At 33.1% G+C, this 286,997-nt stretch overlaps 8 protein-coding genes, 3 long non-coding RNA genes and 1 pseudogene across 29 annotated transcripts; 6 read left to right on the top strand and 6 right to left on the bottom strand.

Moving 5' to 3' along the window:
- The first annotated feature begins 4,963 nt into the window (after positions 1-4,963).
- On the top strand, positions 4,964-30,092 carry LOC148626243 (uncharacterized). Of its 2 annotated transcripts, none has more exons than XM_088570087.1 (2): positions 4,964-5,177; positions 24,105-30,092. In XM_088570087.1, exon 2 carries the CDS (start codon positions 24,403-24,405, stop codon positions 25,450-25,452), a length of 1,050 nt encoding a protein of 349 aa, XP_088426213.1. In that variant the 5' UTR covers positions 4,964-5,177; positions 24,105-24,402; the 3' UTR covers positions 25,453-30,092. The 2 variants fall into 2 exon arrangements, with proteins under 2 accessions (XP_088426213.1, XP_088426214.1); XM_088570088.1 differs by lacking the exon at positions 4,964-5,177 and adding an exon at positions 15,469-15,630.
- LOC148626244 (uncharacterized) lies at positions 13,647-15,385 on the bottom strand. 3 transcript variants are annotated; one of them, XR_015920012.1, is made up of 4 exons: positions 15,252-15,385; positions 14,939-14,982; positions 14,425-14,485; positions 13,647-13,887 (listed from the first exon to the last, which is right to left on the bottom strand). It is a non-coding gene; the product is annotated as an uncharacterized LOC148626244 (long non-coding RNA). The 3 variants fall into 3 exon arrangements; XR_015920011.1 differs by having other exon boundaries at positions 15,203-15,364; XR_015920013.1 differs by having other exon boundaries at positions 15,216-15,364.
- A 20,676-nt stretch (positions 30,093-50,768) lies between the features above and the next one.
- LOC148626242 (uncharacterized) lies at positions 50,769-55,767 on the bottom strand (annotated as a pseudogene).
- An 8,768-nt stretch (positions 55,768-64,535) lies between these two features.
- Positions 64,536-75,099, top strand: LOC148626241 (uncharacterized). Its single transcript, XM_088571216.1, has 4 exons — positions 64,536-64,651; positions 66,710-66,951; positions 71,248-71,309; positions 74,036-75,099. Exon 4 carries the CDS (start codon positions 74,061-74,063, stop codon positions 75,051-75,053), a length of 993 nt encoding a protein of 330 aa, XP_088427342.1. The 5' UTR covers positions 64,536-64,651; positions 66,710-66,951; positions 71,248-71,309; positions 74,036-74,060; the 3' UTR covers positions 75,054-75,099.
- A 7,934-nt stretch (positions 75,100-83,033) lies between these two features.
- LOC148626239 (uncharacterized) lies at positions 83,034-126,393 on the top strand. 7 transcript variants are annotated; one of them, XR_015920008.1, is made up of 5 exons: positions 83,034-83,874; positions 85,239-85,509; positions 99,424-104,673; positions 113,578-113,701; positions 114,302-115,242. XR_015920008.1 is itself a non-coding variant. In XM_088570081.1 (4 exons), exon 4 carries the CDS (start codon positions 124,216-124,218, stop codon positions 125,188-125,190), a length of 975 nt encoding a protein of 324 aa, XP_088426207.1. In that variant the 5' UTR covers positions 83,640-83,874; positions 85,239-85,509; positions 99,424-104,673; positions 124,185-124,215; the 3' UTR covers positions 125,191-126,393. The 7 variants fall into 7 exon arrangements, 5 of the variants coding, with proteins under 5 accessions (XP_088426212.1, XP_088426210.1, XP_088426211.1 ...); XM_088570081.1 differs by lacking the exons at positions 113,578-113,701; positions 114,302-115,242 and adding an exon at positions 124,185-126,393 and having other exon boundaries at positions 83,640-83,874; XM_088570086.1 differs by lacking the exons at positions 99,424-104,673; positions 113,578-113,701; positions 114,302-115,242 and adding an exon at positions 124,185-126,393 and having other exon boundaries at positions 83,639-83,874; positions 85,451-85,509.
- Positions 110,163-112,357, bottom strand: LOC148626240 (uncharacterized). The gene is made up of 3 exons (XR_015920010.1): positions 112,280-112,357; positions 111,575-111,682; positions 110,163-111,010 (listed from the first exon to the last, which is right to left on the bottom strand). It is a non-coding gene; the product is annotated as an uncharacterized LOC148626240 (long non-coding RNA).
- A 5,508-nt stretch (positions 126,394-131,901) lies between the features above and the next one.
- LOC148626238 (flavin-containing monooxygenase 5-like) lies at positions 131,902-152,668 on the bottom strand. The gene is made up of 10 exons (XM_088570075.1): positions 152,407-152,668; positions 149,973-150,142; positions 144,995-145,153; positions 142,549-142,675; positions 139,147-139,317; positions 137,074-137,182; positions 135,673-135,822; positions 134,996-135,181; positions 133,994-134,127; positions 131,902-132,650 (listed from the first exon to the last, which is right to left on the bottom strand). Exons 1-10 carry the CDS (start codon positions 152,592-152,594, stop codon positions 132,464-132,466), a joined length of 1,581 nt encoding a protein of 526 aa, XP_088426201.1. The 5' UTR covers positions 152,595-152,668; the 3' UTR covers positions 131,902-132,463.
- Positions 152,669-152,707: 39 nt separating this feature from the next.
- LOC148626236 (protein Mo25-like) lies at positions 152,708-178,079 on the top strand. The gene is made up of 8 exons (XM_088570077.1): positions 152,708-152,776; positions 158,806-158,949; positions 162,883-163,047; positions 164,520-164,638; positions 165,464-165,632; positions 166,863-166,988; positions 170,327-170,470; positions 172,388-178,079. Exons 2-8 carry the CDS (start codon positions 158,839-158,841, stop codon positions 172,568-172,570), a joined length of 1,017 nt encoding a protein of 338 aa, XP_088426203.1. The 5' UTR covers positions 152,708-152,776; positions 158,806-158,838; the 3' UTR covers positions 172,571-178,079.
- Positions 155,616-157,940, top strand: LOC148626237 (zinc finger protein 862-like). Its single transcript, XM_088570076.1, has one exon. The coding sequence runs from the start codon at positions 156,258-156,260 to the stop codon at positions 157,647-157,649; it is 1,392 nt and encodes a 463-aa protein (XP_088426202.1). The 5' UTR covers positions 155,616-156,257; the 3' UTR covers positions 157,650-157,940.
- A 4,839-nt stretch (positions 178,080-182,918) lies between the features above and the next one.
- Positions 182,919-200,464, bottom strand: LOC148626234 (uncharacterized). Of its 3 annotated transcripts, none has more exons than XM_088570078.1 (7): positions 200,325-200,464; positions 198,434-198,591; positions 195,629-195,765; positions 192,817-192,971; positions 191,641-191,723; positions 184,590-184,634; positions 182,919-183,441 (listed from the first exon to the last, which is right to left on the bottom strand). In XM_088570078.1, exons 2-7 carry the CDS (start codon positions 198,537-198,539, stop codon positions 183,080-183,082), a joined length of 888 nt encoding a protein of 295 aa, XP_088426204.1. In that variant the 5' UTR covers positions 198,540-198,591; positions 200,325-200,464; the 3' UTR covers positions 182,919-183,079. The 3 variants fall into 3 exon arrangements, with proteins under 3 accessions (XP_088426204.1, XP_088426205.1, XP_088426206.1); XM_088570079.1 differs by having other exon boundaries at positions 198,434-198,586; positions 200,325-200,386; XM_088570080.1 differs by lacking the exon at positions 184,590-184,634.
- On the top strand, positions 185,873-188,088 carry LOC148626235 (uncharacterized). The gene is made up of 3 exons (XR_015920007.1): positions 185,873-186,268; positions 186,967-187,097; positions 187,390-188,088. It is a non-coding gene; the product is annotated as an uncharacterized LOC148626235 (long non-coding RNA).
- A 4,884-nt stretch (positions 200,465-205,348) lies between the features above and the next one.
- LOC148626233 (tyrosine-protein kinase Fyn-like) lies at positions 205,349-259,357 on the bottom strand. Of its 8 annotated transcripts, none has more exons than XM_088570067.1 (10): positions 259,119-259,357; positions 242,407-242,492; positions 225,898-226,318; positions 221,442-221,545; positions 220,584-220,754; positions 216,779-216,943; positions 214,592-214,851; positions 213,828-213,981; positions 212,392-212,523; positions 205,349-210,978 (listed from the first exon to the last, which is right to left on the bottom strand). In XM_088570067.1, exons 1-10 carry the CDS (start codon positions 259,190-259,192, stop codon positions 210,800-210,802), a joined length of 1,746 nt encoding a protein of 581 aa, XP_088426193.1. In that variant the 5' UTR covers positions 259,193-259,357; the 3' UTR covers positions 205,349-210,799. The 8 variants fall into 8 exon arrangements, with proteins under 8 accessions (XP_088426193.1, XP_088426194.1, XP_088426197.1 ...); XM_088570068.1 differs by lacking the exon at positions 259,119-259,357 and adding an exon at positions 249,368-249,663; XM_088570071.1 differs by lacking the exons at positions 242,407-242,492; positions 259,119-259,357 and adding an exon at positions 239,397-239,530.
- Between the last annotated feature and the right edge of the window lie 27,640 nt (positions 259,358-286,997).

The following is a 286,997-nucleotide window of genomic DNA, read 5'->3' as shown; positions in this document are numbered from 1 at the left end:
GTTAAGGTTGATTTTGGAGGTTACGACTATAACAATTTAATTATTAAGGGCCAATCAAGCTTGAATTGCCCCAACATGTACAGGGTTCCATCTCTGCGGTCCTATCAAGCTGTGCCCGGCTACGTATTTTATTATGTAATATGATACTGCATGTAGTCCTATATTAATGTTGAAGTAAGTATCCTCAGACTCCAAAATCAACGATGTTGCTTCAGAGACGAAATACAAAATAAAAGAACATATTGCTTATGATGATTAGGAAACACAGTTGAAAAGTTTTAATGTCACTGCCTCGGAGAAACTGACTTTTTGTCGACAATACCAATAAACAAAGATTATTGAGATCTGGAAATAGTTTCACGAAACATATTACTAAACTTTCTCTCATTTACATGTTAGAAGGGAGATAACTCTGATCGTTCTTTTTTGTATTTGAGATTTTGACTGTTGTTGGATATTAATAATAGGTCATTGTCTACAACAATATACATTTTGCAAAGAATATTTAACCCTACTTAACCTTTTGCTGTTGTATTTTGGTTGTATTGCGCAAAACCAGACTACATTATAAGTGAATAAAGACGTCTTGAAAATCTTGTTGAGTCTGGTTCGTCCTGGCGATACATCCAAGGTATAACTTATTTTCATAAACATATACATTGAAACCAGTTTAAACCAAAGCCGGAATATACTGAACATCAGTTTAATTCTGACCTTTCCTAAAATCCTTTTTTGAAGATGCCAATATTTTCTGAACCTCAGTAAATCGAACACGTGTCTATAAATCAGAGACGTAAACGTAACAAAACTTCAGCCCGAAAGGAGTTCTTTTTAGCTTTCATGGTATACAGTACTGTAGGTTACGATCGGTTCCATCACGTGAATGTTTTTGAATTTAAGTTCGCAGGAATACTGATCTGTAAATGGCTATACAGTAAAACCCCGATTTATAGCCACTCGAATTAATGTAAAACTCGCATATCGCCAAAAATTTGCCCGATTTCTGTTCATGTAAATTGCCAAACTCGTATATCGTCATCCGCCAACGGACTTGTTGATCATACGACCTTTTTCAAAAGCCAATCAATAGTTATAAATCACTGATTACAGAAGTATATGATCGTAATTAGGTAAATAAACATCATGTCAAGATGATTACAATAAGCTGTTTAAGTAATTGATATATTGTCGTGAAAACACGCCTTTAATTTCGTTGCAATTAAATTTTACAACCCAGACAGTTCAGATTTTATTCTGAATTAGGTTGAAAAAAAAATTGGTGTTATTTATTTGTTGAACATGTCTACTCTTAAAAGGAAACGAAATATTCAAATTCGTCAAAAGAGAAATTGTAGACTTTGCTGCTAAACATCGTTAATGCATACAACAGCAAATTGTATATTATTTCACATTATCATGGGATTTACCAGTTCAAGTGATATTTCGTCTGACAATGACAATGACTCTTACGACAACGACGATGAGCAGGGTGCATCGGCGAGTTTTTTTATTTGCAATGATTCAACATCGTTAATATATGACAAATAAGGCAATGTTAATAATGAACAAAATAATATTTAAAAAAAATACACACACACACACCACTTAAATTTATCTCCATAACAAATAAATGTATGTCAAATAAAACATGTTCACACAAGGACATCAGTTGGTCAGCCATTCCGATTGTCATCAAGAACACTTCCGGTTTTCAACAAACTCAATTGTCGCCAAATGCGTTATAACGCCAAAATCTGCCTGGACAGACAGTGGCGTTATAACGAGATTTTACTGTAGTTTGAATCGCTATTAGATTTTTTTGATTGAATTTTTAAAAAATTTAAGAGCAAATTTAGGAGAAAAGTGCACGATTAAGACTCAAAAGTTCTCAAATACACCCCCCAAACCACACACGCTGAAACTTTATTTAACCATCCTTGTGACCTTATATATCTAATTTTTCCTATATGTGAAACGAAGGTGGCGCTTGTTGCCAAGTCATTTAATAATCAGTTTTCATGTATAGACGTTATTACCGATTTCTGTTATTACAAAACGAATTATCAATTTATATGAAAATACAACCAATATCTTTCTAATAATAATGCAAAGTCGCCGATCTCATACATTCATTTAATATAAACCCGAAATAATGCAACATTAATGAATTTTTTCAATGTAATTTTGTCAGACTAAATCCCAATACCGGTATTTATATGATTTAAAAAAATCTCTTTCGTGCAGCTTTGCCATCGTGACTCCATACTCATAATAAGAAATCAAGAACAGACGGAATGTACATTCAAAATGTTGGGCGTACACAATCGCACTCCTGTAGTGGATAAAGGATTGTATAGAGGGGCACTGGCTGGCCAAAGAAGGAGATTCAAGTGATTAGCAGTTTCTCCATGTAATAAATTGAATATTCTAGCATAAGGGGGTGAAGCTGCCCCACCCCCTCGGATGCTTGACACGAATATTGATGACTTGGTTTCCGATTAAGAACTCTCTAGAGAATGTTCTCTTACAATCCTGCATACCATCCAGTTCACGTCAACGCGATATCATTAACACGGTACATATCGCTTACACGGTTGAACAAAAACAAAACAAACCGGAACATGTTGTCAGAAAATGGTAAGTTTCTGCTATTTAATCATCACTTTCCAGGATAATTAATGCGCCTACGTATTTGACCGTACATGTAGCAACGGGATCGATTCAGTAACTTTCGAAAAACGGCGTGTCAAACTAGGTACGCCCCAAAAAGACGTACTTTTTTCCATCGAGTGTGGAAGGGGAGAGGAAGGTTATGACAAATCAACGCCTTTAATATTTTTAACAACCATTTTGCAACATTCCCTTAAAATGTCATCGTCTAGATTTCACGGATAAGGACAGTAATGGTACTCTTTACAAACGTGGTGTTATGAAAACATGCGGTTTTTAACACAGTTATGAAAAAGCCGATGTTATCGCACACAACGGTTTTTGTTATCGTTAACATTGACATTTAACAACATGATATGGCTGAATTAAAAACAAAGTATGACTGTTATGCGAAAACTATATGGTTTATTATTCGAAAGTTCTTAATGTTTGAAAAAGGCTTGTTTCCTCCTTTGCCCTCTCTTCTTTTATAGGCATCACTTTACCATCAAAATAAAAAGACTCATATAAAATGAAAACCCTGTTTTTATGTCTGTATCTGATTTTATAATATGAACAGTCACTGTAAATATAAACGACAAAAATATGGTTTACAAATTCATACAGCCTTTGACGCTTGTTTCCCTTTATTCCAATCGTATTTATGTGTAGCATTTTATATGTTAAACGACATGACCAGTAGCAGTCTACAGATATATTGTTAAGAAATAATATTGTCATAACGTGTCTTAACGGTAACATTTTTGTAACGACAACCGGATTGAGCGATAACATCTACCGTGTTAAATGCCACATGTTTTCATTACACTACGTTTAAAAAGAGTACCATTACTGTCCTTATCCGTGAAATCTAGACGCTGACATTTTAAGAGAATGTTGTAAAATGGTTGTTAAAGATATTAAAGGTGTTGATTTGTCATAACCTTCCTCTCCCCTTCCACACTCGATGGAAATATACGAAAAGATACGTCTTTTTTGGGGCGTACCTAGTTTGACACGTCGTTTTTCGCAAGTTACTGAATCGACCCCGTTGCTACATAAATAAATAAGCATAAATAAAATAAGCATTCCTATGCGAGTTCAAAGGCGTATTAATTATCCTGAGAAAAGTGATGAATAAATAGCAGAAACTTACCATTTTCTGACAACATGTTCGGGTTTGTTTTGTCTTTGTTCAACCCTGTTAGCGATATGTATCGTGTTAACGATATCGCTTTAACCCGGGTGTTCTATATTTACTATTTATGGTGCTACTAATTGTATGTTTCGTTAAAATGAAAATATTCGTTTAAAAATGCACGAATAATTAATGCACTTCATACTTGTTATCAGTCATTCAACCGGAATATAAGTGTGTTTATAAGCATAACCAAGATTCCTGGAAATAAAAGGCAAGAAGTCTGATGGTCGCTTTCAATTACTTTTTACAAAAGCAATAGATTACTTACGACAAACCCAGATTCAAGATGTTGAGAAAAATCCTCGGACAAAACACAGTAGGGAACACACGGACAAAACAAAGCAGGTAACACGCAGCACGCAGACATAAAAAAAGCATGGAATATTCCGACAAAAAAAACGTGGCCATTGTGAACACATGCACGAACCCCCCTCCAAAAAAAAGCAGAACAAAAAAAAAACAAAAACAAAAAAAAACAAAAAAAAACAAAAAACAAAAAAAACCAAAACAAAAAAAAAAAAAAAAAAAAAAAAAAAAACAACAAGCAAACAAAAAAAAACCCCAAAAAACTAAAACAAAACAGGAAACACATTGACAAAATACAGTAGAGAACACACGGACGGAAAACCAAAAGAAATTCAACCGAAGAAGAACTATGCACATGCGAGGACAAACGATGCCAGTGCGAGACATGTATTCCGCTTAAAACCGGTATAAAGTTGTGTGTCTTTCATTACATGTATATGGAATAGATGCTCCAAGAGCCTACGTTGGTCTTTGATCGAGCGATTTCCATCTTCAATACTTCAGGGGATGTACGATGAAAATTGAACTCCCGATATAACTAAAGTAACACTCTTTTTCTGAGGTCAACATTCGGCGATTTAAATAATGCAGCTGTTTATTATTGGCGAAAATGTGAAAGGTAAAATATTTAATATCAAACACGACGACGGAATAAAGTAATCTATAATATATTAATTCAATAAATATGTAAATGAGTCCAGTAATCTAACCAATATAAGTAATACATCCTGGTTAGTTCAATCACAAGCTACCACGCCCCAATTTGTAATATTCTTTGCTCAAACTGTTTATCTCTTATCGAAAATGACGTGGATATTCGACCTATTGATAGCTTATCAGGACCATTCATTGTGTAAATAAAACAGGTACACGTATTTAGCAATACCCGTACATGATGTGCTTTCAACAACTAGTGGAATGAACCTCGTGTCCTGGAACACTCTTGTTTTCCTTAATAGACTAGGCAAATGTGAACTCTGGTGAAATTGTGACTTTCGGGTCAGGTAGCCTCACGATTTTAGTAAGTAATATTTAATTGATTAGATTTTTACGCAAAATGAAATAAACAAAGATAACACATTTATCTTAAATCAGATTCCAGCAAGATTAGAGTATTTGATGATTGACTTAGAACGAGCATAAGGGAGTATGGAGGAACGAAATTCCAACTTCATAAAATGTAGGAGTAATTAAGGTCCCAGAATTTTAAAGAGATATTCGACCCCAGACTGCACACCTACACAAAAACTAATTCCTCTGTTTGGTATTACTCTACATCAGTTCTTGCTTGAACCCAGTCCGCTGGAATATTTCCAATGCTTGTAGTTTTGATGGTTTGTGTTCTGATCACGAGTTAGCTTTTAGCTACTACGAGAATTCTTGAAGTAAATGTCTATATCTATATGGTGCGTGTTGAGGTATTCTACGGAGAGAATTGAATGTTTTATTATTGAATTATTTTAATTGTATGTTGGCATGTTTGTTGATTGTTTCAGTTAATTTTTTAGCTTAAATTAAAGGGGAATGTTTAATGCGTTACAAGGTTTCATGTTCTTGTTCACTGTCAACAGATTTTGGTCATTGGTGTTTCTGTGTGTCCTTATATTACTGGCCTCGCTAACATTTTGTTGTGATTTTTTTTACTTTTGTTGTCGGCGTCTTTCCGAGCTTGGTTAAAGGTGTGCATTTTACACTTGTTAAAACCTTATGGTGACCTCGGAAAGTTTTGATTTAAATTGATACACGCTGGAACTTTATTTGTTTGCATTTCACCGGCATATTCGGTCGTTTTATCCATCGTACGTTGTACCTAAGCAGGATTCCAGAACTACCACCTTTTACGTCGTAGGAGTATCGTCAGATACTATACAATTATATGGCAGTTCAGCGCATGCGACATCATGTTTTATGGAACACTTAAAACAAATGGACTGAGGTCGATATCTCTTTTAAGTGGTCAATAAAACATGATATTGCATGCACCGAGCTGACATAATTGTTTTATTACATTTCTTCGTAGAAATGTAAAGAATTTTCCACTGAGTGAGTTTCTCTTCGTCACGATTTAAAAGAAGTATATTTTGGTATAGTGCATTCAATTTGGTCGAGTCAACTATAAATACTTTTTTATGTATTTGTATTTTGATGTTCTTTTTGAGCAAATTTAGGGAAATACCGAGATATATTTGGCCAATTGATTTTCACTCTGATAATGAATGTACACAGCTGACGTCTGTCGTGTAGTAACACTTGTAATCAAAATGCCATGCGTGCAATATCACAAAATATGGATATACATTGTTTAAATGGAAAATAAAAAATACGATATGTAATAATATCTAACATGAACTGTCATAGAATATTTGATTACAATGACTAACGATGCCTTCATAATCAAGACATGAATAGCGCGACCATGATTGTTGATTGTTGGTTGATCATGCAGTATCGGGTTTTAACATTGCTCGAGGCATCTAAACTTCGATAAGCCAATAAGAACCTACAAAATATGAGTAAGGCACTATTGCCTTGGTCAACGATAAAAAACTGTTGACGGGTAAACAGAACCTTTGATGCCTTTTGGAGTAACAAGTTAAAAAGTTCAATTTTTTTACTTTACAAAGCACCATGCCAAAAGCGAGTTGCATTTTTAAATTTTCACATAGAATCTATACAATTAAAAAAAGAAGAAAAAGAAAAAAAACACATACACAAACAACAACATAAACAAACAAAAACACTATAGTAAAGCCATTTTAAAGAATTTTTCATCTCATGAAAAATAAACAATTATTAGAGTTTTTATTGTCAAGTTCCTAAATACTGTTTAAATAAAAAGAACATCTTTGAAGTCACATCTTATCTATAAAATCATTTTTTGACATTGTTTTAATGAGTTATTGTTTTCAAAGTTATCTTATTAAATCTTCAACTCAAATAGGCTAATAAACTTTTTTTTATACCTCTCTGTTGATTAGACTTTCATCAAGATTGATACTTTTTCTTTTATTACTCTCTATTGATGAGTCTTTCATCAAGATTGATACTTTTTTATACCTCTCTGTTGATGAGACTTTCATCAAGATTGATACTTTTTTTTATTACTCTCTATTGATTAGTCTTTCATCCAGATTGATACTTTTTTTTTATACCTCTCTGTTGATGAGTCTTTCATCAAGATTGATACTTTTTTATACCTCTCTGTTAATGAGACTTTCATCAAGATTGATACTTTTTATACCTCTCTGTTGATGAGTCTTTCATCAAGATTGAGACTTTTTTTATTACTCTCTATTGATGAGTCTTTCATCAAGATTGATACTTTTTTTATACCTCTCTGTTGATGAGACTTTCATCAAGATTGATACTTTTTTATACCTCTCTGTTGATTAGTCTTTCATCAAGATTGATACTTTTTTATACCTCTCTGTTGATGAGACTTTCATCAAGATTGATACTTTTTTTATATTACTCTCTATTGATGAGTCTTTCATCAAGATTGATACTTTTTTATACTTCTATGTTGATTAGTCTTTCATCAATATTGATACTTTTTATACCTCTCTGTTGATGAGACTTTCATTGAAATTGATACTAGGACAGTTTTACAATATTTGTTTGGAAACATGCAATGTTATATAGATTATGTCAGGAATATCAAAAATAGGACTCGCGGCTTTTGACTATAGGTACGATGCATACTGTAGAAAATATATACTGCAGTATATCAACGTTTGGTTCACCCATGTTGGGCCTAGAGAAATAAACATTATTTTAAATTTGGCATTTATAGTCGGTCGACAAAAAAAAGTATAAAATAGCTGCACTAATGTATTAGAAATAAGGTGCTTGAATTATGGAATTCTTTTGGCATGAGGTAAAATATTTGCTTATGATTGAATATTATACAAGGCTTTAGAACTCTACATTATCTTATTTGACATGATAGGTCTTTGATATTAACTGCGGGGTATAGTCGACGAACTGTAACTATTAAAGTCAATATTTTGTATGAACTATGAATCGAGACCCGTTTGGAAAATCCTTTGAACGGACCTGACACTCGAAAGAATCTCTAACGAGACCATAAAGGACTTGTTAGCTAGGATTTCATCCCGGTCGAATGTAAATGCGTTTGTATGTAGGAGTATTCGATTTTCTGTTGATCCCTAATAATTAAATACACATTCCTAGTAATTTAAAACATTCAAAATCAATATTGTTAGAGGCTTTGTCCACAGGGAGGACCACATACTTTTCGCGAATGTAGGAGAGGCATTCAGGAGCTACTTCGCCTTTGAATGCTAATTTTTGGTCGATATCTCATGTATAATTTACGTCATGATTGAAATGAGAAATTTCGTTAAGAAATGAACATCATTTTCAATGACACCCTGGGTGCAGAACATGCAATGCAAAGACTTTTTAAAATATGCGCATCTTTTTGCATCCAAAAATCAGTTTATATTGATTCCTGTTTATGGCATATTTTTCCAAAATATTATAAAAATTGACACTTTCTGGCCTAAACGATCGATGTACTTTTAACAATTACTCAATTAAAAGGTGGGGCTAATATAACTGTTGGATATTATGTTTTTATAGTAAAATCAGTCAAAAAGCCATATAATTTTATGTCTTTATTTGTGATTACATTATGTTGGTTTAATCGGTTTAATCCTGGTTTGCCCACATTTAATTATACCAATTACCAATAAGTTAAATAAACAAAAAAAGACAAAGGGTTTACTGACCACAAAATTTTATAGTCTGTTCTAAATAGAAAGGTGTTATATATGTATATTTCTTTGTACATGTATATAGAGGATTTTTTGTTTAACTGTATAGTTTATTTTTAATGTATAAATAAAAAAAAAGATGAATAACATATCTTTATTTACTTTAATATTTAATTCATTTGAAGTCAATTACAATTAATTTTAACAATTTATTTTGACTGCAACAACATTGAAAGTAATCTTTACTAATATATTGCATAGCAGACATATAATAGCACATATAATGCATATTTATATTATGGAAACAAAATTAAAGATACATATGTTAAAAACAAAATATATGAAGCACTACAATATATATAGATCATAATAAAACAAGAATTTACAAACTATGCACATTATATTTCAGAATATATTAAAAGCACTGTTAATATATACAAATTACAAGACACACAATCTATGCCCTAGAGTTGTTTATATGGGGGCAACACGTTTGCACACAATTTCACGATTTATGCTTCCGCACATATGATGTTTGCGCAAAAAAAAAAATTGAATACGTTTTAAGATTTTCAAGCACTCTGTAACAGCGGCTGGTTCTAAGTAGCTCAAGCCGAAAAATAGTTTAAGCCAGTTACCAACATCCGAATCTCGGTCTTGATATTAGTAACGAACTTCTCCATTGTCGCTGTTCGACAGATATATCAAGATTGACATTCGTGTTCACTTTATTAAAAAGACTAACTAAAACTCCCCACTAAGATTTTACACTTGTTTTATTCTTAACTATACAATGAATAAAACTCAGTGTCATACAAACGCATTATGAGAGCAAAATCTAAGTCAGTAAGCACAACTGTAGAACAATTTCTCAGGTAAATTCGTGTTTTTTGACAAATATGCGCAAACGTAATTCACGCGTTTATATAGGAACAAGAAGGCGTATGGGAGAAAAAGACCATTACCATACCAAATTCAACATAATAATATCATATTCCTGTTCATTGCATATTTTTTTTTCTCTGCAAAATTGGGTATGCGATATAGACGAATCCAATGTAATAAATATTGCCACTGGAGACTACTAGGGTGTTGTACAAAACTTGTGGGATGTTTAATCATGAATACTTTTCTAATTTATGAAACAATGGCGAGCATAGCGAGCCAAAATCTGTTTAAAGGTTTTGCACAGGTCAGAATATAAATTTATTTTCAGTTTACAAGCCAAGATCAGAATATTTATTTACAATTCACTAGCCAAGGTCAGAATATTTATTTTCTAGCAATTTGCAGTCAGACTATATATTTTCTGGTATGCTGAGGCCAGATTATTTATTCCTACATAATAAGAGACATATTATTTATTTTCACCCCCTAAGAATCTAATGACCGCCCCCTAATGTCAAAACGGGTGCAGACCCGGCAATGCAAAGACTACTTGTCTATCCATTTGCAAACTCCGGAGCATTGGTCTCTTCCATGCCTGCACTACTTTTGCCATTCCAGAATACCACTGCCACCGGCTTGAAGAAATTTGTGTTCAAATCGAACACGTTTTCCTGCGCAGAACAAATCGGATGAACTTGTGTACCATCTTGTATTAAAATATTTTTGGTACTTTGTTGATTTGAAATGCTTTGTCTTGATATGTATTTTTATGTTTTAGTGTAACATTGTCGTAGCGAATAAAGAACTACATTTTGTGTGACTTGTTTCACATTCACGACTTAGTACGTCGGTCTCAAGGTTAAAATGGATGAAATTGTTTTCCGCCACTTCGGTGTGCATCTGAAAGAATTACAGAGGGATGCACTTCAGTATCTTCTCAAAGAAGAGGGGGATTTGATTTTAAATTTACCTGTTGGGTATGGGAAAAGTCTGATTTATCAGGCTTTTCCATTTGTTGTTAGTGATTCCAATGCTGCTTCTTTGGTTGTGTATCCGTTCGTTCATGTTTTCCGCACTTTTTTTTGTTATGCGTTTACCAAATAAGTTTGTTTTTGGTGTGTGGCCTTATTATGAAGAGTTACAGATTAAGTTCAACTTTGGTTACCTTTGAATGATTTTTACAGAAGTTACGGCCCTTGGACTTAGAAAATTTCAGTGAATTTACAGTTTTCTATACTTTTTTTGTAGTGCTTTTATCAGTTGATTGTATATTTTGTATGTAGTCTTGCTATGAGAAGTTAAAGATTAAGTTTCACTTTGGTCACTGTTGAATGTTTTTTCCGAAGTCACATCCCTTAGACTTAGAAAATGTCAGTGAATTTAAAGTTTTTAGCACTTCTTTTTGCGAGATTGCTCGCTGTTCTTTTATTGTTTTTATAATGGACTGTAAGTTCCTATACTTACCTTTACTAAAAATCAATACTGTTTATTCACTTGTCCCAAATGAACTGAGTTCAAGATGCTGTGTTTTTATCATGCATTGATTGAAAAACTATTAACAAAAGGTTTTTCTTAAAAATGTGGTGTACATGGGTTAACTTGTTTACTTATACTGTTTATTCAAATAAAATTGTTATTGGTATTGATTTTTAGGGGTTTATTGCTTCAACTGTTGTGGATTTTAAAGAAAAATAGCTTTTTGTAGAATTTAACTATTTAACTCTAGCAAAAGTTAATTTTACCTTTGTTTTTTGGTCCGAATTTTCAAATTTGTTCTATATTGTGTCTAAACACGCATATGTTGAGGTCTGTTCTGGTTTGTTTATTTTTTTATTTTTTTTTTTTTTTTGTATGTAATAATTCCCATTGAACTTCAAAAAATTGTACTGCAAGTGGAAGCATTTGTGTCGTGCAGACCTCTAGTTCAATGTCAACAAAATAAACACATGAGTTTCTCCTGATGTGGTCAACTCATTCTCACAGCTTAAAGCAACTACCGTGAAAGTATTATTGTTCATGGGGTACCAATTTTCATGGTTTTGGTTCCCAACAAAAAGGGCATTTTCCATTGACAATTCTCAAATCCATGAAATCAATGATTTATGAACTAATCATTTTCCCCATAACCATGAAAATTGGAAACCACAAATACAAGTACTTTAACAGTATTGTGTATGATTGAATATTTTTCTTCTATTGATCAGCACAGTTATTTGAATAGAGGATTAATGTGTGATGAAATCTCAAATCACTACCCCAACTTTGTTCAGTTAGCTATTTTTTTATACAATAAATGCTGTTGTAGATACTTAATATGATTTGTAACACACAGTTTTCTTTAACTTGCATAGTGTTTATATATTGTATTAACGTGCAGAAAAATATATGACTATGATCCGGGTTAAGACCTGTTTTCGGTTTTATAATTATAAATGTAGGGCCATTTTTTTTTCTTGCAGATGACCTTGACCATCGGGTTAAATGTTAAGAAGCTGTCTTTGCAAGAGTCATGCAAAATCTGAAAAATGTGATACACCCCAAAAAAGGCTACATATTTTTATTTTTGTAATGAAGTTGTTTTATGGGTCTATATTATGAAATGTGTAATTATTCATTAAAATCTGCTTGCTCTTAGGAGTTAATCGACATTGGAAATCCAGTAGGTTCTATCGATTTCAGCGTCATTTACAGAGTTATCTCCCTTAATTTTGAAATATACAGTGCATTCTATATAATTTTTATCTCCTAAGAGCACAGCATATATGAAAAACCACATGCTAATTTCTGTTTACTATGACATTTCAAACAAAATATCAAAAATAAAAATGTAAGCTTTTTACCTATGAATCACATTTTGCATGATCCTTAGCTGGAGTGCTACTTAAGTTTTTTGTAATGCTATAAAATCAAGAATATAAATTTTTAACATTCATATGGATTTATTAATTTATTTTGTGAGACTGTTAGACCATATTTTCTGTAGAATTTAATTACAGAAACCGAAAATGATGGATTACATATAGTGATGACATTAGTGTACAGGGTCTATGCTCCCAGTTTTCAGTAGAGCAAGATTGCTCATATACTTTTTATATGATGGGGAGAAAAATTGCATTTCTGATGGTATAGCACTTTCGTCATCTGTGGATACTTTGTCTTCATGCAATTACTTGAATATTTGTTCAAACAAGAAAGGTTGGTATTGATTTTGTGGACCTGAAACATGTACTGGTAAGCATTCTATAGAATTATTTATATAACAGTCTTGGAAGGAAATATTGTGATGGGCCAGAAACTGTGCAGACAATAACTTGACTTAAATTGGATCTATATTTTATGGAGGTAGACCTAGGGTAAGGGACACAACTCTTAAAAATCATAGGAACGATTCTATTCACCGTTTCATAACAATCTCATGTAAGCATCAAAGTAACTTGGACTGATTTCATTCTGTTTCAAATGAAAGCTTGAAAGATTTTAGTGAAATTGAATGTGATACAAACATATTACTGATTTCATGAGTTATGTCCCTTAACCTAGGTCTACCTCCGTAAGCTGGTCAATTAGTCTGGTCTAGGAAACTTGACTCAGTGCAGGCGATTTGAGTAAAAATGTAGAAAGGGCATTACAATGCATTCCCAAATTCAAATGTGTTATTGGAGAATTATGTTTTAAGACTAATGAGTTTGTTTTTGAGTTTATTTCAGGGTTTTTTTCTTGTCTAAACCTTGATGTGTACAGCCCAACGTTAGTGATTTTAGAGATTGTTACTGGAACCATTTATTTAGGAATTAGGCCCCACTTTGATTCTAGTAAAATTCATATTCTGTGGTCTAATGGCAATCAGAATTTAAAGATTCAAGTAAATATTAAGTTCTGATTTAATTACACTTTGACTTTCTTCATTTTACAATTAATATGTAAAGTATGGCAATTGCCTTCACAAAGAAAACTAAATTTACATCCATTACATTCATTAACATAACATAAGCATTGCATTCACACAAAAAAACATTGAAATGTCAATTGGTTTCAAAACGAAATAACTGAACAGCTAATTCAATCATCATTCCATTCTTTGTGTTACCTTTAGATCCTTGAAACCTACAAAAAAATGTACACTTACATTACTAAATTAATTTCAATATTGTAGACATTCTGCTCTTAAAGCTTTCAAAGTGTAATATTATAAGACTGTTCTACAAATATTTCGAAATACAAGACCTGTTCAACCCTCTTTACTTTGCATGTCGAATGCAAGCTGATGTAAAAAGAAAATATTCGCTGTTGTATTCTTTTGAGTTGATGCAATCGAAAATTTTTTTTAACTTGGTTCAAATCAAGATAAACGATAAAACAGTTGAGAAATTTGAATCATTCCTCCTTCAATTGTAAAGAATTCTATTTCAGATGCGAAGAATTCACTTGTAATCAAAATCTTATTTTCATTTAGGAGTATGTTAATAGTGGACTGCAGATCAACAGACAATATACGTGTATATATGTCTTTATTTCCTTCATTTAAGAAGAGTAACATCTAAGAAACATAACACATTGTACAAACAAATCAAACTAATTCTGTATATTCAGCTTTGAACATTAATTTCATAATTTTGATATGAACATGTAAATTTAGCTTACAAATTAATGTCTATTATGAAGTCATTCAAGAAATATTCATCACTCCTGTCTCCTATAGTATCTAAAACAGAGAAACATTACAAAAATTGGTCACATGCTGCTATTCAAGGTTGTGACTAACTACATACTCTTACATGACTTTCTAGTCAAAATTAGGACAATCTGTCAAGACACAATTTACTTTTAAGTTCATTATCAATAGTACATAAACAAGGGTGGATCCAGGACTTCTAATAGATGGATGTAAATTTAATTCAATGCAGAGTGAAGCTTGATTTCATGCTTGCTAAAATAATAGGGGACCAGTTGCTATCCTTTAGATCTGCCACTGATTTACATTTTGTAGAAATCAATACAAGTATGTTCATATCAAAGGTTTTGCAATAATTTTTAGCCATATTATAAACTTGGCAGAACAAAGTAAAAAAAAAATTAAAGACTTTCAACAGGTTCTCACTATATAGACCATATTTTCTTATAAAAATCAGTCTACCATACAAGCTTATATACTTACAATCAAGTAAATAATAGCTTCCCGGCTGCTGCATAATATCTGTCCTACGAAGAAAAAATGTAATAAAATTAAATGACAAAAACCTGAATTATAAATTGGCATTGAATTTAACACTGGCGGGACTACCATTTATTGCATTAGAGTCGAGCAGACGATGCATCATGTGCTGTATTCAATCAAGAACGCTAATCTGTATAATTGATTTTTTTTAAAGATTTTTATAAAACGAATATTCGTCACCGTCAAACATTCGTAACACTTTACATTTCTTGCATACAATCAAAATCGTAATAATAAAGCTAGGATGTATTGCCTGTAACGTCGTCAGCCATGTTGGCTTCACTGGCAACCCGAGTTCAACTTGGAGGTCACTTCGGCGAAGTTCGACAAACGAAAAAAGCCGAATGCAGTGATTAGTGGAGAAAGTCAACGGTACGGAACTGGAGCTGCCTTGGAGTTTGATCCATTTGCACTCTTAAATAAATTCATCATTATCAGTGACGTTAATTTCACGCCGGACATGCCTCTTCATCCACAAAAATGCCGTTGGGTATTAAAACACTAAGTGTTGTGAATAAGGTTGCAAAAGGGGAATAATTCCAAGTAGCGGTTCAACTTCTAGAACAAAGATGTCACCCTTTAGGTACTTTGCTATCCACACGAGGGATGTATGCTAATGACATTTTTTCTAGGTGAGAAAGTGGATATACTTTAACTAAGTCAAAAATTCACGAAGTGATACCTTCTGTAATATACATATATTTCCTTTAATGAAACATTCAGATTGAAATATATTTTTTTCGGCAGTCATTAGAGCTTTAGAGTACCTAACTGGCAAAGTGCAAAGTGTTCCCGGCACGTGCCAGCAATCATGTGAGTAACAGACCATGACTGACTGGTTTTACTTTATTTTGATTGCACAGCATTTTTTGAGGTATTATTATATATGTTTAAAAATGCTCAGCATGTTTAAAACACAAGCTTTGGTGTGTAAAAATGTGTCACCTTAAGTGAACAAATAGTTGGTAGTTTCTGTTTCAAAACAATTATCGTTCCGGGTCTACAAAACGGATTGTTACGTTGTCGTATGGTCATCGTACAAATGATGTCACCCGAAGCATTTTTTTTTTTTTACTTTTTCAACCATACTGTATACACCAAGCGTCGAGCATCGAATATATGCTATTGTTTAGTTTCAAATTTTTGTTTGAGGGGACAAACAACACGGGCGACTTCTTCTCTGGTACTTACTCCTGTCCGTAAAAAAAACCCAAAAAATCACACACACACATACGACAGACACAAATTGATGTCAATGTATTTATTATATTGATGACGTTGAATAATACAGAATGTTCTTTGTGAAATAAATTTTACATGTGAAATGAAGCTTTTATTATATTTCACTCTCGAATTTTCCTCCGCAAAAATAGCAATGAATTTGAAATTTATTTGAAAATTGCTATAATTTGTTTAGAAAATCTATATGATAAATATGGAATGAATTGGTGCATAACGTAACAGTTTGAGATTTAAGTCTCAAAAAGTGTTAATAAGTGGCGGATCCAGAGTTTGGGTAAAGGAGGGCTGGGGGGGGGGGGGCAAAAATAATTCTCGACAGGATCACCGGTGAGGATCACTGAGTGTTTTCATGATTTAGCACACACATAATTTTTCAACATTTTGTTTCCAACGTCCACATCCAAAATAATTTTTATCATGATAAATCATAACTTGAAAAGATTCAAATATTTTAAATCAAAGGCTTAAAAAGTAAAAAAAAAAATGGTAAAAATCTATTTCATAATTATCCTGCCATACACCTCATTAGTTTTCAGTTTTGTTTTACATAATAATGATTATATTGTATACTAAGGAAGATAACTCATGTTGAAATACTCACTGATCTATCAGAAATATGAATTTTTCAGTATCAGTTTTCGTAACAAAAGAATTATCAATATGAATAGCATGGTTAAATAAATCATATCTTATACCACTATAAGTATCATAGTTCACTAGATGATGTACCTCATCTTCGACCACATTTGTAGAAAAAGGACAAGTTCTTTCGATTAATGGTGTCGGTGGTTTCATACATATATATCTCCCGATTTCTACAAGTAAAGTCCCACATCTTAGTCTAATAAATGACTTCGTAGGTAACGCGGCATAGAACGTTAAACCTACTTTTCAGGTGATAAATCTTTTTATATTGTCTATAAAGTTTCAGCTTATTTCCATTGGTATTTGTCCCATTATTCGAAAGTTTAGTAAACCACAATTGTTCATCAAGTATATGGAATTTCTGTTTTACTTCACGCATTAATATGTCTTTGTTAATTCCAGAACACACACTACTCCGTATCCTTTTAATTAGTCAGTTAAAGTTAGGAATAAAATAATTCCTGAGTAGCAAAAAATAGTTGTAGAAATGATCGCTCAGTAAGGCATTGGGAATATTCTCGAAAATGTAAAAAAAAAAAGTGAGATGTGTAAAGCAATGCTCGATCACAGAAGGGTTATGAGAAAAAAATGAGCTCCCTACAAAAAGGGAATAGCAAAGAATTCTGGAATTGCATCAAAACAAAATATCAGAGATTTCATCAAAGATTTAAATTGATGAATTCTATAGTTTCTTTAAAGACTTACACAATGCGGAGGGATATGAAAATAATGGCAGTGAAGAGTTGATTTTGTATGAACTGGTTAAATTTTGAGATTACTGAGACTGAAATTTTGAAATGCATAAATGGATTGAAAAACGGAAAGGCTTGTGGCGAAGATTTTTGTTATTAATGATTATATAAAAAGTACGTCTAAAATACCTATGCCCATATATGTTAAAATGTTCAATATAGTTTTAAATTTTGGTAATGTAACTGAATCATGGTTAGTAAGTAATATTTTGCCGATATATAAAAATAAAGGCGATTTGTGTGATCCTAAAAATTACATACCCATTGGCATTACAATTTTGAGTTGTATGGGTAAACTTTTTACAGCTGTGCTAAATAGCAGGTTGAGTAGTTTTGTAGAACACTTTTGTTTACTTAAAGAAAATCAACGTGGTTTCCGAAAAGGATATTTGACTATAGATAGCATTCTAACTTTGCATTTATTGTGTGATTTACTGAAACATAAAAAAAGTTATTTTGTGCCTTTTTAGACTTTTCGAAAGCTTTTGATACTGTTTGGCGACCTGGACTATGGTCAAAACTTCTGAAGTGTTCTATCAATGGAAAAATATGCATTTGTACATGCACAAAAATAGAAAATCTTGTATTTTCAATGGTATAGAAAACTCCGATTATTTCCTTGTAATGTATGTCATTAAAAAACCTTTTTTTCCTTGCTGTTTTCATTGTGTAAATGATATATAAGAGTTTATGGCAGATAATAATATCATTGGCCTTTCTGACTTATCACATGATATAGATATAAAACTAGGTCAATATTTTAAACTTTTTATTTTATTATATGCTGATGATAGTGTATTGTGTTGAATCTGGGAAAGATTTACAGAAACAGTTAGATATTTTGAATGATTTTTGTAATATGTGGAAATTACAAGTAAATGCTGACAAAAGTCAGATATTTTTCTTTTCTTGGGATAGAATTTGTTACAACTTAATATTTATATAGGATGATAAAAGTATAGAAATTGATGATGATTTTATGTACTTAGGAGTAATATTATTTAAGACAGGTAGCTTCGTTAAAGCAAAATGGCACAATGCAGAAAAAGCTACCAGAGCTATGTAGAATGTTTTGTAGAAAGGAAGATTACATAACCTATCTATTCAAACATAGTTGGACTTATTTGATAAAATTATCCAGCCGATTCTTCGAAGATTGGTGTACACAGACAGCGATACTGTTATTGAACGTGTCCACTAAAAAACTCAGTGAATGCAAAGAAATCTGAACCAGATTTTATGATTCATGGTGAATATGCGTATAAAGTTGTGACTAAATATTGGGCAAATTAAATCACCGGCAAGCAAGACAAAATACCTGCAATTCTGTACAACTTGGCTTTAATGAAATGCACTGGTAACACTATATGGTTAAACTTTGTCAAAACATTCTTACTGAATGTTGTTATTCATATGTATTTCCTACTCAGAATATTATTAGAGTTGAATGGACAAACAATTCAGTCAATCAGAAACTCATTGACCAATCCCAACAGAATTGGCATTCTAATTTGTAAGCTTCTCCAAAATCTCAAAATTACAGAATCTATAAAGAAAAATATGTGAACAAGAACATTATTTGAATGAGTTAGAGGATAGTATTATATATAAAAAAAAATTATTTAGTTTTAGGACCATGAATCACAAACTACCCATAGAGACTGGAATATGGCCATCCTCCCAAGTCAGGGTTTTGAGAGAGCGAGAGTGGACTCAAAACCCTGATTTAGGAGGATGGAAGATGGCAGAACATTCCCAGGGAAGGCAGGCAGTGTATTTTATGTGCAGATAACGATGTAGGGGATGAATATCACTATTTTGTTTACATGTCCGACTTTTGTAGATGAAAGAAATTTATTCCTTAATATCAAGTTTAAAAATAGACCATATATCATGAAATTTTGTAATTTAATGAATGGTAAACATCTCCCTGATCTAATAATTTGCGCAAATTTATTCGTAACATTGACCAAAAAAAAAAAGACTCTCCGGGGTAAAAAGTTAAATGAAATTTTCTAGTGTTCCTTCTAATAATTTTACTTGTTTAACCTGTTTTTTATGCTCCGCGACAATCTGTTGGGCATATTAATTTACGTCCGCCCGTCCATCCATCTGGATTAAACATGATCAATGGCTTATTCGGCTATCTCCTCGTACACTTTTTGAACTACATCTAAAATATTTTACAGGATATTTCTACACATGTCGAAGGTGTGCAGGGCCAAAAGATTTTGATTTTCGTGAAATATTACGGAAATTGGTGATAGTTACACTTAGTCATTTTACTCAGAAATATATGGATCATGGCTTGTCCGGCTATCTTTTCGTACAGTTTTTGAACTACATCTAAAATATTTTACAGGATATTTCTACACATGATGAAGGTGTGCAGAGCCAAAGGATTTGATTTTCGTGAACTGTTACGGAAATTGGTGATAGTTATATTACACTAAGTCATTTTAATCAGAAATATATAGATCATGGCTTGTCCGGCTATCTCCTCGAACAGTTTTTGAACTACATCTAAAATGTTTCACAGGATATTTCTACATATGATGAAGGTGTGCAGGGTCAGAGGATTTTGATTTTGGTGAAATATTACGGAAATTGGTGAAAGTTAGACTTAGTTATTTTCGTCATAAATAGGGCTATATAGCTTGTATGTTGTTGAACTACATCTAAAATATTTTTTGCAGGATGTTTCCACACATAATGATGGTGGGCAAGGTCATAGGATCTTAATTTTTCGTGAAATATTACGGAAATAGGTGAAAGTTAGACTTAGTTATTTTCATCAGAAATAGAGCTATATGGCTTGTACGGCTATTTCTTCATCTAAAATATTTTTTTGCTAGATGTTGCTACACATAATGATGGTGTGCAAGGTCATAGGATCTTGATTTTTAGGAAATATTACTGAACTGGGTGATAGACTTTTTTTTTTAATTTTTGTCAGAAATATATCCCAAACAACAAAGAGATTTGTTATGGGGGTATTAACATTTCTATATGTGTCCATTAATACGTCTATCGATCCCCTTTTTTCTCATCGCAACTAGTCTGACACTACCAAGCAGAATTTCATGACACTATGTGGTCAGGATACAATAGGTAGATATGCATATATTTAGGAATTTCTGATCCCCACATTGATCCCCAGACCATGAGTAACACAAGTCTTGGAAGGATTTCTGAATCTGCAAACCATGCCTCCATAATAATAAAAATATAAACATATTCCTAATTATCAAATCTAGCGAGCGGTGGCATCATTAGTGTCTTACAGACACATTTGATTCACTAAAAAATCACAACTAACCAATGAGGCGGGGGCTCCTGTGATAAACAGGGCTTCTAGTTTGTTACCATTCTCAGTATTCTTATATATTTGTTGTTTATTTGCTCATTGTATATCTGTACCGAAGACAGTGGTGTTTAGAGGATAAAGGATATATGATGAAATTTCAAACATTCTAATACATCTGTGTGCAACAAACGACAGAAATGAATGTCTATTTGCTTTGTATTTTTTGCTACTAAAAATACTATGATTAATCATGATATATGAAGTAGGATCCTCGAGGCGAAGCGGAGAGGATTTATTTTTCATATCCATAATGAACCATAGTATAACAAATTGAGCATATACAATATACTTCTTTTTCGAGTGATCTCTGATGATCAATGATTGGCGATTGAAAGGGATTGACAATGACATGTTAAATAGTTCACTGCGGAAAACGTTCATTTGAATGGGAAATATTGTTGTTTTCTTGTATTGATCTTGTAGTATTAGAGAGGATGGTTCGATTTAGGTTAATTATTTAAATTTTCTATTGGTAAGTGACTTTCAATCCGTTTTCAAAATGCGTTGAAGATTTTCATCGATTCACTAGTTCACTGCATTCTATTTTGGTAGCATATCATAACGGCTTGAAATAGGGGGCGTGAATAAAAAAAAGGCCGAACTAATCTTTCTAATAGAACTCGTGAAAAATCACGATTTTTCTCTTAATTGGAGGAGGAAATACAATAATTTATGAGAAGTTATGTGGTTTGAAGAAAATTATTTAAAAGTATCCAAATACTTACCGCAGGTACTATAAGTCAAATATTTAAATTTGATGTCTACTGCTGTCCATTTCTGAAATCGGACAGTAAAACTTTGCTCAAAGTTTAAGAAGAGTAAAAGTCGGGAATATGATTTTTTTATGTCAAGGGAATTACATGCATTTTTTCTGGCTAGACTCTGAATTCTTGGCTGTCCCCGGATTAACCTTTTCAAATTAAAGAAATATAAACTATCAATGACTTTTGATCCTTTCATTCATTCATATATTTATTTCCTCATAAATGAGATTATACAATGAAACATTTTATTAAAGCAACATTAAACTAAATGAGAAAAGAACAAAGTACAACTTATGACGAAGTATACATATATATCACACACATACTATATAAAATGCGATCTCAAAAAGAAGTTATAAAATATACTTAAATAAATGATTTGCTAATGACACGTCGTGCATTACTTATATAATAGTTGTCGATAAACTGGTCAATATCGTGATATTTAGACTGCCCACAGGACAGCGGTATTGACTAAGACCGTGATAATGACATAGCTGTAGGCGACGTCATTATCGCTGTCGCGTCCTACGGGCAGACTAAATATCACGATATTGACCAGTTTATCAACAACTATTATGTTTATTTCATTGATTAGAAGAACCATATCCTCGATTTTTTTTCAGAAAGCCATGCAATTCGTGTTTCTGTACATTTACATTGACAACTGTTTGGACACAAAAGCGTTTTAATAAGGGGATGTAACTCTGAATTCGTAACCGGGCATTATCACAATTTGATATTGACTGGTAAAACTTTATACTGCAAGTTAATTAATACCATGTGTTAAGGTATTATCCAATTGAAATGACAGATTTTTTACTGATATGGAATGATAAAGAATCAGTTTTGTCAATCGACCGAACTGGGCGACACATTGTGCAACATGCAACTTTTTTTTTCTTATTTAAGAAATTCATTTTACCTCTTCAGCCGAATTGCTGATTAAATTAGACGGTTCATAAACCGCACTTTTTGGTGCCTAAAGGTATAAAAACTGTGGTGTATGAAAATAATTCAACGGCATGAGACAAAAGAAGTTTTGGCTTACAGAAAAATAAATATATAAACTTCAGCGGTTTGAAAATAACTTCCTCATCTAATCGCCACCACAGGTCGTAGATAAATAATATTGTGATTCACTATTATATTTTATTTATTTATCTAATTAATAGTCTGGCCAACTACATGTATCTATAACCAGTTGTCACGGATAGTTTTAAAATTGTTTGGTTTGAGGCATGATAAATATATATGACCACATTAAATTTGATGGGTCATTAAATTTAGTTTTATCTTAAAATTGAATCGGTATTGTTTTACATATTCCAAGAGGTCAGTTTTCTTTTTGTCGTGAATTATGAGCACAAGAAAATATTATAATTGGTGCATAAATGATTACTAGCAGTTGAGGAATCGATAAGAGACTAACTATTGAACAGTAAGCCTCTCCATTTCCGTTTTGAAAATTTTAGGAGGAAATACGTGCACTTTTCATACTCCCTTTTAAAAGATTCGGGCAAGGATTCGACCCATCTCTTTCTTCTAGGTTGTTATACAGTGATAAAGATATCCGTCCTCAACTTCGTCCGTACTTACCGAAATTCATTTACGCAGATGGCAGCACGTTTTTTTTTATCTGCAACTTCTATTACATCTCTGATTGAATTTTAGTGACACTTTCACAGAAAACACGTAAAGGAAATAAATATTGAAGATGGGCACTTCCTCTTTCAGGTTTTGATCTTGAGGGTTTTTAGGGGGGTAGCCGGAGGGGGAATTCCAAAGCAAAATATTGGGTTCTCCTTCGTATTTTCCATAGTCTCAATACGCAGAGGGATACCCTTTTCTACTCTGAATTTTCATATTTACCACTCAATTGAATTTAATGAAACTTTCAGTAACATTTATTATATATGCTTCTTCTATTAGCAGGATTTCTAGTTTTTTTTGATCTGAATGGTTTTTTTTGCGGTTTCTTATAGCCTTCATTAATTTAGTGGGGATTGAATATTTTTTACTTTTTTTACTTGTTTGTGGAAACTCTAGAATCCACATCCTCTACTGGCCTTGGATCAAATTTGGTACACGTGTTGACCTTATCATGATATTGGGCGCTATTAACTTTGGATGTCATTGGTCACAAGTTACATGTTATCAAAGGGAGGTGTGGGTATCAATTTGAGTATCAACTGGATGAGCACCTACACTGTTTTTCTACACTACGATGTTTGATATTTTTTCTTTGAACACGAATACAAGGTGCATATATTGTATCTGGAAATATGATCTTCTGCCATCCACTTTGATTTTTTGATTTTATTTGTTTTTTTAAGGAAGAGGAATCAAGTGAAAGAGTGTATAGAGAAAGGAAAGAAGTATTTTAAAACATATATTGAAAGACCTATATTGAAAGAAATGTTTCCAACGACTGCGGAGATATAGATTTAGTGCTGCATTTTCTTCACAGAGGAACTGTAGATTTAGTACTGTCATGATCGTAATCACTTATCACAGAGGAACTTTAGTTTTATTGCAGTCCCGAATGTAATCACTCGTCACATTAGTGCAGAACTTCAAATTTAGTGCTGTAACAATTTTAATACATTGTCACAGTTATTGGACAATGTTAAAATGAATGTCTTTAGCAGACCGAGCAGCATAAAAGTTGTAATCTCTGTCACAATTATATTTTTACTGATAATAGCGATTGATATTAATTTCCACGAATCAATTTTAACCCAATCTTGGATCGAACCATTATTTACAAAATCAACGGTCACAGAGGTAGGTTTTGCAGACAGATGGAGGGGCACTAATCGGAGTCTTACAGTCATCACAGCATTCTTTGACCTCGGAAAATTTCCAAAAGGATCGTTTTCTAATATGCGCAGTCCGGATACTTACCGGTCTTGGATGCAGATCTATAAATACTTGAAAAATCCATTGGTAGTCTATACAGATTCTCGTAAGTTTGCCGATTTCTTCAAACAACTCAGGAGTAATTCTTCGTCCATTACAAAGGTTGTGACAATTGAAAGAGAATCATTGTGGTCTTTTCAAATCAAGACAAAAATTGCCAAACTTTATACCAAACCTGGCTACCCAAAACATTACCCAAATACGTACATTCCGGAATATACTAGTATGACTCATTCTAAACTAAGTGTTGTCGCCAAAGCAATAAATTCCAAATTATTTCCAACTGATTATTACTGCTGGATTGATTTGGGTTATTTCCGGGATTTAGCAGGTCGCCAAAAGGACTTTTATTTAGAAATTCCTAGTAATTTTGATAAATCTAGAGTTGGGGTAACACAGGTGTATAAGGTTGATTTAATAAATGTGACAGCAAGATCTATAATTCTAGGAAACATGAACTGGATTGGTGGAGGTCTGTTTCTTGGAAAACCGGAAGTTCTTTTGAAATTTGAATCTCAATATAAAAACAGAGTGATGTATTATTTGTCTCAGGATCTGATGAACGTGGAACAACATATTTTATATTCTATGTATACACAATCTGAGAGAAAAAAGAACGCAATTTCTGTTGAAGTTCAAACTTATATTCCTGGTACTAAACCTGTAGCTTGTGGTGATCCTTGGTTTTATCTAGGATGTTTGATGTATCACGAAATCACAAATAGCACTCGAACAGAACTGCAAGGAGTCGTTGTCATTTAATCAATGGTCGAGTTATTAAGGTTCAGTAATTTTATCGCAAATTTGTAATTTCATGAAACTAAAACTAAATTAGATCAGTTTTTTATTTGGTCATTTGTATAAACAATAAATTTAGAAAAAAGGTTAAAATTCTGAAGAATATTTTGTTCACGTACTCAGTTGAATTACAGGGAAACCTGTCTTAATTAAACCTGTAAAATCCCAAAACCTGTCTAAAACAGACACATATAAGACTTGATATTAGTTGAAATGTATTTTGCACCATGACATATGGAACACCTGTCAAAAGAATAGGTCCACAGCAGCGCTAAGCTTGTAAAAGGCGACTAAATAGTGCTCAGAACCATGACCGGGGGCTAGGGCGCTCTGCCCACAGATCATCTGGGTTGTGTGTCCCATTTGGTGGAAGGGGGTACCCCTGGCGTGTTACATATTAGGGTTGTCAGGCTGTAATACGGAAAACCTGACCGCAAACCATAGTGGTGCACCATGTTGGGAAAGGTTCCACGTTCCTTGCACGTTAAAGAACCCTGCTGTGGTATTCGATAGGAGTAGGAACCTTTGCGCTTCGCCACAGGAGGCTAAATTGCCCGACCGTACCCTTCCCTACCTATTTCTAGTGGTAATCAAAATTTGTCGACCCTATTATCGATGTGTCCCATCCCATTTTTCATTTCATCAGCATCATTTTATGTTCATTTTGTCATCCATTTCATGTTCATTACCTGAATATAGCTGAAATAGTGCTGCTTGGGCGTTTAACTCCAACAATCAATCAATCAATCAATCAATCAATCAGAATCTAATCAATTTTGTGTCCGAAACTGGTTCGCTTTAAACAGGGTTCCACACAATGTTCACAGCTTCCTCTCTCAATTTTGGAACATAAAGGTTCCGAATGGCTTTTTCACTGAAAATTTGGTTTTGACATGTTCTTTTAAAAAGTGCGAAGAGAAATATTGATTACTAACGACAAATTTTGCATTTCAAAATCTTTAAAGGTTTACAGCAAACCAATCATTGTAAAAATAAAGCTTACATCTCTTATAATTTTTCCTTGTGAATTAAAAAAAATCTAAATCTATGTGTATTCTTCACGATATTATCGCTATGCTTCTTTATGTTTGTATAAATACAAGGTGGTACATAGGCTTGTTTTGTAGTTATAAATCGTATATACACTGTGGTTAAGCTTAACATTGGCGGTATGGTGTCTAAAAATGTTTTGATAGGTATAACTGCATCGAGTCTATACCACCACAGGGACATGAGTTTGGTCCATAAAATTGTCAAAAATTTGACTAAAATGCCATTTTACGTTGTTTTTTTTTTTGCATTTTACTATCATTGGCCATACACTAAAAACAGTGTTTTTTTTAGTGAAAGGCCATGGATAGTAAAATGCAAAAAATCGTAAAAAGGCATTTTAATCGAAATATTATGAATAAAGCTCTTGAACTCAAGCCCCTGTATATACCATCGTTCAGAATATTGAATGTTTCTTTTAGTTATATGGTGAATAGTGCTGTTGATGTTTTTTACTGTTCAATAAACGTTTAATTCAGAATACTGAATTTACTATTATATGGTTGTCTCTGTGCTTCATGGATGCTTCATACTCTCATGATTCCGGCCACAATATTGTAATCAAATAGATCAAATAGCAAACAAAAAGTCCCAGTCATGATTCAAATCCTTTAAATACCACTAAATGTATATGAGAAATGTGATATAATTTTGTTAATGTAGCCAGATATATATTAATGTACCATCCAAGATAAGAAATTAAAGCTTCCGGCTTTTCTCACGTACATGTTTCACAAGTGATCTCTAACTTGATAGGTAACCGTGAAGAGTTGCCCACAGAGTTTCGAGTTACCTAGCTGTCAAAAAGATGTACCCTTCCTAGTGATTTAGAAAGTTCTTGTGTGCGATCAGTTGCGATTAATCCATATCTATGGAACGCCATGAGTGTCCACTGATGCAAATTGTTTAATTTGTTTGGTAACTTATGCATTGTGTTCAATAGTTTTTATATTATCTTCAGTAGTTTTTATATTGTATTTCGATCGGTGCTTTGATTATGTTCAGTTATTATATGCAGTAGTGTTTAAAGTATGTTCGGTTTTGTGACGTTATTATCAATGTATTTTTCCCGATATTTTTAAAAACACATCACATTCACTTCTTTTAATAAGTAAAGAAAATAGAAAAAAACTCAAAAACTATCAGAAAAGATGATGTTATTTTTACTGAAACGTAATAATCTTAACCTATGTATTTTTATTGGTTTTATTTAAGAATATGTATAGACATGTAGCTCTGAGTTTCACTCTTTTTATATTTGTATTCCTCATGGGGATCTGTGGTACCAAAAAGAAAATCCAAATACAAAAACAAAAACAGTGATCATCAGAACTAAATATTTACAGTTAATTAAACAGGACTTTAGATTCACAATAAAGTTTCTAATAGTTCAATTATTTACATTGTATTTGAAAAAACAGACATACAAACAATGCAAGACTTATGATTTAAATAAAAAATGTACATGATGTACAAGTATATAATGCCTGTTTTCCGCATAATTCAGACATCTATTCTATTGTAGGAAGTGCATGAAGGGGAATCTTAAACTTAGCAATTTTCTATTCATTCAGAACGACTGTTTTGTGAAATACATGTACGTTTATGTAAATATTTTGTGGTGCAGTTAACCAGTCAGAGAACATTATAACATTCAGTGGTTACAGAAGCAGTTCTATAATATACTCCTACAGCATAAAAAGCCGCTTAATTTTGCAATTTTGTGTGATATTAAGAATTATTCTGTACTCAAACATTTGTAAGGTGTATTCATGTTTTTTTTCAGCTGTATTAATTTTTTTGTAATTCATTTATTTTTGTGTAGTACACATGTATATTACATGTAACATCTAAGATTTACTGTCACCTGTTAAAAGACCTGCCGACTGTCATCAGAGAAGAACTGTCACCATTGTCCTGTCAAAACTTCTCATGTTTGACGCTTTCTTTTTATATATCAAAACCAAACAAAAACAGATAGAATCTATTACCAAGTAATTTGTGACAGAACGTGCTACAATAAAGAGACTTTCAGGAAAATCTTTTCATATTGGTTCATATAAACATGCATTATATTTGTTTGAGATACGGGTGAGAAAAGCCTGTTAACTTTTCTTTAAATAATGTTTTGGTAGTCATATGAGAATATCACACTTTTCTTTTGTCACCCCACAAAGAAAAACTGTACAAGTAAGATCTATATTTCAATGGTATAAGATATTGCTGCTTTATACAATTACTTTTTATAACTATGAATAGTTCATTTCAGGTAAATCATAGCTGTCATATTTATGCATAGATTGAATGAACACACTATAAACATGATACAATTTTGATGTTAAGGAGAAAGATAACGGAATTTTACTTCGAAATATTTGAGCATTAATGTATGACATTTTTTACATTTTATATTTTTTCTGTGGGTATTGTTCACTGTTTGGCAAACCAATAAATCAACTGGTACATGTATATTGACTTTCTTAAACATTTGTATAAAGAACACTGACATTTTTTTTTCAAAATAAATGTTTATAATTTTATCATACGTAGATATATGTACAAAATGTCTTTATATGATGTAAAGATATTTTTTTTGCACCATTTCAAAGTCGTATTCGACAAAGGTTAACAAACACGTTTTCTGTTCCCCTACTATTCTGAATTCCTTAACAATGTATTTAGTGTAATAGATACGCCGATATACATTTTCGTTAAGGATTTATTGTACATTGAAGTGCAACACCATATCCTAATTACAATTTTTAGTTTGTTCATGTCAGTTAATTTTTGTTCTTTAAAATTAATGTAATGCTTAGTTCAAATTAGTTTTAAAAAAAAAGATCATTTTTTAATAGCTAAATTTTAATAAAAAGAAATGATTATGATTTTCAAAATTGCAATCGCCGTGTCAGTGTAGACCTGCCAAATCTTCACGACTATGATGTAATAAACACAAATACTTTAATATTTGGCATGAGGGTAGGTCAGCTCAAGACTACATATGGCCAGTACCATGGTCTGTGATCTTTACCATGAACTTTGACCTCGATGTATCGCATGCAATGGTTGGTGACCTTCAAACTTAAACTTTGACCTCAAGGTCGGATTTCATCTCAATGAAATATGGTTTTGGGGGTTTTGAACGTGAATGTTAGAAAATAATGGGCAACAATGGTCTTAAACAGACAGTTTACTAGTTCTTGGTCATTCACTTAAATAAATGTTAAAGGATCTTTATGATATAGTACTACAAAGTTCCATGTCCGAAAAGAAAGGTTGTAAGAAATCATTTATTACTGAATGTATTTTTTAAAACATACATTTTAGTCAAATACCTTACATTTAATATCTTTCTGGGTTTAGAGGCATATTAACCTTGGATGTTGTGTCTATACAATGTAAATGTCTAATTTACTAAACTAAATAAATTGACCTATTGGGTAGTGTCGAGCTGGGCCTCGTGAAATATTTTTAAATTATTTTTGATTATGTTAATATAATGAGTAAAATTAATGTATGCTGCATGTTTTAATGTCAATAAATTCATTTCTTTATTTACCTCTCATTTTTTATCATAACTAATACATTTACCATACTTGGCAAACACAATCATACAGAAAAAAGAACGTATACCATGATTTACTACATCATTTACCCAATAGAAAATGGAATAATTTATCTTTTTTGTCCCTACTAGAGGTTGTCTAAAAACGACAACCAAAAAAAGATTCCAAAATCCAGACAAGATTGGGATTCCGGCATCCCCACAGAAATGGATCGTAGCATCAACACAGAAAAGGATGCCAGCATCCAGTTGAATGTGATGCCAACATCCAAACAGAATGGAAGCCAAAGACAAAATGAGATGCATCGTAGGCAAGCTCAGAGACAGTCTGATACCATGCAGAGTCGAATTGGTAGTGCTTCGAGCAGACGTTTTCGAACAGGTCGTACAGCAGAATCATAAATTATCCGTCTTCAGATACAGGTCGTGATGCTTTCTAACGCTGATGACAGTCATCTCCCTACACACTCGCTGTACGTGTTCATAGTCTACCAGACTTACCTGGGTCAAACAATAGGCCATTCGATGGACACTCCCACAAAGGCATGCGTAAAATTTGTAGTTTGTATAAGTAAATAAGTACATATGGCTTCATGACCGGTAACACCGTTGAAGATTGGTTCATATGAATTAGCATATTTAAATCATAAAACAATTTACTATAAAGAGGAACCGAATCCGCAACCTAATTAATCCCACTGGCAATGGACGTATTAAAAACAAAACAGTTGGCTGTATGACGCTAGTAAACGGTTTCGGACACAAATGATTTCGGCCAAGCATTGAAGGACACGATCACACTAGCAAATTGAAATGTCATTTACAGAGAATGAAATTTGTTTGAGAGGACCGTGATTTGTTAATATTTTGTAAGACTAACATTAGCGACATAGCGCGGAATTTCCAACATGAACGAATAACCTATTCTTTGTCACATGATGTGACGTCATGTCACGCTTTCAATGTTTTGTAAGAATTGCGTTCAATTTCCGTTTTCTAATTATAAATGTTACATGCCATTTTTCTTATATACATAAATTTAAAATAATCATTGTTTTAATAGTTGTATTAATTGTACTTAAAAAAATACATAGAGGTAATTGAAAGAGCTAAATATTTCGTTTTTCAAAGGTGTGCCTTACTGGCAAAAATGATTTCTTTGTCATGTAAAAAAGAAATAATTCCTGGATGCTGGGAATTATACTTATTTTAACATGAATCGGCACTAGATTTTACAAATTACTCGGTGGAAAATAATGACAAATATATTGCATACCCATGTTGAAATAAGCATATAAAATAAAAAAAAAAGAAAAGGTCCAAGACCAGAGCTTTGTGGTACAGCTGTATTGATTGACTTTTGTGAGGAGGAAAATCGATCGTGTAAATATTAATTGACACCTGTCATCTATGTAATCCTTAATCCAAGCAACAAAATCATTATAAACACCTAGTGTCTTAAGTTTTATGCCAAATCCTATCGAATGCCTTAGATATACCACAAAAAAATGAAATTGACATCTCTACCTTGGTAAAAGTAAGTTATTCGAAATTCCTCCATCATACATTTGTATATCAAAGCCTTCATCTCTGTCTTTTTATGTGAAGGTAATGTCAAATCCCATGACCTCCTTGATTCTCTGTGAACACACGGCGAACACCCTTGGAAGTCATTCTGGCGGCACATGTGTAAATCATGAAGTCGTCGAACAAGAGTGATCCAACTATAATACCTTGTTCTGTCGGGTAATCACACGTTCTTTGTTTACCAAGCTACAAACACATAATTCACTGCGGTCCCGTCGATGTTGCATTTGCTGCCCCTACGATCTTTTGACTTCTTTACCCGCTCATAGAAGTCAGGCCGCAGCTTGACAATGAGGTTCAAGATATATTTAATCTTGTTGTAAAATTCCTGATACATTTTCGGGTACTTGGGCGAGAGATTAATCCGTTTCCCATTGAATATGTCCAGGTAGGCAGTTTGATTACACCCCGTGTAGTCCCGTGCTCTCTTCCCGGTTCGCAATGTAGACATCGAGCTCAATGCATTTGATGCCATTGTCGTTGCATTATATGGATAGCAGAGTCGAGTTGGCATTCTTTAAGTCAATGTCCTACTTGAAGTCTCGACACAAGGTATGTCTGATCCTCCCGCTCATGTTCAGGATACCGAGAGTAGTCGCGGTCCAGTAACGCCCGAGCCCATTCCGCTGGTAATATCGCATCGTGTTCTCTCCTCGCCAGTTCACGCTTTCCAGACAGACCTTCATGAGTGCCATCGGTGCGTTTTTGTTCTGTTTCTTTCGTTTGATAAGCCGGCTTCCTAACTCGAAATTATCAGGATGTGTCATGTTGTATTCTAGCTTGTGCCTGCCTATGGTCTCGACAGGTGTCACTCGGTATAAATCCCAAGCCCGCTACCGAACACTTTCGGAGTGTTCCTGAAGGTAGTTGGAGGGGTCATGTCCAGTGAGCTCTGCAGGCTCGCACCCATGAACTTAAATGTGTAAAAAAAACTGCAAACTGGTTGAGGAGTTTTATCTCTCCATTCTTATTCTTGTACTCGCTTACATCCATCTTCTTAACGAGACGTACTTCTTCTCGGTGTTTGGGATACAGGTGAGCTGCCCGGACGTCGATTCATGTTTCTTGCTGAAAAGGTGATTGTTATCGTAGTGCAGTAGCATGGCCCATTTAAAACACACGTTGTCGGTGTTCTTCACATTGAACACGGCTTTCTTTATTTTGATCCATGTTGGTACGTCTGAGTACTGCAATTCACCAAACGGCCGATATTTGTCGATGTTGAAGTGAAGTTTCACTATTTGCTGAAAGGTCTAGCCCTCTTCTCGGAGGTATTTTGGGCAATTATTTTCTTGATCTTGTTCCATTTCGGGGAGAACTTAAACCAAGTTTGTACTCTCATTGATGATATGGTTTCGAGAGTGGTAATGACCGTTGTTTTTATCGCTATTCTTACCCATCGGATTGATTTTTGCAAAAGTGCAGTGCAACCCCCTGGCTTATCTTAGCCCCCTTCAATCCTCAATATTCAATGATTTCTATCAGGGGTTGTTTCGATACCCCAAGGAATGTCTGATCATCCTTGTTGGCTAAAGGCGTAATATCACAGGTGGTCAATGCCACTTTCAATGCTTTTTGCGGCGGGTGTGCTTCAATCATGCCCCCGGTGGCCTCCCTATCCCTCCCGATTTTCCCTCCAACTTTTCCAGCAGTCAATTCTTTGGCAGCCTGTTGATCTCCATTTAATCAGCATTGCTTCATTTGAATCATAATTGTCTTCCTCGTTTGAGATTTGGTAACGCAATCAAATTTGCGGTACTTTTTCGTTTTGATCAACATACTAGCTGAGAATTCTTTATCCTAGAGTACCATCGGTGTACACGTCAAAATATGACTCTTTCCCCGCTTTTCTTCAATCTTCCTGATGTCTATGATCTTGAATAGTTTTTCTTGGAGGTTTCTGCATTTCACAATCGATTGGGACCTGGCAGCCCTTTTAGCCTTGACCCTTTTTTTTACTACATTGTCGGTCTCAGCTTCAAGTATCCAGACTTGTCTGTCCTGAGCCTCCTCCCGTCGTTTGCCAGAGGAATTTCTTTCAAATCGATTTATCCATTGAGTTGCGAAAGTCATGATTTAGTACATGTTGGTGACTTCGTATTTTTATTGTACTCAGGTGTCCCTTTCAACCTTCCCACTAATGCTTCATTGTAAAGTTCACAACTACAAGGAACATTTCATCAAATGGAGAGCCCGGGAGACCCTCAACGAACGTATTCTTTTTTTCGTTATTGTGCCTAATTTTAGCATTAGGAGAAGAATTGGAATTCTATATTACTCAAAGGTCATTTCTCCAGGATTGTGCATAAAAGTAGGAGCAATTCCATTATCATTCAAACTGAACTTTTTAAGGAAAAAACCCTCATTGTTACTGAATTTGCAAAAGTCAGACAAGATGTACAAAAAATAATCACAAAAACTGTTGAAAATGCTTTTTCGACTGTTTTCTTCAAATTTGATACTTAAGTCTGGAATTTCAACAAACGAAAAAAAGGAGGGGGCGCCTTCCAATCGATCGCCTTTCGTGAATGTTTAAGAAATCGGCCAAACCTTCTTGTAAGTTTTCATCAAAATCCCTTGTGTGGTTTTGCAGGAGTTTGGCTTATGATGTTTTAACATGTTTAACCATGAAGTTGGATAATTCATTTTGGAGTTCATTCACAGTAACCATATTCCTTTATGCACATCTACATATGATCCCCGACATTCGTATAAAATGTCATTAAAATTCCTTGTGTGGTTTTGGAGAATTTGCGCTTATGAGGTTTTAACATGTAAAACCCTTTATTTGGATTATTTCCAACTGGAGTTCCCCGACAGTAACTGAATTCTTTCATGCATCTCTTCATATAATGCCAAACCTTTCTGTAAGTTTTCATCAAAATCCCTTGTGTGGTTTTGGGGGTGTTGCGCATATGATGTTTTAACATGTAAAACCATGAAGTTGGATAATTTATTTTGGAGATCTCTGACAGTGACTATACTATGTACATCTAGATATGATGCCTAACATTCATATAAAGTGTCATTAAATCCCTTGAGCGGATAGACAAATGGGGTGATTTTTATATACCCCAAAACATTGTTGGGGGTATTAATACTGTGTGCACAAAATCATTACTTTGTGCGCGCAGAAAAGACAACGGACCCCCAAAGACATACACAAACCAAATCGAAACAAACAAAAACAAAACAAATACAAAACAAAACAAAAAAAATGGACATAAGAAACTGCTTGGATTAACGTAAAATTCGTTCTTTTTAGGGATACCCTAAAAGACATTCTTACTAACTTTCATTAAAATCTGCCAAGTAGTTTCAGAGAAAAGTTTTGAAGAAAAGATTGCAGATGCTACCGATGACAGACGCAAAGTGATGGTAATAGCTTACCTAACCCTGAGCTAAAAAAGATATTGCTAACAGAATAATATGTTTTTGTTCTATATACATCCCTATCAGGGCTCTATACTGTCTAATCTTTCCTTGCCTTGACCTTTCTTTAACATGTAATCTATGAATATTGCTGTACATGTGATTAATTTGATTTCTAATAGGGTTAATGTTTAAAATTCCTTAATAATTCATCAGGTCTTTATCAAACAAAATGGAAATTTTGCTCATTTACTTTTGTTACTTTGTATGTATGATTTTAGTTACAGTATGTTCTTTGTTGTTTATGTCTGTTTTCCATGTCTGGTCTTTGTCCCTGGATTACATTCTTTTGATTACCGCTATAACCTTGGTTCCCTTGATTACTCTTTCAGAACCATTTCATGTATCATAGCAAAGAAACTGAACAAGAAACTTATTACGACATTTTATTCACTTTCATGTCTACAAAAAACAACGCATGATTCAGGAGAAAAGTGATTAAGTGTTTCAAAATATTTTGACAAAACTTTCAATGGTGAACAAATTAGTATCTATAAACGAAACACAAATATACAAGTTTAAATAAAATGTTCATGTTAGACAAATTTAGAAAATTAAGAAAAATCTTTGTTGTTTATGTTACATACAATAATAATAATGAAATTCGTAATAAAAACAAACCAAAAAATGATTATGTTTTATATAGAAGACATAAATAATCAGACAAAAAACTAAGACATATACTTTATATATTCTATACAATGTTGATATTAAAAAAACTATTCACTTCAAAACTATTGGCTATAAACCAACACAATACATTTGTATTAGATTGCATTGCGTCCATAATGTGACAATACGATATATATATATATATATATATATATATATATATATATATATATATATATATATATATATATATATATATATATATATATATATAAGAAAGCCGTGTTCCAGATTTATCCAGCATCAGTATTAATTATTTTAACATGTGATCACTTGTTTTAACAGTAAATTAGTATCAATTAAAAAAATAAAATCGGTTCATGTGGAAGAATGTAATTACATAAAATTAGCACAAATGTCATACGCCCAAACAAACGTTGTCTACCTGTTACTTGTTTTAATTTACTAAAATTTGATTACCTATGGCTTAATTTTACAATATGTTAACTACAAAACATACAAGTTTCAGTCTAAGATAAAGGTGAAGATACATCAATGAAATAAAGTTTAAATAGAATATTCATACCTTAAAATTCTTAATGAAAACCATAAATATATTTAACCAATTACACCATTTGTTCACTCCATACGAAATGATAAAATGACAAACATAATAGTTTATAATCAACAATAATATATACAAAATATTTTCAACAGTATAGCATGGATACCATAACATGGTAAAAAAAAGAAGACAAATCACTACTGATAAAATAAAAAAAAAATACGTGTATTAACATATTTGTTATATTCTGAAGTTTTTCAATTAAGTTGAATTCAGATTTCAGCATAACGAAGTGAAAATACAAAATGCACATACAAATATATCAAACAGATCTCCATATCATCATGTTTCATAAACATTTAGAGAAAAATAGAAGAATCAATTAAAATCAACCTTTAAGTTAGTAATCAATAGCATTCTTAACATATTTCCTCTTTTATCGTCATTACAATATCTGGTTCTGTGTCTCAAATAAATTTGAAAAGAAAATATTAACATGTACAAGGAGCTATTCGTTTTCGTCTATTGCGAGCAATGATGTCTTACGTGCTCATTTATAAAAGTGGCAAAAACAAAAATAGAGTAGCAATTAAGTAGAGCCCAAACTCTTACTAACATGGTCAAAAATATAAATACTCCATAATCATAGGTTAACACTGTCTAAAAAAAACTAAACACTACATTGCACTGTTTCGATTGTCGACTTAGCTCATCTCACACTATCTCACGAAAATATTAAAAGAAAGACTTGATAACAAATGGGTACGGGTAGAATATTTTATATTCCTGTATTTATTTCTGAACATCTTGTACTCCATACCACGGAACACAATTTCAATTATTTATGTACCATTCGTACATTCTGCAATAGGTCCGGACGACTTTATTACTCAAGTGAGGTAAAATTAATGCCCCTTACATGTATAATAATGAATATATCATTCAAGTTGACATCAAAGTCATATAAAACCGTAATAACATCAAAATTAAAAGAACATAGACAGTTTAACCCCCCACACAAAAATAGAAAACTCATACATGTACATGCACTCATTATAACAAAATTAAAAAATAGTATCATAAGACTTAAAACATCTGTAAATTGTCAATATTTATCAATAAGACAGATGTCACTCAAAAAAGAAGTTTCTTTCAACGTGGTGAAATATGGATTCGTCAGGTTAATGGAAACTCGGGTGAATGAGAAATGAAAAAGATCTCACAGTCTGATTTTGTGAAAGTATTGTTTCACGGCGAGATTTTAATTACTAAACGGAAGAGTCTTATGAGAAAGATCTCATAATTATAATGTCTTTATTGTTGCCGTGAGAAAGATCTCACCGTACATAACTACAAAATATGTGGCGGTGGTCTCGATTCAATTATTTTCTTAATTCTGGGGTCCAGATTAAAGTCTGATATCCATTTTGAGTTTTGGGCTGGCTCGCCTACAAAATTTGTTAAATAATGCCATTGTCCGTTTACTATTTTTTCGCCAAAACACGTTTAACCTTAAATTGTACTGAATTGTCAATCTCAGAAGTGTTGTCTGTAAATGAACTATCTCTGTACCTAGCTGGCTTGCGTATTTTTCTCTTTGAACGGCGTACATGTGAATCGTGTGCAGTTTCGTTCAGTCCAGTAGAATGTTTGGCGTCACTATTGCTTTCATGGACTGAAACTGATTCTTGTATAGACGTTTCTTCGTTTAGCAAATCTGATTCTGAGATAGAAACATTTTGATAGCTTACTTTGGATTGAATAGTGTCCATGAAATATTTGGAAGGATTTGGTTTGCGTACAAAAGCTGTTTTCAATCTATCAATATGGACCGGACATGGAAGATGTGGTTGAGTCAACGAGTCTTTCAATGTAAACACATGCGGACTGTTGACTTTATGAATAAGGTACATGTAGGGTCCCGAATATTTGAATTTGAATTTCTGTCCTTTTTCGGTTGGCTCTTTGTGCAAATGCGCATAATCTCCTGCAGAGTACATCAGCGTACTTCTCTCTTTATCAACCTAGCTAGCATTTGGTTCTTTGAAGCACAGCTAGTTTTTCTATGCTTGTTGCACTTTTTTTGCTTCGGATATATAGTTTTGGGTGAGAGCTGGAGGTAGCAGCGAAGTGTCATAGACGGTAGAAGTATTTGTGCTAACGGACAGCTGTTCAAGGTCAGAAGGGACTATTGAACTTGAACTTAATTCATCAACATCAAATTCGTTTTCTATCAAAATCAAAAATCTGTCTAAATTTACTAAATAAATGAGAATGATATCACCCAAACACTTTTCATGCACAAATTAGGAAGACCTCACATTACTTTTATTACATATTTAGTCTTGTAGTATGGAAGACCCTACGCACATGAATGCATGTAGTCGTTAAGATAAGAAAGATCTCACTCAGGCTTTGATCTATATGCTGCCACAGTCTCTTACATTGTAGAAGCCGAATTTCTATTTTCTGAATTTCAAGTAGGATCTGTGGCGTTCTCTAAATTACAGCATCTGCTGTCTATTAATAATACTTGAATTTTTTTTTTCAAATTGCATGATCAAGTCATTTGGAAAGGCACCGAATCCTTTTGTTAACTGTTGATAAGGTCATTCAGAAAGTTCGAGAACTGGCACAAAATATTGCAAACATATTTCAAATTTACTTAGCTGATATTCCCATTTTTGAACTCTCCACCATTTTACCATCTGTTGTTTGGGGAACGAGAGGTATGAAGTATATGTTTAGATCTATATTCTTTAATTGTCAAATCCCAGAAAATGAAAAGCATATGTACTTGCAACAGACGACACGAAAAACAACTTAAAAAACTAATCAACAAAACGGAAGACATAAAAATGCCGTTTCTGAAAAATAATAAATTGAAGAGAAATCGAATTCAACTCATGTATATAATAGAAGAATCGATAATATTTCTTTTACACGTAGTATATTTGATTCGAAGAACTTCATAATGTCTTTGTGTCCTTTATCACTAGCATAACCAGCAGGGAGTGTACCGTTATTGCATCTTATATTGTAGTTGGTTTCGTTGCTAAGCAACATTTGTACAATTGATTTGTTTCCATAATGACCAAGCTCCTTGTAGAAGTATGACCATTTTAACAGGCTTCATACAAAGGTCATACTCCAATACTATATATATATATATTGTATAGTATAGTAATACCGTGATTTATGTTATCCTTTTTATCATGCAACATCTTCACTATCTCTGTATGACCTTTCAGGTCAGCTACATACAGAGGTGATGCTCCACTATTATTTGTACATTCATTTATGTCAGCCTTTTTTTTCTTCTAGTAATATCTTCACTATCTTTGTATGACCTTTATGACAAGATATATACAGATGTGATTCTTCAATATTAGTTTTACATTTATTTATGTCAGCCTTTTTGTCTAGTAATATATTCACTATCTCTGTTTTGTCATTTTGACAAGCTACATACAGAGGTGATGCTCAAATATCAGTTGTATGTTTATTTATGTCGGCCTTTTTCTAGTAATATCTTCACTATCTCTGTATGACCATTTTGACAAGCTCTATACAGAGGTGATGCTCAAATATCAGATGTACATTTATTTATATCAGCCTTTTGTCTAGTAATATCTTCACTATCTCTGTATGACCTTGTAGACAAGCTACCCACAGAGGTGATGCTCCACTATTAGTTAAATATTTATTTATGTCAGCCTTTTTGTCAAGTTACATCTTCACTATCTCTGTATGACCGTTTTGACAAGCTACATACAGAGGTGAAAATCCATGTTTTCCCTATTTGTTGATATCTACCCCATAATACAAACACCACTTTATCTATTTCATATCATTATAATGACAAATAAAAACGAAAACAGTGTACTGTAATTGTCTATCAATAGTGTGTGCTAATAATCTTTTGGAGCACTTATCTAAGTTATTATTAACAAAAGAAAGAAACTGACCCTAAATTGGGAATATTTCATATTAATATTAAGAAAAACATCAACTACATCACCTTTCAACCAATCATCTATTATTCTTTTAAAGTATTTATCCTGGAGGGGAGGTTGTATTTATCCTGGAGGGGAGGTTGTATTTATCCTGAAGGGAGGTTGTATTTATCCTGGAGGGGAGGTTGTATTTATCCTGAAGGGAGGTTGTATTTATCCTGGAGGGGAGGAAGTATTTATCCTGGAGGGGAGGTTGTATTAACAAATACAAACCTTTCCCTAATGAGCTTACTATTCCCATTTTGTATAAAAAATTTCAACATTTTTTTTTACTGAAGTAATATGAAAGGAAATCAAACATTTTATCATGCACTGCCTTACGGACATTATCTTCTTTTCTAAGAAATGAGTTCAATATTTTCTATTTCACTCAGTATTTCAGTTCTGGGTGTTCCTCGGTTTATTTTACATGCCTCAAATACATTCTTGAAAATTACACGTGTTCTTTCTTAAAGAAAGAATCATTGTTATATGTATATGACTTATCTTATGGTTATGGCAAGCCATTGTGGAATTTGTTCCCCATTTATTGATGTCAGTAGATATTTGGTACTATACGTTAATGAATATTTAACAACACACGCATAATTCCATTATTGATATAAATAAATGGAGGAGTTTTCTAGACAAGGCAAACACATTCAAGACAAAACGTATGTATGTTCAATTTTGCTCTTCAGGCAATACCAGTCTGTGTCCACCCTTGTTTCCAATTAATAAAACTTTGACTTATATTAAATCTTATCTATAGCTCTATTGGATTCGGATTTACCATGTAGTATTAGAACAACAAGATGATCCCTATAAATAGAAAAAATAAAGAAAGTAAAAAGAAGATTGAACTGAATTACATTAAAACACATCTTTAGCTCCTGTTTTTACTGTTTTTAGCATTAATTTGTCTCAAGAAAAAATTATTTAAACATCTCCATGTATACTTAACCTGTAAAAAAGAAAGTCTGACTTATGTGCCACGAATTTTGAACTACCTAAGAATGTCACTTAAAACATTTCCAATTTATGAATTAGTAATTGATTGAAATTAGTAATTTGTAATATCAAGTTAAAGGGAAAGACCACCTTTGCATTAAGTTAGGCTCTTTTGATAAATCATACCCACGTAAACAAAAATAAATAACCTTTAATACAAAATGCGCTTTTATAAAATGCTCAAGGCTATGCAAAGTTCGAAATCCTCGAAATATAAGTGGATAGCCATCTTGCAGAACTCTCCTGTCTGAAGATATATCATAGCCAGATTTTATTGATTTTTACCGATAGCTTCCGATAGGCTCGTGACGTCACTAAGTCGGTTTGGTACTGATACAAGTACTGCAAATAATATGTAAACAAAGAATATTTCGTAAATATTTCTGCGGTCATGTTTATCTAATTACCAAAACACGATGACTTGTCAAGCTTGCGATTCCACGAATGATAAAAGAGAAATGTTCTAAATTTTTATTTACCCGCAACACGAACATTCTTCGGAAGTAGCAATAAGATTTGCCTTACAAATACTAGTCATCTGGCTGCAAATCCCGTTGTTCGTCAATGATGTCTGACATTTGCTTACATGTTGTGCCTCAATCTCTTCTATTTATTTTGGGTTGAAATTATAGGGGAAAAGTTCCAAATTTGCGATATTTTCGGACATCGTAATCAATTACCCATTTACTTTCACTTTACAAACCGACTTCTTGACGTCACAGTTCAACCGATCATGGTGGCGCCCAAAGGCGCGGGAAATTCAAATTTCCTAATTATAAATCTCGATTAATTAATTAAGAAAAGGAAATTATTTTGTTTCAATTTAATTTCACTTAAATATTTAAGAGATTAGTTTCGAAATTTATGACTTGCATAATAACATGGTCTTTTCCTTTAAGTAATCTGTGCTAGCAAATTACCTATCTGTTACAACCAACTCTCAAAAGTAAATAACCTTCCAGGTGTTAGAGCCCCTTGATAAATTCTGAAAATACCAAAATATAGGAAATGAATTTATCTTCTTTCATTCTAGCTGACTCATTTAGTAAAATAGATACAAGGAATTGACAATAAAATTATCAGCATCAACTGAAAACAGTTTCAATATACGTAATTAATAGGGACTATTGGTAATCATATTTTTTAATGGTTATTTTGAATATCCGATGTCGCAAAAAAATAGTATGATGTTTCAAAACTTAAATCGGCTTCATATTTTGTCAAAATGAGGATAACCAAATTTGTTTACGATATGTGCATGGTATTTTTACAGTTGCCGTAGACGGTTAATAATCAATCGTTTAGCCCCAGTCACACTGTCATGTTTCAAGAGCTAAGTTTTACCACGTTTTCAAATCGTAGCAAAATGGGAGTAAACGCAACGAAGTGTGTCGAAGCGAAATAAAAACGTAAATAAACGTAGTGATGCGTAGTTCAAACCGACACCTGTCCCGGATGTCTTGAAAATTCCCAAAACAAACGTTTCGAAAACTGAAACATGGTAGAGACCTAGTAAAATACGTATAAAAGCGTAGCGGAACGTAACAACGTAATAAACGTAGTGTAGTTTACGTATCACCTCGTTTCTACTACGATTCTCTACACTTTAGTTTAGACGTGTTCAGGTTTCGATACGTTTCTGAACCTTTCATTAAGTTTAGCTATGTTCTTCTACGAGTCTGTACGGTGTACTTAATTTACCTCAACCAAAAGGGGTAAACAAATTTGGACGAATCTATTTTGTTTTGAGGTTATTTTCTTAGGCACACTGGGGTTTCTTTCTGTTGGACAGTCATTTCTTCTCTCTGGTCAGACGTCTAACTCGCAATTGGGACCTCATGGTTTCGATCCTTGTCCTCAAATCTTTCCAGTCTTTTATCCCGTTACCCTTTCGGCTAAATTCGAGGTTCTCAGTTCCGTTTCTTTATATTGGCTATGGCCTATATAAATTTAAACCACGAAAAAAAAAATGTTCATTCAAGTTGATTTTGCAATTCGTATTTGTCAAGTGCATTTGTTTCACGCAAATCAATATGATTCTTCATTAAATTAAATCGGCAGATAATATAGGTACCAGAACTGGATTTAAGAAAAAAAACTTCGCTGTAGGAGGTACAGTGTATAGCAGCTGCAATAGAAATCAATTGATATTACCTGTAGTAAAGTCATTTCCTTTAAAACAACCGAGTGCAAGTACTGGTAGATTATTCTTTGTCGATGATACACAGTCACTGTGCATTTTTGTCATGTTATTACTGTTTTTACTTTGATAAGAAAATAAAGGGATATTAATTGAATATATATGTGTGTGTGAAAAACAAACAAAAGACATCATATCACAAACCTATAATATGTATTATTTTCTGTTGCATAGAATTTAAACACCTATTAAACGCTTCAGCAAAAAAAGCCACGGGAAGTAACTACATAGTATACATCATACAAAATTTTAAATAAAGATTATATGCAATTTTGTTGTAAAAAATACTTATGCTCCCTGTACCAATCTGCAATTTCGTTTTACTGACATTTTTCTCGTTCACTTTTCGGCTCAACATCAGGCTCCCTTTCTTGCGGAATCTCTGGGTAGAAAATATGCTCTGGTTGTTGCTCAGGGTTTGAAGTAGTTTGTATACTCTCCCTCTCCCACAATATGTTCCTGCTGCAGGAGGGGTGTTAGAATTCTACAAATTGGAATTGAAACATTGATCTAGAAGTAAGGACTAATTCAAGTAAAATTACTTTCATGCTAGCCATACCACGAGGTCTAACGTCTAGTTTAGGGTTGGTTGAGAAACAAGCAAATAGTTAAGTTTAATTACAAAATACTCGATTTACAGGACAATGCATATTATATGAATATCATATTTATACTTCACCATACAGTCCGCGTCTTTCTTAATTGTATCTATACGATAGTAACAATTCCAAATTAGTAGTGTACCGAGAGGTTCATTTACATTAAAAACTTACTATATTTTGAAAATTGATATGTCAACAAGCAAGCATAAATGAGTTACATATATATTGAGCTACAAAATATTGTCATAACCGTTCAACTAGTCGTGGACCCCCTCCCTTTTTACAATTACGCAAGCTAATCAAAAGAACGGAAACCAGAAACGAAACATTACTCTTCCGAATAAACCTATTGCTTACAATAACTGAACAAAAAACACAAATAAGACTTACATTTTATGGTCAGATTACCATTGTTCACATACTTATGACCGTCTTTACCAAATAATTCATCATAAGTTTGTCACTCGATATGTGTGTTGGGCCACGTGCATGCGCAATAACGAAAACTCACACAGCAGCAGGAAATGTCCATTCATCAAAACAGTATAACAATTACAAGAACATGAGAAAGAATTATGATATACATATTTTACTATCATTTTCTACATAACTCAACTACAACCTTTATGGTATCATTTATTAATACAATGGGAAATGATAAACCTTATTACAAATACTTTTCGATAGATTAAATAGTTTTAAGTAGCAGTAAGAATCATGCAAATTCTGTAGTATGTGATACACCCCAAAAAGGCTACACAAATTATTTTTGTTACTTTATAGGATTATATGATAAAATGTATGATAATTCATTTCAATCTCTCTGCTCTTTGGAAATAATCCACATTGAAAATCCAACAGCTTCAATTGTATTTTAGTGTCCTTTACAGACTTATCTCCCTTAATTTCTCCAGTAATTGCATACAATTTTTTATCTCCAGAGACCAAAAGCCAAATGTTAATTTCTGTTTACTTAAGTATTTTAAGGAAATATCCATAATAAAAAAAAATGTAGGCTTTCCAAACATTTATCACATTTTGCAAGATTCTTAGCTGGAGTGCTACTTAATACCAATATTATAAAATACCTCCTTAATATCAGTGTTGCTGTCCATTGGCTTCTGTCTGTTCGGCATATGGATAAATACTGCTGGACAAAGTAGTCACATATCAAACGTAGTCAAATTCGTAGGAAAATGTAATTGACCGTAGTGAAACGCAATGATAACCTAGCAAAAGCGTACTGAAAACCTAGAGTTTTACGTAGCAGAGCGTACTTACTACGTATCAAAACATATCAATTTGGAAGGTGTATCAAGGTGAAAATGTGAGTCTAAACAAAAGTCATACTAATATGTAGAACATCTAGTTAGAACGTAGCAATAACAATTTAAATCAAAACGTAGCTAAGACGTAGCATTTAAAAAATATCCATTGAAAAGTGTCAGTGTGACTGGTGCTGAATACATATACAAATTAGATTGGAATTATTCGGTTATAATCTAAATGTGGCATATGAAGTGATTCATAGTAAGAGGAAATATTTATGAATTAAATTTGTAAAATTTTTATACATGTTTTAAAATATTTAAATATAAATTTATCTGTAAATGAATATAATAGATCCACACTTCCTGTTTACTCATATCTATTCTTGTCTATAAGATTGTCTGTGGCGTACCAAAAATGCGATAAAAGTGTGCAAATATTGGTTCAATTACATTTCACAATATTTGACCCATGTACATAAAATAAATCATACTTCCATTAGATCTAAAATAATCAAGAGCCATAAATTGTGCAGGGCAATATCCACACCATAAACATAGTATGTCAAATCATCTGCGTCACTTTTTTGTAATACATCAAACGTGCAATTTCATGGACATTTTTTTATTATCAAATCAGAAAATGTGTTATTAGAGGATGATTTTACAAATGAAATGATTAGAATATTACAGGGCAGAATACAGGTCATTAGTCGTTGTCCCCACTATTGCAAGTCGAGTAACCTCTAGAATTATGCTTCCTATGCTTACTACAGCCAAAAGTCTCATCCGGCAGAAAATAGTATTGTTTTTGTTGTAAGTGGGTATAAGTGAGGTGTTGCCATTCTATTAATGCGAATTCCTGTTAACTCAAAAAAGATATAAAAGTCGTTGGACAGAAGAAAATTTTAGATCATGTATGTAGATTATTCAGTAAGTTTAAATTGATTATCTTTATTAGAATCATAAACTTTAATTTTTACTTTCTTTTAAGGCGTTTCCGCACACTTTCTCTGTTTTATTTTCGAATTCACATTATCAAAAATGATCACGAACATGCTGTAGATTTTGTAAAAGTGTATATATTAACAGTTTCACAAATACTAGATTACATGTAACTTCCACTTATATGAACATGACCGAACATCCGTGACGCGTCACTATTAATTAAAAAAAAGGACACCAACATTAATGTAGAGAATATATATTGCAGATTAGGGAGTGGTATACTCAAGTATGGGTCTGTTAAAAAACCAGACAAGGAGTAATTCATTATATCTCAAGATAATCGTTGAAACTGTTCAAATACATTTGTTGGTCTTTAAAACAACTCATACTGTCTTCTTTTCCTTAGGTCTACTTTATACCGTGAAATGTTTTTGACTGGTTATAGTGTAAAAAAATCGACAGAAATTTTTCCCGTACTTTTTCTGTACACAATCAAATTTTTGATGTTAATATATGTGTCTCCAGTGACCGACTTTCATTTGTATGCAATCTTAATGTGGAATACAGTTTCTATTAGCCTACTGAAGAATATTACAATAAATGTGGGATTAAGAAAAGTATAAATCACTGATCATATTGTTCGGCCTGGTTTTAAGGCAGAGATGTACTCCTGCTACATAGTATTGACTCAGAAATTAAAAAGAAGAAAATACTGTGATCAAGTTAGGTCGAAGCAATAGATCTCTATTGCTATCTGGGAGGGAAATAAAGGAAACCAGGAATCGAACGGTAGTAAAAAAAGTATAATCCAAGGATAACGACAAGACATGGGAAATAGACTCATTAAGAAGAACATACAACGAAGAAAAAAACACATTAAAAAAGACAATAGCGAATGTGCAATCCGGCCTCAATCCCATTAAAACTGGGAGCCTGGTAGGGTAAGCGTCCTCCGCATTTTTTGTTTAGAAATGTCACATCCGGGGTAAATGAACGAAGAAAGGAAGAACACGGCTAAATCGTTTTTCATAGCCGGGTGTCAAAAACAAGTTATATTGTATTTTTCATTTTTCGTTGATTTTCGTATGTTTTATTCCGTCAAGTGCATTTTAGAGACGGGAATTAAAAGAAGAAAGTACGTTATATGAACAGGCTTATGCTGAAGTATTGAAATTAATTTAAAAATACACACGCTTAGTTACAGTAGACTTAAGGATATAAATACACAATACATTGTGATAATATTAAAATTTCCTCTTTAAGGTGATTCTTGAATAACAGGTTTCATTTAGCCTTTTTGTACTATTTATAAATAAAAAAAAATATATCATAATCAGAACAATTAATTATATTCTTGAAGTGTAACAGTCATAGACGCAGAAAAGAAGTGTATACTGCTAAATACTTTTTACTTCGAATGTAACAATATGCAAATACACATGTATATGTAAATATATAATTCATTTAAATATTTCCCACGGAGTGCCTGTCACACCCACAAAGATAGTTCACGAATACTTTCGTAATAAGCAGGGAGTAGAAAAGTTCGAAATGAAATTATATATTCCCTAATATTGTATCCAAATCCATATTCATTAAATTCTACATGTCTAAGTAGCTATGATGAAATGATTTGATAGTCACAAAGACATGTCATTGATTTTTTGCTAATTACAGTAGGGGTATAATCAAATAGGGATTCAGGGTAGTGGTGGTGGTGATGGTTGGGACGGTTTGGGAGTTTCAGATGTTTGAACCCCTCCTTTTTGTCAGAAGAACTTGTTAATTTTGGGCTAGGTTTGATTAAAAGTGAGGAAATGAAGAAATGGATTCTTCAATGCTTGAACTTTTGGATTGGTAACACAGTACTTAAAACTTCTTTCGGTTCGCCCTTATATCGTGATGATTACAATACATTTAACCTCGGGTTTGACAATCCGGACGCATTATTTGTGGTGATAATGTGTGTGGGGGATATATGAATGTTAAGTCTTACTTATTCAAGCACGACATACTCTTATCGATTGAAAAGTGATTGGTTTTCTTAAGAATGGATGCAACATATAAATTCTGTCATAAACTTTGATTTACATAAATAGGTTCTTTATACATAATTGGGTGAGTATCAGCGGAAAAATACATTATTTAAAGAAAACTTAAGTGCCAGTCTCTGTAAGAATCAGACAGTGGGTGAAACATGGTATGACAAACCCGCCATTTTGAAAGTTTGATATGACTATTTGCACCATCAGAATCAAGGGAAAAAGACTAAATTTTCTATAATATTTCGGTAAATTTAGTTATGTTTTCAGTGAAATGCACCGAAAATGAACATTGCAAAGGCAGATAACTCTGTCAAAACCTTACATTTGTAACATTCTATTGAAAAATATCTAGGCAAATCCAATGATGCAGAGATCAAATGATGGTCTGTTCAAATAGAGAAAGAATCTTTGAGTAAAATTAAATTGTCATATCTGGTTTTTGTCCCTGGATTACATTCTTTTCATTACCGCTATAACCTTGGTTCCCTTGATTATTCTTTCAGATCAGTGGGGGTTTGACATGCATGTTTCTAATTTTACCCACTTTGCCTGATTCTTACAAGGACTTACACTTAAGAGGCTTTTCTCAACTAGAAGAACCTCCCGCAAGTGTCATTTATTTTTTATAATTGTAGCCCTTACTATTTTGCACAAGTTACATGTTTATAAATTCTTTTTTGTTAGTTTTGTTTTTTTTTTTGTTTGTTGGGGTTTAACGTCCGAGCAGCAATATTTCAGCTATATTCAGACAATGAACATGAAATGGATGATAAAATGAACATGAAATGAAAAAAAAAAAAAGGATGGGTCACAAGGATAATAGGGTCGACAAATTTTGATTGCCACTAGAAAAAGGGGGATGGGTAAGGTCGGGCAATTTAGCCTCCTGTGAAGGAGCGCAAAGGTTCCTACTCCTATCGAATACCACAGCAGGGTTCTTTAACGTGCGAGGAACGTGGCATCTTTCCCAACACGGTGCACCACTATGGTTTGCGGTCAGGTTTTCCGTATTATAGCCTGACAACCCCAGCATGTAACACGCCAGGGGTACCCCATTCCACCACCTGGGGCACACATCACAGTTGCTCTGTGGGCAGAGCGCCTAGCCCCCGGCTAGGTTTCTGAGCACTATTTAGTCGCCTTTTACGACAAGCTTAGCGCTGCTGCAGGCCTATTCTTTTAACACCCGGACCTGCACGGGGCCTTTTTTGTTAGATTTTGATAATTAAAAAAAATGAAAACATGATAAGTTTTGACAGAACAATGGTGACAGATCTTGTCTGTGTCTGATGGCAGCCAGGAGATCTTTTAACAGGGGACATTAAATCTTAGATGTTAATAAACATGTTTCCTACACAAAAACAAATGAGTTACAAATACAGCTGAAAACAACATGAATACACATTACAAGTGTACAGAATAATTCTTAATATCAGACAAAATTGAAAATTAAGTGTCCTTGATCTTGGAATATGCTGGTGGTTTATATCATTTCTAGAGTCATGACTGCATTATAGAGTACAGCAGCAATGGTCGAGGTTGTCTGGTAAGTTACATTTATATTCTGACTTGTTTGGAGTATAGAGCTTTATTCATAAAATTGACAAAAGTTCGATTAAAAAGCCATTTTTACGATTTTTTGCATTTTACTATCCATGGCATTACACAAAAAATACAGTTTTTGTGTGTATGGCATGGACAGTAAAATGTGGGAAAAAAAACGTAAAAATGGCATTTTAGTCGAATTTTTGACAATTTTACGGATCAAACTCATGAGCTCAAGCCCTTGTGGTAGTATAGACTCAATGCAGTTATACCTATCAAAACATTTTTTAGACACCATACCGCCGATGTTAATCTTAACCACAGTTCATATACGATCTGTAACTACAGAACAAGCCTATGGTTTGCGATCCGTTTTTCAGTATTATAATGTTAGCCTGACGACCCTAACATGTAACACGAAAGGGATACCCCATTCCACCACCTGGGGCAAACAACCAAGTTGCTCTGTGGGCAGAACGCCCTGGCCCCTGGCCAGCGTTCTGAGCACTATTTAGTCGCCTTTTAAGACAAGCTCAGCGATGCTGCGGGCCTTTTCTTTTGATACCCGGGCCTACACGGGCCAATCATAAATTTAGACAGGTGTTCGATATGTCATGGTGCAAAGGTGTCTGGTTTAGACAGGTTTTTGGATTTTACAGGTTCAATTTGGACAGGTTTGTCTGTAATTCAACTTGAGTACGTGAACAAAATAATCTTCAGAATTTTAACCTTTTTCTATTTTTTGTATTGTTTATACAAATGACTAAATAAAAAAAAACTTATCTGATTCAATTTTAGTTTAATGAAATGATAATTTGCGTTAAAACTATTGAACCTTAATAACTCGACCAGTAATTAAATGACGACTCCTTTCAGCGCTGTTCGAGTACTATTTGTTATTTCGTGATACATCAAACATCCTAGATAAAACCAAAGATCACCACAAGCTACAGGTTTAGTACCAGGAATATAAGTTTGAACTTCAACAGAAATTGCGTTCTTTTTTCTCTCGTATTTCGTATATATAGAATATAAATATGTTGTTCCACATTCCTCAGACCCTGAGACAAATAATACAGAACTTTCGGTTTCCCAAGAAACAGATCTCCACCAATCCAATTCATATTTCCTAGAATTTTAGATCTTGCTGTCACATTTATTAAATCAGGTTTATACACCTGTGTAACACCAACTCTAGATTTATCAAAATCACTGGGAATATCTAAATAAAAGTCCTTTTGACGACCTACTAAGTTCTGGAATTAAGCTAGATCTACACAGCAGTAATAGTTGGAAATAATTTGGAATTTATTGCTTTGGCGACAACAGTTAGTATAGAATGAATCACACATGTATATTCCGGAATGTACGTATTTGGGTAATGTTTTGGGTAACCCGGTTTGGAATAAAGTTTGACAATTTTCGGCTGTATTTTGAAAGACCATAACGTCTTTCGGTCAATACCTACAACTTTTGTAGTTAAAGAGGAATTTTTTCTGAGGTCTGTGATTATATTCGTAAACTTTTGAGAATCTGTATAGATACCAATGGATTTTTCAAGTATTTATAAATCTGCATACAAGACCGGTAATCATCCGGGCTGCGCATATTAGAAAACGATCCTTTTGGAAATTTTCCGAGGTCAAAGAATGCTGTGGTGACCGTAAGACTTCGATTTGTGCCTTTCCATTCGTCAATATATATATTTTTGGATTAACAAACAATAGTTGCCTAAATATTGCAGAGAGTGGGATATTAGAGTGACATTCAGCATGAAAATATTTCTTCTTTGGCATATTGCTTTGGCGTTTTCGGGTACGGTAAGTAGAAAAAGTTGTGAAACAATTTACAAATTTACAGTAACTGACATGTAGATTTATTAATGTTTATTCCTGTAACTCTTACAGGAATATCAGTTACATATGTTAAGTCACATAGACATTAATAAATTGCAAGCATTCTTGTCACTTTAGGGTGGTTACGATACTATACACAACTAATGGTCCATGTTCGTACATTGGTAAACCCAGTTACATTTAATATTTAAGAAATGGTATAATCTTTTATTGATAAAATTATTTCCAAATTATGGGAATAAAATAAACTAACATACTCGTTAAAGAAATAGTTTAACCTCTTAAGTAACAGATAAACAACTAGGCTACTCAGATGCAGAAATATTTAAAAGAGAAATCAGGAGTGTAAGTGTTTGTAAAATGCTCGCTGTACCTATGCAGACTTTTTTTATCGAGCTAAACTACTTACAAATAAGCTTCTGGAACAGGGTTATGTTGCTACAAGACTGAAGATATCACAGCAGATGTTTTATGATCGTCATCATGAACTCGTGGATCGTTACGGTGTATCCATCTGTACAACGAAAATGTGTTCAATGTCTCATAGTTTTCCTTTCCTTTCGTCTCTCATGGATTTGACTTTTTATGAGCAACTCGGCGGGTGTTTCTAGGAAAGCAGAGGACGCTTACCCTATTGGTGCACCTGTTCCATGCTCCCAGTTTTTAGTGAAGTTGCTCATTTACTTTTGTCTCCTGAATATAACTGAAATATTGCTACTCGGGCGTTAAACCCCAACAGTCAATCAATCAATCATTTACTTTTGTTACTTTGTATGTATTATTTTGGTTGTTTTATGTTCTTTGTTGTATGTATCTGTTTACCATGTCTGATATGTCTGATAAAATCTTAAAATCTTAAAATATTTTCTCGAAGAGAGCATCTTTAAGGTCCTGTGCCGACTACACATTCTCGACAATATCACAATTTTTCTTTTATCCTGCATTAAAAAAGCAACAAAATGTTTTAAATACAGGTAGAATTTGCGTATTTATAATTCTTTTCTATTTTGCACCCTCCTGAACTGTATCCATATGTTAATGAATTAATGGATAATCCATACGCTTCATGATTAATCCTTGATGATTAAGGGCGCGGCCAAAAATATACACACAAAGTGTTGTTTTGATTTTTGTTACAAATAATAATGAGTGACATGATAAAAGAATTCACGAAACCTTATTTTTTGCCCATTGTTCTTACAGAGAGCGTTGCTTCTAAGTCTTCAAAACGCACATCATATATAAGGCAATTTTTTTGTTAAACGTTTCAAATTTATTCATATTTTACCTGAATATGATATCATAATAATACAGTTACAACCAACGTTGCAAGAATACAAAACAGTCAAACCGGTGTCATACGATATTTTGACCCTCGCGAAATATTGACTCCGGGGTTAAAATATCATAGCGAAATTTTGACCCTCTTATGATAATTTGACTCCCCTGTATAATGTTTTAACCCCCCTGCGATATTTTGACGGGGGTTAAAATGTCATATAGGGGGTAAAATTATAAGGAGGTGTATGATAATTGCATTAATTTTTCGAACTATTTAAAACATTTTGGTCAGATTTAAAAGAAAATTTAATATATCCCTCTTAAGAATGCAGATATCAGATATATCTTAAATTTTTATGAGTTTTAAGGGTCGAAGGGACCATACCCCAAAAAATAAACTTTTCAGCTCACCCCAATGTATATTTGCAAATAACTCAAAAACAGTTTGGTTTAGTCAAAATCTGGCAATAGATAAAATTGTTCTTGTTCAGTTTGATGAAAACTGAAAATATTTTACTACACAACAACAGACAACAGACAAAAAACGACGAACGTCAAGTAATGGTAATAGCTATCATGGCATTTTAGGCTAGGTAAGGTAAAAATGTCAACTTCTCAGGAAGGGGTCAAAGAATGTTTTTTTCAATTTTCTATAAATGTTTCATTTCTAACATCTATTTGCATTTTGTGTCGAGACAATTAACTTGGGTATAAGTGAAAAGTTCACAATGAATTAGTACCAAAAGATGTTATACCACAATAGTAAACCTGGGATTGATTCTGAGGGTTGTGACTTGAACAATATGGGAGTTAGGGGCCAAAAAGTGTCTAGATCCTTTTTCTCTGGTATCCTCACAATGACTTCAGACAAAGTTCAAAGTTCTGTAAAAAAATGTGCGAATGCTAATGAAACTGTACAAAAGGATTCATACCACAAAATGATGGCTATGGTTGATTCTAGGGTCCCGACTTGAACCATTTAAAATAGAAAACAAAAATGGGTCAGCAATGAGCATTTTTCTGGTATTCCCAATGTCTTGAATAAAACTGATACATTTCTATGATATTGAACAACAAGTTTCAAAATATCTACCTTAATATCAATTTTGGAGGGTTGTTTCTCTTATCATTGACAATAAGGTTCCAAAGGGCTAAAACTAGTTAAAAACTTCATAAAGATAGCGATTTTTATATACATGTCTACCTTAAAACCAGGCAGAGGCTTATAATAAGTGATTAATGAATTTCTTGATCCCAAATATTTTTTATTGGAAATCCTTCAGCCCATAGAAATACTTTTAGGAAATGTAAGTGCAAATAAAAGTACTTCATTGGAGAAACTGGAAAATTTCCCGACAGAATTTTTACACTATAACAAGTAAAAACATATTTTAAGATAAATAGCAGATCCAAAATATTTTTGAATGAAAATCCTTCAGTAAGCCTCATAGAAACTGTATTAAAAATAAAAGTGAAAATGAAAATTGCCCAATGGAGATGTCAAAACTTATATATTTCAACCCCCTGGTGGGATAAATTAACCCTACTGCTGCGATATCTTAACCCCCCCTCCCGATGCGATAAATGAACCCCCTGTTATGATGATTTAAACCCTTAATGCAATATTTCAACCCCCCTGCTGTGTAAAATCAACCCCTCTAATGATATTTAAACCCTCCTGCTGCGATATTTTAACCCCCTGTAGCGATAAATTAACCCCATGCTAAAATAATTTGACCTCACTGATGCGATAAATGAACCCCCTCCCGTTTTGATAATTTAATCCCCTACTGCGGTATTTGAACCCCCTGCTGTGATATTTGAACCCTCCTGCTGCGATATATTAACCACCGTGGTGCGAAAAATGAACCCTACTGCTGTGATAATTTAATTCCCTGTTACGTTAAATCAAGCTCCATATTATGATAATTTAACCCCCTGCTGCGATATATTAACCCCCTTGGTTCGAAAAATGAACTCTACTGCTGTAATAATTTAATCCCCTGATACGTTAAATGAACTGCTCTGTTATGATAATTTAATCCCCTGCTGCAATATTTTACCCTCCCCCTGTTATGATAGTTTAACACCCCCAGGTGTGGAAAATGAACATTAACGCTGCAATATTTCTGCGATATTGTAACCCCTGCCGTGATATTTTAACCCTCCTGCTGGGATATTTTAACCCCATGTTGCGATATTTTACCCCCTGCTGTGATATGTCCTCCCCTGCTTTGATATTTTAACCCACCTAATGCGATAAATAAACCCCGTTATAATATTTTAACCCCCTGCCGCGCTATATTAGCCCCTTCTGTGATAAATTAAAACCTTGTAGAGGGGTTAAAGTATCATTAGGGGGGTTATATAAAAAAAAAAAATCCGGAGGTCAATATCTTATACAATATATGGACCCCGGGGTTAAGATATCATATGATATTGCGTGAGGGTAAAACTATCATATAACATCGGCGTTATATCAAAATTCCGTATTTTTTTCAGAAATGCGAGCATTCTTGGGAAATTTGAGAACTCTGTAGACTAAATGATGATAAACGAATTGCCCACTATGAGGGCCATTATAGGCCGTTTTGAGGTTAAAAAAAAAGCTTAAATTGAGACAAAATTCGTCTTGTTTACATTTGCTTTTCACGAATGGTTGAGAAAACGGTACACTTTTTACCTCTGTAAACAAGAGCTGCTTTTAGCTTGATCATTTTGGCACAAAATGCTCATATTGCTATATAGATTAATTAAGTCGTCATTCATATCAGAGCAATTTACTAAGGTTTCCCATGCACTTATTTTGAGAGGAAATAACCGTTAATTTACAAACACCGGCTTTACAAAAACACGAATCTTGCGTTGAAACCGTAAAACCTTCCTTTAGGGGTTAGGCACGGTGTTTCTACAAGTAAAATTTAAAACTAATACCTAGAGGGTATATTTTTTGATACACATAAAAGATTCGAGCAGAGAGAGGTCCATGTGCACGTATGCAATTAGAAATGTAAATTGTTATGATCTGTAATGAGAATCTTCCGTAAGTACCAGTTTCTGTTTTTCTTTAGTAAAATAGTCAATGAATACTTCCAAATATGACGTAAGGCAATGGTGATACCAATCTAAACCATGGTATATATGATCTGCAATAAGCTTTCTGATTGGTTGCTTTTCTGGGGCAACGTAGGTTATTTTATTAACAAACTTGGCACTGTGACATATTTTTTTTAAAGAAGATAATTCAAATGCAAGTGTCAAAAGATTTTTATTATTTTTCACCCTGGATTTTAAACATGGCAAATTGCTTTTTTTCATTGGAAATAAGACACGGTATTTTAGCTTCATTTGTATTTAAAATCTTACTGTAAACTAAAAGTTTCAGCTTTTTATACGCAATAGTAAAAACAATTATAATGATAATATATACATATACCTCAAGTTAAGGATGTACATGTATCTAGAAGCGCTATGGAATCATATTTATTTATTCAGATTACGTCAATACTTTCAATACTGTGTACAAATTGCCATTTCATACAAGTCGCAACATGTACAAAATTATGTTATTCTAAACATTAAGATAAATAATTTTGACAGATGTGGAAACTAATTTCAAAAATCAATACTAAAAATGTTCAAACTGAATGGGCTGATTAATCTATTTTAAATACACCCTTGTGTGCTAATTGTGGGATAATCGATATACACTTCCACACGGAAAATTCTATTATTCTACCAAAGCCCTATTTCGCAATCGCGGAGGTATTGATCATGCTCATCAACGTACCACCAAAGGCTCTATAGATGTCAATGTCCAATCAGTTAGGACTGAAATTGTAGTCAGGATGTAATCAGGCCAACATTTTAGAGGTAGCTGTTGATATTCACCACGAACACAATAGTAAGGAAAACAATAACGAAGTTTTCATCTTCAAGATTAGTCCGAATTTCTTTTGACCCTGCAACCCTTTCTTTTTTATTTGGATATTGATATGTCGGGTTGGAGTCAGAACGATGTGCCATACCAAATGTTGGAGATTCCGTGGTTCCACGGAGTACCGCTCTTCAACCGCTTGTAACGACTTTCAATTTGAAATTGTGCATTTCACATCTACCTAGTTCGATTTCAGAATCATTTTCCTGTATGCTGATACCATATTTGCTACAAAAATTACATTTTTTTTATTGAAGTTTTGATTTTTATTCCACGAGAGACCCTGTTTTATTGACATTTTGAATCCAAATAGAGAGTAGGCGGAGCTTATTACTTTTCGTTCGAAACGGAGTAGAAACGATTTTGATTTTCAAAACCGGAATCTAACAGAATATTTCATGATTCCAAATAAAAAATTATGTGTCTGTTATCCTTCCGTTCCAAAAGTAATATTTTACGTGCACCCTCAACTTGTAGTTATAAGTATAACAACCCCTATTGATTTTTGTTTGTGATAACTTATAATTTTTGATCATTTCCTTTATATTTTGTTTTTGTTTGTTAAATCGTTTTCACCAAGGATTTTTATATTGCAAGGATTGAAATCTCGCGCAATTTTATATAGTCCGATAATAAATATGTGGCGTGGGGCGATATACAGCGAGATTACCCATGATGCATTTCGTTGATGCTGAGCGTGATCTATTAATGGCGGACGGTTTCCATCGCTTCAACATTTCATCATGATAAATGTATGTACTCTGACCAATATGGTTTGAAAAACAAATGGAACGACTGTTTTAAGTTCTGCGTAGGAGAACTTGTAGACCAGTGCACACAGCTGTAGTCCATGGGTGTATATACATTTAAAACGTTCCAATATTCACAATAAAAGTATGTACATGGATGGTGGTGCTCTAGCATCTCTCAGGGCTAGTCTGAAGTTCTCGATGATGGTGCTCTGGACTGTGGTATTTTTCAGGCCATTCCAGTTTCGGAATGTTTATTGGAAAAAGGCATCTCTATATATGTATATTGTGGTAGTTCTCTCTTGATAGAATATCTGCTGTTTTTTCGTCGCTCTTTTAATGATGCCCAATTTCGTTCCTTTAACATATTTGTGACACATAAATGTGTCTTGGTGGTGTAGTCCTGGTAACGTAGCGCCTCGCTCGTCTCTGAACATTTTCGAGGGCCTTGATTTTACTTAGGCTGATAGGATCCCATAATGTTGAAACATACTTGACTGTTGGTGTAACTAGGGTCAAGTAAATTCTTTCCCGCACTGTTTTGGGCAGTCCTTCAAGTTTCTTCTCACGAATCCAAGAGTCCGGTTGCCCTTTGTTACAACAGAGTCTACGTTTGGTACCATGTCAGGCTACTTGTTAATGTAACTCCAAGATACTTTCTGGAGTCCTCCACTTCAAGTGTTTAAACATGGAGTTGGTAGTGTGTCTGAAGAACGGGTCTGGTCTTGTTCGGACTGATTTTGATGACAGTGCATTTCTATAGGTTAAACTTAATCTGTCATTTATCCTCCCATGTCTCGAGAGCAGTGAGATCTTTTTGTAAGAGTGGGCTGTCAGCTTGGTTGTTGATTATCCTGAACAGGATGGTGTCGTCCGCAAATAATCTCGTTTCAGAGTGGTCTAAGGACTCAGATATGTCATTAATATACGCCAAGAATAGGAGTGGGCCTCACACCCGGTCATCATAAAATTTGTTTTAAATTGATAAAAAAATGTCTGAGGGTGTATATAAGAATGTTTATAGCTTTAGCTTCCCCTGCGAATCCTTCTATATTTAACTCCTTGATTTCACAGATTTGCACTTTTTACTTGATATATTTTGATACTTAAAATGTCTAGAAAAAAGGTTTGTCCAAGTTGCAACCAATTTTATGATAAAGATTGTACAGGATCCAACATGAACAGAGATACTTATATATGTTGAAACTTGTGCAAACACATATATATTTGTTATCAATTTCTTTTTGTTGAAATAAATGTTCTTGAAAGTTCAGCGAGATTGTTTTCCAACTCTTTGGATTACACAGAGCCTCTGAGCATTTTACACACCAGAAAACAGCCGGAATATTAATCTCGCGAAAAGAACATGGCACACAATTTTTACAATGGTAGGTAGCCATGATAAAACCATTTATTTATCAAAAAATATCAAACTAGCTACTGACACATAGCAGAGTGTTGTGACTATCATTTGTGGTTTTCATTCAATAGAAAAAATATTAACTAAATTCAGTACACATTTTTATAAAAGTAAAAGTCATTTATTTATTAAAAAAACTTATTATAATTTTGCTACTACTGAAAAAATACAATATATGGACAGATGTTCGCCTGTCTCCTTTCTTGTAAATGCCTTCTTGATCGCACCTTTCTTTTCATGAAATTGTCGATCCACTCCTCGATCACGATGTTTTCTGCGTGTACTCGTAATGTTGGTTTATCTTTTCAGAAGAAGCACCACTTATTTTCGTTGTTGGTCGTTGTCATGACAACATACATATTGTTTATAATAAATAACATCAACCTGGAGTTTGGACATGATATATTACCAGTTTTGATGTTTACAATCTGTTCGATTTTCAAAGGCCGTCTGGTTTGCTAATAAAAAATGTCCATGAAGTTGTACTTTCGATGTATTAAAAAAAGTGACGCAGATGATTTGACAAACTATGGTTATCATGTGGATATTACCCTGCACAATTTATGGTTCTAAATACATTTATTACTTCAGATCTAATAGAAGTATGCTTTATTTTACGTACATGGGTCAAATATTGTGAAATATAATTGAGCCAATATTTGCACATTTTTATCGCATTTTTGATACACCACAGACACTTTTAAAAACAGGCGTGATCAAACCGGAAATGTGAGTTCATTGTATAAATTTACTGATAAATTGATATTTAAATATTTTTAAACATGTATTAACATTTTACAAATTCAATTCATAAATATTTCCTCTTACTAAGAATCACTTCATATGCCAAGTGGAAATTATAACCGAAAAATTCCAATCTAATTTGTATATGTCATAAGCTCCAGTCACGCTGTCACGTTTCAAGGGATATTTAAAAAAATGATACGTTTCAGGTACGTTTTGATTAAAAATGTCCAGTTATTTTGAAAGCTAGATTTTACTAGGTTATTGCTACGTTCTAACTACATTTGCTATATACTTATACGACTTTTGTGTAGACTCACGTTCCCATCACGTATTGGTATGTTTCGACACGTAGTAATTACGATCTGCTACGTTTCGCTACGTAAAACTAGTACACTTTTGCTAGGTAATAATACTACAAATCTTGCAAAATGTGACACATGGTTGGAAAGCCTACATATTTTTATTTTTGATATTTTATTTAAATTGCTTTAGTAAACATTGGAACCTTACAAATTGCGTTAGGGGTTAGAAACGGTGCATCTACAAGTAAAATTTAAAACTAATACCTAGAGGCTATATTTTTGATGTACATAAAAGATTCGAGCAGAGAGAGGTCTATGTGAACATGTATGTGGTTAACCGTGATGTCTTAATCCTCCGCATATACACCTGGTCCATGTATTGCCGAAGAACTACAATTTTTCATGCTACATGATTTTAATATGCAATTAGAAATGCAAATATTTACCCTCTGTAATGGGAATCTTCCGTAAGTACCAGTTTAATTTTTTTAGTAAAATAGTCAATGAATATTTCCATATATGACGCAAGACAATGGTGATACAAATCAAAACCATGGTATATATGATCTGTAATGAGCTTTCTGATTCGTTGCTTTTCTGTGACATATTTTCAAAAGAAGATAATTCAAATGCAAGTGTCAAAAGATTTTACCCTGGACTTAAAACATGGCAAATTGCTTTCTTATTCATTGGAAATAAGACACGGTATTTTAGCTTCATTTATATTTAAAATCTTGCTGTATACAAATAGATGTAAAATTCAGCATTTCATACGCAATAATAAAATAAATTAAAATAATAATAGTATATACATATACCTCAAGTTGCAGAATGTACATGTATCTAGCAGCACTATGGAATCATATTTATTTATTCAGATTACGTCAATACTTTCAATGCTGTGTACAAGTTGCTATTTCATGCAAGTTGCGACATGTACAAAATTATGTTATTCTAAACATTAAGATAAATAATTTTGACAGATGTGTAATTGTGTAGGAATAACTAATTTTAAAAATCAATACTAAAAAAGTTCAAACTGAATGGGTTGATTAATCTAATTTAAATAGACCCTTGTGTGCTAACTGTGGGATAATCGATAAGCATGCACTTCCACACGGAAAATTCTATAATTCTACCAAAGCCCTATTTCGCAATCGCGGAGGTATATATTGATCATGCTCATCAACGTACCACCAAAGGCTCTATAGATGTCAATGTCCAATCAGTTAGGACTGAAATTGTAGTCAGGATGTAATCAGGCCAACATTTTAGAGGTAGTTGTTGATATTCACCACGAACACAATAGTAAGGAAAACAATAACGAAGTTTTCATCTTCAAGATTAGTCCGAATTTCTTTTGACCCTGCAACCCTTTCTTTTTTATTTGGATATTGATATGTCGGGTTGGAGTCAGAACGATGTGCCATACCAAATGTTGGAGATTCCGTGGTTCCACGGAGTACCGCTCTTCAACCGCTTGTAACGACTTTCAATTTGAAATTGTGCATTTCACATCTACCTAGTTCGATTTCAGAATCATTTTCCTGTATGCTGATACCATATTTGCTACAAAAATTACATTTTTTTTATTGAAGTTTTGATTTTTATTCCACGAGAGACCCTGTTTTATTGACATTTTGAATCCAAATAGAGAGTAGGCGGAGCTTATTACTTTTCGTTCGAAACGGAGTAGAAACGATTTTGATTTTCAAAACCGGAATCTAACAGAATATTTCATGATTCCAAATAAAAAATTATGTGTCTGTTATCCTTCCGTTCCAAAAGTAATATTTTACGTGCACCCTCAACTTGTAGTTATAAGTATAACAACCCCTATTGATTTTTGTTTGTGATCATTTCCTTTATATTTTGTTTTTGTTTGTTAAATCGTTTTCACCAAGGATTTTTATATTGCAAGGATTGAAATCTCGCGCAATTTTATATAGTCCGATAATAAATATGTGGCGTGGGGCGATATACAGCGAGATTACCCATGATGCATTTCGTTGATGCTGAGCGTGATCTATTAATGGCGGACGGTTTCCATCGCTTCAACATTTCATCATGATAAATGTATGTACTCTGACCAATATGGTTTGAAAAACAAATGGAACGACTGTTTTAAGTTCTGCGTAGGAGAACTTGTAGACCAGTGCACACAGCTGTAGTCCATGGGTGTATATACATTTAAAACGTTCCAATATTCACAATAAAAGTATGTACATGGATGGTGGTGCTCTAGCATCTCTCAGGGCTAGTCTGAAGTTCTCGATGATGGTGCTCTGGACTGTGGTATTTTTCAGGCCATTCCAGTTTCGGAATGTTTATTGGAAAAAGGCATCTCTATATATGTATATTGTGGTAGTTCTCTCTTGATAGAATATCTGCTGTTTTTTCGTCGCTCTTTTAATGATGCCCAATTTCGTTCCTTTAACATATTTGTGACACATAAATGTGTCTTGGTGGTGTAGTCCTGGTAACGTAGCGCCTCGCTCGTCTCTGAACATTTTCGAGGGCCTTGATTTTACTTAGGCTGATAGGATCCCATAATGTTGAAACATACTTGACTGTTGGTGTAACTAGGGTCAAGTAAATTCTTTCCCGCACTGTTTTGGGCAGTCCTTCAAGTTTCTTCTCACGAATCCAAGAGTCCGGTTGCCCTTTGTTACAACAGAGTCTACGTTTGGTACCATGTCAGGCTACTTGTTAATGTAACTCCAAGATACTTTCTGGAGTCCTCCACTTCAAGTGTTTAAACATGGAGTTGGTAGTGTGTCTGAAGAACGGGTCTGGTCTTGTTCGGACTGATTTTGATGACAGTGCATTTCTATAGGTTAAACTTAATCTGTCATTTATCCTCCCATGTCTCGAGAGCAGTGAGATCTTTTTGTAAGAGTGGGCTGTCAGCTTGGTTGTTGATTATCCTGAACAGGATGGTGTCGTCCGCAAATAATCTCGTTTCAGAGTGGTCTAAGGACTCAGATATGTCATTAATATACGCCAAGAATAGGAGTGGGCCTCACACCCGGTCATCATAAAATTTGTTTTAAATTGATAAAAAAATGTCTGAGGGTGTATATAAGAATGTTTATAGCTTTAGCTTCCCCTGCGAATCCTTCTATATTTAACTCCTTGATTTCACAGATTTGCACTTTTTACTTGATATATTTTGATACTTAAAATGTCTAGAAAAAAGGTTTGTCCAAGTTGCAACCAATTTTATGATAAAGATTGTACAGGATCCAACATGAACAGAGATACTTATATATGTTGAAACTTGTGCAAACACATATATATTTGTTATCAATTTCTTTTTGTTGAAATAAATGTTCTTGAAAGTTCAGCGAGATTGTTTTCCAACTCTTTGGATTACACAGAGCCTCTGAGCATTTTACACACCAGAAAACAGCCGGAATATTAATCTCGCGAAAAGAACATGGCACACAATTTTTACAATGGTAGGTAGCCATGATAAAACCATTTATTTATCAAAAAATATCAAACTAGCTACTGACACATAGCAGAGTGTTGTGACTATCATTTGTGGTTTTCATTCAATAGAAAAAATATTAACTAAATTCAGTACACATTTTTATAAAAGTAAAAGTCATTTATTTATTAAAAAAACTTATTATAATTTTGCTACTACTGAAAAAATACAATATATGGACAGATGTTCGCCTGTCTCCTTTCTTGTAAATGCCTTCTTGATCGCACCTTTCTTTTCATGAAATTGTCGATCCACTCCTCGATCACGATGTTTTCTGCGTGTACTCGTAATGTTGGTTTATCTTTTCAGAAGAAGCACCACTTATTTTCGTTGTTGGTCGTTGTCATGACAACATACATATTGTTTATAATAAATAACATCAACCTGGAGTTTGGACATGATATATTACCAGTTTTGATGTTTACAATCTGTTCGATTTTCAAAGGCCGTCTGGTTTGCTAATAAAAAATGTCCATGAAGTTGTACTTTCGATGTATTAAAAAAAGTGACGCAGATGATTTGACAAACTATGGTTATCATGTGGATATTACCCTGCACAATTTATGGTTCTAAATACATTTATTACTTCAGATCTAATAGAAGTATGCTTTATTTTACGTACATGGGTCAAATATTGTGAAATATAATTGAGCCAATATTTGCACATTTTTATCGCATTTTTGATACACCACAGACACTTTTAAAAACAGGCGTGATCAAACCGGAAATGTGAGTTCATTGTATAAATTTACTGATAAATTGATATTTAAATATTTTTAAACATGTATTAACATTTTACAAATTCAATTCATAAATATTTCCTCTTACTAAGAATCACTTCATATGCCAAGTGGAAATTATAACCGAAAAATTCCAATCTAATTTGTATATGTCATAAGCTCCAGTCACGCTGTCACGTTTCAAGGGATATTTAAAAAAATGATACGTTTCAGGTACGTTTTGATTAAAAATGTCCAGTTATTTTGAAAGCTAGATTTTACTAGGTTATTGCTACGTTCTAACTACATTTGCTATATACTTATACGACTTTTGTGTAGACTCACGTTCCCATCACGTATTGGTATGTTTCGACACGTAGTAATTACGATCTGCTACGTTTCGCTACGTAAAACTAGTACACTTTTGCTAGGTAATAATACTACAAATCTTGCAAAATGTGACACATGGTTGGAAAGCCTACATATTTTTATTTTTGATATTTTATTTAAATTGCTTTAGTAAACATTGGAACCTTACAAATTGCGTTAGGGGTTAGAAACGGTGCATCTACAAGTAAAATTTAAAACTAATACCTAGAGGCTATATTTTTGATGTACATAAAAGATTCGAGCAGAGAGAGGTCTATGTGAACATGTATGTGGTTAACCGTGATGTCTTAATCCTCCGCATATACACCTGGTCCATGTATTGCCGAAGAACTACAATTTTTCATGCTACATGATTTTAATATGCAATTAGAAATGCAAATATTTACCCTCTGTAATGGGAATCTTCCGTAAGTACCAGTTTAATTTTTTTAGTAAAATAGTCAATGAATATTTCCATATATGACGCAAGACAATGGTGATACAAATCAAAACCATGGTATATATGATCTGTAATGAGCTTTCTGATTCGTTGCTTTTCTGTGACATATTTTCAAAAGAAGATAATTCAAATGCAAGTGTCAAAAGATTTTACCCTGGACTTAAAACATTGCAAATTGCTTTCTTATTCATTGGAAATAAGACACGGTATTTTAGCTTCATTTATATTTAAAATCTTGCTGTATACAAATAGATGTAAAATTCAGCATTTCATACGCAATAGTAAAATAAATTAAAATAATAATAGTATATACATATACCTCAAGTTGCAGAATGTACATGTATCTAGCAGCACTATGGAATCATATTTATTTATTCAGATTACGTCAATACTTTCAATGCTGTGTACAAGTTGCTATTTCATGCAAGTTGCGACATGTACAAAATTATGTTATTCTAAACATTAAGATAAATAATTTTGACAGATGTGTAATTGTGTAGGAATAACTAATTTTAAAAATCAATACTAAAAAAGTTCAAACTGAATGGGTTGATTAATCTAATTTAAATAGACCCTTGTGTGCTAACTGTGGGATAATCGATAAGCATGCACTTCCACACGGAAAATTCTATAATTCTACCAAAGCCCTATTTCGCAATCGCGGAGGTATATATTGATCATGCTCATCAACGTACCACCAAAGGCTCTATAGATGTCAATGTCCAATCAGTTAGGACTGAAATTGTAGTCAGGATGTAATCAGGCCAACATTTTAGAGGTAGTTGTTGATATTCACCACGAACACAATAGTAAGGAAAACAATAACGAAGTTTTCATCTTCAAGATTAGTCCGAATTTCTTTTGACCCTGCAACCCTTTCTTTTTTATTTGGATATTGATATGTCGGGTTGGAGTCAGAACGATGTGCCATTTAAAAAGTTGGAGATTCAGCGGTACCGCAGACTACCGCCCTTCGACCGCTTGTAACGACTTTAAAGTTGATACTATGCATTTCACACCTACCTAGTTCGATTTCGGAATCATTTTCCTGTATGATGATACCATATTTGCTACATAAATTACATTTTTTATTGAAGTTTTGATTCTTATCCACTAGAGACCCTGTTTTATTGACATTTTGAATCGTAATAGAGAGCAGGCGGAGCTTGTTACTTTTTGTTCGGGACGGAGCAGAAACGATTTTTAAAACCGGAATAAAACAGAATATTTCATAGTTCCGCTAAAAAATTACGTTTACCTTCATCATATGTGCTACCCAAATGGTTAACAACACTCCCAAGATAGATAAATGATGTCACATTTTCGAGTTGTGCATTTCCTTTTCCTATTATGTTGATGCTTTTATGAATTCTCGTAAATATTGTTTTCTCTTTATCGATAAGGATTCCTGTCTTTACCCCGTTTGTAGCTAAAGTTGATTTTTTTCTTGTATTTATTTTTAGGGATGTGATAGAAGAGCAATGTCTTTAGCGAAATCCAGTTCATCTAGTTGGTCCATAAGATCGCAACTGGATTAAGTTCTCTTCCTGTTGCTGTTTCTCTCATAATACAGCAACAATCGAACGAAAAAGAAAAGAAAATTGGAAAACACGTAACCTTGTCTTACATCTGATTGGATGACAAATCTTCAATTGTGTTTCCTCCATGAATAACCTGAAACTTTATGCCACTTTACAGGTTTCTGGTTAGCACTACAAATGTTATTAGTAGGATTTCTCTATCAAGACTATCTTAATCTTTTTCAAATATAAACAATTGACACAGAGTGTGCTGTTCCATTCAATTGATTGTTTTGTTATCAAAGGGTAGTTTTTTGGTCTGTACATAATCGTTCTCTTCTAGACCCGGCAATTAGACTCGCAATTGTAGCACTCCAGCTAAGAATTATGCCAATTTTGTTATGTGTGATTCACCCTAAAAAAGGCTACATATTTTTATTTTTGTAATTAAGTTGCTTTATAGGTCTTTATGATGAAATGTATAATTATTCATTCAAATCTATCTGTTCTTACGAGATAATCCTCATTGAAAATACAATAGTTTCTATTCTATTTTAGTGTCATTTATATTATCTCCTATAATTTTGCCTTCTATAGTACATTCTGTATAATTTCTATCTCCTATGAACGCAGGTTATATGAAAAGCCACTTAATAAATACTCCTATTGTACATCCAATTGCAAGGTTGCATTTATATTTGTCCCTCTCTTTCCATGAGTTCCAATTATTCTTTCATAACCTATATTTTATCCAACTTTGTTCATTCACATCTTCCATTAACATTGTTATTTTTTTTCAAAGCTATTTGTAATATAGTGAAAAAGTTCTCTGCTTCGTTGATCGGAGCATAATACATTATCACATTTAGGGTACTTCTCTTGTTCGATGTTCTGAAATTCTTTAGTTTACTGGCTTCAATCCAATCAGTCATTTTTGTCTCTTTAGACAGCATAATTGCAACTACTTTTGTATGAGGTGCATTTTCTTCTTCATGGCCTTAGCATATGATTGTTTATCCACAGTTTATTTTGATTTTACCCGCTTGTGTCTATATTATTTCACAAAGGCCCAGATCTTTCCATCTCTTTAATATGTTGGATGATTTTCCTGCCTCACACATAGTGCTAATATTCAAACTACATGTGAAACTACAAATCTTATAGTTTCCCATGTTCTTAGTGGGTTTGGTGATTTGTTTTGTGAAGGTCTGATATCATATGTAGATGTGCATGGAGAAATAAAATTAGTGTCGGGGGATTCCAAATTGAGATAATTAAAATTAAAACGTTGTATACATGACTGCTCCTAAATCACCCAAGGGATTCCAATAAAATTACATATTTGAAAGTTTGGTATCATATGTAGATGTGCATGTAAAAATATAATTACTGTCAAAGAACTCCAAAGAGAGATAATCTTAAATAAGGGTTTTACATGTTAAAACTTCGTAAGCGTATTTCCTCCTTAACCACTCGAAAGATTTCTATGAAATTTTAAAGGAAGGATGGGTATCATATGCAAATGTTCATTAAATAATATAATTCAGTCAAAGAACTCCAAAGAGAGATAATCTTAAGGGTTTTACATGTTAAAACTTCGTAAGCGTATTTCCTCCTTAACCACTCGAAAGATTTCAATGAAATTTTAACGGAAGGATGGGTATCATATGTAAATGCTCATTAAATAATATAATTCAGCCAAAGAATTCCAAAGGAAGATAATACAAATTAAGGGTTTTATACGTTAAAACCTCGCAAGCGCAACTCCTCCAAAACCGCTCAAGAAATGTTGATGAAATGGATATCATATGTAGATGTCCGTGCAGAAATATAATTACTGTTGGATAATGCTAAAAAGAGATCATACAACAAGCGGTTTTTTTTTTTATATTTAAGTCCAATTGAAGCGATGTATTCCTTCTGTGAGCTTTATCACAGTATTTTTATTTTTATCTACATTTGCCAGTTATCGATCTTAAAATCAATATGACCCTTACTTCCAACTACTTTATAACATGATTTAAATAAAAATCGTCAGTATATGCTGATTGTTGTGGTTAACGCTTAAAATAAATCCCACGGGTTTTCTGCATTTTTTAAGTAGTCGCTCTTACGTATTTTCAAAAAAGATAAAAAAATCCACTGAATAGTGTATAATATAGGAACTTTAATTTGACAGCTTTTAGTCGTAAGTTATAGATTTAAACTATTTTTTCCATATTTAAATTTTAAGGTTCGGATACGAAAATTTATCCGATGTTAGCATACATGAATGATTGTCTTAATTGTGGAATGCTTAAGTTTATGTACAATTCGCTAACAATTATTTATAAGATAGAATAAAAGCAACCGTAAACTCATATTACTACCATTTCAGAACAATAACTTGAAACAAAAATACAGACATTGTCAAGATTCTTTTAAAACAAAAATAATGGGTGTCATTCAAAAAACAACGTGAGTATTGAATGGCTGCATTTTGATGTTACTATAGAATACTTATAAAATCTAATTCAGAAGTACGCTCGGTCGTTTTAAGGCCAAATATGATATCGAAAGATATTTTTAAAAATATTCCTCTAATAAAAATATCCTTAACGATAACAAGAGATAAGATTTTTATTTTTGTATAACCAATGATCTTGCCGAATAATACATTTTCATATTGATAAGATAAAGCATTTGGAAAATGTTGTCTTTTTGTCATATACCACTTGATACAAGTTTTTTTTTATCTAGGTTTTCATACACATGCCTAAATTTTACTTTCATTATGTCTACCCACTTTAGTGGGGAGACATCTTGTTTTTGCCCTGTCCGTTTATTTGTCTGTTCATCACACTTTCGTAAGCGCAACTCATTGGAAACCGCTGCACCAAATTTCATGAACCATTGTAGATTGTTGGGACATATGTGGTTGTGCATATAACAAGAATTTATGATCCACTTAATTTTGTAGGAGTAATACGTCTTTGAAATTTGGAACGGTGGAAATATACATTTTGGTAGGCAAATACAAATTATAAATTCAAAAACATGTCTTATTCTGCTTTTTTGGCAGTTTTAATACTCATTTGTCGTTAAATACTTTATTCGAAGATGAATGACAGTCAAGTTTATTAACTTCGTAAACGACTTGGCTAAAGTCAAGATGGTGCCCTCTTCAAGTCTTTTAAGTAGCTGTATTTATGTTTTTCTCTATACTATTATATATTATTTAGGAACAGTTACAGACCACATAACTCGTTTTAGTTTTTCATGCGGTTGCTGCATTTTTGAGATAAAAGTTCTGTAGATTGTACATGAAATTTGCAGTTCGCAGGAATTATCGTTATTGATCTGATTTGAGTAGTACTTAATTAGAATTTTGTTAATTACACGACCTGATCTTATAATTGTTTTCTATTTTTCTTTATCTTACTATATGTTCTGTTTTCTATTTTTAACAGTTGTCATCTTTTGTTTACAAGAAATGTTAGAAGTGAAGAACGATAAATAATACCAAGCTACATGTGTATGCAATTTCCCCAACTTTAAAATACGGACTTCTGTATTAAGAAGTATACTATAAAACTGCCATTAACAGCGTAGGAATAAGCGTCTTTTCGTTGTAATGTGGATGGTAACAGATAACATCGATCAACAAACAAACAAAAAAAAAAAAAACAAGGAGACGAATTGAATAGATCAATCCATCGAGACATTTTGTCTTTTGTTAGCCGTTTAATTCGTATTATTCCAACTTGTTGTGTCTGATAATAATCAAACTGTGCAGGAAATAGATAATGCATGCCACCATAAGAGAATACAAATTTTAAAGATCGATAGCAAGTTTTTAAACCTATGTTAATGTGCATATACATTCAAAACCTGTTTCATCCAAGTATTTATCATACACATTAATTATACTCAAATAAAACAAATTCAGCTTAAGAAAGTAATTTCCCTGATGAACATAATTAAAAAAAATAATTAACTTTTTATCAATTTAAATTTTCCCTCCAATTTTACTTCGTTAAAGAGTAATCAAGGGAACCAAGGTTACAGCAGTAATCAAAAGAATGTAATCCAGGGACAAAGACCAGACATTGAAAACAGACATACACAACAGAGAACATAAAGTAACTAAAATCATACATACAAAGTAACAAAAGCAAACGAGCAACTCGGACTCCACTAACAACTGGGAGTATGGACCAGGTGCACCGGCAGGAGAACCGTTCTCTGCTTTTAAAATCACTCAGATTCACATCATGTTTATTAATCATGCAATATTAATGATAAGATGAAAATTTTGACTGATAAGTGAGTAAAAAGCAACGTGCTTAATACATTTAATGCTTCTTGACACATTTCTGCAAATGCTAAATTCTCTATAACAGGAAGTTTATTACTTCTTTCAATTGAAGTCAAAAAGGAGACCATCATATCTTCAGTCGGATCAAAGACCAGATCTTAATTTTTTTGTTTTTGTTTTGCAGAAATCACGGGATGTTCTTGAGCTGAATAATTTTAAGAGACATATTAATTGGTGATAAAAGAGGTATTGAATGATATAAAAGGAATTAGATATTGGCTATATTTTTATGTGTTCAGAAATAGCATAGACATGACGTAAGGTATTTTAATACAGAAGGATCAAAAACCAAAAAAAAAAAAAAAAATTATTAAGGATTGTCGGTACTTTTTTCCTTATTTATTTCTATTTAAAGGGAAACTAACTATAAAGAAATATCACGCATGGATATACACTATACATATACAAATAGAAAGATTTATAAACTCCTAGTCGTGTTCTACAATAAAATAATCCCATCGCCATTATATACATTATCACATCATTGCCCAATGTCAAAAAAGCAAACACTTCATGTAAGCAAAGAGTATCGTGGCAATAGGATGTATTGCGAATAAACATGAATATCACGCCTGAGGCAAGAATGAAAAGTTAAAGGTACATATACATATACGGAATTTTAATACTGTAACCCATACTTAAAAATTATCAAGTGTATTTGTTTTTCATAAATGTGCTCGATCATCAGTGTCAAAGAAAATTTAAAATATATTGTGAAACAAATGAAAAATAACACACAAAGTGAATTAAAAGACAATAAAGTTAGGCAAACAAGCTTGTATAAAAACACTTTTATTGTATGATAGATTAATCAAGGGAAGCGAGATTATTTAGGAAATCAAAATATTGTGATCCAGGGACACAGACCAGACATGGAAAACAGACACACACAACAAAGAACATAAAACAACCAAAATAATACATATTAAGTAACAAAAGTAAATGAGCAAGTCCACTAAAAACTGGGAGCATGGAACAGGTGCACCAATAGGATAAGCGTTCTCTGCTTTTCTAGAAACGTCCACTGAGTTGCTTATAAAAAGTCAAATCCATGATAGACGAAAGGAAAGGAAAACTATGACACATTGAACAAATCGGTTTTCATGGTACAGATGGATACACCGTAACGACCCACGAGTTCATGATGACGACCATAAAACATCTGCTGTGATAACTTCAGTCTTGTAGCAACATAACCCTGTTCCAGAAGCCTATTTGTAAGTAGCCTAGCTCGATATAAAAAAAGCCTGGCATAACCTATGAGTTGTGATATAAAACTCCATAAGCAGGTGCTGAAGAGATATTGTCACAGATGAAAGGAAAGTTGACAATACGGAATGAAAAGTTATCGCGTTTGTCGTATGGTTTGGTCAATAGTTTTCTCATGGATCGTTACGGTACCATGAAAACTGATTTGCTCAAGGTCTCATAGTTTTCCATTCCTGGATCCGCCCTTGTCTATGTTCTCTTTCTCCCCAAGTACATATTAATCTCGTCCATCTTTGGTTGTCTTTCCTTTGTTAAATTTTCAGTTATCAATGTTTTGTTCGGGTCGTTCTTAAGTAAAATTTTGGTATTACGGTGTCGATAACTAAGGAACATAAAGATATGTATTGTTACACATTGTATATGGGAGTTAATAAGTTTAATAAGTTAATAAGTTTGTCTAATTTGTGTCTAATCCCTTTTGCATAATTACGCAAATAAAATATGTTTAAACTAAACTAATGAACCGAGCGATTACTTGCTCCTTAAGTCTTGCATTATAAGTCTATGAGCATGCTCAATATACACTTCCACGGGGTAGGGCAAAGAATTTTCCTCGCAAAAGTATATATTAAGCATGCTCCACTCATTTCATCTATTGTCCAACAGTTAACACAAAGGATTGCACCATTAAAATGGTCGATGGTTTTGGGCTGGTTTTTTTATATTGAATACTTGCTTACAAGTTCAGTTACATGATTATTAAGTGTCTGTCCCTGTAAGAATCAGGCAGTGGGTAAAACATTGTATGAAAACAAACACCATTTTGAAAGTTTAATTTGACTATGTGCACCATAAGAATCAAATAAAATAAGACTTTCCAATTGAGTTACAATTCATTGAAATGCACTGAAAATGAACATTTCAAGGGCAGATAACTCAGTCGAAAGCCTCATTTTTCAAAGATTCTATTGAACAGTTTCTGAGCAAATCAAATGATACAGAGATCAAATAATGGTTTTTCCAAATAGAGAAAGTTTCCTTAAACGATATTTTATTGTCACATTGGGGGTGTATTTATATGCATGTTTCTATTTTTTTCCATTTCACCTGATTTTTACAAACATTTACACTCCTGATTTCTCTTTTAAATATTTCTGCATCTAAGTAGCCTAGTTGTTTATATATTCCTTAAAAGGTTAAACTATTTCTTTAACGAGTATGTTAGTTTATTTTTTTTTACAGAAATGGACTAGCATAATTTGGGAATAATTTTATCAATAAAGGATTATACCATTTCTTAGATATTAAATGTAACACCGGGTTTTCCAATGTACGAACATGGACTATTAGTTGTGTATAGTATCGTAACCACCCTAAAATGACAAGGATGCTTGCATTTTATTAATATGTATGTGACTTAACATATGTAAATGTTATTCCTGTAAGAGTTATAGGAATAAACATTAATAAATCTACATCTCAGTTACTGTAAATTTGTAAATTGTTTCATAACTTTTTCTACTCATCGTACCCGAAAATGCCAAAACAATATGCCAGAGAAGAAATATTTTTATGCTGAATGTCACTATAATATCCCACTCTCTGCAATGTATAGGCACGAAACGCTCATATTCCACTTAATTTACACGTAATAATTATACCAGATTATTAATTTTGTTTGTTTTTTTTTGTTCATTTTTTAGAAAGAAGATATCCAGATAAAAGAAAATGAATTTCCTACGGACTTGTGTAAAGTTTGTCCTGACATTATCTTTTCTGTTCATATTTATTCACGTTTTTGCAGAACTATTGTTTGTTAATCCAAAACATATATATTTTGACGAATGGAAAGGCACAAATCGAAGTCTTACTGTCACCACAGCATTCTTTGACCTCGGAAAATTTCCAAAAGGATCGTTTGCTAATATGCGCAGCCCGGATGATTACCGGTCTTGGATGCAGATTTATAAATACTTGAAAAATCCATTGGTAGTCTATACAGATTCTCAAAAGTTTGCGAATATAATCACAGACCTCAGAAAAAATTCCTCTTTAACTACAAAAGTTGTAGTTATTGACCGAAAGACTTTATGGTCTTTCAAAATACAGCCGAAAATTGCCAAACTTTATTCCAAACCGGGTTACCCAAAACATTACCCTAATACATACATTCCGGAATATACATGTGTGACTCATTCTAAACTAAGTGTTGTCGCCAAAGCAATAAATTCCAAATTATGTCCAACTGACTATTACTGTTGGGTAGATCTAGGTTACTTCCGGAACTTAGTAGGTCGTCAAAAGGACTTTTATTTAGAAATTCCCAGTGATTTTAATAAATCTAGAATTGGTGTTACACAGGTGTATAAACCTGATTTAAAAAATGTGACAGCAAGATCTATAATTCTAGGGAATATGAATTGGATTGGCGGAGGTCTGTTTCTTGGAAAACCGGAAGTTCTTTTGAAATTTGAATCTCAATATAAAAACAGAGTGATGTATTATTTGTCTCTGGGTCTGATGAACGTGGAGCAACATATTTTATATTCTATGTATACGAAATCCGAGAGAAAAAAGAACGCAATTTCTGTTGAAGTTCAAACTTATATTCCTGGTACTAAACCTGTAGCTTGTGGTGACCCTTGGTTTTATCTAGGATGTTTGATGTATCACGAAATAACAAATAGCACTCGAACAGCGCTGAAAGGAGTCGTCATTTAATTAATGGTCGAGTTGTTAAGATTCCATAGTTTTATCGCAAATTTGTCATTTCATTAAACTAAAACTGAATCAGATTAGTCTTTTTATTTAATCATTTGTATAAACAAAAAATAGAAAAAGGTGAAAATTCTGAAGAGTATTTTGTTCACGTACTCAGTTGAATTACAGGGAAACCTGTCTTAATTTTAACCTGTAAAACCCAAAAAACCTGTGTAAACCGGACTCATATAAGACTTGATACTAGTTTCAAGGTATTTTGTACCATGACATATCGAACACTTGTCTAAATTTATGATTGGTCTGTACAGTCCCGGGAGTCAAAAGAATAGGCCCGCAGCATCGCTGAGCTTGTCGTAAAAGGCGACTAAATAGTGCGCCCATATTTCATTTCATCATCATCATTTCATGTTCGTTTTGTCATCCATTTTATGTTCATTGCCTGAATATAGCTGAAATATTGCTGCTTGGGCGTTAAACCCCAAATATCAATCAATCAATCATTCTAAATCTAATCAATTTTGTATCCGATATTAGTTCACTTTAAACAGCGTTCCGTGTAATTATATTAAAGGACAGTTGTTGTAAAACAATTGCGAAAGTCTTTCCCACAATATTCACAGATATTCACAATATTCAGATGCAACATTTTTGCATGGCTTAGGGTGGTTTGATTATCCTCAATAAAATTGGTCAAGCATTGGTTGAAATAATAAATTAAAAAAAAGCAATGCAAAAATATATCAGTAAAGCATCAAATTCAATGTTATAAAATCTCCAATGAGTCCATTTAGTAGCAAATCAAGAATTTTCTATGTATATTTAGCTCTCTTTGGCAATTTGAAGTATGTATGTATAAAGCCAGTAGCAACATTGAATATCTATTGAAACTTTTGAATAAAGTGATATGTATCCTACTCGAACTCGTACCGCTGTGACATCTATGGCAACACCGCCTGCACTAAGTCCAGCGCCCTAGACCACTCGGCCAACTAGGCTATATAAAAATATAGCTTTCGCTGGCCGGGTCATTCCTCCTCGTAGGATTAATCTAGGGCTGTAACTTAGTACACGATGTATGGTAGTACAGGACAGTTCAATTAGGTGTTATTAGGTAGGATAGAGGATCAAACGATGCATGGTAGTACGGGACAGTTCATTTAGGTGTTATTATGTAGGATAGAGGATCAAATTTGATCCTCTATCCTACATAGGATATTCGTTCCGTACATTATCATTTATGTAGAGAGATCCGCAGAAGGAGAAGGGTATGTATATAATACTGTGTCAAGTCAAGTTTATATTTACCATATTCAAAACTAAGACAGATATATATATATAGTGAAATAATTTCTTTTTTTTTTCATTTTCAGCCACGTTGACATGGGTACTCGGATTAGAAACAGCAAACATATTGATACAGGGAAGCTATCCCGGACTTGACTTCTTATGAGCAACTCAGCGGGTGTTTCTAGAAAAGCAGAGGACGCTTAGCCTACCGGTGCACCTGGTCCATTCTCCCAGATTTCAGTGGAGTCCAAGTTGCTCATTTGCTTTTATTACTTTGTATGTGTGATTTTAGTTACTTCATGTTCTTTGTTTTGTATGTCTGTTTTCCATGAAGTTGATATTATTCCCGACGTTGAACAAATAAGGTATAAAATTTCAGACGATAATTTTAACTTGTAGAGGACCAAAAAGTATTTCAACAAACAGTGCTGGTTCGAACTAAATAAAAATAATTCTAATGAAAAAAGAAGTGTGGTGTGCGAATTTGAGTGTTCAACATGCAATTCGCACTTGCATGCACATCAGAGCGTCGTGTGTGACGGTTGTCTGACATAGCAACACTAATGGGCAAATCGTGCTATAGAAATTAAAGATATTTTATCAATGTGATATCATTTTAAGCTGTGTTATTTTGAGAATTTATTCATTTTTTAAAAATTATAAACATTTTTAAACTTAATGTTTAGATAGAATTAGAATTTCCAACTGTCAGAAGCACATACATTTGTAATGTACGCCAATGATCATTAAACTTTTTGAATTTGGTTTAATGACCTCGACTTCTAATAGGATGTACCAGACGTTCCAGACATTGTCCTTTGAAATTCGGGTTGTAGTAGTATGTAGGGTTTATTGTAACACTGGTATTTTACTATAACGATATAGAAGCTGAAGAGTATTTTTATGATATAGATGTTTGTTAATATTTCGTCAAATACATCAGCCTTTTTTTTATCGTAACCCAAACATTTCTTGCAACAAAGAAACTTACTGATTGCTTTGCAAATTAATTTGATTTTAGTATTGAAAATGACAAAAGCTATTATTACTATCCAGACTACTGCAACATGTCTTCAAATATAGTTTTTGTATCTGTTTAAAAACATTTTTGCATTCTTTTTCTTAATTTTATACTTTAAAAAATCATATCCACCCCTGAAGATTTCAAGCATAGTTTCTCTCTTTGGCCCCGTGCAGGTCCGGGTGTCAACAGAATAGGCCTGCAGCAGCACTAAGCTTGTCGTAAAAGGCGACTAAATAGTGCTCAGAAACCTAGCCGGGGGCTAGGCGCTCTGCCCACAGAGCAACTGGGATGTGTGCCCCAGGTGGTGGAATGGGGTACCCCTGGCGTGTTACATGCTGGGGTTGTCGGGCTATAATACGGAAAACCTGACCGCAAACCATAGTGGTGCACCGTGTTGGGAAAGATGCCACGTTCCTCGCACGTTAAAGAACACTGCTGTGGTATTCGATAGGAGTAGGAACCTTTGCGCTCCTTCACAGGAGGCTAAATTGCCCGACCTTACCCATCCCTCCCTTTTGCTAGTGGCAATCAAAATTTGTCGACCCTACTGTCCTTGTGTCCCATCCCGTTTTTCATTTCATCATCATTTCATGTTCATTTTATCATCCCTTTCATGTTCATCGTCTGAATATAGCTGAAATATTGCGGCTCGGACGTTAAACCCCAACAATCAATCAATCATTCTCTCTTTGACTGCATTTGTAGACTTAACATTCTTTCTTGGAACTACGTGTCTGTTGTTTTACCTTTTAATTCTTTTTAATTGGATATAATACCCACCTCCCGCATCAATACAGTGATTACTGTCTAAACTGAATCACGAGTAAACCGAACACCTGTCTACACCACACACTCTGTGAAGTCCTATCATATCATTTAGAACTTTAAATTCAAACTAGGTTAACTGAAAAATTCTACAATCCAGAGGCGGTTCGGTTTAGACAGGTTTCACTGTAATCATATTCAAAATATCAAAATACGGTGAAATTCCCTCTTCATTAAGTCATTTGAGTTTACATCACATTCCCTTACAAATATATCTACATATATTTTTGATAAAACTATCAATGATTGATTTTGCTTCCTGTTTTTATAGTTTGGGTTTTAAGTACTTCTATAATATTTGTTTTGGAATAATTTCTTCCTATATATGCCCCTGACGGGAGTTTACTCCTTGAAACTCTCGTCAGGGGCATATATAGGAAGAAATTTGCAGTATATATTATATTTTTGTATATGTAAGGAAACTTGCGAATTTTCGATCTCCAATAAATAGAAAGGAGAATAATATTAGAATCGCGTAAATTAATGCCAAAAGAATGGTATCACAGACACGTGATTGTTATTCCTTTGACTAGCACATTAATTTTTTTTTATCTATAAGTCCGCTTATTTTGTTTTTCCCATTGTTGAAATTGTCCTACTCATGTGGGTTTCCAAGTGAATTGCCAAAAAGTCAAATATCTTGCAAAGAAGAATGAATGTTCAACGACAATGAGGTCCATCTTTGGTGATATGACCAGCAAGAATGCCGAGACCGAAGAGGCATAGTCAAATGTTTGGGATGTAAAGTAATCAAGTTGGATATCTCGCAACACCTTTTGTATAATTGAAAAGACAAGTTGCTGCAAAGGGTAGGTAGTGGAAACGGTTGATCTGTATAGATACGGAGGAACTTGAGGTGTAAAAGTTTATTATGTACACCTCCTGAAAGGTATATTAACGTTCCCAATCTCACGCATACGAAACACGAAGCACGATCCCACGAAACACGAAACACGATCCCACGAAACACGAAACACGATCCCACGAAACACGCATACGAAGCACACGATGAACGAAAGCCACAAGAAACACGCTGCACGAAGCACGATAAACGAATGATCTCAGTAATTGGTATATTTCGAAATCTAACTTACAAAACGAAGCTCATAATAATTTATGGTCTGGAACTATGAAAATGTTGAAAGTTCTAAAAATTCCAGAAAAAATCTAAAAAAATTAGTTGATTAAGTTTTTGTTTTTACCACACAATCATATGCTTTGAATATGAATAAATAGAACTATTTTTATGTGTAAAATGTCCATATTTGTTGAATTTGGATCATTGTGATAAAAGCACTCTATTCTGAAAAAATTAGCTATTTTAGCTAATGTAATACCATCTTCCTTGTCTAAAAAAGAAACAAATAGCATTGTTGGTATGAAAATTGTCTATTTTTATTATACAAGGTACATTGCGAAAACATTTTCACTAGTCTCTGAGTATGAAAATATTGAAATTTCATAAAATTAAGATAAGATATACTCAATTTTTAGATAAAAGAGTATTTTTGACTGATGTAATACCATCTTATTACTCTAAATATGAAAAGAAAGTAATTTTTATGCTAAAAAAACGTTCACATATAAACAAATCATTGCATTGTTGATATTAAGTATGTCCATTTTATTATACATGGTACATTGTGGCAACATTTTCACTGGTCTCCAAGTATAAAATTTTTGAAATTTCAATGATGTGGGGTAAAATATACTTAATTTTTAGATAATAGAGTATTTTTGACTGATGCTATACCATTTAAATGATGTAAATGTGAAACAAAAGTAATTTAAATGTGAAAAATGTCCGTTTTTGTTGTATTTGGATCATTTGGAACACATTTTCCTTGTTCCAGGAGAAAAAATATACCAAAATGTCATAAAGTATTGGTGAAAAGTACTCTGTTTTGAAATAATTTAGCTTTTTTAACTAATGCGATACAATTTTACTTGCTTAAAAAGAAAATATTGCATTGTTGATATGAAAAATGTCCATTTTATTATACATGGTACATTACAAAAACACTTTCATTGGCCTGGTAGTAAGAAAATATAAGAATTTCATAAAATTGGGATAAAATATACCAAATTTTTTAAGTAATAAATTATTTTCGACTTATGCAATACCATCTTGTTGCTCTAAATATGAAACAAAAGTAATTTTTTGTGACAAAAATCCAAATTTGTTGTATATGGAACACATTTTCCTTGTTCAAGGAGAATTCAAAATTCAAAATTTCATGAAGTATTGGTGAAAAGTATACTATTCTGAAATAATTTAGCTACTTTTACTAATGTGATACCATCTTATTTGTCTAAAAAAGAAAATATTGCATTGTTGATATGAAAAATGTCCATTTTATTATACATGGAATATTGCAAAAACATTTTCACTAGTCTGGGAATGTGAAAATATTAAAATTTCATAAAACTAGGATAAAGTATACTCATTTTTTTTATCCGCAAACGAGAAACAAAAAGCGATTATAAGTCGGGAAACATTTCCCCGACCATTCGGAAGGCCCTCTAAATTTTGGCACTATTCCATTATATGTTCAAATAATGTACGATTGTTGGAATCCAATTATTTCCTAAATGTGTTGATTTCTGAATTTTTTTGCAATGTAAAAGGAACGTTAAAGTGGTTTTGGCAGAGAAATCGAAATTACAACGATATTCCGTAAAATTGATCTACCATAGGAGCTATTTTTATCGTAAAATCAGAATACAGAACCGTTGCATGATACACCAAGAACAAGGCACGTAGTGCGCACACGAAAGGCAAACGCACACGAAAACCACGCTGCACGATACACGATACACGATCCCACGAAACACGCACACGAAGCACACGATACACGCACACGAAGCACACGAAGCACGCTAAAATGGGAATGTTACACGTTTCAGGAGGTGTAAGATGTTGCAAAGGTCGACAGCATCTACACCTTTTGTTAGAAAGAATACTTCTAAGAATGTAGGTTGCTTTTGTAAATATATATATATGAATATGCAGTTATGCCAACGGTTCTAAATATCTAAAAGTGTCAATATCCAGCTAGATTGCAATCAATTATACCTCTTAGCAAATGTGGGTCAGTAGCAGACGTGACCAAATATTTCTTTGTTTAACTCATCCCCATAGTCTCAATTGTCTTGGTACCCTAATAAACTGTGATTAATGTTAAAATATCTGCATATAATAAATTAACCCTGTACTTTGTAAATGAGTCACGCGGGGTCCTTGTTTACTATAGTTTCAATAATTAAAGACTCAGATTTATGGGGCAAGGTAACACTTTTAAGGCGTATCTGTGTACAGTGATGGATCTAGAGAATCACCCCCCCCCCTCTGGACTCTTCGTTTGGCGGGGAATAAAAAGTGGACGCAACTGTTAATGGAAATATACAACCTTAGTCATTGATGGGATTGTTCTGTTTAATCTGATAAAAAAATGTACGTTATGTTGTATATGTTACACCATATTTCCACACGAATTTATCACGAAGTATATTTTATATGCATCATTGGGATCTTATAGCTTTGAGGTTAAGAACATTTCCGCTGATACTCTCCCAATTATGTATAAAGAACCCTTTATGTAAATCAAAGTTCATTACCAAATTCATATGTTGCATCCATTTATAAGAAAACCAATCACTTGTCAATCGATAAGAGTATGTCGTGCTGGCATTAGTAAGACTTAACATTCATATATCCCCCACACACATTATCACCACAAATAATGCGTCCGGATGGTCAAACTCGAAGTTAAATATCGTCTGAATATAGCTGAAATGTTGCTGCTCGGACGTTAAACCCCAACAAACAACAAACAATCGAAGTTAAATGTATTGTAATCATCACGATATAAGGGCGAACCGAAAAAGTTTAAGTACTGTGTTACCAATCCAAAATTTCAAGCACTGAAGAATCCATTACTTCATTTCCTCGCTTTTGATCAAACCTAGCCCAAAATTAACAAGTTCTTCTGACAAAAAGGAGGGTTCCGAACATCTGGAACAACCATCACCACCACCACTACCCTGAATCCTTATTTGATTATCTAAACCCCTACTGTAATTAGCAAAAAATCAATGACATGTCTTTGTGACTATCAAATCATTTCATCATAGCTACTTAGATATGTAGAATTTAATGAATAAGATTTGGTTACAATAGCTATAATTAGGGAACATATAATTTCATTTCGATCTTTTTTACTCCCTGCTTATTACGAAATTATTCATGAACTATCATGGTGGGTGTGACAGGCAGTCCGTGGGAAATATTTAAAGGAATTATATATTTACATATATTTGCATATTGTTACATTCGAAGTAAAATGTATTTATCTGTATACACTTCTTTTCTGCGTCTATGACTGTTACACTTCAAGAATATAATTAATTGTTCAGATTATGATTTAATTTTTTATGTACAAAAAGACTAAAAAATAAACTTGTTATTCATGAATCACCTTAAAGAGGAAATTTTAATATTATTACAATATATATTTATATCCTTAGGTCTACTATAACTAAGCGTGTGTATTTTTAAATTAATTTCAATACTTCAGCATAAGTCTGTTCATACAATGTACTTTCTTCTTTTAATTCCTGTCTCTAAAACGCACTTGACGGAATAAAACATACGAAAATCAATGAAAAATAAAAAAAAATAAAAAATAACTTGTTTTGACACCCGGCTATGAAAAACGATTTAGCCGAGTTCTTCCTTTCTTCGTTCATTTACCCCGGATGTGACATTTCTAAATAAAAATGCAGAGGACGTTTACCCTACCAGGCTCCCAGTTTTAATGGAGGCAGGATTGCACATTCGCTATTGTTTTTATGTGTTTTTTTTTCATGTCCATCTTAATGAGTCTATTTCCCATGCCTTGTCGTTATCCTTGGATTATACTTTTTTACTACCGTTCGATTCCTGGTTTCCTTTATTTCCCTCCCAGATAGCAATAGAGATATATTGCTTCGACCTAACTTGATCGCAGTATTTTCTTCTTTTTAATTTCTGAGTCAATACTATGTAGCAGGAGTACATCTCTGCCTTAAAACCAGGCCGAACAATATGATCAGTGATTTATACTTTTCTGAATCCCACATTTACTGTAATATCCTTCAGTAGGCTAATAGAAACTGTATTCGACATTAAGATTGCATACAAATGAAAGTCGGTCACTGGAGACACATATATTAACAACCAAAATTTGATTGTGTACAAAAAGAGTACGGGAAAAATTTCTATCGAATTATTTACACTATAACCAGTCAAAAACATTTCACGATATAAAGTAGACCTAAGGAAAAGAAGACAGCATGAGTTGTTTTAAAGACCAACAAATGTATTTGAACAGTTTCAACGATTATCTTATGATATGATGAATTACTCCTTGCCTGGTTTTTAAACAGACCCATACTTGAGTATACCACGCCCTAATCTGCAATATATATTCTCTACATTAATGTTGGTGTACTTTTTTTTAATTAGTAGTGACGCGTCACGGATGTTCGGTCATGTTCATACAAGTGGAAGTTAGATATAATCTAGTATTTGTGAAACTATTAATATATACACCTTTACAAAATCTATAGCATGTTCGTGATCATTTTCTTTAATACTGTGAATTCGAAAATAAAATGGAGGAAGTGTGCGGAAAAGCCTTAAAAGTAAGTAAAAATTAAAATTTAAACTTACTGAATAATCTACATACATGATCAAAAATCTTCTTCTGTCCAACGACTTTAATATGTTTATCTGTTTTTAAGTTAACAGGAATTCGCATTAATAGAATGACAACACCTCACTTATACCTACTTACAACAAAAACAATAATGTTTTCTGCCGGATGAGACTTTTGGCTGTAGTAAGCATAGGAAGCATATTTTTATATAATTCTAGAGGTCACTCGACTTGCAGTAGTGAGGACAACGACGAATGACCTGTATTCTGCCCTGTAATATTCTAATCATTTCATCTGTGAAATCATCCTCTAATAACACATTTTCTGATTTGATAATAAAAAATGTCAATGAAATTGTACGTTCGATGTATTAAAAAAAGTGACGCAGATGATTTGACATACTATGGTTATCATGTGGATATTACCCTGCACAATTTATGGCTCTAAATACATTTATTACTTCAGATCTAATAGAAGTATGATTTATTTTACGTACATGGATCAAATATTGTGAAATGTAATTGAACCAATGTATGTACACTTTTATCGCATTTTTGATACGCCACACACAATCTTAAAAATAGATATGAGTCAACAGGAATTGTGAGTCTATTGTATTAATTTACTGATAAATTTATATTTATTTTTTTTAATTCATAAATATTTCTTCTTACTAAGAATCACTTCATATGCCACGTTTAGATTATAACCAAATAATTCCAATCTAATTTGTATATGTATTTAGCCTCAATCACACTGTCACGTTTCAAGGGATATTTTTTAAACATGTTTCGTTTCAGCTACGTTTTGATTTAAATTGTCTAGTTTTTTTCTTAAAGCTACGTTTTACTAGGTTATTGCTACGTTCTAACTGAATGTGCTACGTATTAGTATTAGTATGACTTTTGTTTAGACTCACATTTTCACCTTGATACACCTTCCAAATTGTTATGTTTTGATACGTAGTAAGTACGCTCTGCTACGTAAAACTCTAGGTTTTCAGTACGCTTTTGCTAGGTAATCAGGTACGAGACCGCAATTAATTTTCAAGTGCATTTCAATATACACATTTGAGCAGATTAAAAAAAATTCCACCGGCGCAAACTGAATAAAACTTCTCTGGCCTAAACATATGTACAAACAGGATTTTATATATAAATTGTATAAAATTTTACCATCATTTTCTGAAATTAATACATATAATTCGGAGATGGGGTAAACATGACAAATGAGCTGAGTTAAAAGTCCTAAATTTTAACCTTCTTCCACTGAACCAAATCACAACCTTTAGTTAGAATTGATTAATGAAAAAAAATCCTATGTAATTTTAACCTATTTTCTACCAATTAGAGGCAAAACTTCAGCAAATAAGTTTCCAGTAAAAATATGAAAAAATGTGGAAGGTACCTACTACCGAAGTTGGAACTATACAACGAAAACCAAGGGGAATTAATTGTGTTCTCGGACCATCACTGCATTTCAATGCGGTTAGCTACGTATCACTACGGTCAATTACATTTTCCAACGAATTTGATTACGTTTGATATAACTTTGTCCAGCAGTATTTATCCACATGCCGAACAGACGGAAGCCAATGGACAGCAAGACTGATATAATGGAGGTATTTTATAATATTGGTATTAAGTAGCACTCCAGCTAAGAATCTTGCAATGTTTGGAAAGCCTACATTTTTTTTATTATTGATATAAAAAGATTAAGTAAACAGAAATTAACATTTGGCTTTTGGTCTCTAGAAATAAAAATTGTATGGAATTACTGGAGAATTCGAAATTAAGGGAGATAAGTCTGTAAAGGACACTAAAATTTAATCGAAAGTGTTGGATTTTCAACGTGGATGATTTCCAAAGAGCAGAGAGATTGAAATAAATTATCATACATTTTATCATATAGACCTATAAAGCACAAAAATGATTTGTGTAGCCTTTTTTGGGACTCTATCAAATATTACAGAATTTACATGATTCTTACTGCTACTTATAACCATTTAATTTATCGAAAGGTATTTGTAATAAGGTTTATCATTTCCCATTGTATTAATAAATGATAACATGAAGGTTATGATTGAGTTATGTAGAAAATGATAGTAAATCATGTATCATAGTTCTTTCTCATGTTCATGTAATGGTTATACTGTTGTGGTGAATGGACATTTCCTGCTGCTGTGTGAGTTTGCGTTATTGTGCATGCACGTGGCCCAACGCACATATCGAGTGACAAACTTATGATGAATTATTTGGTTGAGACGGTCATAAGAATGTGTACAATGGAAATCTGACCATAAAATGCAAGTCTTATTTGTGCTTTTTGTTCAGTTATTGTAAAAGAGTAATCAAGGGAACCAAGGTTATAGCGGTAATCAAAAGAATGTAATTCAGGGACAAAGACCAGACATGGAAAACAGACATACACAACAAAGAACATAAAGTAACTAAAATCATACATACAAAGTAACAAAAGTAAATGAGCAACTCGGACTCCACTAAATACTGGGAGCATGGACAAGGTGCACCGGTAGGGTAAGCGTCCTCTGCTTTTCCGCCGAGTTGCTCATAGAAAGTCAAGTCCGGGGTAGACAACGAGGAAAGGAAAACTATGACCTGTTGAATAAATCAGTTCTCATGGTGCTGATGGATACATTATAACGATCCACTTGTTCATGATAACGACCAGAAAACAATAGTTTATTCGGTTTATTCGGAAGAGTAATGTTTCGTTTCTGGTTTCCGTTCTCTTGATTAGCTTGCGTAATTGTAAAAAGGGAGGGGGTTCACGACTAGTTGAACGGTTATGACGATACTTTGTAGCACAATACATATATGACTCATTTATGCTTGTTGGCCTATTAATTTTCAAAATATAGTAAGTTTTTAATGTAAATGAACCTCTCGGTACACTACTAATTTGGAATTGTTACTATCGTATAGATAAAATTAAGAAAGACGCGGACTATATGGTGAAGAATAAATATGATATACATATAATATGCATTGTCCTGTAAATCGAGTAGGAACTCAGCATCAGTGAAACGAAATTGCAGATTGGTACAGGGAGCATAAGTATTTTTACAACAAAAGTGAATATAATCTTTATTTAAAATTTTGTATGATGTGTACCATGTACCCGTTGCTTTTTTCTGCAGCGTTTAATAGGTGTTTAAATTCTATGCAACAGAAAATAATACATATTACAGGTTTGTGATATGATGTCTTTTGTTTGTTTTTCACACACACACACACACACATTCAATTAATATCCCTTTATTTTCTTATCAAAGTTAAAAAAAAAAGGAATAACATGAAAACATTGCACAGTGACTGTGTATCATCGACAAAGAATAATGTACCAGTACTTGGACTCGGTTGTTTTAAAGGAAATGACTTTACTACATGTGATATCAATTGATTTCTATCGCAGTAGCTATACACTGTACCTCCTACAGCGAAGTTTTATTTTTTTCCTTTAATCCAGTTCTGGTACTTATATTATCTGCCAATGATACACGGTGTATTAATTTAATGAAAAATCATACTGATTTGCATGATACAAATGCACTTGACAAATAAGCATTGCAAAATCAACTTAAATGAACATTTTTTTCATGGTTTAAATTTATATAGGCCATAGCCAATATAAAGAAACGGAACTGAGAACCTCGAATTTAGCCGAAAGGGTAACGGGATAAAAGACTGGAAAGATTTGAGGACAAGGATCGAAACCATGAGGTCCCAAATTCAGTGTGCCTTGGAAAATACCCTAAAAACAAAATGGATTCTTCCAAATTGGTTTACCCATTTGGTTGAGGTAAACTGAGTACACCGTACAGACTCGTAGAAGAACGTAGCTAAACTTAATGAAAGGTTCAGAAACGTATCGAAACCTGAACACGTCTAAACTAAAGTGTAGAGATTCGTAGTAGAAACGAGGTAATACGTTAACTACACTACGTTAATTACGTTGTTACGTTTCGCTGCGCTTTTATACGTATTTTACTAGATCTCTACCATGTTTCAGTTTTCGAAACGTTTGTTTTGGGAATTTTCAAGACATACGGGACAGGTGTCGGTTTGAACTACGCATCACTACGTTTATTTACGTTTTTATTTCGCTTCGACACACTTCGTTGCGTTTACTCCTATTTTGCTACGATTTCAAAACGTAGTAAAACCTTGAAACATGACAGTGTGACTGAGGCTAAACGATTGATTGTTAACCGTCTACGGCAACTGTAAAAATACCATGCATCGTATATCGTATATGGTTATCCTTATTTTGATAAAATATGAAGCCGATTTAAGTTTTGAAACATCATTCTATTCATTAACGACATAGGATATTCAAAATAACAATTTCGAAAAAAAATTATTATTAATAGTCCCTATTAATTACGTATATTGAAAGTGTTTTCAGTTGATGCTGATAATTTTATTGTCGATCCCTTGTATCTATTTTACTAAATGAGTCTGCTAGAATGAAAGAAGATAAATTCATTTCCTATATTTTGGGATTTTCAAAATTTGTCAAGGGGCTCTAACACCCGGATGTGTTCTTGGCACATAAGTCAGATTTTCTTTTTTACAGGTTAAGTATACATGGGGATGTTTAAATCATTTTTTCTTGAGACAAGTTAATGCTAAAAACAGTAAAAACAGGAGCTAAAGATGTGTTTTACTGTACTTCTGTTCAATCATCTTCTTTCTTTCTTTAATGTTTCTATTTATAGGGATCAGTTTGTTGTTCTATTACTACATGGTAAATGCGAGTCCAATAGAGCTATACATATGATTTCATATAAGTTAAAGTTTTATTAATTGGAAACAAGGGTGGACACAGACTGGTATTGCCCGGGGGCAAGTATGGACGCAGACTGGTATTGCCTGAAGAGCAAACTTGAACATACATACGTTTTGTCTTGAATGTGTTTGCCTTGTCTAGAACACTCCTCCATTTATTTATATCAATAATGGAATTATGCGTGTGTTGTTAAATATCTATTAACGTATGGTACCAAATATCTACTGACATCAATAAATGGAGAACAAATTCCACAATGGCTTGCCATAACTATAAGATAAGTCATATACATATAACAATACGTACATGGGTGTGTTAAACTTGACATAACATGTTAAAGATTGATCATTTCACTTTATGTACCTTAGCTTTGGTCTCTCAGTTTTTTGTTAATGAACAGAAACCAACAGTGTGGTATCTGTCAAGTACATGGATGGCCCTAATTTGTAAACAGTAGGGGACATAAACTCAAAATTAAATAGGAGCATTTCATTGGTAGCTAGTAAAATCACGTCAAAATTTCATAACAATTAATCAACCATAACTAAAGTCATCGCACGAAAACCAAGTGAATGTGGACGACGATGATGATACGGACGCCGCCGATGATGACGCCGCTATCAGCACCATACCAATATACGACCGCATTTTCTTACATATATAAGGCCTTTGTTTTTACATAAGTCACAGTTAAACAGTTCCCTATCAAAAGAAAAAAAACTGCAAAACTGTAAGGTTTTCCCACCTACAGTCATATACTCAACAGAAAACATTCAAAATTCTTATGAATCAGAATTACAATACCGGTATATGAAGGACTTTAAGGCTAAATCCATCGATATTGGCTCACACTTCAAATCAATATTTCAACATCAAACAATTTTATCAACTTTTAAAAAGCTTGAAAAATGTTTCCTATACTATAGCACTTGTTTTGCAGCTGTATAAAATATATCTATAGGCACTATCAGTATTATTTGGTTTCAGAACCAACATAACGCGTATGTACATTCAGTACTTCGCAACACTGTCATTAACTTTAGAATCTCTTTTTTTTTCATTAAATCCTGTAAATCTTCTTCACGATTTAACAAAACGCTTATTTTTACGTGTGTATTATTAATGTCTTAATACTTAATAAAATTCCTACCCTTTTAACAAATGTTCAAGTATGAAGTACTAAAATTATATTTTTATGTACATGTACAAACTTCACTTTGCTGGCATGAAGTCATAAACAAAAAATGGTTTAATTAAAAATCATATTAAGAGTTATCAGTTCATGCAGTTTGATATATACATATATAGCAAAACTAAAAATCGTTGGAGCTCCTCGGGATGAACTTACATGTACATTGTACTTTTACGTGTACATAATGTCTATATGTATAATGTATAGTCCCCGAAACTACATGTTACAGTAATGGGCAACCAATTGGATTACCTCCAACTCAACAGATTCCTAAATGTCATGTGTTTTGCAACAAAATATCTTGCCAGACAACCTCTAGCACTGCTGGAGTAACGAATAGACAATCATAAGAGGCCTAAAAATATGTTATGTTTCCGGTCATCCTACCGACCCTCCTTCAGAACCCCTATCCGACAGTTTTTGTTATTTCGAAAAAAAAATTATATAGTCTGCCGATTGTCTTTCAGAAAAGAAAGTAGGAAGCTATCCTAGATGGAAAAACAAAGAGAAATATTGGTTGTTAGTATTTAGTTTCAATTGTAAACACACATGCCGTGAGTGTGCTCTTGGTCGTGGATATTCGCTTTTGGGTTTCGGCACTTTAATAAAATTTTTTTTTTTTGTTTTGACCAGCACCGTCAAAACAAAAAATATCTCAAGCGCCGAATCCCAAAACGGATTAGGCCGTAGACTAAGTCTATTAGTTTTTGGTTCATTGTATTCTAAGTTTGGTGTCACTATAACTTATTCCATTTTACAAATTCTAAATAAAAATAAATTCCTACATACAGACCCGACAAAATTTCAGAATAGTGATCGGAAACATGACATTATTTTTTCGGGTTTGAAGATTTTTCATCAATTGACTGGCGTGCACCATTAAGTTGACCTACCTTTCTGTCTTACATGCACTTGGAGGTGTTGATTTTATCCCAAAAAGTATTTTGCTAGGTCAAAGATTCAGCAAATGTGGTAGGCTGTACAATATATAACGTACAGATTACAAATTGAAACACTAGTTCACGGATCTACATTAAATCATGTGATAATGCATTTAATGAATTTAATGAATGAACTTGGTAACATGACAACTAATTTCCCCGAATACATTATGACCCGCATTTACGGGTATGACTATGCTCGGGGACTGTGTAAACGCTTCAATGCTTTACACTGTCCGTGAGAGACCCCAAATGATAGCCAAGGGCGTTAAGAAACCCCTCTGCTTGTCATGTATTGCAAATATCACATATGAGTGCAAACCGGGTTTAATAGTACTGAGTATATATGATACCACGAAAACGAAAATTAAACCATGTATAGGAACAGCCAGCTTCTGGTCGGCGTCACTCACATCGTACAAATGATTGGATAACACTGTGTGACGAAAGATTTTCGGTGATTTTAGTGGGTTATTTCCACAAAGACAGTCGAATTATCAGCTCAAAGCAACGATGTCCTAGCTTTATCATGCACGAAATGAAGGGTGTAACGGATATACGGAAAATGCTATCGTTTTCAACTTTATTGTTATAGTGTTATTTAACAAGAAAACTTCTGGTTTTCCAGAAAATTTGATTTTTTTAAAGTCATATTTAATTATCAAATCTTGTTTAGTGTCACGTGATATTGGGAAATTTCACTTTGTTTTCATATCTATGACTGTTTGATTGATTGTCTCTATTCTCAAAACTTATGATGCGTTAACTCTTAAATTGCATACGAAAGTATGTGAACGTTATATCCCATCTTGTTCCTACCTATTTTACATGTTATATAAAACCATAAGAGACGTAGACAGGGGAAATAAACGTTTAGGATACTTTATTCAGTGGATCACTGTTGTTACACAGACAAATATTGTTCACGTTAAACTCGTGCAAATTGAGCTTCAGGTGAACATCATATGAAATTAACGAGATTTATACGTAAAATTACCTAATTTTTGCTTCACGCGAAGATTTAACATGAAAATCATACGAAGTTTTAATTCATACAAATTTTAAATGAAAGCTGTCTCATATTTATTTTCCTCAATTCGGGTCAAATTTACGTTAGATTCATGGGAAATACCATGAAATCATTTTGCCTATGTGCGGGACCTCCTTTATGTTTACAGATATAAATAATGTAACGTATGTTATACAAGATGGGAAAATCCGCGAAGCTGCACTGGAGCATTTACCACCGATAATTCCTCTCCATCTCACTCTTTTCTTAGGTAGTAGATGTATGGTGTTCCAGCTGTACCCATATTCATTCATTTCTTTATCCAGAACTATCCCCAGATTAATCTTGGTCGTCTACTGTTTATTTTTCCTTGAGATATCCGTTGTAGGGCTTGACAAGTGATGTTATTTTTTCCTGTACGAAGTGTATCTCTTAGCCATTTCATTATCATTTTCTTTTTCTCTTCCATAATTGAGTAGTCGATTTGCTCTTTCCCAAAGGTGTTCATTAATAATTTCATTCGACCACCATTTCGAAGGATGTTTATGAGACATCTGTTTATGAAGTTGGGGATTTCTTCATATTGTCAACAGTTAGACTCCATGTTTCTGTTCGATTAAGCAATACAGATTCTACATTTAGTTTGTCCTTGTTTAATCTGCCTGCAAGACTTTTCTTAGCATAAAAAGTGTAAGTTATTAACAATCTTCATTTTACGTCATCATATGTGCCATCAAGATTGTTAAAAACACTCCCTATATAGATAAGTGATGTCACATTTTCATCTTGTGCATTTCCTTTTTCTATAATGTTGATGTTTTTAATTAATTCTCATAACTATTGTTTTCTCTTTATTGATAAGGATTCCTGTCTTGCTGTATTTGTAGTTAAAATTTATTTTTTTCCTTGTATTTCTTCTAGGGTGTGGGATAGAAGAGAAAAGTCATCAGCAAAATCCAGTTCATCAAGTTGGTTCATAAGATCCCAACCTGATTCAAGTTCTCTTCCCTGGTGTTTTTTCTCTCATATAATACAGTCAACAGTCAAACGAAAAAGTAAATTGGAAAACTCGTAACCTTCTCTTACATCTGAGTAGATGACAAATCTTCAATTGTGTCTTCTCCATGAATAACCTGGCACTTTATGCCATGTAACAGATTTCTGATTAGCACTATAAATTTTGTTGGAAGAATTTCTCTATCAAGACTATCAAAATCTTTTTTCAAAGTCTATACAACTGACATACAGTGTGCTGTTCGTTTCAATTGATTGTTCTGTTATCACAGGGTGGCTTTTTGGTCTATTCATGATCGTTCTCTTCTAAACCCGGCAGTTAGTCTCGGCATTGTAGCACTCCAGCTAAGAATCATGCAAATTTTAAAAAAGGCTACATATTTTTATTTTTGTAATTAAGTTGCATTATAGGTCTTTATGATGAAATGTATAATTATTCATTCCAATTTATCTGTTCTTACGAGATAATCGACATTGAAAATACAATCTCCTATAATTTTGTCTTCTACAGTACATTCTATATAATCTGTATCTCCTACGAACACGGGTTATATGAAAAGCCACATGTTTATTTCTGTTTACTTTAACATTTGAACAAAAATATCAAAAAATAAAGTTGTGTATTTTTTCCAGCCATGAATCACATTTTGCTTGATTCTTAGCTGGAGTACTACTTGAAAACTATTCGTTGATTTTCTGACTTTCATCGATCTTTTATGTGATCCACGGTTTGTTCTTCTTTGCTTTCTACCGATGCCCTCTTCACCAGTTGATGTAATAATTTCTTTTATACCTACCAATTTACTTTCCACAGAATCATCTTCTACATCTTGGTCTTGTAAGACCCGATACTTGTTTTGAAACAATAGCTGCTGGGAACTTTGTTTAGTGTATCTGTTGTTTAGCTTCAGTCTACTGTTATTTTGAATACACATCTTGAGTTTTAGCTGGAGTCTTCCGAATACAAGGAAATGGTCTGACGCAGCATCTGCACCGAGTTGCTCATTTACTTTTGTTGCTGTGTACGTATTAATTTGAATATTTTATGTTCCTATTATGCCTGTTTCCATGCCTGTTCTTTGTTTCTGGTTTATACTATTTTTATTTCCGTTTGAATCGTGGTTCCACTGATAACGCTGACATCTAAAAGTGATCTTGTGATGTGATCTATTTGGTTTTCTGTGCGATGGTAAACCCATACGGCTTTATAAATACCCCTATGTGGAAAAATTTTACCTCCAATAGCAAGGTTGTTTTCGGCACAAAATTCAATGAAAAGGTGAACATTTATATTTGTCTCACCCTTTCCGTGAGTTTCAATCTTTCATTACCTATATACTTTTGCATTCATATCTTCCATTAACATTGTCATTGTTCTTTATAGCTGTTTGTAGTATAGTCAAAGATAAAGATTAGTTGGTAGGAGAAAAACACATTATCACATTTAGGTTTATTCTCTTTTCCGATGTTCTGAATTTTTCCTTTATTATTCTGGAGTTTATTGGTTCCAATCCAACCAGTCCTTTTTAGCTTCATTCGATGTATGAGGTGCATTTTCTTCTTCCTGGCCTGAGTATTTGATAGTTTGTCCACAGTTTATTTTGATTTTACCCGCTTGTGTCTGTATTATTTCACATTTTCCTGTCTCATACATGGTTCTAATATTCAAACTACATGTAACAAATCTTATAGGTTCCCATGTTCTTAGGCGGTTTGATGATTTTTTGTGATGGTTGGATTCCTTATGTAGATGTGCACGGAGGAATATAATTGGTGTCGGAGGACTCCAAAAGAAGATGATCAAAATTAAAACCGCATGCGGAACTTCTCCTAACCCACTCAATGGATTAAATAAAATTTTATATGAGATTAAACAAATTAAGGGTTTTATAAGTTAAAACCTCTAATGCGCAACTCCTCCAAAATCGCTCAAATATGTTGATTAAATGTAAATCATATATAGATGTCCATGAAGAAATATAATTACTATTGGATGACGCCGAAAGAATATGATACAACAAGCGATTTTTTTTAAGTCCAAATGAAGCGGGGTATTCTTTCTGTTAGGTTGATCACAGTATTTCAAGCGTTATCTAAATTGTCAGTTATCGATCTTAAAATCAATATGAGCCTTACTTCCAACTACTTTAATATGGAGTAGGCGATGCCTAAATCAGCGAGCACCGTGAGCTTTACCACACATGTACCGTCTGTGCGAGACTCGTAAAAGTAATAAAGGACATTACAAAGAGGGGGTTGATCCGGATGAAAAATTTTTGCTTCGCAAGTGCAACATTTTTATGTCTATTTAAGCAGCATGAGAAATCATATTTCTATCTGAAAATATGTCATGTTAATTAATGGGGGAGTTTTTTTTAATAAATGAATAAGTTGAAATTTTTTTCCCCAAAATATTCTAATCCCATACCCCCTTTCCCGTCGCTCTCAAAATGCTCCATAACTTTATAGCACTTCGCAATAATTTACATTTTTTATCCCCTAAGGCAGTACAATACAGTTAGGTCATTTCTGAAATTTTGGTCTCATTTTGTTGAAATAAAGCTGTTTTGAGGCAGTCCGCACAGAAATTTCTAGTGTTTTGTTAAAAAAGTGCATATTTTTAAATGCTTGGTGTGTGGAGGTTCAAGTCATTTATAAGTAATTTAGTGATTGTTGTTGATAAAATTCAGTAGCCATGGTAACATACTGAAAAAAAAATATTACTGAGTTTTAGTACAAATCAGGGGTGCCTTTCCAAAACTAACAGCCAATTACTATTTTTTTTATAAAATATCAGTCACTTAGACACTACCACAGGATGAAAACATGCATGGGCTAGGTGGAAAAGAGGTAAAAATAATAAGACCCTTTTTGATTCATTCTCTCACAATTTTAGTTCCAAAAGTTCGTGCGAAATAAGGTATTTTGAAAATCAGCCATCTGATGCTGAGGAGAGAACCTAATACGACAGGGGACTGAAACGTTCAGGATACCATTTTTTCTTTAAATTACACCTGTTTACCATTACATATATTACATCTGTCTGAATAAATGCTTAACTACATATAAACAATACATCCACCAAATTTCAACTTTTAATTTTAAGTTTTACAAAATTTGACGGGAGTAACTTGGTGTGCGAAACAGTGCGCCTTAATGTAACTGTATAGTGCACCCTAAGGGCTTCACTAGCTTCACTAGCAACATCCATTTCAGTTTTGGTCGGTCAGATTTATCTGTACAGATACCGGAAATATTACAGTTTTCTACGGATGGTGAGAATATTTTACACATATCATGTGACGTAAACAAAATTCAGATGACAGTTGCAAATTCAAAACAAGAAAATGATTGTCTTTCCTATCTTAGAAAAGCTATGCTTCGATTTGGATAATGTAATCGGAGTTCTTTTTTCCCAAGGCGGGTTAATTTCTCGGCAACGGCGACAGTGGAACAGCGGAGATACACGTACGTACATTCACGTGTTTCCCGAAGTTTTTTTTTAAAAACATCTAAGATCATGCAGTGGGTGATTTATCGATGTCAGACATTTAAACCAAATTGACTTGCAATATGTAGGATTTAACGGAAAATCAAGAATTAAAATAAAAAAAATGAAAAAAAAATTCTCCGTAACCATAGCAACGACCATTCCTTAGCAACCACCAATTTTGGGCCTAAAAACACAACATCACAATTTGAATGTGTTTTTTTTTTTTATATCTAATGGTGAAAATTTGACAAACTACATAATTATCTTAAAGAAGTATGTCTTAGGAAAAACAATTTACAATAAAGTACAAAGCAATCTGATTGATTTAGATCTGGTTACCATAGCAACCAAAATTCTTAAATTTTTGGCAATTTGAAATATTCGAAAATAGGCTATGTTCAGACCCGTTTTGCCAACAAGAGCATGAAGATATTGATTAAAGGTATGCATGGATGTACAGTAGGTGCTCTCCACTGCAACATATCAGAAATAAAAATATGTAACATCTTTGTTTTTTGCTCATCTGGACACAAAATCACCCCCTTTAAGGACTTTTCTTCTTTTTTACGTTTTTTTATACAAACTTTGTCCAGACCATAACTTTTTTATCTTTTGACCTAGACTTCTAATATTTTGTATGTTGGTATATCCTCTCAATGGTAGATTATCGCATACCAGAGTGGGAGACTTTGGACCTTGACCTTTAACCTCAAGGTTAAATAACATACTAATTTTGGCAAAATACGATACATAATTTTGTCTGTGCCATAACGTTTTGGTCTTTTTACTTAGCTCTCTGATCTTTGGCATATAAGTATATCACACCAGGTAGGAAGTAATGTTTTAGGTAGGTGACCTTTGACAATGACCTTTGACCCCGAGGACAAATAACATAAAAATTTGGCAAATACCATTAAAAAACTTTGTTTTGGCCATTTTATTTATTTTTTTTTGTCTTTTTACTAAGATATCTGATTTTGGCATATAAGTAAATCACATTAAGGTAGAGTGTCATGTTCAAGATAGGATGACTTTTGACCTTGACCTTTGACTCCAAGTCAAATGACATACACAATTTTGGCCAAATACTATACAAAATTTTGTCTGGGCCAAACTTGTTTTGTCTTTTCATTTAGACATCTAATATTTGGTATGGGATTATAATACCTGAAGGCCAGGCATTCACGTGCAGGGTTGTTGACATTTGAACTTGACTTTTGACCTCATGGCCAAATAACATACAAACTTTTGACGCCATTCATACAAAATTTGTCCATACCATAACGTTTTTTGTCTTTTGACCTAGACTTCTAATATTTAGTATGTTGGTATATATTCTCAAGGTGGAGTGTTGCGTACCAGAACAGATATAATTTTACCTTAATCTGTCAACCTCACGGTCAAATAAGACACACATTTAGGCTAACTACCACCCAAAGTTTTGTCTGTGCTATAACTATTTGCCTTTTTACTTAGATATCTGACATTTGGTATGTGGATATTTCACGCCAAGGTAGAGTGTCCTGTACCAAGATGAGTGACTTTTGAACTTGACCTTTGACCTTTTGGTCAAATGACATACAAAATTTTGGCTTAAGTTAATGACTTATTTCATGCAATATTCCACTTCACAGTATGTCGTAAATGTAAAGAATCACCTGATTGTACGTAACTCCAGTAGCAGTACTAATATTTTACATCTGTTATGGAATATGTAGTCTCTTAATTTTAAAGGAGAAGAACTCTGAGCTTCAATAATTATACCCCACGCAATGAAATTGCGCAGGGTATAATGTGTTTGACCCCTCCGGCTGACCGTAAGTCGATCAGTCCATCTTCAGTTTTCCGGACTTTTTTTAAACTTGCAGAAATTGACATATTTTTTATTAATAAGTTCACCACGATAAGTTAAAGGTCAAGTTTACTTTTCGATAATTTTTACCGAAATTACGGGCTTTGTACTTATCAAAATTCACATAAATAACCGGTTTCCTGACATTTTTTTTTCTGAACGCTTGCAGATATTGACATGATTTTTATTATAAATTAACTGTGATAATTTACAGGACAAGTTTGTGTTTGGTTCCACTTCGATGATTTTACCGAAATTAGGGGCCTTCAACTTGGCAAAATTTACAAAAATAATCGTTTTAAGGACTTTTTTCCTAAGCGCTTGCATATAATGATATGATAAGTTACATTTTGTTCCGCTACGATGATATTTACTTTAGATGAATTAAAACTTAAATTAATCCAAGTCTGGAGTTTGAAACTAACATTCTGAGTAACAGAATTTAGTTAGAGGAGGTTTGTTTTCTCATCGTATATTTAAGCTCATCTGGGACGGAGGTCAGTGTGAGCTATTGTCATCACTTGGTGTTCGTTGTAGTTGTCTGTTATTGTTAACTTTCAAATTTTTTTTAACCCCGTGCAGGTCCAGGCGCAAAAGAATAAACCTGCAGCAGTGCTAAGCTTGTCGTAAAAGGCGACTAAATAGTGCTCAGAAACCTAGCCGGGGGCTAGGCGCTCTGCCCACAGAGCAACTGGGATGTGTGCCCCAGATGGTGGAATTGGGAATACCTGGTGTGTTACATGCTGGGGTTGTCAGGCTATAATACGGAAAACCTGGCCGCAAACCATAGTGGTGCACCGTGTGGGAAAGAAGCGCCACGTTCCTCGCATGTTAAAGAACCCTGCTGTGGTATTCGATAGGAGTAGGAACCTTTGCGCTCCGCCACAGGAGGCTAAATTGCCCGACCCTACCTAATCCTCCTTTTTATCATGTGGCAATCAAACTTTATCGACCCTATTTTCATTGTGTCCCATCCCTTTTTTTTTATTTCATGTTCATTTTATCATCCCTTTCATGTTAATCGCCTGAATATAGCTGAAATATTGTTGCTCGGGCGTTAAACCCCAACAAACAAACAAACAAGTGTCTTTTTTAAATTTTATTTTGTTACAATCTTTTCTAATGCCTATAAAATTCATTTTCAAACATCTTTTTGTTAATTGTATTTTTGTTGCGATCTTTTCTATACCTGATCTATCACTCTTATTTCTTTTTTATGTAGGTCCTCCTGCATGTATTTCTCTTATAAAATCTACGTACATGTTTATGTCTGTGTTCCAACATAGATGAATATAGGGAAAATATGGAAAGGAATATTGCCAAAGAAGACAAAAAACTTATTTTTTGTAGAAACATCACGATTTAGTACTTTCGGGAACATAACTCAATAAATATAAAAGGCTGGATCATATAACTGAAGTAATATAATGATGCATCAAGATATTGAATCAGCATTCAAACGAAGAATAGTATCTGCAACCTATATTTTACATTTCATTGACTGTGTTAAAGTTTACTTCTGATCTCATGTATGGGCAATAATAAGTAGAAAGGTCATGTAAACTTGTTGACTATAAAAGTAGTTCGCATTTTACAATTATGCAATTCATTCTTAAATGCCCCAAGATGAAATGTATAATTTTAGGTTACCCATGTTTGGTTCTCTCATAGTTTCTAGACAGCTACAAGTAAAAGATGTAGGGTAACAGGCCAGTAAACAAACATTTGTTATTCTTAGCTCACTTGGTCAAACGCCAAGTAAGCTAATATCACTTGGCGTCCGTCGTCATCGAAAAATTTTCGAAATTCTCCTTCTCTAGATAATTGTACACAAAATGACCGTTGGGATTTATGATCCGTGAAAAAAACATAGCCGCCGTTACTAGAAATAGAAGTCAGAATTCTAAAGGCATTTTTTTTAAATAACCCAAAAACCGTTGCCTTTAGCGAAATTCTGGCAGGGGATAATATTGTTCAAGATTAAGACAGACCTATGTAGAAATTCTGCAAACGATATTTACAATTGATGTAGGAGTTATGACCCCTATAACAGGTTTTTTGGCATTCTTCGTATGTACAACTTTAAAAATATTCTCCTCAAAAACAATTTTACAGAATTCATTGAAAATTTGGGTAATTGTTCTGTAGGGTATTCCACACAAAATGAATGTTGGGATTCTTGATCCATGAAAAAAAAACTGTTACTAAAAATAGAACATATGGGGTCAGAAGGCATTTTTTTGCAAACAACTCAGAGGTTGTTGCACTTAGCAAATTCTTGCAGAGTAATATCGTCCGGCATCATGAGACAGACTTATGCCGAAAATTTCAAAACAGTTTATCAACTGATGTAGGTGTAACAGCCCCGAAACACTATTTGCCAGCTTTTTGCATGTACAATTTCGTAATTCTTTTCCCTTAAAACATTGTACATAGTTCAATAAAAGTAGGCATATTTGTTCCTTAGGGTATCTAACACAATATGTCTGTCGGGACTTTTAATCCGTAAAGAAAAAAACAAACAAACATGGCTACTGTTACTAAAAATAGAACATAGAGGTCAGAGGGCAGTTTTTGCAAATTACTTAAGATTTGCTGCTTTTAGCAAAATCTTTGCAGGGTTATATAGTTCAGCATCATAAGACCGATCAACACCGACATTTTAGAAAAAAAAACGATTCGTCTACTAATGTAGGAGTTATGGCTCCTGAAACAATTCTTAATTTATTCACATGTACATGTGCAATTTTGAAAATCCTCTTCTCTAAAACCAATTAAGATCAGTTAATAGAAATAAAGCATATTAATTCTTTAGTGTATTGTGCTTGAAATGACTTGTATGTTTTAATTCATTAAAAATATATACGGCTGCCGTTACTAAAACTGGAACACAGGGGTCAGGAGAGTTTTTTTTAAATAATTAAGAAACTATTGCCTTCAGCAAAATTCTGGTCATAAAATGCTATTAAAAACATTTCCTGTATTTGACTATTCAGTTCCTTTTAACTTAGCATGTCTCATTGTCATTTTTTTCTAATAAGCAAATGGTAAACCAGATGAGCAACCCAGGCTCCCTTGAGCCTCTAGTTATCCATTTATGGTGTTTTATGATATATTATAAATGTTGATTTTCCAATTGTTCTTATCTGAATTTCTGGCACCAAATTCCATGTTGAGTAAGTCACAGTATGGTGACATTACGTTTAAACAACAAAATTATAAAACATTTTGAAATGTTCTGTAAAAAAGAACCTACATGTTCATGTTTACAAGAGTAATCATGGGAACCAAGATTCTAGCAGAAATCAAAAGAATGTCATCCTGGGACATTTTGATAAAAGATGTGCATTTCAGTAAAACATGAGCTCAAAAATGGAAATGGGATATAATGTCAAGAGTTGATCAACAAAAACAAGAAATATTATTCTTGGGTCTAATTGAATTCTCTCAAAATACAGATATTAATAAAAACAATTTAGTATCAGTCATATGACATCTGTCCTCATTAACACTAAGTCAAAAGTTGATATGTAATTTGACAATGAGGTCAAAGGTCAAGTTCAAATGCCAACCACTCTAGTACGAGGCGCCTCGTCTTGAGAAAATATAACTCCATATCAAATATCAGATGTCCAAGTAAAAAGACGAAAAAAAAAATTATGGCCCAACCAAAATGTTGTATGGTATTTGGCCAAAATTTTGTATGTCATTTGATCTTGGAGTCAAAGGCCAAGGTAAAAAATCATCCAAGCTAGAACATTACACTCTACCCTGATGTGATTTACTTAAATGTCAAACAGGTCAGATATCTAAGTAAAAAAGACCAAAATGTTATCGCACAAAAATTATGTATCGTATTTTTCCAAAATTTGTACGTTATTTGATCTTGAGGTTAAAGGTCAAGGTCAAAGGTCACCCACTCTGGTGCGCAACACTCTGTCCTGAAAGGATATGCCAACATACCAAATATTAGAAGTCTAGGTTAAAAGACAAAAAAGTTATGGTCTGGACAAAGTTTGTATGAAAAGCGTTAGGAAGAAGAAAAGTCATCATAGTGGGTGATTTAAGGTTTAGATGACCAAAAACAAAGATATGCTACATGTTTTTATTTTTGATATGTTTCAGTGGAGATCATCGACTACACATCCATGCATACATTTGGATAATATCTGCTTGCTCTTTTTGACAAAACGGGTCTGAACATAGCCTATTTTCGTATATTTCAAATTGTCAAAAATTAAGAATTTTGGTTGTTTTGGTAACCAGATCTTAACCAATCGGATTGCTTTGTACTTTATTGTAAATTGTTTTGCATAAGACACACTGTATTACTATAATTATTCACTTTGATAAATTTACTCATTAGATATAAAAAAAATACATTCAAATTGTGACATTTTTGTGATTATAGGGCCCTAAATTAGTCGTTGCTAAGGAGTGGTTGTTGCTATGGTAACGGTGAAAATATTTTCCATTTTTTCATTTTATTCATTGTTTTTTTTTCTTATATACCCAACTGATTTAAAGTCAATTTGGATAAAAAATCTGATATCAATAAATCACTTTCAGTGAAAATTGCACGATTCTTAGGCCGCTGCTACTTAAAAACATCACATTCACTTCTTTAAATAAATAAAAAATACAGAGAAAGACTTGACACTATCAGAAAAGATGAATTTATTTTTACTGTAACGTAATCTGAACGTATATTTTATTTATTTGTTTGATTGAAGGAAATGATTAATTTTCTTCGTAAGGACAGTCACTTTTTGTTACTTCCGGGATATGAGTTTTTTTATTCGTTAGTATATTGGGGAACCTTAGGGGAAATTTAGAAAGTACACGTAATAACCGTAGAGCTCAAACCGCTTCGCGGTGCTCGCTATAACATGATTTAAATAAAAATCGTCAGTATTTGCTGATTGTTGTGGTAAACGCTTAAATAAAATCCCACGGGTTTTCTGCATATTTTTAAGTGGTCGCTACTATGTATTTTTAAAAGATATATACAAAAACCACTGAGTAGTGTATAATGTAGGAACTTAAATTCAACAGCTTGTAGTCGGAAGTTATTGATTTAAACTATTTTTTTCCATATTTACATTTTTAGGTTCAGATACGAAAATTCATCCGATGTTAGAATACACGTAGAATACACGTATGATTGTCTTAGTTGTGGAATGCTTAAGTTTATGTACAAGGTTTTCAGACGCATGCCTAAATTCTACTTTCACTATGCCACTCCACTTTAGTGGGGAGACATCTTGTTTTTGTCCTATCCATCTATCTGTCTGCCCATCATACTTTTGTTTGCGCAATTCATTGCAATCCGCTGCACCAAATTTCATGAACTTTGTAGGTTCCTGGGACATACGTGGTTGTGCATATACAAGAATTTATGATCCGCTTAATTTTGTGCGAGTTATACATCTTTGAACTTTGGAATGGTGGGAACATACGTTTTTGTAGGCAAAAACAAACTTTACTTCATAAACATTTCTTATTCTCCCTTATCATTTTGTAATTTCAATATTCCTTTTGTCGTTAAATACTTCATTTGCAAATGAATGACAGTCAGGTTTATTAACTTCGTAAAGGCTTCGTAAAGATGGTGCCCTCTTCAAGACTTCTAAGAAGCTGAGATAATAATTTTATAGACTGTACATGAAATTTGTAATTCGGAGGAATTATCCTTATTGATTTCGTTTGATTTTGTTGAAATTTGATGAATATATGATTTTCTCAAATATGCAAGTGTACACCATGAATCACCATGTCTGTATCTTATATGGATTAGTACTTAAGGAGGTAGATCTGGGGTAAGGGCACAACTCTTACAAATCATTGGAACGTTTGTATTCAGCATTTTACATCAATATCATGTATAAGCATCAAAGTACCTTGGACTGATTTTATTCTGTTTCAGATGGAAGCTTGATAGGCTTTGGTTGAATTTAATATGTTATAAACGTATCACTGATTTCGAAGTTTATATCCCTTACCCTGAGTTACCTCCTTAATTAGAATTTTGTTAATTACTCGACATCTTTTCTTTATCTTACTATGTGTTATAACTGTTTCCTATTTTTAACAGTCTTCATCTTTTGTTTACAAGAAATGTTAGAAGTGAAGAACGATAAATAATACCAAGCTACATGTGTATGCAATTTCCCCAACTTTAAAATCCGGTCTTCTGAATTAAGTAGTTGTTTATAGAAAGGCCACTAACGGCGTAGGAAAAACTGCCTTTCGTTGCAATACAGATAGTAACAGATAACATCGATCAACATACAAAAAAAAGGATGCGTGTCTGTAGGAAATGAATAGATCAATCCATCGAGACATTTTTCTTTTGACAGCCGTTTAATTCGTATCATTCTACCTTGTTGTGTCTGAAAAAATATCAAACTGTGCAGGAAATAGATAACGCATACCACCATAAGAGAATACAAACCTCAAAGATCGACAGCAAGTGAGTGTTTTATAGACTGCATGTACCATATAGTCAATTACCAGTACTAAATTAACGCCATATATAGGCAGCAACTTTTTAATTTTCATTTATTTATTTTTATTTGGAGTGGTGGTGGTTCACGCGTCAGAGATCAGAACAGGAGCTAATAAAGCCTTTGTTCTGGTTGGTTATATACATATATTCCAGAGCTCCTGGTGATCTGCAGACAGTACAATACAAGACATTGTAGTGTTGGAATCAAATTTCTAACCAAATTAACTCCCCTTTTGGAAATTACAAGTCTTGTCTTCGTGTTATGGAAAGTAAATCTGATGTATACACGACAACGCAACCCAGAAACAGTATCGTGGTAGCCCTGAATCATAAAATCTAAATTATTTACACTGTCATTTAGATGACTTTCCATAGTGCCTATAATTTCTGTCTATATTACGAACACTTTTAATATGACAATCAAATGAAAAAAATCAATTCTACATTATTTTCAGCAATGTCATTGGTCAAAAGCAATAATTACATGATAAAATGGGTGAATGAATTTTTTGGTAGAAACATGAGAAGTCAAAGTGCTATTAGCACTGGAGGTTTTTGAATCTGTTTGTTTGTTTGTTTGTTTGTTTGGGTTTAACGCCCGAGCAGCAATATTTCAGCTATATTCAGACGATGAACATGAAATTGATGATAAAATGAACATGAAATGACGATGAAATGAAAAAGGGATGGGACACAAGGACAATGGGGTCGAGAAATTTTGATTGCCACTGGAAATCGGGAGAGGTGGGTAGGGTCGGGCAATTTAGCCTCCTGTGGCGGAGCCCTATGGTTCCTACTCCGGGAGAATACCACAGTAGAGTTCTTTAAAGTGCGAGGAACGTGGCGTCTTTCCCAACACGGTGCACCACTATGGTTTGCGGTCAGGTTTTCCGTATTATAGCCTGACAACCCCAGCATGTAACACGCCAGGGGTACCCCATTCCACCACCTGGGGCACACATCCAAGTTGCTCTGTATGCAAAGCGCCCTAGCCCCCGGCTAGGGTTCTGAGCACTATTTAGTCGCCTTTTACGACAAGCTTAGCGCTGCTGCAGGCCTATTCTTTTAACACCCGGACCTGAACGGAGATTTTGAATCTGAAGTAAATAGTAGCATGAGCAAACTTTCAGAGATTACACGATGTAAAATAAAACTGTAATCATAAATTGTGTTTCCCATATTACTAGTATTTAGAGATGTTTTCCCCAATATGTAGATATGGCACGCAAAATTAACCAAAACCCCAATATCTATAGAACAATCATCGCACCGAAATTAACCCAAACCCCGTTATCTATGGGTTAATAGATCGTAACTCACAATATCACCTGTGACCGATAATTAAATTCCGCTATCTGTGGGTTAGCAATACGCTAAGCCATATATAATGCTCGCTAACCCATAGATAACGGAAAATTAATTATCAATACCGTTTGCAATTGATAATTATTTCTAGTTTTTTCATTTAAAACAACGTTATATATAACGCAATTAATTCATTGATAACACTTTGACCAATCAAATGACGTGTAACGGACATTTTGGGTAAGAATGGATGTTTGCAACCAGTTTAATGTTCGCTGTGCGTGTCCGTTGCCAAGGGTGTACATAATTTTTTAACACAATATCGATCTTGTCGTATAACTGTTCCTTGAATAAAATCAAACCATTACTTTACTTTTGGGAAGGAAGTTCAAAGTAAAGCCAGTTTAAAGGAAAAGTGATGAGTAATATAAAGAACCACCTTGTGCTTCTCATGGCAAGTAGCCACGAGCCAGTACCATCCTCTATGTCTCTATTAATATTCCCTGCCTAAATTGAATTTGTTCGAGACAAAAAAAAATCATGATTCTTCTTCAGCCAATATCAAATTGCCTTTAATTCCATTGACCCCTCGGCTACCTCCACTATACAAATATTCACCATTTCAGATATGATGCATTCATCTAATGCAAGTCAGTAGTAATAAATGTAAACAAGGATTTTTGGACTACTTTAAAAAAAAATCTTGTTCATTAGTATCAAACATTTTTTTTCAAATATATAAGGGAGTATACCCCCCTTGAGTCCAGCGTACGACATAAACTATGGACCAAGTCCAGCATACAATTCACAACTCTGCATTTGGGTACAATAAAGAAACTTTTTGCATCCGGTAAAAAAACTGGCTCAATCTTTCATACAAAAAGTGGGGTTGTACTCTCATTCAGCTAATTATAAGAGCAATATATGGACTTATTGGTTGCCCCCAAAAATCATATATCCCGAAGAATTACTGAATTCCATTGAATTTTTAGATGACCATCCGGTCCATATATTTTGCCATTTCACCTGAAGTATCACAAACTAATGTAGTTTACTATTAATCATCTGTGAGGAAAAGACATTTATTATAATGTCATGTTCTTAAACTTAAAAGCAAGGCGGTCCATATAATTTCCTACCAATCCCTTTAATGTTATAAGGCACAGTACATGTATCTAAGAAAGTAAACAAATTATCTTAAATATTATGAAAAATATGGCTTCTAGTCCACTTCATATTTCTTAACTACAATTTTATAATTTTTCATTTTTAGTGTCATGTTTTATTACCTTTGTTATTAGTAATATTCAATATAATGCAGGTTTTTGCAAAACGAAGTTTTAAATGTACTTGTACACTAGATTTTCTGCATATGTATATTTCTTTGCCTATTATTGATCCAAGTTGGTGCCCGGCACCCACCAATGTTCCAACAGATAGTTTGACTATAATCACTAGAACAGCACCTCCTTAGCCCAGTTCATAACTTCCCCCTATCTTTACCTGTCTGGTTTTTCTATGACCAGTATTTGACTGATCTTTGATATTTGTAAATCCACTTCTGCCCTTCTATAGAATATTAATGACAAAAATACAGCAAACAAGATTTATTTACCATCAGTAAAAGACACATTCAAATTCTTCTTTTAAAACTTGTAGTTACATTTGATACATGTACATGTATATTTTGTATACCGTACACATACATGCTGTACATGTTATATGACTATCCACGAACTAACAGGCGGCACAGTTCCCTTACACATATCTTCTTTATAAAATTGCTCCTTTTTACCTTGATCAGCAGCTTGGATATCGTTTTTAAAGCAACGAAACGACAATTTTGTTCATTTTCCCATATACATTAACATTCCATAGTTCTTTGATCATGTGTTGAAATTGCCATTCACAGTCAGTGTACACTAGTCCCAATTTGGTCTATCCTCCAATCACAATGACGTCATGCCGGATTTCAACTGCAAAACTAGTATAGCCTTAAAAAAGTAATTACATAATAAGAAATGATCATTTTCATTATCATATATATATTCACTGTAATTCACTGGAGCATATTTCCCAAATTCATGACTCTTACATACTACAGACATCTACAATATGTTCAATATTTGTGGGTATGACTACTTGTATCACACTAAAACAGTTGTGTACATTTACATCCAGAAGAAGCTGAGTTCAGTAGTGATACAAATGTATATGCAACTATGCAGACACAATACATGTAAATGTAGTACATAGACCAGAGTATGTAATAATTCTATCTAAAATTTAAAATCAAAACTTTATAAATACATTTGGCTAGTGTTTATTATTGCACACTCACTAAGTGTTTCCCCAAAAGCATATAGACTGAAGAATTACTGAGGTCCATTGAATAATAGAGGTATGTACAACTTCAACAGTCCCATAACTCCTGTAAAATTTGTAGATCTGGGTCTCACTAACCACTTCCGGGTCCAATGGCCACCCCCACCCCTATGTAGTATCAAAAACACACTGAACCTACACCTATGCATTGTAATGATCTCCCTGAACTTATTCTACGCTTCACAGCCTTCATCCTGAAAGTTAAACAAGCATTTGAGATGAACAGTTCCTTCATGTGTAAAATACTTGGGCTTGTGTTTGCCTGAGAATATTATCAAAAATAAATGCCTTCATTTGTCAGCATCAGAACCGTACGGAAGCGTATTGGGGACATCGTATTTCTTGTTTTTAATTTGTTGTATCAAATTACTTATTTGTTACATCAAATTAATTATTTAAAAAAAAAAGAAATACCATGTCCCCAATACGCTTCCGTAGAACCGCACTAGAAAGGATCAGTTTCATATAAATTGAGTATTAAATCTGAATAGATTTACAAATATGCAGATACCAATCTGATTAAAATCAGCTGTTAGGATACGCTACTGTGCCTTACGCTCCCTAACATAAGGCGCTGTAGCGTATCCTAACAGCTGATCTTAATCAGATTGATGCAGATACTGTACATCAATCAATTTAAAACTAATACATGTACATATAGAACTAAAACAATGAAACATAGAACATTGAAATGTATGATATTAAATGTCAGTCCCTGTAAGAATCAGGCAGTAAGTGAAACATGGTATGAAAAAACACATCATTTTGATGGTATAATTTGACTATTTGCACAATCAGAATCATGGAAAACAGACAAGATTTTCCACATCATTGGACCATTGAATTAAATTTCATTGAAATGCACTGAAAATGAAGATGTCAAGGGCAGATAACTCTGTCAAAAACTTCATTTTCCAAGATTCTATTAAAAATTTCTGAGCAAATCCAATGATGCAGAGACCAAATAATGATCTTTTCAAATAAAGAAAGTATCCTAGAGTAATATTTTATTGTTAGATCGGTGGGATTTTATCATGCATGTTTCTGATTTTTCCCAGTTTGCCTGATTCTTACAAATACTTACACTTAATGTTTTCTACTAGTACAATGAGGTATTGAGTTGCTTTGCCCCATTAAATGTTCAACCTGAGTCGATTTTGCTGGTAAAGATTATACATTATGTTGCACAATTCAACAGTTTTAATAAACAGAAGTTAATCATTGTCAATTTTTTTAGTACCATTAAAAAAATACCATTTAATTACAATGTAGGTAACATAATTGGGAAAGATGGAAGAAATTTTCCATAATAATTAAAAACAAAGTACTCTTTTCACAAGTCAAATAAGGAGAAAAGACCGGACAAAGAGGAATAGGGACGAAAAAACCAGGGCAAACAGGATATGCGGCAAAACAACCCTCATTACGAAGAATACCATAATGCTTTATTATGTTTTTTTTTATATAAACATGAAACATCATTAAACCAAAGATTTGTTCAATATACAGCCCCAAAGCTAGGTCATGCTACGTAAAAAGCAAGTAGGGAATGTCTGGGTTGAAAAACTAAACCCTTCACGAAACTCTATTTCTAATGCCTGCTTCTTTCAAGCCTTATCTATACACAGACCCCTCGTTCGCCCTGCTAAAATTGGGAAATCATTTTTGTTAGGATTTTATCTTCATTTTTTACAAAATTCTATCTCCCACCATTTCATTGATTCCATTCACTTGGCAATAAACCCATAACCTAAAATCCTGGGTCAGCCCTTGCATTGTTGTTATCATCTTCTGTGGGACAGATGAAACCATGTTGGAATCCACAAAATAAACATGGATGATTTAGGGTTCCTTTATTGATAAGGCAGATTGGCATATGTTACAAATAAATTAATTGACCCTGTAATACAATAAAATACTATAAGTGCAAAGAAAAGAAAGATAGCTCTTTTTTTTAAATAAAGAACATACGCTGTATATTACCCGTAGCAGGAGATTCCGAACTTGACTCGGAATTCTGAGCTTTAAGTTCGGAATTCCGTACTTAATCTCGGAAATAGTTTGGAAAGTGAGGACTTAGGCATATTTTTGTTCGTAAGAAAAAGTATGGACTTCGAAATTTTTTCACTCGGAAAATGTTTGGAAAGAAGGGACTTAGACATTTTTTCACGCGTAAAATGTTCGGAAAGTTGAACTTAGAATTTTTGACACTTGCAAAATGTTCGGGAAGTTGGCCTTAGAATTTTCGACACTTGGAAAATATTCAGAAAGTTGGACTTAATTTTTTTTTCCCAATTAAAGTATAATAGAAAAGCTGGACTTAGAATGTTTCCGCTTAAATGGTTTAAACAAGACTCCATATATCAAATTGTACAGTATAATTTGTAAAGTTTATTGCAATAGAAACATAGCATGTAATTCTACATTTATGCTCAAGGGTCTGAACTAATACAAGTTAAAAGGTTCTAAATCAAAGCACTATACTACAGTACATGTATCTGCATTTGTGTTTTATATCACAGTATTAAGCTTAAAACACATGGAGTAGCATCCACATTATACAAGGACATTAATCTGGTTTCAATTCTTCTGACAACTGTAAATGGCTCATCTGAAATAAAAAGTTAAGACTAGATATACCCTTGTTTGTGTCCTGATTGCTCAGTGATACATAAATGTTAATGTACATGTACATAGGTAGTGTTATAAAAAATCACTTTAATATATTGACTGATTGCATAAAGAAAGTCATTTTTCATCTTTTTTTTGCAACATGTGTATGACAGTGACATCACAAACTTTTTAAATGCTAACTTATTGTATTTTGAAGTTACGAGGATGTAATGCTCTTTTAGTTTACAGAACCACAAAACATGTTATGTGCATTAAATAATTGAGGATATTACTGCATAGACATACATTCCTGAATTGTTACCATTTTATTTTATTTAAATTTGCACACCTTACATGTTACCTTAAGGGTAATTAAAGAAATATTTAGTATTGTAGACTCATCACAATCCATAATTTACATGAGAAAATGCCAGCATCCTTCTTTAGAATGCGATACATATACTATATATGTTACCACTTCCATAATTAGTCAACCTGATTTGGTAATGACCAGTATTAGTTAAGTAATCTAATTAATTTCGCAGACTGGACAATAACGCACATGTAGTCTGTAACTCTCCATTGATTATCTTTGTTGGTACAATTATACTCTCAAAACCTCAATGTTTACAAGTAAAAAATCACTACTTCCGTATACTGCAACCCATGTCTTAAAAAGAATGAATGTATGAAATTAAACTGCTCAGGTTTCACTATGTAATCTAGTCATGGTAAACTACAATTCAGACATCAGTATTTGATTGTCATGGATAATTTGTCGTGAAATATACGTTACTTAATTGGAAATCACCAATGTAATATTTCTGAAGCAAAAAACCATAATAATCAATTATTAGAATTTGAATTAGATTTTGTAAAAAAAAAAACTTCATAAACCGGACGAAATTCGAGCGTGCTAGATATTAACCTGTGTATTGTACCGTGTGTGGTTTAAATTTGTTGACACCTCCGTCAAAACACCGCTTCAAGCATCATGGTACCATTGTCATTGTATATTTCTCTTCTTGGTATAGGACTTCGCTTCTTCTTCGACAGATACCGACCACGAAATCATGTTTTTTTTTCTCTTTGCACTTCGATTTGAAGCCTTTGGGGTGTAATAACACTATTTCTGGTCTCCATTACTTTCTATGTTAAATTCAGTTTTTAAAAGGTTCCATTTTTTTACATCAGTACAGATGGTGCTAGAGGGGTATCATTATGATGGTTACCCTTCACCTTAATTCTCATAAAAATATCAACATACCTTATGTGCCTTCTAAGAAAGAACGGTAAAGTGAAAGTAGACAGGTGCAGAAATCACTACTTTCATTTTGAAATTTCGCCATATCAAGGGGCCTAGAGTTTTTGTTCAGAAATGTTTTATTCTACACTGAATAAAGAGAATGAAGTTTTTAGAGTATTGCTGATTCATTCAGCTTTCAGATGACAACAATTTTGTATACCTCTACTAAACAAGGAGAATGATCGGGTGCAACATTGGGACTACTTCGTGTAATTACGAACTACTTTCTTTATTCCACTAACTATCGATCGCTACAGTAACATCGTGAGTCGGAAAATCGATGACGGTGAGGGCTTGAATTATTCGAGTTAGAGATAGTTTTATTACACCTTGATCGTATTTACATACGGGCATTTTCGAGATATGACGGAAATCGTAAATTTAAAATGTTACTGAATGAAAATAAATTGAAAGGTGTATTTCTTTGAATTATTTAATTAAAAAATGTGATTTTTTAAAAATTATTTCTCAACTGAAGCATTATTATTTTTTTTAAATCATTTAAAATTTGACGAAGTCCTTTACATAGCTCGATTTTGATTGGCTGATATTTCGGGTGATATATTACACCTCTTCTGATTGGATTATGTGAAGGAGGCAGGATTGTTTTGAAAATGCGATGCAAAAAGTATCAACAAATATTGCATAATCATGAATCAGATAACCCAAGCCAAGATCAATGAATTAACGGTGGATGCGCTGAATATGTTTCAAACTCGCCTCATACTTGTACCAAGCGAAGTGTCCAACACATACCACGCCATGGCAAGGAGTTATACAGCTTTCTACTTCAAGAAACCCGAACTGTCTGGATTTTTTCATACAACATGGACATGGTTGGTAGTAAACACTTTGTTCGCATTAATTTAATATTATTGAAATTAACCAAATAGGTTCCATTTTTTATACAAGTAGCCAGGCTTCCATTAAAATTGGTTGATCTTAAGTAGCAATGCTACACAGGCTTATTTCTTCTTCGACGACACATGTTGGACATGCATTCAATTAAATATTTAACTTCATGCAGATGAAGTTGCGAAGATGAAAGTATAAACTTCTGTACTTTGAAATGAAACGGTTTTCAAGTCGGAGCATAATTGATACTTTTCATGCCTGTGCTTTTGAGATTGGAGTGATTGCATTTTCACACTCATTACATGTTATTATTAAAACATTTAAGAAATAAAGGTACATGTATCGTTATATCATAACAAGGAGAACTTACATTGTGTTTATTGAAAGTTACTTTATTATAACAGGTGATACTTGAGCAGATCATGAGATGATAATCTATGATACAATGTAGATACATAGAAGAATGCAGTTTCAAATTCATACAGATCATCATTTGATAGGAGGTCTTACTGAAATGTCCATATTAAGGTATGCTTGTGTTCCAGGGGCAGATCCAGGATTTTAGATTAGGGGGCACAGAGTTAAAATTTTTGAAAAAAATTTTGAGGTTAAACTCTTGAAATATTCCTCTAGAGTGGTTGCAATGTAGATATCTTTTGTGGTAAAATTAGCGAGAAATTAAAGTTTCATCCGGAAACCGCCTAAATCTATCCCTAACAACCCAAGCTTTGCAATTTTTTTTTTTTTTTGGGGGGGGGGGGGCACACCCGCCACTCCCCCACCCGAATCCGCCCCTTGGTTCACAGTAACACAATTGTAAATTGGACAAGTATAAAGTAATTTTTCATATTATAAATGTACCAAAATTTTGTTTTGACAACTTAAAAAACTTTTGCTGATGTTTTTTCACAACTAACATTACTGGAATTGCAATTTTAATTAAAAAAAACTAAGATTTGAAGAAAATTCGTTGGTAATCATATTTATTCATATTCAATTTGTATGTGATACACACAGAAAAAAATGTGGTGTGTCCCATTAGATGTCCAAATTATTCTTTTCTACATGACATTACATGTAAATACATTGTGTGCTCATTTAGAAATTTTTACTGTTTTTTTTTTCCAGAGAGAACCAAATGTTACTTAAAACAGTCTGTGGATATCAAATGTCAACTACATTGCACCTGAATTTGAACACAATACTCAAATAGTGCGGAAGAAGAACAATATTGACATTACAATAATGACTTCTTAACAGTACAACTTTAAATGTGATTATCTATGGAATTCAAAATGACAACCTATTTTACTTGTTACTGCAGAAAGTGTTCAAGATTATACATGTACTTTATGTTAATAATGTTCTCTTTCATAAAAAAAATGTTCAGCTGCAATATGTGTTCCTTTGTTGTAAGAGACCAATGTTCAGGAATCATTTCCATTTTGCTTAAAATTTGAAAACATTTTACTCATTTGTAATTTTTCCAAGTATTCATGTATTCGGAAACCCTTTGCAAACCCATTTTGATTCAAAATCATTCAGAATTCTTTTCCATGTTCATTTTTCCGAATTCATTTTGTACTTCCGAACCTCATTCGGAATTCCATACAATTTTGCGGCTTCTTTCGGAATATTTAGATTTTCCAAATGATAATTCCTACCTAGTTCGGAGTATTTGGACTCTTCCGAATGAAATTTTCCGAACTTCATTCAGAACTCCGTACAATATTCCGAGCTTCCTTTGGAATATTAGGACTATCCCGAATGATAATTCCGAATTAGTTCGGAGTATTCGGAATTTTCCGAGCTTATTCGGATTTCCGTTCAAATACTCCAATGAAGCTTGGAATTCCAAATAATTCTTCCAAATAAACAGCAGAATTCCGAATACATATATTTTTCCAAAGTCTGTTCGGAATTTTCATCCAAACCCTTGATTTTGAGTCTAAAATATTTTTTTTAGGTCGGGAAAAGTCTGAATACTCCGAACTCAATTTTCGACCCAAAAGTTCGTAATCTCCTGTCAACCTGTACAATAATGTTAGAATAAAAATAAGTTATGTTTTCATGTATTTGTCTGTCTCTAAGACTCAATATATTTTGTGTCTACATGTATGAATTATAATTATTCATGATTGACATAAATCTCATACCAATATAATTTTGTAAATTCTGACACAATGGTATTCTGTACAGATCTCTTATACTCTATAAATTGTATGCAACATGTAAGATTTAAAATAACAGCAAAAATATCAGTTTGCCAAACATTGCCACAAATGGAATGTTAACACAAACAATTATAATAAAAACACAACTTTATGCTTATTTCTCAAACAGATGAAAAGGTCAGGTTATCTGTCCGGTATAATTCAGTACTTCATAAAGTATAACACATCATATAAAACCTGAAGCAAAAATATGTCTCATAACAGATGTGTCAATGGAATAATGATAACATTCATACAAACACCAAACTCTTTGAGTACATCATTCCATAAAAAATGTCATTAAACATATTAAAAGTTGATCATTTAATCAATTATTTATCTCCTATTTATTTATAAGAAATCACATTCATTCAAGATTTGTCTCTTTTGAAATGTTTGGTTTAATAGCTCAATTATTAACTATTTTAAATATTTATAATCTTTTATATCATTTTGTCTCTTTAAATGGTTTAAATAGATTTTATTCATTCACTCAGTTCCTTTTCATTCTGCAAATTCAAACTAAATATTCAACCTCATACCAGCTGCTCACTTAAGACCAAGTTATTGTAGTGGGATAAAGTGCTAGAAATATAGAAACAAACATCAAATACAAGTTCCAGCAATACAACTAAACTTCCAAAGTAGATTTATGTTGACATACTAGGCAGAAACTATAGACAAAGTTATAAAAATCTCTAAGAAAGTACATGTGACATGAATAAACCAATAAATAAAAGAGAAACCCAGAGTTCTATAGATAGCTCATCAGCTGATCGGTAAATCCACCAGACAAAGTAATTGACTATCAATTACATTAATACAAGTAATAACATGTATACATTTTAATATAAATGTGAGAAAGTTTTAATAAACATATAAACAATTCATTTATTATCTCAACTCATATATAATATAATAAATAAAATACAATACATAATATATAGAAAGAGTAAAATACAATGAATATTATATCCACAGTCAATTCCTGGTCAAATTCCACTCAGCCACAAAGGGGTTACCACAACAAGTCTTGTTACAGTTCTATCAAAGTATATATGCCTCTTATGCTACACCCGTACCAGTTCTCTCTTCGATTTGGAACAATGTTTCAAAGAAGTAATAGAATAAGAACTATTTATTTTGTTTACAAATCAGAAGTATTTCAATAAGGACTAACAAACTGGGTCCAGACATGAGATATTTAAAAAAAATAAAGAAAATAAAAAAGTTGACAAAGTCAGGACGATCCATCTAGGCTGAGAATCTATGAGTTTTTATAGCAAGCCAAAGTGGACAAAACTCAATATTTTTGTAATATTAGAAAAATATTTTTAATATTACAGAATCATTTTTTTAATATTAGAAAAGATTTTTTAATAATAGAAATTCCTGATTTAGTAATATTATAAAATATCACATATTTTGTAAAATTAGAAAATGAATTTGTAATATTAGAAAATGAATTTGTAATATTAAAAAATCATTTTTTGATATTAGAAAACACTTATATTTTCTAATATTACAAATTCATTTTCTAATACAACAAATTCATTTTCTAATATGACAAATTCATTTTCTAATATAACAAATTCATTTTCTAATATTACAAATTCCTGATTTAGTAATATTATAAAATATCACACATTTTTGCCATGGCTTCTTGTGTTGATTTGAAGATATACATTTAAAAAAATATATATATATACTTCACAACATAGCTTTTGCTTTTACTTATCATAGAATTGAAGCAAATATTTATAGTTCCAAGTTCTCCCTTAGTCATACATGGACAAAGACTCTTTAGTTAAACCACTGTTGAATCCTATGTTCCTGTGCCAAAGCATATAAATTTGCCATTTTTGCTGTCTAATTACTTTCAAAATGAATTATGACCCTACAATCAGACCAGAGCATCAACATAGTAGTTCACCCAAAACCAAGGTTCTGCTAAATAGATATACTAACAGAGTCATGAAATGGAGCAATCCTGAGAGACGCAAAAAGGGTGTTCAAGACTGTGATAGAAACAATCTGTAATTTCATGTCAATCAAACAACATGTATCTTTCAGTACTAATGGACCCCATATATTTGTTTAATGGCTAAATCAGATAACTAGCAAGTCTCATCCTTATTAAATGCAATGCTGTCAAAATATTCTAAATAAACAAGACTGAAAACTTTTGGTAAATAACATTTTTACTATCTATTCTAAACTTGGACAAAAACAAGTACGTTACACAGTTTTCAGCATGTGTTGTTAATTGTAAATATATGTGTATGTATTAAGATGACAAACAATGATATGAATACATCAATTGAAACTAGGTTTTTGTACTTTTTAAAAGTAACACATTGTAAATAAGTCTTGTCTTTAAAAAAAAAAAGATAGCCAACGCAGTCAAATATGTTCTTTTTACTTATAATTTTCTACATTTCATTCTGGAAATAACTGCATCGGAAAAAGAATACATGTTACAAGTATTTGTTGGTACATACAATGTATGTACAGCATGCAATACCTATACTTTAGATGTTGTTGCGTAATTATAAACTGATTCAAAAAGTTAAAACCTACTCAATTTTGTAACATGAATATAATCATACATTACACAGCAAAAAGGGTAAATTATCAGGACTGTGAGCTCACGATAGATTCATACCTATTTATCATAAACTAACAGAGTACAAAGAACATTTTACAGATATTGTACATCAATGCTATAAAAAATAAACAGGATTAAAATAGAAGATTTGACATAATGCTCGTCTGTTGAGATGCATGCGGGGTGACGCGAAAGTACTGTACTAACGGGCTGACTGGCAGAAAAAAGGATTTGCAACGGGAGAGCATGATTTGACTCCCAAAATTATACTCTCCCGTTACATTTGGCGCCCAACTAAAAGACCACGGGGTTTGGTTAGCTATTGAGCTAGTGTTAGAGTCGTTCGAAGACTCTTAAAGTGGATGGAAATGTGGCAGGACGGCCTACCTGCGTTGTAGTAGGTAGTGAGATTTAAATAGCCAGTTAATTGAATTGGCTAAAGGAATAATTCTTTAGCCGAATCGGTTTGTCGCTGACTTGTCACCAAGCGGTCTAGGGTTCGATCCTCGGTGGCGGAATATAATTTTGGGAGTCAAATCATGCTCTCCCGTTACAGATTCATTTTCCCTTCAGTATTAAAATGTATATAACTTCGTCTCTCAAATGCTATTTCAAGTCTACACCTAAAAATTGCCCGGCAAATTAAAGAATATATTTAGATTTGTCATGATGCTCAACTGGAGAAATCCAAGATGGCGGGATGACGGGAGGATACTACGGGGGCTACAGAGCAGCATGTCCCTGTAAACGGGACCGACGAAGCAAGCAATAATAAATTCTTTAGTTCAGCACTCCGAATATAGATGTAACACCTGATTTGATTGGTCAAAGTGTTATCAATGAATTAATTGCGTTACCTATGAATTAGCTTCGGTATCCTATAAGTTGGCATCTGCTAACCCATAGATAACGGAAAAATCGTAAATTAATTCATATAGGAGAGTTCGCCATTCTCATTAGTGATGTTATATTCACTAATTTGCACATCATAAAGTGTCAAATTGGTTGGCAAATAAACAAATGAATAAACGATTGAAAAGTTCATGATTAGAATCCCAATTTTCAAAACGTTATAACTTTTTTATATCCAATTTTCGTTCTGTGAAATGTTTCATTTAGATAAAATAATTCATATTTTGTATGTAAATTCATAAATCTTTTACCTGATTTTCATATAAATTTATGATTAAAATCTCATGCGCATGAAGTCTAATTACTGAATATTTATTTAAAAATTCCATGGATAAAAAGAATTTTATTTGCAATTTTGAGAACCAAAACGGTGTTTTAAATGAATTACTAGAAATAATTATCAATAGCAAACGGTATTTATAATTAATTTTCCGTTATCTGTGGGTTAGCGTGCGTTATCTATGGAATAGCGAGAGTTATCTATGGGTTAGCGCATTGCTAACCCATAGATAGCGGAATTTAATTATAGATCACAGGTGATATTGAGAGTTACAGTCTGCTCAACAATAGATAACAGCGTTATCCCATAGATAATGGGGTTTTGGTTAATTTCGCGTGCCATAAATAATACCGTTATCTATGGGTTAACAGACCGTAACTAACAATATCAACTGTGGTCGATTATTAAGGTGGGAGATGCGTAAATATAATTTTTCTGAAATTTTGCATAAGGAAAGATCGACTCGAATGCAATCATATGACAGAAAAAAATGACATCGTATCGGATTTCGTTTTCTAAGTACATAGATTTGAAATATACTAGAACAATGATGAAAATACATAGGATATGTAGGGAAATTGTTAAAAAAACGGCAGGTATTAAATTATTTCTTAGTATTGTGAAATAACGGTAACTAGAATTTTCTTTAAAAATAGTATATAATTATCATTATTTATTTCGGCGACGTCACATATCTTTACATGTTATACAGTTGTAAATTAAACGCTAGGCTTGTTACAACACTTGTTTACCCCGTGCAGGTCCGGGTGTCAAAAGAATAGGCCTGCAGCAGCGCTAAGCTTGTCGTAAAATGCGACTAAATACTGCTCAGAAACCTAGCCGGGGGCTAGGCGCTCTGCCCACAGAGCAACTGGAATGTGTGCCCCAGGTGGTAGAATGGGGTACCCCTGGCGTGTTACATGCTGGGATTGTCAGGCTATAATACGGAAAACCTGACCGCAAACCATAGTGGTGCACCGTGTTGGGAAGATGCCACGTTCCTCGCACGTTAAAGAACCCTGCTGTGGTATTCGATAGGAGTAGGAACCTTTGCGCTCCTTCACAGGAGGCTAAATTGCCCGACCTTACCCACCCCCTTTTTCTAGTGGCAATCAAAATTTGTCGACTCTATTATCCTTGTGACCCATCCTTTTTTTTATCATTTCATGTTCATTTTATCATCCATTTCATGTTCATTGTCTGAATATAGCTGAAATATTGCTGCTCGGACGTTAAACCCCAACAAACAAACAAACAAACGACACTCGTTTCATGTATAGTACGTGCAGCAAAATTAGTGAACGGAAGGCCCCGGACACCGTTTTTTCTTCAGTTTCAAATGAATTCAAAGATGTTATAAAAGGGAATTAAAATACCGAAAAGGCAAAGAAAAAAAGTTTTTCAAGAAGAAGGCAATTTACAAATAAATGTAGCATTGTCTAACCATTTTATTTCAGATTGCTATATTTTACGAAATGCATTTTCTGTATATTCTTTTATTTTATAACACGTATTTGTATCGAAAAAAAAAAGATGTCTTCAAATAAAAAAAAAATTATGCATGATCGCTGCATTATTGTATGGCCTAAATGATAAAAAAGCTCAATGAACATATATAATATTTGGTAGGCGTGATATTTAATGAAGTCATTGTATTCTTACTGAAGGAAACACCAGCTGACAGTGATAGGAAAGCTGGGAAATCTTCTGAAGTATTATACAATAGGTGCCTTAGAATTGAGATACTGATTTTATGGATTATATTACAGTGAATTTATTCTTCGTCATGAGGGGAAATGGGACATAGAAATACCGGTGAATTACGAATAATGTATAATTCTGTCCTAATCCAATCAGTTTATTGTAGCACATACCAATTCTAATTATGTTCTACCCTCCACTATACGTATAACTACATGTACTCGTAACAATCTTGTTGGAAATACATCATAACAACAGCTTTTCATGGCATTTTTTCACGATGGGTCTCGTGTTTGTTTTATTTAATTTTTTTTTTTTGACACGGGGCTTATAAATGTCAGACATGAAAAAAATGCATTCTACTTGTGTAATGTGCACCTGCCAAACTACTGTAACCCCGTCCACTTCCCCTCTTTGTTACAAACTTATCAACTGATAACAAACTGTATTATGAGAAGTACATGTACATATAAAAAAGGGCATCTGGAGTTCGCTAAATTGAATTTTGACTTGAAAAACTAAAAAAAGACAAACTAGTAGTTTGTAGTTCAACTATGCAAGATGTCAGTGAGTTTTGTGTTCATTCATCTAGATGTTCCATGTAAACTGGCAACGAACCTGAATATCACACAAACTGGCGCACTGCTACGGTGCCAATTGAATTTTATTGTGCTACTTTAAAGACAAAGTGAGCGTCATTTGTAAACAGAATGGTGAATTTAAATAAATAAGTTTAATTTTGACAATCTACATGTACAACATCAACCTTGCGTTTAGATACGTTTGAACTCGATCCTGATTCTTTCCTTCTATCTTAACCATATTTTTGCAATTTGACGATTAATATAAACAATCGATGTAAATTGATTCAGTACAAGAGTGCTTTGATTTATTTGATAGTTTGTTACAAGGATGCTAATTTGATATCTTGTGCTTTTTTCCTCGACCACCCCCACTTTTTCCGATTACCACATTATTTGGTTTGATTTCTTTTTACCAGTGGTGGACCAACGGTCGGATAAAAAAAATCACGCAGTATTTTGTCAAGAGTGATCAGCAAATATTATCATGTAACCCCTCTGGAACCCACTATTCAATATCTGTGAATCCGCCCTGGTCTCATATATCGTGTGGTTTTCTGTCCACTATTCTCTGAGCTCCCAAACTCAATGAACAGCCTTTGGAGATCCGTTCATAAATGCTTGAACGACCGAAAATAGCTGTTTAATCCTATAACATTTTGTAAACCGTACTTATTCAGGGATATTTCCTTTTGTATGGCTCTTTGGCAAGATATATCAGCGCAGTTTTCAATCTGTTACCTGTTTCTTTTTCTCTTTGTTTTTTTTTTATTTTATTTTTACGCGCATTTGTTGTATGTTCACAAAAATGTAACGCACTCTTCCCATACAAATGATTTTAAATTATCATTCGTCTAACTTGTTTTCAATATAAATTTTCTTCGTCGAAACATGACTGGTTATTTATTTTTAATTGGACGAAATTTCCGAATTTCTTTTTTTTTTCATGAAGAGTGCTCCCAAGACCATATCTTCGCTCAGATTTGCAATTATGCAAGAATAGAGGAGAATTATATACAGTTTTTACCTCCTTTCAGCATATCTGTCAGATGTCTACTACTCTTCTATCATGACCTGTCTCCATTCCAAATTGTCGTTATTACTTTCTTGTGCATTCTTTTTTTCTTTCTGGTGAACATCTTCTGGTCTCTCTTTTCCGCGTAGGTTATGTTATTTAGTATACAATGTAATAAAATTTACGAACGAAATATTCAAGGGAATTTCGATTACCTTGCAACATTTTTTAGTCTGTAGTCAAAGGGAAATAACTCGCACAGTAACGACAACGACAACGTTTTTCCCCCAATCCGCTAGGGGCGTTCATTTACGTAACTCTCACCTTAAGTTCCTCTATCGATGGGTTAGCAACTCGCTAACCCATAGATAACGCTCGCTAACCCATAGGTAACGCACGCTAACCCATAGACAACGCACGCTAACCCATAGATAACGCACGCTAACCCATAGATTGCGGAAAATTAATTATCAATACCGTTTGCTATTGATAATTATTTCTATTTAAATCTGAAGAAAGTAAATTAACTTATGCATTCAAAAACTGGTTCAACTAAGTATATATTCTAAACAGTAATTATATTCAAATAAAACCAATTATATGTTCAGCTTTAGAAAATAGTTTCCTTGATGAACATAAGATTTTCCAAAACTGGACACTTTTTATCAATTTGAATTTTTCCGCCAATTTTACTTGCTTAAAATCACCCCTCTGCACTTCATGTTTATTAATCATGGGATGAAAATTTTGACTGATAAATGTATAAAAAGGAACTTGCTTAACAACTTTAATACTAAGACACATTTCTGCAAAAACTAAATTCTCTATAAAATGAATTACTATACATCTTTTAATTGAGGCCTAAATTTAAAGGAGTCCCTCAAATCTTTAATTGGATTGAAGACTAGATCTTAAAATTATTTTGCAGTAATAACGGAATATTATTGAGCTGAATAATTGCAAGAGACATATTTACTGGTTATAAAAGGTATCGAATGATATAAAAGGAATTAAATTTGGGCTGTATTTTCGTGTAGAGGTCAGAAATAGTAGGGAAGTTGCAGACATAGACCGGAACATAAGGTATTTTGATCCTGAAGGATAAAAAACAATATTATTAAGGCTTGCCGGTACTTTTTCTTTATTTGTTTCTACAACCTTAAACGTAGTATAAACCAAGGACTGGAGTCTTCGAAGTCGCTAATCGTCAAATACTAGTATTCACTGTCACTGATTTTGGCTCACTTTCAACATCCGAAATGGTACATATGCGATATGCTCAAAAATCGGTCGACTTCCGCTAAAATATTGGTTCCCTTAATTTTATGGTGTATTGAGGCATCATTTTGTCAAGGAACGATGTACTCTTTCCGTAAGAACTTATAGAAGGCGAAAGACGATAAAGACCCGATAAAGACCGACGCAACTCGAGGGAGTTCCAAAGATATAACTGATAGTACACAATTTTAAACGCCCGGTACGCCAGTCCTTGGATCCGCGCCTCTTTACCGCACCCGACAACGCCAAAAACAATACGCCAGAGAAGAAATATTTTTTATGCTTAATATCACTAATATGTCCTACACTTTGATCCATCTCATGATAAAGTATGCAATGCTTACGAGTGAAAACGGTCACATCCCACTTTTTTTACAGGCCTGTAATAATTATTAATTTTGTTTGTTTGTTTGTATGTTTTAGAAAGAAGATAACCCATCCGGATAAAAAGAGAATGAATTTCCTACGTTTTGGTGTAAAGTTTGTCGCGACATTATCTTTTCTTCTCATATTTATCCACGTTTTTGCAGAACAATTATTTGTTAATCCAAAAATAATATTTTTTGACGAATGGAAAGGCACAAATCGAAGTCTTACAGTCACCACAGCATTCTTTGACCTCGGAAAATTTCCAAAAGGATCGTTTTCTAATATGCGCAGCCCGGATAATTACCGGTCTTGGATGCAGATCTATAAATACTTGAAAAATCCATTGGTAGTCTACACAGATTCTCAGATTTTTGCGAATATAATCACAGACCTAAGAAAAAACTCCTCTTTAACTACAAAAGTTGTGGTTATTGACCGAAAGACGTTATGGTCTTTCAAAATACTGCCGAAAATTGCCAAACTGTATACCAAACCTGGCTACCCAAAACATTACCCAAATACGTACATTCCGGAATATACAAGTATGACTCATTCTAAACTAAGTGTTGTCGCCAAAGCAATAAATTCCAAATTATTCCCAACTGACTATTACTGCTGGGTAGATCTAGGTTACTTCCGGAACTTAGTAGGTCGTCAAAAGGACTTTTATTTAGAAATTCCCAGTGATTTTGATAAATCTAGAGTTGGTGTTACACAGGTGTATAAACCTGATTCAGTAAATGTGACAGCAAGATCTATAATTCTAGGAAATATGAATTGGATTGGTGGAGGTCTGTTTCTTGGAAAACCGGAAGTTCTTTTGAAATTTGAATCTCAATATAAAAACAGAGTGATGTATTATTTGTCTCAGGGTCTGATGAACGTGGAACAACATATCTTATATTCTATGTACACACAATCAGAGAGAAAAAAGAACGCAATTTCTGTTGAAGTTCAAACTTATATTCCAGGCACTAAACGTGTAGCTTGTGGTGACCCTTGGTTTTATCTGGGGTGTTTAATGTATCAGGAGGTCTCGAAAACGACAGCCGGTAAATGAAGTATCCAAAGGACATAAAACAGTTTAGAACATATGTACAAATCAAGACTATCTTGAAATATTTACATTTTTTTTCGCTCTTAGTCTAGAGCACCGTCCCGTGTCGTTTGTCTTGAAGCAACTCAAAAGACTTGCTTCTCAGCACTGGGCACAAGGAGGCTTCTAGTGAGTATTATGTCCACTGCAGTTATTTATTTATTTTTTCTTTTTTTAATGCATTATTATCACTATTGAAATAGATATGCCCTTAAGTGAATATACATTTACATTCTATATTCATATAATAATTAGATGATCATGATTATAATCTCCATTATCATAATCCAATTTTGTAAATGAAACTGAGGTATGCCAGTATGATAACTAAACACTATGTGTTGATTATTATGATGTATTACTCATAATGCAAGCAAAAGCAAAAAAAAACCGTGACAATTATTTAGTTTGTAAATTAACTGTTGATATTATATGTTATTATATATGTTCAATTAAAACTGTTGTATGTAAAACAAATGTATTGTAATCATGCCCTTTATGGGCCCTTAATTGGTGAATATTTCAAGATAGTCTTGAATAAACAGTTCTTCTTCTTCTTCTTCTTCTTCTTCTTCTATAGGTTACAGACCACCAATTCAACCAATGAGCATTTGGAACGTACGCAAAATAGTCCTCCGCAGAAATTACCCCTGTTCTTCATAATGCTGTGAAAAAAGTTCTCATCTTATTTAAAAAATTTAAACAGTTTCTGAAACGAAAAACATTTCTGTACATTTTATAGGTGCATTTTGCTTCTTGTGAAGTGAAGCTTAATCTCCATAATGGTTTCTAAATATACCCCTATCTTGTGAAAACACTGGGATTTCCCATGCTATTTATAGACACTTCACTTCCGGTGACCAGTACTGCACTGCAAGTCTGCTAACCCCACGCGCCATTCTGAGGATTGTGAGCTGACATATGTAGAATCGTGCTGATATATAGTCCTCTGCAGGTTAAAGTTAAGGTAAAGTCCAGAGAAGCCATTGAATATTGTGAAATTAGCATAGAAGCCTATGGGAAGTGGAATTAGTGGTTTCTAGCCTATAGTCATTTTCGTAAATTTTTTATTCTGTTGAAATATGCCTTAAATTTGAATTATATCTACTAAATTGTACTTTTCCTGCATAATTTCATTTGATAACCACAAATAAAATGCATTAAATACACGAAATAGGTGTCTATTTATTTATTGTCTTGCAAGACAAAAAATCGACCTAGATAAATTCGTATGCATGTGCCATCTGGTGACCTTAATCCGCGCATGTGCAGTAAGGGTCGCCTTTTTAATAACAAATCTGATTGCAAAGCGAAAGTGGTTGTTCAACGGCAAGGTAGAACGACAGATTCAAGCCGTGAAAGAAAAAATTCGAATATAACGCAAGGATCCTTTTGAAATTTACGTATTGTGATATAATGTGGCACAAATATGGTCATTGTCTGTTTGAAAACTAATCAAGAAATAGATGAAATGAAATTAAGACAAGACACGTGTGCTTACCTGTGTATCCGTTATTGTCATTTTTTTTACCAAGGTTAAAGTATTTTTAACCCAGGATAATGTCCTTTTGGCAACCTTTGGAAGTTATGGCGAAAAATAATTAGATCAGAGACATCGATTTTCTCTGATTAAAAAAACGTTGTTTTCACAATATTCTTTAGGTATTATCGAGATTTATTGCGTCGATTGCATTACTACAAACTTATTTTATTGAATCAGCAAAATTCAGCAGAATCAAAACTGAACAAATTTGGCAGCTAATGCAGCTTTAAATGGTTTCTTAAGAAGTGAGCCCCGTGCAGGTCCCGGTGTCAAAAGAATAGGCCTGCAGCAGCGCTAAGCTTGTCGTAAAAGGCGACTGAATAGTGCTCAGAAACCTAGCCGGGGGCTAGGCGCTCTGCCCACAGAGCAACTGGGATATGTGCCCCAGGTGGTAGAATGGGGTACCCCTGGCGTGTTACATGCTGGGATTGTCAGGCTATAATACGGAAAACCTGACCGCAAACCATAGTGGTGCACCGTGTTGGGAAAGATGCCACGTTCCTCGCACGTTAAAGAACCCTGCTGTGGTATTCGATAGGAGTAGGAACCTTTGCGCTCCTTCACAGGAGGCTAAATTGCCCGACCGTACCCATCCCTTCCTTTTTCCTAGTGGCAATCAAAATTTGTTGTCCCCATTATCCGTGTGTCCCCTCCGTATATTTCATTTCATCATCATCATTTCGTGTTCATTTTATCATCCATTTCATGTTCTTCGCCTGAATATAGTTGAAATATTGCTGCTCGGGCGTTAAACCCCAACAATCAATCAATCATTTATGAAGTGATATTCTCTGTAAGAATCAGGCATTTGGCGAATCCTGATGAGAAAAAAATATACACTTTTCCATGAAATCTTATTCAAAATGTTATCTGAAATGCAGAAACTGCATGTATTTATTTTTAAAGTGACAGCCGAATTCGAGGTATGAAATGCATTGCATTTCGATTGTCAAAGGGACATAACTTACTTTCCCCATATCATTCTATTGTAACTTCGAACTTGCTTTTCTGCATCCTCTGACACTTCTAAGATGAACGAACTGTCAATTAGTCTTCAATGTACCATAACAAACTAAGTGCCTACATTGTCAAATTCGTTGGTTTTTTTCTGAGCATGTGTCATTTTTCGAATTTGCCCGATTCTTACAGATTCCAGCACTTAAAGCCCTAAGTATTAGGTAAAACTCAAAAGTTATTTTGAATACAGGAAAGACGTACGAAGATGTTTTTATAAAGAGAAACCTTTCTATATTGAACCCTGATTAATCAGTAAACCTGTCTAAACCTGCCACTTAAAAGTGCCTTTATATTACAAGTAGTTTAAATGTATTTACACTGGTATAGTGAACACCTGTCTAAAAGAAATCCATTTTATAGCCAAAAAGCGGTCGCTTTAGACAGGTTTCACTGTAGCTAGATAAATGTGTCCATTTGTACCTGTACACTGCAACCTGCCTTAATCGAAAATTTGTCTAAATAAGGAATTTTCGTAAGTTCCATCATATCAATTTAAATGTATTTTGAATCTGGGAATACTGAATACCTGTCTAAACCAAACAAACAGATAAAAAATTGAAAGATTCGTTAATGATTAAGCAAGAAAACTGTTTTTACGAACAATAATTCAAAGATGATCATTGCAAGGTAGGTTGAATTATCTAAAGTGAAATCAATCTAACCCAAACCTGAATCCCAAAAACTGGTATAAACCAGGTACCTTTAAAGAAATTTGCTGGTTCTGTCAGATTTTCGGACTCCTCTGTTTCCCCCTATTTCTTAGTATTAATATTTTATACTCAGTGACCCAAACTTTTTTTTTCATAATTTCATCAAATACATGTTTGTTTTGTTTGTTTGCTAGGGTTTAACGTCCGAGCAGCAATATTTCAGCTATATTCAGACGATGAACATGAAATAGATGATAAAATGAACATGAAATGAAAAAAAAAGAATGGAACAAAAGGATAATAGGGTCGACAAATTTTGATTGCCACTGGAAATAGGGAGAGGTGGGTAGGGTCGGTCCTGTGGCGGAGCCCTATGGTTCCTACTCCGGGAGAATACCACAGTAGGGTTCTTTAACGTGCGAGGAATGTGGCATCTTTCCCAACACAATGCACCACTATGGTTTGCGGTCAGGTTTTCCGTATTATAGCCTGACAACCCCAGCATGTAACACACCAGGGGTACCCCATTCCACCACCTGGGGCACACATCCCAGTTGCTCTGTGGGCAGAGCGCCCTAGCCCCCGGCTAAGGTTCTGAGCACTATTAAGTCGCCTTTTACGACAAGCTTAGCGCTGCTGCAGGCTTATTCTTTTGACACCCGGACCTGCACGGGTCTCATCAAATACACCTTAAAAAGTTATTTTTGAAGTTTCTTTATGAAATCTTCATTATTTCTTCAGTGTTTTTAATAGATATAATCTACTTAGACAAAACCTATGAAAAAACTGAGAAATCCTTTTCCCGCTAAAATTTTAAATGCTTATATCTCAAAAAACAAGCACACTAACCCATCAATTTTTCTTCTTATATTGTTATAGTGTGTAGAAATATTGAAAGAGTTGTTATTCTTTTATAGAGCAGCGAACATCCTTGAAAGTACTTAAATTTTAGTTTGAATGTAATTTATACGTTGGTTAACCAAATACTTGTCTAAATTAAACGCTCAAAAAAAGGGACAGCTTTAACTGCATATGAATTTTATTTAGATCAAGATACTTAGGAAGAACAATTATTGACATAAGTGATAAATAATCACAATAATTCAAAATGACTTATAAAACAATCTGTCATGCAATCGATCTTGTATATGTAAATACATTTAAGTGCGGCTGGAGTGTGTTTTATATAGTCCCTTGTTCACTTAGGTGTAAGTCTCTGTAAAATCAGGCAGTGCGTGAAACGCGGTATACAATAACTCACCACCTAAACAGCAAAATTTGTCTTTTGGCAGAATCAAGAAAAGACAATAATTCGTTATCATCTTGCCAAATGAGTCATTGCTCACCGATCTTGAGTAGTATCAGATTCACTACAAAAATCATCTCGATATTCACTTTTAAAGGACATTTGTGGGGCAGATAACTCTAGTTAAAAACCTAAAATTTAAAAAATCTCCAGTTACGCAGAGATATCAAATTATCATTACAAACATAAAGAAGACTTTTTTAAAGTAAAGTCGATGAGTTTTTTACATGCATTATTTCTTTCACTCATTTTGCCCGCTTTTTACAAATACTAGTACTTAAAATATAAAATACAAATGCTTCGTCATCGTCTATTCCTAATCCGTAACACTCCTACAAATTAAAATGATCATTTTGAAATTGACTATCCCATTTGTTTCTCTAATACTCACGTGTACAACTCGTATTCAAGAACTTAATTGTTTGTTAGGACACATTGCAAGGCCGTAGCCAGCGGGCTGCGACAGATGCGATCGCACCTCTCTTTTGAAAAAAACAACAAAAAAAACTTTTGATTTACATCTTAGCTGGTAATCAAACTAACATCCTACATGACAACCGAGTAAAATTGCTTCTTAGTGATCAGTTCACACCCCCAGTTACAAATTGTTAGAGAGAAACGAAAATGCTGCCTACCCTTGTATGTCCCCGACAAAGTATGGGGTTGGCGCGAGAAGCCTCACATGCGATGGCCCGACAAAGTTTCGTGTAATGTCCCCGACTAAGTATGCGGTTGGCCCGGGAAGCCTCACGTGCGATGTCCCGACAAGTTTCGTGTTATGTCCCCAACAAAGTATGTGGTTGGCCCGGGAAGCCTCGCATGCGATGACCTGACATAGTTTAATGTGATGTCCTCGGCAAAGTATGTGGTTTGCTTGGGAAGCCTCGCATGCGATGGCCCGACAAAGTTTCGTGTGATGTCCCCGACAAAGTATGTGGTTGGCGCGGGAAGCCTCGTATGCGACAGCCCGAGAAAGTTTCGTGTGATGTCTCCGACAAAGTAAGCGGCTCGGCCCGAGAACTATGTACAACCAAGTTTAGTTTGCATTATTTACTCTTTAAATTACAACTGGTGAATAAAATTTGGTTTGAATAATCTAACAGAATGTAATATGTACATGTATTTCAACTTGAGATGGTCGATTTGAATGTATAACTTTTGTTAACATGAGGTTCAACGATAATATTTTAAAGTAAGTACGCGTTTTATAGCATTTAAGAACTCACCGGAGACTGGGTGTAAAAGGAAAGTTTTAAATGGATATAGTGTAAATTTAAATTTGATATACGATTTTCTTGCGAACCTTTAATTTTATTTAATGTGTGCTGCAATCAATTAAGTTGTGCCCAAGCGCATCGTTTATTTCTGCAATTTGTTTCGTCTTCTTTGGGCCATTTCACAATTTATGTTTTTTTCTGTTTCAATCCTGCGAAAATATGTAAATGTTTTTTTTTGCATTTTTCATACTGTTCCTTGGATTTTTTTAACAATAAAATAAATTTTCATTGAATTCTGTCCAGTATATTCTGAGGAGAATTTTTTTGAAAGTAAAAACATTAAAAATAGCAAAAAGATGTCGTAAAAGGGCAATAAATCCAACATAGCTTAACAGGTTCACTGGAGAATTGTCCACAGATAGAGTTATTCTATTTCTAGTAACATAGGCCATGTTTTTCGACGGATAAAAAATCTCCACATCAGTTCAATGCAGAATACCCAAAGAAAGTCCCGAACATTCCTACAAAGTTTCGTTCTATTTGTTCTAGTAGTGTCATATGAGAAGATTTTGAAAAGAAATAACATTAAAAATTGCAAAAAAGAAAAAAGTCAAAAAATGACAATAACTCCAACATGGCTTAACGGATTTACACAACATTCGACTTTCTGCCGAGCATCCAGTGATGCCAGGTTGGTAGAATAATGTGACAGACTGGAGTGACATGACTACCTGTCAGGCTGTGGATTTTTGCTTCTTTGAGTAAGCCCAACAAATATCCCAGCTCAGTGTGTCAGACTTGTAACAGAGTCTGTTTGACTTATCAAACGTTCTCATCCTTAAATGCATGATGCCTGCCACAGGACATAAAAACACATTCAATCAATCATTTTTGACACATTTTTATGGTTGTAAGGTGCATAAAATGATTTAAATTTTCAGATCATTTTTGTATATAATTTTATTAACTTTCATTTGAATATCTTAAGTATAAAAACCACAAATAAAAAAAAAACTACTTTTTATCAGAAAAAAAACACAGAAAAAGTATGACAAACAAAGAAATATCACAGCTATTCATTTGATGTAAAAAAGCAGTAAATTAAAAATAATACTAGAATAAATTATATGAATGTCACCATTAAAGTGCTGCTTTCCATTTATCTGATGATCACAACAAAGAATATTCACCAGTAAAGAAAACAAAATAGCCATTGTAATCAATTACCAATCTGAAAGTTTTTAAAGTAATAAAATTTCCACCATGACCTCAAAATTTCAAAGTCTCTATAGTACAAATATGGTAATCAACTGCTTACTAAGAAAATTAAATTGTTTATTTACTCCTCATGTAGAATTTACAAAAATACAATAAAATAATATAAAAAAGAGATCATTCAGTTTCTGTCAACCAAACATTTTAGTCATTGTTCAAAGAGGCTTTACTTATTTTTCCCATTGATCCCACATTTTGAATAAATAATATGATGGTAACCCTGAATTGATTAAAACAAATTAGACAAAAATGAATAAATATAATATAATATTAGTCCAGCTAAGAAGACAGCTAAAAGTCCGCTGTAGTGCATTAATTCTGTTACAGGAACTTTTTGCACCGCTTCTGAGGCCCCTTGCCAAGTATTTGGGCCTTGTAATCTGTATTGATAAGCTCCACATGAACCAAAAATTAACCTGAAGAAAGAACAAAACAATCTAAATGAAGGGGGTAGACCTAAGGTAAGGGACATAACTCTTACAAATCATTGAAATGTTTGTATTCAGGCTCTTTATATCAATCTCAAGTAAGCATCAAAGTAACTTAGATTAGTTTCATTCTGTTTCAAATGAAAGCTTCAAAAGCTTTGGTGAAATTGAATATGATAAAAACATATCACTGATTTCAAGAGTTATGTCCCTTACCCTAGGTGTAACAAAAAATCTATATACAGATAAGGCTTAGATTGCAAGAAAATGTAAGGCTGTGTCATTTTTATCAGTTTGATCTGTAATACTTGGCCAAAAGTAAATGCAATATTTCTGTCATTTAGCCTCAACAATAAATTAAGTGTAAGTGTTTGTGAGAATCTGGCAAAATGGGAAAAATCATAAACATGCATGTCAAAATCCCACCGATCTGACAATGTAATACCACTCAAGGATACTTTCTTTATTTGAAATAACCATTATTTGATCTCTGTATCACTGGCTTTGCTCAGAAATTTTTCATTAGAATGTTATAAAATTTGAAGATTAAACACAATTCAAGAACAAAGTTAAAAAACATAGTCAAGAAAACAGAGATAGAAACGATAACTTGCATTTCTAAGTTAACTCAGAAAAAATACTCAGGAGAGACAGGAACAATAAGACTATTCAAGGTTAATAACTATTCTATGTAAGAATGAGGCAGTGGATGGCACACCATTTTTCTCAATTTCCTCTTATTTCCCTAAAATATATTCAATATATCTAGAAAACTACCATAAAGCTGTTTAAATTTACCCTGAAGCATCTATGAGGTAGATATATTTAAACTGTTTATATAGGAAAAAAGTTCAAGAAAATTTCCCACCATTTTTCTACAGTGAATTTCAATAAATTTGACCTATCAATATCTTAAAAAGGCAAACTTTACAAACACTTTGACAGTAATTTCTTGAGGTTATGAGGTATAAATACCTGGGTAGTGCATTACACTCACAATCATCTGGCATTAAAAAAAAACATTAGTAGTTAAAATCTCTGTGGTTTTTTTTTTCTTCAAATGCCACACCTTAAACATGTTTAGCCCAATTCTTAGACAGAGAAGTGCTTAAATAGCTGTAATACCATATGGCAATATCTTGAATAAACCTTTTTCTCAGAATGCTAGAAGTCTATTACTTAAATTCAAATGAATGTTAATTTAGATGTACACATCTTAAACTAATGGTTAGAATATGAATTTTTCGATTAGAAGTGGATGCCAAACCCCTGCACCCTCCCTCTAGATTCACCCCTGTAATCAGTCATTTACAAGAGAAGTTAGTTCATACCTCCAAGCTAAAGATGGGTGTTTCAGCAGCTCTGGTTTTGCACCAAAGTATGAAGCAATTTCATCATTATATTTTAAAGGATCTCTCTGTATGGTGTGTCTGGCTGAATGATAATACCTATTCTTAGTTGTTATCTGAAATAAAGATAAATGAAATATTTGCATTATTGTCTTAAAAAAACAATGATACAACAAAGGTGTAGCCAATATCATGAAATATTTCAAGAAATTATGATTTCCATTTTACACCATATAGAAGATTTCAAGACAGATTGTTTTGATGAAACAAAGCACATTTTGTATTATCAGTCTACTTGTGCAAGTGCCTTCAAGATGTCATATAAGTAGATCATAAGGCGAAATAAATGTATTCTGCAAGATTCGATCCATACATTTACTATTTGAACTACATGTATCTACAATTCCAAATTTTACTTAGTAAAAGGTAAAATATACCAGGGACGATTCCAAAGGTGCAGAATTGGCATAAACGGGTTAAACCCCCTTCAAACATTGATTTTTTTGTGTGCACAAATCATTATCTTTCACAATTCATACCCCCATACCAGAGTCAATTATTGTGTAAATTGCCATTCCCTTTACTTAAAAAATACTAGAGTAAGTACCTGGTAAATACACGACCCCAATGGCTGAGACAACAAAAACAATAAATTGCACAAGCATATCACATTAAGAGAGCTCTGCCTTAAAACCAGGCAGAACTTATGATTAATCTTAAAAATCTTTTGATTGGAATTCCTTCAGTATGCCTCATACACACTAGTCAACAATAAGAGAGCATATCAAAAGTAGGGAAAATTTCCAGCCAGAATTTTTACATTATAACCAGTCAAAAAATATTTTACAACATATAGCAGACCCAAGAAAATTAACATAGTAACAAATATATTTGAACAGTCTCTTCGATTACCTTGAGATATGATGAATCACCCCCTGCCTGGTTTTTAAACAGACCCATTCTTAAATTTATACAAGTTCTCACCAGTTCCTCCTTTATATTCTCATTCATTGCTGCTTTGTCAGGTAGACTGAGTTGTCCTTTGATTAGCTCAGCAAACCATCGGGCCTGTATTTCTGACATTGTAAGAACACCACCTGAGGCAGGCTGAACAAAGCCAATGAAAGCTAATGAATGTCCAATATCTGGGTTAAAAACATTCTTAAACAGCTGAAATTAAGGAAGAAAAATAATCAGCGCATGTACATTATTGTAATGGGGGGTCCAGGGGAGGGCTCTGAGGATTAAAAAACACCCTTTTCCTTGTATTTTTGTATTTTTTTATACGAGTAAATAATAGCCTGAAATCCCCCATTTTTATTACTTCCTGGATTGGAATCCCAGTTTTATTTTGGGTAAACATTAGTCTCCCTAAATTACTTCCATCATCTAAGAAACTGACTTCAATTAGAACAGTCAGCAAAACAGAATATACATTTTTGAACGGTAACTTTTTTCAACCTCTTTTCAGTAATTTGGGCACTACGGACAAAACAGATCCATACAAATATTTACCTATACTGAAGCCTGACTAGGTACATGTAATTACCATACAGAGCAATAGAGTGGATTACTGTTTTCTTTTTTTGACATTATTTTGTTCCACAAACAGCATCCATTCTGCAATTCAAAATCTTTCTAATCTACTAGAACTACTGTACCTTTAAATCATTATTGCTTTCATTTAGGATTGTGTTTTTGACATTTTCACTGAGGAAAGGAAGATTAATCTTATAACCAGTACACAGAATGATGGTATCAAATTCTGCCGCTTCACCATTGACGAAGTATACAGTCTTATTTTCGATTCTCTGAAAAATATCAAAACATTTTGGAACACATGTGACAACAAAGCAGTCATATATATTCATACAGTCAAATAAATAGTGTTTAATATATAACCAGTGTACTATAAATAAATTTTTCCTTCACACTTGTAAAAAGCCCTATATATAAGGGACAAAAATAACTTCTCTTTCTTGCCTGTATGGTAATTTTTACATCTAATTGGAGGCAACAGTGACTTCTCTTCTTTGAATGTTTACTTTTACATATACATTGGGGAAAAATAATGATTTCTCTTTTTTGTATGTTCATTTCTACATGTACATGTATATTAGGGAAAATAATGATTTCGGGGATTTGATAAATCGCATCTACCCAAAGGAACTTGAGATAAAGGATACTACAGGCACTGTAAAGTCAGCCTCATATCTTTACCTACACTTAGAAATTGATGGTAAAGGAAAACTATTGACCGAACTTTTTGACAAACGTGATGACTTTTCATTCAGAATTGTCAACTTTCCTTTCATCTGTATGGAGTGTTCATATCACAACTCATACGTTATGCCAGAGCTTGCCGAAACTACGCAGACTTTTTGTATCGAGCTAGAGCTCTAACAAATAGGCTTCTGGTACAGGGTTATGTTGCTACAAGATTGAAGTCATCATTACAGAAGTTTTATGGTCGTCATCATGAACTCGTGGATCGTTATGGTGTATCCATCAGCACCATGAAAACTGATTTATTCAACAGGTCATAGTTTTCCTTTCCTCGTTTGTCTACCCCGGACTTGACTTTTTATGAGCAGCTTGGCGGGTGTTTCTAGAAAAGCAGAGGACTTTCGTTACTTTGTATGTATGATTTTAGTTACTTCATGTTCTTTGTTGTGTATGTCTGTTTTCCATGTCTGGTCTTTGTCCCTGGATTACATTCTTTTGATTACCGCTATAACCTTGGTTCCCTTGATTACTCTTTCTCTTTTTTGTATGTTAATTTTTACCTGTATATTGGGGACAATCATGATTTCTCTTTTTTGTATGTTCATTTTTACATGTACATGTATATTAGGGGACAGTCATGATTTCTCTTTTTCGTATGTTCATTTTTACGTGTACATGTATATAAATGGGACAATCATGATTTCTCTTTTTTGTATGTTCATTTTTCCAAGTACATGTATACTAAGGAAAATAAAGATTTCTCTTTTCTGTATGTTAACTTTTAACTTTATATTGAGGAAAATCATAATTTCTCTTTTTTGTAAATTAATTTTTACCTGTATATTAGGGACAATTATGATTTCTCTTCTCTGTATATAATGGAGTAACGTAGGACTGACTGTTGGTTGGGTCTGTAATGCATGCATTTTTGGATTCAATCCCCATCTAAAATATTGAAAGTAATAATACACAAATACAAATATTGACTACACTATTACTAATCACTAGAAACCAAAGATTTCATGTAACTTAATTGGCAGTAATTGTTAGAGTCATGCAAAATACACACCAAAAACAGCTAAACATATTTATTTTTGTTATCAAGTTGCTTTACGGGCCTATATGAGGAAATGTATATCTGCTTAGTATTAAGAGATAATTCATGTTGAAAATCCAATAGTTTCTATTGCATTTCAGTGTCATTTACAGAGTTGTCTCCCTTAATTTTGAATTCTACAGTACATACTATATAATTTACATCTCCTTACACCTTGTTGAAAGGGGATATAAATTATATAGAATGTATTGTAGAATTCAAAATACATATGAAAAGCCACATGCAAATTTCTGTTTACTTTAATAACAAAATATCCAAAAAAAGCAAAGTACTGTTAGTACTGGAGGTTTTTCATTCTTGTAGAAATAGCAGCATACAAAATCAAATCAATAAGAAATGATGTAAAATAATCATTCCCCATAAATTTGAATTTCCTGTATAATTAAGAAGGTAAATAGGGTATGGGGCTTAACTCTTGAAATCAGTGATATGTTTGTATCCTATTCAATATCAGAAATGCATTTCAAGCTTTTCTTTGAAGCAGAATGAAATCAGTCCAAGTTACTTTGATGCTCACATGAGATTGATGTCAAACGATGAATACAAACATTCCAATAATTTGTAAGAGTTGTGTCCCTTACCCTAGGTCTACCTCCTTACTTTTTTCTTTAATTTTTCAACTGAATGTTAATCCTAATTACTGATTTCAGAGATATTCAAAACTTAACTTAACTTTAAGGACAGATCATGTGGGGGATATTACCTTATTGAAAATGTCTCTTGTGAAAGATTTCAAGGTAAAAGCATTTTTTATGTAAAAATTCTATTATATTTGTATTTTTCACAGAAACTGTAGTAGTTTTAACCAAAAATGTACCACAATTTGTTACATTTTTTATGTCAGATATTCTACATTTCTTATTGATTACGTAGGAGTCCCCCAATGTAGAGGGTTAACAGGTTTGAGTATCTATAGATCAGTAAAACTATCCAACTTTACACACATTTACGGAGTTTCATTTCACTTTTGAATTTTTTTATTGCCTGTCTAAAAATTAATTTAATATCACAAGAAAAAATTCTGCTTAAGAAAATAACCAATTTTAATTGTTTAAAACTACTGCTCATCACTTGCAGGCCTTTCATTAATTGGTGGTACCAGGTACTTTTACCCTTCTAAGCTACTGAAAGGTTTTAAAATTTCATACATTTTTATTTTAAAAAAAATGATGAAAAGTACCTCCTACAAAACCAAAGGTACCTGTATTACAAAAAAAATAATGAAGCCCCTGCACTTCCTGTTTTTCAATTATAAAAAAATATTGATGAACGGATGAAGATTTCAACTGGTAAGTCTGTTAAATAGAACATGCTTAAAACATTTAATGCTTTTTGACACAATTTGCAAAAACTAAGTTCCCTTCAGGCAAATCTATTACTAGATATCTTTCAAGGCCAAAAAGAAGACCCTCAAATCTTCATTTAATTTGAAGATATTAATTTTATTTGCAGTATATTTTTAAGCTGAATAATTGCTGGAGTTCCTGACATAAACCAGTGACATATGGTATTTTGATCCTGGAGGTTCAAAAACCCAAAAATATGTAACCTTTCCAACCATTTATCACATTTTGCATTATTCTTACCTGGAGTGCTAAAACATTCATCTAAAATCACCAGTAAACTTTTAATTCCCAGAGCAATTTGGACTTAATAACTTCTAAAATCCCTGTCATTAAAATAACTTAATTATAACAATCATTTTCTTTTATCCTACTATGGTTTCCAAGAAGAAAGCCAAAAGCTTCAAAATTTTCTTCTTTATACATTTAATATAACAATTAATCTGTACCTTTTTGGGTTCCCTGAGACTATTTTAATAACATTTTCAAATATCCATGTTCCAAGTTTCCAAGGTAACGCTAAAAACAATCTGTTTGCATAAAGATCAGTTGGATGACCAAAAATGTAATTGGGTACAACCCATGCTCCAGATCTTGTACTGATATATACCGGCTTCTTCCTGTAAAAGAAAATTAAAAACTTAAGACATCAATCAACATCCCACTATAGCCTATAGGGGTCCGTCTCTCTTATTGTTAAAGCAAAAACGAAGAAAAAACAGATAAAATATCCCAGAGTAATATGAAGGCGTTCACTTTGTTGTACATGTACATATATTAAATATACCCAAACTTGTACCATAATCCCACAAACAGGAAGTTGATATTGAACAGAGACCTAAATCGCTGACAATATATGCCTACATAAAGTCACACATCACATTTGAAATAAACCTGTCTAGTGGCAGCCAAAATTTTTGTGATAAAAAATTTTCTCTGTAATTCTATATAATGAACTGCAAAGACTCACATAACAGGAAGTTGATGTTGGAAAGTAACCAAATTTGCCTACAACCAATACTTTTCATAAATAAAGCAACATGACAATTAGAAATCAATGGAGTTAAGATGATTGTGATAAAATTCTGACAGATGAATCAACTATGTATTCTAACATAACAGTCACTCTTTGAGTGGGGATACAATAACCACAGTAACGAAATTCAGATGATAACTGGACAAAGTGCTGCTCAGAGATTTCAGGTGAAGTTTGTCTGGTGCCTCCTCTTGATGAAAATCCTGGCTACCCCTGTGCTCCACATGGATACACTAGTTTATCCAAAACACTCAAAGTAGGACTTCCCAATAAACATCTTTGTGTCTGGCACACGCAGATGATACCCCAGCACAAGAAAGATTTGACAACTGAAAATATGACAACGCAACAAATAAACAACTTTCCACCTGAGCTGCTAAGTAAATTTTCTATCATATATCAATATATTGTGTATATCATAGTGAAAAATCTGACGTATTGCACAAGTTGCCACAAGCCCTTTCAAATTGAAAATTCAGAATTTTTCCAAAAAAATTAAAGAGAGCTGACAACTACGAATATGGTAGTTTTGTTTCAGTTGGTTTTTCAGTTATCATACAAACACATATAGAACAGACAAGAGTAAAACAATATGCCCCCAATGTTCTTGGGCATAGAAATACAATGAGAGGGCAGCAACTACTCTTTAACACAGAGTTGGACAACCACTGCTGTTTATGGTAAGCTAATATCTGCCCCTAACAACAAAATAACAAAATCATTCAGACGAAATTCTAGTAAGTATAAAATACAGATAAAGGAAAATAAAAATTGTCTTGCATACATGAGAGATTTTGAAATCATGAATCTTTTAATCAGTACAGTATGACCGACAAAGAAAGACTAATAAAACAGTAATAAGGGGATAATCTATACTAAATTTCATCCTTCAATACTGATAGTCTTCAAAACAATGATGATTGTAGAAACAGTTCAATTTTTGTTTCAATAAAGCCAACTTAAGTTTATTTCTTGGTCTTCAGGCCTTCATTGTTTTTAAGGGAGCATTAGTACCACTTTTAACTGCCATATAATGAAAATACACATGTAAAAACCAAAAAGCTCAACACATACCTCAATCTACACAATCTTTCATGGTTTTGAACAGTCATTATTAAGTGTTTAAGAAATGTATCATTCTCTCTTTGATTTTTATAAAAAATTACAAGCGAAAGTACCAAGAAGTTACACTTATTAAAGTCTATCTAATATTTTTATCATGTCTAGATATTTTGGTATTCCAAAACTTATATATAAGGAGGAGGAAATGAATTACTGGTACATGATTTACTGTATGTTAATAAATATGTAATTTCATATTGGCCCTATATAGGTTTGAGGTCTGTCATATTGGTTGATGCAGTCATATTGGTCCCGAGGCATCGCTGAAGGCCAATAGGAGTGTCGAGGCCAATATGATTGACTGAAAACCTGTAACAGGGCCAATATGATATTACATATTTATTGACAATTTTATTAACCATTTCAACTAAACCAACTCTGAATAATCTGGAAAAAAGTACAAATTTTCTAAAGTTCTTTTTATCAATTCAAATGCATTTGGAACCTTGGTAAGCTAAACACCTTTCTAATCTGACTCAATTATAAAGTCTAAGGGGTAAAGGGGACTGGTTTAGACAGGTTTAACTGTACTTGTAAAAATGAGCATGTTTTTCAAAAAACTCTAAATATTGTAAACCAACTCACAATTCACATCAAGTAGGCCTACTGGTAAACATTTCAAATCTTAAATTTGAATTATCTCCCCTTACCTAGAAATGACCTGATCAATTATTTTAGCATCTTATAAAGTCTACAGGTAGTTACAGTTACAAGGTTTTAACATGTAAAGGTCTCAAAAACTACTTATAGGTCAAAAGACTAAAAGCACATTGAACAATAGATCAATGCATTATAAGTGCATGGTTTTTATACAAATGATGATCAAAGGTACTCAAAATAACACTGAGAATGTGTACTTTAAAATCATATTTTTCACTCACCACAATAGTGTATGAATATGTTTACATGTGTGAGTAATTTGCCTCCATGCTGTCAGTTAGCAGAAAAGATGAAAATGTGAACTCTCAGTACCATTTATCTAGGTAAATTTTTTAAAAATTTCTATGATCTTGGCAATGGTATACACTTTTAAGACATCCTTTGTCACATAATGAAATATCAAAAAATGTTTTTGGTGAGACCTTAACCCTCTGCTTGGAATACCTCCCTTTGCAGGCATCAGACAATTATTATCTTACTTCATGCATATCTACATATGATGTCTATTCCTCCTATAAATTTCCTTCAAAATCCATACGAAGGTTTAAGAAAGTTGTACATAATAAGGTTTTTAATCTGTAATCTTTGTTGATTTATTTTTCTTTGCAGGCATTGGAGAATACATGTAGTTATCTTCCTTTTTGCAAACCTTTATATCATGCTTTACTTATCAATCCATAACATTTCATCAAAATCCACTGCACCTTTTAGGTATAGATGTGCTCAGAAAGTATGTGAACAGAGAAACAGACATGGACATGTGATTCCTTTGTCAACAGTCACACTTGTCTCCATAATTAAATAATATTATATGAAGCCTGAGTAATAAGTCAAGCTACAAGTTTAATACTGGGAGCAAGCCCTTTGTTTAGTCATAATGTATCCCTTGAACTTTGTTAGGATTATCTGAAAGCCAAATGAACGACATGTATAATTAGTACATTCAAAGAATGGAGAGAATTTATAAATTAAAATAGATGTATATTAAGCACCATTAACAACTTCCTGTGAATAAAATTCTCTTCTAGTGTACCTTCCAATAGCAGCTATATTTACAGCAGCATCTACAGCACTGTTGCCAATGCCAACCACTAAAACTCTCCTATCTTCAAGCTTATTGGTTACAACATCTTTGAACTTTACACTATGAATTAACTCCCCTGAAATAAAGAAATGTATCAACAAACACTGTTAATGGAGCTATAAAGCTTGTTCATTTATTTGAAAGTCTGTTGAAGGCGTAATCAAGGGAACCAAGATTCTAGTGGAAATCAAAAGAATGTAATCCAGGGACAAAGACCAGACATGGAAAACAGACAAACACAACAAAGAACATAAAATAACCAAAATAATACATACAAAGTAAATGAGCAACTTGGACTAAAAAAAACTGAATACTAGGAGCATGGACCTGGTGCACCTGTAGGGTTGCACCTAGTTGAAGGGATGAATCATCAAAATCTGATACTTGCCACACGATAATAAGAAAAAACTGACATTTAACAGAAAAAATTTGTAAAAAATTAAATCACTGTAGCAGAATTCATATATAATAGTGTGGGAGATTAAAGTACAATATACTTCATGTGTTAACAAGACTGAGACTGTTTCCTCCAGCTCATATATGGAGGTAGAAATAATGGAAGGATTTTTAGCAAAATATAGTTTATTTCAATTAATGTAAATTTCAACAGAACCACACATCATTAAAGTGTTTAAGTCTGCACTCATACAAAAGGTATTTACACTGTAGAATGTATATACATAAACCTACTCATTTTTCCATTGTTCTTACTGCCGGCTATTTTCAATATTATGTTGCTAAAAGATTGAAGTCATCACTACAGAAGTTTCATGGTCGTCATCATGAACTTGTAGATGGTTACAATGTATCCATCTGCACCATGAAAACTGATTTGTTCAACATGTCATGGTTTTCCTTTCCTCTTTCCTCTACCCCGGACTTCATTTTTTATGAGCAACTCGGTGGGTGTTTCTAGAAAAAGCAGGGAATGCTTACCTTATCCTGTTAATCCATGCACCTGGTCCATGCTCCCAGTTTTTTAGTGGAGTCCGAGTTGTTCATTTAATATTGTTATTTTGTATGTATTATTTTATTTATTATATTTTCTTTGTTGTGTTTGTCTAATTTCCGTGTCTGTTCTTTGTCGCTGGATTAAATTATTTTGATTTCCGCTAGAATCTAGGTTCCCTTGATTACTCTTAGGCTATTGTCATCAGAAACTCAAAAAAATATCAGCAATTTCTAATGACAAAGTTCTGACAAAATGACTTCTTGTATGACACAACAGACCAACAAAATAATATCAGTTCTGAATTAAACTCTAGATCATTTGTTAATTTTTGCTAACATTGATACGAAGAATAAATTTTACTTGTGAGAGAAAATACTGCAATTAATGTCAATTGACTTCCAACAATTGGTGATTTTTCACCACTGAAGTTCCTGCTAAAATGTTCCATTAACTAGCAATTCTGTTAAAAATGTTCTGTAGCTTATACATTACTATTAATTGTTTCCCCAAAATTTGGAATATCTGCTGCATTAGTTTTCAAAAAGATCCCAGCCCCCCTCCCCCACCCCTGCTTCACTAATAAAATGGTTGGTGCTTTAGATGGTTTATCTTCCTCAAAATTGTTTTTGATTTTATTTACCTGTAAATATGTCCAAAATAGAAATACAATGAAACCTGTCTTAACTAAACCTGGGATAAACCAGTTACCTGTGTAAACCAAACATCCTCTGAATTCCCTTCATATCAGTTTTAATACTTCTTGAACTTTGTATGCATTATTTTAATTACTTAATGTTCTTTGTTGTGTATATCTGTTTACCATGTCTGGTCTTTGTCCCTGGATTACATCCTTTTGATTACCGCTAGAATCTTGGTTCCCTTGATTACTCTTGAACCTGTGTTAATGGAACATATGCCTATAACTGAAAAAATATTTCAGTCCAAAAGGGGTTCAATTTAGACTGGTTGTAGCAGTAAATATGACCAAATTCAAAAGTTCAAGACATTTACATAATGATAACAACTGCCTTGGTGGTCTCTAGATGGTGTGGTTGCCTCAAGTGCAGGAGGTCGTGGGATACCCCTCTGGCAAAGTCATTGCTTCTCTGCCAAGTATGCTGTACTGTAAACCTATTAATTTTCGTGGTTACTAATTTCACGGATTCCATCAAGTGAATATATTGGCGGGTATTAATTTTCACTTTTAAAAAATGATCAGCGATAATTGGTGTTTAAATTAAATTTTGCAGGTAACATTTTTTGTGCTTTTCTGTCCACTGTGAAAATAGCGAAAATTAGAACAACACAAAAAATAGTATGTTTACAGTATTGAAGGGGAAAGAGTGAGGACTGGTAGGCATAAAGAAAATCTTTTTGAGTATAAGGAGTTTATGGTAAGTATTACAACTGACATGGATAAATTTTCCAATTAGTAATCATTACCTGTAAAGGAATCTTGACCCAAAAATTTTGCCATGCTTGGTTTAGCATGATGCCCTGATGCTATGGCAACATTTTTGGTCAAAATAACTTTCTGAGTTTGAGGTACAACTGTTATTCCATCCTCTTCAACCTCCTGAATTACTATCTTCCAGTTGTCACCTTGAATTAAAAAAAAATGTATATCATTTTCAAGGAAGTAGACAGTTCTACAGAGTTTCTTGTCATGGTCCTAGCTCTTACATTTTTTGAATTATATATTGGCAAAAAAATACCAAAAAATCAAAATGGAACAATAGAGACATCAGAAATGTTAAAAACATAAAAACAGGACACAGAGATGATCCACATACACAATGAAAAACACATATTAAAAACAATAACTTATCAAAACTAAAGATGATAAAAACAAACAGCATACAAAAAAAAGACAGCACTTGCAATATGAATTAAAAAAAAAAAAACAGAAAGACATCCAGTGTTCCGGAAGAGTAAGAATGACCATGTAAGTATGAGAGTTTGTTGTAAATCATTTTCAAGGCTTTGTTTTTTAAAATTTCACCAACTTTTTTCACTTTCTGGTAATGTAAACCTGGAAATTTTTGTGCCACCTTTTTCAATCTACTTTTGCACAGTTTTTTTATGCTTTACCAAGTCAATATTCATGACTGTCTGATTATAAATAAAAGTAAAAATAACACTGCCACAAAAATTTCACAATTTACAGTGTATTTTGAATTACAATCATCTTCATGGAGGCTGTGTGTTGTCACTTCAATTAAAACTGGTTCTGAAAGCTACTCCATATAATAAATAACAAATGGTTTCTCAAAAAAAAAACCAAAAAAACATTAAAATTGTTATGACACCATTTCATATCCACATTACAGGTCCTACAGGCTGAGCTAAGGAGTAAAGGACATGCCAGCAAATGTAGGATGAAACAAAAAGATCTTTTACATAATCTATGGTCAGATAGATGTTAAGTTCACTTACACAAATCTAACTAATTTCTGTTCCAATTGATTTTTCTTGCCCTTTTTTAAAAAGGAAATATCTAAAGGTGTGTTTTAGTCAAGATTTTACTGTTAGGGTCTCATAAACCTAATACTTGTGTGTCAAAAGGGAAATAACTCAAATTTTATAAGCATTTCATCACTTTTATGGCTATGTGACTGTAATACATGTACATTGATATTTTTTGTCCCAGTTATCAAAAATGTTTACCTGTTATCAATGACTATCACCTGTTATCAATTTATCAATATTAAAATCACTGGTATTCAGTTCAACAGGTGTGTTTATACATTGTAATACTTTTAATGATATATACCCCAAAAAATTTCAGATTGATAGAGTTAAGGTCAATGTAATGTTCTGAAAAGAAATGATTTCAGTTCAGAATTTGTTCCTGTAGCAAAACTGAAATCAATAATAACTAGTAGTTTAAAATAGTTGATAGTAAAAAAAGGATAATCTATCCCTTCAGCACTTGCAGAAGGAGTTCTTATGAGGCTGACTTTATAGCTGATGAGGAACATCATTAAGCCAGATCCTTTGATCTCATTTCCACTATAAAGATGATGTTTGTCTTAAAACAATCCTAGTTTCTGGGATTTTATACATGGCATCTACCACAATAATAGCACTCTTGTATGAAATCAACAATTTTTTAAAAGGTTATATTTTTTATGTTTAAAATTTTTTAAAAAGTACTAGTACTCAGAATGCAATATGGTTCGATAAATAATCAAGCAATTTTGTTCTTTAGTTTTAATGCATAGTATATAATTTTTTTTTCCACTGGGGAAATTCATGATTCTAGGCCTCCTCCTGTAGATCTCTTGATCTACCAGTGATGTAAACTCCAGTTTTTTTGTTTTTTTTTTTTTGCTACATTGTACATGTACATGCATTATTCATATGTTGTTTAAAGGTTAAAGTCTAACTTCTTACAAAGTGACACAAGTTGAGGATGACTAACAGAATATCTCCCAGACAGTAAGGCCAAAAATAAACTTTCATTCTATCATCCAACCTACCCTATTTATTGTGCCTACCAGAAACCTTGAAAGGCTAGAGCATTGTTAGGTCTAGGTTGCAGTTTCAAATGTTTTTGAAAAATGAAACAATTTTCCCACCAATCTTCCTTTTTTTTCAGCTGGTTGCTGGTTGGCCACATTGAATTTTCAAGCACATGATTACATGTATCAGGTCAAGTATACATTGTACATATCAGTTCAACTAATACATTTGTATGTCAATATAGCGCCTTTGACAAGAAATTAGAAAGTTTAAATTGTTATGAGAGTTTCCTCATTGTTCACTGAAGACCAAAGGGTGGCCTTGAGTGGACATTTTCATTTAAGTGGGATTGTTGTCTCTTTGACATATACACCATACCTATTCTCCTTATATGTTAACTTTAAGAAAATAAGGAATAAGTGCTTGCAATAAAAGATTCTCTTTTTCTAAATGTATAATCAATATAATTTTTAATTGGAATCTAAATTATTTCAGATGATTAGGTTCTAGGTCAAATTACAATTACTTTGTGCTTTAATAAAACTCATGAAAGTGACACCAGGAAATTTCAGGTAAGAATGTACACATCATTCAAACTTGATACAGTTTTGATATCAGATTGTAATTAAATATGTGTCATTGCATTTGTCTCTGAATTGAATGAATGAGATCTAGACCTGCCAAAAAACTTAATAATTTGAAATTATAGGCAGTGCCTTTTGGGATTTACATGTTAGCAAACCATAATAATTTTTATATTGTTTTAGGAGGTAGACCTAGGGTAAGGGACACAACTCATTCAGCATTTTACATCAATCCCATGAAAGCATTACAGTAACTTGGATTGATTTCATTCTGTTTCAAATGAAAACTTGATAGGCTTTGGTGAAAATTAATATGATACAAACATATCACTGACTTCAAGAGTCTACCCTAGGTCTACTGCATTAAATCAAACTAATTTAACATTTGGACACTTAGGATCTCATTGTTGACCAAATGCATTGTATTCTTTTAATTTAAAATATCAAAGAACCTATTTCAATTTTGTTGAAAATACGATTTACATTGAATCCTGATTTTAACCAACTAGAAACAGGGTTCAAAACCAAGAAATATGAACACATGGATTATATATTCAGCACAGTAAAGTAACAGTCTTGTAAGAATCATGCAAAATCTGAAAAATGTGATACACCACAAAAAAGGCTACATATTTTTATTTTTGTAATTAAGTTGTTTTATGGGTCTATGCTATGAAATATGCAATTATTCATTCAAATCTGCCTGCTCTTATGAGATAATCAACATTGAAATTTCAAGATTCTATTGTATTTGAGTGTCATTTACAGAGTTACCTCCCTTTATTTTGAAATCTACAGTGCATTCTATACAATTTTTATCTCCTAAGAACACAGTTATATGAAGAACTGAATGTAAATTTCTGTTTACTATGCCTATTTAAACAAAATATCAAAAATAAAAATATGTAAGCTTTTTACCCATGATTCACATTTTGCATGATTCTTAGCTGGAGTACTACTTAAGAGTAAATCCCATTCGGAGCGATAACAAAAGCATATTTACTTTTTTTTAATTTAGAAAAGGACTTTTCTTAAAAGAGGTGATCTTATTGTGTCTTAAAATGTAGACAATATTGTATTTATATACCATGTTAGGCCAAATAAAATTAATTATTAGATTATCCCTAAAAAATTGACAACAATTTTAAAAATTGGGGCAGGAATTTCAAAATCCGAATTTTTTGGAGGGTCAGTTTCTGGTATTGAGATACTATAACACAAAAATCTTTCATTTCTTGGTGACTATAACAATGTTTCTTATCTAAAACTGATGTGGCTAGGGATTTACAATGTAGAACTTATCTACACTTCAAATAGCCATAATTTGACTAGCAAATATCTAGTAAGAAATGAAAATTGAAAAATAAAATCCTCCTACCTGCCCCTTATTTTTTGTGAAGTTTGGTTGAGAATCTACCAGTTAAGTTTACTTGGCCTTAAGATAAATAACTTAAATGAGTGGTTTTAACAAATCAATTGATTGACAACAATTTGGTACAGATCATAACATGTACTGTCTTGACTACAAGTATAGAAAATTGATAATTGCAATTTTTGTAAAAAGGTTGAAAAATTGTGTGTGTTAAATCATGAAAAACACTCAGAAAGAAGTATGATTCAATAGTAATCCAGCAAATTAGTTATTTAGTATGATTTCTTGATCCTCACCAGTGATCCTGTCAAGAATTTTTTTTGGGGCCCCTTCCTTACCTAAAACTCTGGATCCGCCACTGCATAGGCATATCCAAAAGGGTGCACCCCCCTTAGGTTGGAAAAATTTAGTTGATTATATTGGAAATCACTGAGCCATGACAGAGCCAGGTCCAGGCCACTCTTTTGAGAGTCTCTGGAAATGCCAATGTGGGTTGTGTCCTACTAGGGATACACCACACATTCAAAATACAATAATGCAACTTATTTTTGCAGGCCATCTATTTTCACTTATTTCAAGCACAAGAAAAAGAAATACCAAAATAAGCTACAGTATTGTTGAATGCATACACAACCACTACACTTACATTAATAGGGATTAAGGGAGACCAAGCAACGTTTTTTCAAATGTCTTATTAGCATTTTATCTTTTTCAGAGGACCATTCAAATACTGAATGACAATTAAAAAGTGCCATTTATCAGATTTTTAATATCCACCCTAGTCCATGCAGTGATGAATCCAGGAGTGTGTGACTGGGGTTCTGGGAGTCGGAACAGTTACCCTTATATTGGAGATTTTATCAATTTCATGTAAAATTTTGGACAAAATGAGCAAATACATTGTACTTGACTCTCTGGACATCCTTTTCAAAATTTCTGGATCTGCCCCTGATATGCAAAGCAACTCCATGGGAATATTTAAGTCTGAAAAAAATCTTACCTTGTCTTTCAACATCCATAACTTTTGTATAGTGTTTGATAAGATCAAAAAGCTCAAACTTGTGAGCATAATCTTTTATATATTTGGCCATATCAATGTTGTGTGGATAGTCAGGAACATTGTCAGGAAAGGGATAGTCTGAGAAACAATAGTTGTACTTGGAGACATTTCTGAAACAAAAAAGAGCTTTATGGATATATTTATTAATCTCATTTATTAGACAAACAAGGGATCTTTGAGCAACATGTACTACTCACTGAGTATACCCCCACTTCCCCCCTAAAATATATTTGTCCCAAACAGGAAGTAGTTGTCTGACAGGACTAAAATTGGTAAGCACAGTATAGGTCAACTACATTTGTAGCTGAGGCTGCATAACAAATATCAAGTGGCTGTGAACAGTATTTAACAAAAAAATTTTACATTTGATAAATATGTTTGAAAATAAACTACGTCAGTAAACAGAAAATAGTAGTCTGACAGGACCAAAATCAGTAAGCACGGTATAGGGCCACTAGCTAAGGCTGCAAACCAAATATCAAAGATTTACGATCAGTAGTTATTGAGAAAAATGCTATGTAAGTTCTAGTAATGGACGGAATGATAGAATGGCGGAAAGAGCTTAAACAGTATACCATCCTCTTCTTTTACAGAGGGGATATAAAAAACTTCAGTTTGCATTAATTTTGTTAGGTTAAGTAGGCCTGCATGTACACTGACCGGTTGTGGTTTTATGTCCCATGATAGATATTTCATACATTTTGGGATGAGCATATTTGACCAAGGAAACAGAACCTGCTTTGTACTGCATTTTATAATCCCACACAATAAACTGAATTTTTATTATGCTAGCTCACAGCAGTAACAGCTTGCAGATAGGCATGGCAGTCAAACACTAACCAATTGCAATCATCTTTATCTCCTATATGGTGTGTGCTTTGTGGAGAAGAAGTGACTACCCGTTTTAAAGTGTATGGTGTAACTCTGTTTGGGATAGAACCTAAATTTGTACAACCTCAAGCACTTGAGGCAAGCATGCTACCACAGGACCACCGAGGCAGTTTACTTGCTTGTACAAACTTCTTAGTATACGTGTACATTGTACATGTGCATATAAAATATCCTAATACTATGTTCATTTTGAATTGAAAAATGATAAGATTGTTTTACATGTATTTACTGTCGAAAATTAGTACACCATGGAAATTAATCATTTTTATACAATGTAGGTTCTGGTAGAATTTGTTGATTATCAGCATTTGCTCCACTGAATTCATTTCAAACTGTTACAAAGAATGCATTGGGAATCTCCAACTTCATAGAAAACTTAGGTACAAGTATCAGGGAACAAAAACTTTCTGTTCAACTTATCCTATCGGGCAAGAAGTTAACAACATTTACTTGTCCGAAAGAGATACAATGTATTAGCTTGTCCCAAGTAGTGTCTCTTATGACATTGCAAGAAATTTCAGTTGCATTTTGGACATCTGTAATCTGAATTCCACTATACAAAAGTAAGTTTTACTTGCCCTGGGCAATAGGACAACCTTTAATGTCATATCCTTGTAAAAATGGGCATACAAGTTAAAAATATCAGGCAAAAATGTACATGTACCTACAATGTATAAACCAGCAAAGTAGTATTCAGTATTTCATAATAAAAATTATTCTCCATTGTTGGAAGTGAAATTGACTGTTCAGGTATGTGAATCATTGTTGAAAAGTCTTACAAAAACATTAGGCATTGGCTACCAGAGTACACTTGCTTGGAAAATGTGACAAACATAACCAAAGAAGGCAAGTAGTTAAAATATTCAGTTCTGATGACTTAGGTTAAGAAGAAAATATTCAATATACAGTGGATTCCTGTTAATCAAATAGCATATTTGTCAGAAAAAAAATGCAATTAGCAGGAATATGCAATTAATAGAAATTATCATTTTTAGGAAAAATACCTAATATTTTTAATGTTTACTTGGGATATATATGTACATGTATTCTTCTATCATGTCTAATTGGATTCCTACCATAGTGTCTAGTCAAAAGAAAGAGAAAATATTGTTGTAAAAACACAGTTCTTTAGAAAACAGAGGTACAATGTACATGTATTTCACTAACAATGAATAGTTATTTTACCTATTTAAGTACATTTTAAAGTTTTTTTTAAAGTACTTAATATGCAATAAAGAGAATTTTTTACATGGTTAAGATGGGTGATGTTTTTGTTCTTTGAGCTTCAGTACAATTAACAGGAAATGCAATTAGCAGGTATGCAATTCCACTAATTAATATACAATAATTTAATCATACATAAGAAAAAGTAATTGTAATTTAATCAATTACATTAAAAATAATCTGACCCATTTCTACAGCAAATACAAACAACGTTCCAATTATTTGCATAATAGAAATGCATACATGAGTTTTTACATACATGTGAGTAAATTTCATAACGCCATAATCATTTTCTCTGTACGTCCATAAACCACCAACTTCTCCAGATCGCTCCAAAACTATCACTTTGAGCCCTGCATCCTTCAGACATTTTGCGGTAACAAGTCCAGAAATTCCAGCACCTATAATAACCACTTCTGGTTGAATATCTTCAATGTAAGTCGACATGTTTTTTACGTGATCGACCACTCTAAACAGGATATAAAGATAAAAATGAGCCGGGATAGGCGGAGCAAAGTTCAATATTCAGCTCCATGTGTATTTGTTTACATTTTGCATTTCCGGTTGTGCGCATTTCACCTGACGTCACTTCCTTCTTCAAGTTCGATAGCTATCTTGTTCATTACTGGGTAGGTTTAATGAGATTTTAAAACCAGCTGACAAGAGATGGTATCCGTACCATGGTCATTTGTGAGAAACTGTGTCAGGTTATCCATTTCTTTCAACATTTCTAGTGGGAGTCGTAGAATATTCTGAAAGGGCCGAAATGTCACGATGGGTTGACATTCTTCAAATGCCATACATTTTGTCATTTTTCTTCCTACAAGTACAAATGGCAATAGGTTTGTTTACCTTTTGTCTTGAATGGCCTTAACATGAATTAAAATATGTTCCAAAAGAAACCTCCATTAAGGAAAACCTGTTTGAGCAATTGGCTATATTAGAATAGTTATGATTTGTGACATCCTCATTACTTTTAGTTATTGGTATGAGGGAATTTTGTCGGTTCTGTACATAGTATGTTTGTGCAAATCAAAAGCAAGTATTTGATATTGCATACATGCATATGGGTTTCTTGCTTGGTGAAACGGCTGGTTGGGGTAAGTACCTGGTAATGTGTCCCCACTCCCAGTTCAAAATTGATGTACAATGTGTAACTAATAACCTACATATTCACTGTACATACATGCCTAATGATACATGTAGTCTGTAATCCTTTGAAAGTTTCTATTATTGCTTGTAATAGGTAGGAATTTCAATCAAATATGCACTTTTTATTTGAGTACTGATATGGGGGTACATGTAACTGGTTGGGTCAGAACAAAGTGCCATACTAAAAGGTACTTGATAAGCTTGTGATCAATTTGTAACCCTAACCTAAATGTTATAGTTACAACAATGTGAGGTGAGAGGTTGACTGAGATGGACTCTTTGAGCTTGAGTTTTATTATGTACATTCTAGTATTTGATAACACAAATTATTATGATATTGTATGTACATTTATGACATCAAGAATTAAAGAAAATTTCCAAAGTTCTCCTATGTACAGCTTACATTTGTACATATTCCCGTCTTGCGGACCAACATTTTGTCAACATTTATCTCCCTTTGGAGCAGGTGTCTATTCGGAACACGTAAGGTTTTCCATCCGATATCGACGATACTTTAGAAAATCTCGAAAGTCGAAAGGGAATTTCTCTTTCTACTGACCCTGCCATAAATTTTCTTTACCCGGGATACAAATAAAAATCATCCTTATGTAACCTACCAACAAAATGAAACACCCTGTAAATTTTAGAAACACCGTTGTGTTTGTCTGCTGGGGATTCCTTTTTCATTCGAGTTACCTCTTTTTTCTGCACCCGAATCCGAACATCGATTAGAGATTCGAAATTATACCTGCTCTTACAGGAGGTAACTCTGCAAAAACAGGATAAAATATGGCTGCATCCCGAGCTCCGCAAGTAGGGAATACATGTATAAATACATGTTTACAGTTTGATTTCTTGAGTTTTATATGTCTGCGAAAAATTGGAGTGGTACATGTACATGTTTTATGTTACATGTACATTTGTACATGTATGATGTCATTAATGTTGTCTTTGGTAATTTTTTCATTTCCGTATGAAAACTTGAATTATAGTTAACCAAACATCATGAAATTTTGATGTATCATTACTTTCTGCAAGAGGAAAGCTTGCTACTAATAATGGGGTCACTGTTCTCTTAAGTTCTGCAAACAAGGGGAAAAAAAGAATACCGTAGCATTTTTTGTTTTCAATTTACGAAAGGTGGGGGGGGGGGGCTTAGTTGGGCCACACCATAAAAAAAGATTTAATTTCTAGTCCAATTTTGACAAGTTTTTTTCATTGGATTCCTTCAAGTGGAATTCTCAATTCTACACGTGTAGTTTTCTATCAGTTTTGGAACATCTCACCGTTTGTGGGTTAAAGATGTACTTGGTGCAAAGGGGGCAAAAGCATTTTTTGAAAAACCAAATTTTAAGAATTTTTCATCTGATTTTAATTTTTTTGTAAATTGTTCCACTTTACAAGTGCTTTAAAAGTTACGCTGGCAAATTTACTGTATCTTTTACTGTTGTTAGAGATAATAGGGGACGAAGTGATCCAACTTTCTAATTACAGTGAAACCACTGGCTTGAACACTGATGGCTGGAACACCCAGGATTTCTCTAACACAATTCAAAGTACCAAAGTTTTCTACTACATTGTATATAATCAATATAAATAACCTTGGATTTCTGGAACGCTCGAACTGACTAGATGGTCCTTTCAGTAATAAATCTTATAGAATAACCCTCACTTACTCAAACTCATCAGTCAGTTTGTCATTATTCTAAGAGTCATTTTAGTTAATGTAATTATAGGTAATATTGAAGTCATCACTTATTACCTAGATAGTTTTTATATGACATAGTACTGATTGAAGTTCAAGAATGTTCCAAAGTTCATCAAAGACAGAGGTATTCAAACTGAAAGTTTTTTAAAAGCAAACACAGCAAATGAAAAATATCCAAGAACTAAAAAACTTACTAGGAAGTAAGCAATTTCTAATAATAAAGTGGAATTTGGCAACGAAAACAAATCCAGAAATCTACAAACTTCAGTTTCTCAAACTCCTGATAACTTGATCACATTTGAATGGTCCCTTGGAGTTTGAGCTACCAAGGTTTGACTATAAATGGAATTTCAAAATACTTTGCCACACTACATGTGTATATGCAGTTGTTGTGTCCATAATGGACTTTAAGTCCCTATGTTTAAATGAGTCAATGACTAATGTTGTGAACAGAGTTAAACTGACTCTGGTCGTATCATGCTGGACTCAATGAAGCTTTTTATTACCCCTAAAAAAGTAAAATTTATCCATATTTAACAATTTTTTTCCACAGATTTGCAGATTCCTGTTTTTGACAAGTTTTCATTTGACTGTATATTTACTTCAGATATTGCCTTGTGTCTCACCTGAAAGTCCTGATTTTAACCCTGCCGTGTAAATATGTAATTTCTATTTTAATAGAACGCAGGGATTTTCCGAGCGCTCGTCACTTTCGTCATTGGCGAAAGCCTTTTTATATTCCCGAAAAAAAATTTGGTTACTTTCGTCACTTAAAAAATCAAAACGTATAATTTTTATCACCACTAAAATTCGATTCTTACTACAATTAAACGACAAGTTTACGACCCAAGCCAATTAACTGTCAATTAAATGATTTCACCTTAATCCCAATAAATTGGTGTCAATGTTTACACAGGTAATCCTATTGAAGTGTAACTGCGTAATTGAATGATAACGAGCCGACAAAAGAATTATGATTAGTTAAAATTACGGCTTGTGTGTGACATTTTGAGCTGCTCATACTCAAATTCTCAAGAGACATAAATAGAAAGGATGAATCTATTTTTGTCATTCTTGTACATCGTCATGATTACAAATTTCTTTACTTCTACACGTGACCCTGAGTCACAGGTCACACAACCAAAAACCCAAAAATCTACAAAGAAAACTAGGGCAGAAAGAATTCAAAATTCAAAGAAGAATGGTCAAAGATATTTCCAGCTATTTATTTTGACCAAGAGCAGAACGCTATGTTCTGTTCAGATTGTAAAGCTGCCAAACTCACCAACACTTTTACGATTGGATGCCAGACACTACTGAAAGACAACATCCAAAAATATATCAAAAGTGCCGATCATAAAAGGGCCATTGAGACCAAAACAATGAGGAGCAACTGGGACCAAGGTGTAGCAACTGTACACAAAAGCCATGAAAAAGACGTGATTGCTTCAGATCACAACCCCTTTATTATCAAGGTACATTGTATAGCACACAGGTTAGCTCTTGCCGCTTCTCAAGCAGCAAACTCTATTCCCTATCTAAAGAAATATCAAGGTGTGGTAAATGAAATCTACAAGTATTATCATTACTCCTGTAAGCACACTGCTGAGTTGAAGGCCATGGCATTGATTTTTGATAAGGTTGAGAAAAAGTTTCAGGAGGTGTTCAGTACTAGGTGGTTATCTTTTGAGGGAGCAGTTGGTGCACTCCTTAGCAACTTTGATATCATGGTTGGTTGTCTTTCTGATGAGGAGAGTGGTAATGTTGTTGCAGGTGGTTTGGTCAGGTTTGTTTCTACCTTTGAGTTCTTAGCTGTATCACACCTTGTTGCTGATGTTATGGGTATTGTCTGTAGGGTAAGTCGGGTGTTTCAGAGGGAGGATCTTACTTTCACTGTTATCAAAGACACTCTTGATCCAGCTTGTTCTGCTCTTCTTGCTATGAAATCAAGTGCAGGTCCTAGGCTAGAATCCTTTCTTTCTGTGGTTCCTTCTGAGGTTCAGGATAGTGACAATTTTCTGTTTGGAGGTAATCTTGTGAAGGACAGTTCTTCTCAGAGGTCAAACTTTGACAGTCTTAGGGTAAAGTTCATAGATCAGTTAGTATCCAATATGAGGAGTAGGTTTCCTTCTCAGCAGGTTTTTGAGGGTCTGTCTATTTTTGATCCTAAGTTAGTGCCTTCTAGTGGTAGTCAGGAGTTGTTGTCTTACGGGAAAGAGCATGTTGAGTTTCTTTGTAGTTACTTTGGACAGGATAGGGATGGTCACAAGGCTTTGATCGATGAGGTTCAGTTCAGGGAGGAGTGGCTGTTGTTTAAACATGTCTTGACTGGTTATAAGGATGTTAGAATTGATTCTGTGATTTCTTCTGTTCTGGCCAAGGATTCTTTCTTGTTGGACTTCCCTAATGTTGGCAAGCTTCTTTCTATATGTCTGCTCTCTGCTATTTCTTCAGTTGACTGTGAGAGGGGCTTCAGTAGATACAATCTCATCAAGACTTACCTTAGGAACAGGTTGAAGGTTTCATCAGTTGACACTCTCATGAAGTTGTCTCTGCATCCAGTGGGCTTCAGGGATTTCAATTATAGAAGAGCTTTTCAGTTGTGGGCTCTTGTCAAGGATAGGAGGATTCTTCATTATTAGTTCTGAGTGTTTTATGGTCAGTCAGGGACATTCCAGTCTCTGCTTTAGTGCTGGAAGACAGTGCTATTTTTATGTCTATAGATATACATGTATTAACAAATAACCAACACAAAGTTTTATCTATATATTTTATTATTAATGTACTTTATACTTTTTATTGTTACTTGATGCTGAAAAAGAAATAAAATATATGTAATAAATATGATTGACTTTGTTTTTATTATTCTTGAAATTTGAAAAATACCCGACCGCAAAAGTGACTAAAGCCTTTCAAATCCTGGGGAAAACCCTGGAAAGTGTTCAAATTACTCCTATGCATGTATCAGTGTACCTGTGTCATGACATACATTCTGTATACATGTATGATGTATACATGTATATGCAATGTACAGTATGTATGTTGATGATCATTAACTTAAATGGTTCGTTATGTTGGGGAAATTTGTAGTGAAAGGATTCTACATGTAATTAGATCTGTCAGCATGTGTTCGTGCTAATCAATCAATATCTAATGATAGTTTACTACCAAGAATATCGTTTGTCGAGTAAATTGGTCATTCCAATTGAAATACTTGTAACTGCATCACAAAACCTGAGCATTAATTTTGACCATTATTTGTTTAATCAATAGGATGGTAATTTGATGAATGTTATTGTATTTATACAATGTACATGTATGGTTACACAAATAAAAAATATGTGTTTCTTGTTTCCCTACCTACTCTATTTTTTGTGTCTACCCTACATTAGCATTTTTATTGTCATTTTGGCCTGAGCACTATTAAATTTGAGATTCTTCATTAACTTAACGGGGTCAGAAACTCACTTAAATTCTAGCCAGTCCTGAATACAATTTTTCAATATATTTACTATATGGCTATATAGATTTTTGCAAAAATTAGCCAGCCCTGCCAAAAAAATAGCCAGTCTCTGGCTAGCGGGCAGGCCTCTATTTCCAACTCTGACTAAAGGTAAAAAAAAATAGTAAAAAAAAAGGAGAAATCCCTACCATAGTCCTACCTACAACTGTACCCTATTTTTTAAAGTATGAAACCAGAAACACACAATCACTTTTGGCCTCATATTTGTTATAATTATTTGTCAAGTGTTAAATCCTATTACTTCATGGTAATTTGTACATTGTGTATGTTTTTAGGTTTCAAACACACAGAAATAGCCTACTTTTATAATGCCCCTATTTGGGAAGTCACAGAAGAGCCCTCAAGATGTGGTCAAATCACTCAAAGAGGCTCTCCTGGCTGTTTCCAAAGGAAGTGCAGGGGAGAAGAAAGCTGATAAGGTATGGTGACATGAAATAAGTAAATACATGTATATTATTCCGAAAGCAGGAAGGATTGCTTCCCTTTTCATTTGAAACATTAATGACTGTTGTTCAGCTTTCATATTAAGTTATTGTAAAGAATGGAATTAGTATGACCAATAATAATTTTCTTTGGTTAGGATATTCATACATGCAAATTCATGAATGCTTAAACAATTTTATGTTTCAGGTAACTTATGTGTAACCAATTCTATTTTATTCTACCTCAGTGTTCTAGGATTAAAAATATTCCTTCTCAGAAAAATCCAAATTTAGATTAACTCTCCCACATCTAAAGCCTGATTTCCAAACTTAACAATCTTTTTTCAGAAATTTAAGTTTCCCTTAGGTAACGGGAAAATGGATCATTGTAAGCAACTATTCCACACCAAAATTTCACTTACTTCAGATGGCTTGAAATTGGAATCCTAGAACATTCTATCCCACCTTAAACTTTTTATTCTGTCCTCAATAAAATAAAATAAAAATGACACTGGCCTTCTAGCTCTGTTTTCAGTCTCAATTGTTTTTAGTTCAACTAGATTTTTTCCTAATATGCAGCTTTTTGAAAAAAATAATGCGTTGAAGCTTACATTTATTTGTCATTCAGAGCCGTTCGTTGAAAGGAAATGTATCATGAAGAAAAATATCAATGAAAATTGGTAGAATTACTGCAAAATATGTGCCATTTCAGGCTAAAAAACCTATTTCCATAAATTAATTTTCTTGATAAATAATACAAATTTACAGTATAATAAAAGAATGAATAAAAAATAAAAACCTGCCCTACCAACAGCCATTTTTTAAAAATGCTACCAGAAGCATGGCATTTCATATCCCAATTCAACAAGTTGAAGTTGATTGTATATTGGAATCACCTTCTCCATCTATTATTCAGTCTGTTTGTCTGAATTTGGTCACAATTACATGTATCTTGTGCCCAATTGATGGTTGATTTCAAATTTGATGTGAGGCTGTATATTAATGAGGCATACAATGTAAGTGATTTTTCGTGCTGTTCAATATTAACTTGCTGTTTGAATGGGGGTATACCTAGCACGGCAACATATGCAGCTTTATGTTTATTTCTAGTTCTAAGCTTAAAATTTATTTATGCAAAATTTCATTTACTGGCAATTTTTGTTATTTAAGTACCATTCTGTGTAAGAATCAGGCAGTGGATGGCACATCATAATTCTCAATTTGGTCATTTTTGCCTCAAATATATTCAGCACATCTAGAAAACAACTGAAAAGCTATTCAAATATAACCTGAAGCACCTGTGACGTGGATTATTTTTTGACTGCTTATTTCAGGAAGAGGTGTGGGAAAATTTTCCCGCCATTTTTCCACAGTGCATTTCAGCTAAATTTGACCTTTCAATATCATTAGAAGGCAAACTTTACAAATGCTTTTATAGTTATTTCTGGAGTTTATAAATTATGAATACTTGGATAATGCAAAAAAAATCTCTGCCTTTTTTCTTCTTCATGTACCACACCTTATATACTGTACATTTTGCCTGATTCTTAGACAGAGAAGTAATTAAAGTATAATATTCAAAGTTCAACTTATAATTTGTTGTAAGGTACATATTTAGCAAATGCTTCTAGTTAATTTAGAAGTTACTGTATTTTATATGAGAGTAAACTATTTGTGGTCATACAGTATTATGGTATGGTGCTCTCATTGTCTTTGTTGATGTTGTTGTTTGGAAACACTTGGTTTTTATACAACAACTTAAGTATTAACCTATTCTTTATAAAATTTAACAACAAGGGCTCCATACCAAAAAAGGAAAGATTATGTTGAATTTTTAGATTGTTGTACCAACCATTTTAGGATTAGGGGTTAAGTCAAGTATTTTCCCAATCTACTTGTATATGGTAACTTGAGTTAAAGGGAATAATGGATCCTTTGAAATTGTACTTTTTACTGCTTTTCTCCAAAATAAAGTTTGGATTTTACAATGTATTTTGGAGGTTGTTTCGGAAATATTTAAGAATTAAGGGCAAACAATGAGCCACTTTGGTTCTGGTCGAATTCTTATTCCTTTGTCAGATGTCTAACTGCAATCAAAGTTCATTGCTATATCATGCTTGAATTGTGTGCTCATACATTGAACTTGCCTCAACTGTTGAGGGTTCAGTCTGAGGTTACCCCTACAGTCATATACATGTAAAGCTGCTCCCTATCTCATTGTTACAAAAATACAACTGATTGTAATGCAGCAATACAAAATTCTGTATATACATGTATATTATCTGACGCAGGAATTTTTCTGATATTGCTTAAACCAATACCACAATGTTACATCTAACAACAATGATACATGTACATTGTACAAATGCACAATAATATACATGTACATTGTACAAATGCACACAATAATATACATGTAATCTTCACAGTATCATAGTGACTCTATTTTTTTTAATTGGAAATCATGTCATTTACAATGTACATGTACATTGTGCCACCAATTAAAAAGATCGATATTAGGAATTTTGTCAATTTCAGCGAAACGTTTTAAACATTGGCTTTTTAGGAGGGTTAATTAAGAGTAAGATTTTCCTGAATTGTTTTGTTTCAACCAGCTTATCATGTTTATAGTGTTTAGCTCTTGGTTTTAAATTATAAATTACTTTATTGAATTCTGAATCTAAATTTACAGGATATGAAAAAAAAATGTCTCTGTGTTTGTTTGACATCTGACATCACTTGTGAATTAATAATGTATGAAAAAGTTTAAAATGATAACATGTCCCCTGGGAAGAAAAACAGTCAGCCTTCAGATATACAATGAAACCTATAATTTCAGTCCTTTCCTTCAAAATTTTCAACAACTAGCCCGAATAATAGAGGACTGTATAGGATTCAGTTAGCTTGAAACAAGAAAAGTACACATCATTTCACTAGCACCAATCAATTTTTACTAGCCATTGGCATTGGGCTAGTGACTAAAGGCGAGCACTGCCATTTTGGTTGTGAAACCGAAACAGTTGTAGAAATACCATCAGTATGTCAGCAAATTTTTAATAAATATTCTTAAAGTGGGACTTTCAAGAAACAGCTGGGAATGTTTTTTTTTGTGATAGAGACTTGAGATACTAGATAAATGTAAAAATTAATACATGCCGTACCATCAAAATTGTTTTTGGAGGGCACGGACACCCTGGTTTTTCTGTTCATTTTCCTTACATGTAAAAATATTTACTGTTAACCTTTGGAACAGTTCATGTAGATCCTCCATTGACCCTGTTTCATGTTGAAGATTATTACCTAAAAGCAAATTTTTTATGTAAAAATTCAATTAATTATTATTTTTCACAGAAACTAAAGTCATTCAAACTAAAAACCTCCCAAAAATCTTACATTTTTATGTGAGATATTCTGAATTTTTCATTTATTTTCTGGGAGTCTGGTTACAAGATATGCCATATAATTTGCCTTTAATATATAGAATCCCCTTTTTCAACTGCAGATTACTAATTGGATAATTAATTGGAATGAGCAAACAAGAACGCCTCGATTTAACAAGTGTGCATAACTTGTTCCACACACAAGTTAAATCTTACTGCGTTCTTGGCATGAGTGATCACATTTTGGTTATTCATAAAAACCAATTGATTATCCTATTTATTATATAGATTTCCTCCATTATTCATTGCTATTTTCGACATGAATTTCAAAATTAGTGAACGGCAGATTGATATCAAAGTTGTGACGTTTTGGCAGGAGAAAGTCAGAGAGTGAAAGTATGGAATTTTTTTAGCAGTATGAATTATCCATATTTATTACACTGGGAACATTCTTATAAATATGATATCTTATTTTTAGCGACCAGGCAACTGATAGTTTTAAATTATGTGATTCAATGCATAGGATTGAGTACCATATTTATATTTGCAGGCAACAGAAGACATTTCAAAAAATCTTGCCCACATAAAAGGCATTCTTTATGGAGTAGGAGACCAGGAGCCACAAACAGAATTAGTGGCTCAGTTGTCACAAGAAATGTACAACAATAATATGTTGCACTTATTGATACAGAATCTTCCTAAAGTAGATTTTGAGGTTTGTTTTAGTCTAAATATGCCTCCCAGTAACAAGTTCCTATACCATGCAATCACATGTAAATGTACCTGGTAATCAAAGATAAATATACCTGGTAATGTTAAATGAATAAAACTGGTAGTCACAAGTATTATAATGTATAGAGTAATCACAAGTGTATGTAAATGTACCTGGTAATCATAGGTAAATAATTCTAATTATAGGATTCTTCATGCTTATAACCGTTTTTGAAAAGTCGAGGGCGTCTTTGCCAGAAAGAGAGTAATTTTCAGCTTGGAAAAAGAATCTTATAAATGCTTAAAATCTAACTACAAGTAAATTCGCCCCAAAATTGGATAGTCCCAGAACTAGATTCAATAAATACATTGACCAGTTTGACATATTTAAAAGAAACAATTCCCGAATGTCGGGATAGAATTATAAGGATTAAAGAGCTATTTTCGGTCGGTCATGCATGTATGAGTGGATCTATCCACTCCCAAACATTATATGAATGGCCGTCAGCTGTTCATTGAGTTTAGGAGCTCTGAGATCCATTCATACATGCATAAACGACCGAAAATAGCTGTTTAATCCTATAATATGCCTGGTAATTACAAGTATCAAAATGTACCTGGTGATCATAAGTAAATCGGGGATGATTTTGTTCTGCTTTTCAGCGGAATTCCAAATTCCACTATTTCAAATCCGGATTTTTCTGTTACGATTCTTTTTTTTTTAATGTATATTTACTTCTGATTTTGCAAATTACCTCTTCTCCGAGTAAGTTGCTCCTTTTTGCAGTCTATGCAAAACTCATCTTTTTTTACTGGATATTTAGTGGGATGAAATTTCTTTTATTGATGACCCTATGAGGTTTACTTTGTCTGTTCTTTAAGTTACAACGAAACAAAATGAATAAGAAGTAAAGATTTTGTAATATTACCAACTGTTTTGTTGTTAATGTGATTGGAAATTGGAAGTGACTGAGGTATTTTTAAGACCTTTTAGCACCGTCCATGGAAACTAGTTCTATCAAAATTCATGTCAAAAGGAATAAATAAAGTAGATTTTTGTTCAATCTTTCAAAAGATATAAAGGTAAATGTGTGTTATGACTTAATTACCAATTTTCGCATGAATATGTGTAGATTGATTTGCTTTCTCGAAGATGTAATCAGTCTCGGTTTCTTTTTTTGGATTTTACTTCAAAATAAGTAAACTAAATTCATTCATAAATTCCAGTGGTAATTTCCATATTATGATATTATAACCCAGCTATGATAAATCATTGATTGTATAAAAATTTCATGTTGTGAACAATTACTTTAGGTATACATGTAATAAGTTTTCCAGTTTCTAAATAGTTCCTTACTACATGCAGCATTTTGCATACAGCTATTCATTATAGTATGTTATTGTGAGATATAAGTATAAGTTTCTCATTTGATATTAACTGACACAGTACATGAGTTCTTTGATTTTCTATTTTAGGGTAGGAAAGATGTGGTTCAAATTTTCAATAATATGTTGAGGAGACAGATTGGTTCCAGAGCACCTACAGTAGAACATATATGTGTAAAACAAGAGATTCTTGCTGAACTCATGAAAGGGTAAGTATACATTTACGTGTATTTGTTTGAAAGAGGAGATGCTGGCTGAAGTTTTGAAGGGGTAAAGATCCTTCTGTTTGGTCCTGGTGACAGATCATACAGCAACTTCCAGTTTGCATAAAATCTGTTTGCAATTTGAATTCTTAGGTGGACTCAGGGACCACTGGGAGCCAGTCCCCTCTTAATATGCTTCAAAATTTTGGTTGATTATACATTAGTTCACTAGAAATCACAAGAGCAGGCCCCTCTTAGGGTATTCAGCAGACCCCATTTTAAAAAAAAATTCTGTATCAATACTGGAATGTTTTTGTCAGCTTAAACTTAGAAATTATACTGCAAGGATATAATTTGAAACTTAGTACAATAAATTGTGAAATTTTTCGCCAAGATCCGTAGCACAAAATAAATTAAACTATCTGGAATATTTTCTTCGAAGAACATAATAGTGATGAACTATCACTAATTGAAACTGCACGAAAGCAGATTAATAGCAGAAACTGTAAAAAAAAAAGCCTTGCAAAAATTTCACGCTTAATTGTATACAGCTTTAGTTTATTCTAATATATTGTAAATCTGACTTTCATTTTGATTACTCGTTTACTTAACGTATTTGCTTGAATTTTAACAAGGGTTGCAGGACATCCAGATGATATGAACTAATTTGTATTAATTTCTGTATCTGAATTTTATATGGATTGGTACTTAATTGGTTGTGACAACAAAGTTACAAAATACTTATTTATTATGCAGTACTTATCAATGCTCATATAATTTTTGCAACACATGTAATGTAAGGTATATTGAAATTATTTTATTTAATTTTAGGTACGAGAATCAAGAAGTAGCATTAAATTGTGGTCAGATGTTAAGGGAGTGTTGTCGTTCTGAAGAGTTAGCCAAGATTTTATTGAACTCATCACAATTTTACAAATTTTTTGACTATGTTGAAGTATCCACCTTTGACATTGCTTCAGATGCTTTTTCCACTTTTAAGGTGAGTCAGTCTAAAACTTGTGGAAATGTTGGTTAATGCTGTTAACACTTATAATGCTGCCAAGAGGAAACCTTTTATGTGATTTGCTTTTAACCAGTCACTACCTTGTATAGTGCACCAATTACTTGTAATTCTAGCAGTAAAATGTATGGTAGGTTTCTATTGTTACAATTATATGACATATTAAACACCACTCTTAAAAGTTTCCATTTCAGAACTTCAATGACAAGGTTATTGAATATTTATCATTTACTATTGTTAATGTTATATATTATTCTATTACTACTAGATGCTTACAGATCATTTAATTTTAATATTAATCAGGAAACACCATTTGTAAACTTATTATATGAAATTTTAGAGGTCCCATTTGGCTCATTATATTTCATTCAAACTATTGAATATATCAGACATTTTTACCAAAAGCATTCTGCAAATATTCTATACTCTTTTGTGCACTTAATTGTACCCTGCTCCTTTTCATTTATTGTCTACACCAGCCATACTTAATTATTTAAAATCCTTTCTTGAAATCTTTTATGCCCAATCACTTTCTTCTACAGGCATGGGCAGAATACACCTGAATGAACTACCTGTTTATTTTTAAAACACTTTTATTATGATAATTTTTAGTTTATTTGTTGTTGCAAATGCCCAAAAGAATCCATGTTGATAGCACCAGTGTATAAAGCATTTGCAGCCTTAGAAAAATGACTCTGATTTCAAACTAAGCATTAACTCAATACTTGCATCTTGAATTGTTTACAATTTCATATCAGTATGCTGCATATGTTGTTATAAGCTGTGCTGTCTCAAACCAAGATTTTTCCTCAAATCTTTAATTTCAAGTCTTTTAATTAATCCAAATTTGAGTTGAGAAAGGATTCAAAGGAAGTCTCAATTTGAGTTTCTTTAAGAAACTGGGCTCAGGTCTCAGTTTACAAAACTGATATAAAAGAATTGAGAAACTACACTATTACAAGTCTTCAATCCTTTTCACTAAAAGTTATTCACATCAGTTATGACATCACTATGCTATTTTCTGACATCATAAATTACGAACTCACAAGTTTTTGTGAAATGAACACCAGAATACTACTTGTAGAGGTCAACAGGGGTGAACTGGTCTGAAATTCTTAATATAATTTCTTCACACTGTCTGATAATATTATAAAATATCAAAATGAATATGTTTTAAAAAAACAATTGTAAATCCTCTTTCTTTTTCAGGAATTGCTGACAAAACATAAAATGCTGTCATCAGAGTTTCTAGAGACTAATTATGACAAGATATTTGATAATTACCAAATGTTGTTGAATTCAGAAAACTATGTCACAAGAAGACAAGCTCTTAAGGTAATATAATGATGTTGTTGCTTACTAGTTTTTACTTTGTCTGGTGTTCTGCCCGTCAGTCTGTCAACAATTTTTGTGAATGCCATTTGTCAAAAACTATACATGGTGCTAAACTGAAATTTTGTACATGAATTACATGCATGTATTCACCATTTGAAGATATTAATATTAGTGGCTATACACATCTGTGTTTTAAGTAGTAGGTTTTTAAAAGGGCTGATGCTACTCATGCCTGCACATGTACATGTATGTAGATTCAAATTCTTGTCTTAGTTGTCTTTGATACACAGTTTTCCTGTTGAGCTTAGCCCCGTGCAGGTCCGGGTGTTAAAAGAATAGGCCTGCAGCAGCGCTAAGCTTGTCGTAAAAGGCGACTACATAGTGCTCAGAAACCTAGCCGGGGGCTAGGCGCTCTGCCCACAGAGCAACTGGGATGTGTGCCCCAGGTGGTGGAATGGGGTACCACTGGCGTGTTACATGCTGGGGTTGTCAGGCTATAATACGGAAAACCTGACCGCAAACCATAGTGGTGCGCCATGTTGGGAAAGATGCCAAGTTCCTCGCACGTTAAAGAACCCTGCTGTGGTATTCGATAGGAGTAGGAACCTTTGCGCTCCGCCACAGGAGGCTAAATTGCCCGACCTTACCCATCCCCCTTTTTCCAGTGGCAATCAAAATTTGTCGACCCTATTATCCTTGTGACCCATCCTTTTTTTTTCATTTCATGTTCATTTTATCATCCATTTCATGTTCATAGTCTGAATATAGCTGAAATATTGCTGCTCGGACGTTAAACCCCAACAAACAAACAAACAAATTTATCAATTGCCCATGGATTTTGTCAACATAAAAATCACTCTTCCTCATCAAAGATATGGAAAATACCTATAAAGATAAGTTTTTCAACACCAAACCACCAAAAATAGCCACAGACTTTATTTATATCTATATTTATTTTCTTGTGTACGTTTATGTACCTTTTCATAAGCCTTTAAAGGCTAGCTGATATTACATATCTGTTTTATTATCTTTTAATTGATTTGTAATTATAGGTGTCATAATGAGTGAAAGTTGAATATCGCAAAATATCTACACAAGTTATTTAATCTCCACATCTTCTTATCAAACAAACCTGCAAGTTGATATTTTTTTTTTTTGATATTCAACTTTCACAAATTATAAATCCTTCTTCTCTGTGATTCCTTTGGAATTTTTTGGCAACTTGACATTCGGCACCTGTCATGGCAGAAATTCTAGCAATTAGGTCCAGTTGTCACCAGATATCAACATTGGTGTTAGGAGAACAAAGTGAGAAATGTCACAACATTGCCTTCGACCAATCCGGTTTTAAAGTAAATGATGCACAACCACACAACAACCAATGGCAATGGAAATTTTTCCTCTCACTAGTTCTCATCACATCGTCCATGGTGTGATATCGCTAATATCTAGCCATTCAAGAAATAGAGGATCATGTATAATAAATATATGGCTGCACTTAAAAATCAAAATCTATTGAATTTTGATAGAACTAATGCAAACTCAAGATTTTGAGAATCTGGGTTCAGTGAAGTAAAAAATCTGTTAGGTTGTCCTCAGATCTTCAATTTCAAGTGTTTTGATTGGTTGGAATCGAAGTTGAGGAAGGTTTTGAGGAAAATCTCAATTTGAGATTTTTCATGAAACCAGGCCCAGATTTCATGAGTGTAAAATTTCATATTATGATGATTACTATCTGAAAATGTGAATTTTGTGAGAAAGCAATTATATTAATGGAACAAAATATTTATTTAAGACCCTAATATATTTTTTAAGTGAATAGACATTTTTATGCCCCTGTTTGACAGCAGTCTTTGAATTTTGATGTTTATCATTTTTCCCCAGTAGATTAGGACCCATTAAATCGCGATTAATTAGTTAAGAAAAGTAAATAATTTTGTTTCAATTTAATTTTCATGAACATTTGAAAGATTAGTTTCGATATTTATGACTTGCACAATAACATGGTCTTCTCCTATAAGTATTAAATTTTAGAAACCCACATGGAAAATTTGAAATTAGGCATTCAGCATCTATGTTATGGTTGTTGGATTTACCCTACTGGTGCACCTGGTGCAAGGTCCCAGTTTTTAGTGGAGTCCGAGTTGCTCATTTGCTTTTGTTACTTTGTATGTATGATTTTAGTTACTTTATGTTCTTTGTTGTGTATGTCTGTTTTCCATGTCTGGTCTTTGTCTCTGGATTACATTCTTTTGATTACCGTTATGACCTTGGTTCTCTTGATTACTCTAGCAGTCACACCTCAAATTCCTGTTTAACATAGTGGCATGTATTTAGCTTGTTGATGTTTTAGTGTCTGTCCCCTATGCCCTTGAGCACATTTTCTATGTCTTTATTGACCCTAATTGGCTTCGTCAAGCTATTAACACAAATTATCGAAAAAAGAGTGAATAAAGAGGAAGGCATCATGCACCTGCATAAAGAATGGATAAAGAGGAAGGCATCAATGCACCTGCATAAAGAATGGGTATAGAGAAAGGCATCAATGAACCTGCATAAAGAATGGATATTGAGAAAGGCATCAATGCACCTGCATAAAGAATGAATATAGAGAGAGGCATCAATGCACCTGCATAAAGAATGGATATAGAGTAAGGCATCAATGCACCTGCATAAAGAATGGATATATAGAGAGGCATCAATGCACCTGCATAAAAAATGGATATAGAGAAAAGCATCAATGCACCTGCATAAAGAGTGGATTTAGGGAAAAGCATCAATGCACCTGCATAAAGAGTGGATTTAGGGAAAAGCATCAATGCACCTGCATAAAGAGTGGTTTTAGAGAAAAGCATCAATACACCTGTATATATCTTAAATCCAAAGCAGTTGATACTTTCAGAATCACCAAAAGGTCTTCAACAAGCATAAACGTACCTTTTATTCAAACTCTGATTTAAGACCCTGACAACAAGAGTAATAAATCTATGGTTACAGAATGATGACAAATACCTCATCATCAAACTAAAACGAAATATAATGACACTAAAATACATTATTGACCCTACATCTCCTGACTATGGACATGAGCATGAACCCTGTGGTGAAGTTGAAGTATCAGTAGTTTTATTGTGTTGGCAGTAGTTGAAAATTTGCATTAGTCACACTGTAATAGAAATAAAGGCATAGACAAATGCTGTGGTGAATGTCCTGTGTATTTGAATAAGCCATCTTCAAAACTGAGTTAGCCACATTAAATCTAATCTAGCATTTAGGTGGCTATCTTCTACTACTAACACATGTCACGGGTTTGAATTGGCTTTTTTTTTAATTTTCAGCTGTTAGGAGAGTTGTTGTTAGATAGACATAATTTTACTACGATGACCCGTTACATTTCCAATCCAGATAATCTCAAACTCATGATGAACATGTTGAGGGAAAAGAGTAGAAATATTCAATTCGAAGCTTTCCATGTCTTTAAGGTAAGGACGACCATTTTCCTCTGTATCAGTAGCATTGTCTGTTTTGTGTAACACAAATAAAGTTATGGACATATAAGGCAGACTTGATTTTCTGCTTTTTTCCAAAAGGGGAACTTACTGCATGTTTACTTCTGTTTTCAGTAATTTCCTCTTTTTTGGTTGGCTCCGTAAAATCACACCTGATTAGGCACATAAAAATAGTGTGTTTCCTATTTCATGCCAGAAAAAATTGTTGTACATTATTGTAACTATGGGTGTTTTTTGGGAGGGTGGGATTGTAGAAATATATGCCCATCCTGGTGAAGCGGGTTGGTTACATTATGTTTTTTCTCCAAGATCGGGCAAAAAAAATTGTGCATGTCAGGATTTTGAAATTGGCTTATTTTGAAGGCTTTTTCTACACAAACAGGGACATTCCTTGAATACCATGCTTCTAATAAACTGTTCTGTCTGTCTATTGTATTTTTTCTTCCTTAGTTCATGGGCAATCTGCATCTAAAGTTTTTATAGTATGGCTATTACTACATGCAGGTAATGCAGTGAGATGTGTAGAATATGTTTGTCATTGTGCATGTAATATTTCACAATGATTAATTATGTCCTGTGCAACTGTAGATGAACAGACAGACAGATTGATTTCTATGTCCATCTCCCACAATTTAATTGTGGTTGAGTTTATCCAAATTAACCTGTCTGGCTGTCTGTTCATCCATCCATTTGTTTGTCCAAATATCTTCGTCCTAGTCATAAGTTGGACTTCAATGACGGTTTGTATGAAGGTGAGGCATTACTGTAAGCATAATAATTTGAATGGTTGCTAATTTTCATGGATTCTGTCAAGTGAGTATATTCACAGGTATCAATTTTTTTGCAGATTTAGAAATGATTAATGATAATTAGTATGTTTACAATATTTGTAGTTGTACATGTAGAAACTGGTTCATGCAATAGTTTTGAAAGATAAAACCTTATAGATACTTCTTTCTCCTAAACCGCTGAATATATTTATATGAAATTTGATTGGAAGGTTATGCATGGTACTGTGAAAGTATATTAGTTCATGGGGTACCAATTTACATGGTTTTCATGGGTTTAGTAAACCACAAAATTTGGTTTCCAACATAAAGGAAATTTTCCATTCCTTTGTATAATTGAGCTGTCAAATCCATGAATTCAAGAATCTAGGAACAGATGATTTATCCCAAAATGGCAAAAATTGGCACCCACGAATAATGGTACTTTCTCAGTATGAAAATAGGTATTTTATATCATGTCACTGCAACTTAGAAGTTTAGCATGATGTAAGATGCATTTGAAGCAGGAGGAGGGTGGGGATATTCTTTTAATGAGGTTGTTCACAGTATATCTAGTTGAGTGTACTTGTTACTGATATAGACACATTGAAACAAAAAAAAAAATCAGTTGTTGTCCATATTAATTAAAAGGCTTCAGGGAAAAACAATCCTAAACAGATAGAATTTTGTTGTATTTGTACATTCCATTTAAATTTTGTCCTCTTGTAAGCAAAGTCGAGGGAAAAAGGATAGGAACTGTAAAAAAATAAAAACATAATCCAGGGTTAATAACTGAAAAAAAAAATGGATGCACACAACAAAGAAGAGGAAATAACTATAATAACAGAAACAAAAGTAATTGAGCTCTACTTAAAGGTGGGAGCATTGACCAGGTGCACCAGTAGGGTAAGATTCCTCTGCTTTTCTAGAGACACTGGCCAAGTTGCACATAAAATGACATGTCCAGGGTAGACCAAAGAGGAAAACTAAAACAGAGTGAACAAATAGATTCTCATGGTGCAGATGGATACACCATAGCGATCCAACATGACTTTTATAGTGATGACTAAAATCGTGTAGTAATTGGATTCATAGATAATGATGTTGTGCTTGTATTTTACAGGTTTTTGTAGCAAATCCCAATAAACCAAAGCCTATACTAGATATCTTACTTAGAAACAAGGAAAAGCTCGTAGACTTTCTTACCAAATTTCACACTGAACGATCCGATGATGAACAATTTAACGATGAAAAAGCATATCTTATAAAACAAATAAAAGAGTTGAAGTCCCCTGAAGAATCATAGTATTTAGTGTTGTGTAACAGACATTGAGTGCTATAATATATTGTGAGTGGTCTCCCTTTTCTGACATCTTCAGAATAGAAGGAAGATTTTCTCTATTACAGTTGTAATATATTTTTGTTTTATTCATCACAGCACAGTGCTATTGTCAAAGAACTGAATCAATCTTTAATTCCATGTATATAAATATTTATCAGAAGTATTTAAGTAATATTGAAGGATGCAAGGTTGCATTTGAGTAAATTTTGATTGATGAGTGTAATGGAACCTTTTTTTCATAATTGTTGATGAAAGCATGATCAGAAAATTAAAATTAACTTGTGTTTCACTCTCTGTTTTATATTTCTGGACTATTAATTCTAGATTTTCTCGTTTTCTTGATTTTTAATGGCAATTGCTTTTAAATCTTAGTTTTTACTCATTTTCTTTAGATTACACAGCGGTGCTGGTTAATTTTTTTTTTTTAAAATATAAAATGATTCAAGCATACTTTTAAATGCAATAGTTTAAAGCATATTCTATTTCACAAAATATTCATGCTTTCCAGTAATCAATTTGAAAAGGAAATGTAATTTACTAAATTAAAAATTTGAGACTTTAGTAAAACCATCATTAAACGTTAATTTTGTAACCAACTTAAGCTCATCCCATCAATGTTGAGATTTGAAACAAAATTTGTTTAACTTTCTAAATTATTCAGTAATGTTTCCATGCCATATATTTTTTTTAAGTGTTTTCATTTTAAAACTTAGGCCTATAACCACTGAACCATTCCAAGGATTCATAGACTGATCTTAATATATGATATGCATACAACCAAAAGAAAATATTTCAAATTTTATAGCAAGTATTGATTTTTTACTTCCCATAAGACACTGTTTCTTTAGTACTTTTGTGTAAGTTTTCGTAAGAATCAGGCAAAATTTTTCAATTAAATATAAGAAAAATTAGGTTTTTAAAGGAGCTATCTGCCCTAGAAATGTTCATTTTCAGTGCATTTCAATAAAATTAAAACCCTATTTATGAAATTGATATGGAAAATCTTGTCCCGTTTACTTGATTCATATTGTGCAAAAATAGTCAAAATAAACTTTCTCAATGGTGAGTTTTTCATATCTGTTCAGGTTATAGATGGTGATATAATCGATGTATAGGTTCTCTGAATGTGTTGCTAAAATCCTATTTCATTTTTTTTTACCTTATCCCAAATTTTTTTTTTGGTTAATTATTAAAAAAAATGTGCAATTAACTCATAGAAACTGTGCCCTCTACTTCAATCTTTTTTTTTAGGGCAGCAATTTTCAATGTTAAGTCTTTTTTTTTTTTTTTTTTTTTTTTTTGGGGGGGGGTAAAAATTGAATATTGCCATAATTGTTTTTAGTTTGTTTTGTTTTGCAAATTTTTCAGTTGCTTGAAGATGGGACTGGTAACCATTGCTTATGCATTAGGCTTACGCTGAAAATACTGTTAGTTCTACCTTCAGCAACCCACCCATTAAAACTGACCTTACACAAGGGTTAATATTGTCTTTTTTATATGATTAATAATGTGACATTTACAAATAACTTAAATAATTGATTCAATAAGGAAAGTTTTTCTTTTTTTTATCCGTGAAAGAAAACTATTTTACATATATCAAATCCTAAATTTTCAGCAAAATGTTCTCTTTGAAAGAGAAAAAAAAGGTTTGGCACTGCTTACAAATGTGATAAAGACATACAATCCCACAAGTATTGAACGTTGTTTTGTGATGCATTTGTGACACAAAATATCTGTTAAAAAGTTGTGTGTAGATACAATCCAAGAAAAGTTGTCTGTGATGTTAATGTACATGTAAGATATTGTAATTAAGGTTTCGGTTTCAACCCTCCCCACCCCACCCCCAAAAAAATATTATGTAGCTGTATAAATTTTGTATTTTTTAAAGTAGCAGTCTTTATAAAAATCAGACAGGAGGTGATTTATGCATGTCATAAAACAACTGACTTTACCTTCATTTCTTATTTAGAAACAGTTGCAGACCACATAAGCAGTCATTGTCTTGCATTTAGTGGTTGCACTTTCAAAATAAAAATTATAGAGAATGTTCATTAAAATTGGTACTTTGCAAGAGTTATCGTTCTTGATTTGGTTTGATTGGGTTGATTTTAGTGGTTATATGAAAGTTATGTTTTCACAAAAATATGGAAAGGACTTGAAAAATGTAGCATAATTATGTAGCCCTGTTCAGTGGGTTTTCTACACCATGAATCACCTCTACCATGTGCAGTGTCTGAATTTTATACAGACAGGTACTTTAAGTGTGTTATTATAAACATATATATCCCACGTAATGTATATGGAAGGGCAAACATGCAATGTTTTCATTAATTTTAGTAAACTGATGTTTTTTTAATTAATTATTTTCAATAGATGATACATATTACTTCATTATGTTGTTTTTTTTTTTGGCTTATTACTATTGTTTTTGACATGGGATCCTTAAAAAATTATCTGACTCAAAGCATTTATTGACTAATGTGTTAATATGAACTTATTCAATAACTGTCTTTTCCTTCATCTGTGTTTTTTTTTTATTGTTCCCCCTAGCTTTCAACAAGAACAGTATATTGTTTACTAAACATATTGATATTTTTGTTGAATTGTTCACTTCCTGGTTCTTAAAAGTATTGTTTAACTGCCATTTTAAGTCTGTGGGGTTAACATAATGAAGTTTGCATATTTTTTTTTTAATTTAGTGATGTGGGATTGTTTTTATTCCATGAGGGCATGACTTAGTAAAGATTTTATACTAGTACATTTATATAATTTGTATCTGATATCATTTGAGTGCAAACATTATTATTGATTTTGAATGTAGTTCACACTGAATGAATATTATTGCCATAATAACATTTTTGTGACTGCCATTTTTTTTCTCTGATTTTCAGTATATTTACATTCATGAATACTGATGACTTTTTCGTTTTAAATTAAGAATTGTAGGTTATTGCAGCAAATTCCATGGTGCTGCATGCCTGCTCTATTCCCATATTTCCCAGCAGTGTTCTTAATTCAAGATTCAGTTTTTTTCTGATTGACTATGTAGACATATGAATTAGGTTTTTACAGGATCTTTTTTGCTTGTGTCATTTCCAGTTGTCTGTATTGGGTTTTGGATCTACTTTCCTCTACAGATCTAATAACCACTTCATGATTATTATGTATCATGTCCTAGCAGGTCCACAACCAATTTAAACATTTAAAGTTTCTTCCTGTAAATTTTACATAAAGAGCTGTTTTTTTCCATCTTTGCTTAAACTTAAATAGTGATTTTGTTCTGAATTGATTAACTCCCACTTCAAGATAGGCCTTGATGTTTCATTGTGTTTATCTGTATAAAAGAAGAGAAACATTTGAACAACTGAACTAGGTTCCTAAACAGTAATAATCTGTTAAATTTTAATGAAAGTACAGGTAATATTCTAAATAAACCAATTGTAGAAACCAGTTCTGACCTTTGACTTTGACCCTTGATCCCTTATCCATAGATAAAGATGCATTTATTTTAAATATCATATACAATGAAACATGTGTAAACAAAACCTCTTTTGGAAGTTAAAATTAGTCCTGTTTAGGCAGTTCATTATATCAAGGTTCAAAATACATTGAAACTATCGTCATATGATGGGACTTTTAAAATCTCTAGTGTAGACAGGTGCTCAGACTATTCAAGCTGCTATTTGGAAGGGTTTTTAGACTATTCAGGCTGCGGTTTAGACAGGTTTTCAGACTGTCCAGGGTGCGGTTTGGACTGGTTTTCAGACTATCCAGAATGCGGTTTGGACCGGTTTTCAGACTATCCAGGTTGCTGTTCGGACAGGTTTTCAGATTATTCAGGCTGCAGATTGGACATGTTTCACTAAATATTTTTAGCATTAATTCAATACCAGATTCACTTTTTGTTCAGGTCATATTATAAGAATGTTTCCTTTCCTGTCTTAACCTGACCGATGCATCAGTGATACATCATTCTTGAGTATAAATTTTGTTATGCAGTACCTATATAGAGTTGTCGTAAAAAATAATAGATTTACATTCTTAACCATGATCCTGATTTTTTGCCCATTTACAACAAACCAACAATATACCCTGCCACCTAAAGTGGTAAGGTATTATATGAGACCCTCTGAAAAGTTGTCTTTCCATCCCCCAAAAATGTCAATTGACAATAATTTTTTTAAAACTTTGCAGTTATTTAGTTTTGTAAAATACAGATTAAGTTCAATTTTCAGCAAAATCCCAGATGTAATTTCTAGTTGGGCCATTTTGAATATTTTGCCTTCCCTTTTTTGAACTTTGCTTGGGGGTATCACTTGTTCTATTAATGCCCTGTTTTACAATTATGGCCTAATTCCAATATCACTGTCAATATGATATATAACTGTAATTGTTCTTTTTTTCTCACAAATTGCATTATCAGTAATTACTCCCTAATTTGATATTTTGATATTCATATAGTCCATTTTAATCCAGCCACTACTATCTAATTGACCGTAGGGGATAGTAGGGGCTGGCTTTAGCCAGAACAAGTTTAGAATATGTTAAGTTTCAAGATTTGATGGACTTAAATACTGGCACAAAAGTTTGAAAACTATATATACCAGTCATGAAAATAAGTGTAATTACATTAACAAAAGTAGTGAAACCTGTCGAAACTGAACCTCTTTCTGGTTTAAGTAGCACTCCAGGTAAGAATCGTGCAAAATATGATCCATGGTTGGAAAGCCTACATATTTTTATTTTTGATATTTTGTTTAAAAATATTTTCATAAACAGAAATTAAACTGTGACTTTTCATATACCTTTGTTTTTAGGAGATGAAAATTACATGGAATATAATATAGAATTTAAAATTAAGGGAGATAACTCTGTAAATGACACTAAAATACAATTTTCTATATGGATTATCTCTTAAGAGCAGACAGAGTAGAATGAATAACTATATATTTCATCATATAGACCTTGAAAGCAACTTTTAAAATAACAAAAATAAAATGTAGCCTTTTGGGGGGTGAAGCACATACTGAATTTGCATGATTCTCGCATAGGCTGTTACTTAAAATGTGTTCTGTCAAGACAAGTGTTTGGTTAACCAAGCTTAAAATAGTTCGAATTTATATACAGGAATTTTTAAATGTCTGGTTTAGAAAAGTTTTTATATTATACAGGGTTTGGTTCAGGCAGGTGTCACAGTAATATCAAATACTTAGGTACATGTAATTGTCGTATTTAGTGGGAGAGATAATTTCAGTACTGTTCATCTTGTATTAGTTAAATCTGGCAATATATCCTCACATTTGTATTAAAAATCATCTGTCTGTGTGAACAAAATTTGTTTAAACAGAATTAAAAATAATAATTTGATTTGATAATGTACTGTATTTAGTAAAATTATATCGATAATAAAAAAAATATTGATAAAATACTCCAATAAGAAAAAATGTAAAAATAAAAGGTAATTTCAAACTCCTGTTGTGTGTTGTTCAATTTATATCATTGAAAGCCTATTGACAGAAATGATTTTGAGACATAATGTTCTTGTCCAATAAGTGGGGCGCTTTCCACAGGTTTTTGTTTCGGTTAACCTTAAAATATTGCAATGGGTTTAGTATCGCAAAATGTGTCTGATTTACCTCTGAACGAAACTAGAAAGGTAATGTGCTGTCTCATTAGGTTTAAACAGATGTTTTTTCCAAGGCATCTGTTGTTTTTTTTTTTTTTTTTTTTTTTTTTTTTTTTTTAGTAACAGTAATACCTCAGTAGAGAATCCCCTGAAATGAAGGCTTCGTAGATTTCCTCCATTTATAGTATTCCCTGCTGCTCATCTTCAGAGGCGCAGTTTGCCTGCCTAAAATGTCCAAGTGAGTTTTGCGTCCATGGTCATATGTAAACTTTGAATATTTCCTAACTAGTTGGAAACATCTTGACCTATGATATTTTTATCTGTCGTGATTCTGCTTCGATTGAACGATATGCCCGTCATAGTTTACCTAAGCTTCTGATTTGCCATTTTTCGGAGTTCAACATTCCTGAAAATACAGGTATCAATTACCTCGATCGGCGGTTGATTTAAAAAAAGGAAAAGTAGATTAGTTACACTCACTTGTATCGAATTGTCTAAAACTTTTTACCTTCAGGAAGTTCTTGCTTGGCCCAGTTTAGGTCTTCCGTTTAAGATTGGACTATTCTGGTAGTTGGCTAGTATATTTGAATTAACTTCATTTTATTTTAAAGAAGCAAATTCTTTTTCAAACTAATTATGTCGATTTCTCTCTTATACTATTAGTGCCCCTCATCTCTATAAAATCAGTAGTTTAATGTAAATGTGAAACTTAAACACTATCCTCCGAGACCTTCGCAGTTTTTATCAATATATCTGTACTGTAAACATGAGACCTTCGAAGGCTATTTAATCAACGGACTTATTAATAATAAATGTGGTAGATATTCAGGGAAGATTATGTATACTGTCTGACCTTTGCCCATAATCACAACGAGTTGAAGACTAATCAATGGAACCAAGATACTAGTGGTAATCAAAAGAATATATTCCAAGGATAAACACTAGACAGGGAAACAAAACACAGAGAAAATAAACACACAAAACAAAGAACATGAAATAACAAAATAATACAAAGAAGAAACAAAAGAAAATTAGCAATCCGAGTTCCACTAAAAGCTGGGAGCATGGACCAGGTGCACTGGTATGGTAAGCGTACTCTGCTTTTCTAGAAACACTAACAGAGTCACGTCCGGGATATACGAAGTAGGAAAGTCCAGCACAGTACAAAAAAGCCCGGACAGTTTCGGCAAGTTCTAGCATTACGTATGAGTTTTGATATGAGAAGCCTATACGCATTCAGACTCTGAAGGGGTGTTGCCACAGATGAGAGGAAAATGAAAATACGAAAGGTGAGTCATAGCGTTGGTCGAATAGTTTTGTTATGAGTTTTCCTTTTCCAACAATTTTATTTAAGTATTTTTGCCAAACCTTCGACCTATGCTAGGGTGAAGTTACACAGGCTTCCTCTATTTTTATCAATTTACTTGTTTGCTTGATGTATTTTTTTTTATAAATTGTTTTCTTGACTTTGTAAAAGCAGACCAAAGCTTCTGTTATGGTTAGCTATTATAATAAGATAGTGGCTATACTCCTACAACGTAAGAGGTTGAAATTCCGTTCATCCAAACCCCCAGTTAAAATATGACACCAAGTAAGAAAATAGCTCTAGCATTGCTGGAGTAAGATAATGGCGAATCTAGAAAGGGTTATATAACTCAAAACGCAGCAAAGGTATTTTGTCCTTTGCAAATTTTTCATAGCAAAGAACATTAAGATTAAAATTCTATACAGGGAATTCGTCGATTTTTTAAAATACCATTTTCTAAATAATTCATCGCATTCAGATACATATTAGCATCTGCTGTCAACCCGGGTATGAATTACATGCATGAATGCCCTGTTGTTTATTATTTACTTTGTTTATAGATGTTAGTGTGTATGCTATAAGTGTTGATGTTGATATCAAAATTATCATAATTGTTCATTAATGTTAAGGATAATAAAAAATCAAAGACTGAAGTCTTCAAAGTCGCTAATCGTCAAATATTCGCTGTCACTGATTTTGGCTCACTTTCAACATCCGAAATGGTACAAATGCGACATGCTCTCAAATCGGGTGACTTCCGCTAAAATCTTGGTTCCCTTGATATTATTGCGTACTCTTCCGTAATCGTTATGACCCGAATATTTTCAATATCATCCGGAACAAGGTTAAACAACTGGCAATGGCTGTATAGATATCGGTGTCCTGGTAATATATATGACCTTTATATAATCAATTGTAACGCCTGTGTTTGAATCGGAATCTGGGTGGTATTACACAAATTCAATGCTAACCGACCATGTTATCCTTTAATGTAAACTTCCCGTTCTAATACAAGCAAAAACACGCACAGACGTGTAACACTACGATATGTTTTTAAAAAAAGATACGTTGTAACTATCTATGGGTCGCTTATGATATTGACCAGGGAACCAGTTAAGGAACTAAATTTAGCAGCTGGCAATGAATATTCATTAATATCGGGGCGTGCTAATGTATATGACCTATATAGTCTTGTAACGAGCCTCAGTGCCTGAATCGGAAACTAGGTAATGTTCAAAGCTAACCGATCATTTCATGTAAACTTCCCGTTCACGCACAAGCAAGAAAGACACGTAGAACACACGTGTATGCTACTTAAGAGGTACATTTTTATCCCTTATGAAGCTATGACGCTATGGCGATAAACACGGCGTGGATCTGCAGAATAACGTGGCGTATATGCGAATATTAAGCACTGAATTTACGAGTACAAGAAGTCATAACAATATTAGCGCCTTAAAAACACCTTTTTTCTCCCCTGGAATGGAGCCACTTCATAGGTCCGTTAGAACAGTGTATCGATTGAACTATTGAATGACCATCCATATAACTACCAAGACAAACAATATAAAACCTATATCAAAATGAACATGACTATGATACACGGTATTGTGTGAACAGCAAGTGACTACTGTAGTGTGATATGAGATCGCTGCAAACCGCTGTACCTACTACATAACCCTATATAACTTACCACATTTACAACCATTACAACAGAGAATGCCATGACCAGCAAGTCGCACTGCGGTAGTGTGAAATGTGGTCGCTGCAAATCCTTGTAACAGTTATACTACTCTAGCTAATGTCACCGACTATATGGAGTGGCGTGACCAGCAACGTGCACTACAGTAGTGCTTTATGAGGTCTTCGCAAACCATACAGCAGTTAATGCCTTTCGTCATCATAAGTTGTTCCGAATTTACATTATCACATAATTTGTAAAGCCAAATCTATGTAAACCTTTTCAAATTCACTGAATGTAATCCAGGGGCAATCGACCTAACTGCTCGGTGGTCTAAGCGAAGTTCAGTTTGATGGTCAAAGCGAAAGTGATAAATTTCAAACGTCCTTGACTGCTCTTACGAGTCTCGCACGGACGGCCCAATTATGAGGGCTTTACTATTTAGTTATTTTTATATTTGAATTGAAACTACAGTTAAAACAATAGGAGAAAAAAAATAAATGACAAATAATTAAATAAACTAGTAAAATAAAAATAACATAAAAAAATAAATAAAAATGACGAATTATTGAAAATATTATTACAAATAAAAAAAGAGCTTTGGAAAGTGAAAAATGTAACAAGAACGTGAATTTAAAAGTAATTAGATAACAATTTTGCAGATAACAATTTAGGAATAAATAAAATCTCTAATTACTTTATGTGCATTTTCTTTTCTTTACGTGATGTGGACAAAAAAATCATGACGACGTGTGACCCCGGAACTTTTCGATCCGGTGTAAATTTCAAATCAGTCCGTAAAAGGCAAAATAGCTTTTGTGTGATACAGAAGATTTGTATAGTGTCTAAGCTTTCATATCGGCCAGGTAATTAATATTTGAACTTTTCCAAGTAAAGTTGGATGCAAAAATTACCACATCACGTAAAGAAGTAATCACTGCACATAAAGAAAAGAAAATGCACATTAAGTATTTAGAGATCGACATAACGTAAAGATGAAACGACCTCACGTTATAAGAAAACTACTGCATGTAAAGATAAATCCACATAACGTAAATATATGTTGACATAACGTAATCATAAAACGACAGAACGTAAAGACGAAATGGCAGAACGTAAAGACAAAACGACTTAATGTAAAGATGTTCCTACATAACGTAAATACAAAATGACCACATGTAATTGTAAAACCACAGCAAGTAATATGAAATTGACAACACGTAAACAAATGTGTATCTCATCAGACAGTTTAGGCGTTCCATATTTAGCCGTGCTTGTTATGTGAGTGAATGGTCAGATTCTACACATCGATAAATTCTGGAAAAACAGTGTTTATCCTATAATAAATGATTTTGTATTATCAAATCAGAAACTGTCACGATCTTACCATTTTAGTTATAGTAAGATGTAAAAACATGTATGAACAGCTTGCAACTTACTACCCTGATCATACACTTGTACTAATTCATACATCATTCAAAACTAAATATTGTTTTTCATGAAATAGAAATATCGTACAAAACAAAACAACAACAAAAAATGGTAATGTTAATCTTAGATTAAGTGCTACTTTCATGACAGTCGGAACTGTCCATCCCTTCAAGTTTCACAGAAGATGAAGTGTAGCGGAATGACCGATTAGTTCTGATTACTTTCATGAGGTCCTTAGTGAGTCTTTAAAAAAGTCAACAACATCATATATCAAAAAACTACATATAATTTATCACAGGAAGTATATTTGAAACCCCGTTGTCGACTCAAAAACTGGTACAACTTTTAGCACAAAATAATTTAAACATATAACAAACAATTTGTAGAAAGTATCTTACTATAATAGTAAGAAACTTGTGCTAGAACGTATCATCGCCTTACTTTGTCCCAAACTGCCTTGAAGAACCCACACCAGCATTCCTTAATGAAAGTCCAATGCTGTCTAAATGACAACAAATCTGCGAGTATCAAAGTTAATAATTCTAATGTCAGAAATATTATTCCAACTACGCCTATTTGCTTCGACGACTGACGCTTGTCGTCCTTGCTAACTTTCTTGCTCACGTAAGCTGAAAGCGTGGATGTATCCACAGTCAAATTTTTTTCCATTTCTCGGAGTTGTGGGCCTAGATCTTCCTTGATTTCCTCTATTGATTTCTTTTCGCGTGTTTTGTTTTTGAAGGCTTCCATTTTCTCATAGTATATACAATCGCAAGGACAAACTGTTTCGTCTGAAAGGGAACAACTTCATGTTACTATAAAATAGATGATAAGTTGTCAAAATTCAAACACGCAATATCAGTTGCTCAGGGGTAATGTAAGATAGATAGGCAACTTGTTTTACGTACTTGATAACGGTCATTCTTTTAATCACCGAATTCTTATGCATAATTCGAAGGAAAAAAATACATTTCATCCCAAATTATCCATTTGGAATGAATATTACCTAGTTGTTTTTGTTGGGATTAAAGCATGGAATAGCAATCTTTCACTGCCTAGATTATATGATAAAACTTTTGACAAAGGTTGTTCTCTCGTGGGATAATTCTTTTACAGTATGCAATCGATTTTCCCTATATTTGATGCTTATCATTATTTTTCTGTGAAAGTAACAATTATATTCATTTTGTCTAAGTGAGCTGAAGTTCATACACGCCTGTTTATGAAAAATCTGATGACTATACGAAAAGGAAGAGTTAAACGGGATTGATTTTAGATTTCAGAGTATCGAATTAACCGTAGACCAGCAACTGTATTTTTGTTTCAGGTATAACCATGAGTTTATATAATACAATTGTGGCGTCTTGCTTTTTGATAATTCTGAAAGGTCCTAAAGTGAGGAGGAGGGGGGGTTCGATACTGGATGAATCTATTAAACAATTGACTTTAGGTGAAAACTGACTTTTTTAGTACATGTCTTATACATTTGATAAACTTACTTAAAACTTCAATTTGTACAACAATACCGTAGCTATATGATAAGCCATGCATTAGGCGGCTTCATTTTGTAGTGAATGTTCCCTCTTGATAATACTAAGACTATTTCGTGTTAACTGTGTGATATTCGACGAGCATGCGTGATAATGAACTTCAACAGGGGTAGAACAAAAGAATTTTCTTCGCGAAATTGTATGCTTATCAACTACCCAGCAGTTAACACGAAAAGGTCTATTGCATCATTGGTATTGCAATAATTATTTTTATTCTAGGCAAACGTGAGATTTATTATTATTATTTTAATGCCAGTAACAGAACCGCCCCATCAATGTTATAAATTCCATAAATGCAAGTTTTTATTATTGCATATTGCAATAACGAAATAATCGAATTTTCGCAAAAATAAGGACCTATATCTAGACCTACATAATTCAAAACTTACTGTAGTCAGCAGTTAATAAAAGGAATGTAGCATTTTTCGCCATACCTGCATATAGAAAAATCAATTTGAAAAAAATGTATCTGAAAATGGCGTATCAAAAACAACATTGAAGGTTTCTTAAAGCTGCATTAGCTGTTAAATTTGTTCAGTTTTGATTCTACTGAATTTTGCTACTAAAATGAAATATGTTTGTAGTAATGCAATTGAAGCAATAAATGTCGATTATACCTTCAGAACATTGTAAAAACAACGTGTTTTTTTCTTTAATCAAAGAAGATCCATAGCTCAGATCTAATTATTTTCGCTATTACTTCCTAAGATTGCCGACAGGACATTAAACTTGGTTAAAAATACTTTAACCTTGGTAAAAAAATAACAATGACGGATACACAGGTAAGCACGTGTCTTGTTAACAATTCATTTCATCTATTTCTTGATTAGTTTTCAAATAAATAATGACAGTTACTGACCACATTTTTGCCACATTATATCACAATACGTAAATTTTAAAAGGACCCTTGCATTATATACGAACTTTTGTCTTTTACGGCTTCAATCCGACGGTCTTCCTTGCCATTGATTATCACTTTCGCTTTGCAATCAGATTTGTTTTTAAAAAAAGAGACCCTTCAAGCACATGTGTGGATTAAGGTCATCAGAAGTCACATGCATACGGATTTATCTGGGTCGATTTTTTGTCTTGCAAGACAATAAATATGTATATACCTATTTAATGTATTTAACACATTTTATTTGTGGATATCGAATGAAATAATACAGGAAAAGTACAATTTGGTAGAAATAATTCTAAGTTATGGTATATTTCAACAGAAACAAAATTCATGAAAATGACAGCTAATGCAGCTTTAAATCTCGGATAACAAGGGAATATTTTTTTTTACTGTACGCTACATCGTGCTAAGAATCTTTCAATCAAATTACAGGTAGATGATGATCGAGTAACATGGAAAGGGGACAGAATACAAGGCATCATGCAAAAGCGTTATTTATTAATACCAATGTATATCCCTTTCAATCATTTAGAATACGACCACTCTACACGTTGACGTACTCCCAAACAGAGTGGGGAAACGCTCTTGGACCCACATGGGGTCTGGGAGTAGGTTAGTCCGAATTTCCTCTGACCCTGCAACCCTCCCCTTTTCTATTTGGATATTGATATGTCGGGTTGGGGTCAGAATGATGTGCCATACAAAAAGTTGGATATTCAGCGGTATCGCGGAGTATCGCCCTTCACGCGCTTCTTACGACTTTCATGTTGAAATCGTGTAGGTGGTGCATACCTAGTTCGATTCGGGATTCATTTTTCTTTATGCTGATTTAAGTTTTATCGGCTATTTGTCATCAAATCTCGGTAAAAAGTAGTTTGAAAGCCTTAACCCAGAGTCAGCAGCCATTTACTTTCGATTTCCAACTTTGCGTGACGCAAGCGAGATTTGGTCGTATGCAAATGAGATTCCGTCATACCCAGATGGTCACATGAGATCAACAAACACCGCCTTCTTTGTGTGTCTAAACAAGCATGTGTACTGGAACAACAAGGAGTCGATAGGTCTGAATTGGAACATTGGTAGATTTGGAATCGAGGTGGTAAATGATAGAGATCGTCGTATATTTGATGGAAGCAAATTTCAATGTGACTTTTAACAGAAGTTTTAGTAAGTTTCACTTAATTTTTCATTATTTTTATCCCTTGTCCCCAGCTCTTTGTAATTCAGTTGCCGCAATTTTATTCCCAAAAAATTGAAAAATTGAACCAAATTATGCGACATGCAAAATTTTGGCTCAGGTCTTTATATTGTTCATTCCATTAGCACACTACACCAGCTTATTTATACCGCCACTGGACATATATATATTATCAAGCAGGCGCGGATCCAAGGACTGGCGTACCGGGCGTACGCCCCCCCACTAAATCGGTAGGAAAACAAATTTTACCACAAGTTTCGTCCCATAATATTTTTGCCTTGCTTTGCACTGCATTTAATTCAATTAATGCCCCCCTAAACTCAATCCTGGATCCGCCCCTGTCAAGGAACAGGTGCAGAAACTAAGAGCCATAAGATTTCTTCATATGAAATTTATGATGCATAACACAAAATGAATTGGATGGCGTATGTATTTGTCATAGAGTTAAAAATAATCTTGATTTTGTTTCAGTGTAACTATGAACAAATGAAATAGGAATGGGAAAAAAGTGAGGGGTGTCTTGTCAAGAATGCAATATATCCATGTATTGGAAATGTTATGTGAAATCAATTAATGATTCAAGTCCATAAACAGTTTTGTTTAATTGTGTACATTTAGCATGATCACTAGAAATGACAACTTTTCAATTAACTGATTTTTGCTTCAGTTATCAAAGAAGGTTGTGCTACCATTCTCCTGGCATCACCAGAATATGTGATTAAAAAGCATTAGAGAGGCATCCTGTCAGGAACATATTCTGAAAAAAATATGTTTAGTTGCACATTGCATATCAGAATGGTATGTTGTATATAGTGACAAAAAGAAATGTATGCAGTACAGTTAGAAATCTACATGAACGTATTGTAGATGTACATAAAATGGCAATTACAACATGTAACATTACTAGCAAATTAGCATATATTTTAATAAAAGCAAACCCACGGTGTACTGGTATCTGCCTCCCATTGTGTATTAACTTATGTTTTACATGAAAAAGGGCATTTTTTGTAAGGGTTACTGTTTGAGTTGGCACATATTATCTATTAAGTTTTTTTACATTACACAATAAAAACCATATTTAATTTTACAGGTGATTAGATTTTAGAGAGGACCATAGAAAAGTTGGAATTATTCAAAGTATAAGATTCCACAATCCTCACTCTAACTGCAACTTCAACCAAAGACATAAAAAATCTGATGTGTCAGTTTTATCAAACAATTAAAAGTTATATATACATGTACATTTGTATATCTGCAAATTGAAACAGCTAATATTTGTGTTGGCTCTCAAATCCTAAAATCACAATGTTTTTGCACAGAATAATGTTTTTGGCATTGATGCACAAAAATGATTTGTAAAATGGACCATGTCTTATGTTTTATTATTCTGTCTTTCTCTGAAGCATCAACCATTTTATTAGCAAGGGGAGAGTGATCTTTTAAAAATGTTCCAAATTCCTGAAAGGAATATTTTACTCCTCCATTGAAAAGTAGAACAATAATGATTCTATGTTTCCCAAATTACTGAACAAGGCATTTGTTTGTTTTTTCCAAATGAAATATTGATTTCAATTGCTTCTGAATTAAAACTAAACATTTGTGCTTGTACAACATAAATTTCTTATCTGACATCAAATCCCTGCCCCTAAATCCTACAAAAATATTGTCACTGGAAGATGTAACTAAGTTTACTAGTGTATAAATATGTTATATTTATGATGCATGCATATAGTAATAGAGACAAATGCAACATATTGTCTAAACTTGTAGGTAGTCAAGTCCAAATAAAATTTTAATTAACTAATGTGAATGTTATAACTTTTGCCATAACATACATAGGTGAATAAAACTCCTCAGCAATTAAACAAATTGAAAGAAAACAGGAAACCCTACAATACAAGATTGTGTACAGGTTAAAATAAAAAGCTTTGCCAAATACAGCATGATACAACCACAGACAATTAAACTCTGCAAGTTTGGACACAATATTAGTTATTGACACACTTAACTCAGAGACTTACAGTTCATTATGGACACAACAAATTATTTGGACAATATTGCACATTTTGAAATTCAATATAAGTATAAAGGTCTGCTTTAGAGTGCATTCATGGATCATTTTGTACTTCATTATCTCAAAAAATAGGGTTAATTTGGTAGGCATACTTTTTAAAGCTCTTGTATTTAGGCTTGGATTTCAAATGACATCCATTGGAAAAAAGTTTCAAAATTGCACCTATTAACTCAAAAACCATATGAAATTTCTGAAATCTGATTGAAACATGTAGGCATGGACTTTCATAAGGAATGTTATTAAAAAAAAACTTGAAAATGCACCAAAAACTTAAAAAAATGATTTGTTAGGGCATGGCTTCCTTTATAATTTATAAACTGTAAAAGATGTTTGAAATCTAATTGAAAAATGCAGGCAAGGATTTTGATGCAACATCTATTTTTTTCAAAACCAAACCAGAAATAAACAAGTATTTTTCCCCTTTATTTCTTGAATCAAGAGGAAAAATACTTGTTTAGGGCCCCTTATTCTTACTTGGCTTAAGTCACAACCCAAACAATCAATGCAAGTCTGTTTATTGTGGTATAGAATATTGTGAAACAATATCATAGGCATTGCTATACTTTTATTAGAGTTGTATTGTTAAATTCACTGAACTTCTTGTTTTTGGACCCATTTATGCCCCAAATTCTAACCCCCAAAATCTATACCAACCTTTCTGTTGTAGTTTGCAACCTTGTTTTAAAATTTATAAAGATCAACCAACTAATACTAAAATTTTCACAAAAAACAAGTGTCTTCAGATGACCACAACAAATCCAAACCAATATACGAGTGAACAATTTTTGGGGTCGTATAAATATTTGAGATAATTTGGACTCAGACCTGTGAATACATGTAGATATCTTTTATTGTGACCAAAGAGTATAATTTGGAATTTATGTCCTCATCTATGGTAACTTATTAGGACTTACATGTAGGCAAAAGAACCACACTGGTATTCAATTGTAATAATCAACCATACATTCATATGAGGTAGTACATATATGTATTATTGATAGTTTTTATAAAATGCAAAGAGATATGGCTGAATATTTTTCTGAAAATAATATTAATCTTTAACTTTTCCTCTGAATTTCCTCTGAAACTGCAACCCTCTTTTTATTTGAATATCCCAACTCGACATATTCATAACTTATTAAAAAAAGGAGAGTTGCAGGATCAGAGGAAATTTGAATGGTCTTTAGCTAGTTGCAAGTACTACATTTTTGTGTAGAAAGTCAGACATGAACACAATGAAACAAAAGTTTAAATATGCTATATATAAATCCATGCAGAGATGTTTGGCAGTGAAAGAAAAAAAATATTTCACAAGCTTGATATAATTGGGTTCCCTAAGCCCTCTCTTTGCCATAGAATCTAAACCAAAAAAAACCAAGTAACATGTATACAGACAACCAGTTGATCACAAGTTACACTGCCAGTTAAAATCTCACAATGAAACAACATTATGTTAAACTTTTTAAACTTCAATATATTAAGAAGCTAAGTGATTGAAGATTAAAAATAAATGCAAAACATATTTATAAACTGTTATTTAAAAATATGAAGCAATTTAAAATGCTGCAGAAAATGTATATGATTGCCCTCTGCCCCCCCCCCCAATACACACACACACTTCCCATTGCATTTCCAATAAATATTTTAATAATCTGCTCGAAAATTGAGTTAAAACAAGTAAATTAGGGTATTCTAAGGATGAGGTGCCACATGTCATATTTTACACATCTAAAAAAATCACAGTTCAACCAAAAGTATTGCAGCAGGATCACCAAACAGCTGTGGATTGGATCCAACCAGGTGTTTTCATAATATGTTGTTCCAATACACACGCTTGTTTACACACAAAAGAGGCGGTGATTGTTGATCTCATGTGACCAACTGTGTATGACGGAATCTCATTTGCATACGACCAAATCTCGCTTGCGTCACTCAAAGTTGGAAATCGAAAGTAAATGGCTGCTGACTCTGGGTTAAGGCTTTCAAACTTCTTTTTACCGAGGTTTGGTGAGAAATAGCCGATAAAACTTACATCAGCATAAAGAAAAATGAATCCCGAATCGAACTAGGTATGCACCACCTATAAAATATACACGATTTCAACATGAAAGTCGTAAGAAGCACGTGAAGGGCGATACTCCGCGGTACCGCTGAATCTCCAACTTTTCGTATGGCACATCGTTCTGATCCCAACCCGACATATCAATATCCAAATGAAAAAGAGGAGGGTTGCAGGGTCAGAGGAAATTCGGACTAGGAGTAGGCCAGAGCGTCAACACAGCAGCCCAGCCGCTAGTAGGACATTCTCTGACTGAGTTCTTCGGTCAGGTAACCCGAAGGCTGGGCTCCGCTACCTTCTACTACTAACTTGCATTACTAACAGAATTCCCGTAAGGGGGATCCTCCCAAGTCAGGGTTTTGAGTCCACTCTCGCTCCCTCAAACCCCTGACATCACTCATTCACATTTAGCGGGTATCGTCCGGCCAGTTCCGATTGGTCGCTTCTCCGGGTGAGAAGCGCCAATGAAAATCGATTTAACATAAAATGTCTGTGGAAAGGTAAACAATAATACGAGGTAATGGACAATCCGATATAGTAACTGAAAGTTGCATGATGTCATAATTGATGCAATTTGAGCAAAAATGATAACTGTAGATTCTGTGTAGAGTCTTTACTGAAAAAAATGACGTTATGTGTAGCCACTTTGTAAGGTATATCGAAGATTTTCTATTACGAGTGATTTGATTGGATTTTGGATCCGGGTTAAATTTAAGTAACTCACTATAGATGGCACTGGACGATACCCGCTAAATATGAATGAGTGATGTCAGGGGTTTGAGGGAGCGAGAGTGGACTCAAAACCCTGACTTGGGAGGATGGTAAAGGGCCGTCGTGCGAGATCTGTAAGGATAGTCAAGACCGTAAAAAACCCCAATCATCATATAGAATAGGATATCATGCATAGGCGGATTCAAGAGTAGGCCCGACCCCTTATCAATTTGCATAAATGAAAATAGCGTATCATTGTGTGTAAATGCGTGCATTAAAATGTGTCTATCGAGGATTTTTGGTGGCCAACCCCCTTACAGACCACCATTTAGATGATTCTCTGGATCCGCCACTGTCGTGTATGAATTATTGTTCCTGGAATTTTTCATAATTATAAACTGCCTGTACACTTTTCTCAAATTGATTATAAGCATACCAGCGGTGGTGTGGGGCCCGAAAGGGTGGTCAAGACAGTAGAAAAATCATCGTTATCTTACCTGAATAAGAAATGTCGAATTTTCTTTTTTGTTTGCTGATACGTAAATCATCGCTCGTCTTAATTGAGTCTGTCTCGTCGAAACTGGAATAAAAAAAAGTATTATTCGATAACCTAACAGGATGTGATTGTATAATATCTCTTCTGATTAGTCGACACTTTTTTTTTCAAACTAATCCTTAATGTACCGTGGCCCTTACATACCAACAGAGTTAATAAAGTATCTTAGTTCCTTATTCATAACCGACAAAAGTACTGCGTGTTCCATAAAAATATGAATAAAATGCATGAAACGTCCGTTTCCTGTTTAACCCCGTTCAAATGGTGAAGTACGATTTATGTTTGGCAAATGTTTAAAATGGTTGACTAAATACCTAGATACACAAAATGTCATGAATAACCAATCAATAATTAAATAGCAGTCTTTCTAAAAATTCATGCAAGTCAAAAACCACCACTTTTATTTCTTGTTCAGGAATGGTAAATAATCACATAACCAGTCTTAGTTTTTTATCTGTTTGTTGTGCTTTTGAGATAAAAATTATACAGGTTGTACATAAATTTCGCAACTTACAAGAGTTGTCTTTCTTGATCTTGTTTGATTTGGTTGTATTAAGTGCATGGGAATTAGATGACTGATTTTCTTAAAAAAATACAGATCCGAATACAGAAAAGATTATTGTCATGTGAATATATAGCATATGTAGACCGAAAGAGCACATTTGTTCGGTGTTTTTTTTCTACATAAATCATTTTAACATAGGCTGTGTCTGAATTTTATATGGACTGGTACTTAAGAAAATAAGTTCACTTTTAACTTAATCTTTCAAAGGTCCCTGTCATAGGTATCCTTACACTTTGCAGCCCTAGGCTTTAATGAATGTTAATCTAGACACCGTAGGCCCTTGGGACCAGGATTTTTTTATCACCAAAATATTATTAAATTATTTTGTTTCCATATTTAGAATGACACGTGTGTTCTATGACATGTTCGCCTGATATTTAATGTTTTCAGTACTATGTCAATTTAGGAGAAGGAGATAAAGGAAAATCTTGGCACCAGGCGAACACGTCAGAGAATACACATAGCAGTCCGGATATGCTAACAAAATGATTTAATAATATTTTGGGGAAATTTCCGGCCCCAAGGTCCACTTATGTTTTGGTTTATGTGTACCTGCAAGTAGTTGGTACTTTAAGTAAGCTCACATCACATTTCACTGACTGCCACTTAGTAATATCCATAGTGGGGATTTCCTTAGTGTTTATTTCTATTTTTAGCCATGCAGTAGTTTCACAATCCAACAGTACATCACAAAAATAGATAATTACCTGCAATAATAAATTGTTCTTAATTGCTGCATGATACATTTCAATATGTACATGAGTTTAAACCAAAAAAAAGTTCAATTAATTTATCCATACAGAATTTCTATAGAAAATTCATTATGTAGGATTAAAAATCAGTTTGGGGTCGATTGTATGCAATATTCAGAAGCGGATCTAGAAAGTAATAAGGGGCGGCCAAGACAATCATTTACCAATTTTTTGTGAAAATATTGCAAACAAAACAAGATTTTTCAACAAAAAAGTGGAGTCAAACCCCGTACTCCAGCAGTGATAAAGGTTGTCTTGTTTTCTGACTTGGTTGGGGTATGGAGGAACGGAATTCTAACCTCTTTTCAATTAATCCTGTTGGTTGACAACTGTATGATCAATTGAATACAAGTTCTTTTCTAAGGTACTCAATTCCATGTTGCCCCATGCAGGTCCGGGTGTCAAAAGAATAGACCTGCAGCAGCGCTAAGCTTGTCGTAAAAGGCGACTAAATAGTGCTCAGAACCCTAGCCGGGGGCTAGGGCGCTCTGCCCACAGAGCAACTGGGATGTGTGCCCCAGGTGGTGGAATGGGGTACCCCTGGCGTGCAACATGCTGGGGTTGTCAGGCTATAATACGGAAAACCTGACCGCAAACCATAGTGGTGCAACGTGTTGGGAAAGATGCCACGTTCCTTGCACGTTAAAGAACCCTACTGTGGTATTCTCCCGGAGTAGGAACCATAGGGCTCCGCCACAGGAGGCTAAATTGCCCGACCCTAACCATCTCTCCCTATTTCCAGTGGCAATCAAAATTTGTCGACCCCATTGTCCTTGTGTCCCATCCCTTTTTCATTTCATCATTTCATGTTCATTTTATTATCAATTTCATGTTGATCGTCTGAATATAGCTGAAATATTGCTGCTCGGACGTTAAACCCCAACAAACGAACAAACAAACAATTCCATGTTTTCTAGCATGCTGGTGGCGTTTAATAGTTCTTTTACAAAGTTCAAGATTAACAAATCCCACGTAACATTATTATATTACTTTGCATTTGAATGGCATTACGTTTTACTTAGTGTTAGACATTTTAAATTTTTCGACGTGTTTTTTTGTTGATATTTTTGTTTGAGTAAACATGGTGTGCTTATCAGTTGCTTTTGGGTCTTGATCTCGCTTACAGAAAAAGCGCGCACTCTTTCGAGGTAGACACCGATTGTTGTCTTTTGTTCTATTTGTTAAGTTTTTGTATTCTGTATTTATCTCAAGAGTTAAATCCGAATTCAACATATTTATATATTTCGTTTTATTGTTGTATTTTCGAGTGCTCACAAACATGTTCAACACCGCCACATACTGTATGTGCCTATCCAAAGCCAGGAAGCTCTAGACCCTCTAGATGAGTTTTTTTCCTATAAATTAGGTCGATTTTCGTCTTTTATAAATAGTTTCACTTCATTTATTTTGGAGCCTTGTGCAGCTTGCTTTATGGTACGGGTTTTGCCCATCATTGAAGACCGTGTGGTGACCTGTAGAAATTCAATTGTTCGTTGCTGGGCATTTGGTGGATGACTGTCTCATTGGCAATCATACCACATCCCCTATTACTCTTACGTTGAAGGAGTAATTAAATCCAGTTAAAATGTTTGTTTCCCACGTCTACACTATAAAAAAATCAACAAGAAGGAAATACAAAATTGTGAACAGTCGGCGCATGTTAATATTGACACATCTAATTTTGTTTGTTTACCTATCGAAAGGATCGAAAGTGCCCAATTTGGCCTAGGCGCAGATTCAGAAGCGGGAGGGGCGTAACCAGCGTACCCCTAAAAATGGGGATTATGTTTCTGCACGAAATTTGGATTTTTTTACAAACTCTACCCCGAAGAATTTTCTTGCATCACTTCGTTCGGCTTTTAATTCTGTTTACGCCCTTATCCTGAAATCCCGGGTCCGCCCCGGATCCATGCAGGAATAAATAAACCATGCATTAAATCCACGTCTAATGGCACCAAGATGTGACTGACAGCAAGTTTGATTTGAAAGAGTAATCAAGGGAACCAAGATTCTAGCGGAAACTAAACGAATGTAATCCATGGACAAAGACCAGACATAAAAAACAGAGAAACACAACAAAGAACATAAAGTAACTAGGATAATACATACAAAGTAACGAAAGTAAATGAGCAACTCGGACACCTCAAAAACTGGGAGCATGAACCAGGTGCACCGGTAGGGTAAGCGTCCTCTTTTTTTTCTAGAAACGCCTGCTGAGTTTCTCATAAAAAGTCAAGTCCAGGGTAGACGAAAGAGGAAAGGAAAACTATGAAACGTTGAACAAATCAGTTCTCATGGTGCAGATGGGTACACCATAACGATCCACGAGTTCATGGTTACCCATAAAACTTCTGTAGTGGTGACCTCAATCTTGTAGAACGTTACTTCTAAAGTTACGGTTCATATCAGGCGCGCCCGTGAGGATCAACCTGGTATCAGCCGTGATAAACTCGCTATCATTCTTTTATTTATCGAACAGACATCTTTTCTCCTTCAAATTACTGCTAAAAATATAAAGATACCTTAAATGAGCTTAAAATATCTTTTATTTCCAAATCAGCAAATCACATGAAGCAATATCAAAAGATTTTGGTAGAAATAATATTATCTACCTTGTAGGGCTTCAACCATTCCCAGTCATCGATTATCTCCCTCCGTCTGTTCCAGTCATGATCGTGTCCATTAAATCCAACTCTGTTCCACAGGCCTTGGTACGTTGTGTTAGAGGAGGAATGAACCCTCAGTAGATCTACAGATAAAAAAAGACTGATGATCTTGTTCACCCATCTAACGAACCTACGGTCCTCAGACCTCGTTATGCCGAGTGGCGAATGTGGATTTTATTTAGATATTTTAATTACAAAAAATTCTGAAAGTGTGAATAAAAAAATAATGAGATTGGTATTTGTTCCCTACGGAAGCGTATTATGGCCATCTTTTTTTCAAATCGTCGACTTAAATCTTGGAATTCTCAACTTTAATCTTGATTAATTTTGATAATTCCAAGATTAAAAGTTGGAATTTCTATGTTTAATGTTGATAATTCCAAGATTAATGTTGATAATGCGAAGATTAAAGTTGGAAATTCCAAGATTAAAGTTGATAATTCCAAGATTAAAGTCGACAATTTGATAAAAAGGATGTTACTACTACGCTTCCGTAGGTCTCATATAATGTTCAACAGGGGCTTCCATAACAAGAGACTCCCAGGTGCCTGAATCGCTCAACTGGTTGAATTCTGCTTTTCAAAGGCAATAAATTTCGCAAGAAGTTGTCCAACAATCTTGACTCAGGAAGACTTTGGTAGGACTTATCATAAGTATCATTTCAGAAATTGAAAGTGTCTTTCTATCTATCATAGTTTTCAAGATAGTGGCTGAAAACTGTAAAAAAAAAGTCATTTTTCTCTTTTCAAGGGCATTAACTCTTACAGAGTCATCTGACAACTTTTATCCCAGAAGACGTTAGTAGACCTAATAATAAGGATAATTTCAGCCATGAAATAATCTAGCTTAAACCTAACGGTTTTGAAGATATATGCGAAAAACCACTGTTTAAATTTTTTAGTAACACCAGCCATGTTTCTCTACGGATCAAAAATCCCCACAGTAGTGTCAGAGGAGAAGACTTTTGAATGAAATAACATTAAAAACAGCCAAAAAAAAACCGTAAAAAAGGCAACATGGCTATACAGATTTAAATGAAAATTTGACCACATATAGATCTCATCATGCTGAACACTTTTGCTCATGTCAGAATTGGGCTAAACGTAACGGTTTTGGAGATATAAACAAAAAACTACTGTCTGACCCCAATGTTCTATTTTTAGTAACGGCGGCCATGTTTTTCGACGAATCAAAAATCCGCACATCAGTTCTATGCAAAGAACATTCATACCAAGTTTGGTTTCAATTGATCAAGTAGTGTCAAAGGAGAAGAGTTTTAAAAAAATTGTTAACGACGACGACGACGGGTGCCAAGTGATGGCAATAGCTTACCTGTAGCCCACATGGCCTTCGCCCAGGTGAGCTAAAACTTGTTTTGGTATGTTTAATTGAACCGGAAGTTGCACTGTATCATATGTGAACAACATCGCCGTATGTGAACGGTGCGTATTGGTACAAATAATGGCACGCTAAATAATTTGTTGATTTCCGTTGGAAACGTGTAAATAAAATCCAGATTTATTGCTAAGTCCATGCTTTATAATGATTTTTTAAGTTACAAAATACCAACAATATACCTTGACACTGTAGAAGATTTTTCTAGTTCATTGGCTGTTTTACTCCAGCAGTGCATGATGTTGTAAGGCAAGCTATTTTCTGAGGTTTAGGTGCCATCCTAACCTCTAGCATCTGACATGTTGAAAGCCACCGCAAATGTGAATTAGCTAAACATGTGTTTTAAAATGTTTTAAGTCTTATTTCCATAAAAGAAGTTTAACCTACCAGAAATCAAACGATAAAAAAAATCCTATTTTTTTGTTAAACACCTAGAAAACATTTGTAATGAAGACAGTTATCAAAGTGACCAGCCATTTTGCATAAGGTCACTAATTTTACGGAATACAACATATTTTTGACAAAACGAACTTATAGTTGGTAAAGGCAATTCGTTGGTTAGTTTAATATGTTCGTTTCGCAAATTTTAAAATCCGTAATTTTATCAACCGGAATTACACATTCAAAAAGTTAAAAAACCAAATGTGAAGCTCATTTTAACTGCTTTTACAAAGGATTTTATGATTGCTTGATTTTCTAATCAGGTAGGTCATTTGTTTTTCTTCAGTTTATTCACCTTCTCCCTTGTTATTGTAAAGAAAATGTATAAAATGTTTTAAATGGTAAATATTTTACTGTAGTCTGCCGATTTCAAAGAACGTCGGAACGAGCAGTATGCAGTATGGTGCTGGGTAGTATGAGGTTGGGGTATGGAGGAACGGAATTCCAACCTCTTACGTTGTAGGTGTATGGCTGTTTTAGTGTATCCTTTGACATGTAGCTAAATACATTTACCTGTGTAGGATTATTAGGCACCAAAAGATTTTTATTTTTATCAATTATGTTTCATCCAAATCTTTATAAATGCAAGTTATTACTACAGATGATTCTTTCAACGCTACATTTAAAGGATAGATGCCGACTAAGCTATATAAACATTTCTGTTGTCTTAAGGTTATGAAATCTAGTGACTAACGATTTTTTTAAACTTCCTAGTTCCACGAAATTCATGTCTTTATTTGTGGAAACGAATACAAATGACCCTAATTTAAAAAAAGAAAAGGATACGCTCTAGGGCATATATCTTTTGGGGGTAAGAACTTGCTAAAAGTAATGCTTTCAAAGAGGCGCTGTAGTGTAAAGCTCACACACTGACGGACTAACAGTGTTACGGATGATATATGATATAATACATACCTTCTCTGATTATTTCATACTCAGTCGTTTCACTTGATTGACTTGAAGATTCAGCATGATAGCATTTTAAGATGAAAAAGCATAGAATCCACGCTGTTGTTGGCATGCCTACATTATCCTTGTTTTACATAACAGCATTTTCACTATCAGTGTCTATTCTAAACAAATACCACAGACATAAGAAACCTAGACAATTTTAAAATTTGAATGAAACTCGTCGTTTAAAACCATAAAACACCTCATTAAAATAATCAATTATTCATCAACTATGTGTCGTCCATTTGAAGTCCTCCGGGGAGTAGATCTCAAATATACAACACAATAAATTGTTCGAGGTAGGCTTATTCCCTGGGGGATTCCAATATAGATCTAACATAACTATTGAAACATATTAAAAAAAAATATGAATTATTAAAGAAAAATTCACGGAAACCATTTGCGCATCCTAGAATACGTACTTATAAACATTAAAAATTAAAAACTCATCCTAAAGGCTTTATTGGAATTACTGGAATGGTATCACTTGTCATGAATTGTAATTAAAAAATGTTAACCACAAATAGCATAAAGTTCGTTCTATAGAATATTCTGGTTTTTTTTCACTGTACAAATAAAGCTTATTCAATACCACACCCGATAATCCTCCCTGGTTAATCATGTATCACTCTGTTTGATAAGGAAATAAATCACAGAAACTCCATTTTATCATTGTTTTACCGCGGGCTGGTTATTTAAGTCGTATTGTTTTACCCTGAGCGAAAGCGAGGGGTTATATAACAACATATTTGGCCAACCAGTGGCAAAACAATGATAAAATGGAGTTTCCGTGATTTATTTCTATTCTGATAGGACTAGTTTCTTCATAGTTTTGAATAGTTGTAGCCTATGTGTTGCACGAAATGTTGGTCATGTGTTTATCACTTTTTTACCATTGCTGTGGTCTAAAGAGCTTTGAAGCACGTCATATTAGAATCTACGCGAACCTAACAACCGATTCCCGATTCACTATATATGCATGTGTTAATTTCTCGCTTTCGGTCGGAGCCTCTCGATGTTTCATGAAACAAATTTCAACTATCTCGATTCTAAGGCGGAAGAAATTTCCTTGTGCGGCTATATCTCCTGCTTTAAAACGGACTCGTACTTAAATGCGGGAGATTTTGCCGCATTGGGAAACTTCGAATATTCGGCTTAAATTCTTAATAAATAATTTCACGTCAATTTTTCGAACCTGTGAAAAAGACTCTTATTATTATCCTTATATATGGATCTTTCAGGGAAGAGGATGTCACGAGAAATTGTCGCAGTGAAATTTGAATTATGTTCAAATTAGGTATGCTGCTTAGCATAAAACATATCACGAATACGAAACCTCGGCAAGTCTCCCACTTAAAATGAGAGTCATATATTTGCAAAACTTAACACCTATATGCACGAACACTACTCATAAAGGGGCAGGATTTGAAACATATATATACCTATTATTTAAGGTATTTATTGGTACTAGTTTTGAAAGCAGTGCGCTTATGGTAAACAAAAATTGTGCACGGCCGCCGCCAACAATGAAAGCGGATTTTATTTACTGTTGTGAAACAGGACTACTGTACCTCCAATTTTGATTTCATGATCATTACTGTCACAAATTTTACACTAAAAGCCTTAAAATTGGAATCGATTGTTATCATATTTTAAATTTTGTTAACAAAAATGTATTTTCTGCCAAATGGAGTAAAAGCTATAAAAAAGGAAATAAAAAAAGCATTTCATTGCGCTCGTAAAAATGAATCGAAGATATTTACCAGTAATAGTAAAACGTTGCGTATTTCTATGATAAATACGCTTGGTTGTTTTCATTGCCAAATGATGGCTCCTGAAATAAACGAATATTTACCTGTAATTATTCAATTAATCCCGTCGGACAGAACGTATTACAAACTTCTGGATATATCTCTGTGCAACAGACTGACGCAGGTATATATATATGTTCAAATAGGCTGAGAATATGTTTCTCGAGCAAAAACGAATGCTCATTGATTTTGTGTATGGATTATTTGTCTTATATTAATTTCATATGATCAAATCAAATATGTTATATGCCTTAACTACTATATATGATTAAATCAAAATAAACAGTTCTTCATGGTACTGTCATTATTTTTGGCGTTAAACTGTAAACGCCATAACATTGAATGTAAAAACACGGATCATTGACGAGAACAAAGAACAGGGTACATACTCATATCCATTATATTGTCTGACTATAGCTGAAATATTGCTGCTCGGACGTTAAACCCCAACAATCAATCAATCAATCATATCCATTATATGAGGGAAAAACTAGACCAAAATTACAAACAAAAAACCACAACTAGCACATATAAACAAAAACAAGATCCATATTATTCAATAATAAATGAGCAACCCGGAACCGTGTTATCTTCTTACTTAAAAAAATCTAAACGCCTGGATTATTCAATGCTAGAACTTAAAAGTAAAAATGAGGTTATAGAACCTGGTCAAGTGCCGTTCAGATCTTTCTTTAGAACCAGAACTAATATTTTGTCTACCTCATATGCGTAGATGGTAAGATCGACAACCAGAGGTGTTTGTTTCTGTTGATAAAGCGATTGATTACGGCATAACCACTACATTCGACAAGCATGTCGTCGACGGTAAAAAAAAAAACAAAAAAAATATTCTGTACTTAGATAACTGTATATAAATTATATTAGATTTGTTTGTTTGTTGTTTGTATTTTTTTTCTCTTTTTCCATGCTTTTAATTGGTATTAAAATAGACAATGTACTTTGTCGCCTTGTGTACATTACACTAAAGTGCTTTGTGTTAAGCATTTTATCGTTTTATGTACTTGTAGGGGCATTTTATAGTCTCCACCTTTGCTTAAATTGTCGTTTATTCAACTTTTTCAGTTTTCTCTACCATTTTCATTTATATTTTGTTTTCTGATCCATGAGATTTGTTTAAGGTATGATCTTCATCGCAATAACTTTATTTTTCATTTGAACAAATGAAGTTAGTAGTCTTCTAGGTAACAAATATGAAACAGGCATGTCACGGATGTCTTCTGCGGACAGGTCGATGGTTTTATGATTGGGAATCTAAGTAGCACTCCAGCTAAGGATCATGTAAAATGTGATTCATGGGTAAAAAGCCTACATATTTTTATTTTTTGATATTTTGTTTGAAATGTCATAGTAAACAGAAATAAGCATGTGGTTTTTCATATAACCCGTGTTCTTAGGAGATAAAAATTATATAGAATGCACTGTAGATTTCAAAATTAAGTGGCTTATTTCATGTTTCCGGGTTATTCTTTACTTTGCCATTCTTACCTTTATATAAGTTTCTGCTAAATGACAATAAAAAGCTTCGCGGAGTGCAGCATGATAGTGATTACGACCGCAGTGGCCGAACTCTGAACAGTTGGGGCAAATGTGAACTGTGTTAGTCTTTGACACACTTAAACATGGGGACTTCAATTCATTATGAACACGACAACTGGTTTGGACACAATATAGCAAAAAAACTCAATTAAAAATCTTCAAAATCAGACCATAAATTTATAGTCCGTTTTTTGTGTGTGTGTGTGTGGTCCCTCTGACCCCTTATTAACTCGAAAACCTTTAACGACTTCTGAAATCTCGCTGAAAATGCAGGCAGGAATTTTCACAAGGAATCCAATATTTTTTTTCAAAATTGGAGCAAAAATTAAACAAGAGGCTCCCAGGAGCCTGAATCACTCACTTGATTAAATTTTTGCCTTTCAAGGGAAATAACTCTAACAAGGACTTGTCAGACAATTTTGACTCCATTTGATTCATTGGAGACTTTTGTAAGCCTTATAATAACGATCATTTCAGCAATTGAAAGCTAATGGCTAAACCTAACTGATTTGGAGATATATGCAAAAATCTGCTGTCTGACCCCATTGTTCGGCAGCGATGTTTTTCACCGATCAAAAATCCAAACGGTCATTTTGTTAAGGATATACTATAAAACAAAAATATAAACTTTCATTGAATTTTTCAGAATAGTTTCTGAGGAGAACATTTTTTAAAGTAATAACATCAAAAACAGGAAAAAACGTCCAAAAAAAGACAAAACTCCAAAACTGGACAACAGATTTTCACCAAAATTTGACCACAGATAGATCTCATCATGTTGAATACTTTCACCAGGCGCGTAGCTGAGGCCAAATTGAAGTGTAGGCAAAATTACGGCAGGAGGTCTGGGAGCCGCTTAAGGCCCCCAGCAGGTTCAGGGCGGAGCCCTGTTAGGGGGTCCAGAGGGTGAGTCCCCCCCCCGAAGCTCCGCGGAGATAGCGTTTTAGATTATCATTTATGCCTCACCTGGATGTATTTTATCTCCCAAAAAAAAAGGCAAAATTAAGTGCAGGCAAAAGCTTTTTTGCCTAACGGCAGCCTCGCGCCTGTTTACCCTGTTAGCATTTGTCTGATCCCTATGTTCTATTTTTAGTAACGGTGGCCTTGTTTTTTAACCGGTCAAAAATCCAAACGGTCATTGTGTGCAGGATACTCTAAGGAACAGTCATTATTAGTTTCATGCAAATCAATTCAGTAGTTTCAGTGGAGATGTTTGAAGAAATTCTTGACGACGACGACGACGGACGCCAAGTGATGGCAATAGCTCACTTGGCCTATGGCCAGGTGAGCTAAAAAGTAGATTTTTTGGGGGTATGGCCCCTTTGGCCCATTATAACTTAAAAACTGTAAGCGGTATCTGTAATCTGATTGAAATACACAGGCATGGATTTTCATAATTTATCCAACAGACAAATCGAAATTGGGCCAAATATAAATAATAGTAAATTCATTTTCTGGACATTTTCTACCCCTAATTTCTAAAGTTCAAGTCTTTACCCACCAAATTCAACCCAAGTCTGACCATTGTGGTATAGAATATATATGGTATATTGTTAAATAATATCATAGACATCTTTAAACTTTTACTACAGTTACAAATTTGAATTCTATGAAATACTTGTTTTAGGCCCGGATTTTCTTAAGGTATCCAATAAAAAAAATCATAATAGGACCAAATATGAATAGGATCAAGTACGTGTCTGGAAATTTTCTGCCCCCTAATTTCTGAAGTTCAAGTCTTTACCCCTCCCCCCAAAAAAATCCTAGTCTAGAATATTGTGAAATGATATCATCACCCGGGTTAACGCGATATCGTTAACACGGTTGAACAAAAACAAAACATGTAGCAACGGGATCGATTCAGTAACTTGCGAAAAACGACGTGTCAAACTAGGTACACCCAAAACTTTTTTTCGTATATTTCCATCGAGTGTGGAAGGGGAGAGGAAGGTTATGACAAGTCAACACCTTTAATATCTTTATCAAGAAATCCGAGAAATCTAGACGCTGACATTTTAAGGAAATGTTGTAAAATGGTTGTTTAAGATATTAAAGGTAATTCTTTACCTGAAAAGAAATTCTGAAAATTCCCCTTCTTACGATTTTATAGAAATTATTACCCCGAAAAGAAAATCTAAGCGCCTGAATTGATCCGATATATTGAGAACATCATTATCTTAATTATGAATACCTAAAATATGAGTTTTACGGTGTCGGTATTCTGTGAATGAGAATTCTGTTTGATACTTAGACCAGTTTTCTAGGAGTAGGGGTGATATTTTTAGACTCTAAAAAATTAGTCACACAAATCTTGGCTTTTTGACCCAGAGGGGTACAAATATAGGCTTATACTGAAAAAGAATACGAGAACATTCTTTGGCGACAAATTGATTCGGTAACGGGAGTATAAAGGTACTTAAAAATCACCATGAAGTTGACGAGTGGGGGTGCTCGGTGGACCCTCCCAGCCCATGGACTATAAGCTTGTTTCTAATTCTAAAATGTTTCGGACCATAACACCCAAAACCAATTCCAACCTTTTTTGTGGTTTGGAACCTTGTAACGAAAGTTTATAAACATCGTTATTGCAGGAAAACCAAGAGTCTGCGGACGACAATGACATATCATTATACGATCAACATGTGATATGCACGGTAAATTGGACAATATTTTTTCAACATGGTTTTAAATTTTCACCACTTATATATTTTTTTTCAGTGTTATAGAAGCCTTGAATCTGCCAAAAACAACAAAATTTGAGAAAATGCAATTTCTTTTTTCAAAGGTCACATTCAATGTGACCCGGGATACCTTAATTGATTTGGACTCCTTTCAAAGTGACTTTTAAAAATCATGAACAATAATCTTGGGTCAAATTTGCGGAGAGACTCAAAAATTGCTAAAGTGTTTTTTGTTTTTTTTTTAAAGTGCCCTATTTTGGCATATTTGATAGAAAATTCGCATATTTGTCAAATTTTGGACATCTTATTTTGAATCACTGAAAGACGAAGTGATTATCAATTTAGATGAATATTGTAAGTTATTCATTTAGCCTCTAAATAACAGAAAAAAAACTTTGCTTGATATCAAATTACTAATTTCCAGTCGTGCTGGCCGAATATGGCCCTATTGACATAGTCCTTTGCCATAAGAGCTGTCATTTTTTTTTCATCAATAAATTGAAATCGAAATGTGTTGAGGGCCATCCACATCTTTAAATTTCTGATAAAATTAATTTAGTTTTTTCAATAATGTGATCAAAACCATCAAAATTGGTGACCAAGCCCACACACTAGTATAAGGGCTGATCCAGTAAAACATATGAGGGACGGGGAGAAGGCACATACATTCTCTGTATATGGGTGGGTGTTCAGGACTCTAGACAGATATAGAGTTTAATACAAAACATCAGTGGAACTTCTATGGGTGGCTTCCCCTTGAAAAAGTGCCTTCCCTGTGTACCTCTTATCGTTTAATAGAACAGCCCTAACCAAATAAAAACAATGCAGAATTTTATAATCATATTTATTGCTCTTTTTTCCACAAAAGGGCACAAAAAACAATTTAAACAGCAACAAAGACCACTGATATCCAGTGATGTCACATCTGTTAACAAAATCATTATAAAAAGCAAATAGTTTGTGGAGTCATTTAGTTTTTCCATCATATCAACCTATAACTATATGTAGCTCATACCTTAACATTACAAATTGTTTGAATAAGACTTACCATGTTTTGAAGATTACTGACTTACCCAAAGCAGAAGTTTCATTGATAATGTTTTAGTATATTACAGTGAAACAAGTCTAAACCAAACCTTGAGTAAACCAAAAACCTGTCTAAACCAGACACTTTTCAAAAGTCCCTTTATATCACTTTAACTTAAATCTTAACCTGGGTAAACTGCACACTTGTCTAAATCAAACAAATTCTACAAACCAGAATGGGTTTGGTTAAGACAGATTTCACTGTATTAGGCTACTTCAGGGATGGCTTCTGGGAGATTTCCTTAGGGGTTTTATCATCCTTTTTATGGAAATTTTTGTTAATTTGGTGCATATTTGAGCCAATAAAAAAATAAGAAATTGACCAAATCAGAAGTAAATATACAGTAAAAAAATGTAATGGTAAAACCTGGATTTAAAAATCAGAAAAAAAATATGTCTGAATTTGGACTAAAATGAGCCCCTTCTGTAACTTTCTGGTCTGGATTCCCCTTTAAAATAAATATCTTGATTCGCCCCCTTAGATCATTTATCCAATGTTATCTTTTTTTAAGCTTGTATCACAAATAAATGTAGAAAAAAGTTAAGTAACTATTAAAAACATTTCTTGAAACCACAATATATAATTACCTCTAATGACAAGTGTTTACAACCTTTTCAGACTATAAACAATACTCATCAATGAATGATGATTCATGATGTTAATGAGCTGATGAAAAAAAAAAAAACAAAACAAAACAAAACAAACAAACACATGCACCATATATATTAATCCTATGCATTACTCCATACTTAATATATAATTAAAGAGAGAATGTCATAAGCCTGCTATTTTACAGACCTGATTTTATGAGGTCAACACACAAAGCCTAAACTGGCAAAATAGGAAGTAAATCCCTGGTATACAGCAAGAAAAAAAGTCACTGAGAAATCCAGATTTGAAAGTATGGGATTCAGATTTATACATAAACATGGACACATTTATAAACAACATTGTCTAATATGTTAAAAAAACTTGAATTTAACTGTGAAACGTGGAAAATTGTAGATAAAGTCTGAATTTGTATTCAAATAGTTCCTTTTTAAAAAACGATACTTTAAACATATTTCTAAAACAAAAAAAATATAGAAATTATAATAAATATTGTCAAAATTGTTTTCTGATCTGAATTCTAGACCTTGGAGCAGATTTAGATTAAATTTAAGATATTTCATTTTAATTTTACAAATTCTTCTCTTTCAATTTCATGCTTCAATGATGCACGCCATTCATTCTTAAATAAAATTCTAGCATGTTAAAATACTATTATTTCATTTGCGATTAATTAAGGCTATTTATGGAAAACATCTATTCTTAGCCTAGCATAGAAATATTTTCATGACTTCCTACCAAAAACATATAGGACAACAATTCCCAGTGAACAAATTATAACAAAAGAAAGTCATAAAAGATTTAATTTTATAACATCATTTACCACTTTCATGAACCATAAGAATTAGAGAAGTTAAAAATGTAAATTTTAATTAAAATAGAGACATTCCAATTTCCTGTTTTGTGAGGGCTATTAGAGAATTGTGTAGGGGGTTGGGAGGCATCTCTGTTAAACTTTGATGGGTGGTTGTTATTTAAGATAGTTAAGTCTTAACAATGAAAGAATATAATCAATTAAAATCGTACCATGGTGGGGTCAAAGAAAAAGTGTCTCCCACTTCCCCCAATACATTTATTTCTGGAAAAGCCCTAAACAGTGGATGGTAATAAAAAGACTATTCAAATTCTGACTGAGGCCTAGCTAATCTACACATTTAATGATGGAATAAGTTTTAAAATTTAAAAGTAGATTTAAGAGAGATAAATCCGATTGAGAGTTTAGATTGCCTTGATTACATGGTGTAAAAGTGGAATATCATATTATGCAGGAATATGAATCATTTAATATAACTTAATTTTTAAGTTGAATAATAATGCCTCCAAAAAGGAATTTGTAGAACAGTGTATGTGAATGACAAATAATGGAATGATAAAATGTATTTTAACATGAAGATCTCAAATGTTAAATGAGATGAAAAATACTAGTTTTAGTCACTGGCCTTTTTATGAACTCTATGGTCTATAAATAGTTACAAGGATGACCTATGATGACATGAAGTTGTTCTATAAATAGATAAGGATGAAAGTTATCAGATGTTGAGCAAAATTATATACCTTCAAAATAAGCATTTTTTTACTTTTTTTTACTGCTTCATTATGCATCATAAAAATGCTTAATGTTCTAAATGATCCCTATGAAATAAAATGTATCATGATTAGAGGTATAACAAGTTGATTCTCTCGAAGTGATTTAATCAGATGGAAAAAACTGGCAGTAGAAGTGTAAAATATTGCTAATAAAAAAGAAATAACTATTTTATACAGTGAAACTGTCGAAACTGAACAATGAGTAATCTTAAAACCTGTCAACACCAGACACCTTTTAAAGTCCCCTTTATATTACTGTGAAAGACCTTTTGTTTGTGGGGTACCAATTTTCATGGTTTTCGTGGGTAGGCCAAACCATGAAATTTGGTTCCCAACGAAAAGCACATTTCCATTGATGTGTATACTGAAAACCTCAAAACCACTAACTCAAGAATCCAGAAACTTGTGTTTCTTCCCTAACCCACGAATATTTTCACAGTAGTTAAAATGTATGTTAAACCTGGGTAAACTGAACGACTTTCTACTTTGAACCAATTGTTAGCCAAAGAAGGTTTGGTTTTGACAGGTTTCACTGTATTTGAAATATTCCTAATTTGAGATAAAATGACGAAGTAGAAAACTCATTAGCCAGCTACTATACAAATACGGCAATTTTACAAAAAAAATTCTTTTGTACAAAACCATTCTATAAAATCTATATAAATTCTGACATGAAGAAAAAAAAACATATTTTCACTAACAAGGTACAGATATAGTTAGTAAGAGAACTATATGTACAGAAATGTGTGTAACAAATATAATAAACTTCATATAGATTATTTACATCAGTCTGTACACCTGTTCTAAGGTTGCATTGGGCTATGCTATAAATTAAACAGACCAAGCTATTGGAAGATAAACTTTATGAGAAAAGAGAATACATTCTGCCTTCTAGTTTTAATGTATTTTTTTTTGCAAGGGGAATAACTAATTGAAGTTAAATTATAAAGAACTGAAGACTAAATTCAAATTTGCTTAACAACAAATAAAGTTTAAAACAAAAAAAAAACCAAAAACATTTGCCAAAGAGATATTAGAAAAATGAGGAAAACTCATAAAAAAAACCCCTCCCAAAAAAACGAATTACCTCCTCTTGGAACAGTTTTAATGTATATTTTCAGATGTACTTAGACTAAGCTTAAATATATATTTGGCAAAGAGACATCAGTAAAAATAATGAGAACTTAATCCAGAAGACAAATAAAATTGCATTACCTCCCCTTGGAACAGTTTATCATATCTTTTTTAGAAATACTTAGAAAATTGCTAAGCTTGGGCAATCCAAATTGACAGCTTTTCCCTTTACTTCAAATATATTTGCCTGGACAGATGAAGCAAAATAGGAGAAAACTAGAAAAAAGATCAGGTAAAATTCAAGATATTTAAAGATTTTATATAATATTATGCTAAAACATATTGAAGAAATTCATACCAAATTTGGGTGGGGTAGGTTTGAATCAAGAAAGATAAGCTATAGAATCTATTGTAATCATATACCTCACCTTTATGGAAAGTCATTATCAAAATATACAATCTTATTGCACATATATATCTTATTTACATTGTCAATATTTCACAACCACTTTTATACTATAATTTTAAAATCAAATACATGTACACATGTACATTCATAAACTTCTGTGGTTCTTCGAAATCATAGTACACTGTACATTTCAACACAACTTAAATACTTCTCTTTCTAAGAATTGGGCAAAATGTGTATAAGGTGTGGAATATGCAGGAAAACAAAAAAAGATTTTATTACATTACCCAAGTATTTATACCTGATAATCTCCAGAAATAATCATGTAAATGTTTGTAAAATCTGCCTTTTTAAGATATTGATAGGTCAAATTAAGTTGAAATGCACTATGGAAAAATGGCAGAAAAATTTTCTTACACTTTTTTCCTATATAAGCAGTAAAAAAACATCTACATCATAAATGCATCAGGAAAACTTTAAGTATCTTTTTGATTATTTTTTAGTTTTTTACTGAAAACATTTGAGGCAAAAAAAAGACCACATTGTGAAAAATGATGTGCCACCCATTGCCTGATTCTTACAAAGAATAGTACTTAAATTTGAAGATTTAAGATTAAAACTCCATATCTCATTTGCCCTTCATTGAATACCATTACTAAAACAAATTCTGCTGCCTCTGTCTCATATCAGAATTGTAAAATCTGTAAGCAATTTTGAAAATAGAAAAATTTAAGTAGAAATGTAAACATTCAGATCTAAAGGATTCAGAACAATTTTAGAATGTACAAATAAATCTTTAAAAAAAGACTATAAAAAGTCCATATGAAATCAACGAAGCATTCACTTCATAAAACCATAAAGCTTTTGCACCAAAAAAAATTACAAAGCACTTGTGTCATTAATTATGCACTTTTATTTAGATTCAGTAATTCTGTCAATCCAATGATGGAATAAATCATTTCAGAATTTCAAAAGTATTGAAAAAATAAATGTTCAGATTATCAAAAAATGAGAGAATATACCAGACCTCAATTTTTACTAGAACTAAAAAGTTAAGTACAGGAAGGCCATGTATAGGAGAAAAAAACAATTTAAGGTGTTGATTTTACAATTTAAAAAAGAAAATAAACCCCAACAAAGAGTTGTCATAAAAATTTAGCATGGAGTGATTCCATCAGGGTTAAAGTTCAATTAAAGAGGTCATGATACAAGATACAAAAAAAAATCTAGAATTTTACGTCACACAGCTAACCAACAAAAACTAATACCCGCGAAAAACATATGAAGCCACAGTACATTACATCTGTATACATTCGCAGCTCTATCAACAGCACTAAAGGGTGGCAACTGCCTTAGCTGTGGGTGTTCGGTACACATACTACAAGATCCCAGCAGATAATTGCATTATTGATTAGCTAGGACCTCCCCTTCTTCTGACTGAACACATGATTCACTTCAGCAATTCAGATGCCGGCACACTTAAAAACACTTCCCTTACTTAGATTATGATCTCTGTCATGAAGAAGCTTGATAATCATGAAGAAAAGTGTTTAAGAAGTCAAATGAAGGCCGGGGGGGAGGGTTGAAGTTCCAACACGTCAATATAACATCATACACCTCCCTCGGACAAATGTCTGGTTTTGGTATTCTATAACCCTTTTGCACCAATTCAAAAGCTTCTTTGCTGCCCATACCTACAAAACATAACAACAAAATAAAATAGGTGATATCACACTTAAGTCATCTTTACAATAACCAAGTTTTATGCCACATGCCATAAAAATCGGTTTAGTTTCTTTTCATTTAATTAAAGAAAACACAGCTAGGTACATGTTGTGCTTCTTGCACAAAAGCTGAATTCAACTTAGCTTTTGTGTATTACTATTACAATACAGGGTGTTTCATATCGGAAGCTGCTATTTCACTGCAAGTCAGGCAAGTTCCTTTCAACAAATCAATTGAAGTGTTAAAGGAGGAAAACCACAATAAAATTAAAAAATCAAATAATGACTTAAGGAGGTAGATCTAAGGTAACGGACACAACTCTTACAAATCATTGGAACGTTTGTATTCAGCATTTTACATCTCATATAAGCATCAAATGAAAGCTTGACAGGCTTTGATAAAATTGAATATGATAAAATATATCACTGATTTCAAGAGTTATGTCCCTTACCATAGGTCTCTCTCCTTAAATTTCTCGTCTGAATATAGCAGAAATATTGCTGCTCGGACGTTAAACCCCAAAAAACAAACAAACAAACCTTAAATTTCAGACTACGATGTTTTATGATAGTCACATTTCAAGCATAAAGACATTTCAATCATTTCAGCATTCACACTTTTTCAAACTAGTTCTGTTATCCACATCTTAGCATCTTTAATGACTTAATCAATCAATCAATGTTATATTGGTTTTTTTTTGTTTTAGTTTTTGTTTTTGTTTTTATTATTATTGATTATTTTCACACCACTGTCCCAGGTAAGGGGGAGGGTTGATCACTCACAAATTATTTAACTCCGCCACATACTTCACAAAATTGGTATCCACGAAGAGTACTTTCACAGTATTAAATATTACAATTTCAAGTGATAAACTTTTGTATGACTTTCTGAATATTCTGATATTACAGAATAACATCAGTTATGAATGCTTTTAACAGAATATCACCCATGAGAATCACTTTGATGCTTCAATACTACATGGCGAGCTGCATATTATTGCTGACTATAACTCTATTATATTCAAGTGCAATATAATTGGTGCCGCTTCAGAAAGGGACATGCTTACCCTTCAAGAGCACCTAATTTCACTTCCGGATTTTTGTTAGTTTATATTGCTAGTACTTTTGTTTTTTTTTTGTGTGTCGTATTATTTCCTTCACTTCCTTGTTTTTATGTATTATCTATTTGATTTGGTTTGCTACATCATGTATATAGATAACCTTTGTTTCCTATGTTCCTGTTCAGACCAAGTTTTTAGATTTTGATATATCTGAAAAATCTCACTACTGACAATTCAGTATTTTTTTGCCAATATTTACTACTGTTTTTCTATACAAACAAGGTAATTATTGAATTTTCTTTAAAACAAAATTTACATGTACCTGAATAAGGTTCCTTGCCGTAGGTAAATATTTCAATTAATACGATGCCATAGGACCACACGTCTGCTTTGGTACTGTACTTGTTACAAAGTAATACTTCTGGAGCCATCCACTTGATTGCCATCTTCAGACCTGATAGAAATACATGTATTCAAATTATGATTGATTGATTGTTGTTAAATAACCCATTAAGTAACATTAAAAATAGCAAAAATCATTAAAAAAAGGGCAATAACTCCAACATGGCTTAACAGATGAAAACCAAAATTTGACCAGAGATGAATCTCATCATGCTGAACTCTTTTACCCTGTCAGAATTTATCTACACCTAATGGTTTAGGAGATGTATGTGAAAAACTACTGTCTGAGCCCTATGTTCTATTTTTAGTAACAGCGGCCATGTTTTACGTTGAATCAAAAATCCCCACATCAGTTCTATGCAGTATACCCAAAGGAACATTCATACCAATTTTGGTTACAATTGGTCAAGTAGTGTCAGAGGAGAAGATTATTGAAAGAAATAACATTGAAAATAGCAAAAATAGTTGAAAAAGGGCAATAACTCCAACATGGCTAAATGGATTGAAACCAAAATTTAACCAGAGATGGGTCTCATCAAGCTAAACACTTTTACCCTGTCAGAATTTAGCTAAACCTAACGGTTTAGGAGATATACTTGAAAAACTACTGTCTGACCCCCATGTTCTATTTTTAGTAACAGTGACCATGTTTTTCGACGAATCAAAAATCCCCACATCAATTCTATGCAGGATACCCCAAGGAACATTCATACCAAGTTTGATTCTAATTAGTCAAGTAGTTTCAGATGAGAAGAGTTTTGTATAATTGTTAACAACGACGACGGCTGGGTGAGTTAAAAACTCATAACCACAAAGTGTAAGGCCTTATCAAATAATGCATATTGAAAATAAACTGGAAAATTGAAAAAAGCCACTATGTTTCTGACTTGGTACAGGGATTTCAAATTGAAATGGCGGGTTCAACCAGGTTTTATGGCTACCCAACCTCCCATTTTCATGTGATGGCTCACAGAAATACCTGTATTCAAATTTGATGCGCTAGCTCACAGAAGCAACAGCCTGTAGGACATAAGGTAAGCATGGTATCTAACTCGTACAAATGATTTAAAGCCAATGAGTTGCCTGGTGCTTAGCAAAGGGGAACTAATTGATAATTTTTAAATCTTTGGTGCCACTTGACCTGGGAGCAAACCTACGACTTCTCACAGTTTATGTGAGCATGCTACCACAAGACCACAAAGGCCATGTGTGAAAAATGCCATTTGTTTTAAATAAATTTATTATAAACAATTCCCCTGAGTCAATACATTTTAGTTTTTTTTCTTAAGTTATGAAACTTTAAACACCTTTAACTGCAGCTATTCATTATAGCTGTGATTAAAATACACCACTCACCTCTTCTGAAATTGAAATCAGGATCATCACTAACTTTTGTCATACCAAATCCAGCTATTTTTACAATGTTCCCTTCCCCTACCAATATATTTCTTGCACCAAGATTCCGATGAATAAATTTTTCTTTTTCCATATACGTCATACCCTCAGCTATCTGCAATGGATAAAAATGGTGATACAGAATCATGGGTAAACACAAAGACATGAAAAACAATGACAAACTCAACAAATCTCTGATCAATTTTCAGAATTTTTCAAAAATCTACTTCTTAGTCTCAGAAAAATAGTAAATACTGGTTTAGAAAAGTTTTTACTGTTTCCAGGACAAATGATCAGGTGTTTTTCATTTATGAACAAACATCCATGTTTCCATTCCTTCCTTCAGTTCTGAATACAGTGTGTAAATAGCTACCAGACAAATCCTGTATTTTTTCCTCAAGACCTGAATTGACAAGGTGCTTTCTTTTTCACGGTTATACAGAAGCAAGGACTACAAGAAATAGCTTAAAATTATGCTTACACTTCAAAGGCCTAAATGGCAAAACATATAGTATTTTTTAACAAAGCATGAGAGAATTGGTAAAAGTCCTCCCAAAATTTTAGAAGCATTAGCTGCAGGGTCCCTGTAAAGCTGTTTTCTGCAAGCACTACTTATCTACTGCCATTAACATTCCTTGTGCTTCTTTTTCCCACTCTTTTGACAAAGCCTGCCACTATTTTTTCTACCTAGTGCCACTGTAATCTACTATTGCATAACCACTAACCTGTGCTGCAATCCATAACAATTGATTAACTGACAGATCTTTCCCTTTTCCCTCTCGTAAATACATAGACAATCGTCCATTTGGCATATATTCAGTCAAAATATAGATTGGATCATTTTCACTAGAAACAGCTAATAGCTTTATCACATTAGGATGCTGTAGAGTCTTTAAAATTTGGCTCTCGTCGAGAAATGCCGACGTCGTTACTGTATCTCGCTTTTGAATTTTAATGGCCACTTGACGAGAACTATGCCATGAACCTGAAAAAACAATAAAAGAAATGATGTTTAGACTATCTATCAATGTCTGTACAAGTCAAACAGTAATTAATTTAAAAACTTAATCAGTATAAAAGAATTGCTTCTGTGCAACATAATTCTTATTGTATCTAAAAATAAGTTTGAGAAGGCTTTGGTTACTTTCATTGTCAAACTGACAGACACAGTGACACAGTAACCCTCTTTCTAGAAACAGCCATGCTTCATTAAAAAAAAAACCAAATGCAATATCTTCCAAGGTGGTCTCCATAGCAGCATCGGTTCTTGCTTATTGTTTCCTTACTTACTTATATTCTACATCAAATTCAAGAATTGTTTCATGAATTTATGACATCAATTTTGTCATTTTTAGACTAATAAAAGGTTCTAATTTTTGACATTTGTCGTAAGAAAAACCATGAACTATCAATACTGTAAACTTCAATATTGCAATCTCAAATTTTTTACACAAGCACAATTATTTCTTAAGAATATTTAATCATTATTTCCACAAACAAAGGATGAGGTACACTTGAAGTGTTTTTGGCCCTCTACTAGACATGGTAATCGAATGTTACCAATCAGCATTTTCGTTAGGGTCTTAATGTTTTACATTATCATATTAAAATTTTTTTGATTTTTTATTGAGTAATGACAAGTCAAACATAGTTTAAAACTCAGGTTTTCTGCAAAAACAGCTAAAATTTGATACAAAATAAATCTTTTTTTTCCTCCAAATTTGTGATTCCTGCGCCAAAGTAGACCCAACAAATCTTCAGGAATTCTGATAAAACAGACAAAAATTTTTCAGAATATCAAGGTATTACATGGATCTACATTGGTGCAGATACTTTTATTTCATGTAAAATTGGTAATTAATTTCCTGGTTTCGTAAACTTTAAGGAAACCAGCTATTTTGACCTGTGATTATGACTTAAATGTGCAGTACAGATATGTTTTAAATGTAGGCAATTAAACTTTAGGTTGTACACTTTTATTGAGCGTATAAAAGTTTGCTGTGACTCAAACATCAATTTTCATGAAAATAAGGAGACCGATTTCATCCATAAATGTTCCTCAACATCTAATGTTGTATTTGAATGGAGAAACCATATAGTATTTGAAGACTTGTCGTCATCATTATAGATTATGTGTTGTCATTAAACTCAATTCTACAACTGATGCCTCAGAATCCTAAAATACCATACAGTTACCATTCTGACAGTAATTTTACATTATGCAATGTATACAACTACTATTTCAGAGTTAGAAATAGTAGCCTGCCCGCTAGCCAACGACTGGCTATTTTTTGGCAGGGCAGGCTAATTTTAGCAAAAATTTATATAGCCATATAGTAAATATATTGAAAAATTGTATTCAGGACTGGCTAGAATTTGAGTGAGTTTCCTACCCTGATTATTTCTAATATGACATCTCCATATCGTCAAACAGTGTATGTCGGTACAACCCCACCTTTAGCACCTGCGCACTGTCTCGTTTCTTTCGCTGTGGCTTCGTGACAAAACACTCATTTAAAAACATTTACCCAATGATTTAATGGCTGAGAGGTTATCTAATACTATACTGATACTTATTTAATAGATGGTTTACTTGGATGTTGTTTATTTCTTAATTAATCCAACTTCCATACGGGGGAGGTTAAATGAAACAGCCCTTATTTTGTATACGCTAGGGAAATTTTTGTCACAAAAATTGCTGTATTTGTCATATTAGAAAAGAAATAATTCCTTCCAGGGGTAGATTTGTACTCATTTTAACATGGGTTTGGCATTTATATTCTCATTTAACACCTCCCTGTCACTCGGTGTTAAATAATCAAATATAAATGCCATACCCAAGTTAAAATGAGAACTAATCTATCCCCTCCATGAATTATTTCTTAATTATCCAGTGATATACTACATCTTACCTAACCAAACCTCAGCAAACTGTCCACTACCCAGTTTTTTAATGAGGACTATAGATTCCCTTTCCGTAGCATACTCATCATTTTTGCCTCGTTCAAATGCCCATAATAATGACCGAGGTTTCATGCAGGGCTGTAACAGCTTACAACATAAACCATCAGGGGACTCTGAAATCAGAAAAGATATAACATTTAAGATCAGTGTGTGAGAAGAAGTGACTGATAAATGTTGATAAGGAAGTCTGTAATGCTCCTATCAGTTCTCTTTCATTGAGATACATGTATCCTGCTACATTAGATGGGCTTTCTAAATGCAGGGGGTTCAAAATTGACTTTCAAGAGTGAAAGGTCTTGCACTTTTTGGAATCTTACATGTAAATGGAAGGTCCCCAATAAAAGTAAATGAGAAGTATGACAGATCCAGGACCTTAATAAAAAAAAATTTCAATGGTCCCATATCAGAAATTGAGGGTCCCAGATCTCTGTACAATGTAATTTTTAACCTCCAGCTAGAAGTACAACACCACCAATAGTAAAATAACAAAAGCCATATAAATGTTTATTACACTTCCTCTAGCCTCCTCTCATTCAACAAGGTACATCAATTCATAAGTTACAACAGAATGGGTTGTAAGTCGTTCATTAACCTCATTTATCTAACAAGCTGCCAACAGTGCCAAAAATTATAACCAGAACCTTAAGTACATGTATGTAATCAATTAATGAGGAGGTATTTTTGAGAAAATGTGTAGGTTGATCTGGCATCCAGATAATATCCCGCAATTATGTGGTATATTTTACAATGAGGAGAATTTCATTTTTTAATTTGAAAAAGTCAAGAATGTTTTTTTTCCCCAATAAATAATAATATACAGTAAAATCTATCTAAACTGAATGTCTTTTGGACTTAACAATGTTTTAAATTTACCAGGGTTCAAAATGCATTTAAATTTGTATTCAGCAGAGATGATTTTACTAGGAACAACATGTAATTGGAAATCAGCAAAATTGGAAGTAAATAAATTGTAAAATAAAGAATAGTCAGGACAAGTAAACTTAAATGTGCAGGAAAATGGGTATGTTGCCTGAAAAAGGTCATTTTTGGAGATTTTTTGTCATTTTTCACCAGGAGTAAGACAGCGTCCAAAGTGCAATTTTTCCAAAGCTTGTTCCCTCTGATGGTCATTTAAGCCAAAAATTGTTCATTACAGTCATAAGTGGAAGGTCAGGGGTCTCCAGCGGGGTCACTCATGAGAAAAAAATTAAGTTTTTTGCAATTTTTGGCCTAAGATTGATTGGCCTAAAATCAAAAGTGGTTAGTATATGGGGTTGACATAATGGGAATGGTGAGATACATCATTATTCTATAGAAACCAGGTGAAATGAAACACTATGGATCCATTCTGCTGTTGTTAAAAGCTAAGAATTGAGCCCTACCCCTAAAAAAAACACATCTTTTTTTTGCCTTCTTAACTCATGACCTCTTGTCAAGTCCTTATTTTTGATCAAACTCTGTATAAAATAACCTAATTCCAAAGCACATTCATTCTGCTTGCACATGAAATCAAATTGTGGTTTCCAAAGTTAAAAATAAAATTGCCATAATCCAAAAATCGGAAAGCAGCCCATGTATATATATATATATGGTTCCCGCATGGTAAGGGTTAAAAGGCATCTTGTTTACACAGGTTTCACAGTAATTTCAGAAAATAAATACATTTATAGTTGGAAAAATTCTACCGTTTTTCATAAAGGCACAGTTTGCCTGTACAGTCAAATGATGCCATACAAATCACTGATCTACAAATGTAACTGCATCTTCGTAAATATGAGAATGTATCTTTAAGACACATTTATACCTTTAAACAAAATACTTAAGTTTGTCAGATCAAAACAACAACAAACATTTGATGTTCTATGAAATCCATATAACAGTAATGGTGAAGTTTGTCGGACCGTCGGATATGACCAGTACTTTTAGCCACCAGTCCGGTAAAAGTTGCGTGATTTCTGAACTAGATGTCCGGTACATTTTTTTAATTAAACACACCTCAACCAGAACTTTCAGTTTAAAGATGGCATCTGAATCTAGGCAAATTTAAATTGGATCAGAGCAATGATTCTGGCTTAAGTTCTTGTTTTTTTTTTAAAATGATTTCGCCAGATCTGATATAAAGCATTACTGACACAATCACAGTTAAAGTAAATATAATAAGAAATTGTGTATACAGCTAGATTTTTATTCACTTGAATATACACATTTTTCACAGGATTTAAAAGTGTAAATTATAAAACATCCTGATTTGATATTTTTTATTTCTTTCCAAATTTTTCAATTCTTTATTTTATTTCTTTTTCTCCATATATATTATTCTATATTATTATAATAAAAAAAACCAACTACAGTGTATTTATATTTATCAACAATATTACAATACTAATTTGTATTTTGATTGTAATTGTAATATGTATGTTGAACTTGGAAAAAAAAAGTTAAAAAAAAGTTTGTTTGTGATATTTAAAAGAGTTGTCCAAAGCTGCTTCCTCCCATATGTATAAAATCTGAATTGAACTTCTGAACCCATGCCTTCATTTATCAAAAGTCCTAAGTGACATGACATGTACTCATTGAAAGTATTTATAAACTTGGAATCAAGTGCAATGTCAAGCATACAATAAACATCTTCTAAATACATGTACATGTATGATCTTTTAAACTACTTGAAATTACATAATGACACAAGTAGTGGACTATAAAAAACTCACGGGCTTATCTTCTCAATCAAGATGGGTGATCTAAAATTAGCAACTTTTTACTGATTTGGTAAATTTTCATTAAGTATATTTCAATTAAAAGACTTTGACTAAAATGTCCCTATGTAGTGTCTTCTATTTAAACTAAATTATGATTTTGCCCTCCTTCGAAAGATCACTTAGGACAGGTTTGGTTACTGAGAAACTTGACTGACTTCATTCTCTTTTTATCTGGTGGAGAATTTATTACAAAGATGCAAGTTTGAATATGTGAAATAATGGCAAATGGACTTTTAAGTAACCATTAAACAAGAATTTAATTAAAAAGATGGAGTGAAAATCATAAACAAAAACTTATATACCAAATATGAATATCGTTTGCAAAAAATCAAATTTACAAGCAAATCTCTTTAACAAAAGCTGTTAAAACCACATAATGAATTACTGATTATAAATTAGTAAATTCAACAGAGACTACAAATACATTACAAATGAAAAAAAGACTGAAAATATCAAACACATTAACAAATACAAAAATAGTGAGAAAAAAAAAATTCAAAATTTAATCTACCATAAAAATTAATATTCTGTACCAAATTTCAATTAAAATTTAAAGACCTAACACATCAAAACGAAACAAATTTGTAACAAATTTGCATTCCCTTAAGCCACATCAAATTAAAGGTTTTCTTTTTCTGCTTTTGTTCACAACCGTGACATTTTGAATTACTTTTTTTTTGGGGGGCAATGCTTAATTTCTTACTTATGAGAACAATTTTATCGTTGTGGTACAAAAAGACACATGAATAGTTGTTTCTTAATAAATTTTATAGCATCTAAAAGAGTGGGACAAAAATTCAGAGAACCAAAGAAATCAATAAAACTGAAGCATACTTTCAGCATTCTAAACTACCAATATAACTTATGCATTGACAATCTTAAGTAGTTGACTTTGCACCTGGTCAAACACAGCCCATACTGAACTGCACATTAACATTTTAGTGTCAATACTTTGACATTTCACTGTCAATATTGCAACATTTTGTTTACTCACCTGTATAATGAGTAACTAAGTCTTGTAAAGACCGGAAGCGTCTTTTCTGTGTTATATAAAAATATTCCAGACAGGGTAAACCATCATTGTTAGATTCTTTGTAAATTTTGTAATGTTTGACTAAGAAGCCTCGTAGCTCATCACAGTCTCGAACAGATAATGTGTAGGTATCTGAAAAGTAGAAATACATATATTGTATGTAGATAAGTTTGCCTGTAAAAACCACTTTTTTTCTTAAAGCCCTTAACTCTTGTTATTCCATTCATGTGTGATACTTGTAAATATGTTCAGATTACCAAGGTTTTTTAATCTTTGTGCGTGCCAACTGAATTTTTTGTTTTCAAACTCAAACCTTAAAACTTTGTTAGCTTTCTTTCATAGAAAGAGGCAATTTAGATTTATACATTGTTGTGTTCCTTGTTCACCTCTATGTATTCGTTTACCTATGAAAGCTCTGCAGCAGTTCACATGTATGACAGTATGTATAGTCAAACAATAATGTTATGCTAATTTATAAGATGCTAGAGCATCCCCCATCCTTGAACATGCTAGAATTGTATGCAACCAGATTCCCCTCCTTTTGAACATGCTAGAATAAAATGCAAGCAGATTCCACCTCCCTTGAACATGCTAGAATTGTATGCAACCAGATTCCCCCTCCCAAGAACATGCTATAATTGTACGCAGCCAGAAATATACTTGTTAGAATTGGAAAGGACTAGATGTCCCTCCCCCCTTTTGAACAAGGCCTTCTGAATGTTTTTCTCTTTGCTCTTTATTTAGCTACCAGTCAGTCACAAATTCAATGTTATTGCATCCAAGTAAAGATCAGATACAGGTAACATTTTAATTGCTCACCTGGTGCAGCTTCACCCTGTCTGATGAGGAATGTACCTTTCGGATAACCAGGTGACAACAACCATTCTTCAGAGGCATGCCGGCTCACCTTACCAAAGTACCAACTGAAAAAATAATAATAATGTCCACAATAATGATTGGTATTTATTGGGCGCTGAAGCTGAAGGTTATTTACATTTTAACCATGTAATTTGTGATAACCATATATAGTAAATTAGACTGTATTATATGTACATTAAAATGCACATTTATTTATCATTTAGTTTACCAGTAGTTAATTTACTACATTTTTTGAACATGTACTTGTACAATGTTTGGTACTTTCCATTTGACCTCACAGATTAGAATAGTTAATTTTTTTACTGTAGCTTCATACCAAAATAAACAGTCTGTGCAAATTTATGACAATGTGAGCAACATGTACATGAAAATTAGAAAAAAAAAACTTTATAGACCTAAATCTTACTGCAGGATGATAGACTAAGTCAATGTTAACAGACACATAGACTAAAATTTGAATACTCCAGCCACTTTTTTGGTGGGCATAACAACAACCAACTGTCCAAATACCATTACAAGGAGATCAATCATTAAGGTTTTGAAAAGATGTAGATTGTTTGGTAAGAACCTCAATGTAAACAATTACCCAAGCCAACCACAAAACTGGTTGTAATCCAATTTACATCACTTGGAAACTGATCAAGTTTTCAGCCACTCCAGAAGATGGAGATGATCAATGGCTTTTGGCACCAACATTATTCTGGATGAATCGGTGCCAATACATTTCTCTTGATTTAAAGTGTGCCAAATAGTTTCATCAATTCAACAAATCCTGTGTTTAAAGTCTACTTGGCAAGTCGTTAATGAACTTATAAATGTTCTTGATTTGTAGATTTTCACTTTTTTTCTCACTTCATATGAGTTTTGTTTTTGTTTTTGTCATCAGAATTAAAAAAAATTAAAAATTCAATTAAAACAATTAAAACAACATCAACAACTTCTTACAAGTAATAAAATACAGTCATTTGGTAGAAATAGTCTTATATACATTGAATATTATTACAGCATCGGCCGAAGACTTACTGATCATGGTCATATGGATTGCAGCCAGACTTTTTACTCTGATAGATGGATGTTTCAAGAGCAAAAGAGCTTTTGTTGGCAAAATGTTTACAAAAAAAAATGTTGGGCAAAGACTAGAGATTTCTTAATCTTAAGAAAGGAAGTACCAAAAACCACTTACTAGGTACATGAACCAGTACATGTATTTAACTTGACAATTCTACAAATCAAAATTACATGGAGTGTTTCATAGTATCAAATTATTTCATGAAACTTCAAGTAGGTCTCACAACACATTATACCATTGTTATTTAAATATCTCAGATCTAGATGATTTTTAATTAAATTTTTACACAAAATTACCAATAATTCATCTACTCTATACAGTTTCATTCTGATGCAACACAAATTGAGCACTGTAAATATTGCAAAACTCAATTCCACTTTTCTACTCAATATTGATTTAAAGAAAGGAGTGAGATTACACTCTGACCTGTTTAGATCAACCTGACTATGGCTGTGAATAGATAGAGATCGGAATTTTAATCAGGTACATGAAAAGCTAATAAGTACAGAACAGACTCAGGCACCTGTTACTTGTTATACATTAACCTATTGGCAAGCCGTTTTCATCCTCAGGAGGCTAATGCTTCTGATCGATGTAAAAAACTTATTTTTTATCCGATCCAGTCAAGAAATGGAGAATACTACAATTTTTAAAACAGTAACAATTACTAGAAGGTGACAGAAAAACATTTTTTAAGATATTAATCATAGACCACTTTTTACATAAACCACTGAACAGTTGTGGTTTTCCAACAATCACATTCCACAAAATTAAAATATTTTCCCTTAACACTTGTCAATACATTAAAGCCCCCAATAGGTTTATTAAATAAAGAATAATCATATTTTTGAGTTCAAGCAGTGATTTTATTTCCTTTGTTAAAAGGACAACATCCTGATATAGCAAGTCATTACACTCAATGACAAAATCTGATTTGCATGTACATGTATCAGTTTGACATTTTTGTTATAAATTACAATTTGTTTGAACACTGAAGCAATTTCTTGTTACATGTACGTGTGAGTTTAAAGCGAGAATAAACATTTTTGTAAATCATTTTAAGTACTTCGCATTCTAAGAATCAGGCAAAATGTGTATAAGTTGTGGCACATGAAGAAAAAATACACAGAGATTTATTGCAGTATCCAAGTATTTAGACCTCATGACCTCAAGAAATTACCGTATTTTGGTGTGTATTATGCACACATTTTTACATAGAAATCATTTTCAGAACATGGGGGTGTGTATTATACATCAATACATAAGAATTGGCCACATAATCAAAGATTTTGGTAGGTGAAAAGACATTGCATAATGTAAACAAACAAACCGGAAGTGAAATGTTACTGAAAGAAATTTTATCTTATCACCAAATACATCTTTAAGTATTAAATTTTTAGTGATATTTTCTTCAAATCATGTTCAAATGACTAAATAACATGTTTCAAACATAGGTTGTACAATATTTCCTTTTTGTAAAGCATGGTTAAAAATTAATATGAAACAACTAAAAACCAAAAAGTAGCCAATTCCTTTTTTGTCGAACCCTCCTTATCAAATGCTTTTACAGCTGAAAATGATTATTCTGATACTTATTTGATTGTTTCTTACAATTTTCTTTCTTAAAAGTATGTTTTTAAATGAAAAATTGTGAAATTTGAGTTACAACCAAAACCGGAAATGTTTGATTTTCCTGACTTTTGATTTTGTTTTACAAGCCATTTCATACATCCTGTGCCAATTTTATCATGCCTCAAAATTGAAATTATCCAATTTATGTAGCTACTGATGTTTACATGATGTTTTAGTCTGCATAGAAGTTTCTTTCCTTCACATTTTCATAGGAAATACTGCATCACAGTAAATAAATTGACGGATCAAGTGCAAAATATCAATTTTTTTTGTCTTACAAAATTTTACTGCAACCTAAGTCTAAAAAACTTTTTTCACACGTTTAGACCTTCAAAACTGCACTTCGCACAATACATAAACATGCACTATACACACCAAAATATGGTACTATCAACTGTTTGTAAAGTTTGCCTTTTTAAGATACTGATAGGTCAAATTGAGTTGAAATGCACTATGGAAAAATGGCGGGAAAATTTTCCCAAACTTTTTCCTTACATAAGCAGTCAAAAAATATCTATGTCACCAATGCTTCAGGATTAATTTAAATAGCTTTATAGCTGTTTTCTAGATGTATTTGAATATGATTGAGGCAAAATACCAAATGGAGAGACACTCATTGCCTGATTCTTACACAGAATGGTACATAACTGCTTGTTCCTAGTGTAAATTCTTACATACATATAAATATGTAGATTAGGAAGCAACCCGTTGATTTATATGTGTGTGTTGGGTGAGGGGAAGGGGAGAGGGGAGTAGGATGAAAATTTCCAACCTGCCTTTCTCATTTGAGAAAATATAAGTCCTGCCTCTATTTTTATTCTGTATGTGTGTGTTTTTAATATAAACTAAAAAAAAAGATATTTGTATTAATATGACAATTCAGCTTTTTTATTTCAGGAATGTTTTCTATACCCCACCCGTCCCTCTCCTAAAAAATCAAATAAAAGTTCCCTCAAATACATACATGTATGAACAAACATGTAAAAATATATTAGTACACAAAATGCTAGCCTTATTGGAGTGCTAATTTGGGACATAAACTTTTACTTAAGAGTAATCTAGGAGTAAATTAACTTCATTATCATTCATTTACATTCCACCATCCAACCAATTTTCCCACCAGAGTCTGAGATCAACCTGACATTCCATTCCAATACCAGACAGACACAGTAACCACAGGTCTCTCAGGAGTAATTGAACTAATGAAACAGATACATTGATTTATCTTTTTAGGAATTTGATTGACTTAAGAGACACAGCAGGACTGGTGATATATAGTTGTTAGTATCATGTGCTAGTTTAATACCCATTAATCATTTTCATTTTATCAAAATTGAATAAAGATATTTGCCTCATCAAAACTTTTTTACATGGCCTACCAACCTAGATTGGTATTTCTCCGAAAAAATCTGTCATAGAAAAAAATTAAGGTCAACTAATGCAAAAAGTAAACGTTTTGTACATCAATGAGATGGAGTATAATTTACATTTTTGTAAACGTTTTGTACATCATTTAGATGGAGTATAATTTAAATATTTGTAAGTTCAAATGGAACTTAATTTCTTTAAGATTGAAGTCTTTATTTCTTCATCATTTATGTAAAATACTTGTTTCGTGTACCAATGTTTAAGCCTTTAGTCCCGAAAAGTTACCCTGAAAAGTACTACTGTTTAAAACCTTGTTTGAATACTTACTCATGTGATCTTAAGTACTGTTCCTGTGGTGTTAATGGTGCTGTACATTTTGGTGGAGAGAAGTGATCATTATTATTCCCATGGTTAAAACTCCCAGAATGATTTAAGTTCCAAGTGTCAACATCATCTTCCTCAAGAGTGTCACTTAAGCTTAAAAGGAAAAAGTTATCCTGAAATTCTGTCACACCACCGAGGGGTATTTTAGTGTCCTTTCTGCACATTGGACATGGAAAGTGCCCTGGACGTTCACCAGGGTGCCGACGTACATAGTCCTTGAGACAGTTTTCACAGAAGCTATGGAGACAAGGAAGAGCCTTAGGTCTAAGATATGGTTCCAAGCATATCTTACAAGATAAAAATTCCTCTTGAAGTTTCTCTCGCAGACTACTTCTGTTGCTTGGTCTGGCCATGGTTAGCCATTCTGAAATAGACAAGAAGGAAATTATTACATCACATAATGAAGTTCAAATCATTCTACCCAATACAATGTTTCATTTCTGTTTCTTCTGAAATAGGAAGGTAGCATGTACATGTATATGGTCCATTAAGTACGCTGACTTAGATGATATAGCTCACTAAAAAACTGAAATAGTTCCCTTCTCCTGATGTTATATCACTATGCTTTTGAAACACAAACATAAAACTATTAATCATCTGCAAGTTGCAATGCTAATTTTTGTCAATTCTTGTCTTAAACACAAACAGAACACTCCCTACAAAAAAGTCTAAAACAAAAATAAAATCAAGCTCTTTTACAGTAAAGGATACATTATACATGTATTGCATTACTACATATTGTAAATTTAATACATGTACCTGGATTTCTATTTACCCCGTTTTTGTAAGATGTATCCATTTTTTCATTTTAAACAAACTGTCCACTAAAACAATTAAATAATATTTGCACACAATCCCCCTAACCAACATGAAATTGATTGTTTACACCCCATTTTGACATGAAATTAATAGCTCATAAAATACTAAACATTTTTCACATGGCATGCCATCAAATTCCACTTGTATCTTTCCTGTACAATTCATAACTCTGAAGGATAAAACATCTTCGTGCATAAGATGCGGTTTTTAGGTACTTCAGATATTGGCAAGGCATAATAGAAAATTGTTTTAATTTTTGTAGCTTCAAAAAAGATGAAATTTCTGACAGGAAATATGATAATATTGGAACGTGCACGTTATCATGTGCTCTCAAGATTTTAACTGAATTGATACTTGTGTTTTAGCCATGAATTCAAGAACACATGTATTAATACTGAACAGAAACGTTCAATGCTTCTTTTCTAAAATTTTTATCTGATCTTTTTTTCTCAATAATTAGAGAAAGTTATTACTGGCACAAATTAAAGCTGATCAAAACTAAGAATGTGCTAGTGTAGTAATGTTTCCATTTTGTCAAGGGAGGAAACTCCTATCATAGAATCTAAGGATTCAATTATATCTCCCATTTCTTCATTTACATGTATTTATTTCTTAAGAAGGAGAAATTAAGTCAGCATGAGGCTCATTTTGATCAAGTTGACCACTTTTATAACATGTCAACAAGAACCATATGCAGATCCAAAGGGGTGGTGCACCACTATGTTGGTGATCAGTCATTGTATGTCTCTTTCTGTACTGTACATCTCAGTTATTGAGATGCTAGAAAAGGGCTAGTAAATAAATACACTGGTCCAAATTTTAATTTACTAGTACACATGTGGGCCCAACAGTGAGTGGAAAATATTGGAAGAAAAGTGCTCCTGCATCTATGTTTGAATTATATTTCTATGTTGAATTTTACTGCTCCTGGCTGCTCTGATATTTAACATTTTCTCTGATATTTACTACAAGTTTGATCTGAATTAACTTTGTATATGGTAAACTCTCATTAGGACTAAAGATTTTGTAAGTTTTGATTAAACTGCTTGGATTTCTGAATTTACAAATTAGGAAGTGATACAACAGGAAAATTTATGACCATCCATAGTTCATACAGATATTTGGTTAATACAGATTTGGTTGAGACGGGATCAGTTTAAATTATCTTTTCAAAATTTTTTATAATCTCAGGAGGTAAAGCATTTTGCAACAGCTAAAATACGAAGTTTTGATAATTCATTAGTATTTTTTTACTCCCATCATTTTCCAATTGGCAAGTTCTGTTCTCAATAATAAATCCCTATAAAACTGTCCTCAATCTAACTAATCTGTCCCTCCCATTTATGTTTACTCATACTAATAATACTGTATCTGACCATTTTCTCTGAAATAGTTCACAAGTCAATGTTTGCCTATGTGATAAAAAGGCCTATAATAATCCATAAAATTGCACATCAAATTGATTTTTCAAATAAAACTAGCTTTCTGAAATTACACAAGATTTGTTTACATGCAATTTTAATGGCTAATTTCCGCTGAATTTATGTCCATACAGAATAAAACCGAGTCAGCATACTACCCTTTAACTCTAGTTACAATGCAAGATAAAAAGGTGCAAAATCCTGGGAGAAATGTTCAAATTGGCCTTTTCCTCTATCAGTTCAAACAAATTACCCTCAGAAAAAAAAGCCATCTTTATGAGGTGCACAATTAGAAAGCTTTCCCCATCTGTGAAAGTCATTGATAATTTTGCACAATAACTGATAATAGCAAATGTCAACAGCCTAACACCTGCACACAATTTAAAAAAAAAAGATGCATGAAAAAATACAATCAACCATTTCAACCAGTATGACTCTCGTAGGTTCATCAAGTTCAAAAATGGTGTTTACATCCGACTGATCTAAGGATTAATCTACATTCAAAGATTTCACGTAACTATGCTTGAAGGATAAAAGAATACTTAACTGTGAGTCTCTGTAGCCAATCTGATACAACAAAAATTGTTAAAAGATGGCAATAAAATTTAAAAAGGTGTACAAAAAATGTACATTCATTGTTCAAAATAAATATCATGTACATGTAAAAGATAGAAATTGATTCTGAGGGTTCTTCATACCCTTATTAACCTTTGAATTGAAATCATCTTTAGTTACTCTGAGGAAAAAAAACTTGAACCATCATCAGGTATGCCCAGGGCAAGTAAAACTGACTTTTGGACAAGTGGAGTTCAGATCACAGTTGTTCGAAGGGCAACTGAAATTTCTTGAAATGTCATTAGAGACACTATTTGGAACAAGCTAATATCATTTTCGGGCAAGTAAATGTTGTGGACTACTTGCCCGATAGGACAAGTTTAACAGAAATGTCATTCCATGATCATTCAAGAATCAGTTATTACTCAAACTCCATAGGGTAGACAAAAAGTCCACATCTTCATTCAATTGCCAAAAGCCAACAGTTAGTAAAAGCGGATTTGCACATGTCAAAAAGGTATAAATTGAAAAAAAAAAAAAGAAGAGATGAAAGTCAGTCTTTGGCCAGATTCATTTGTAAACAGTAAAAATTTTGTAGCCAAATGAAGTATAAATTTATTTTCCAAAATAACTTAAGGATCTCTAATTTGAAATGGGTAAGTAAATCAAAGCCACTGTAATATTTCCCCATGAGGAAAAAAGCGCCAATTTTGTCTGACCTACTATTTAACCTTTTGTAATGAGTACCAGATCTCCATGGCTCCACTTCCTATTAATATTAAACCTCTGGATTTCACCACTTGTTTGATCACAGAAACAAACAGGATGTCACAATCTTTAGCCAATTATTCAAACTAAAATTTCTATTATTTCTGTTATTTAGATCAGAGAATCATTTTTACATACATCTATATCAAATATATATTCAAGATTGACCCAACTATGAACATTTCTTCAACTTTCTTGAAGATAAATTCATTATGAAACTGGGAAAGTTAGATGCACCATAATACACACACTTCAAAACAGTGTACATGTATTATAACTAACCAACATCATTTATATACTATATGCATCATGTACATTATAACCTTACAGTACTGCCAATTAAGTATTATTTCAAAATTTACTCATTTTAAAGACTTGAAAATCATACATTAATCTAGCACAGTTTCAAATTCTTTTTTTAAAACCTGCTTCAACTTACATGGTTATTCCCAGCTTTAAGTATTTTATTCCATTCATCTAAAACTTAATATCAGACCCAATTAACATGTGTGTGAGAAAACTTACTCTGAAAGTACTTTTATTCGTGGGTACCAATTTTTTGCGATTTAGGGAAAAATTATCAGTTTGAAGGTTTTTGAAAGAGCAATCAAAGGAACCAAGGTTATAGCGGTAATCAAAAGAATTCATGGATTTAATAAATCTATTATACAAAGGAATGGCAATTTCTTTTTTGTTGGGAATAAAATTTTGTGGTTCGACAAAACCTTGAAAACCACGAAAATTGATACCCCATGAACATTAATATTATTTCAGTTATACATGTACATGTACAGGGCCTAATCTAGAGGTAGAAATGAGAAAAAACTTCTCCTTGTTTACGCTAACTTCTTTTGTCTTTGATAGGGGAAGTAATTGTAATATATTACATAGACAAAAATGTCAGTATTTTTATTTACTAAAACTTCTCCTTGTCATTAGGCTCTGATGTATACTTTGTTGCACTGAAGTACTATTAAAATCACTCAGTAAGATTTAAGATGTCATTGCATGATTCTCATCCCCGGTAAAAAGCCGAATCAACCCTTTTCCTCACCAGTTTTCATTAGTTTTTGATTTACATGTTGTTCACATCTTCTAAAATATTTTTAATACCTATTCATTACTTACCAAAACATTTACTTAAATTATTTCTACTTTTTTGAAATTCGAGTTCAAGAATTATTTACAAAAATACTCCCCTCCCCAGAAAACTTCATCTTTTTATATGGCATATTATCACAGATGCTTGACCACAAAATTTACTTTCACGCAAGAAAAAATTACGAAAATAACACCGAAAGAAAATTTTATTTACAATCAATCTCCCCTCTGTGCAAACAAAAGGAGTGTTGAAATGATCCTTACCTGGGTTTGATTTTCGAGATTTTTTCTTTATTTTTGGCATAGTTGAAGATTCCCCAATTTTTCCCAGATCAACTTTTGACATATTATAAGTAATCCAGCACATATCTGAGCTTTCATTTTTCTGGGGAGGGAAAACAAATTCAATGCTTCCCGTGGATTTGCACTTCTCGCTGAAAAGTCCCTTCACATGCTTAATGAATTTCTGACCATTCTTTTTCTCCATTGATTTTTTAACGTTAATCCGAAATTAATTCTTTAGAATAACACAATACTTTAATTGTTTCCACTTCATGGTTTTTTAACCTATAGTTCGATTTTACTTTAAGCTTTAGTATCCTATAGGAATAGATTATAATCCTTGACTATTTTCTTTTTAAATAACTGATCAGAACTTATTTTGACTTCACAATTTTAATCCCTCACACTTCATGAACTGAAAAGAACTTGATGTTCTATCCTCAAAAAATTAATGAATAAGAAAAACATTAAACTTATTAAAATGCGGCTCCTTGCCAATTTAAATGACCAGAATTAGTACAAGTCATTACTCTAATGTCCTTTTTGACGTGTGTTTTTAGCTACGAAATAAAGATTTCTCCTTGACATGCGAAAAGTCCATTTCAGTCTCACACAATTTAATCCACAATTTTGTGTTCAAATTGTAATTTTCAAGTCTTGATACTCAATAGCTTGTTAAATTGAATGAAGGCCAATTCTGAAGAAACTGGCATTGCTCTATAAAATGTAATTTGTATCCTTTCTATGAAATAACACTTCTGCATGCAATCCTTGAGCTGTCAATTACCAAAAGTTTGACTAAAATCCATTGAATAATTTGATCAAAATATTAAATGAACAAGATGTTGAAATTTTGCCTTCTTCAATTGATCTAACTGCACTCTCTGATCATTAGATCTTTGAACATTATGACTTCAAACAACTAATAACTATATGCATTAGCGGTGCAGTATGATTTCCTCTTGTTAATGGAAGATCGCACTATAATTGTTCTGGATGAAGCATTCTCTGAAGAACATCCAATTAAAATTCCAGTACAGAAAGATATACAAAGAAAAAAGTTAAAGATTCACGGCAAAGCACTCCACTTTCAACCATTTTCTGAACAATGCTTTTTCGTACTCATCTTCCCAATTATAGGTGAAAGATCAAAAAAGGGGGAAAAGAAGAATCGAAAAAAGATGTCAGGCGCACAAGGATAACAGACATGAAGTGCCTACACACAAAAACAATCTCCCAAACTTCCTGTCAGATTACAATCATCCTTCAGAGGAGCATCTTTTTTCTGATGAGGTTCGCCAAAGGGCAGACAACAAGTGGTTGACCTCTACCAGGTGTGGGGCACATTTAAAGGGGATTTGTTTCATTAATATTTAGATATACATTTCATTTAATCACTCAAGGCTGGCACTTTTAACAACTTCTCTGACCTGACTCCAGATGTCTTGCTTTTAAATGTCACTTTATCAGTATTTTCTTTTCTCGTTAAGATAAGAGTTTAAGTAGTTTTTATGGTAAAAAATTTACATTGCATAGAACATCTGTGGGTATTTTTGTGTTGTACAAATTCATCAATCTTTTTTATTTCCAAACAGAGAAACCAGATATCCCAGGTCTAAGATGTCTTCATTAAGGGCTAATAGGATAACATAAAATGTACATGTTAAAATATTTGCAAGTTGACACAAAATGGACACAGAAAAATAAGTGTGGAAAAAAAGCAACTTTGCATTACTACTAAATATTTAATAAATTATAAATAACTTTATAAAGTCATTTTTTTAAAGTGACAGCTTAGAAACTATATGTACCCTTAGGATAGATTCAGAATATTTTTCTCCAAAAGAGACTCAGATATCAAAGTTTTGGAGTCCTTTAACCCCTTTCACTGGCTAATATCATTATACATGTATCAACGGTGACCTTAATTTCCTGCGAGTTGACCTTTGATAAAAAAGATTCCATGACCTTCAACTCTCAAAACTGTAAATTGAATCCCTGCTAGAAACATTAGTGCAGATCTGTACAGTGAAGTGCATCCTAAATCAGCATATCAGGCATTTTAAATTAACCCAGAAAATACAATCATAGGATTGACCTTGATAAAATGCCTATTATAGAATTTTGGCAGGATTCCCTGATATAAATTTAAGTCAGGCCTAGGAAAAACATGTGGCTTTGTAAATTGCTCTGTATTTTATCTCCTTTTTCAAAACCGGAATTAAAGGTCATTTGAGTATGTTTTGTTATGAGTGAAATTTTCTATCATAAGGCTTTTTTATTTACTTTTTTTTACAAGTGTTTAGTAACCCCAATATCTTAACCTTGTATTTAAAACACAAAAAAAAGACAAGCCCACTTTTTGTAATTTCTATTATAATTTTAGCCACCTTTTGAAAAAGACAATTTACATGAATTCAATACTAATATTGTTCATCTAATATACATGTAAAAGTCAGTTAAAAATACTTCACTGTAAATACATGTACATGTATGCAGTTTATTTAATTTTGCTCTTTTAAAAATTTTCAATACCAACATGGGAAAATTTCGTCCATGTCAAAAGCAATTTTGTCAAAAGCCAAGTAACCCAGGCTCTAGAAAACACTTCAATCATTGTGAACAAGCACTTGCAGATTTAAATAAAACCACAATGACAACCAACCCTGAACCAAACAGGAAACCGACTGACCCTAGCTTAATTACCTATCAATGAAAATGTCAAAATTGGTTGACAACATCATCAACATAATAACCTCTCTACAGGGGCTTAAAATTCCATTGCCAGTGGTCAAGTACTCTAAATCAGATACTTCCTGTCCACGACAAGATAATGAGAAACCAAGCTTTGCTTTGCTGCACTGTAAATGCATTGCACACATGGGATTTATTTATTTGTTTAGATGCAACTAAGACTTGCACTAATTAGAAGCATGTGTAAACACCAAGCAGATAGAAATATCATTTTATGTTATGAATGAATCTGACATTCCAATGTTAATGAAAAGATCTTGTCACTAATTTACTGCTTTAATGAATGAAATATTGAAGACATTCAGTGCAGGGACTTCTCAATTATTTCATAACTCAGAGGGTCAACATATAATTTCTGATCTTTGAAAATATGACAAAAGCAGATTTTCTTTAATATGCACAATAATATCATGTTTTGTTTTAGCTTAAAGCTGATAAAATATACTAGAGGGTGAAAATGAATGAACTATCATCTTGTTTTTCAACCTACAAAATAATTCTGTTTAAAGCCAAACGATAGCCAATCCAATGATACACATGTAATCCATGAAAGTTAATCTAAAAAAGACAGTCTAAAAATGTGGTATCACCATTCCCTTTTTTCTGTAATTTTTTCTTCTATACCTAGTTCATTATAGTGTTAAAAATATCATATATTTCAATAATAGAGTTAATCAAAACTATTTGTATCCCTTACTTCAATGATGACAATCAACTACAAAATGTATTTCATCTTCCCCTCATACAATAAACAAGTATTATGGTCTTGACAAGTGGTTAGGGTGATCTAAGAAGACCAGATAACATCAAAGCACTTTTAAAGGCTTTTGAATAGTGGCTTGCTCTTCAATTATGCCAACCTATCAAGTACACTAAAGCCGCTTTTATTTAAAAAATTCATGGCCAGTAAACATGAAAAGAAAGGTGTAATATATTGTCACAAACCCAGTCATGATAAAACAACTACAAAGACATGGCCACACTTTTGAAACAGTATCCATTCTATTCAACAGTTTGATACCTGGCTTCAAACCTTTTTTTAGTGGTTTGTAAGGACTAACACTAGAACTTCAAAAGTTTTCATTAAAGCGCGAAATTTCCTTCATTCATAAATCATATCATCTTTTTACAGATTCAAAGCTATCTGTTTCTAAATAATCTACCCTTTTCAAGTTTATCATTACTAAATGAGTTATCCTTAAAATTTGATAAGTTTGAAAAATATGCCTGAGTCATTTCATTTTCAATTCCACAATCACATAAAAAGGTCATTAATTTATTTGATTTAGAGAAATCTTAAACCATGCATTACATACAAATTAAAAATTTTGATTAGTTCCACATGTGATTTGATAGTTAATAAAATCTCTCTTTTTTCCCTATTTTCCATTAGTCTATACATGCATGTATAAATTTATTTAGATGAATTCAATGCAGTTTAATCTGAAAATGAGAACCTACATTTACAAAATGTACATGTAACTTGTAAATAAACTACAAGTATATGTACCGTAAGATTATTGTGACAGACAATTTACTTACTTGTACTACACATGTATTTCCCAAATAGAAATTTGAGCAAAACAGTTATAAACTTCATTCCTGAGAGGAAACAAATACAAAAGCTGATACAATCCAGATGAAAAAAGAACTTTAGAAGTGAAGGATGTCTTCACAAAAAAGTAAAGCACTTCTTGAAACATGCCAGGTGAGAAACAAGAAGATGAGAGTTTGTTTGACAATGTGGTTCCTGCTCATAGAATTAATTTCATTAAATTAATAGGCCCCCTTGGTGTGTTTACTTGAGGAATTTCCTGTTGTCAATTTCTGAGTCCAGCTAATTAGCGCCTATTTCCTAATCCTACCTGAGATAATTAACACACCTTTATCAACTTTAGAGGAAATGGAATTAATATGCATATTTGAAGGAAAACACATATTTCCTTTTGAGGTGTTAAACATGACAGACATCAAAGATAAGAGAAAATCCTTTTAATCTTTAAAAATTTAAAATCAATTTAAGAGTCTAGAATTTGAAAGTGAAGGACTGTAAATAAAATCAAGAGTCAACGATCAAAGAACTTTGATCAGAAGATACCAATTTACTAATTTTCGTTTGATAATTTAATGATTGTAGGGAAATAAGCTTAAAATTAAACAGCAGAACATGCATTTTACTTGATTTCAAAGACTTTATATTCAAATAAGCAAATTTGTTTGACAACCCAGAGGAACTTTCCTGAGGTAATTACACTTATTGAATATGCAGGATTACAATATTTTTTTATGTCAATGTACTTGTACAAATCTACATATATGCAAAAGTGAATGTTCATCCTCATTCATTGTTGAAACTGAATACTGTATTTTTTAGAACCTGCTACATAAGAGAGAAAACAATTCGGCTGAGAGCTGAAATATGGAAATTAAAATATTTTGAAACATTTTTCAATGTAAAACTCCTTGTAAAACATATACACAGATAGCTGTATGATAAGAATTGTGCCTAACTCATCTCAAAGTTTATTAGTTCATTCACAATAAAAAAAAAAGGACCTGAACTTTTCCAAGTTCAAATTAAGGCCTACAAAAAAAATCTGTTTCCAAAAAACATCTTCAAAATTATGGTTGGTAGGTAGGTTTTTGTTTTAAAATTCATTGATTTATTTTAAAGAATTTTGAACCTTCACATCGAAAAGCAAGGCAATTCTAGTTAAAAAAAATTCAATTTTTTTTTTTTTTTTTTACGACACCATACAAAAATTAGGGTCGGTTGGGTTATCGGAAATACATATTTTTTTAAGCCTAATGGTCCACTTCAGGAAAACTTAACATTCTCAGTAGAATGTTAATAAAAAAACAGCAGGTCCAGGACCTACATACTGGTATATTAACATCAACAAAATTTCAAAGATCCTATATCAGAATTTGAGGGGCTCTTATCTCAGACCCGCACTAATTTGAACCCTTACAAAATGGTTGTGTACAATGTGTTTAAACATATATTCAACTGTTGTATGTACATTGTATGTTTTTTTTTCAGAATGAAAAATCATTTCAGAAGTAATAAACAATGTACATGTATGTACATGGAAAATACATTGTACTCCCAATGAAACACTATAATTGTGATACTCTGATTACCTGGTTAGACCTTTTCACCCCAATAACTTAGCTTGATGATATTTAACCTTAAATTCAAACAAGACTAATTATGCCAAATGGCCTAATGATACATGTATCATCTTATGAAATGAAAAATCAGCATCCTCTCTATGAGGAGATCTGGTATGAAGATTAGAAGCTGTACTACTAATTAGCAGGAAACTAACTGACAGTGATGATAATTCACATCTGTGCTGTATGTTCATCCTACTGTTACCAAAATCATCAATGAAATTAACATTTGCTTTTTTACGAGGTACTAACATCCTGTACAATTTATAGCAGATATCTGAATTTAGCTGGCATGTTGGAAAGGGCAATCCTCTTATATACAGATTGGGAATAATTGCATCTTTAAAGTGAAGAGAAAAAGTACATATATCACCAGTTTCACAAGTTCCATTCATCACGATTGTACATGTAGATTTACAAAGAAATATTACTTCATAATTTCCCTAAAGCACATTCCTAGAAGACTGAGAGGGTGCTGAGTTCCTTTAGATTAGACTACAATTGTACTTCTGTTCATAAATTTCAATGTACATGTACATCAGACTTGATTTGATTGTACATGCTGCTTTTTAATGCTGTTTCGGCAACCAGGGCCATACAATTGAATCACAGCAAGAGCCTTTAACAATCTGACAATATTTTTTCTACTCTAAAGAGGCCTTACTTTCTTCTACAAGTAATACATAACATAATTACTTACCCTCCACACATGGTGTACATGCATAAGTGTTGTTCTTGTTCAATATACATTTACATGTACATGTGATGTTTTTGTTCAACATACATGTATATGAACATGTTAAGCTTAACTTTAAATTTTAGAGGAACAATATTACAGTTGTAATGTTTATTAAAATCCAGATTTCAAAAAGGGGAAGTAAGAAATGTATGAAAGAAATTACAATTACACTTTCCAAATTTATAACTGACAGATACCTGCTATGTTTTATCATATTCAAATAGAGACTACATGTATTTAAGGGTAGCAATAATCAAGTATCCTTATTTGGGTTCATCATCTATTCATCTAATTTTAAGTTGTGCAGATACATGTAGACACCAATCATTGTCAGTCCTTTCATTTCATGTACTGTAAAGATGTACAAATGTACATATATCTTTTGTGAACTTAAAAATACATGTACACCTGTAAATGTATCAAGCACTTGATTTAAGTAGTGTAGTTGCAGAAAAAAGTGACTGTTGGCCTGTCATAAGTTCCAACTGTAGCTATTCTAAAGTCAGAGCCAAATTATATTAACAAGTACATGTATCAGGCCTAGAGACTTGAAAACAACTATCTTCATCTAGATCATTGGCAGAGGAAGTTGCATGCATATAATTTCAATGCTCAGCACAAATGGAATTAATACACACATGTATACACATGTATATCCAGATTCAAGTACATGTAAATGATGCTTCGCATTATCATGATAATACCTGTACTAATTTAAGCAAAATAGTTGAATCATAGATGCAATAACATGTCTATATGTTTATATCGTAAATTGTGTCACACATCATGTATATAACAGTATAAAAAAAGTAGAAGTACAATACAATTGACACAGAAATCTAGTATTGCCTCTGCTGTTGTCCAAGGAAAGTTCAGTCCTTGTAAATAATACCATGCCATCCTGGCATACTCATGAAATATGTCTTGACCAATTGGGGATGTCATGAACAATAGCAATCCAAAAATCCCATAGAGTTTCTGAATTGGTCCAAGTTTTCTTATATATTCTTAAAACAGAAAAATTCAAAAATTTTGGAGCACAATGAAGTGCATTCTCCAAAAACCATGTTAATAATACAATATAAAAATTAAAAAAAATAATTTTTACAAAGTCCTCATGTACACTGTGTATGTGAAATAAAGATTATTCACATTTTAAATACATTAAGACATCTTAGAGCACTGTTTTCCTTCATTTTTTGTTGTTGCTTAGGGAGAACATTTATCAACATGTCAGAGTACACACAACTTCGCACCTCTGTTCGAATTATAACAGAACAGGTACATGTTGGTGTGAATACAGCAGTGGTGGTTCATTTACATGCACAGTGTACAATTACAAGCAGTTTAGAATATTATTGCATCATTATAAAGGAGTTTAAGCCATTTAGAAGTGAGAGCTAAAAAAGGCTAACCCTAAAAATATGTAGTTTCTGTGGAAGGGTTCTACATTTTCATTTTACTTTAGTAAGTTATCAACAGTGACAGTGGCACACCTTGCCCAGGTACATTCAACATACATGTACAGAGGTTTGTTGTTCACTTTGACCGCTTTTTACAAAATTCTAATGCTTAAATTGTTTTACATGTGTTACCTGCTATTAAAATTGTTCCATTCCATCAAAAGATAATACACGTGTTGAAGTAAACACCTTTCAATTGGAAAACTGCCAGTTTAATTAAGTGAAGTTTCCGACAGGAAGTTGTAGGCGCCATTTTCTAATGCCTTAAATATTTCATTTTCCGACGTTACTTCGGCAATAAGGAGGTAACCGAGCATCCCAATGAATAACCACGTTCATTTGGTTAACTAATATAAGTTTTACCTTTATCAATTTATCAATTATTGCATTCGCCATTTCCCATTTGTAGATTTATATGGTTCCCTATCGTCCATGTGTGTTGTTATAAAAGGTCAAGGTGACCGAAATGTAAACCGGATGTTGTATATAGTGTAGACAGGTGCGAAAATATGATTTTGTAAGGTGTGCTTATGTTTTGTAGAACATGAGTAAAGAAGTCCAAAATATGTGACGCTATATTAAACACAATTTAATAAGGAATTGTGGAACTGTCATCGTTTAATTACTTTTGAAACAGGGATATCAATACAGTAAAAGTCCATGTACGAATTACCATTGTCCATGATTTAGAGAGCTTTTACTCGATCTTTAATTATGATTATATAGACATTTTATTAAATTTAATTCCAGATCCATGACTCTAATTCATAATTCATAAATCCTTGTACAGAGATAAGAATTCTAAATATCTAAATGGTCCCTCCACAGTGGATCCCTCTGGTAAGGGAGTGTATTAATTTGTAATATAACGTCCCTGCTCTGGTCAAGGCTTTGATGCTGACACAAGGACTTGAGGTCATAGATGCACGAGTTAGATACATTAATAGTTAAAACAGCATTTTATTACAATATCTGTCCATTGAATGGTTCTAACTCGTGGCCACAAGTGCATGCGGATACTGATACACTCGCTGCTAGGCAAATGATTATACATCACTATTTAAAACTTGATTATATGCGAATTAGGACAGAATTTTAACATTTTACTTTGCTAATATTAAAGTCACAAACATCGGTAGATTGGTCGACAGGGGAGCAAGCCCCTGAGATTGTTCTTCAATTTCATATTGCAGACAATTATTATTAGTGTTTGGGAATTAAGGACTTTGAATTTAAAGAAAACATTTCACAGAGTTTTACATGTTTTATGGCAAGTTGCAAAATCTTTTAGGTCTTGGATTTCTCATACAAACACCAAACGTCTTTCAAATGCATCTACATTTAAACTGAATCGGGACTAGCAATGACTAGCAATGTATCCTATTACCTGTAAAAAGATTAAAGTAAAAATATAAGGTCCGCAAATAATAAACACACAAACAATCAGATTAAAAATTTTGTTTCTAGCTCCAACGAAAATAAAAAAAATAATTGCTTCTTCAATTGGTTGAGTTACTTAACACCTTTAAAGGACGGTTCGTTTCTCTCGGTTGCTGTATACGCCTTGAAATTACCAGCAACTCTTGTAAATCAAATGAATATTAATTATACACCAATACAGGTCCGTCGTGGATCCAGAGGTTTACGTGGGAAAGTGGGGGGGCAAATGTTTACATACGAAAATTGGAAAAAAAATGCATCACATTCATTTGTGCAAGTAATGTAATGCTAAATGGCGAAATTGGACGATTAATTATTAAGGTATTAATATTTCTTTCTCAGTTTAAAAAAAATGTTTAAGGTAAAAAAATAAAACTTTGAAATAAAAATGCAACTTTACGAAGATTCGGACCGCAGCCTCCCCCCCCCCCTATTGGATCCACCGATGCAATGATTCTGTTAAATTCATTTATTAAGCAGAGCAGGAGGCTAGGTACAAAATATCCATTTAGCATTCACTTGATATGCCGCAATTGTTCGTATAGCTAGAAAATGTTCTAATAATTGGATGAAATAATTATATGCTACTTCATTAACACTTTATAGCACTCAATAGATAAAGAAAAGTTGATTTTGTTCTATTGAGATACATTAAAGTTTATCAACGAAATTAAAAAAAAATATGAAAACGAAGACTATTAAAATTATAGATAGTATCATTGCGAATTTCTGCTCCTGTACTCCGACTTGGAACCACACATCGGAGTCGACAAGTACATATTTTTTATCACACAATTATGTACTAAATATCATTGTTAATACTATCATCTTCGACATAAGATGCGGAACAATGACGCAAATATTCAACTCCCCGAATTATAATCAAGCCATCTCGTATACAAATGTACAACTATAGGGAAACGCCAATATGTATCCCGTCCTTATCTTATCTTTGGCGGGATATATTGATGACTTTTTCGTTCCCATGTCCATATTAGAATCTGTTTATACTTAGCTGACATCCCTATAAACGACAATTTCCGTCCAATTTAAAACTAAATGTTGCCATCATTTTACGCTATAACTGCCGTTGAAAAGAGGACCTTTGTATCGAATTAAATTTGAATCAAATTTCTCTCTTTTTTAAATGTTTTGTGTCTAAATGGAGCGTTTCCGTTACAGATAAATTACTCCGATAAGTCGCAATTATTTTGATTTGAATTTGACATTTGTACTCATTTTTCACAGAGTATCTGCTTGCTCCAATTACCGTTTTATTTTGAACCTGAACAAAAAGGTAGGTTTTATCATGAATAATATCTTCAAATCAATTACTATATTAATTACATCAGCCAAAAAATCAAGATACCACATGAATGAATGAAAGAGATTATCATCATATCTTAAATACTAAATCCATCTCAACATATTACATAGCTGACAAGAACTGACAAACCCATAGATCTTACACTTTTTTTTTATTTATTTTCTACCACAAAATATAGTGTACACACACACCCGGCAGTTATCCTTCAAATGCAAGACTGAACTGCAATTGGAGTCTTGCTCATATAAATAACGGCAGCAAAACATCTTCCTGTCTTATTTTTCATAAAGGACCACATTAACTCCCTATCAGATATCAAGGCCACAGGAAGTTTCTCAAATTGCTTGGCTCATATTATCAAATTAATCGGGACCCTATTTGCATAGGATACAACAGCTAGATTATTAGCGAATCAAAATTAGGATATTTTAGGGAACGTTAATCTCCTGTAAGTTTCTGGCGATTGTGAAAATCAACAGAGAGATGTCAAAATAAAAAACCGAATATAACCTCCCCATCAACTCTTTCCTTTTACGAAAGCGGAATAAGATTGAAGTATCGGCATTTTACATATTTAGTAGTATATAAAGTAAAATAAAGACTTACCCGAACAACTGTGCGGTCGCCGCTTTTCCGCTCTGAAACTGTTCATGTTTCCAGGGATGGAAGAAAACTGCGAAAAGACCCGCATGCTGAAATGAAGTATAGATAATCAGAAAGTGCGTTTATACTCAAGAAGCCTGTACAACATCGGGAACAGAGGTGGATGATCACATTGATCATTGTTCACTAATCGATCACGGTTCGAATTAAAAAAAATATCGATCGAATTATTTTTCATAAATACCTTGAGTTTTGGACTTTTTTTTTAAATGGGATCATAAGTTGTTCAAAGATTTTGTATAAACTCATTTTTTTCTACATGCATATACACACAATCAAAAATTAAAGAAATATCTGCCTTATCAATCGTTAAGGTTCGGTGATCCATTATACCATGGCTAATATTGATTAATTATCGGTCAACCCACAGTCGTTTGTCACACTGTGTGACCGATGTGATCGTTTTGATCAAGCAGATAGACCGGAAGACGATAATAATGGTTTGATAGCCATTTCTTTTTTCGGGAAATTGGGGGACAGTTGTAATAAGTACAAATGCACCTACACGTGTACGTTTGATGACATCAGAACAATTTTCTAAGCCACCTACCAATACCAGCAAGGTATTTAATGATAGAGTGATATAGTTAACACTTAGCCAACTAAAACAGACACGGATTCGTCAGAAAAATAAACATGTACTCAATTTAATCAAAACTCTTCTACTAAAAATATATTTTCTATAAGATAATTCGTCTAGATTTCCTGCACAAAAATTCTTCTCCAGATTATTGGCGGCGTCAGTTCTTTTGTAGAGTTCCAATCTTGTTGTTGAAAAAACAAGTTCTTCAATTTTTTTAATGTTCTATCTTTTTATCTGTAATTGATTGATATTTGATCAGTGAGTCATTCTCTTTTTTAATAGTATGCCTTCAAAATCTTTGATCGCAAAGATATTGAAAAGTTACTTCATGTTGGAGTGATGAAATTCCTCTTGGTAAATCAGTGAGAGAGGTTGCAACATATGCTTTTTTAGCACCAATTTGCTTACTTAATTAGACGCAGAACATTATGATTAATACAAGAGCATTTTTGGGGAAAATTTATCGTTTTCTCATGGGCAACATTATCGAAAGAATATTTGTTCACTCAAGATGGGGGAATAAAAATCAGGGCCAAGATTTTTTTTTCTAAAAATCCCAATTCCCCTAGAAAATCAAATTGTTCGGTGTCTTTGTGATGTATTATGCATTAGAGTTATCTTTCTTCAAATACATAAATAGCTTGTATGATTGTGCTACTAAACACAACTCATTTGAGCTGACAAATCGCTATCAATGACTCGGTAAAGAAATAACAATTTTGAACCAGAAATTATTTCAAGTATATCAAAATGCATTTCATAACATTCACGGTTTGCACTTTTAAAGCATAATAACCTTGGTTGATTTCCTCTCTCTGAATCTTAACCAAGAGTAAACACCTCACCGGAAATGCTCAAATACAATAAGCTCAACTAAGACTAAACAAATGAAATCTGCATTTCTCAAAATAGATTCCGAAAATGAATTGCCAAGATTTTTCGTTTCCTTAATTTTGATTCTTAATTGGCTTTCAGTAATCATTAAGGGAGCTATGCTGAATTGAATTACAGCTTACTTTAAATTTTTAGATCCAAGAATCAATAAAGGATATCCACAATTCATGAAAATGTTGAGACTTCAAAATTAATTTCAGCATACAATTTACGAATATTAATGAAGCTTATTATCTTAATTAAGTGACAAGAAGTTGTTTGTGTTTCAAAAGAGTTTAATAGAACCTGACGTCTCTGTTGTTATTCTGAAGTTCAAATAATAATTAAAAACTCAAAACCATGCATTGAAAATCATTTTTTAAGACTTTTAAAAATACTACTAGCATTTGTTAGTACATCGCCAAAAGAAGTAGTGGGTGCCTTCAGTGATGAGTCTGCCCTTCAGTCAATGCAAAGTACTCGCTCTCTTATAATTTGATTTTTTCTTCTTCAAAATATGATCTGTTAAAATTTCGCCTTTTTTAATGTCTGTTTGGGGCCACTTTGAAGACAAAGAAGTATAGAAAATGAAACAATTTAAATAAAACAAGGATTAAAAACGGAAATGTAAGAATAAATGTCCTGAACATGACCTGAACTGAGCATGCTTTGTTTTAAAAGGAAGCAATCATATATAGGGCTTTTACAGGAAATCGATGACCGCTTAGCTGTATTTAACATTCATAAATGGAAGGTTGTCACATCCATCCCGCAAAATAGACAGTGCGTGAAGCACTACAGTTAATTGTAGTGTCAGATTCTGAATGCTTTGTCGTTTTCCTTGATGAAATAGCTTTTGTTGACCTCTGATTGGTAACCGAGGTATTGACGGTAGGTATTGAAAACATGTCTAATTCGAAGTGCATTTCTCAAGTTCTCTACTTTTGTTTAACGTGTAATTCGTTTAGTAGTGTAGGATAATATTTGCACGTTAAAAGGCAGTCATTGAATTAATAGAGATCGAAGTTGTTAACTTTTGGTCTGCTAGATATACACAAAGTGGCTTATAGCAAACAGACTATTCTCGATAATACGACGTAATGCTGTTTTGATTTCTACGAATCACGAGGAAACTGATATAGAAAGGTATATTGTTTTGAGAAAAAAAAAATAATTATCATGTATTTTTCCAGTTATTAATTTTTCAAGATCTGTTTTCGCTTTGTTGACCGACCAGCAGTACGATAAATGCGCAGTTCTTGAACAAACAATCTAGTCTTTTACTACACTGAAATTACATGAGTAAGCAGACACATTAATTCGTGTCTTTTGACTCAATTAAAATGAATCAGGCAAGGAAACAAAAAATGGCGGACGTTATATAGTGATATCAGACTACATATGTCCGTACTTTGTGTGTCTGTCCGTACCATGTTCGGGCTATCGTTGTTGTATTTTAATATTGGTTTTTGATACGATGTATTGTCCCAGAGTTTATGACCTTTGACATTGAACTTTGACCTTGAAATCAGCTTTTTGCGTCTCTTGTCTTTTTTATGTAACAAATCGCGACATGGTTGTAATTTTTCACGTAAGCCTTTTGATACTTTATATGTGGGTAGATAACCTCAAGACGATAGGTCTTGTACCAGGATTGACGATTTTGAGCTTGATGTCAAACGTTGTGTTTCTTGTTTTTTAAAATGAAACAATCATGTACGAACTGTATTTTTTCATTTCAAGATAGGGTTTTGATATATGACATCGCGTTTTATGGTTGGTGACCCTTGACCTTGAATTTGATCTTGAAGGTAATTTTTTGTGTCTATTTTTATGTAATAAATCACACCAAGTCAGTAATATTGTTGTCTTTTGTAAATGATTATGAAATTTAGCATGTGTGTAACCAATATACGACAGGACCCGCATGCAGGATGGATTCAACAAGGTAAAAGGATGTACAAAGCAGTCTTAAGTTAAGGGGCAATTCGAGTCAGATAACAATTAGTGTACTTCGAAATATATAGTTAGCAAAAGTTAGAAAAATGAAGTAGTATGTCGGCACGTTAAATTTGTGTCTCTCAATTATAATGCATAGAGATATTCTACCGAATCCTCAATCTACATTCCTGGTGTAGTTTATATTTTCTATTTTATCACTATGGAAACAAAAACATAAACAAGATATAATTCTATTCTATGTGCACAAATTATGCCTGCATGGTACAGCATAGTTGTATTACGTATTCATACTTGTGTTCAGATGAATTGCGTAACAGCTTTTCATCTGATATTGTTTGCATTGAAAAATAACTTTATTGTTTACATGCAACTCCCGGGGAGTTTTCCTATTACCAGTTCAATTTCCAATCCCCTTGTACTTCCCTTATTTGATAATATCTTTTACATGTAATCTACAATGATTTTCAAAGAAAAACACGCTCTTGGCATAAAAAAACAGCAATAAAGCATTAACTTGTCGTAACGAAATCAGAATCCTTAATTAATTCTTTGTATAGTTTGAAAGAAATTCCTTGGGGATATCATACGTAAAATTATACAGATTATGAGAAATTATTAGTTTTCAACATAAAGAATCGTAGTTACTAATGACTCCCTTGAAAGAAAGCAGAATTGATTTTCTGGCAAATTTGGATGTTTTTGCTTGGTGATTTGAAAATGCTCCAAACATTTGTTGAGTTCGTTATCATTCGTCACTAAATAGTAATTGTTGGTAGCAGCTGTCTCAGTAATGGAGAGGATGCCAATCCATTATTTAATTCATTATTTCTATCTTTCAATAAACATCTGACATGAATAGATTACCCCGTGTCATGATGCTGCAGTATGTGTAGTGTTATGCATCATGCTTTTTTTTATTATACTGTATTCTAATGTGATATAGCGATGTTCGTTGATTCAAAATACAATTCAAATGATAAAAATTAACACGACCAAACTAGCGGTAAGAAGATTAAATATTGTTTGTATTCTTGTTAAAGAAAGAACAAATTGAGCTTTTTTTCCAAAGAATTCACGAGTTCTCGAATCAGGTGCTAAAAAGGGTATGGTTAAAGTTCCACAAGAGCTGTAAATGTCATTGACTTTTAATTACGTAAAACACGAAATTTTAAAAATGGGAAAATCTTAAAGCATTAAACACTGCTTTTCGCTTTTTCGGTTAGTTTGAGAATGTATCTGTAGAAGTGATAAAGTCAAATGGAAAGTCCATAAACAAATGGCGATGTCAAGGCAAAACAAAAAAACATTAACAGAAATAACCCCCCCTCCCAAAATAAAATAAAAAACAAAAAAAAAACAATAAAAACAAAAAACAAAAAAACAAAAAACAAAACAAAAACGGGAAGTTACAAACATGCGGCTTTGCACTATTACATTGCATTTGTTTGTCTGCAGGCTGCACTCAGAGGTCTTAAATTATCTTCACAGAGTTTGAAATCAAAGTACTTTTAATTAACAAGAGTGCATCTTATCATTGTAAAACTAAAACGTGCAGACATTTTACACTTGGCAATCTTTCATTTGTATCAACTCACATATTAGTATTTGATTAAATCGAATCGAGGTGTCAATTGATTTTGAAATATGTGGAGAAATAAAATGTTTAGCCTCACTCCTTTTGGCACTCTTCTCATTTTTTTTAATATTATACCAGTATGTGTGCAGTGGTGGTGCCACGGAGAGGAATCTGGGGTTCGGAATCCCCCTTTTGTTGGATTTTTTTCTCTTTTTTTCGCGCAGCATTTGGTAAAAAATGTGCAAATAATAAAAATCCATGGATCCATCCCTGTGTATGTAACCTATATTGAATGGTAATTAAAATTAAAAGTTAATGCAAATTGATTTTGTGGCGCAGCATGTGTTGCAGTTATGTAATTATTGAAAAGGCGCATGGATATCAATTTGAGTTAAAGTCCTAGTCTGAAGGGTTCATGGGAATTTCTTGATATTATTACATATTTCACCCTTTTTTTCAATTATATAGCGATATCTATGTAATCAACATTGAATAAGTTATAATGCAAATTGATTTTGTGACGTAGCATGCGTTGCAAATTATGTAATATTGAAAGGGTACACCAATTTCAGCGAAAAATCCCAGTTTAAAGGGTTCATGGGAATTTCTTGGTATTATGACAATCATATGAATTACAATAAAAACTTGTTATACATTGATAGGGCTTTGTCATGTTTGGCATATTGGCTTGTTTATTACATAACACATTCAAGATACGCATATATCATAAATTTAGACTATCACGTGGGGTATAAACCGTCGACTTATAACGCTCCGCGGGCCGGTGGACCTTGCGGTGATATAGGAGTCTCGGGTTGATACCGCATGTGATACAGATTTTGACATGTAATATTCAGATTATATATTTGTTATTGAATCCGTTGTTTAATTAATATTCCCAGCAACTGCACTGTAATCACTATTTAGTATTAAAAAAAAAATAAAAATTAAATGCATAAGTTCATACAATTCAATGTGTTTTTACTTATCTCAAGGAAATAACTTAAAACTGCTATATATCCCCAAAGTCTACATGTATTTGGTTAAGAATTTCACAAAATGCATTTATAAACCACTGGTTGGAGCATAGTTAATTTAAGCGTATTTTACATACTAATTGATAATTTAAACAATTACAGGAAATCACTGGAGTGGGCCCCTTACGGCAGTCAGCGCCCCTTTAGGAATTTCTGGGTCTGCATGCCACTATTAATTCCCATGTAATGATCATCTTTCTCAATATATAAGTAACTGAGAAAGTTTTAATTGAGTTTAGACAACAAAATCTAGTACGTTAACCGTTTCCAATATCCTATCATAGTGAAAGTTTATTCATAATAAAAATTGACTTCACATAAGCAGATCTAAAGAGGGGTCGAACAGTTTGGTTGGTTATAAGTAAAATTGAAAATTATTGGATTGCCTCCACCTTTTTCCAGTCGTTGGCCCCCTTTCGGAATTTCTGGACCCACCATTGCTTAAGTACCACACCTATAATATACTCTCAAATCCAAATCTTTTTATTTAATTCTTTATCAACCTTCGCTAGTAGTCAATTTATTATTGATTTGACCTAATTAATACGCATGATTAGGTAAAGCTTGAACGAGTAACGCGAAAATGACACAAATATGGTGCCTAAAGATGAAAAAAAACAAACAAAAAATGGAACTGAAAAAAAAACAAAAAACAAACTAGTAGGTTTATAAAAAAAGTACATAAGACTTGTGTACAACAAACATTCAGTAATCTAGAAATTAAATAAAAATACATTTAAAGCTAGCAATCGCGTTCTACTGTTTCCGGACTGCACTAGAAACCAGTGAAAAGTATTTCCGGAAAAGTAAAGACGCGTGAAGTTTAGTTATAATGAACATGCATCTTGTAACTTTATATTTGCACATACTTACTGAAAATTACAGTTTTCATGCAGCGCTTCGAAATTTGAAAATCATTTGCACTTAATCCAAATTCATTTTTGGCTATGTACCTCAGATGTAGTACACAACTGTTTCGGTTCGTCTGTAGTAAATTGCACAATTATTTGGTTATTTCGACAAACATCAGAATTGTTTGGTATGAATTAAAGAATGTTATCTGTTGGTACAGGTCCAAAAATAGACTCAAACACTTTACACTCGTAAGACTTAGTTTACCTTTTTTTCAATTGCGAAATTTCACTCTGATGCAACTGATGAAATCATTTTAAACAAAAACAAATCAACTCATCAAAGTTATCTAATGCACATTTCATTCCTATGAATATACACCTCTATTATCAATGTTTTATGTCGTTTTGTGGTGCAGTTGCTTTATATCTCGATAAGCCCTAGGAATTCCTTGATGCTACCAACTGCTTTTTTACGAGTATTCACCAATTATTACTATATGGCCAATATAAAGAAAAAATATAAAGCTCCTGTTTCTAATTAATTCTGCTTATTGGCTCCTGTAGTTTACAAATGAAGGGCGCATTTACTGAAAAAGCATTTGCTAGATATCGGATGGGGAATGTTCAATATAGAATACAGCTTTCTATTCTCGAGTAAATAGGATTTGTTCAATGGGAACTTACGCTATTTGCATCTAACACGATTTTATTAATTGCATTTTCTATTCTGTAGATATCCTTTATTACTATGTGACGTCCAAAACTTGCGGTAAGAAACGATGTGTGTCATAGTCATCTCGTCTACAAAATACAAATGCAAATCATTTCTAGGATAATGGGTGATTTCTTCCGTCTCCATAGAGAATGGTCCAGGCGCCATGGAATCTCGTTAATGTAATCTATGATCTGCTTTCTTTGATGTCATCACTTAATCTCGGAAATGGGATAATGGTATATATGCAATTCCCCCGCCAAATTTCAATACATATTACAGCTTTATTTAAAAAAAGATCACGTATTAATTGTCTGAATTCAAACTATTTACCAGCGAAAGCAACCATAATAACACGCAGCGAGTTCCCACAGTTATTAGACGAGTTTGTCGCCATGTGGGCCCAAATCTGTTCACTTGTTAGATTATAGTCCTTTCTTGATTACTCAAAAGTTAATTTTGTACAATTGAACCTCATTAGATCCCATTCAATAAGACAAAAGAAGGGTTCATAAGCCAAATCACTTAAATTTTAAATAAATCAAAGGAATATTTTAAATCAAATGGATTTCATCATCAAGTAGTAAGTAAAAAACAATTATTTATTTTATTGCGGACAAAATCAAGTGTACATTTCAAGTTTGTTTTTTTTTTTTACTGAAACACAGCTGTCTTTGGAGTGGTAGCTGAAACGGTTGAAACAGTACACTTTGTTGTCATCTGCATTTGTTTTAGTTGACTACAACTTTCAATTGCCAAGTTCTGTAGAGTTAACCTATCGCGTCCATTGTTCTCCATATCTGTGAAGACTGTCGTCCGGGGATGATTTAGAAAACACAGTAACAATGGTTGATAATTGATTTTACTTTTCGTTACATTGATATAGAACAACTATCAGAGAGTGCTTTCTTGTATTGTGGAAACCACCGATCTATAGTTCATTCATAGTGAGGACAATTGATACTTAAATACTCGTATCATTAGTGATATAGTCTGAATAATTCATACAAGTAAAGATTACCAATCAGGCTTTTTATTACCAAATTATTTGCTTGGTTTAAGTACAAAAATACTAATTAGACTGTATTCATGTTTTTATGTATGAATAGTTAGTTAAAGGTTTTTTTTTCGTATGAGGAAAAGTTCGTTGTATATGTACATCTTTGTTCCTTTATTAACCGTCTCGGTGGTCTCATGCTCATCCCGACTGCCGGAGATCGTGGGTTCTATCCACCCCTGAATCACACTAAAACGTTAATTACAAATGATATAGTAAATGCTTCGCCGCCAAGCAAGCGATGTATAGGAGATATAGTGACAACCGACAGGCTCGGAAGTCAGAGTAATGTATCCAATTTGGGAGACATGCCTAGTTACTTGCACTTGCAGGCTGCTGCTTCGATGAGCAATAACTAAATTGTCAAAATATAGGAGAGTGCTTTACCGTATTCAACCGTTTCTAGTGCTTCTTATGTAAATCAAATTTCATTCTTACCATTTCAGTAAATGAAACCCAACATTTATTTCTAGAAAATGTTAGTAATCGGGTGACACATTTTGGAAACAAAATTAGCTTGTGCCTCCAATTGCCTAGCCGGGACTTCCATTGGCATTCCCTTAAATGCAGCCTATAAAAGTTCACTTGATAACTACAAGGTCAATTTCCACTTAACATACTTGTTCTCAAATTAATTAAGAAGCTCTTAAGACAAGTTCGCTAGATAGTTCCAGCACAGTTGAAGAAGACTTCCTTGAACTTTACAGATACTGATTGAGCACATAGACATTGAGAGTACATAGTTTTGATAACCTATTCAATTTTTCAGACGATATTGTCTCTGTAAATGACACTTAATCGCATCGGTTTTTCTTACAAGAAAAGTTCTTTTGAATTCTTAAATAACCAATTACTACACAGCAGATGAAATGGGGAAATCGAATTTATTTTGATATTCAATAAGAGGCAGTTAATAAAAAATGTCTATTTCAATGACAATTTCAGAAACAACAAATAAAACCCGGCTAGGCATGAAATAAAAAAAAAATATAAAAATCAAAAACAAACAAACAAACACAGCTCGATCTCTATCAAATATCTTGGCATAGGCAAGAAGCACTTGTAAGTCATAATGAGATATTCACAGAGGTCAATATAAAGTCCGGGGTTCAACGTATACGGGAAAGGAAAACAAACTACGATACTTTGAAAAAGTAACCAAGGGAAATTAAAAAAAAATATATATTTTCCAAGGATAGAATAGACTGTAGGAAAAACACACACACACACACACACACACACACACACACAGAGAGAGATTAAAACAAGTACTATCTTTACAAAAAAGATAGCCGACACAGTAAAATTTTACCTCTAAGTCTCTACATTTCTTTCAAGAATAAAACATGGCACGCAATTTCAAATTTTCAATACAGTTTTTTTGTACGCCAGTAAGTTATCAGTATTTGGCCAATCGGGAAACAGAATTGTAATCAGGTGACTTGCGTTTCCATAGAGGAGCGTCCTTAAGGTCAAAGGATAAAAAACGAAACTATATCGACTACGTCGAAAAAAAAAAACAATAAAAAACAATAAAAAAAAATGTACAAAGGAAATTTGACCTGTTAACGGATCATATCAAGGACTTAAATACGTCAATTTAAAGGATGTTGATTCTACAGCTCACAAGGATGTTACCAACGATTTCTGAAATAGAAGATGTACAATTCCTTCGTCCCTTTGTTCAATAGACGTATTCGGTATGTTCTCTACACTGGCGGAGTAATACGTAGTGAATTAGGAAGCGATTATAGGAGTACGAAGGAGATTGCGGTAGATGCATGAGATGCAAGAACCTCTATTTCGGAGCTCGTGTTACGAAATGATAGAACATACGGAAACATTTATTCATAGTTCACGTTCTCACTTCATTTGAGAGGGAGTTAAATCGTTATTCATCTTCGCAAAATGATGTTTTAATCAGAACATCAGTGTAGGCAAGAATTTTAGATATTTAGGAATGATGCTGATGATATCTTAGAAACATAAGCATACTTTGTATGAGTATATATTTTTAATGTTAGATATATTGAAAAAAGTTGATATAATCACATATTACGTATTATTGCAGGTGAATCATATATATAACTATTTTCATGAAAAACACATTTAAAGATTTTGGTTCTTCTGCGGAGTTATTATATTTGAAAATAGTTTTATGGAAAAATCGACTTTTTCCATTCGTTACCAATAAAATAGTAATTTTGATATCATGATATGTAATTTGTGTTTATTAGTTCTCGGCGAAGGAAAACAATCAAGGAAAAACCAGAACAATTGACTCGATGTTAAAAAAAGATGAAAAGGCGGATACAAAATCACGAAAACGGATATTAAGTATTAGTCTTTGTAAGAATCACGCTAATTCTGTAATGTGTTATATACCCCAAAAAGGCTACACATTTTTATTTTTGTTATTAAGTTGCTTTGTAGGTCTATATGATGAAATGTATAATCACCCATTTCAATCTGTCTGCTCTTAGGAGATAATTCACATTGAAAATCCAATGGTTACTACTGTATTTCAGTGTCATTTATAGAGTTATCTCCCATAATTTGAATTCTGCAGTACATTCTATATAACTTATATCCCATATGAATACGGGTTATATGAAAATACGCATGTTATTTTCTGTTTACTTTTAAAAGATTTTAAACAAAATATCGAAGTAGGCTTTCCAACAATGTATCACATTTTGCATGATTCTTGGCCGGAGTACTACTTAAATCAATTAATAGTATTAAACATCTAACATAAAAAAAATGAATGGGCAATTCCGGGCATTTGCAATGTGCACGTGATCATTCTCCATTTTTTCTAGAAATATATGTCATGTTCACTAGTTCATGTATATTGAAATAGAATAATCTCTTGCAACCTGAGTATAATCACAAAGTTATATAATCACACATATGATTATTTGATTTTAGAAGTAACACTCTTCCTGCTTGCATAAAAATGATGTCTATCATCTCAAAGACCAAATTTTGTTATATGACCATGACGTCAATGCTCGCGGTGCACATTATATAACCAAAGTACACAATATCGCAAAATCAAAAAATCGTTGAAACAACATTTTCGTACAATTTATTTTGCGATTGTATGTATTAATTAATGAAGTCCTGCCTATTTGTAAATAACATTCTCATACACACACACACAAACATTCATAAGTCATTCAAGAAACTTGCTGCATGTCTCTGGGTATTAATATTTTGAAAATGTATAAGCCTATATGGCTAACTATTCTCTATCCATCTGCTATACTGCAAATAGACAGAGAATTAAAATTTGATAGAAAAGATATTAATTCAAAAGAATTTATATATCACAGAAAGACTTGTAGCTAGTCTGATCAACTAACTATTTAGAATATGTGACTATATAAACACCATATCAAATCGTATACAAATATACAATTTACTATTTTTGTTTTCAAACTTTGTATATCTTTATGAGCAGAAATTTGATTAATTCCAATCTTGTTTCTGATGATCTCGGCTTCACAACTGAACTGTATATTAAAATCCTATATCATATCATTTTGACGCCCGTCACATTGACAGATGAAACTCGATGCATGGTCCTTATTACAATAGGGAATTCCGAATAATTACAGAAAAGCTTTTTTTAGCCGTGCAGTCCGTAATTCTGTTTTATTTCATTCAAAATGAGACCAACATTGCGACCGGAGAGAACCGAAATACAAAATATTTATGTTCACCATCATGTTAAAGAGTTTTCTGTATCAGCTAGAGCTCATGATGATACTAAAAAGCTCGTGAAGTCGTACAAAACCACGAAATCGAAATTTCATTCTCAAATATACAAAATAGAAATAATATGTAGTATACACTATATCTATTGATTAATGTAACCTATTCAGCAATAATACACAGCAACATTATCATTTGTTGGTCTTATTACTCCAACAACTCCTTTTTTTTAAAAAGCGAACTATTTAAAGATTGTGAAGTTCTGCTGGCGATACGAGAATCATGTTACCGGAAGCGTTGTTGTCGGATACCCAATATGCACGTGTAATGGCATCAGATGAGCTAATGTAGTTAAGAATGATTACAGAAGTGAATATTCTCTTACACAGCATATTAAATTAAACTGTACACAAAATAATTTAAAAAAGTCTCTGTAAAAGGGCGGAAGAAACATAAATTGTGAGTCCTACGTCTGCACTTAGTCTTATTGAATGAAATATTCCAATAGGAAACAGACTGGTGGAATTTGTATCACGAGAAGTGTACAACTGCCAAAAACAAATATTGTTGGAACGTAAAAATAATTGCAAAACACATTTTTGACAGGAAAAATGGGTATATATGATTATGATATTACAAAAACATAAAATATTTTTAGTTTCTACTTGACGTAAGGTTAAGATACAGGATGCATATGTTTCTCCTTTCTCATAATGTATTATGCAAGAATTAATGAACAGAGAAACAGGAGATAGTATAAAACTACACCTGGCTCAAGAACTTTTGTTATCGTTAAAACACCGCGGATGGTAGTAAAGTATGGAAACAAAAAAAAGCCACTTTTTAAGGAAACATATTTATTTAATGTTAATTACTATACAGCGATATGAATTGATGCAAAACATGGTGAATGAATTCGAAATACGTATTGCTTTTATATGCAACACTTTGCCTGACCATTATCAATGAGAATGTGGTCCTTCTCGGCTACCGTAGTCGATTGGGTACGTTTTACAATCTTATTATAAACCATAGTACAGAGTATAGTTAATAGTAATTATTTCAGTGGTTCTGGTTCCTATTGCTCTAATTTGATTAGAAAATGATACGACTGAGATTATATGTATATGAAACGTTTATACGTTAAATAGAGGTTGAGTGTTTCACGTTAAATGTGGAATAAATTTAAAACAATACGACTTAAATGTGAAAAAATAAACTTCTTTTTTATTGTTGTATATACAAACATACACTGTAATTAATATACAACTTGACTTATTGACTGCACAAAAATCATTTTCGCAAGTTTCTTAACTGTCAGAAATTTGAATATGAAACAGAAATAACAAATGAAACAGTTAAGTGTACATTCAAACACTTAGAAAATGTATAAAAAGATAAATTGAAAAAAGTAATCATTTTATCAGCAGAAGTGATGTGCGTGGATACTAGACTTTAAAGATGAGTTCAAACGTCAAGGCCAACATCATGGCTAAATTGTATTCGTCATTTCATTTTTAACACAAGACACAAGTGAATCGGTATTAAAGACCAACAACAGCAAGTTAAGAGTTGTAACCCGGACAAGATATGCTGTAAGCGGAAGAAGACAAATGAAAAACATGAATAAAAAAAACCCATAATTTCTTGAAAGAAGAATCATTAGAAACTTATCCATGTACTTAATGTTTGTTATGATAATGTCTAGTGTTTAAGCATATTTGAATTAGTGTAGCTATTTCATACATTATCTCAAGAATAAAGATTATAAGTACTTATCATATTTACTTATATTATTGCGAAAAGTAACAAGTACTCCGTCTATACATGATAAGATGAAAGTTTTTGGCGCCGCTGTCCTTAATGTATTGAACAAATTGCAATGATATCTCAAAATTTTAACGGAAAGTAAAATTTAAAAAAAACACTGAATAGATATTGATGTTGAAATGCAATTATCAAAGATATGCATCCTGCAGTTTATATAAAGGAGGAAAAATTCGTGACAATACAAATTTGTATGTTCTCATGTTTTATATCAGTAAATTTTGTGGTTGAAATCATGCCTATATTCCTTCTCTCTTTCCAGGCTGACATTAGAACTGATCTTAACCAAAGGAACGAATATTGTTTAGCGAGATCCTTTGATCTCATATTCCGCTATAAAAATGACACATTGTCTATAAATTATCCTAGTTTCGGGGAATTTATGCATTGTATCTACCGCCAAAGAACTTGAAATAAAGGACACCACAGACACCATAAAGTCAGCCTCATATTTTGACTTACTCTGAGAGATTGATGGAAAAGGAAAATTCACAATTCTTACAGTTAGGCTTCTGAAACAGGCTTTTTTGCTATAAGATTTAAGTCATCAAAACAAAGGTTTTATGGTTGTCATCTAGAACTCGAGGATCGTTATGGTGTATCCATTTGCACCATGAGAATCGATTTGCTCACTGTTTCATAGTTTTCGTTTCAGTTGATGTCTACCCTGGAGGTGACATTTTATGGGAGACTCGGCTGGTGTTTCTATCAGAGGACGCTTACTCTACCGGTGCACCTGGTCCAAGCTCCCAGTCGTTTTAGTGGAGTTCGGGTTGGTTATTTACTTTTGTTTCTTTGAATGTGTTATTTTTGTTATTTCATGTTCTTCGTTGTATGTTTACTTTCCTTGTCTATTTTTTCTTTTGATAACTATCCAAATTTTGGTTCCCTTGATTACTATCTCCCGAACTGGTATGATTTTTAAAACAAATCTTACTAGTAACTATTTCTTAGCTGATATGTTTCAATCCTAATGTACTCAAATATCTATTTTCATAATTATATAGTAAAAAACGTTCTGTTAAGTTCGAGTTATAGTGAATGATGTCTCGTCGATGTGCATAAGTGCCAGTCTTTGTAAGAATCATGCAGTCGGAGAAACAGTTTCTGAGGAGCTGATGTTAAAATATAACATTTTAAATACAAAAAAAAAAAAAAAAAAAAAAAAAAAAAACACGTCAAAATGGGCAAAAACCACAAATTAACACGGCGATTTGACCACAGATAGATCTCTTTTTTTCACGAAGAGTATCATAGGATAATATACGGACCCAGTTGTACATTTTATTATGAAGCCTTTGACGTGTGTTTGAATTTTTTCGTGTGCTTCCATTTGTTATTTGTTACTATTTGTTTCAGTATATGTTTTAGGTAGCAACCATTTGTTTTCTTAATTGGGGGTAGGGTCTAGGATATTTTTCCCCGTATAATTTCTGACCAGACTATTTTATTTATTACTACATCCCATCTTGGATTTTTTCATGTCAGATTCCGATTTATATTCTTCAACTTGCATTCCGCCTTTTTATTTTACCCAATTGTTCATCCTGGATTTCTAACTATACTTTTTATTTCAAATTTGACCCTAACCCACCTCCAAAAAGACCAATGGCTGCACCCTTGCATGTAATATTTGAGTAAAAAATCTCCTAAGGCAAAATCTTATTGAAAAAATGGGAGTGCATTTAACGAGCTTGGCACATTCTTTTAGATTGAATCTAACTTTAATTAACATAACATGAAGAAATCTTCAATCGACCTCTCCTGCCTATAGTATTAATTCAATTAACTTTGCGGTAATAGACATATGTCGAAGAAAAGATAAAAATACCTCGATGAAATCTTTAAAGACTGTTACAACGCTATCGTTTACATACCATGACTGTCATGTATTTGTGTTAAGGATAATAGACAAATGTTAATGTTAATGCTAATGCTAACACTTCTTTAAATGACTGTATTAAACAAAAATGAAAATGTAAATAATGCAAAATATTGCTACATTTCCAACTTTTTGACTGGATACACATAACGTGAAATTTATTATAGTGAAGATGGCAAATTCCGAGATAAAGTTGTTATAGTCAATTTTGTAAACGTTCCGTTTTTTTTAAGTGCAACCTTTACAAATGATTCCAAATACAGTAAACAGTAAAATATTGTTGTGCAAATGACACCGAATACAAAATGGTGTAGATTTATCATGAAACTAAAACAAAATAAAACAAAAAAAAAAAACAAATGGCTAACAAAAAAGTTTAAAAACTAGAACACCTAACCCCGAAAACTAATAAACAAACATAAAGACATAAAATAAACAAACAAAACAAAAAGCAAATCTGGAATCAAAAAGAACAATGCATCGATCATTTAACAATTTGAAATTCTTAAATTCTTTTAAAAATTGTGCACAATTTTACGATATATACTTGGGGTATACCGAACAGTACTCACCCGTTGTCTGTATCGTCTGGGATGTCTTTGAAAGAAGGGCAAGTGACTGACGTCACCAAATCTGATCTAATCATGATTCACAAGATAAGGAAAAAATATCACATTCAATTTAACTCAAGTCTAAAAAGAGAATAAATCGTCACCACGTAATTCCAACAAGTTGTAGAATATTGATAAGAAAACTGTTGGTCCATAGAACTTGATGCACAATCATTCGGTCTCTGTTATTGGTAAATTAATTGATTGAATACACATTTTGTATCGCCGCTGTCCGCATCATTGGATTCCGCTTAAGAGCTATTATTCCTTTTGTATAGTCCCGAGAGCAGCCATTTCTGATAATTAATAACGATATTCATTGTTATTAATACCACGTTATGACACTAAGGTGAAATGATGCATAGGTTTGCAGATATAAAGGCGTAAAAAATGACAAAGTGGCTGAGTGGATGTGTATTTTATTCTGAATTCAGCTAATTGAGATAACGAGGAAATGTCAGACTTGAGAGAGTATGCGACATACATCAAAGGATAGACATAAACACTTTTATTGAATTATGACTTCTGCAATGTAGGAAATATAGTATTGAATTAACCTGTGTACAACGACGTTCTTCATTTCCCGCCCAATTAAATGCCTGGTGAAGTTATGGTGGCAATATCCGTCTGCTCCCTTGAAGATAGTTATGAACATTTTCTAAAGTACAAATAGTTAAAACAAATTTAAAATGTTGATTTCAAAATTGACCGATTTTGATTTACTGCTTGATCATGATTACATTGAAAGCGCAGTATTGGTTCATGATATAATGCAAAAATAAAACCTTATTTATCGGCGTACTATTAGATGAAAATTGCAGTATGGTTCGTGCTTAGGATCAATCTCCTAGTAAATAAGTTCATTGTTATGTTTCACACGACCCCTGTATTACATTTGAAAATAATTGAACATATGAAAACCTATAAAAGCTCGTATTGCATGGGAAAATAATATTTTGACTCTAATTACTACAAATTGACGTCGGAGTGTCAAAATACAAAACACTGTTGGTTTCATTTTCAATTTGAAATAGTTGTCTTTCGTTGTCAAAACTCTATTAATCGCATACAAAACGGATTTTAAGAGATAATGCATTTGGACTACATACGTTCAAAAATCGTCAACCGAAGACTTTAGAACCAGACAAACCCTATATTTTTAGTCTGATATGATGAATGAATGATTAATTGCTGTTAAATTTTAATCTTTAATACCTATGGTCAAGGCATTAAGTTTATCCAGTTTACAAAGTAGTCTACCAGAGAAACACTTAACGCACAAACCAAATTTCTTCTGCAATAGCTTACCGCCTAACCAAAGAAGGGCTCCATTCCTCTTATGTCCAGTAATTTTCTATAAAATTTACAAACACATTCAAGCGAAAGGGAGTGGATTCATTTTTGGATCAACCTGTGAATAGTGGAGAAGAAATTGATTGAGATGAAAATATTTGTCTTCTTGTGGTACGTGGCTTTAGCAGGCTTACATTTCTGGATCCATCACTGACTATCCACAATATGGATTAAACCTTGTAACATAAGTAGAAATACTGAAAACGTAATTGTGGGGTAAATGTACACTAGTTGCAAAAAAATATATGAATTTTTACGATATTGCATATTTTGAATTGTTGTTCATAACGAGACAATATTTTAGGTACGAAAATTTAAACAACAACACAATTCAATTCAGATAACACACGCTTGCCAGGAACTTAATTAGTAGGCCCTTTTTTGCCCAAAAAGGTCATTTTCTATCTTTCGATTTTTTTTTAAAGCAAATGAGATTAAGTATGCAGAACTTGAGTTGAATAAAAGTCTATCATTAGTAGTCCAAATATGGAACCGACATACAATATCAAGAATGCTTTAAAGGGTGCGTGTCTACAAGGGGTATGAGTCAAGCGACGGAAACTTGTTGAAATATGAATTCAACAGGAAACCCTTAAACAAACTTGTAAACGATCTCTACTCCCAGTGAACCAATTATTAAACCCGCATATCCATTCAAATTCTCCATTTAATCTGAATAACTACACGAGATTAGCTAATGTGGAAGTAACATGCTTCAGACATCCAATATCGAATGCATATGGCATATAATCAATTGTTTTATACATTTGTGTCTAAGATATAGGCAATGTCTGTTCACTCGATGGTGACATGTGTTTGCTTTAACATAGCAGAAAGAGGGTAGAATACAATGTTATCTTTAAGTCTTGTTCTCAAACTGCTATCACTCTTATGTTTTGTACCACAGAGTAATTTTCGATATAACTACCAGGTAAATTGGCCAAATTTAATGCTAAGGGTGAGTGAAAAGCTCACATAGGTAAAAAAATCTGTTTGTGAAATTTAGTTGCTTTCTTTGCGTTGTGACAATTTCTTTTAATATGTCTTTTTTAAAATTTATTGAAAGTTTCATAAAATTTGACGCATACTTTGAAATACTCACATCATGATGAAACGCAAAAGTTTGAATATTGATTTAACAGACGTTTTGTTAACCTTGGTTAATTTTCATGCAGAGAGACATATATGCATACTCGGTGGTTTAAAACAGAAACAGAATAGAACATAAAACAAACAAACACCAAAAACAAACGAGAGAGAGAGAGAGAGAGAGAGAGAGAGAGAGAGAGCATGAAAGGGATGTGGAAATATGAACAAGAACTACAAGTATATATCATCTTTATTTTGCAATATTCAACGCCCTCCTTTCAGTGTAAATATATAACGAAGGGTTCATTTAGTTTGCATGTAACATTTGGCAACACTAAAAAAGACTATGTATAATCTGAATCGCCCTGCCTATTTCTTTCTTGTTGTACTAGTTAAATTTCTCGTTATCAGAAATGTTAGAAACGAAATTATGTAATAAAATCCAGCTCTGTTGTATGAAAAATACATGATATCGAGAATGGATAAAATGAAACCGACATTATCCAGACTATTCACTAATTGAAAAGATGGCATAATTTCTATTTGAATTGGCAGATTCTGATAGATTTTTTTTGTTAAAACATAATTTAATGAAAAATAAGTTCTTTGTGTTCCGGGCATTGCTACAGAATTGGATAATCGATCTTCAACTTTACATATAAAGTATCTAAAAGCGTCTTTGTTTCTTATAGATTGCTTGAAGACAAAATTTGAAATAAATATGAATTATAGATCGTTGTAATTGTCGATAATTTCACAATAAAACGGTAATGTTTCAAAATAATTGTATCGTAAGATTTTTGTTTATGTTAAATGCACATGCTTTGGATAATCAATGATTGATGCAAAAAACAAAAAAAAACAAAAAAAATCCAACAAATGATGGCATAGGTATAGAAATATTACTATGTTCGCTCTGGTTTGTGATACTTAATCAATGTTGAGTCCAATAAACAAAAATTGAAATCTAGGCAAATGCCATGTATGACAAATAAATGGAAGTTTCAGTAGCTTCAATCTACCACTACACACAAGCAAAACTTATTCCGAATGACTTTCACCAAAATAATAACTTGTCGACTCTTGCACGGACTTGGTATCACACGCATTTTAAGTGCATTAATATTTTTCATGTAAAATTCATGTAAAGTTAGTATTCATGTGAAGGTAATGTAAACATTTCACGTTAATTTCATAAAAAAATGATGTACATCACCTAGATTTAACATCAAGTGCTTTTCACAATTACAGGTATTTTATGTTAAATTCATGATTAGATTAAAAGCTTAATTCACGTGAACTTCACAGGATCAAAATTTGCTTATGTAAGGTAGTAATTCCATTTGAAGCCCAAACCAGGTAAACGTCACGGGAACAATATCGCATATGTAAGTTCATAATCACATTGAAAGTTCAATTCACGAGGAATTCACGGGAACAATATTCGACTATATTTTAATTAATTATATCAAATGGCATTTTTGGGAATAATATCAACTTTTCCATTAGGTAACTAGTATATATTCAAAGTAATTTCAGACCACAACTTTTTTACAACGATTTGCCCCTCTCAAATGTTTTAGTCTTAGCTTTATCGTTCCTTTAATTACAGAAATTAAACATGTGAAAGGTCCAATGTATGTAGAAAACTATCATATGTAAAAAATATATCAAGGTTAAAATGTGTAAAAAAGACAAAGGTCATTAATATCAACTTCGATTAGGGCATGTATTTATGGTTCCAATTATTCAAGAAGAGTTAACAATGTCGTTACACCGATCAAATCCACAATATACCATTTAAAGGGCTTGCACGTTCGGTGGTAAAAACCAGTTTGTTTTTTAATTAGAGAGGTGATGATTCATGCTTGTCAAAAACCAACAAAGTCACTTTTATTTCTTTTCAGAACAACTTAGACCACATAACAATCTTAGAAAAAGACATTCGGTTGTTACACTATCGGGATAAAAATCATATAAATTATGTATGAAATTTGGCACTTTGCCAGAGTTATCGTTCTTGATTTGGTTTGATTTAATTCTTTCAAGTCGGAGATGGATGTATGTTTTTCTCAAACTGATCTAAAACAGAAAGAAATATCCTTATATAACAATATGACATATGTAGACCGACAAAGCATCGTTTGGTGGGTGGATATTTGACTCCATAATATGTATGAATTCTCTTTACTATAGGCGAGGCAGCGTCTGAATTACATGTCAACAGATACTTAATGATATGCAATCGACGTTTTATTAAAGTCTTTACATAAATTTTATCTGTTTTACTATGCACGTATTGAAGTATTGAACAACATAACTGTTACTAGTGTTAAATCAAGACTAGTAGTACATTTTCCACAGGACCTGTTGTTTTACGCTCGTATACGAGATGTTTTATCGAAAACTGGTAACAGTATATTCAGTGATTAATCGTCAAAGCACAGCTCAAGACATGCACAAACTATAATGCAGCTCCAGTTTCGTAGCGTTATTAACTCCTTCACTACTTCTTGCATGACAGACCATTATCTTCTCGAAAGAGTGGTATGTATGTTTGTGTGTGATTTTAAGTTTACTTAGATGTTTTTGCACAAGCGCAAATAGTTATTTTTTTTCAGCAGTGGCCGGAGTCTTTTGAAAACTACATTATTATGTGATGGGGGATATATTTTCTGAGCAAAAAATGTTTGTTTTTTTTTTTAATTTGGAATAGCTTTATTTTATTCAAAAATATCCCAGACCTCTTTCTCGTTAGTGAAATTATGGAAGTGCCTTATGGAAGAGTGCAACTTTTACGGGGTTTGAGACAGGCAACCAGTCTATATCCGTAGAGAAATCTGTATGACATATTGTTCATTAGTACAAATTGATTCATTTCAATGCACTTTCGTTAGCTGTATACACGACTAGGGCTTTAGTGTATAATTTACTTAATTATCATCTACAGATTACCAGCCAAAAGGGAAAATGGAGTACATACATAATATAGAAATTGTAGTTTTGAGAAAAAAAATATCACGACTATGTATGCTACAATTTGATTCATTCTCCTCTACATAGACATATCAGCTATTATCAAATATTTATACCTACCCCATACTCAGCAATGAACCCTGCTTACCCTGCTTTTTATGTAAGTCTCCACCAGAAAAAAATGTTTGCAGATTAAGAAAAAAAATGTGGCCATTGCTTTGTTTTTTTCTACAACAGTATTCTTTTTTATTGTTTTATTGAATGTTTTAAAATGACTCAGTCTTGTGTTTGACTCAATGCATTTACTCAGACTTCGTCTATTGAAATATGCATGATAATCGTAATAATACAATAAAGGTATAATTGAGATATGAATAAGAATGTTTTTATCAATTACAATCACGAGAATCATGAGAATTGTACCTGCTTCCAAAGCATATTAAGATATATCTATTCATTCATTCTTAATATTAAAAGAAGGTGTAAGGCATATAAGAGTCTTGCTTGTAATCAATATCAAAAGATATTTGATGTTTTTATTTCCAAACCAAATAGAACAGAACAAAAACAATTATTTTATCATTTGCAGCAATTTGCATTGTTATTTCTATAACAAGTCTTTGTTAAAGAGGTTTATCGTTTTGGCGAATCATTCAAAGAAGCAATTATTAGAAGCGAAGCAATCATACTGCGAATAGATATTTTATTGGGAAAATGCTAAAAGCAACTTGAGGGATAATCGCGTTGAAATATGGAAGAGTAATCAAGGGAACAAAGATTCTAGCGGAAATCAAAAGAATGTAACCTAGAGAAAAAGACCAGATATGGAAAACTGACAGACAAAATAACCAAAATAATACATACAAAGTAACGAAGATACTCGGACTCGACTAAAAACTGGCTACTCTGAAAAATCTAGTACACATTGCATAGTGGTCTCTTTGGTGTCATCATGCTTTGCCTACTTTTAATTACAGGTATAATTAAACATGAGGGGTTATGTTGTTTTAACAATTAAAGTTTGTTTCTGAAATGTACCAGTATTTTACCTGTAAAGAATTATATAATTCTTTTTTAATTAAGTAAATTATGCACATTTTAACAATAAATCTTTCACAAACTGTAAACATTATGCTTAATTTTAACAAAAAAATGTAAAACGTATACAATTTTGACAAAATACTTTACAAATTTGCTAAAATATGTATGATTTTGGAGAAATATTTACCACAGCATTTGTGACTCCCGTAGTGGTATTAATTCAATGTGGATCCAGAAAAATTCGAAGGATCTTTTGGAGACCCTCAAATCAAGACTATTATCCGAATATAATAGCATTAAAACCTATGATTTCTCAACACTGTATACTTCTATTCCTCATACTCAGTTAAAATCCCGACTCAAAAACATAATACATCGTTTTTTCTCCAAAAAAGATGGTACACCTCGATATGATTTTATAGTTCTTGGTAGAGATTCCTCATACTTTTTAAAAAAATAATTCCAAATCATCTTCAAAATACATGTATACAGAAGATGTTTTCAAAATGCTGGAAATTTTGATCGACAACATATTTGTCCAATGCAAGACGCGCTTTTCAACAGTCAGTATTCCAATGGGAACAAATGTGACCTCTACTTGCTGACCTATTCCTACACTCTTATGAGGCTGACTTTATAGCTTATCTGATCCGAAAGAAAGAACTTCGTTAGGCTAGATCCTTTAACTTCAGTTCCAGCTATAAACAATCCTAGTTTCGGGGTTCTGATGCATCACATCTTCCCCAAAGAACTTGAGGTAAAGGTTACTACAGACACTGTGAAGTCAGTCTCATATCTTGATCTACACTTAGAGATCCATGATAAAGGTAAACTACTGACCAAACTTTACGACAGACGTGATGACATTTCATTCAGAATTATCAACTTTCCTTTCATCTGTGGCAACATGCCTTCAGCACCTGCGTATGGAGTTTTCATATCACAACTCATACGTTATGCCATTTGCTTTTGTTACTTTGTATGTATTATTTTACATGTAGTTACATGATTTCTTTGTTGTGTATATCTGATTTCTTATTTGGTCTTTATTCCTTTTGAACAACTTTGAACAACTTTATTCAGAAAAACACTCAGCCGTAGTTCATGCTACGGAACAGGAGCGAATATATATATACAGTTTACAATGGAAACGAAATGAGTAGACAACAGACAATATTTTTAAATACACAAAAAACAAAATACACTAATTCATTGTCACACAAATGTATTGAAATTCAAAAGTACATTTAGCCTTATCATCACCGGAAATTATATCACGTGGTTTGTTCCTGGATTACTTTCTTTTGATTTCCGCTAGAACCTTGGTTCCTTTGATTACTCTTTAACATGTTTAACAAAATATGCTTAATTTGGAATAAAACTTATACAAATGTGACAAAAAACTTACAAATTTGCTAAAGTTTGTATAATTTTAGTGAAATATCTTTAACATATTTAACAAAATATGCTTAATTTTAAATAAGACTTGTACAATTTTGCCGAAATACCCTATGATTTTGGTGAAATATCTTTAACATGTTTAATTTGATATGCTTAATTTCAAATTTTGAAAGAAACTACACAGTGAACCACAGAAACATACAAATATGATACCTATATATTTGGAACGGACTATACAATCTTATGGTCAGTAAACCCTTTGTCTTTTTGTTTATTTTACTGATTGATAATTGGTGTAATTACGTAACAGTCTTTCTAAAAAGCAGACAGGAGGTGATTCATGCATGTTAAAAACCCACCAAATTCATTTTTATTTCCTATTCAGATATAGCTATAGACTACATAACCAGTCTTCGTTTTTCATTTGGGAATTGCACTTTTGAGATAAAATTTATATAGAATGTACATGAAATTAGCTCTTTGCAAGAGTTATCGTTCTTGATTTGGTTGATTTTTAGTGTGAGACTGAAGTATAATTTTCTCAAAATAAAAATATAGCACATGTAGACTAAAAAAGCACCGCTTGTTCTGTGGGTTTTTCTACACCATGAATCACATTACTATTGGCAGTGCCTGAATTTTATATGAATTGGTACTTAAATATGGGCAAACCAGGATTAAACCGTTTCTTTAAACAAAATACATTTACCTCTATTTTTTCGTTCCAATATTTCTATCTATGACTCATGTCAATACATTTTATAAAGGAAATTAACACAATCTCCAAAATTTCAAATTGAATAAGTGTAGGGAAAATTTATTACTTAGTGGTATCATGGTTGTTCATATGAAAACAGTTAATTATAGTATACTAGCAATCATTTGGTCCACTGTGTGTGTCTATCACGAATGTCTATCCACCCCTTACTGATAAGCCACCATGAAAATAAGCTCGCATTCCTGTTTTTTTTTCTGTCCGTTCTAGCAAGCAGTTGTTTAGGACCTGATGTCCTCTTGCATACTATGTAAGTGTTGTTTGGGTAAGTTGCATGAGGATTTGAATATATTCCACTTATATCTTTTTGAACAAACTTGTAACTTATTTAATTGTATGTAATGATGACTGTGTTGAACCGATTCAATACAGTTTAGGAACTTAATTTTGCGGGCATTCCTGATCGTTTGTAACCCTCTTATTGAAAATGTAACAATATACATATTACACTATTTTACGACAAAATGGGTTTTTGGCATTAAAGATCGTATTCTTAGACTTTATTAAGAATAAATGGTATTCATAGTGTTTTCATTTGCATATATGTGACTTATTCTTTTAAAAATATTCCTATATATTGTACAATATTGCTGCCACAGTTGACAAAAATATAACGCTTTCTTAATACGATAAAATCAAAACTTAATTACAACTCTTGCATTATCTTCTATTACTACCTAAGGTTTTCTTGTTTTGTACTTTAAGAAGGTAGACCTATGATAAAGGACATAACTCTTGCAATCAGTGTTATGTATGTATCATATTCAATTTCAACAAAGCCTATCAAGCTTTTCTTCGAAACAGAATGAAATCTGTCCAATTTACTATAATGTTTACATGTGATTGATTCAAAATATATAAATGTTCAATGATTTGTCAGTGTTGCCTCCCTTACCCTAGGTCTACCCCCTTTTGTGAAAAGGCAGTACAAATTGTTCACATGGAAATAAGACAGTGGTTGTTTATGGGTCGAGAGACCAGATAAAAACATACTGTTAAGAATATTTCAGAGTATTGAAATTCGTCATAGGCATATTCTTTTCTTTCTTTTATTTGAGGAGAAAATGGTAAAATAAATTATCGCTATTTAGTTAAAAATCTCCTTGATCTTGCTATTCGATAATTTTCAATCTCACGCCAGTGGGGTGTAAATGAAAATTATCGCTAATTTCTATGTTCTCGCGTGACATACCAGCAACAGCGTAGGAATATTTGACGACCCAAAATAACCGTCTGTTTGTTTACTGAGTATGAAATAATGTCTAATTTGTGGTGATATTTTCTAGACTACAATGGAAAATGATAAAAACTTATCCAATTAGAATGAATAAATCCCAAAATTGCGTCACAAATTTTAAACGCGACCGACACAGTTAACCGAATTTTTTTTCAAAGGACGTATATCACAACTGCACAATATACGTAACGTCACGGAGCACGTCGCCGAAAATAGTCCCGAAAGGAAACTCGTTATTTAAGGTGTTGTCTCAAATAATCATCTTCTATGCAATGTTTTTCATATACTAATTACAAATTGTGGCAATTTGTTTTCCAATTCATTTAAATCACTGAAATAGCTTTTTCATGAAAAGAATTTCAACGGGGTGTGAGTATAATTCAGAATCAAAAAACTAAAATATAACTCAGAAATGCCATATAAATCTTAAAGTTTGTTTCAAGACTTTTAATGACATGTCTCGTATTTATAACGTTTTATCTTTCTTATATTTCACCTAATGACTAAAATTAAACATTAACTAAGAGTAACTCTGGTGCCTAGGGAACAGTTGTGCAAAAGTATGCTCCAGACCACAGATCAACAACAGCCTTAAGAAAAAATAATGTATCCTCCTTCGTTTATTTGTATTGAAAGATAAGATGAAAAAAAGATCAAAACACAGCGATAAAATTACGGTTTTCATATTTTTGCTTGATGATACAAGGGAACAAATTCAAGTCATTTAGTCAAACTTAAATATCAGTCTCGATAACCTGGTGGCATTAAAAATACATAAACTTTAAGACACAACACAAAAAAGCTGCATTTGTTGTACTCTTACGGGTTAATACTCATTTGCAACAAACTAGTTTCAATTATAAGTGTGGCAATAGAAATCAATAATTAAAAGTTGATGCAGTGTGATGTAAGATACGCTTTGACGGGTTTTGGGTGTTTGTTGTTTTATTGTTTTTTTTAGCGTGAAATTTTAGGCTCCAATGGGGACATTGGTGTCCACTATATTTTCAATCATGTTTTTTTTATATATTGAATAATTGGAAATAGTTTACTTGTTGAAAGAATAAAATGAATGAAATTCGAAACATAACACTTATCACACTGTTTTGGGCATCAACAAAGCGAGCATTTGCGTCGGCTAACTTTTTTAAAGATAGTATTTTGGTTTTTTTGTTTGTTTTTGTTTGTTCTTTTTGTTTGTTTTGTTTTGTTTTTTGGTGTTTGTTATTCTTGTTATACACAAGGAACATTTGTCTGGACGTCTCAATATATTTATAGTAATATCATAACTTTGACCCTGTCGTGGTTGATATGTCAAATTCAAAAGGAATTGATGGGAATAAAATTGATTCAACAAACAAAAGCAACTGCAAGGAAGTTGTTGAGCATTCTTGATATGCACTCCCGAACGAAAAATCCTTTTGTTTCACCAATTGCCCTACCTCGAGGAAGTATATAAATTATCACGCATGCTCGTAGAATATCCCGCAGTAAACACTAAACGGTCTACTAAGTAGATAAAAAATATGATAAACAATAAAAGCAAAGTTTCGAAAAATGGGACTAGAAAATAAAATAATTTAATCACCAATAATGATAAAAAAATAAAAAATTGAATCAAAAGCTGTTATTACATGAGTAAGTACGTTTATATAATAAACATAAATTTTTTTGATGATATTGACTCGATAAAGATGGGATAAAGAATTCTATGATGAACTATCCAATTAAGGGGTATATATATCGAAATTGCACGAATGCGATATGCTTAAAGATCGGGTGACTTCTGCTAGAAAATTTGTTTCCTTGATATGATTACTCTTTCGTAACCGTGATGATTCAATGTTTTTTTTTTCAATCAAAACAAATGGTTGCCAGGAAGTGCGGTAATTTTTAACGATCTTTGCCCGGGGAACCAGATTAGGAACCAGATTATACAACTGGTAATGACTATATAGGTTAGAAACATTATTGGGGACCTGATAATGTATATTACCTATATAGTAAATTGTAACGAGTCCCTGTGTCTGAATTGGAAACTGAGTAACATTACATTAAGTTCAATGCTATCCGATCATTTCATCCTTTAATGTAAACTTCCCGTTCTTATACCACATACACACACACACACACATACACACACACACACACACAAAACAAAAAAAAACAAAAACAAAAAACAAAAAACAAAAAAAAAAAAACACGTAAAACACGATCAGCAGTATAATGTAGTGTAGTAATATATAAACGAGTTTGTAATGTTAAAAAGGCCTTGGTTCAACGCAGATTGTAAATTGAAGCGCGCAGCTTTTTCATTAAGCAAAGAAAAACTTTCATTCTTAAAAGAACGAGGTGAACCGAATGTGTTAAAAACAAGCAAGTAGCGATGATCATAGAGCCATTTAATAGGGCATACAGAGATTACGAATTTAAGGCTGAGAGCATAATACACGAGACGACTAGAAGTGATCCGAATGGATTATGGAAGCTACTAAACGATTTCGGTAATTTTAATAAAAATGGTATCCCCAACATCACAATTGAGACAATACGCGATTATTTTGAAGAGTTAAATAAAAAAAAGTACATTTTTTTAAAGAGATAGCCGACGCAATAAAATTTTGTTCTTATTACATAAAGTTTTCTGCATTTTATTGAAGAAAATAAGTCATTGCACGCAATTTCAATTTTCGATACAGTTTTTTTTTCGAAAGCAACTAAGTTATCAGTATTTTAGCCAATCGGGAAACAAAACTACGGTCAGGTGACTTGTGTTTCCATAGAAGAGCATCTTAAAGGTCAAAGAATAAAAAGCGAAACTATACCAACTGCGTCGGAAAAAAGAAAATGTTACAGATTATTTTGTTTCGAAATTTGAAAATGTAAATGATGATGTACTTAATGATATTATCTTATCAATGGATGTATATAAGATGGAGAAATTATGGTTATTGTGAAAGGCCTAAAAACTCCAAAGCCCCAGGCATTGATGATGTTAATAATGAATATATAAAAAAAGTACTGTACATATTTTATTACTTTTCATGAAAATATATTTTAAAAGATACTCTGCTCTGGAAAATATATCAGAATCTTGGTTAGTTGGAACTATTGTACCAATTTACAATTATAAAGGTGGTCCGACAGATCAAAATTCATATAGAGAAAATCTATTGCCGTTTTTGCTTTCAATATTTCTATCTGATTTGGAAGAATATTAATTTTCATCCAAAACAATATAAATTGCCTCGAAAAAGTTAATGAAGATTTTCAAAAAGAATTTGATATGTACATGCAAATATTTTTGTTATTATACGCTGACGACAAAATCCTATTGTCTGAAACCGAAGATGATTTTCAGCAGCTTTTACATACATTTAGTAAATATTATAAGCGGTAAAGACTTTCTGTAAACTTGGTTAAAACAAAAATCGTGGATTTCTCAGAGAAAATCAAACGAAACGAAAAATATAGATTCATAATTATTGGCGATATTATTCAAGACTTTTCGTACCTAGGGATACTGTTCAACTATAATTGCAAATTGTCATCAGCACAAAAACATTTAGCTGAACAAACTCGAAATGCCATATACACACTGATATACAAAACTAAAGGATTGTGTCTGCCAGGTGATATACAGTTGAAAGTTTTTGATACATTGGTAGTACCCATTCTGTTGTATGAGGTTTTCATTTCAATAGGGTATGCAAGTTCTAGTTTCATTTTCTTTACCGGAATTTCCGATGTAGAATGTATTGAAAACTGAAGACCGATCTGCATTCTATTGTTTACTTCCGGGTACTCGAAACGTTGTATACATTGCAAATTCTTCGATTTTCTGTTTTTATTGATAACTTTATCATGTAGAAATAAATATTTGTTCTTTTTTATCTATATTTTTTACACAAAAAGATGTTTTGCCCTCAACGCTGAACTCTACGCTCTCTAAATGACAAATCCCCATGCTTTTGAATGGTAGACTAGGACCCATTCTCGTGAAAACACGGGGTCACATGACGAGACTTACATACCCTATAAGGGAATTTGTATTATTCGAAATTTGTTTGGTGTTAGACCAAATACTCCTAGTTACATGGTTGACGGTGAAACGGGGAGATTCCCGTTTTATATACTTGTAAAACAAAGATTTTTTTTGGTTTTAGATCAAGACTATTGAGCCAAAGTAAATTGTCACGTTCTCTGTATAATTTTGCATATGTGTTGTTTTCTAAAAATGGTGTAAATATAGCTTGGCTTTTGAGTATGTAATCATTATTACATAACCTAGGCCTTAGTTATGTGTGGGAATCGCAAACAATTTTAAGTAAATGTGATGTTAAATATGTAATAAAACAGACATTGATTAATTTTGTCAGAAAATGTACAGTGATGTGAATGTTTCTACCAAGGGCCGATTTCATTCAAACTTAAAACCAGCTGGTTCATTGAACCATATTTGTTGAGACTTCCTAATGTCTTTACAAAAAATGATCTACAGGTAAACTCAGATGTTCGAACGTAAAAATACCAGTAGAGACTGGTAGATGGATTGGGGGTACCGCGAGATGAACGTTTTTGTCATGTGTATACAGAGATGGTAGTTGGCGACGAAATGCATTATTTGTTTTTGTGTGAATGAATTGCTATCTGTGATAATACTTTCTGGCATATTATATGAATAGACCATCGAAAGAAAAAAAAATGTATGGTCTGTTGTCGTTTTGCAACATAACAGTTCTTAAAAAAAAATTGCATTGTTTGTCAAAGATCTCAATAAATATAACTTATATTCAAGAAGACTCCAGCTGTCACTTGTAACAATAATGTTAAATCCCATTGTATATAGAGTATCTGCACTCAGATATTATTATTTTTTGATAGCTCGTGCTTCCTGATCATGAATAGCTAGGGTATGTAAGTCTCGTCACGTGACTCCGTGGTTTTATGAGAATGGGTCCTAATCTACCATTCAAATGTATGAAGATTCGTCATTAACATAGCATTATGTTCAATTTTAAAAGCAAAATATATTTTTTCGATTTTCGGAAGTAAACAATAAAATGCAGATCGGTCTTCGGATTTCAATACGTTCTACATCGGAAATTCCGGAAGTGAAACTGAAACTATGACGAGACTTACATACACTTTTATTTGGTCAATTTATTGTTTATATAATGAATGTTTATTTGTATGAAAACTTTACTGTTTATATTATTTGTATGAATGTTTACTTTATCTGTCATTGTTGTATTGTAAATGTGTTAGTTATCGGCCTTTTGTTATAGTGTAACTTTTGTCAGAGAGTATTTATTTTAATAAAACTTGAAACCAAAGCAGGAGGTTTTAGAGCTTTTGTGCAAATTTCACCTGTCTTATTTGAATCGTAATAATTATATTAAAAACAAATAACCGTCAAATGACCCGTTTTGAGAAAGTTTTGAGAGGGTGAACTCCCGCTTTTGAATTTTCGAAGGTTAACACCTCTTGTAAAATGGTTAAACTTAAAAAATAGAATGGTCGCTTTATTTATTTATTAAGTTATAGTCATATTTGTTGTTTATTTTTTGGTACTTCACAACAGAGATTCTATGTAACAAAAAACTTTAGGTTTAATATTCATCCTACATTTATAAATGAATACCTAGGTCAGAACCAACGTAATAAAATAATCAAAATACATTTCGTGTCTAAGGTTTTGAGAACGAAACAATATGGTCATTAGAAACGGCCGAAATACAGATTTATAAGGCCTCCGGAGGTCAATTGTAACATTGGATTTTAACAGTGTACTTAAAACAATATTATTGTCGAACGTATTGCTTGACCAATACGTTGTTGGTCTCAAGTTGGCAACGGGCGTGAAAGTCGTCCTCTACATTCTATTATTCCAATTTTTTGTATTGTATTCTATTCCTCCCTAATGGTAACTGATGAATATCGTTAAACTAAATCATTAATTGTGAGGTAGTAAATCTCCAAAACCACGACGCCGATCTCCTAATGGAATAGAAAAGTGTATAAATTTCAGTAACTAAAAGTATATATTGAAGTTTCATTGTAAAAATTATTTTACGATACCATCTTTCTACTAGTAAGATTAAACATTATTAGATTGTTTTAGTGGAATTTATTTTATTCCGATTCTTGTACGTTTTTAAGAGAGGATACCGAACAACAAAAAAGCAGGATGAATAATTCTACGGAATATTACAATAATTATGACTTTTATGATTATCCTGAATTCATTGAGTTGGAAATAGCTCTTGGTTTGGACATTTATGCGGCACCTGTGCTTATTTTTGTTGGGACAATTCTTAATATTTTCAGCATAATTGTGCTCTCAAAAAAAAGTCTACGTAACAACACGACAATGTTTTACCTGCTAGTCCTGTCAATAACAGATTTATTAGTTCTTTATATTGGACTTTTTAGATATTGGCTCATAAACGCATTTAATTTTGATATAAGAATATATGGAAGTTGGATATGTAAAATCCATGCGTTTCTTGTATATTTCTCCCTTGACTTCTCTTCTTGGATTTTAGTGGCAATGACAGTTGACAGATGTATTTCAATTATGATGCCACTGAGAGCCAAAGTTTGTTGTTCAGTAAGTAAGTCGAGAATTGTTGTTGCGTTCATTTTCCTTATAATGGCACTTCTTAACTTAATTTGTTTTACACAGTTGATATGAGGAGAGCAGGGACTCAAGATGCTATGTGTACTTGCGCAGATGGCATGTTCTATTTCATAGGAAGAATTTGGCCCTGGATTGATTTGACTGTGTTTTGTTTCCTGCCTATTGGGATCATGCTCGTTGCTAATTTTTTTATCATACAAGCACTTACACTATCCTCCATAAAAAATCCTTTCAGAAAAAAAGATCGCCTCAAAAGGCGATCACCAGAAAAGGAGAACGTAGAAAGCTTATCAATTTCAGACAAAACGGATTGTGGGACCCACACGAACATTACAAACGAACGCGACAATGGCATCCAAATAAATGCTTCGAATGGTCACGACGGTGGTGTTAGCAAACACACTCCAAACAGGGAGAATTGTGTTGATACGAGCACCATTGAAGAAAAGCCGGAATGCATCCAGACTAATACTTCTGCTTATTTGGACTATAGATATGGGACAGACAATGGGATCCACGTAAGCACAATTAGCGGGAAAGAAAACGACATCGGCTGTACAGCACCAAGCGGGAAGGGAAACGGTATTCGTGAGGAAATACAAGATGACTCTGGAGGGCTTAAGAATAATAGCGATGGTAGGTTGACACAAAAGCAAACTCTCAAGAAAACGAAAGGTTTCGGCATGACGCATACAAATAAACACGTGACCAATTCATCAAGCACTAACATTAGAAAAATGCTTATGTTTGTTAATGTTGCTTTTATTTTATGCACTGCGCCAATTGGTATTCTTTTCATCTACCTCCATTTCGTAGAAATTGTGTCTGCGGAAATGTTTGCGAGGATTTCTTTGGCTCACAATACGACAAATATGCTGCAATATGTAAATAATTCAATTCATTTTCTTTTATACTGTATCAGTGGGAAGCGTGTGAGGGAAGAGTTTTTCGCTCTATTTAGAAGAAAATGACATTTGCCCAATAAGAGTATTGCATTGGAGAATGAGATGCTTTGATATCATATTTTAAGCTTTCATTTTCTTGAAATGTATACGAGTATTTTGTTTCCAGTTAATCCTTTGGCTGATTTTGCGTGTTTTTATTTGTAAGTAGATTTAAATACATTGATTGCCATTTACTTATATATGACTTGTATTCACATGGCAAACTGTTAAATGAATTTGTAAATTCAATTCTTGACGAAGCCAAAAGATATTAAAAAATAAAGACTCCCAGGGCCAGATCCAGACAGTTAGAAAAGGAGGGGTGTCAGACGAAGTTCCTCATAAAAAGGGCGGTAATAAGATATCATTTGTCATTTTTGTCAATTATACGCAAGAAAATGACAAATTTTCCAATAAAAATGCGGGAGGTGCCAACTCTCTGGATCCTCCACTGATTCTAGAGTACGAAATATCGGCTAACATTAAGACAAACAAGCAAAGAAGATAGAAATAACAAGAAAAAATAAATAATTAACTCCATACATTGCAATAATTTGAGAAAAAAAATTCTTGAATATCCACTCTGTGTATTGTCATTTGTGAACTAATTGTTACAATGAAGATCATTTTTCGGTGAAAATTGATATGCTTTTTCCTCAGGTATTAGCGTTCGGAAGTTTTATCCAAGGAAAAACGTGGTCCGTTTTACATTTACAATAATTTAAATATGGCTTATCAAGCCAGGTGAGCGTACTCCAGCAATGCTAGAGGTTGTCTGGCAAGCTATTTTCTGCCATCCTAACCTCTAGCATCTGACGTGTTGAAAGACACCGCTAATGTGAATTAGCTAAACTTGTGTTTTAAAATATGTTTAAGTCTTTTATTTACATAAAAGAAGTTTAGGTTACAGACCACCAATTCAACCAATGAGCATTTGGAACATACACAAAAATAGTCCTACGCAGAAATTACCCCTGTTCCTCATAGTGCTGTGAAAAAAGTTCTCATCTTATTTTTAAAAAATTAAACAGTTTCTGAAAGGAAAAACATTTCTGTACAATTTATAGGTGCATTTTGCTTCTTGTGATGTGAAGCCTAATCTCCATAATGATTTCTATATATACCCCTATCTTGTGAAAACACTGGGATTTCCCATGCTATTGATAGACCCTTCACTTCCGGTGACCAGTACTTCACTGCAAGTCTGCTAACCCCACATGCCGTTCTGCGGATTGTGAGCTGACATATGTAGAATCATGCTGATATATAGTCCTCTGCAGGTTAAAGTTAAGGTAAAGTCCAGAGAAGCCATTGAATATTGTGAAATTAGCATAGAAGCCTATGGGAAGTGGAATTAGTAGTTTCTAGCCTTTAACCTACCGGAAATCGAGCGATAAAAATCTTAAATATTTGTTAAATACCTAGACAACATTTGTAATGAAGACAGTTGTCAAAAGGACAAACCATTTTGAATTAGGTCACTAAATTTATGGAATACAATATATTTTTGACAGAACGAACTTAAAGTTGGTAAAGGCAATTAGTTGGATAATTTGATATGTTCGTTTCGCAAATTTTAAAATCCGTAATTTTATCAACCGGAATTACACACTCGAAAAGCTAAAAACCAAATATAAAGTTCATTTTAACTGCTTTTACAAAGGATTTTCAGGATTGCTGGATTTTTGCATCAGGTAGGTCTTTTGATTTCTTTCAGTTTAGTCACCTTCTCCCGAGTTATGGTAAGGAAACTATATAAAACGTTTTAAATGGCAAATAGTTAACAATAATTCTGCCGATTTCAAAGAACGGCGGAACGAGCGTTATGCAATAAGTAAGAGGTTGGGGTATGGAGGAACGGAATTCCAACCTCTTACGTTGTAGGAGTAAGGTGAGCAATACAGGCTCTTTAGAGCCTCTAGATAATTATACAATCATTTAGCATATGCTATAAAGAACATCTGATTGTACTTGTTCATAGTGAGTGATGTTGCTGTGTTAAAGGTGAATCACATGTATCAATTTGTTATCTCTGATTATATAATCATATTTTTTCTTGTTTTGTGACTTGCTATATATACATTAAAGGTTTTGAAATCATTGTTTTTTTAAGATACAAAACTTAAGCGCATTTTGGAGCAGAATCCACATTTCACTAGAAAGGGTACAAAATAAGGATGTAAAACCCTAGTTAAACTTCGACAGAAACAAAAAATGACTTAAAAACTGGAAGTATACTAGTATATAGTTTGTAGCAGAAAAATGAAAAAGAAGAAAACTCGCAGAAAGCCATTCCTAAATGTTAACACAAGTACCCGTTATTGTCCACTGCAACATGTTGAATATTTCAGGAACGTTTACCTTTTATATCTCCTAGAAGAAGACATAGATAACCAACATATGTCCTAAATAGACATGTGCATCGAGTTATTCAAGTTCAATGAAGTAATGACTGAGCAGCAGCCCTATCAGTGCACCTTGTCCTTGCCAACATTTTAAGTGACGTTGTGATTCGTTAAATTTTGAATGTCTTTTAATAGTGTTTGGTCTGGGTCTTGAATTATGAGCTGAATTTATTTCGCTTTCAAGTTAGTGTTTTTTTTTTTCTTTGAAACTCGCTTTTCTTTAAAAACAAAAACATTCTTAGCAAACAAGGAAAAACAAAACAAAACTATGAAAGAAACAAAACAAAACAAAAATAAGGTACAGCGAGTAGTTTTATCAAACTTGTTTAGGCAACCATACTGAAATAAAATTCGAGCCTCCTTTTCAGACAGGTTGCTTTGAAAATGCCAATATCGTCAAAATGATCAGAATATCATAATCATTGCCTTGATTTATATCAACTTAGATCGAAGATCAGAATTTATATACAATGTAGCAGTCGCCAGAGCCTTTAGCTGATAGCCTAAGCAATTATCTTACACTACCGCAGAAAAGTAGTCCCGATGGCATACTCTATTAAGGTTCAAATGCATATAGTAAGATCCACTTAATAGGTAATTCTAATAGATCTTTTTATTTAATTCTATGTTGTTTACGCCGATAAACAAACACAATAAACAACTTTGCTGCAAACTAAATATGCTGATTAATTTGATTGATCCAATTAAAAAAGTTGACCTCAAACCTCTTGATTTCTATGCATTTACCCGAATAAGCCAGTCGTTCAGTGTCGATATATTCAAGTTGCATATTTATTTTCAGACGAATAATAAACCATTTGATGTTTAGCTAGAAATGAAAACCCTGCGAGTTTATCTATAATCATCAGTCATAGAATTGAATTATAAAGAGGAATGCTGAGTACAAATGGGCACAGTTGTCCTCAGATATTTTATACAGGCCCTGGTGGATAAAAAGGGTCGTGGTTTCGATCAAGAAACTTGTATAAAGAAAGGGGTTCAGGCTAATATTTGCAGTTAATATTTTGGACATTTTGGTTTACAAAAGGGAAGCATAACCCCAGAATCCTTCCTGAAGTATCACCCGTTAGAATAACTGTTACCGTCTCGTCACATCGGAAGCCTAGAGATAATAAACAAAAATGAAACTTCGCGTAGACGATGGCAAAGGAATTTCGATAATGATTTTTTTCTCGAGAATCGTGTCATTTTTGGTCTGGTGTTATTTCTTTTTGCAATAATCATTCTATATGGCTATTTCGGTCATGTGTATGATTTTAAACAAGCTGTAGGTGGCTGGCTAATGTTGCTGCACCAGACACGATTGTTGAAATTATATTATAAATATTTATTGTATACGGGTATGTTAATGTACGTGTCTTTTGAACTATGTTTCCAGAAACTAAGCGGTTTCACATGACACATAGGTGTCTATGGAATAACGTAGCACTTCAGCTGCAAAGCTTATCAATTGAGAAATGTAGCTATTTTAGAAGATCATGAATCTAGGGGAATGATTTATTTCAATGATTGTGGCTTAAGTTTGAATGATTCATCAGACAATTTCGACCTGGACGCCGATAAATTAAATTTCGGCCTGAACATTTAAAAACTGAGAAAAAAAAAACTTGCAGTTTGCGGTTCAATTATGCTCTATGTCGGAGAGTTTTGTGTTCATTAATTAAGGTGCTACATGTAAACCGATATCGAACCTGAATATTACGCAAACTGGCGCTTTGCTACTGGTGTGTGTTTGTTATTATAAGTGTCCTTGGTAATCAGAATGGTGAATTAAAAAAAAAACAACAACAACAAAGAGTACAATATTAACCATTGGTAAAAATGTTTGTTTGAGATGCGTTTGAATTCGATCCCCATACTTTCCTTTTATCCTATTTTTTTTGCAATTTTACGATTATTTGAGACGTGAAAAATCAAACGATCAATATAAATTGATGCAGTACATGAGTACTTTGACATAATTTGATTTAAAACGTATACTTTCGTCCTACATATGCCATTTTGAATGTTAAACATAAAAAACCAAAAAAAAAAAAAAAAAAATCAAAGCATTATATGTACATAATATACCCACTGGAAATGTTGATAATATACAGATAGAATTATTTATACGATACGATACAACTGATCAGATAGAACTTCAAAACAATATTTAAATATTTTATTAAATATTTTCTATATATTTTCCTACGAGTGAATTTAAAGATTTTTCCATTTCTGACGACTGAGCTGTTGTTTACAAGTGACTTAATAATACAAAAATAGATACGAGGGTGTGTGTTCCAGGTCTGTATGCATCGTATTTGAAATGTGCTGATCTTTCAAAGTAAATAACAAAATTATGTGGATGTAAATAAATGAATACAAAAATAATACCAAAACAATCGAAACAAAAATACGCTCGAAATTATTATTTTTTTTTATAAATTAATTACTATACATCTACAGTCGTTTGCCATGAATGAGTCCGCAAAATGGCGACGTCGTCAAAACTCAAAGACCCCACCAAAATAATTTTGTCTTACTCCCTTGTTAAATAGCTAAATACAACATGGATTTTTCCCTAGACTACTCTAAACTTAGAATCGCCTCACAGCAGGTACCCGAATTTTTGTTATTCCTCTTTGGTAAACAAAGATATCTTCTGCTTAGCAACATGGCTCAGCACGGAAATGAAATGACAAAGGAGCAAAAAGAAATCATAATTGCCATGTCAAATGACGGAATTTCCAATTATAAAATTGCTCATGCAACCAAACTGAATAGCAGAACAATTCCAAAATTTCTCAAGCGGTGGCGAAAAAGAGGAGACATCGAAAATTTATCTCGCAGCGGAGGACCTAGGAAGACGAAACCGAGGGACGACAGGATTTTGTTTCGGTCAGTAAAGTCCAATCGTAGACAATCATGAAGAGATCTTACTGCTAGATTTAATGCTAGAACTGAATGTGATTTGTATACCAGAGCTGTTTGTAGACGATTATTTCATGAGGGGAACAAACGCCGGATCGTTTTCAAGAAAACCACAATATCTGTGGTAAATCGTGAGAAACGGATGCGCTTTTGCCGAGAAAAACTTCACTGGACAGTTCAGAATAATTTGTCTTCTCAAAATAATTTGTCTTCAATCATTTTAGTGATAAAACAAAGATAATGTTGGGGAAAAAACAATAAAATTTATGTCTGGCGCAAATCTACCGAAAGATTACGTCCAGAATGTGTTGGTGTTCGTGGTGACTTTAAGACTAATTGCCGTGCATCAATGATGTTTTGGGGCTGTATAACGTACTATGGAGTAGGGACTCCATACCTGTGCAAGGAAACATGACTAGCGAAAAGTATATATCTGTTATTGATGATTTTTTGTGGGCTGTTGTTGCTCGGCACTTCTCAAATCCTCGATGGACTTTTCAAGAAGACATTGCACATTGCCACGTCTCGTTGCGGTCAAATCAATGGAAGAGTAATCAAGGGAACCAAGGTTATAGCGTTAATCAAAAGAATGCAATCCAGGGACAAAGACCAGACATGGAAAACAGACATACATAACAAAGAACATAAAGTAACTTAAATCATACTTACAAAGTAACAAAAGTAAATGAGCAACTCGGACTCCACTAAAAACTGGGAGCATGGACCAGGTGCACCGGTAGGGTAAGCGTCCTCTGCTTTTCTAGAAACACCCGCTGAGTTTATCGCAAGTTCTTTTGGGTAGATGCGATGTATCAAATCCCCGAAATTAGGATTGTTTAAAGATAATACGTCATCTATATAGCGGAAACTGAGATTGAAGGATCTAGCCAAACGATATTTTTTCTTTCTGATCAGATCAGCTATAAAGTCAGCCTCATAAGAGTGAAGGAATAGGTCAGCAAGTAAAGGAGCACAATTTGTTCCCATAGGAATGCCCGACCGTTTGTTGAAAAACACGTCCACCACATTGGACAAATATGTTGTCGATTAAAAATTCCAGCATTTTGTAAACATCTTCCTCTGTATATTTGGAAGATGATTTGGAATTATTTCTTACAAAGTATGAGGAATCTCTACCAAGAACTATATATTTGTATCTAGGTGTACCATCTTTTTTTTGAAAAACAACGATGTATAATGTTTTTAAGTCGGGATTTTAACTGAGTATGGGGAATAGAAGTATACAGTCTTGAAAAAATCATAGGTTTTAATGTTATTATATTCAGATAATAGTCTTGAACTGATTATCTCCAAAAGATCTTTCGAATTTTTCAGGATCCACATTGAATTAATACCACTACGGGAGTAACAAGTGTTGTGGTTGGACTGCAGACCCTCTTTGACAGTTGTAAGTATAGAAGTTAAAAGTTTTGAAAGAGGTTTGGTGGCACATTTTGCAGATCCAGCTATGAAACGTTATTTGTATGGGTTCTTGTGAAGTTTAGGAATCCAGTACATAGACGGTAAATCCCAATCATCGTCCCTGGTAGAGAGACCAAAAGAGGATAGCACAGATTTATGGTTTTACACAGATTTATGGTTTTTGGAAACAAGGAAATGATATAAATACTTTACCATGGCCACCTCAAAGTCCAGATATCAACATTATTGAAAATGTGTGGGAGGTGGTTAAAGCTCGGGTTCAAAGAAGGATAAATGAAATTTATAACGCTGCCGACTTGGAAAGAGTGGTTCTTGATATTTGGATTCGTCTACCTTTGCACTACATTAGAAGCCTTTACGCAAGTTTCCCCAAGAGAGTACGGACTGTATTACGTTCACATGGACATATAACAAAGTATTAATGTTTTCATGTAAGTACATTTAAGATTTTACAATAGAAATATGCATGGTATTGTTGTGATTTTATTATCAACACAGTTCGACGTCGGCCATTTTGCGAACTTTCATGGCAAACGACTGTATATCGGAGGGAAAATACAAAATTTAGGGCAAAAACCAACTAAACATTTGAAAAACAAAATAACACACATCCTCATCCAACCATCATTCTACCGAAAATCTGATTTTATGACTTTGCATAGTTGTGAAAAGGAAAATCATCTAATGACACAGGAAGAACTTTTATCGTGATATGATTTTTTTAATATATAGGAACGCCCCCGCCCCCTTTCTGTCCATTGGATGTAAAGCCCGGTTATAAAGGAAGAACATGACAGACGTAAAATTTTATATGATACATTGATTTTTGTAATGTGATATCATGATAGTCATAATTTTCAAATAACATTGTAGATGAGAAATGTCGAATTTAAAGTTGAAATTTCTGGAGGGCTGAGAAATTCAGAGCGAGAATTTTCAGATACTCCCTTGAAAGAATAAAACACATTTATATGTTCTTAAAAATCATTGCCCAACAGGTAATTTATCGATAAAATGGCTCAACAACTCTGGAAAATGATATATATTTCACTTTTCTAGATTTTGAGTATTGAAACATGGCTATCATATACAGCACAATCTGTGTAAATTCTCAGCTGAAATGGACAACAGAAGCTAGGATCCTGAAGTAACAATGTACTTAATCTTTATTTTATTCGTAAACCCTGATTGGATAATTCATTCTTCTGAGGTAAAAAACAGAGAGATTTTGTTATTATGGAATGGAATAGTGTCGGTTTTAATGAAGCTGAATACGACACTGAAGTTGATTACTAGACCATAAGAAATCTTAAGTGATTTTCACGCCTTTGTAACTTTTCAATTCTCCATTTTTGGTTCTTCAATTGATTAAACTTCTAGTGTAAAAGTCAGGTTATTTAAGTGATAGAGTGTAGGCTTATGAATAGCTTTTACGTTTGACTTGAAAGACATGAAAAAATTCTTTGATGCAATGGGTGCAATGGATTAATCAGTGATAATTGACATGCTATGGAATTAATTAGAAGTGCAACGTCGTCGCTGAATTGTTTTCATCCCATTCGAATTTTATTATAAATCATTAAATTCTTACGCTTATTTCCTTACTGGATGCAAACTGATGAAATCTATTGAAAAAAAACGTACAAAAGCCGCTTTCCATCAATTTTTCCTGAAGATCATTTAGTTTGAATGACATGATGACCTATCGTTCATACATAAAATATTGTTTTCAAATCCGAATAGCATGGTTCTAAAATGAACATCTCTACGAACGACACATCAAACGATGAAATATTTTTAGAAAGTCGAATAGCAAATATAGTGCTTGTTTATTTGTCACCATGTATATTGTTGACAGGAACAGTAGCAAACATTTTGAGTATAATTGTGCTTTCACGGAAAAAATTACGAGAAACAACGACGATGTTCTATCTGCTAATCCTTTCAATAGCGGATCTTTCTGTCTTATACACTGGACTATTAAGATACTGGCTCATTCAAGCATTCGATTTTGACCTTCGACTGCTTGATCACTGGATTTGTAAACTCCATGCATTTTTAGTCTATTTCTCTCTCGATTCTGCCTCGTGGATCTTAGTTGCTGTTACTGTTGATAGATGCGTGTCAGTGATGAAGCCATTAAAAGCAAAACTATGTTGCACAGTGAAAATATCCAGGGGTATAGTAGTTTTGATATTATTCGTTATGGCTGCTATTAACAGTCATCTATTTTTCACTGTCGAACTCAGAGGAAAAGGGTGTCCGGAACAAGTGTGCAAGGAAACAAAAAACATGTTCATATTTCTAAGACAAGTGTGGCCATGGATCGACTTTGCTGTTTTCTGTTTCATGCCTATTGGAATTATGGTAATTGCAAACACTTTAATAATCAGGAAAGTAACCTCATCACTCCGTCCATCTCAGGTGACTAACAGAAGAGGAAGTAGTACTCGTAGGATTGCTACACAGACATCAATCAGAACTATAAGTTCTGGTTCTATCCGCGGTAACAGTAGCTTCTTTGGGCTAGCAGGGGACAATGATCATAACCGGAGAGATAGTATTGATGATTGTATGATCAGACATGTTTTCACACACTCAACAAAAATACAAACAAGCACCAACGTAACAACTATGCTACTGTTTGTGAATCTCGTTTTCGTTTTGTGCACAGCACCGATTGGGATCTATTTCATCGGTCAGCATTACTGGAAACATACAGATTTAACTCCAAAGAGGACAGCAGAAATGAGTCTGGCGTATAGTATCGTAAATATTCTCCAGTATCTAAATAATTGTGTCCATTTCTTCACGTATTGTATAACTGGAAAAAGATTCAGAAGCGAGTTTTACAAAATATTTAAGAGGAAGTTAAATTAGCTTCTGGTGATACTAACACGTGTGTGACAATTACATAGTGTTGTAGCAAATTTATACTGATGATACAGGCACATACATATTGTCAGTGTAATGTTTTGGATCGTTCTAATAGTACAATCCCATATTCAAAATGCGTCAATCCATCAACACGATATTTCAATATTGCATTTACATACATGCGCTAAACATTAAAAAGCACACGCAACGTCATTTTCATGCATTAACTTTTTCATAAACAAAACGCTTTTATTTTAAAAATATGTTGTGAAATATTATGTTTTCCTTTATAACATGTGATTCGCATTTTTGTATTTAGAAACAACTGGGCCGATGCCACTACCGGCGGACTATAGGTTCTCGAGGATTTTCCCAAACCCAGTAGTCGGACTTGTCTAAACCGAGCTATTATGCATCATATATTATTTACTGAAATTTGCCGTAGAACGAAATTCGAAAATCCCTGAAACACCCGAGCCAGTATTCTTCTTATTGAAAATGGGGTGCCAGTATTTTAGCTCCTTAAATTTGGATACTTTGGTGAATTTTGCATGATATTTTTGTGTTGAGTACTTCTTGTTTATAGTTCATTTTTTAATTGAAATTCCTAAGCATTTGGATGAGAAATTACTCCTTGAATAACACGCGTACAGCATACCGAAATTTGAGATATTTATAGATTTCAGGTTTCAGATTTTTATTATATAGGCACAGACACTTAC

The sequence above is a fragment of the Perna viridis genome, chromosome 2 (genome assembly GCF_037379345.1).
Source record: "Perna viridis isolate PV_CMFRI_1.1 ecotype Kerala chromosome 2, ASM3737934v1, whole genome shotgun sequence".
Taxonomy (NCBI): domain Eukaryota; kingdom Metazoa; phylum Mollusca; class Bivalvia; order Mytilida; family Mytilidae; genus Perna; species Perna viridis.
This window is presented reverse-complemented; position numbering and strand designations above follow the sequence as displayed.

Bases quoted from the DNA above. Each gene is read 5' to 3' on its own strand.
- LOC148626233 (XM_088570066.1), bottom strand. From the start codon at position 231,105: ATGGAGAAAAAGAATGGTCAGAAATTCATTAAGCATGTGAAGGGACTT. The intron at 226,319-230,882 runs GTAAGGATCATT...TGTCTATTTCAG, and splicing joins ATCTCGAAAATCAAACCCAG to AATGGCTAACCATGGCCAGA. The intron at 210,979-212,391 runs GTACATGTAAAT...TATGTTTTGTAG, and splicing joins CGGCAAGGAACCTTATTCAG to GTATGGGCAGCAAAGAAGCT.
- LOC148626234 (XM_088570078.1), bottom strand. From the start codon at position 198,539: ATGCCAACAACAGCGTGGATTCTATGCTTTTTCATCTTAAAATGCTAT. The intron at 195,766-198,433 runs GTATGTATTATA...TTTTATCTGTAG, and splicing joins GTATGAAATAATCAGAGAAG to ATCTACTGAGGGTTCATTCC. The intron at 191,724-192,816 runs GTACACATAAAC...TTTTTATTCCAG, and splicing joins AAAGTACCAACTACTTGCAG to TTTCGACGAGACAGACTCAA.
- LOC148626237 (XM_088570076.1), top strand. From the start codon at position 156,258: ATGTTCTGTTCAGATTGTAAAGCTGCCAAACTCACCAACACTTTTACG.
- LOC148626243 (XM_088570087.1), top strand. From the start codon at position 24,403: ATGAATGTCTTTAGCAGACCGAGCAGCATAAAAGTTGTAATCTCTGTC.
- LOC148626236 (XM_088570077.1), top strand. From the start codon at position 158,839: ATGCCCCTATTTGGGAAGTCACAGAAGAGCCCTCAAGATGTGGTCAAA. The intron at 158,950-162,882 runs GTATGGTGACAT...TTATATTTGCAG, and splicing joins GGGAGAAGAAAGCTGATAAG to GCAACAGAAGACATTTCAAA. The intron at 163,048-164,519 runs GTTTGTTTTAGT...TTTCTATTTTAG, and splicing joins TTCCTAAAGTAGATTTTGAG to GGTAGGAAAGATGTGGTTCA.
- LOC148626241 (XM_088571216.1), top strand. From the start codon at position 74,061: ATGAATTTCCTACGGACTTGTGTAAAGTTTGTCCTGACATTATCTTTT.
- LOC148626239 (XM_088570085.1), top strand. From the start codon at position 124,216: ATGAATTTCCTACGTTTTGGTGTAAAGTTTGTCGCGACATTATCTTTT.
- LOC148626238 (XM_088570075.1), bottom strand. From the start codon at position 152,594: ATGTCGACTTACATTGAAGATATTCAACCAGAAGTGGTTATTATAGGT. The intron at 150,143-152,406 runs GTATGTAAAAAC...TTTTTGTTTCAG, and splicing joins GTTATGAAATTTACTCACAT to AAATGTCTCCAAGTACAACT. The intron at 134,128-134,995 runs GTGAGAACTTGT...TCTTTATTTCAG, and splicing joins AGAATATAAAGGAGGAACTG to ATAACAACTAAGAATAGGTA.